General features: G+C 47.8%; 3 protein-coding genes and 1 long non-coding RNA gene across 31 annotated transcripts; 3 read left to right on the forward strand and 1 right to left on the reverse strand.

Moving 5' to 3' along the window:
• Positions 1-517: 517 nt before the first annotated feature.
• ALDH1A3 (aldehyde dehydrogenase 1 family member A3) lies at positions 518-38031 on the forward strand. Its single transcript, XM_054449974.2, has 13 exons — positions 518-813; positions 6144-6248; positions 8164-8304; positions 13451-13580; positions 13881-13942; positions 14891-15019; positions 16864-16977; positions 19028-19130; positions 21508-21692; positions 26584-26748; positions 28179-28336; positions 29461-29535; positions 36136-38031. The coding sequence occupies exons 1-13, from the start codon at positions 715-717 to the stop codon at positions 36206-36208; spliced, it is 1539 nt and encodes a 512-aa protein (XP_054305949.1). The 5' UTR covers positions 518-714; the 3' UTR covers positions 36209-38031.
• A 1632-nt stretch (positions 38032-39663) lies between these two features.
• Positions 39664-195026, forward strand: LRRK1 (leucine rich repeat kinase 1). Of its 6 annotated transcripts, none has more exons than XM_054449969.2 (35): positions 39930-40817; positions 43140-43278; positions 45909-46133; positions 98104-98267; positions 107598-107769; positions 112696-112875; positions 113314-113462; positions 133865-134091; positions 135468-135595; positions 135693-135856; positions 137011-137148; positions 139292-139404; positions 140303-140379; positions 146008-146137; positions 146786-146898; positions 147321-147535; positions 149736-149900; positions 150882-151054; positions 152182-152302; positions 152561-152720; positions 153870-154146; positions 171035-171206; positions 173533-173696; positions 174681-174820; positions 176697-176946; positions 177820-177986; positions 178121-178318; positions 179840-180117; positions 181760-181954; positions 182887-183038; positions 186120-186237; positions 187550-187666; positions 190341-191194; positions 191628-191729; positions 193612-195026. In XM_054449969.2, the coding sequence occupies exons 3-35, from the start codon at positions 46037-46039 to the stop codon at positions 193787-193789; spliced, it is 6048 nt and encodes a 2015-aa protein (XP_054305944.1). In that variant the 5' UTR covers positions 39930-40817; positions 43140-43278; positions 45909-46036; the 3' UTR covers positions 193790-195026. The 6 variants fall into 6 exon arrangements, with proteins under 6 accessions (XP_054305943.1, XP_054305944.1, XP_054305942.1 ...); XM_054449967.2 differs by lacking the exon at positions 39930-40817 and adding an exon at positions 41266-41615; XM_054449968.2 differs by lacking the exon at positions 43140-43278 and having other exon boundaries at positions 39664-40817.
• A 51505-nt stretch (positions 195027-246531) lies between these two features.
• LOC134738247 (uncharacterized) lies at positions 246532-250530 on the forward strand. Its single transcript, XR_010123851.1, has 2 exons — positions 246532-246612; positions 248422-250530. It is a non-coding gene; the product is annotated as an uncharacterized LOC134738247 (long non-coding RNA).
• A 28428-nt stretch (positions 250531-278958) lies between these two features.
• LOC134738343 (fibropellin-1-like) lies at positions 278959-282396 on the reverse strand. Of its 23 annotated transcripts, none has more exons than XM_063653071.1 (11): positions 282233-282396; positions 281978-282163; positions 281630-281908; positions 281375-281560; positions 281119-281212; positions 280889-280957; positions 280492-280795; positions 280030-280401; positions 279848-279939; positions 279116-279754; positions 278959-279042 (listed from the first exon to the last, which is right to left on the reverse strand). In XM_063653071.1, the coding sequence occupies exons 1-6, from the start codon at positions 282394-282396 to the stop codon at positions 280889-280891; spliced, it is 978 nt and encodes a 325-aa protein (XP_063509141.1). In that variant the 3' UTR covers positions 278959-279042; positions 279116-279754; positions 279848-279939; positions 280030-280401; positions 280492-280795. The 23 variants fall into 23 exon arrangements, with proteins under 23 accessions (XP_063509141.1, XP_063509133.1, XP_063509132.1 ...); XM_063653063.1 differs by having other exon boundaries at positions 281027-281212; XM_063653062.1 differs by having other exon boundaries at positions 280492-280679; positions 280773-280957; positions 281027-281212.
• Positions 282397-288358: the final 5962 nt, after the last annotated feature.

A 288358-nucleotide genomic window follows, 5' to 3' on the forward strand; every position in this document is an offset into this window, starting at 1 on the left:
GGGATCGGGCGGCTGCACCCAAGACCAGGGCACGTGCGCAGCGACGCGGGGCAGCCCCGCCAGGAGCCCCGACTGGGGCGCGGCGCAGGGCCCGGCGGAGAGGCGCATCCCGGAGCGCGGCGAGCGCGCTGTGCGGCGGCTGGGAGTGGGCTGCAGGTGCCGCGGGGAGAGCCCGCCCGACTCCGGGGAGGCAGCGGAGCGCCGTGGCCCCTGCGGCTCAGCGCCCTGCGGGGTCGGGTGTCCCTGCGGCTCAGCGCCCTGCGGGGTCGGGTGTCCCTGCGGCTCAGCGCCCTGCGGGGTCGGGTGTCCCAGCGGCTCAGCGCCCTGCGGGGTCGGGTGTCCCAGCCCTGCGACTTCCGGGGCCCGGCGGCACTTCGGGGAGCCGGTCCAAAGGCAGCCTCCCGGGCCAGAGAGCGCGCGGCGCGGTCGCCGGGACGGGCCGCAGCACTCGGGCTCCCGCAGGGGCGGCGGGCGGGGCGGGGCGGGGCGGGGCGGGGTGGGGTGAGGCGGGCCGCCCTCCCCTCTCCTCCCTCCCGCAGCCCGCCCTCCCTTCCTCCGGTCCCGCAGCCAATTAGACGGCCCCTCGGGTGGGAGGCGTGGGGCGCTGCATAAAGCGGCGGGGAGCTGTCACCCCGGGAGCAGGCTGCGCAGGGCCCGGGCCGAGCCGGTGCGCCGCAGACTAGGGCGCCTCGGGCCGGGGAGCGCGGAGGAGCCATGGCCACCGCTAACGGGGCCGTGGAAAACGGGCAGCCGGACGGGAAGCCGCCTGCCCCGCCGCGCCCTATCCGCAACCTGGAGGTCAAGTTCACCAAGGTGAGCTGGGCGCCCCTCCCGCCCGACGGCCGCCAGCCTCTGCGCTGGGCAACCAGCCTCGGGGCGGCGGGGGCGAGGGACCAGCAGGCCGGGGGTCCGCCGGGCGCTCCGGAGACCCGAGCCTCCCTGCCCGGGCTCGGCCCTCTAGAAACGGCACCTTCCGCGGGGCATCTTGGGCGGGATCGCAGGCGGCGGGGCTCGGCGCTGTGAGCCTCGAAGCCGGGAAACCGAGGCCGTCTAGCGCCCGCGCGGTGCCGGGGCTGCACGCATCCCCGCGAGGCCCCGACGTGTCCCTGCACTGCCCGCTTTGATCGCGAGTGGAGGTGCGCGCCGCGTTGACTCGGAGCGCGGTGGTCTCCCTCCCCAAAAACTCCTGGGATGATTTCCAGGGTGGACGAGTCTGGCTTTGAGAGGGTCAGAGGTGCCCGAGAACGCCAAGAGAGAGGGTCCGGGAGCCAGATGGCGGAGCTGCAGTTAGAAGACTGGGGAAACAGGTCCTCCGAGCAAAGCGCATCGGGCACCTTCCGTGCTTAGTTTATGCCCAGCTCACCAGCAGAACTGGGAGGAGGAGGAGGGTGCTCACTTACTGACGAAACCTCCCCGGAGCCCAGAGGTCCCGGTGTTTACAGACAAGGAGCGCGCTCCGGAAGGTCGCAGATCTGGGCCTTTGGGAAGCGGTGGGTGGCAAGGCCGAGCGGCCAGGCCCCGTCGCGCCGCAGAAGCGCACGGTTCTCTGCCTCCTGGCGCGGTGGGCTGGGAGGCTACAGGGTTGGCAGAGCGGTGAGATTACCTGCCTGGGGCAGAAAGGAATAAAAGAAGATGGTGAGGCCTCCGAGGCCTCTGAGCTGGGGCTGAGGAGGGCCAAGAGACCCGGGTCCGGAAGCGCGACCCGATGGAGGACACCCCCAGGCTGCCTGGCGTGCGCTTCTGTCCGTGGGCCGGTGCTGGGACATTTAGAGGCACAGGCCAGGCCGGGAGCCATTGCCTTCACTTTCCCCACCTTTGGCTTCTCTTGATTTTTGCTTTTATCCATAGCCCCCAACTCCAGCTGACACCGCACTTAGAGAATTTCTTCATCCGTTTTACTTTAAGAAGTAGCAATTATCTTTCTCAAAGAGTTTTAATCGAGCGGAGAAAGTTGCAGGGCACTATGTGTGGCCTTCAGATTTGGGTCTTTTGGCACTTAATTCCCAATGTCGGCTGAGCCTCTGATCACATGACATTTAAATTAACTGTTTTCAGAAGGCTCTGTAATCAACAAAGACACGTCGCTGTAAATTAAACGCTGGAAATTATTCTTAATGTAGTTTTCTTTGTAATACCAGCTTCAGAGTGAAAATTCCAACACGAATTCTGGGAAGAGTGAAAATGGTACCCTAATTTTGTAAGACCCTAACCCTAGGTGCTTGGCTGCTGCTACTGGTGGTTAAGTGGGGAGGTTGTTTGTTTTCTTTTGGTTGTACAGGATTTCAAAATACTATATATAGAAACCAGAAAGTAAACGTATTATGGTCCTTTTACTTTTTATGTTTTTGAGTCCTATCAGCAATCTGACCACATACAAGAAGTTTACCTCTTTCTCTATGATTTTTAGGACACTTTTAAAGTGTAGATGTAGCCCTTGTGGAGATCTTAGACAATTCACAGAGCAATGGTTGTCTGTTGTCTTGGTGGGTGCGCAACCTTTGCCAGTTAAAGGGAACCAGTGCAGGAGTGAGGCTGAGGGAAGGTGGTCGATCGGCCTGGAGTGCTGGGATCTTGAGTGGTCTCCCAGGCGATGAAGGCCCCAACTGCCTGACACCGGCTGCTCCCTCCTCACCCGTTGGGGGACAGTGCTACTGCCTGCTCTGTCCTGGCTCCTGGCCCATCTCTGCGGAGACCTCCCCATAGCAGTTGTGGACCCAGGCAGCCTGTGTGGCTGAGGGTGGCCAGCCAGTGCCCTGGCACAGTCCTCAGGGAGCCTGGACTGGAGAGGCGGCCGAGAGTGAGGCCACCAAGAGTGCCTGCCGAGGGAAGGAGAGGGATAAACTGAAGTGCAGGACCGAGGCCCAGAGTGGGCAAGTGGCCCAGCAGGTGGGTGGCCTGGCAGGAGGGCAGACGGTGGAGCATGGGAGCCAGCAGTGGTCTGCTATTTTCCAACATTGACTCGTGGTGCTTCTTGATAATGGGGCACACACCAGAGTTGGTCCATCTGAGCCCCAGCCCTGGCAGTGCCACTTCCCAGGGTGGTCCAACTTTCGGGATGACTTTGTTAAAGCCCTTCGTTTGTCGTCACATGTGACCATTGCATTCTCTAGGGGCATGCTGTGTGATTCTGGAGAGCTGAGAGCCCCTCCAGGGTCCCCACACAGATCTCAGAGGATAGAAGTCACTTCTAATTTAGGGGGCCTCTCTTTCTTTCCTTATAAAATTTCTTCCAGTAGCAGGGATTCTCTTTAAAGTTTTCTGATTTTTAAAACACCAGTTTTTATTATCTCTCTTACGAAAAATAAAATTCCCCCAAATCTCCTTTTCTGAAAACGTATTCTTTTTGAGTTTAGCTGAGTGGCCTGTTGTCAGATGGAAGTTACTGGAAATCGGCAGCAATAGGATTCACTTGTATGACTGCCATCTTCACCTCTGCCTGAGACACCTTACAGCTCAGTCCTGATTCCATGTCATTCTGTTCCTTTTGTAAAATGTGAACCATGTCTACAGCTCAATGTAGCCTAATGCTATACCTCTGTAAGGTTTGTTGCATGTCTACAGCTCAATGTAGCCTAATGCTATACCTCTATAAGGTTTGTTGCATGCTAATCCACAAATCAAAGACAACAGTTCCTTCTAGACCCTTTACCCTGATTTGGAGTTCAAAATAATACAGCCAGCATAATCAGTAGACCGTATTTATATACCCTTTCCTTATATTTGTGCTTTTGTTTTGTTTTAGTGGAGAGAAAAATCAACAGTAGAAACCACTTACAAGATTACTTACTACTGTAGTGTGGTATAAAGTAAAAGATTTTACAAAATTAAAAACATAGTGATGGGAAAATATGGTTAGAGTCAAACAGTCTGATTTTTTTTGAGGTTGCTGGTTACAGATCAATGTCATGAACAAACAGTAATTTTTTTTGGAGGAGCATGCTTGGAGATGAAGTATAGCAGACATCCGATCATTGTAATCTGTTTTCAGTCCCCTTATTTATATTCTCTTCTGCCACCTTCTTATTTTCCCTCCCCCTTGGAATTGATACCAGGAAGGACCTGGAATCAGCAATTTTCACTGACAGTCTCTATTATCCAACCCACGAAATTTCATCTTTCTACAAATGGGCCCCTCTTCCTGGCTGCACTTTCCTCCCCGCACTAACTTAACTCTTCTTCCCCAGTTATTAATTTCTCGCTGTTACCAAGTGATGACTTGCTGGATGGCAAAAGTGAACTCTTGGATTTAGTTTCAGCTGGAAGAATAAACCTGTAATTGTAGCCTGGCCTTTTCCTGGTGCACTTCCCTGGGGGCCTGGCCTCACGTTGGAGACGCTAAGCTTCCAGAAGCCAGACAGGCAAGTCCCACTGGTGACCGATGCTCTCAGTTCTGTATTCCAAACTAGGGGGCAGCTGGTCTCTGCTCACCTGCCCAGCCAGAGTCTGCCTCTTGTGCTTGGTCCCCAACCGACTCAGACCAGGCTTCCTCACCCATGAGCTTCAGAGGTTTTTGTGGGTTTGTTTTTTTTTTTTTAACATTCTATCAACTTTTAAGTTCTGGGGTATATGTGCAGGATGTGCAGGTTTGTTACATAGGTAAACATGTGCCATGGTGGTTTGCTGCACAGATCAACCCATCACCCAGGTATTAATCTGGAGCTGTGGAGTTTATACAGGAAGCTCAATACAGAGAATGTAACCAAGACGCATGCTTAGGAGATGGCTGCCCTCTCTCATCTGTCATCACTGGGGAGTCAAATGTTCCAAATGAATCAATTTCACAATAATTGAAATTAGCCCTTGAGGGATGCAATTCTTCCTTTAAACAATTCAAAAAGAAGCAAAGTAAAGCTATGTATACCAAATGCAGACAGATGTAAAAACGGAACCTGATGAACTAATTCTGTACTCAGAAATTATTGATGGCATTTTACTTGACAGACATGCATGTTAGCCATTTCTGCCACAGGGGTTTTTCTGATGCTGTGATAGGCTGTGATGAGGAAGCCATTCCAAGTTGGTGTAGCAGGAGTTTGTGTGTCTTCTGGCTGGGCAGCTAGGGACCTGCGTGCTGTCAGAATGTGTTTTGTATATTGTCTGTCATGTCTGTTCCTAGTTCTTTTCCAAAAGCCTCTCTTTTAATGTGACATTATTAAGACAATTAGAACTTAGTGTAAACTAACAGTAAATAGTACATATGTTTCAGTGCATGGACTTCGTATGTTCTTCTTTGTCTGCTCATGATGTCTTTTGTTAAACAAATTTTCATTCTCATCTGCATTCCGGATCATTGAGGTTCCCAGAAAAGTGATTTCTGTGGGTTATATGAAGTTATTTGTGACATCTCTTAATGTAACCTGGAAAGTTTCTAACCCAGACATTTAACTTTGTATTTCAACACTGGTTTATTATCAAGCTTCGGAAGTTTTGTGTGTGTGTTTTTTTTTTTTTGACATTTTATCAACTTCTATTTTAAGTTCTAGGGTACATGTGTAGGATGTGCAGGTCTGTTACATAGGTAAACATGTGCCATGGTGGTTTGCTATGAAAATACACATTTTAAGGGGAATGTGCTGGGGAGGGACATGCTGATGTGCATTGGTGAAAACTGAAAACTGAAGGGCGATGGTGAGATCCTCCTCAAAGTGAGCTCCTTGGCAATCAGTCTTGCTGAGTGTTGCCACTGAAAGTAGAAAGGGAGTACTCGGTGCGTCCTTACCCTTCAGGGGCAGGCAGGCTGCTCGGGACTTTTATATATATAAATCTATTGACTCTTCCCCCAAGGTCTATGAGGGTATGAGATTCCATTCATAGCCTCTATTTAACCATTTAAGTTGCCATTCCTCTGTGAATCCATGTTATTGCTGAAAATAATAATAATAATTTAGAAAAAAATCTCTAAGTGACTTTAGTTTTATTTGACCAAAACTTGAATTTCGAATCTGTCCTGGTTGATCTGTTGGTCATGTGGTCCTGGGACTCTGTCCCTCTCCGGGTCTCATCTATAAAATGTTGAAGGGGAGAGGGAAGCAGCAGGGAGGAAGGTGGACAAGATGGATAAGACGTTACCTAAGGTCCTTAGCATGTTGAAATTATATGATTTTGATCTAAACCTAATTCGTTACACTTCCTTTCCTGGTTAGATATTTATCAACAATGAATGGCATGAATCCAAGAGTGGGAAAAAGTTTGCTACATATAACCCTTCAACTCTGGAGAAAATATGTGAAGTGGAAGAAGGAGATAAGGTAAATACTTTTAAAAAAATTGCTCTAAGTAATTCAATTATAGATGACCAAAGGATAAGGAAATGGTTTGGCTTAGCTATAAGGCAGAACTGGCCCATCCTAGGGGCAGGGCCTGGGCTAGCTGTGCGAATTGGCGTGTGGTTCTCAGACACGTGGCACAGAATGGGATCAATTACCGATGATCCTCTGCAGAGAATCATTCTCCTTTGATAGATGTTTCTCCATCTATGAGGATGACCTCAGCTATCCTCATCATATGGCTAAAGGAAAGGTTTTCTTTTTTCTTTTTTTTTTTTAATCAATTATTTGGACCTGGAGGCATTAAAGAATCTTTCCAGAAAGCATTTCCTGCTGGTGTGTTTCACCAAATGCAGCATTCTGACAGGAGACACTTTAGAAAAAAATAGACTTGAAGGAAAAAAATAGCTGCTACCCGGGTGATGCGGGGATAGTTAACAAGGTAACCACCAGATTTCTTTTCTCCTAGAAATTTACATGAGCATGGAAAGCGGTAATCTTTATCACTCTATTTGCAAGTGCAAGGTCTATATCGTAATACAGAAGCTAAGGGACTTCTGAATGTGTCCTTTATACATTGCAAGGCCATCAGATCTATTCTGAATGTCAGTGCAGAGGTAAAGCCCTTCCACTGAGGGCAGGGAGATGTAAATGTTTCCTTAGCTGCTGGAGCACTGGACTGATGTTCTTAGTCAGCAAACTGATGACGTTGGAAGTGGATGGAGTGAAGGGCGTGTGCAGAGTAGGCTTGGATTTTATCTTGCCCATGAGTTTTTGTGACAGACGTGCAAATGCACACTGGCCCAACCTACACAGACCTCCCTCTGTGGGGCACCTCATGACAGTTAGGCTCTGCTAACAAAGAACGTGGCACAGAGAAGCTCATAGAAAAATGTGAGGGCATCGGGGGGAAGCCATGACATGGAATGGGGTTTCCACTAGGAGACGCCCAAGTGCCCCGTACAGGGGCTGGGAGGAGAACGAGACCCTAGCCCTGGGCCTTGATTTCTCCCTTGGTCTGAGTGAGTGTTCTGAGCCAGAGGCCACCCCACCCTCTGCAGCTGGAAAGGTCCTGGCCTCCACCCCAGAGCCTGGGACAAGGAATTCAGTGTCCCACTGCCAAGCTTCTGCTCACCCCCAAGCCAGCTCTGGACACCCAGAGTCTCCCTAGAGTCACTCCTGCCTGGTGTCCCGCATCCACTCCTTGCTGTACCTTCCTAGAAAGAGAGAGGCATGGAGGGGACTTCGAGACGAATGTGGCCCATTTTCCTGAGAAAAAGAGACAGTGACACTACTCTAAATGGCCCTCACTTCTTTCCTTTTAGAAAGAAGGTTCTGTTGTGATTATTCTATCAGTGCATAAAAGATCCAGTTCTGCTCCCATGGGGTGGGTGAGGCTGAAGGGAGAAAAATGGCCTCCATGCTCCTCCCTGTCTGCGAACTGTTCCACGATGCTCAGTTCTGCAATCCAGGAAGGAACGAATTTCCCCATTCTCACTCTTGGACCACCAGTTCCCAGCTGGGATAAAATGCCAGGCAGACACTTCCCACCTGATCTGTGAACAGCAGGCTTGTGTGCGTTCACACTGAGCCAGCCAGTGGAAAGTTTTTCTGTACTTGGGTCCCTGAGAAAAATAGTCTTTAGGAAATATTTTTAAATGCTTTTTATAATCAGAAACAAACATTGATATTTGGCCACTGTAGAAATATTAAGATGTAAAGAAGAAAAAAATCACTTGAACGCTCCCAGCCACTCAAGTCATTGAAAACCTTGCTGCTGCTTGCAGCCTGTCTGCCAGCGGCACAATTCTGCTGTTCTCTGTAACTGACAGCCGTGGTCCCAAACTGCAGTCGCATCAAAAGATGACACCCTCTCTCTGTTGTTTTGGCCACTCAGCCCGATGTGGACAAGGCTGTGGAGGCTGCACAGGCTGCCTTCCAGAGGGGCTCACTGTGGCGCCGGCTGGATGCCCTGAGTCGTGGGCGGCTGCTGCACCAGCTGGCTGACCTGGTGGAGAGGGACCGCGCCACCTTGGCCGTGAGTACATGCACATGGGGGCCGGTGGGGGATGAGCCAGCCGCACTGAGGGTCCTGTCCGCCATGGGGTGTGGGAAAAAAGATCAGGGTCCTGGTTTTGTGTGGTCGTGGGTCTGTTCCATCCTCTGAGATACAGCTCTCTGGTAATACTTGCAGGTGTTAATGCCTCTAGACTGAATCTTTCATTTCAAAGTCAGACTTTTGTCCTCTGCAGCGCAGCTTCTCGACCACGTGGTTGTCTATAGGAGGTTCAGCTACATCAGTGGTCTCGACCACGTGGTTGTCTACAGGAAGTTCAGCTACATCAGTGGTCTCGACCACGTGGTTGTCTACAGGAGGTTCAGCTACATCAGTGGTCTCGACCACGTGGTTGTCTACAGGAGGTTCAGCTACATCAGTGGTCTCGACCACGTGGTTGTCTACAGGAGGTTCAGCTACATCAGTGGTCTCGACCACGTGGTTGTCTACAGGAGGTTCAGCTACATCAGTGGTCTCGACCACGTGGTTGTCTACAGGAGGTTCAGCTACATCAGTGGTCTCGACCACGTGGTTGTCTACAGGAGGTTCAGCTACATCAGTGGTCTCGACCACGTGGTTGTCTATAGGAGGTTCAGCTACATCAGTGGCCTCAGACCTGGGGCACTCGCAGATTGGTGACCATGAGCTGGGCCATATCCTGGTACCACCTGTGTGTTTATGTACTTAACTTTTTTCTTTTTTGTATTAACTCCCTTTTATTTATTTTATTTTATCTATTTTTTTGAGACAGAGTCTCCCTCTGTCACCCAGGCTGGAGTGCAGTGGCACGATCTCGGCTCACTGCAGCCTGTGCCTCCCAGGTTAAAATGATTCTCTTGCCTCAGCCTCCTGAGTAGCTGGGACTACAGGTGCCTGCCACCATGCCCGGCTAATTTTTATATTTGTAATAGAGACAGGGTTTCATCACGTTGGCCAGGTCTTGAACTCCTGGTCTCGAACTCCTGGCCTCAGGTGATCCACCGGCCTTGGCCTCCCAAGGTGCTGGGATTACAGCACCTTGTGAGCCACTGCACCCAGCCTTAACTCCCTTTTAAACTTAAGTTTAATCTCATCCTAAGAAACAATATTCATGAAATCACAGGTTTGATGTGCTAATTTTATTTTTCTAATACTTACTAAAATAAATGCCACCACTTAACACAGAAAAAATTGTTCCCATGTGACCTAAAATCATTTCTGAATCACCCCTGAACTGGCTCGTAGCGAGCGTATGTGGGGTGGTGGTGACGGCAGGAAAGCCTGGTTATAGGAAACCTCAGAGTAGGAAAGACCTGGGTTCAAATCCCCACTCTGCCACTTACTAGCTGTGTGACTTTGGACAAGTTGTGAAACCTCTCTGAGATTTATTTCTTCATGTAAAATGTCACCGATACTGATAACTCAGTGGTGTAAGAATGATCTATTTAAGATTCTAGGCAGAGTCCCTGGCAGGCAGTAAGCACTAAATAGATGATAGCTATTATTAATAACAGCAGTTATCATAATAAGGCCATGTGAACACCCATTTTCTAACCTCAGCTACATGCACTGCTGGCCAGTAATTTCTAGATACCTTAGGTGGGGATATTGATGCAGCGTACCCCATGAGGTTGGGCTGCCAAGGCATTCATCAGTTGTAAATCCATTTTTTAGCAGGATCCTCAGACCCTCCTCTGGTCATGAGGGAGTGATCAGAGGACATCTCAGGGCCACATTGGGCCATGAGGTCCTTTGCATCCTGTCCTTGCCCATCTCAGCCTCTTGTTTTTAAAAGTCGTTCCAAACCTTGAGGCCCGGTTGTAGGGGAGGAAATCTCCTTTTTGGCCTTTGATTTGGAAAAATGGTTTTTCTGATGTCAGGAGCAAGCAGTAGGGTAGCCACTGTTTAAAGGAGGGTGTCAGCCAGGACACGGAAATTGCTGTTGCCCTTGAATGTGTTTCTTAGGGTGGAGGAACTCTCAGGCCATACTCTTGGGTGCATTTCCCTAAGGGTGCATCAACACAGAAACTCGAGCTCCCCTTCCTTCCTTCCCAGTCAGCCCGGCCAGTCCACATGTTCCCCGGGTGAGGGTAGCTCCCTCCCAGGGTAAGCGCTTCTCTCTGAGGAGCTTCTGGTTTCTTCCTGCAACGTAAGCCAGCCTCAACCCTCAAGCTGCCAAACTGGCTTTTTCAAAAACATTTCTGTTTTCACCCGGCATGAGCTCATCAGTCGGCAATGTCCGTGCGGACTAATAGCAGGCTAGAGAGGATGTGCCCTGGGCACCCCCCGCCCTGAACCCTGTCCTTAAGTGTCAGTATCATCTTAGGAGCAGAGGCTGCAAAGCCACCTTCATCTTCAGGCTGCCCCATTGTCCTGGCACGACTGTGTTTTGATAGCAGACAGCTTTGGAGGATCTCAGAATGCAAACCCAGCAAATCACTTCTGCCACTGGCACCTCACAGCCCACAGGAAATAAGATCCAGCTCTTTACCACTACATGAAAGGGACAAGAGAATTACTGGCAAACACGGTTTTTAAAACTTCAACCACATCACAGGAGAGCGCCCCTTGCTCTCCACCTCGATATGGTTTCCGTGCGTGTTCGTGGAGCGTGTACTCTTGCCGGCTCAGTGGTTTGACAGAGCTGGGTGTTTATTTCTGTGCTCAGTGTCTGGAAACAGATGTGGGGGATCCAGCGGCCCCTGGATGGCTTTCCTTTGCTGGGGCACCCAGGCCCCAACTCTGCTCTTTGGGTGCTCATTTTGGGAGCTCCCAAATGGAAGCCCTCCCTATCCACTCTCCTTTTCACCCCAAGTGCCATTTCTGGGTCCTCTCGTTGTAAGCCCTGCCGTGCTGTTTTCCTGGCACTTCCCATCATTCTTTAGTATCTGAGGGTTATGATGTGTTAATTTCTCAGGAGGCACATTTTTCTCTTAAAATGTTAAAGGAAATAAACTAGGAGTGGCTACACAGTAACAAGTTGTTTAAAGGATGACTGTTTCAATCTGTAGCGAGCACTTGTACTCACTCACCTGCGTAATTTTTTTTAATAATTTCCCGTCTAAACCTATCATGACCTGGGTTTTGCTCAGAGAAATTCCATAAAACTAACCTGGAAAATTCATGTTGTCACTCCAGTAAGCAAACTTGCTGAAGTTGATAATAAAAACAAATAGCAATGCTTGTTGAATGTTCGCCATGTACCTGGCTTGTTGTAGTAACGCTTGCTGAATGCTCACCATTACCCACCTTGTTGATCCGTAGGATTTATTATCTCATTTCAGAGATGAGAAACTGAGGCCCAGAGAGGTTAAGTAACCTGTCCTAGGTCACCCAGCCAGTGGTACTAATCCAGGACGGGAGGCAGAATCTTGGCTCCATGTCTCGCACTTACCCTCAGTGCTGGATGTTGAAGTCCTCTCTCTTGTTCCATCCCAGAAAAGAGCGAAGAATAAACTCCCGATTCCACTGACAGATATGCAGATACTGTCTGGAATAGGTCAGTCTTAGAGGACTTTTTGCACTATTTGCAATTGCTAGGCTTCCCCTGGAAAAATGAAAGTTGACGCTTGAGTGAAAATCTATAGGAACCAACACTAGAGTATACTTGATGTGACACTGGCCTGACTCAGTCCCTGAGCGGCAGCTGCTGGGGGCAGAACACACACCCCCAACCTAGACCAGTCCTGTGGTCTTCAGCAACCCAGTGCCCTGTCTGGGTCCCCAGGTGAGGATCACCAAGCCCTTCTCTGGTGCCTAAAGGGAAGATGATGATAATCAGTGTAATCATCAGTGTTCTCATGTGAACACCAATCCAGCACTCACCATGGGCGGGCACTGTGGACACTGACTCCTTTCACTCTAACACTGGCCCTGTGAGGTAGGAACTGTTATTATTCTTATTTTACAGGTGAGGAAACTGAGGCAGGGAGAGATTCAGGGACTTACCCAAGGCCCACTTACTTAACTAGGGTTCAGCAGATGTGGTTGCCTCCTATTTAAAGGGGGCTTGGCTCATTCCTGAAGCAAAAGGGAGCTGGGGTAGCCTGAGCATCTGGAGTGGCTGTCCTGCAGTCTTTCCAGACACACGTGTCCAGGAGCAGCCTCTAAAGGCCAGTCGCTGTGCTGGCCGGAAGTAGATGCCCCTAATTCAGCTGCTGCCTTACTGGGTGGCCTTGGCTAAGTCACTGGGCCGTTAGTGTCCTCCATTCCCGTTGAAGTGGGAATGGAGTCATGGAGCTCAAAGGGTGAGACATCGGGGAGTGTGCTGGGGTTAAAGCCCTGGATCCGAGGAGGGGCCTTCTTCCTTTTTCAATCACCATCTCACTCCACTGACTCTTCCACAAGAATCCAGCCCTGGGCTATGTGTCAGGGCGGCCACTTCCTGCAGAGGCGGATGACTGGCGGTTTCAGCGCTGGGCTCAACTGGGGCCACTTGTCTGAGGGACAAAGGGGTTCTCTTCCACCCAGGCTGGAAATAGAAAAGAATCCCTGCCATTGAGTGGCTGCACACTCGCCCTGGGTAATCACCTCCCTCACCAGCAGGGCAGTCTGCTCCCTTCCCACTCTGCATCCGGCCGGGCTCCGCAGTGCAGGAGGGAAGGACTGCATCTTTGTGCTGGGGGCGCGACCCTTCTCGGCTAGGTCACTTTCCACAGCCACGCTGGCCAGCCTGGCTGAGAAGGAAGAGCCTACGTCTTCCCTTTCTCTTTTGTTCGAGGAGGGCAGCTCCCACTGCAGCCACCCCAAAGCCAGCTAACCTTCAGAGAGCTTCCTGGGAACGCGCAAGCACACACGACTGGCCACACAGCAGAGGCCACTGTGCTACAGATGGAAGATCAGATGCCAGTGTGCATTCCTTCCCAGCATAGCTTTAAACCCGCCTGGCCTCCAAGGGGCCCTTCAAAGAGGGTGCATGTCTGTGTTTTGGCGCACTTCAGGTATTTTGAAATAAAAGCAATCCTCACGCTCAGAGACAGGCCTCGCTTTACATTCGGTGCCATGCTTTCTGAAGAGGTGCATCTGACTGTGAGGTCTACAGAGCAATGTCCTAGGACTGTGTTCTCTCCCCAGCTTCCATCTTTAACAGCCTGACAGTGCAAAAGAAAAGCAAGCCATGTCCGAAACAGACATCATCTTGTTATTGCAGGCCCTGGAGACGATGGATACAGGGAAGCCATTTCTTCATGCTTTTTTCATCGACCTGGAGGGCTGTATTAGAACCCTCAGATACTTTGCAGGGTGGGCAGACAAAATCCAGGGCAAGACCATCCCCACAGGTGAGCAAGGTGGATTATAGCTTCATTTGGGATCCCTTTGGGGCTATATCTTTTCATTAATCCAGAGCCCCTCCTGACTGTTTCCCCAAGGCACCATTCCCAATCCCACTCCCTCTCCAAATGGTACTGCCAATTCTTCTTCTAAGAAATTCGCCTTTAAAGTTGAGGTCAAATCACTTTTCTGTATAACAGACAAGACTTGAATCTTGTTGTTGGTTTCTTTCTTGTCTTTTTACTACTTGAAGTTCCTAACCTGGATTAAGTGAGTGTGTCCTTCCCCACCATGTAATCCTCTTCCAGATGACAACGTCGTGTGCTTCACCAGGCATGAGCCCATTGGTGTCTGTGGGGCCATCACTCCAGTAAGTATGGCAGCTTTTCTCAGTAGATTCTATGTAGATCCCGCCCCACTGGCCTGTGTCCTTTGGAATCAATTTCTGGTGTGTTTTTATCGGATTGCACCAGCATTGAACAAGCATTTTCTCTGTGGCATGGAACTCCATGCTTGGGGGCTCTTGAGATGGATTAGACCCCATTTCTGCTCTCCTAAGACTGGCTTTTGGCATCCACAGAAAGCACTGTGGATTCCAGCCAGACTGGTCAGGAATGGCCACAGCATTTCCAGGAAGGTGGTCTCTTACGTGGGCCTTAAAGATAAGAAAGATTTGTTCAACAAGGAAAAGGATTTTCCAAGGAGTAGGAATGGCCTAGGCAAAAGTGTAGAGGTGGGTGGGCTACTTGGAAGGGAACAGCAGGAAAGCTGGTGGGGCTAGAGCTCAGGCAGGAGCAAAAGTGAGGAAAAGGGTGAGCACACGTGGCAGGTGGTGTGGGCCAGCTTCCAGCAGCTTTGGCTGCTAAGGGGCCGGGACTTTATCCACTGGGCGGTGGGGATGCTTATAGGTGCCCAAGAAATGCAGCAATGCTGCCTGTCTGTTTGGGAGGCCTCTGGCCTTTGCAACAACGGCCAGGCAGGAAGCTGAAGAGCCAGGTGGCAACATGAAGTGGGGATTGGAAAAGTGCCCATGGAGGCAAGGAGGAGGACACGTCTGCAGCAGACGTCTTAGAGGGGGAGGTAGAACACATGCCACAGCATCCTCTTTGCAAAAGCTGCCTATTAGTACCACCCAGAATGCAGTTTCGGAAGCGCTGTGCGGGAATGCAGTTCTGACCATTGCACACTCCTGTATTACCCCATATACCCCAAATCCAGACCATGAAAGGCACGTGTCCTCCACAAAGGCATCGTTGGGCACATGCGACAGGGTTGGAGGGTGGATCTGGGCCCCCAAAGCCCCTGTGCTCTGTCGCAGTGGAACTTCCCCCTGCTGATGCTGGTGTGGAAGCTGGCACCCGCCCTGTGCTGTGGGAACACCATGGTCCTGAAGCCTGCGGAGCAGACACCTCTCACCGCCCTTTATCTCGGCTCTCTGATCAAAGAGGTGAGACATCCAAAAAGAAAATATCACATGTTCTTGGTAACATTCCCACTCCTAGGAACCAGGCCACTGTCACGAGACGGGACAGTGGCAGACTGCTGGCAATCGAGTGGGAAGGGAATGACTCCCAGTGTTTTGCTTGGCGGCTGCACGTTCTTTCTCCGGCTTGTGGCCACTGAGCTGGAGAAACTCCATTCCTCCCAGTGGTCCTAATGAGAATGCTTAACTCTTATTATGGGCTCAAACCTATGGTTGAGGACCCAGTGGTTTGTCTAGAGAATTTGCAGGGGGGGTCAACCAAGAGGAAGCCAAATATTTGGGAGGTTCTCTGGGATTTGCATTCTCAGTTTATGAAATGGTCCGTTTTTCTCTGGAGAGGTGGCCTCGCCAGCTCCAGCTGGGCAGCTGCAGCAGTCCATGTGCCGGGTCCCTGCTAATCAGTGCCCTCTGCTCTGAATGCAATCTCTTCTCCCTCAGGCAGCCAGAACTTAGGGAAACAGAGGCTCAATGGGACACCTCCTTCCAGACATACCTTTAGTCATTCCATCCCCAGGTTGTATGGAGCAAAGATTTAGAGAAAGCAACAGGAAGCAAAGAGGGACAGAAGAAAAGATCCATTCCTTTCTCTTCTTAGTCGGGCTGATATGACTGGCAGGCAGGTCCACAGTTGCTTAGAGGCAAGGTGGGAACAGCTGGTGTTGAGCCAATTTCCCACTTTCCTTTGGTGATGTGGGGCATAATTAAGTCACACTGGTGATACTTAGGAATTTGAAAATCCCAACTGTTAAGAAACAGTGCCTAAAAATCTAAAGACTCAAGCACCATGCCTAAAATCTTGACTTTCTGAAATAATGTGTTCTAAGTAAGACTCAGCACAGGTGGGGAAGAGCATCCTCCACCTCATTTGTTTTGTGTTCTTGCCTGATAAAGAGGCTTAGTATATGAAAAACACGAGGCATGAACATGAACGAGGTGGCAGCCCCTGCCTTCCAGAAGGGCTTGCTCCAGGTGAGACCCAGGTTGAACAAGCAAAGAACTTTAAGGGAGTGATACCCTGTCACCATTTGGAACAATAACGGGTCTGATTAAAAAATGAAAACTGGGCCGGGCACGGTGGCTCACGCCTGTAATCCCAGCACTTTGGGAAGCCGAGGCGGGTGGATCACGAGGTCAGGAGATAGAGACCATCCTGGCTAACACAGTGAAACCCCATCTCTACTTAAAAAAATAAAATAAAATAAAATTAGCCGGGTGTGGTGGCGGCACCTGTAGTCCCAGCTACTCGGGAGGCTGAGGCAGGGGAATGGCGTGAACCTGGGAGGCGGAGCTTGCAGTGAGCCAAGATCGCGCCACGGCACTCTAGCCGGGGCGACAGAGCAAGACTCTGTCTCAAAAACAAAAAAAAAAACAAAAAAAAAACTGAAGCTCTTGGCAGATATTTTGCAGGTGCCTCTGATCCCGGGCAGGGGTTCTGATCAAGCTACCCCTCTCCCCTTAGCACATACACACACTCTCTCACACACACACACTCCCCATGTGGAAAGGTGCTGTGCTACAGGTGGGCCATGGCCACCTTGAAGCATAACGACACATTTGCACTGCATATCACTTTGGGATGGGGTCCCCCCGGAAGGAGAGGTGGGCATCTCCCCTTGCCCAGCCTGCACACTGGGCTGGCAGCAGGGGGTGAGAAGCCCAGGTCAGCTGCATCTGGGTCCCAAGTAAATCCAGCCCGGCCTGGGCTTGCCTGTGGGGATGTGACACAGCCACGGCTCTCTCGGCCCAAGTGTGGATCCATGGTGGATGAAGTCCGTTCTTCTTCAAGTGCTATCTTGATTTCTTCCCAGGCCGGGTTCCCTCCAGGAGTGGTGAACATCGTGCCAGGATTCGGGCCCACAGTGGGAGCAGCAATTTCTTCTCACCCTCAGATCAACAAGATTGCCTTCACCGGGTCCACGGCGGTAACCCTCCTCACGGGGTGCTGGGGAAAGTGAAAGGGGAGCGTTACTTGACACCCGTGAACTTTTCCTTTGACAGGCTTTAATATGATTTGTTTTTCTTCTAAATTTGACCATGTTTTAGTACATAACAACCAGTTAAAAAAGTCACTGGCCTAGTTTCCAAACTAAATATCTAATAGAACTCAGAAGCCTTAGAAGAAAAGATTGAGAGATAAGATAAAGTAAAAATGTAAAATATTCATCTGTCAAACAACACCATAATTAAGACTAAGAGATAAATAACAAGCTCAGAGAAAAATAGTTGTGATGCATGCAGTGCTCCAAGAATTTATATCCGTCATATGTAAAGTGCTCCTACAAATCAATGAAAAAGAAAATCAAACTGAATGGTAGAAAAATGGGCAGTTCAGAGAATAGAAATACTAAATGCCCATTAAGCTTAAACTAGTTTGCTGGTAATCAGGAAAATGCAAACTCAAACAAAATCAGACTTTCCTTTTGCCTGCCAGATTGCTAAAAACTGAAATGATACTACCGAGAATATGGGGAAGCAGGCGCTCACCGACACTTTCCCTGAGATGCACGGTGTTTTGGTAGCACTCATCCAACATTTAAAAGTGAAAAACTTTTTGATTCAGAAGTTCCATTTCAAAGAAAGAAAAAACTACTTAGAGAAATTTTCTCATGAGGCTTCAGGGTCATATTTTCAAGGATGTTATATTCATTCTATGAAGTGTTTTACAGCCATTACAACAAGGAAAGCTGTCCATGATCTATTGTTGAAGCACAAAACAGCAAACTGTAGAAAATTACCCACAATATGATCCCATTCATAGGAGTGTGTGCTTGTAGAAGTAGAAATTATCTGGAAGGATTCCCAAGAAATCATTACTGATGGCCACCTATGGGGTGGGCTCAGGGCAGAGTGGGAGGGAAGCTGAAGGCTTTCTCCCTTTAATTTACATACATCTCTATGTGGAATTACTTTTAATGAGAAAGTATTTCTTCTGTACTTAAAAAAGAAAAAAACACCCGCTGCAATCAGTGTCCCCATCCCCCTCCTTAGTCCAGCCCTGATGGATGCTGTTACTCTCCTTGGGGACAGACATTGCCCTGTGGATGGATTCCAGACCTCATTCAGCCATCACCCATGAGCTCGCTGATGTTTAAAATGCACTCACACCTTAGCATTGGAGAAAACAGTCTCAGACCCGGAAGAGCCCGGGCCAGCCCTTGCTAGCTTCTGGCTCTAGGCCTCCGTGTCTGCGCTGGTCTCCTAGGATCTTCCCAGCTCTGAAGTTCATGGTGCTGGGCTTTACTTGTTGCCCTAGATAAGTGACCAAGTCATGTTGGGCCAGCCCTCCCCTCCAGGGGTGCGGTGGGCAATGGGAGAGACCCCGTGGGGGCGTTGAGCATGACTAGCGAGTGGCTCTTCTGCTCGTAGCGTACCCCTTCACTCCCTGCCTGTCTGCGGCAGCCTCAGTCTTAGAGTGTGTTTCCAGAGAATCGGCTCCTTCTCATCCTGAAGGCTGGCTGCCCTCACTACTTCTCTAACACTTGGAGGTTCCCTCAGATCACACCAAAGAGCCACACAGAACCACCTCCTTACTGGGCTGTTGGAATTTCAGCTGTTTCTAGTGACAGGTAGAAGAGTCACCCTGCAGTCCCTGAAGCCCTTATACCAGACTGGCTGGACCAGCCTGCTGGGTTCAGAAGGACGGGCACCAGGACAGGTGAGCAGGCGGTGGCCCTGTTCCCAGCCAGCTGTGTGGGCTCCCAGAGGCTCTAACTCACACCTGTAAGTGGAGCGGCTCAGACCAAGGATCCCAGGATGTCATGGTCTGGCACGGGAGGAGATGCTGGCAGAGGGGAGGAGATGCTGGCAGAGGCCAGGAGACTGAAGCGACAGCATTGGGGCCTGGAGCGCCTGGGCAGAGAGCCAGGTGGTGGCACTGCCCCCCGGGTTTGATCAGAATGTTCGCTGATGTTTGCACCTGGGCCAAGTTCAGCCACATCCAAGGTAAATTGTGATCTGTGTTCTGTCCCGGAGGTTGGAAAGCTGGTTAAAGAAGCTGCCTCCCGGAGCAATCTGAAGCGGGTGACGCTGGAGCTGGGGGGGAAGAACCCCTGCATCGTGTGTGCGGACGCTGACTGTGAGTCTCTGCCCTCCTGGGCTTTGCTGGGGCTTCAGGGCATGCATCCGTCTCTCCCCACTTCCTGGCCTGAATTCAAAACTAACTGAGAGTAAGATGCGTGCACAGTGGGGACGCTTCCACCATGGGTATCCCGCCCAGTCAGCCAGCCGCAGACAGGCAGGTGGACATCAGAATGCCAGCTTTACTCTAGTAGAAAGCTGCCTTCTACTGCCAAAATGACATGGCTTGAGTGGCACCTGAGAGGCTGCCTGTTTCTGCGCCTCAATGTTAAGTTTACCTGCCTGTTCCTGCAGAGCTGGGGTCACGAGGAGCAGGTCTGGCTTCTCCTCCAGAGTCCCCTGGGAGAAGTGGGGAGGGCAGGTGCCGCCCACTCCCAGTCATTCATTCTTCTCCCCTCCAAGTCACATTTCCTGTCATATGTTTTAAGATCCTTGAAGAGTAGAGATGCTTTTTCCTTGCGTCTCAGACCTGATAAATCAGAGGAGGGCAGTAGCAACTGATCCTTCAAATTACCCTCTTTGCCTGGTTCTAGGCCTGCACCCCTGCCCTGGGAAAGCAACCTGCCCAGAAGTTTGGGGATAGCTTGTGTCTTGACAGAGCCAAATGACACAACGATAAATATATGCTATTGTTGGCTGCCATGTCCACAAGAGGGAAGGAAGGGCTGGCCGGGCATTCATTCACCTGCTGACAGGGTCAGCTATCAAAAGGTGTGACTTCCCAAGTGCCTTGAAACACCTTTGCCTTAAAGAACGGCCTCCCCGACCTGTCCACTGGTGCCAGAAATTCCTGTCATGGAGAACAAAGCTTTTCATTTCACACTCAGATAAGGTTGGAATTACAAATATCCCCAAGAAAAATGACCCTGGCACAATTTCTTACTAAGGTGTAAATGACTGATATCAGTTCCTTTCTGGCAGCTGGCTTTCACAATGGGAGAAAGAACAGGAGGAGGAAACAGGCTCTCAGGAAGCAAAGGGGAGCTGGGTGTGAAGATGGACTTTCCATTTCTTGCCTGGGTTAGCGTTCCCTTGTGGAAGCACCATTAGTGCTATGAATAGCAAGTGGTTTTTGGAGCCACATGGAGCATTTCTGGCACTGTGACTCACATTTGGAGTCCCAAATAGCCAGGACTCCTGTTTTGCATTCCTGTGCCACCATATCTGGATACTCTACCTGCACTGAAGTTCATCTTCCTCCTCTCGGGGAGGAAAACTGCAGCTAAAGCACAGGACTAATTGTGTTTGGGGCTTGGTTTTACTTACAAGGGTCATAAAAACATGCTGTGTAGCCACCTCCTTCTCCTCATCAGGGCAGTGCCAGTCCACAAATTACATCCTGACATAACCAGCATCCCAGGCAAGACATCAAGGGTAACAAGCCACCATTCCCCTGCCCTTCTCCTCACCCCAGCTCCGTCAGGAGCAGGAAATGAGTCTGTTATCTTGGAGGAGAGGCAGTTCCAAGTTGGGACCTGGCCCAGCCAGCTGCAGGGGTCAAGGGTGCAGAGAGGTACCCCCAAACCTTATGGTGCTGTCCTGCTGCCACTGAAACTTGCACAAATGACTCAGCTAGATAGGAGCAGCCTCCTTCTCAAAGCCAAGGGCAAAGTCCCTTGGAGCAGCCCCTGTGGGATTGGAATGGATCACCTTCCAATGCCCAGAGCCACTGCCAGCCTCTATGCAAAGGAAAGCTGCATTTCTTCAGCAAGCAATAGTGCGGGGCTTGGTGGTGATGAAACCAGCCAAGGGTTGAACACTAGAAACCCCTCTGTAGATGTAAATGACATCCCAATACCATTCTTATCCACTAAGCGTGTCCCCCAAGATCTTATTCTCTAAACACCCTCTAGCTCGGTTTGAATAACTGGTTTTAGTTCAATGTCAGCTCTGCAACGTAGAGTCAGCCCTTCTAAGTCACGCACATGATGTTACCTTGCTTAATAAGACCCTCCTTTTACTCAAGGTGAAACATTTTGGCTTCTTTAGAAGTTCTCACCAGTGGGCCTGCATCAATAATTACCAAAGTTTATTCTATAAAACATTAGTCCTCTAGAAAAAGGGGAGGGGAGGGTTACACAGGCCAGTGAAATGGGGAGTGCTATGACTCTCTGGACTTAGTAGCATATTAAAGGTACTGAGAAGTCCTGCAGTCAGGGAATTGATTTAACCCCAAACTTGGTGGACCCCAAAATCCTTTCTCCGTTCCTCTCTGTTTGGGAAAGTCTGCAAACAAAATTAATTTCTGAAATGCAGCCATCCTGGGGCCTGTTTTCTCGTGTGGGCAATTAGAATTACAGCTGTCGCCAGTCCTGCTTTAACGACTTAATCGCTTCCTCTCGCTCTGCCCGTCTCCCTCGCCCCTCCCCGTCCAGTGGACTTGGCAGTGGAGTGTGCCCATCAGGGAGTGTTCTTCAACCAAGGCCAGTGTTGCACGGCGGCCTCCAGGGTGTTCGTGGAGGAGCAGGTCTACTCTGAGTTTGTCAGGCGGAGCGTGGAGTATGCCAAGAAACGGCCCGTGGGAGACCCCTTCGATGTCAAAACAGAACAGGGGCCTCAGGTAGGTAATCCGCCTGGTGTGTCTGAACCCATGGTGATTGTCTAGGGGCTGAAGCAGGCAGTCCCATGGCAACCGCCTACAGGGTCCCTCTCCAAGGAAGGAATGCTGACTTGTCCTGCCCAGGAGGCTTTCTTTTCTTTAGAAACTGATCAACAACACAATCCTCTCAGGTCCCAGGGGCTCATGAAAGGGGGCAGGACACACTGAGGCATGGGAGGAGGGCGCTGTTCCCAGGGCAGAAGGCCATCTGCCTGAACCCTCCACTCTCCAGGATGGCCTGCCTACAGAAAAGGGGCTGCAGGCTGGCTGAAGGCAGCAGAGTGAAGGCAGGGTGTGGCCTGGAGTCTCAGTCGCAGCCCAAGGCCCTCAAGCCCACGTGGGTTACAGGACAAGGTGAACCATCAGAAACCAAACAATCCCAGATGGAGAGAGCCTGAGGCATGAGAATGTATCTCCAGGCAGTAGGAACATGTCTCTGGAGGCTGAGTTTGGGAAGCCAAGGACAGGATGAAAATGATCATAACCACGAGATTTAATATCCTCTTTAAAAGGGCACATCCTGTATCACTTTCTTACTAATTATGAAGTGAAGCAGATGGATAAATATTTAAAAGAGGGCAGCCTGACCATCCCATGCATTATTGAAATGGAGCTCAGCAGCCACTCACTTTGCTTTTAGCCAAAGTCTTGCCCCAGCCATGAAATTTCAAGTCACATGTCCGTGACTTACCCACTCGTGTCTATCCCAGGAGGCTGCCACTTCCCTCACTGTGACAGCACTGCATGTTTACAGGGGAGGCTGCTGTGGATCTGAGCTCAGATTTGGCCGTGGGTTTTATGAAAGGCACAAAAATCCTTCCGTGCCTCAGTTTCCTCATCTGGAGAATGGGAGTAATCAATGAATCTTATGAGAATTTCATGGCACCTAGGAAGTATTCAATTACAGGCAGGTTTTATTTTTAAACAGGAGGAAGTTTTAGATGACAGGTTCTCCAGTCTAGGTGGCAGTGAGTGTCTGTGCATGACATCAGGCTGTCCTGTGGGGATGCCCTGTCTGGGGAAGAAGGGAGGGCCTCGTGGAGGAGGGGTGCGTTTCTGGCCATTAGTGCCCACCCTCCACCGGCCCCAGCCCACACACTTCGATGCCATGTGACGCTGGCAGAAAGCACTTCTTCTTGTGGCTAACATTCCTTCTCCTCAGTCATTGCCTGCCCAGCCTCTGCCCCAAACCCAGCGGTCAGTGACACAAGGTTGTCTAATGGCCTCGGCTGGATTTCAGATCGGAACGCAAACATGACCACAAGTCATTATCAAATCCACTGTGAATTTTAAAGCTAATACAGAATCAGTGGGAAATATGTGAACTGATCCCCATACAGAAGAAAGTTTTTTACCCCATCGTTATTTGTAAGTCTCTTTCCATGGCTCTTTTCTTGGCTTATGCCTGATGTCTCAGTCTTGACTTTTGAGGCCAGATACACCCATTTCTTCCAAGAGAACAGATAGAGGCAGAATGGGTGCTGATTTCATCAGTGCATTTATGCCACCGCTCAAAGTCCTTCTGAAAGCTCACTAAAGCCATCTAACCTCAGTATATTATTTTAGAACGCTGTTGGGGTTTTTTTTTTTCTTCCAAAGTGCTTTTTCATCTACGGTAATAAGATTTTACTCTGAGAGGGCGTACAGCTGTCTAAATAGCCCTGTCTGTCTCATGCCTGTAAAACAGCTAGCTGACCTAGATCCAGGTCCACGGCCGGGCTAACACTCACAGGAATGCTCCAAAATCATTCAGGTTTATCTGGCAACTGAGCAACGAGGCACATAAACATTATGCAGGCCACCTGGCCGGGCAGGATCCGGCAGCGTCCTCCGGGCAGAGAGCCCAGCACAGCCTTGAGCCAGTCCTGTGGGGGCCGTATTTCCCTGTTTCTGGTGTTGTGCCCTGCCGCGTCATCTCACTTCCTGACAGGTCTCTCTTCCTGTACTGTAAGGCACCAGCTGACATTTCATGGAGGATTATTAGATTTAAACAATGTGTTCCTACGGACTCTCCAGGGAGTGTTGAGTTTGGATGTGTAGGGTTTCCACAGGGAACCAGCACTGCCTGCAGGACAAACAGGGTCTTCCAGATGGCATATGCCCAGCAGCCAGGGAGGACCTGCAGTTGGGTGAAGCCCCTGTGTCCCTTTTGGCCCCTCAGGGAGGAGAAGAGCAGCTCAGCAGCATCTGGAACTGTTAACCTGAGACTTGATTCACCCAGAGAGAAGTTGAGAGAACCTTGAGCTCTTTCGGGATCTGTTGCAAAGCTGTTTTTGTTACTTTTTTTGAGTGGAGTACACATACACGGGTCAAACCCCAAAACGCCTAAAAACATCTATAGTGAAAGGATTCCCGCCCCTCCCGCCCCCACCTTTGTACACCTGGTTCTTACCCTTCTCCCCAGGGTATCCCCAGTTCTTAGTTCCTCATGTTTCCCTCTAGAATGTTTTCATGCGCATACAAGCAGATGAATGCAAGTCCTGATTGCCTTTGTTATTTTTACATGGAAGTTACCATGATAGTATACCATCTTGCAATTTGTTTATTGTTCCCTAAAAAAACTGGAAGAGCTCTTTATACCAGTCCATGGGGACCTGCCTGATTCTTTTTCACATGTGTACGGAATTCTGCTGGATGAAGCCACCAGAATTTCAGTAACATCTTCTGATTAGCATGCGGGTATGTGCAGTCACACACAAGGCCTCAGAGTACGTAATTTCACACACACACAAGGAAATCCCTGGGACAGCTTTCCCAAAGTGGGTTGCTAAGTGGGAACACATTTCTAATTTCCTTAAGTGTTGCTGATTACCTTCCACAGAGGCTGAACCAACGTGTATTCCTACCAACATTCTAGAAGCTTGTCTGTTTCTTTGCCCTTTCCAACAGAATATGGATTTTTGCCCATAGGAGAGTTAAAAATGCTATCTTGTTTCATTTTAATATGCATCTACCTCTTATAATAAGCAAGGTAGAACATCTTGTTATGTATTTAAAAACCATTTGTATTTCCTTTATTATCAAATGTGCTTTGCGTATTTTTCTTTCAAGCTGTTAGGCATTTTTCTTATCACTTCTAAGACCTCTTTACATACATAGTAGAGAGATTAGCTTTCTATGAATATAACTTGTTAATATTTTTTCCAAGTTTGTTGTTTTGCTCTTTGTTATGATAATTGTGCCCCTGCCCCTTTTTTTTACGTACTCAAAATTATACATCTTTTCTTTTTTGGCTTCTGCATTTTGAGTCATTAGAAGGCACTCCAAGTTTGCAGGATAAGTCTCCCACATATAAAACTTTTATGATTCCGTTTTTCCTGGTTATATCTTTGATCTATTTGGAGTTTGGCCTGGTATAAGGTGTGAGGTATGGATCTGAGTTAGTATTTTTAAACTGGGTTTGGAGTTTGGCCTGGTATAAAGTGTGAGGTATGGATCTGAGTTAGTATTTTTAAACTGGGTTTGGAGTTTGGCCTGGTATAAGGTGTGAGGTATGGATCTGAGTTAGTATTTTTAAACTGGGTTTGGAGTTTGGCCTGGTATAAAGCGTGAGGTATGGATCTGAGTTAGTATTTTTAAACTGGGTTTGGAGTTTGGCCTGGTATAAGGTGTGAGGTATGGATCTGAGTTAGTATTTTTAAACTGGGTTTGGAGTTTGGCCTGGTATAAAGCGTGAGGTATGGATCTGAGTTAGTATTTTTAAACTGGGTCCATATTTCATGAGATGATTGATCAAGTGGCATGCATGGTTTATGCCCTCTCTCCTGCTCCTCCAGGACAGACCATCATCCAATTGCACCACTGGGTTTGCTTGTTTTTCTGTTTATGATCATTGGAATGAAACCCGTTTTCCCATCTAAAAATCCCAGCTAAAGTAAACCTAGTAAAGCTTTGTCTCTCCCAGCCAAAGAGGAGGAAGACCAGCCACAGATCATGATAAAGGACAAGATTCCCATAGATTTCAGGAAGAAGGACCAGTGGAGGGGGCAGAAAGAGCATTTTCCCCCTTGAGCAGTCTCCCAAAAGGGTGCGCTTTTGACAACTGGTCAGTAGCATGTTCACAAGCTGTGTGTCAGGCTGGTGGCACAGGGCAAACTCCAGCCAAGGAGACGTCTAGACAAGATAGCAAAAGGGAGAGTCTTTCTCATGAGCTGTTCCCACCAATCAAGGAGCAGCCACGCCACCGCACCTGGAGGCTCATTCTGCTTTGTCCCCAGGGGTGTTGAGTAAGGTGGTTAGCTTTTCTTCTTGCTTCTCTGCACCATGACAGGAGAATTCCAGTAACTATTACCCTGATTCATGGTGCCAACTGAGCAGGGCACAGAGTTGCCAGGTGATACATGGCACCCAGGTAAACATGAATTTCAGATAAACAGTGAATGCACTTTTAGCTTAAGTATATCCCAAATATTGTTTTGGGACATACTAAAAAAAATTATGTGTCGTTTTTCTGAAATTCAAATTCAGTGGGCATCCTGTATTTTTATTTGCTAAATCTGGCAACCTGAGTAGAATGTAAAGAGTTGGGAGAAGAAAGAATGTGACCACTTCAGACCTGTGTCACTCATGGACTAACTTTGCTGCATGGAAAAGGGAGATAGAAGTGTAAATAAGTCCCAAACCTCCAGAGGATGAGACTAGTCTATCTCCCCATCTCTCCCCTGCTCCAAAGAGCCCAGCTCTGTGCATCAGAGGAATATTTGCCTGCAAGGCACATAAGTTACATGGATCATGGCTTGACAAGAACGTGCAGAGGGAGGACGGCTGATCATGTTGAAGGCCACCAAAAACATGAGATGGCAGCCACTGCCCAGAAGGAAGCCAGGCTGTACTTCTTGTTCATGTTTTGCAGATTGATCAAAAGCAGTTCGACAAAATCTTAGAGCTGATCGAGAGTGGGAAGAAGGAAGGGGCCAAGCTGGAATGCGGGGGCTCAGCCATGGAAGACAAGGGGCTCTTCATCAAACCCACTGTCTTCTCAGAAGTCACAGACAACATGCGGATTGCCAAAGAAGAGGTACAAGGGGGCTGTGGCAAGATCACGGCCTGTGGGGCCTTTCAAACAGGAGTCCTTCCCTAGGGCCCAGGGATCCCAGAAATCCTTGTGATCTGAGTGTTTTTTTGTTTTTGTTGCTGTTGTTGTTGTTGTTTTTTCTGTGTGGTCTTTCCCCTCTCTTTTGGGGTCCGTAGGGAAGCCGTTTTGTCCTGCCTCTGGCGAACTCCAAGCATGATACAGCAGGTACCTTGTTTGTTCTAGCTGGTTTTCACTCATGGCTCACCCTCTCTGGGAGCAGCAAGCCCTCTCTGATTTTCTAACACACCCGGTCCCTGAGTCAGTCATGCAGCCGCAGGTGGAGAACTGTTGCCACCTGTGGGTTTTGCCAGGAATCAATTCAAGAACTCGTGGATTCAGGGCCCAAAGCCGCCTTCAGTGCCACTAGACTGAGCTTCAAGTGTTCACTCAAGGAACATGTCACAGCTGGAATTTTTATTGACATTTTCCACCACGGACGTCTTGAAAATGAGGGAAATTAAGGAGACTCCCCCCACTCCCATAAGAGTGTAAATCTTTGTCTTTCAACTCCACAGTTACACTAGACGGGAACTGGTTCCCACACAGCATTCGTAAGAGGAGAGCTGGATCCCGGGAGGTTAGACCCTGGACGTGGTATTTTGGGGCACATAAAAGGATGAGTCTCTGCCAAGGGCTTTCTGGGGCAGGTATTTTAGAGGCACCTTCCTTGAGATTGTTATGTGCCGTGATGGCATAAAGCTCAGCTCCTTAAACATCCCTGTGAGGAGAGGTCCTGGGGCACCCAGAAGGTATTTTGGCAGGCCAGGCACCATCCTGCTGGCTTATAATTATGTCTAATATTGAATCAATTACAAGCTCCCTTCAAAATCACCTTTAAACGTTCAAGCCTTAGTTCTTCCATTTCCTTTTCTTTGCTATGTCACAAACTGTGGTGAATATTGTGTCATTCCTTCCCCTGGTAGTTATTATGGAAACGTTCTAGGGTGTCTTCTTTGGTAGATAACACAGCTCTAAGAGGTAGGAGCACAGTCTTACAAAGTGCCTGCAGATATCCTTCAGGATAACTCTCAAAAAAGTTACCTAAAGGTTTTGTGTTCTGTGCATTATGGGTTACTCCAAGGCTCTCTGGCTGGGTTTCTCAGAAACCATGATGACAACAAGACATCTTAAACACAACATATATTTTTTGCTATTATTTTTTATTTTTGTTTCATTTTAATCCTTCCCTTCAGTCTTCAACGGTAATGCAGCTAAAGCAATGTTTGGACGTTCTTTCTTCTCTAATCATCATTTTTCAGGCATGTGTGTGCTCTGGGCATATGAAAAACATGTAAAGAGAAGGAAATGCTTGTTCACAGCATGCATTTCCGTTCAGTCATGCCTCTCATTGCCATTCTTGCAATTAATCATAGATTTTCGGGCCAGTGCAACCAATACTGAAGTTCAAAAGTATCGAAGAAGTGATAAAAAGAGCGAATAGCACTGACTATGGACTCACAGCAGCCGTGTTCACAAAAAATCTTGACAAAGCCCTGAAGTTGGCTTCTGCCTTAGAGTCTGGAACGGTCTGGTGAGTTGACTGTGTGTATTTCAGCTCTCCTGAGGTGCTTCTTGCTAAGTTTGTTATTCTTCTATTAACTGAGAGTTTCTCATTGTCTACATTGTATATTATGTACCAAGCCCTATCTCAGTGCTTCCTTCTATCCTCATGACTGTCTTCTGAGGTAGCTGCCATTATGTCTCCATTTCATAGATGAGAAAATTGAGGCACAGAGAGATGAAGTGACTTGCCCAGGGTCACACAGCTAGCAGATGGCCGAGAGGGCTCCAGTGCCTGTGCCTGTGACCCCTGTGCTGTACTGCCCCTCCAACTTTATTTTCCATTCTGATTCTAAAAGCAGTTCATGCCCATCTGCAAAATATGGATACTAGTCTCTGCCTCATCAATAATTCTGCAGATTATGTTTTGTGATCCCCATTTTAAAGATTAATGAATTGAGGCTCAGAGAGGTTGAGCAATAAGCCCAGAATCATATAACCAGGAAGCAGGAGAACTTTCGGCTCAGTTCCGTCTCATTTCAAAGCTAATTCTTATTCCTCTACACCCTAATTTTTCTTTGTCTTTCTCTCTTTTTCTTTCTTTTTTTTTTTTTGAGATGGAGTCTCGCTCTGTCCCCCAGGCAGGAGTGCAGTGGCGCACTCTCGGCTCACTGCAACCTCCACTTCCCAGGTTCAAGCAATTCTCCTGCCCCAGCCTCCCCAGTAGCTGGGACTACAGGTGCATACCACCATGCCCAGCTAATTTTTGTATTTTTAGTAGAGATGGGGTTTCACCATGTTGGTCAGGCTGGTCTTGAACTCCTGACCTCAGGTGATCCATCCATCTCAGCCTCCCAAAGTGCTGGGATTACAGGCGTAAGTCATCATGCCTGGCCCTCTCTTCTTTTTTCTCCCCTTATCATTTCATTCCTATCCCAATGAAACAAACTCTGTACTTGAGGGTTTCCAAATTTTAGTTGCTGATGGGAAGAATGAGAAGACAAAAGTTGAGAGCACCCTGTGTTTTCATCATGGAAGCTTTGGCAAAAGACTATTTATTAGACAATGCCCTGCACTGGGGGCTCAGTGGCTGCAGTGCCAGGAGCCAGGGGGTCTTCTCCAAATGACTTTGAGCTTTCTTCCATTCTTTTCTAGGATCAACTGCTACAACGCCCTCTATGCACAGGCTCCATTTGGTGGCTTTAAAATGTCAGGAAATGGCAGAGAACTGTAAGTGTTTCCATCACTCTGAGCCTGCCATGGGCTGAACACAAGATCCACTAGGTTTGCAGGCAGTGACACAGGCTCCAATCTGCTGACACCCCACCTCCCCCCCAACCTCTGCTCTGTCTGGGCCAGCTGTGTCCCTCTAGGGCTGGTGGGGACCCATCCCTTGCTCTCTCCAGCCCACCACCCCCACCCTTCCCACTCACATCCTCCGCCTGCCCCCCTCCAGGCCTCAGCTTTTGTGTCTGCCCAGCACCCATCATGCTGGGGACATTCAGTGGATATTTGACAGAAGGTCCCTGGATGGGGACACAGGCAGAACTGAAAAAGTGTACTTTTGCCAGATGTGGGGTGTCATTATTCACACAACTCCCCACTCACAGCAGTGAAGACAGGTAAGGCTGACCCAGGTAAGGCTCCTACCTGCTGGGTCCTTTTTTCTGAGCCTAGCAGGGGCCCCCTCCCAAGAGGCATATGACAACACCTCCTGCTGGGCCTCTGCGGCCCTCTCAGTATATGGAAGCCTACTGCAAATCCCTCCACATGCGTGTGCAAACCCACTGCAAACCCCTCCATGCGTGTGCAAACCCACTGCAAACCCCTCCATGCATATGCAAACCCACTGCAAACCCTCCGCGTGTGCATGTAAACCCACTACAAACCCCTCCATGTGTGTGCAAACCCACTGCAAACCCCTCCACCTGTGTGCAAACCCACTGCAAACCCTCCACGTGTGCATGTAAACCCACTGCAAACCCCTCCACTGTGTGTGCAAACCCACTGCAAACCCCTTTGTGTGTGTGCAAACCCACTGCAAACTCCTCCACTGTGTGTGCAAACCCACTGCAAACCCCTCCGTGTGTGTGTAAACCCACTGTAAGCCCCTCCGTGTGTGTGTAAACCCACTGTAAGCCCCTCCGTGTGTGTGCAAACCCACTGCAAACCCCTCCACATGTGTGTGCAAACTCCTCCGTGTGTGTAAACCCACTGCAGACCCCTCCGTGTGTGTGCAAACCCCTCCGTGTGTGTGTAAACCCACTGTAAGCCCTTCCATGTGTGTGCAAACCCACTGCAAACCCCTCCACATGTGTGTGCAAACCCCTCCATGTGTGTGCAAACCCACTGCAAACCCCTCCGTGTGTGTAAACCCACTGTAAGCCCCTCCGTGTGTGTGCAAACCCACTGCAAACCCCTCCACATGTGTGTGCAAACCCCTCCGTGTGTGTGTAAACCCACTGCAGACCCCTCGTGTGTGTGCAGACCCCTCCACTGTGTGTGCAAACCCGCTGCAAACCCCTCCGTGTGTGTGCAAACCTCTCCGTGTGTGTGTAAACCCACTGTAAGCCCCTCCGTGTGTGTAAACCCACTGTAAGCCCCTCCGTGTGTGTGCAAACCCACTGCAAACCCCTCCACATGTGTGTGCAAACCCCTCCGTGTGTGTGTAAACCCACTGCAGACCCCTCGTGTGTGTGCAGACCCCTCCACTGTGTGTGCAAACCCGCTGCAAACCCCTCCGTGTGTGTGCAAACCTCTCCGTGTGTGTGTAAACCCACTGTAAGCCCTTCCATGTGTGTGCAAACCCACTGCTAACCCCTCCACATGTGTGTGCAAACCCCTCCATGTGTGTGCAAACCCACTGCAAACCCCTCCACGTGTGTGTGTAAACCCACTGTAAGCCCCTCCGTGTGTGTGCAAACCCACTGCAAACCCCTCCACATGTGTGTGCAAACCCCTCCGTGTGTGTGTAAACCCACTGCAAACCCCTCAGTGTGTGCACAAACCCACTGTAAACCCCTCCACTGTGTGTGCAAACCCGCTGCAAACCCCTCCACTGTGTGTGCAAACCCCCACACACTTCCTTTTTTGTCCTGCCTGCTGGGAAAATGAGTTCCCTAGGTTTAGATTAATGGATGGAACTTCTTGCATCTGGCCCAGGCCCAGAGCTGGCTAGAGCATCCCGGGAGTGGAGATGTGTGGTTTCCAGCCGGACACTGTCTTCTCTCCCCAGCTCAGGATTTTATTAGCCTGTGTGGACAAACATTTTGTAGGATCAGTGTTCCCAAGGAACCATCTGTGACAACACCCCAGGTTCCTGGGACATCTCTAGGGACCCAAACTCTTCCTTTTATTTCACCAGTCTGTCCTATTTATATACAAATGTACTTCCTTGTTTGCACTTCTTCCAGCGGGAACAGACTCAAACGCTTCCCCTCACCTTGGGCCTTGGTTGGGGCCTTTTTGTGGCTTTCTTTTGAGATTCTTAAAGATGCTGTGAAGGGACGGGCCTGGCTTCCATTCCCGAACAGATGTTCTTCACCAGTCTATGTGGAATTGGGGTCCTGTCCCCCTCCCACCTCAGTCCTGCTTTGTAGTCCATCCCTGGCTCTCGGCAAATACCCCAAGGCGTCTGCACATGTGAGTGAAGCCTGCCCATTAGCCTTCCCCTTATCTCTATGGCTGGCTTCGCCTTCAGTGGACATCAGTAATTCTCGGCCATGAAACCCCTTTGCAGAAATTGCATTTCCTCCCTCTAGTGGCCTATTTGCATTTGAGTTCTGTGAGCCCCTGCTTCATCACTTCTTAACACCTGCCCCTCCAGGGACAGGCGGCTGGGGCTGGGGTCACCAGGGTCCCCTCTTGGGCCCTCCAACAGCAACAGTACTGGCAACAGCTGGGATTTGCTGAGCACAGATTCTGCAGCAGGCTCTGTTGAGCTCTGTGCCTGTTCCTTCATACCATCCTCACACCCATCCATGAGATGGGTCCAGCTGTTTTCAGATGAGAAAATGGCGCAGGAAGCTGGTAAGTGACAGTCAGAAATGAATGCTGGCAGCTTAGTCCTTGGACCCACCGCAGTGCAGGACCTTGCTCAACAGGGATCACCCTTGTCCGCCACCTGTTCGTGAGGCCACCCAGGGTTTACGTGGTCATTTGTCTCCTTTCATCTCCTGCCTTCAACCAGCTGGGTCATTAGGGCTGGGGAACCCAGACCCCACACAGTCCTCCTCCCAGAGGCCAGACACAGCCTCACCCCACAGCAAGAACTCCAGTCCCCAAAGCAAATGTCCCTGGGCATAGAAGCTGCAGGGCCCCCAATCCGTGGTGTGTACTGCTTTGCACTGGTGATTTGTCCTCATTGCAACCTTCCCTCTTGCCACCCTAACAGTGCTTTCAGCTCCTTAACACCCCATCGCCTGGCACAGAGCAGGGCTTGGTGAGGACTCACTGAACACAGCCCATGTGTCCTCCTGCCAGTTAGCCTCCATCGGGACTTTTTTGGTTGTCTGTTTTTTAGACCCTTGGCCTATATTTTCTCAAGGCTTTTGATAAAATATTTAAAAATAATTCACAAGGAGCCTAGAAACTGCCTGGAAAACCAATTTCTGTCTTCAGTTGTCTCTAATTAATGTCTTCATGTTGCAAGAAGTTCCCCTTTTTTAATGCTGGAGCATCGTGCGGGGAATTCCATGGTTTTCCCCGTCCCCGGCCACCTGGACTGGGCTGGCTTCTGGCCGCCCACCCACGGGCCCCTCTGGGAGCTGTTTCTGTGCGGGTCTCAGGATGGAGCCTGAAATTCCTCTTCCTCCTGGGTGCCTTTCTTCTTAATAAAAATGATACAGTAACCAAAAAATCTATGCAATAGAGATATGGAAAGTCAAGGCTTCCCTCCCTGACCTTCAGTCCCATTTGTTAGAGGTAAACATTTTTCTGTCATTCATTTGCTCATCCATTCATTTGTTCACTTGGCAAATATTTCTTGAGCATCTTTGATTCACCAGGCATGATGCTAGGCTCTGAGCATACTGCAGTGAACAACACAGCCACCAGTCCCTGACATTCTGGTGAGGTTTAATAGGAGGAAGGCTGGGCTCATGGATAGCTTTGAACTCCAAAGTGGATGAGACTGGCTGAGAATCCATTTAGGAGATGTCCCACTGGGTTGAATAAGAGCAGCAAGAATTTGAACCGGGACAGCAACTTCAGAAATGAAAGAATGAGAGGAGCTATTTATTGATTCTTAAAGGAATGCTTTAATCCTACTGCTTGTGTTAGTTATGTGTTAATTCAATCTAATTTCATCACTTTGTTTGCTTTTCTTTTCTTTACTAACTTGAGAAATAATTATTGGCTTTGAATTTTTACAATGCAACATTATATTCTCACTTTTTAAAGTGTATTGTGCATTTTGTTTGCATACAATGGATTTATATGTGTGTGTTCTTTTCTGTTTTCAAATGAAATGGGAGCAAGCTACATTTCGTTATTGAGATTGGGTTTTGGATATCCTTCCATTCTTTTTATTGATGATCTCCTATGAGGAACTTTTGTGTATTTCCAAGGGGTTTTGCTATTACAAACCATGCTGACATACTTCCTTGTGTATACAAGTGGAAGTATACACTTGTGGGAGATTGTTTTCAGAATAAATTACTAAAATTGAGTAATCTGCCACATGAAAAATGGGCTCACCACTGTTTTGGTTACATTTCTTTAATCATGATGGCATTGAGCACCATTTTCACACTTATTGGTAATTCATATTTCTTTTTCTGCAAACTAACTATTCCTGTCCTTTGTTGATTTTTCCATTTGGGTATTTGTGTTTTTCTTGTTGGTTTGCAAGAGCTCTTTGTATATTAAGGAAAATCACACTCTGATTTTCACACAGTGTTGTAAATTTTTTTTTCTAGTTTGTCATTTGAGAGTTTTTGATGGAGTCTCTGCTCTACAAAAATAGAATTTAGCATTCTGTTTATGGCTTTTATATTTTGTGTTTTATTTAGGAAAGATTATAAAATAATTCACTTATTTTCATGGGTTCTGGAACTATTTGTTTTAGGAAATGACCTAAAAATCTCAATGGCACCTACCATTCATTTTTTGCCTAACGCATAGTAGGGGCTCTATATGATTATCTGTAATTGTTATAATTACAAGGAGGTGATGGTATTCCCATTTGATAGTTGATGAAGTTGAAGCTCAGGGAAGACAAAGAACTTACCTAAGCAACATAGTTCTAAGCCAGTGGTTCTCCAACTTGAGTATGCATCAGAATCACCTGGAGGACTTGTTAAAATATAGATGTCTGGGCCCTACCATAGAGTTTCTGATTCAGTAAGTTTATTAGTTTTTTATTGCTCCTATAAGAAGTTACCATAACATCAGTGGCTTAAATAACATAAATCTATTATCTTATAGTTCTGTAGGATAAAAATCTGACACAGGTCTCCCTGAGCTAAAATCAAGGGTTGCATTCCTTTTTGGAGGTTCTCAGGAGAGAATCTGCTTCCTTGCCTTTTCCATCCTCTAGAGGCTGCTCGCATTCCTAGGCTGGTGGCCCCATCCTCCGTCTTCAAAGCCAGCACTGCTGCTCTCTGAACCTGTTTCTATAATCTCATTTTGCTCTGCCTCTCTTCTTCTGCCAGTTTTAGGGACCCTTGTGATTACATTGAGTCTGCCTGGATGATCCAGGATAGTCTCCCTCTTTTAAAGTCAATTGATTAGTAACTTGAATTCCATCTGCAACATTAATTCTTCACTATGTAGCCCAATGTATTCACAGGTTTGGGGGATCCGATTTTGGATACCTTTGGGGAGATCCTTATTCTGCCTATGATAGTAGGGCTGGGGGAGGTCTGAGAATCTATGTTTCTAGCAAGTTCAGAGGTGAGGCTGATGCTGCTGGTCTGGGGACCACACTTTGAGAACCATTGATCTAAGGGAGGAGATGGGATTCTGTCACAGGTCTTTTTAACTACAGAGACTCCAGTGGCCACCTCTCCCTTCATCTCTTCCTAAACAAGCACACATTTTTCTTCACCTGACAGCAGATCAAGCGCTGAGAGGGATTTAAATCTCCCCAAAGCTGCCTCTTGGGTCTTGGAAGGGAAGCTACCCTGAAGACAGCCCATGGTGCCAGGGAAGGATCACCTGAGCCCTGCAAGATTTAAAGAAAGGAACTATACCAAGGATGTGAACCCAAAGGCTGTGGCCTCCCCGTGTCCAGTCTGTGCTAACGTCTGCTTCCCACACGCCCCCTAGGCTGGCCTCGCTGTCTGACAGCTGGTCCCCAGCTGTGCACTCTGAGGCCAACTTCAGGCCCTTGGTGTTCTTCCCTCTGGTCCTCTGGCCACATCCCCAGCCAATAGCTTTGGGCCTCTGCCTCTTCTGTCTCCTCTTCAAGCAGCTCCCAATTGCTATCTAAAAGTTATAAACCCAGTGTAATTTCTGCTCCTCCCTTGTTCACACACACCCCACCATCCACCAGGCCCTCTCTTTTTGCTCTCTATTGCCACCCCAGGGAATTCACCTCTTTACTTTTTTGAAATCCCCTTCATTCTCTAAAGGTAAACCCTTAGTCCTGGCCATTTCAAAAGCATCACACACAAGAAGACCTCGATATTTACATTTAAGTCACATATGCAGCTACTGACACTTACTAGTGGTGTTATAGTCCTGGCTATTATTCCATGAAGTTGTCACATTTTGACCTTTTGCATAAGCCTCCAATGGCCTGATGGAATGATGAAGCATCAGAACAGTTTCTACACAATGGCTAAGGGACGTACCCATTTTGAATTTTCCTCTTTTCTGTGATCACAGAGGTGAATACGCTTTGGCCGAATACACAGAAGTGAAAACTGTCACCATCAAACTTGGCGACAAGAGCCCCTGAAGGAAAGGCAGGGCTCCTTCCTCAAACATCGGACGGTGGAATGTGGCAGATGAAATGTGCTGGAGAAAAAAATGACATTTCTGACCTCCCCAGGACACATTCTTCTGGAGGATTTACATCTACTGGAGTTGAATGATTGCTGTTTTCCTCTCACTCTCCTGTTTATTCACCAAACTGGGGATGCCTATATGTTGTCTGTGAAATCGCAGTCCTGCCTGGGGAGGGAGCTGTTGGCCATTTCTGTTTTTCCCTTTAGACCACATCCTGGAGACAGTGAGATACTCAGGGCGTTGTTAACAGGGAGTGGTATTTGAAGTGTCCAGCAGTTGCTTGAAATGCTTTGCCGAATCTGACTCCAGTAAGAATGTGGGAAAATCCCCCTGTGTGTTCTGCAAGCAGAGCTCTTGCGCCTGTGGTCTCCTCAGGGTGGACCTGCTCGCAGAGCAAGCCACGCCTCTTTCCGAGGTAAAGGTGGGACCATTCCATGGGAAAGGATTCACAGTAAGATTTTTTCTTTTTTTTTTTTTTTTAAAAAAAAGGATTTCACAGTGAGAAACTTTTGGGAAGTGCATACCGTGGAGGGGCGTCAGGGTCTTTGTGGGTTTTGCATATTGACATTGACCGTGAGATTCAGCCTCAAACCAATACTGCCTTTGGAATATGACAGAATCAATAGCCCAGAGAGCTTAGTCAAAAACGATATCATGGTCTACCTTAACCAAGGCACTTTCTTAAGCAGAAAATATTGTTGATATTACCTTTGCTGCTAAAGATCCAATCTTCTAACACCACAACAGCATAGCAAATCCTAGGATAATTAACCTCCTCATTTGACAAATCAGAGCCATAATTCACTTTAACAAATTATGCATTTCTATCATGTTCACTAATGGCTTATGATAAATCTGTGTAGTCTTCCTTTTCTCCGGTTCTGTTACCCAATTTAGATTAGTAAAGCATACACAACTGGAAAGACTGCTGTTATAACACAGCCTTGTTATTTTTAAGTCCTATTTTGATATTCATTTGTGATTAGTTAGTAAATAACACCTGGATTCTATGGAAAGGACCTGGGTCTTCATCCAAGTGGCCTGAGTATTTCACTGGCAGGTTGTGAATTTTTCTTTTCCTCTTTAGGGATCCAAATGATGATGTGCAATTTCATGTTTTAACTTGGGGAACTGAAAGTGTTCCCATATAGCTTCAAAAACAAAAACAAATGTGTTATTCAGATACTTTTATGATTACTAACTAGTACTTTCCTAATTGGGAAAGTAGTGCTTAAGTTTGCAAATTAAGTTGGAGAGGGCAAAAATAAAATGAGGCCGCGTATCAGAACCAGGTATAAAATGGGCCTGTCACCCTTGTCAGAGATAAAAATTACCACGTCTACCTTCCCTTCATCAGCTAACACTTATCACTTATACAACCAATAACTTGTTAAATCAGGATTTGGCTTCATACACTGAATTTTCAGTATTTTATCTCAAGTAGCTATAGACACTAACCTTGATAGTGATACATTAGAGGGTTCCTATTCTTTCACTGTACAATAATGTCTTTAATATGAAATGCTACATTATTTATAATTGGTATAGTTAATGTATCTTTTTATAGTTGTAAGTACACAGAGGTGGTATATTTAACCTTCTGTAATATACTGTATTTAGAAATGGAAATATATATAGTGTTAGGTTTCACTTCTTTTAAGGTTTACCCCTGTGGTGTGGTTTAAAAATCTATAGGCCTGGGAATTCTGATCCTAGCTGCAGATTGTATTCCACAATGCGAGAATGATAAAATAAAATTGGATATTTGAGAAACTTTATGCTTTTTCATTTAAAGACCAAAGTCATTTGAATTCGATGGCAGGCCTTTCTCTTTCTGAGACCTGTACAAAATGGCTGATAATAAAGCAAGATCAATAATGTAAGCATAAAATTACATTTGCTCAGTAAGTCAGGCCCAGTGCTTTGCCTGAGTGTGAAACCCATTTCTGTGGGCTTGGGGGTTGACCAGGCAAGGAGCTGGACCTCAGAGGTTCCATGTCATAGCTGGCTGAGTTTCAGCTGTTATCTAAGCTGCCTGAGTCTCCTTTTATCATAAAGTAGTGATGATGGTCAGTGTGGGAAATGGTGGGGAGGACTGCGTGAGGATTGACGGACAGCATTGTGCCCCTGACAGTGAGCACAAGTGTCTGTTTTTGTCACCTTTTCCTCTAGAGAAATCTAGAGGATCTAGAGAAAGGATCAATTTGGGTTTTACTGACCTCAAATTTCTAAAGCTTCTAACCAAGAAGCCTCAATCACCACGTTGTGAGCTGACGCTGCCATTGGTTCAAGATCATTGCTGATACTGGGGTATGTCCTCCAAGCTCATCCTTCGCATTTGATGTGGAAAGTCCAGATCATTTTGACATGGGTGGCCAAGCACCACCACTTTAACAAAAAACTTAAGGGAGGCTGGGATCAGATCTCTCGTAACATATGCACTTACGTTAAGAGAATTTAGACACGTTATTTAGAGACATCCCATTTCTCAATCCAAATGTGAGCAGAAAACTATAGGAGAAGGATATTTTCCCTCATTTGGTGTCCCGGAACGTGACTCCCTGAAGGGAGCCATTCTGGAGACAATTGGAGGGTGCGGTATGCGTGTGCACACATGCATTTGTGTGCCTGGTGTGCGTGTGGGGGTTGGCACACTCTCTAGAAGTGGACCCTTTGGGATGTCCCAGCTTCTCCTGCTGGTGGAAGAAGCCTTTCTAATGGCTTTGCTCCTTGCTCCTAGGCATGAGCTTGAAGGGGGATAATGAAGGGCATTTAGGAAGTTGCTCAAGGAAGACTGTCCGAGGAAACCGCGTACTGGGCTGAAGGAAGACAACCGGAAAACACTGAAGGAGCTCTCAGCCACTGCGCCTTCAAAAAGGCAGAAAAGTCAGTTCAGGGAGGTGCCTTCCAGCTACCCCACCCGCTTCAGGAGGGGTCATTCCAACCTAGGGTGCTGAGAATCCGGGTGGGATTACCAGCAAAAGCTAGAGAACCGTGGGTCAGCGACCCTTAGGAAGAAGTGGAAAGGAATCTTAACTTACCTGCAATAACCTTCCTATGCGAAGCTGTGGCTAACGCTTGCCTAATGGCTAGAATTAAATGCTGGGAATATAACGAGCTCAACACAGGTTATCCGCGTGTCAGATGTGCCTGCTGTTTTCTACAATGGGGACATTTCCTGGCCTATTCCCAAGCTCATTTAGAAGGGAAGTGGAGGTGCCCCATCTTCATCTGCCGCGTCCCTTCCAGCGTCTGCCCGGGCCCTGGGCCTGCGCTCCCTCGCGGTGGCACCAGGCGGCGGGGCTGCGCGCCCTGGAGGAGCTGCACCGGCGCCGCGGGGCTCTCAGCACTGAGGACACCACGCCCTGCAAATTGTTGGGAACTTGTCGGTGGCAATCACACTGCAGGCTCCTGCAAACTGGTGTGAGGCCCTCAGGGGTGAGAGCAGGATTGCGGAACTGCGCTCACCCTTTTGGAAAGTCGTCCAGTGGCAGAAGTAGCCTCCCAGGAGCAGAGCAAAGCTGCTCGGTGGTCCCCTCGCCAACCAGGGACCCAAGAAGCCGCTCAAGGGAACAAGGCCCCGCGGTGTCCGGGAGGTCCTGTAGGAGCCCTGCAGCTGCCCGGGCTCTGTGAAATGGCAGGGAGGGTGGGGGAGATTTGCGCTAAATCCTGGGAATATGCGAGTCATAACATTCCAGGAGAGGAGCCTAGGGCGCTGGTCCTGCAGGGCGTGGAACCCTCTGCTTTTCCTGAGCAGGCCTTTTCCCTGGGTCGACACGTGGAGCTCAGTGTGAGGCCCGCCTGCAGCGTGGACGCAGATCTTTATGGTCTGCGTTTCTGTATTAGCCTCAGCAGCCTGACGACACCTTTATAAAAGGTTGAAACACGATACATTTTGCCAATATTCCACGTTTTATGTATTCCCCCCAAAGCCGACAGTTAACAAGGATTCCCCGAACAGCAAATTCTTTGCATACATCCATCATGGAATTAGTACAATCCATGTGACGGAGGATATGCAAATTGCACATCGTTAACGCTTTGGAACTACGTATTTCTGCACTGCCCTGGAAAGGCTGTACACAAGCGAATATTCCCCGTCTTTTTCATTTTTACGGCCGGAGTGTACGGGCCACATGCAAGTTCGGGGCTCGTCTGCTGATTTTGCTGCCGTTAGGGCAGAGGGATAGTGAAAGCGGGGCCGAGCGCAGCACGGACCAATCTCATCGCCGCGCTTGCCCCGCGCGGAGGGAGCCGGGCGCCCGAACCCGAAGGAGAGACCTGGTGCTGGAAGGGCCCGCGGACCCGGCGTCTCCCGGGGCACGGAGCGCGATCGCCTGCGGTTTACGGCCGGGGAAACTGAGGCGGCCGCCGAGGGGACGCCCCGCGACCGTTCCTGGGAGAGCTGGCGGCGGCCTTGCTCTGCGAGCTCTTCGCGCCGCCCGCCCGCGCGCCGGCCTCAGGATTGAGGAAGTGAGTCTGGGCCCGGCCCCGGCGCGCCAGTGTCCGCCCGGCCCCGCGCCCCGCAGCGCCCGCACCCGGCCCCGCCGCCGCCTCAGGTAAGTGCTGCGCCCGCCCGCGCGCCCCCCGGGGACCCAGAGCCCGCGCCCGGCGTCCGTGGGGAGCCCCGGCCTCTGCCTGCCCGGGGGCCTCCGCCTGCCCGGGGGCCTCTGCCTGCCCGGGGGCCTGCGCTCCAGGCGGCCGCGTGGTCGCGCGTGGGTGGCCGTTGCGCAGGGGCCGCAGCCCGAGGGGCGCGGAGGGCGTGTGGGGCGACCCCGGTCTCACGTCCCCGCTGCTCCCGCCGCGCCCGGAGCCCAGCCGGCTTGTGGGAGGGGAGCGCGTGGGGCCCGAGCAGGGAACCCCGAAACCCCGTACGCGACAGGGTCGGGAATGCTGGGAGGCAAGAAACACAAGCAGGGAGACACCAGGGAGTCCGTGTGTTTCCTCCGCCTTTGGAGAAAACCCAGCCCTTTAGCGGGGAGCGGGCGGAGTGGGAGCGCGCGGGTGCCCGTGCCGGGGTGTTGGCAAGAGGCCGCCCAGGAGCCTCTCGCTGGTCCGGGGCTTCCTGGTGTTGCGGGGCGGCCCAGCGAGGCTTCGCCCTCCTCGGTGTCTGCGTTATGCTTCTTGCCCAGGTAGTCTCTGGCTGGGACAGACGCAACTGCTCTGTCTACCGTGGTCTCTGCAAGCTACAGGGGACCTTCCTGGCAGGCAGGGACGCAGGAAGGAAGCCTAGGAAGGCCGGGGTCAGCGAGGAGACGTTGCTGGAGAATTTGAGGACCCCTATGGCCATCTCAACCTACCCCTTCGCAGTTTGAGGCCACGAAGTTTTTCTCCCACAAACACTTCCCCCGCAACAGGTAGAGAAACAGGGGCATATGGCTTTTAGCAAACCTCTCGCCATGTACACTAATTTTAGAGTTTGCCACTCACTCACAGGGTATCAAAATGCCCAGACATTAAAGGGATAGCTAGAACGTGCACAATTTTGGAAAATGTTAACATTAAATGCCTTTTATGATTTGATTTTCTTCATCTTTGCCTATGTCCTGAAAGAGAAAATAATATAACAAACTAACCTCACACCTAATTTGTTCCTAAAGGAGGTTTTGCCGTCAGCCAAACCTTTCCCTCTCCCAAATGTCAATGTCTCTGGGAGTGGCCTCGCAGTCAGCTCGGATGCTCAGATCAAAAACGTTCAGTCTGTTGAATCGGATGCTCAGATCAAAAACGTTCAGTCTGTTGAATCTACATCTAAAATGTGTCCTGATCTGTCCCCTTTTTCTTATGCCCACCCCCGGCCCCTTGTCCAGAGTACCAGCCTCTCTTTACTGTAGGAATGCAGTTTCCCCTTCCTCCATTCCCTGTATAGCAGCGTGCGTGTGTGTATGTGTGTGTGTGTGTCTGTGTGTTTAAATGGGTAAATCGGACCATATCAGTCCTCTTTATGGAGTCCTTCAGTAGCTTCTCCTTGCAACTGGCATGCAATCCAGGACACCTCCTTCTCCTCACACCCCCAGCTGATCCAGCCTCTGCTGTCTCGTACCACCAGGCCATTGCCCCCAGCCACACTGGCTGAGCTCGCTGTCCAGCACTGGTCCCCTGCACTGCTGCCTCCTGACTCTCTTCACACGGCCTCAGAAAGTCTTCCCAGGTCACCCTCTGAAAACCCATGCTCTTTCTCACATCCCTCACTCTGCAGCCTCGCTGCAGCCCCCACTCTGTATTCCTTCTTTATCTGTTTAATTTCTCCTTAATTACCTTGTGGTCTTCACTGGAGCTCCTGGGGTCAGAGACTGATCTGTCTTGCTTATTGCTGAGCCCTCATTCCCATAACTGTACAGGGAGACACCCCGTGCATGGTGGTAGAGTGACTGGGTGGGGAATGGACAACCTTAACTTACCTGTGGTTTCAGACTCACGGAGCATTTCTCTCCTCCACCCTTTTTGTGCTCATCTGGGATTGAGAACAACATATTTCTCTGGCCTGCAGCTCCAAGATATTTTGATGCCCACAAACCCATTAAACACATTTTGTAGGCAAGCCAGTGTTAGTAAGGGATGCAAATAGCACTCAAGAGATTTCTAGAATCATGGGCTAACCATTTTGACCAGGATTTTGGTTCAAAAAGGACCTGGATGATATGAATGAGTATGTCTAGCATGCTTTGCTTGCAAGGGTCTTCTAACTCTTCAATATCGACAGTCCTTCCCGAGCCTCCTAAATTAGCCGGGCTTCTCTGCTGTCAGAAACTTTATAGCAATTACTTAGCTGTCTGCTCCCCCACCAGCTTCACAAACTCATGAAGTTCCCTCTTCATAGAAAGAACTCAATAAGACATTTGTAGAATGAATGACAGGTTCTTCTCTTTTCTTTTCTCTAGAGTCTTGCTCTGTCGCCCAGGCTGGAGTGCAGCGGCGCAATCTTGGCTCACTGCAACCTCCACCTCCCCCAGTGCAAGTGATTCTCATGCCTCAGCCTCCCAAGTAGCTGGGATTACAGGCGCCCACCATAATGCCCAGGTAATTTTTGTATTTTTAGTGGAGATGGGTTTTCACCATGTTGGCCAGGCTGATCTCGAACTCCTGACCTCAAGTGATCCATCCGCCTCGGCCTCCCAAAGAGTTGGGATTACAAGCGTGAGCCACCGCACCCGTCTATTTTCTTTTCCATTAAATATTTAGGTTTATTCATTAATGTAGGTATAAATAGTTGGCAAAAGGAAATTGATGAGGTTTTGAAAAATCGTTTAAACCATCATTACTGCTGAAAACCTCTTGATGCCCTCTTTAGGGTGTATAATGAAGACATGTAACTTGTAACCATAATTTGTTGGCACCGATCTGAACCCAAAAGAAGCAGGAGAAAGCAAAGATCCGTTTGAGCGCAAAGATTGAGCAAAATTTAAATTACCTCATCTTAAAACTTCTACCCTTAGAATATATAAGCCAAAATAGTAACTAGAATTTTAAAACTGCTCCAGGGGCAGAGTCTTCCACTGGTAAAGTGATTTTCAAAAGGAAACTGAAAATGAAAAGGGGAACAAAATGTGCTGGGTGAGGGTTAGCCTGAAATAATTTTAAGATTTTTTTTTTAAACTTAAAACATTGTATGGTAAGACACTTCTGTTTTCAGGAAGAATGTCTAGTGTTTGGATTTTTGAAATGCTGTTGGTTATGTGCGGTAGCTGTTTTGGAGAGGTGTCTGAAAGCAGATGGCAACTGTGCTTCTCAGTTTCTGGATGTGAATGTGTGATTGGAGCCTTTATTTTAAAACAGGTTCTGTCTTGCTGGCTCTTCCTCTCTCTGTCACAAGTTGATTTTCCAAATCAGGTTTTTCTATTTATAAGGCTTTAATCATCCCCTAAATTTTGCCCAGATTGATCGTTTTTCCTTTCCTCCTTTGACTTTTCAGGCTTCCCAACTTCAGACACGGGTGTTTCCCACACATGGTTTGTCTCAACCATCCCTCTTTGGCTCTGAAACATGTGCAGCTTGCACAAGGCTGCTGGAGCCTGGCTTTTCTAGCTCCACCTTCCCCTGCCTTGACAAGGCCAGTCCACCTGGGCCAGGTGCCTGATTTCTAGGCTTTTAGGTGAGAAATTCCCACAGCCTTGTCCTGTACCTTACTTCGTGCCCCTACTGCTCACAGCACCTTCTAGAACCTACCCACTGGTGAGGCTGGCATCTGCCCTCCAGCATTAATATTCTGATCTTATTAATTAGCGGGGAGGTGGGAGACCCACTGGCCTCCAAGTCTGCACACTGGTACTAAAGGTAATGACCACCCCAGCCCTGTCGTAGAGAGAGGCTGCAGAAACTTCACTTTAGTTGAATTCACACAGTAACCCCATTAGCGGGCCAGGGCATAAGGGTGGATGTCTATTTTTAACAGGTAAAAAACTGAGACACACATACATTTCAGCTGGGAGTCACACTGCTAACATGTGACAGAGGCAGTCCACACCTTTGACATCCACACCGTGCTTTTGCCTTTACAGATTCTCTTAGGCATTATTTTTATATAACCTTGATTTAAAAAATATATTTTTGGCTGCACGATCACTCCCCATTTCAGAGTTGTCTGTCTGAGAGAACATAGACAAGGGGTGCTAATTACCTTGTACTTCATTACATATAGGATATGCTATAAGAACAAGGATAGGCACACGTGCATTTCTTATGGTAGTACCTCATGTCAGGCCTAAGCTGGGTGTGGGTCTTACCCTCCCTCTGGTCCTTCAATCGCCATACCAGGATGGGCACTTATGCCCATGGGGGAGACTCCAAGCTCAGTGGGGGCTCAGCATAGAAGAGCAGCACCTGGTCTCAGTTTATCATAGTTATTAGTTTCAGAGATTAGTCTAACTCCACCTTGGAACTTTTGGGGCCAGATAATTCTTTGTTGCAAATAGCAGTCCTGTACATTGTAGGATGTTTAGCAGCATCATTGACCTCTACCCATTAGATGCCTGTAGCACTCTCCCCCAACCAAGTTGTGGCAATCAAAAATGTCTCCAGATGTTGCCAAATGTTCCCAGGGAAAGGGGCAGAATTTTTGAGGCTCATTTCTGCTATCCTCCGTCATTTAGCTTTCTGCTAAAGCTCATGCTAACTTGACTTCATAACCAGCAATAATTCCGTGTCTTTGGGACTGTTGCCTGACCACCCCTTTGGGATGACATGCTCACCTCTGGCTTCCAGAAGAACTGGCCCTGGGCAAAAGGAGAGCCTTGTATGGTGACTAACCTTAACTATGTCTGCCCTACCCCCATTGGAGTGTGCCCCGAGGGCAAGAGCCTCCTTGAGCCATCTTGGTGCCACTGAGCCTCACACAGAGTCTGGCTGCCTTGCAAGTGACAGTGGGTGTGTGTTGATTGAACAATGGTTGAAGCTGTTACCAGTATGTGTTTTGCAATTGTCTGGGGTTTGTTTGAGACTCTTCTCAGGTAGACAAGACTTGAGCCCAGCATCAAGATGGGATGGGGGGAGCTCTGCCTTCCCACTGACCACACCTGATGGGTTTGGCTGGATAGGTGGACTACAAAAAGGAATGTTGCAGAGGGAAAACTCAATGAACCCATGCAAATATTTGCAGGGCAGGAGGACAGGAATTATAAAGCCTTTCTGATTTGATTGTTTTTCACCACCAGAACAAGAAAGTTTTCTGCTCAGCCATGGCTATGAGTCCATGCCTTAATGCACCCCACAGCCAGCGGCAGTGGCAGTGGCAGTGACAACAGCGGGACCTGCCTTTGAAGACTGGCTGCTGCAAGGGTTGATGGCTGGCATGTCGCAAAGACCACCCAGCATGTACTGGTGTGTGGGGCCGGAGGAGTCAGCTGTGTGTCCAGAACGCGCCATGGAGATGCTTAACGGTAAGGACAGGGTTGTGCTTATGCCTGCCTGGGTGTGACCTGCCGTGCTCATCCTGCAGGGTGTCTAGGCTATATAAGAACAAGGAGTTCTCAACCAATGGAAATCAAATGTCCATCATTTGGTGCTCTTTCATCATAAAATATATCTTGGGACTCCTAAATTCTAAAAATTGAGGAACCGTGTACAAAATTTATTGTGGACTCACAGATCTTAACAAACAGGACATCACTTCATGCTGGGTTAAAGAACTTTTAAGAATAACGATTTAGTTTTGTTTTTTCATTATAAAAACGATACATGTTTATTAAGGAAAAATTGAAAAAAAAGTTTTAAAAAAAGGAAGAAAAGAATCATCCAGAATCCTGCTATCTCAAACACAAGTACGACGAGCATCTTGGCATGTTCTCTTCTGGTCTCTGCTTGTCTGTGTTTAAGGGACTTTGTTTTAACTTTATTGTACTTATAAGGTGTACGTAATGTTGTATTTTTCTTTTTTCTCTTAACCATCTATCAGTGACATTTACCTAGGGCACCACTTAGCTCCTGTGATCAAGTGAAACATCATTTCATTTATTTTATTTTATTTTTTTACAATTTAATAGTTTGATCAAAAAATGATTCATAAATTGGGCAGCACTCAGAACCAAAAGAAACATCATTATCTGTGGGAGTACTATGTGCAGTTATTGACCTAATCCTTATTCTCCTGTGGGACATTTGGGTTGCTTCTAGTTATTCACTCCTACTGAAAGCATTTCCTTCCCATCTCTTAATACTTGGTTTCAAGGTTATTTCTGTAATGTAGGTTTACAGAAGTTGAATTATTGGTCTTGAACATCTTTAAATTCTTGGCACATATTGCCAGATTTTCTGCTACAGTTTCACCACTTTTAAGACCAATAGGATATCATTGTTAACAAATATTTGTTAATCCCTTAGTATGTACTAGGCACTACATGTACAAAGTTCAGAACTTTACAAAATAATGTCATAAAATCCTCACGACAACCTGGAACATGGTACTTTTATTTCCGTTTTATAGCTGAAGAACATGAGGGTAAGAGAAGCCTGGAAACTTGTTCAAGGTCAACGACTCAGAAATCACAGAATCTGAACCCTGTCTTAATGCTACAACATTCTTAAATGCTAGGCCATACTATGGGAGGTGAAAGGGTCAACATGTTGGGTCTGAGAGGCCCACGTGTGTACCCTTAACCATGTTAACTAACGATCGGCCACTGTACCTGGCTTGGCAGACACTTTGTTCAGTTGTTTGAGTGTTTTTACTCCATCTGAAATGTCCAGCAGCTGACCAGGGTGATGTTTCTGGAAGGTGTCTTTTCACATCCATCACGTTATGAAATGGGAGACGAATTTGCTTCTTGACATTGCCCAGCATTAAATCTTTCCAGAGTGTTCAACTTGTATGTTTGTAAATTTTCTTTTTCTTTGTATTAGACATATGTCTTTTTTCAGTTGTGTGGTAGGAAGGCCTTGCTCTGTTAGTGTGGGATCAAGGTGGCATGCGTGATAAAACGCTGTCCCTGATTTGGGGGTAGCACCTCCACCTTTCCAGGGCACATGAAGCTCCCTTATCCTCCTGCTGCTCCTCTCAGCAGCCCTGAGGGATGAGGGTGGGGACAGGGACCTTGGGTCTGTTTGGGGCCTGTTGGGTAGGTGACTGTGTCGTCTGAAAAAGCCCACAGGAGGCGCTGCTCCCTCCCCTCCTGGTCAACAGTTGGTGATCTAAAGGAGTGCTTCTCAACCACTGCCCACACAGTCACTGGGTAATGGCTCAAACCGGTAGGGCCCTGGCACCACCTGGACCCACTGGAGCAGCATCTTGGGGCAGGGGGGCGGGGAGTGAGCAAGCATGGGTAATTTTTTCTTTTTCGCTTTCTTTCTTTTTTTGAGACAGTGTCTTGCTCTGTCACCCAGGCTGCAGTGCAGTGGCATGACCTCAGCTCACTGCAACTTCCACCTCCCAGGTTCAAGCGATTCTCCTGCCTCAGCCTCCTGAGTAGCTGGTACTACAGGCGTGCGCCACCATGCCCAGCTAATTTTTGTATTTTTAGTAGAGACGAAGTTTCACCATGTTGGCCAGGCTGGTCTAGAATTCCTGACCTCAAGTGATCCACTCACCTCGGCCTCCCAAAGGGGTGGGATTACAGGTGTGAGCCATGGTGCCTGGCCAGCATGGCTAATTTTTAAAAGTTCCCTAGTGATTCTAACGTGTAGCTAAAGTGGAGAATCAGCCCATCTAAATGGTTTGAGTCCCGTAGAGCAGCACTTCTCAAATTATCAGGTGCACACATCCCCTGGGGATCCTGATGAAATGCAGAATCTCATTCAGGAGGCCTGGGGCACAGATAGCCTGTGTTTCTAGGTTCCCAGGGATCCCCCATTGATTCTTACAGGTCTCAGGGACCAGGGCACAATGGGCTTTGGACAAACCCATCCCCACCTCCAAGCTCGTGGCAGGACAGATAATCAGAAAATGTTAAGGTGCTCCAAAAGGCCAAAGTGTGGCACTCCCCAGCCCCCATGATTCTCCCTAAAGGCCTGCATCTGAGCTTGGCACTGCTCCTTAGGAGGCGTCCTCTCCTGACTGTGCTCTGATGGGAAACAGCAGGCGCAGAAAAGTCTTTTCTGCCCCAGCCCTCTTTCTCCAGTGGGATCTCAGGAATCCCTGCCATCCCTGTTCTGTATAACCCAAGGGACACACACAAGGGCCAAGGACCCTGATGTGACCTCAGCAGCCTTCACTGTGTACTGTTCAAGGAGCTTGAAGTAGGGACAGGACAGGGAAGTGACACCCTGGGAACCCCTGAGAATGAGGGAGGTGTTTGTGCAGCGACCTAACACAGAAAACACAGAGTTGAAGAGGAGAGGAAAATAGCCTGACATGCCCCAGAAAGTTCTGTCCCGTTTAGCATTAAGAAAATTATATTACATGTTAACGAATTACAATAATAACAAAATCCTCATAAGGAATCTGGTGAGATGCTACTAATTTATACCCATACTCAGAGTTTTAAGGTCCCACAGGTGGTACCAGCAGAACTGAGCCTGTGAGCCCCAGCCCTGGAGCTCACTAACAGAAGTTATTAATTCCAGGGATTAAAGCCTACAGTGCTGCCTCTGTAAAGCCCAATTTTAATGCATTGCATGTTGGATTTCATTTTCACAGAATATATTAATAAATATGTACACTAAGGCTACAGCCAAGGAGCAGGTAATGCTCAAAGGGTGACGTGTGGTCACGTCTGTGTGCTGGGATTGCACTCACTGTGTTTTGCTCATTGGTGCTGTTTATGTTTCCTACAATATCTACACATTGCTTTTTGTTTTGTTTTGCCTTCTTTTGCGTCCAGAAGAATAATATTACAAGTTATTTTTAAATTATTGTTTATTTAAGTACTGATGATTTGTGATTAGAATCTAAATGGTAAACCTCCTGTGCCTACATCCAAAGTTAGATCTGCCTCCACTGGCCTCTTTGCCTTGAAGTCTTTCTGGAATAAATGCAGAATACTTGACTTACTATGACTGCAGCTGATCGCCCGCAGGACTCACCCTCTGAGCATGTCCCCAGAGCCTAAGCTGGATTCGTCCCATCCCACCTTCTCCCAGACTTCCTGGGATGATAGGGAGTCCTGTTTCCCCTCTCCCACCCCCCAAATCCACCAGCCTCACTCAGGGAAGACTGTTCAGGCCTAATTTCCAGCTCCGGCTGAGAAAAGTTGGCTGCCAGAAGGAAAACTAATGATACTCAAAATTATATAGGGACAGCTTTCTCGTGCTTTAAAAATCCTTGGAAGATAACGTGTTTGAAAACGACAACATTCTTATTATATTTCCAAGTATGCTTTAGAAAAAGACCCACAATTTAAAAACACAGTGTCTACTTTTGGGTGTTGGGGTAACGGTATTTTTAATTTTTTATTTGTGTGTAGGCATGCCTTTTCACACCCGCTACCTGCTGTGACTTGCGTGACCTCAGCTCATGTTTGTTTACAATGGTTAATCCTTTCAAAGCCCCTGGATGTGGGGGGCTTTGCCCAGCTGGTGTGGGGCTGGGGTCTGTGTGTGTCTGCCCTGCCGTGCGGCCCGCTGTGTGTTTGTGCAACACAATTGTGTCCCAGGAAGGTGTGTGACAGTCTCCACCTCATTAGCACCGGCAGCAGTCAGCTCGCCTGCGGTGCAGGAGGAGTGGTTGGAAAGCTTTGATGGGCGTAGTTTGCCAGCTGACAGAGCAGCTGTCAATGAGATGCTGGGCACGGGCTACAGGATGCGCATTACTTTGACAAACATGTCATTAGATGTTCATTCTTCTGAGTATGTCTGACACCAGCCAGAGTGGAAAAACCAGTCCTGCCAGCCAAGGAGAGCTGTCCTGGAAAGTAGAGAAGTCAGGAAACTTCCACATAATTCAGGTGGAGAATACTTGGGGAGACTTCTGGATTGTGGAGGGTGGGTGGAGCTTAAGCAGACGTCACCCAGGCAGTGGCTCACACCCCAGCTCTCTGTGAGTGGCCGTCGCTTTGGTCCTGAAAGCCCTGCCAGAGTCACACACCTCTCAGAGCACTGCCCACCACCGGACCCAGCATGGACCAGAGGAGGAGAAGGAACATTCCAGAAGTTCTTCAAATCCCAGGTTGTTTCATGGCTACTTCCAATGTCTTGTTTTTTTCTCCTTTGGCTTTTTTGAATCTGTATTTGAAATACAACTTCTTAATATAGGAGCTAAGAGGTTTGCTCAAGTAGGGGCTCTTCCTGCCTTCCAGAAATTGAAGTAGGAAATAGATCAAATTAGGAAGAGCCTCTAGGGTGGCAGCCGGCCTTCTTGTCAGGCCACAGCAGGGAAGTCTACAAGGGACAGATCCCCAGTGATGAGCCAGCCCACATCTCTGACCTGTTCCTCCTGTTGGATTCCTGCCTGAACGTGCTGGGCTGTGTTCACACCACGGGAGTCACAGCAAACAGGGCAGGCAGGGCCTTGCAGGGAAGGAGATTCCAGCCTGGCTGCAGGAGCATGCCAGCCCCTCCAGGGAGCACAGCCACGTCTGGTCAGGAATCTTTTAATGAGTGATGAGAAGGACAGGGAGGCTGATTGGTGGCCCAGGTGGCGGGCGAGGTGGCTGTGTGCGTCCATCCATGCAGGTGGCAGTTAGCACAGCTGTGCTTCATGCTTACAAAGCAGAGGCCAGCTACAGATGCTCCAGGCCTTGATGAGCCTTTGAACATTTGTTTTAACCCGAAGCTTAGATCTTCTCCTGATTACTTGTCCGGAATGTGCTTGCTTACTTCTAGCAATGGGGAGCTGACTCCCTAGCAAACAACTCCAGCCTTTCTATGGACAGCTCTGGTAGGAAGTGGATGCTGTGGGGCTCTCTTCGTGCCTGGCTTTATTCATTTAGACAGATCAGAATCCCTTAACCCATTTCTTGGAGTCATTAAAAGCAGATGTGTTGCCCTCCCTGCAGATTCCTTTTTAGGCTGAGTAAGCCATCCCACTGACAGGCCGCCGGCAACTGTACACGTTCCACTTGGATATCACAAGAGTTTTTTGACTTCTCAGTCTGTCTGTGGGCTAATTATTAGGCCATACACACTTGGGTCCACGAGGAGAGCTGCCCCTACCTGCTTCCCCACCCTGCCGTGGACTGGCTCTCAGGAGCACCCCCACTGATCCACCCCATCCTAGGTGGCCCAAGCCTGAAGGTGGTGTCTCACCAGAGCCCCAGTCCTCACCCCCTGCCCGGGGGTGCCCCCACCCCACACTTGCTCCTGACTTGGCCTCCTTTATGTGGGGTGTGCTGGGCAGCCCTATCTGGTGGCCTCTGCGCTTGCTAGGGAGCAGCCCAGGCTCACTTGGCATGCATTCAGCCACCAAGACAGAAGATTTTCTTACCAGCCATATGCCCTGGCCTCCATGAAGAGGTCAGTAGCCTGAGAGCAGGGAGATGTCCGTGTGGGCCTCCCCAGGCCCCTGTGCAGAGCGACACGGATTTTCACCCCTCCTGGTTTGCCTGAGTCAGACTTTGAAGGAGCCATCACTAGGGATTTTTATGAAGTTCTTTAGTTCTCTGGGAATGGAGCCCTCCCACCCCACCACTCCCAATGCCATGTAAGTCTAAACTTGAGTGTGTGAATTGCACGCACATTTTTGGAAAGTTTGATGAATGAAAATAAGGAGCTGCTATTATTCTTTGGAAGTCCTCATTCTGAGTCCTTTCACTATTCAGGCCACCCTTGGGTTCAGTTTGTCCAGATTCCACTTGGCCATCTTGCTACTTATTGGGTGACATTTGTCATGAAAAAGAAAAGAAAAAAAACAAACAGAAACACACATCTCAACCAATAGAATCCTCCCTGAGCTCATCACCCCATGCAGCACAAAGAAGCACACATTAATCAGAACTTCTATTTTCAACTGTAGAGAACTTTTGAGGATGGCAGTTCCTTTTGCTAACGCTGCTGGGGTTGTGTCTGGCGACATCCTCTCATCCGCCATTCAACATCCAGCACCCAGGGGCTGTGGCACGTTGCCAAATGTTGGCTTAAAATCACCTACCTGGTCATTTCAGGAGAACCAAGAACAAAAATAACTTACATGACACTTTGAACTTTTCAGTGACTTAGAGATATTTAAAGGCAGAGAACATTTTAATCGATTATTTTAAATATGGAACCATGTTAACGATGCAAATTGGAGGTTAGAGATTGAATATAAATGGACAAGAATGGCTCTCTGAAGTTCCTGTTAGCAGCTTAGTTTGGACTTGACGCCGCCATGTGAACTCAGAGAGGCAAGTGGGTGGTGACAGGTGGCCCACACCTGCAGGGGTTAGAGATGGAAGGTTCAGGGCCTCGCTGTGCTGGTGGGGCTGGGTGGGGGAGGCCAGGGCAGGGCTCCTCCAGTCATTCTGTCCCCACCCCAGCTTCCAGGCTCAAATGGCCCCAGTGGGCAGTCACTCCAGTCTCTGTGCAAACTTCACCAGCGCCCATGGGTTCAAAAATAAGAAGCAAGCGAAGAGCCTCTGCCTGACAGTGGACTACGAGCATTCTCCTGGTGCCTGACTCCTCCCTGAAGGTTAAGAAAAAGTTATTTATATGGAATTCCACAATTCGCACAGTGGATTGAAATGATAAGAGAAAGCCACAGTTATTCTTGGCACCCTTTCCATCATGCCCATGGGTAATCACTGTTAGCTAAGTGTGTTTTCTTTTTGTTTGTTTGTTTGTTTTGAGACGGAGTTTCATTCTTGTCATTCAGCCTGGAGTGCAATGGCGCAACCTCGGCTCACTGCAACCTCCACCTCCAGAGTTCAAGCAATTCTCCTGCCTCAGCCTCCTGAGTAGCTGGGATTACAGGCACACGCCACCACGCCCAGCAAATTTTTGTGTTTTTAGTAGAGATGGTGTTTCACCATGTTGGCCAGGCTGGTCTGGAACTCCTGACCTCAAGTGATCCACTCGCCTCGGCCTCCCAAAGTGCTGAGATTACAGGCGTGAGCCACAGCCCCCGGCCTGAGTGTGTTTTCTTCCTAACCTCTTCCAAAGCACATGTATGGTTATCTTTGTGTATATTTCTGGTTTTACATGCATATTCAGTTGTACATACTATTGTACAACTTTTTTCTCTTGAGTATGTCTCAGAGTTCCCTCTATATGCACCACATTTGGTGTGAATCCAACCATGTTTCATCAATCTCTTATTAAAGTGTCTTTAGATTCTTTCTACCTTTTGCTTCTAAGAGTTGAATATTACTGCATATGCCCCAGCAGAATGGCAGGATCACAGAACAAACACATTAAAAATTATCAAAGGAATGCATACCCCTGGTTAATGAAGGCTGTCAGACAGAAGGGACTATAATATAGGAAAAGCAACAAGGCCCTGCCCCAGTGTCAACTCCCAAAAGAATTGTTATTTCCTGTTTCTGGTTTTAGTTCTTCAGGTAATTACCATTTCTCAATGTAAAGAAGATGCCTGCACCTCTCTATTGCTGATCTGTTGAAACAGTGCCTGTTGACTTCCTGCCATCATAAATGAATATTTCCTTCCCTTTTGCACCCCATCTATCTGCTGCTCCCTCTGCATTTCATTCTTTTGGGGCTGACTCATCCCTAGGTTGCATTTGTGACTTTAAATGATATGTTCCCTTCATGATGATGAGTGCCCAGAGACTCAGTATTCTGTGGAGCCCTGGAGATGAGCACCACCCCCCTCCCTGCTACCTCCATCCGCCTCCCGCCTCCCACCCAGGACTTTTACTTTGCACCCTTATTTAATTGGAATGCATCAGCGAGAAAATGCCGAAGAAAGGACTCCTGGGAGGCTCCTGCAAGAGACTCCGCGTTCCTGAGGGCATCTTTATTTTGCCCTCTCCTGCAATCTCAATTGGAATCCTCTGCCTTTGGAACCTTCTCCCTTGTCCTCTGATGTGGTGTGAGTCTCACTGCTGTGTGGTGACCTGGTTTCCCTTTCAGAAGCTTTCAGAATCTTCCCTGTGTGCTCGGTCTTCCAAAATTTTCCAACGAAAGACCTGGGTGAGGGTCCTCCTCCGTTCCTGCTGCTTGGCACTGGGTGGGCCAAGCATGTATCCCTTTCATGCGTGGGACATTTCTTGTATTTTCTTTAATAATATTTTTCTCTTCTGCTTTCGCTATAGTTTTGTTTTGTTTGTTTTTCTGGAACTCCTATTAATTAAGATACAGGTTGCTTATCTTTTCGCTCACATTTTCCAACTGTTGTTCTTTTTCTTAATGTTTATAAACTTTTGACCAGGTCCAGTAACTCGTGCTGGTAATCCCAGCACTTTGGGAGGCTGAGGTGGGCAGATCATTTGAGGTCAGGAGTTCCAGACCAGCCTGGCCAACGTGGCAAAACCCCATCTCTACTAAAAATACAAAAATTAGCCAGGCATGGTGGCACACACCTGTAGTCCCAGCTACTCAGGAGGCTGAGACATGAGAATCGCTTGAACCTGGGAAGCAGAGGTTGCAGTGAGCTGAGATCGCACCACTCCACTCCGGCCTGGGCCACAGTGCCAGACTCCATCTCAAAAAAAAAAAAAAAAAAAGATTTGCTTGACTTTATCTTCTAACATGTCTATTGAACATTTCATTTTGGAACTCAGTCTTAATTTCCAAAACTCTTTCCTGTTCTTGGTTGTTTATTTTCATAGCATTGTGCTCCTGTGTTATGTACGCAGTATTTTCTTAAATTTCCCAGAGGATCCTAATGGCCGTTTATTTTGTTTTATTTTGGTGTCAGTCTTATCTTCTCAGGTAATTTTTATTTATTTATTTAAAATGTCAAAATCATGTATTGAAACCAACATTTTACAGTGAATTCCAGACAAATCAATAATTATATGATTCAAAGCATTATTAGGGAAATTTGCAGTCAGCTGACTTTATAGGCAAAGAATGTCTATAAATTACATAGAAAGCAACTTCCTAGGATACTAAGTCAGTGAAAATGCTGGCAGAAAAATATTTTTCACTGGCACTTATTTTTGAAGTTCTTTTTAATGACCTCTGCATTCTCTACATTTCTTCTAAGCCCCGGCTTTGTGTTTGTCTTTATTAATTCAGCATGATTATTTCAACCATTCTTAGGCATCCACTTGTGGAGGACACTGTTCTGGATGCTGGGGACACAGAAGGAGTGTGGCCTCTGCCCTTACAGGGCTTCCAATTGTAGCAGGAAAAGTAGACAGCAAAGAACAAGAGAGCTGAGCAAGGTAGCTCATGCCTGTAATCCCAGCACTCTGGGAGGCCGAGCAAGTGGATCGCTTGAGTTCAGGAGTTTGAGACCAGCCTGGGCAACATGGCGAAACCCCGTCTCTACAAAAAAAAAAAAAAAAGAAAATTAGCTGGTCTTGGAGGCACACACCTGTGGTCCCAGCTACTTGGGGACGCTGAAGTGGGAGGACTGCTTGAGCCTAGGAGGCAGAGACTGCAATGAGCAGAGATCGCACCACTGCATTTCAGCCTGGGTGACACAGCAAGAAACTGTCTCAAAAAAAAAAAAAAAGGAAGGAAGAAGAAAACCAGAGAGTGATGCTTAATGAAGCATTAGAGTAAGATCATGTAAAAAGAGGCACAGTGTGGCCATTTTTATTTGTCATTAGGTGAGGCATTGGTGTTGAATTTCACATCTGCTCGGTTGACCAGAAGGAGGCGACCACAGGAAGGCTGGGAAGAAGAGTATTTATTGAACATACTGAAAATAACAGAGAATGATACGCCCAGCCCTCCCTCTTGTGTCTAGTCTTAGTCCTACACTCCAGGCTGTGTCAGATCCTGCTATGGTCAGGGCCCTGGGAAGCCAGGAAAATGTCCTCATGATGTTTCTATTCCAGCAGGGGAAACACAGTAAATAAACCTGCACTCTACCGTCAGGAGTGAACAGGGCCATGACAGAAATCATCCAGGTTGCAGGGATGGAGAGTGACAGGCATAGGGCACTATTGCTGGTCAGAGATCAGGGAAGGTGTCGGGGGAGGTGGCATTTACACAGGATGAAGTGAATGGAATCAGGAGGTCAGTTCTGTAAAGGAGCTGGGGAAATGGTGCTCCTGGCAAGGCATCAGTGAGTGCAAAGGCTGGGCAGCGGGAATGAGCTCGGTAGGTTTGAGTGACCGCAAGATGGCTGCGCAGTTGGGGCAGAGTGAGGGACGCACCAAATGGGGCTGGAGAGGTAAAGCGGTCACAGCGGGAGTGTAGATTTTGTTCCAAGGCTGATGGACACATCTGAGGAGCTGCACGGTCTTATTTAGGGAATTAGAAGCCTATTTCCAGAGCCCTGGAGACAAGGCACCAGCGGGGCCAGGATTGTGGGGCAGCAGTGGGAAGAAGAGAATGCACTGGGAATAGGCCTCAAAAGAAAGCTATCAGGACTTGTGTGGGTATCTACACACAAGTATGTAACAAACCACCCTATCACTTGCTGGCTTAAAAAAACAACAAATGATCATTTCCCAGGTTTCTGTGGGTCAGGAATCTAGGCAGGGCCCAGCTGGTGGTTCTTCTTGCTTCACTCCCATGTCTGGCCCCTCCATGCTCCTCCACATGACTGCTCTCTCTTCCACACACTTTCTCATCCACCACATGTCTAGCCCAAGCTTCTTTACAGCCTACTGTCAAATTCTTGGAGTTTAGCAGCAGAAGCCTCTAGGCCTCCCAAGGCATAGGCCTAGACCTGGTACAGAATCACTTCTGCCAGCACCTGTGGGTCAAAACAAGTCAAAGGCCAGTCCAGATTTAGGCCAGCACAGGAAATAGACTCCGCCTCCTGGTGAGAGGAGCAGGCTTTGATATGGGTTAGGTGAGTGAGAAGTAAAGAAAGGAGGTATCAAAGATGCACTCATCACTCAGATTTAACCAACGTTAATATTTTGTCATTTTTGCTTCAAAGAAAATATTTTAAGAAGTCAAACCTTACAGATACAGCCAGAACCCCTTTGGATCTCTGCCTGATCACTGCTCTCCTTCAACTCCAGGGGTAGCCATTATTCTGAAGTTAGTCTGAACCCTTTAAGGCTGTATGTGTGTGTGTGTCTGTAAATACATGGTATCATTTCTGCCTTGCCAGGCAGATCCCCTCTGGGCTACCATCTGTTGTGCAGGGGTTGGCATGAACTCCACAATGTCTTCCACTGAGGTTAGGGAATAGGCTTTATTAAGAGAAAGAAAATCACAAAGCCTGAATCTGCAAGATGGCATGGCATGTGGCCTCCAGCCTCTCCTTTAAGAGGAAGCTATGCCAGGGCATCTACTGGATAGGGCTGGATGGGGCTGGGTTCTACTCCAGCCAAGGGTCCAGCCTGGGTCTTCCCTCTCAGAGCCCAGCCTGTCAATAGCATGCTAGCTGTGGGTGCTGGCTGCTTATATGGGGCAACTCGGGGTCTGTGGAATGTGCAGTCCTCTATGATGAGCCACTAGACCCGTGGGAAACTGAGCTTGGGTGCTAACACTTCAGCTGGGAGAAGGAGGCATCTCAGCTGGCTCATTGTCCAGCTGTGGTAGGGATGGGGTAACCAGAGTCCTGTTTTGTCAATCCTGCTCATTTCAGAACAGTTTCCATACTAAAAATGTTGGATTAAATATTTTCATACTATGCCAGTCTTTTTGCAGCTTGCTTCTTCAGCCAACACAAGTTTGATAAAATAAGTATGTACTATATTTTCCAAGAAGCAGGATACATCACTTTGCCTATAAAACCATACAGGCCTGGTGCTTTTTAATGGGTAGATGTCTCACTATTGATTCTGTCTTTTTAAAGGTTATAGGTTTATTTAAATGTTCTATTTCTTCTTGAGTTGTTTTATGCAATACAATTTTTAGATAGTTATCCATTTAATCTAGATTTTCAAATATTTTAGCATGAAGTTTATAATGGTTCAGGATTTTAAAATATATTTTTAAACTATCTTATTCATTTTTAATAGATGAATCATATACTTACACACAATTTAAAAGTACAAAAGGGAATACAATGAAAAGTACCCATTCCCGCCCCCCACCCAAACTTACTTCCAATTGCCATCTCTTCCAAAGAATCAGGGCTAATACTTAGTTCCGCTTTTTTATTGGCTCAGAAACCACAGTTTTTAGGCCTGGACTCAAAATGGCATATTTTTCCCTTTTCATAAGTCTTTAGCTACGTGGAACTTTAAAATATTATGTTTTTATCTTAGATTTCTTCTTTTTAAATGTTTATTTATTTATTTATTATTTTATTTTATTTATTTTATTTTTTTTGAGGTGGAGTCTCGCTCCGTCCCCCAGGCTGGAGTGCAGTGGTGCAATCTCGGCTCACTGCAAGCTCTGCCTCCCGGGTTGATGCCATTCTCCTGCCTCAGCCTCCCGAGTAGCTGGGACTACAAGCGCCCGCCACCACGCCTGGCTAATTTTTTTTGTATTTTTAGTAGAGACGGGGTTTCACCGTGTTAGCCAGGATGGTCTCGATCTCCTGACCTCGTGATCCGCCCGTCTTGGCCTCCCAAAGTGCTGGGATTACAGGCGTGAGCCACTGCCCCCAGCCTATTTATTTATTTATTTACTTACTTACTTAGAGACAGGGTCTCACTCTGTCACCCAACCAGGAGTGCAGTGGCAACCTCTCGGCTCACTATAGCCTTGACAGCCTGGGCTTTAGCAATCCTCCTACCTCATCCCCCTAAGTAGCTGGGACTGCAGGCGTGCACCACCACGCCTGGCTAATTTTTGTACTTTTTTTTTGTAGAGATGGGGTTTCACCGTGTTGCCCAGGTTGGTCTCGAACTCCTCAGCTCAAGCAATCCACTTGCCTTAGTCTCCCAAGGTGCCAGGATTACAGATGTGAGCCACCGCTCCCAGCCACTTTTTAAAATTTTTTATTACAGAAACTTTTGAACACAGTACACAAGTAGAGAGAATATTAAAAATGGACCCCTTTGTACCCATTACCCAAATTCAGTAATTATCACACATGGGCAATCTTTTTTTTAACCCTCTTGTTTTTAGTTGACATGTAATAATTGCGCTTGTCAATGGGATACAGAGTAATATTTGGATACATGTATACAATGTGTAATGATCAAATAAGGATAATTAGCATATCCATCACCTCAAACATTTTTCATTTCTTGGTGTTGGGAACATGCAAAAGCCACTCTTCTAGCTTTTTGAAAACAGACCACAAACTATTGTTAACTGGATTCCCCCTCCAGGGCTCTGGTACACTGGAACTTAACCTCCCATGCAGGTAACCCACCTTCTGCCATCCTCCCTCCTTCCCCGACATGGCCAGTCTGCATCCACGTAAACCCCCTTCTCTCTCTTTCCAGATGATTTAGAACCCAATTCCATACTTATAGCTTAAGAAGTCTAAAAAAGAAAAAACAAAATATATTTAACCTACATTTAAATGTATGTTTAAAAATGTATGTTAACGTATGCCCACAATAGCATGCTATTGACAGGCTAGGCTTCTGAGAGGGGAGACCCAGGCTGGACCCTTGGCTGGAGAGGGCCGGGAGTGGTGGTTCATGCCTGTAATCCTAGGACTTTGGGAGGCTGAGGTGGGTGGATCACCTGAGGTCAGGAGTTTGGGACCAAACTGACTAACATGGAGAAACCCCATCTCTACTAAAAATACAAAAAATTAGCCAGGCATGGTGGCAGGCACCTGTAATCCCAGCTACTCGGGAGACTGAGACAGGAGAATCGCTTGAACCCAGGAGACAGAGGTTACAGTGAGCCCAGATCGTGCCATTGCACTCCAGCCTGGGCAACAAGAGTGAAACTCCATCTCAAAATAAATAAAAAAAGTCAAAATATCAAATATCTAGTCAGTGTTCAAATGTCCTGGATTGTCTCTGTTTTTATCACTGGTTTGTTTGAGTCAGGTTTGTTGAGTCAGTGCCGTTGCATGCTGGGACATGGGACAGTACAGTTCCTAAGTCTCTTAATTTCTATCTTTCTCCTTCAATTTCTTTTTGATTGCAGTTTCTTTTGTTGATAAAGCCATATTGTTTGTCCTTTGCAATTTTCCACAGTCTGGATTTTGGCAATTGCATTTCTGTGTGTGGCCTGACGTGTTCCCACCTTCCCTATGTTTTTGTGGATCCAGAGGCCTGATTAGATTTAGTAAGATGTTTTGGCAAAAATGCCCAATAGATGTTGTGTACTTCCTCTTGCCTCACCCAGTCACAGAATGTCTAATTGTCTCTCTCTGATGTTTAGAGTTTTTTAATGATTTTCAGTGGTGTCAGCGCAATCACTCATTATAAACGTCCTAATGGTTTTTCGACGTTTCACACAATGGTTTTATCAGTCATTGATGGTTGCTTAGATCAATTATTTAATTTGAGGTTGCAAAGTGGTGTTATTTTAAGTCGATCTTACCTTCTTCATTTATTAGCTGAAAGTGATCTCTAAAGAAGAAATTTCTTCCATTAACTCTGTGGTACCTTGAGTTACGTTTGTAAAGCAAAGTAGGGGCAAATGGTTGGGTTTTTTTCTCTTAGTTTTCTTATTCATTGTCCTGAAAACAAGTCAATTCCCTAGCACCTTTTGAAGGCGGCTAATGAAGGTGGGTTTTTTTTCCTTGGTATCATTATGAACTCATGAATTTTATTTATTTGATTCTTGATGCTAACGCTGTTCCTCTTTTGCCAGTAGGCCCTCTGAGTAGGTTCCTCTATCTTTTGGCATGACCCCAGAAGTCTTTGATAACTTCCTTGCTTTCTGATGTGACAAGACGTCCAGGGCCAGTTTGTCCATATCCTGCCCCGGATGCACAGTGCCCTGTTTCTCCAAGAATCCCTGTGTCCTTTGCTGATGATGCCATGATTTTAAGTTCTCTAATGTAGTTTTATCTCTTTGTTCCAGATATTGCTCGTGTGTTCTCACATGTCCTGCTCTCTCTCTCTCTCATTTTGTTGTTGATCAGTCTTTCCATAAGATTGTTTATTTCACTAGTCCTTTATTCTTTTTTCTAAATTTACTCCTCCTTTTTTTCAGCTTCTTGACTAGTATCCTGTAACTTCTGAGGGCTCATATTTTTGCAACTTGAAAATTATTCTTATTTATTTACATATATGCTTCTGAAATTCTCATTAGACACATTTTGAAAAACTTCAAAAAATATCTTCAATGTCTCTCACTCTTTTATCTCTACTCCCGGCCTCCTTGTCTTTTGGTGCTGCATCCTCCTCTTGGTCTTCCAGATTCCTGATTTGTCCTTCAACAGTGTCTCTGCTCTGCAGCCCACCCACTGTGCTTCACAGTGCAACTCTTCTCATTTTAATTTCCAAGAGTTTTAGTTGATTCTTGTTTGTGGATGCTGCATCCTCCTGTTTCTCTCCAAGACATCAGTAATATTTATTCTGAGTTCATTCTTGCTCTGCTAACATTAATTCTGTGTAGAGAAGGGCCCTGGAGGTGCTGGAAAGCTGGAGCCTGAGATTCTGCTTAGGGAAGCTCCCATGCTAACTCAGTCTTTTCCTCCAAGATAAGGATGAACAGTTGACAAGCTGTGTTGTGAACCAGGGGAGCCCAAAGCTCTCTTATCTCAGTGACTGTGTGATTTGTGTAGGTTTCCCCCGAGCAGTAATGTAAGGATGCAGCAAGATGTGCAGGCCCTCTGACCTGGCTAGACCCTGCCTTGCACAGACATTGTCACTATCAGCTGCTTACTTCCTCCTGGGAACTCTGAGGCCCAAGGGGGACAGTGGTGAAATATGACACAACTTCTCCCCTAGGTGATCAGACTGCTTCCAATGAGACTGTGCCCTTGGCTACATAAATAGGGAACATAAATATTTTCTCTATGTGTGTGTTTGTGTGTGTGTCTGTGTGTCTCTTTGTATGTGTGTCTGTGTGTCTGCGTATCTATGTGTGTGTCTGTGTGTCTTTGTGCATGTGTGTTTCTGTGTATGTCTGTGTGTCTGTGTGTGTCTGTCTGTGTGTGTCTGTGTCTCTGTGTGTGTCCATGTGTGTCTGTGTGTGTATGTGTCTGTGTGTGTGTCTTTGTGTGTCTGTGTGTGTGTGTGCCTGTATCTGTGTGTATCTGTGTCTCTGTGTGTATCTGTGTCTGTGTGTGTGTCTGTGTGTGTCTATGTCTCTGTGTGTGTGTGTGTGTGTGTGTAAGGTGGGATGTCTCTTCCTGCTGATCTGTGGCCTGCCAGTGTGCTGGCTTGGTTAGTGGAGTTTGGTGCTTCTATTTATGGTACTGCTCTTCCTCAGATGTTTGCAGGTGCCTGGGTGGATGCTGACTCTTCTGTTTGGGATTCCCCGTAGCTGTCTGTGAACACAGCATTTGTCACAACAGCCTGCGAAGAGGAGGGCCAGGGCACTGTAGCAGGCTGCCTTGGGGACATCCAGAGCATGTCTTCTGGGTAGTGGGCTCCATGTGCCTCCTGGGAGTTGCCCACCACACTTTCTCTTTAGCCCACATTGAATGTAGACCCATCAGTCCCAGGTCGCCTGGCACAAGCTGGAGAGGGGCCAGATCCACAGGGGTCTGCCTGCTATGGCTCCCCACTCCTCCCAGTCGCCCTGCTGGTGACCCGGGGACCCTCTTGCTTCCCATGTCCCCCAGCAGCCTCGGAGCACTCGCAAGCCTTCTCCGCCTCATGCACAATGGATTCCGGTCTTCTCAGATCACTTCTTTTCCCATGCTAATAAGGCTTGTTGATATTTGTAATAATTTCTAAGGATTTGGAGCAGGAGGTGGTGGCTGCAGCCGGGCTCAGCCTGCTGTCTTGATCTCATCTTCCAGTGTCTCCTGGGCATCTCCAAGGTGTGCACTTGCAGGAAATACTGAGTGAGAATGTCAAGAACCTGGGCTCTACAGTCGGAAGGAGCTGGGTTCAAATCCTGATGCTTCCCCAGCTAGTTCTGTCTGTAACAGGGGCATGGTTAGAATCTGTTTGCGGAATGCTTAGCACCATACTAAGTGCACATGCTAGGTAGACCCTCAAAAAAAATGGCCTGTTCTTTTTCTCTTTTTCTGTTGGGCAAATTATGTAGCCTCAGCTGGACTCTATTTCTATTAGTGAAAATGATAATAATATTACAATGATTAAAAAGTAGGGTCCTTACAAAATGGTGAGTCTGATTTTATTTGGCCCTAAGCTAGAGAAGGCATGGCTTAAAGTTATGGAAGACATGAATTTAAAATGTGGCCAGTCTTCATTTTCAAATGTGTGTACACCGAAATGTGACGACCCTCAAATCTAATCATCAAAATTAAAGCTGTTTAACATTTTAAATAAAAATGGTTTAATTAAAGTCCAAATCTTTCCTTGCCTTATCTTCAGAATGCTTTTTCTTTTCTTTTTTTTCCAAATTACAAAACCTGTATGTCTTACTGAAGAAAACTGGTAAAGTGTGAAGTTCGAAAATTCACGGAGTAAACAAGGCTGACGATGTGGTGCCCAGAGTCCCCCTCTGGTTCTGTTGGTAGCAGTCTTGGGTCCTCATGGGGCCTCTCTGCTCACAGTGGGTGGGTGGGGGTGTGGGGGTGTGCCCTCACCCAGAGACGGCCTCCATGTCCATGCTGAACAACCCCCAGGGTTCTCCACCCGCCAGTGCTTACTGATCAACTCGTAGTGCTGGCCATCCCTTTTCAACGAGTTTGGAAGGTGCTTTTTTCCCAGTTTTCACAGAGTAACTCAGAAGTGACTTAATAAAATATGCACAAACTGTCTTGGTATGTTCCAAATTGGGATCTTATATAAAGACTCTTGGGCCTAAGGCAACAGTCTATGTAAAGTGAATTATTTCACTTTCTTAAAATAGGGACAAGATGGCCTGCCTTTCCTTCAAGTGTAATTTTAATCTTTCTGTTTTACTCCAACGGGGTGTAAAAGCTTGCTGAGTCATTGTTTTCTGCCTTTTTAATACAAATTAATTTAGTGATTTAGAGTGGAAATTCTGCCCCTCCCTTGGTCAAGTCACTGACTCTCTGGGGACTTCTTTATCTGTAAGCAGAGCGAATACTAGCATCTGATGGGGTTAAATGAATTAACCTAAGTGTTTCCTTTGAATATTTACTCACTGCCTTTACAAAATAATGTTTCTATTCTCTCTTTCTCCCCCAAATTTCTACAAAACAACAAATTTCTATCTTTGTTGTTATTGCCATATGATTTCTAAAAATTTAAATAAACAAGCAGTAGCTTTAGGAAGTTACAAAGATAAACTATCAGAAACTTACTGAATTGGATCTTAGATAACGTCCCTTTTTACTTGGTTCTTTTTTTTTTTTAAAGCTAAAAATAAGTTTAGTTCCTCCTCAGTTCTTGGCATTTTTGTGATCATTTGTTTGCAAGTGATCATATCTTTTTTTTTTTTCTGTCACCCAGGCAGGAGTGCGATGGTGTGATCTTGGCTCACTGCAACATCTGCCTCCTGGATTCAAGCAATTCTCCTGCCTCAGCCTCCCAAGCAGCTGGGATTACAGGCGCCCACCAGTATGCCCAGCTAATTTTTGTATTTTTGGTAGAGACAGGGTTTCACCATGTTAGTCACGCTGGTCTCGAACTCCTGACCTCAGGTGACCTGCCTACCTCGGCCTCCCAAAGTGCTGGGATTACAGGTGTGAGCCACCGCACCTGGTCGTGATCATATCTTTTAAATGTTCAGCCTCCAGCCATTCATAATGAATGCCTTGAACACAGGTCAGAGAAAAATCATGAAGGGGGGCTGTTAGTGAGGTTTGGGTGGGCATGGGGCCTCACAGTGGGGCCCAGACATTCTTGGAGTGTTTACAGTTGCTGAGGAATCATGGAGCTTCTTGCTTTAATATCAGGATATTGCTCATGAAAAAAAGGAGGAGACCTATTGTTGTTCAGCCAGAGTTTGTACTAAATGGAAGAAATTTGCACCGTACACAAGCGGGCTTCTCCATCCAGGAAAAGAGCTGTGAATGCAACAACCACAGGGCAGCATTGATCTAACTCAGCTACGCACCAAAAACCCAGCTGCAGAGCAGTGCAGCTCCCAGGGAATGTTCACTCTCGCTGCAGACTGATGATCGTCTCAGAGTTTGTATCTTAGGTCGAAGGGGTGGGGTAGGCATGCTTTCACTTCTGTTCAGCATTATCTTTTACAAGGATGGGTTTGTGGCATTTGCTTTAACCTTTCGGAGGCTACACTGTAATCACTCACTGGGTTCACCTCAAATCCTCACATGATATACACCAGCCTACAATTCTACTAGCTACAGAGGACTCCTGATCTTGGCTTTTTTGCTTCTATTTTGTGTGCTTGCTTTTGTGTTTGGAAGGCAGATGGCAGTCCCAGTATTGAGACAAATCAGCTGGAGTCAATTTCTGTTGTTTGAACTTGAGGGTATATATCTCAGCCTGGAAGACATGCAGAGGAAAAGGAAGAAAACATGACCTCATATTTTTTCCCTTGCCAATATGTTAAAACTTTAGTTGTTTGAAAATATCATACGGTCATATGGTTCAAAAATTGTAAGTATCAATCTACAATTCTGAGATTCTTACATCCTTCCAGAATTTTTTTTATATGTAAAGAAGCAAAACAAAGATAGAGTCTGATTTTTCCTTTCTTTTACACAAAATGTAGCTGATCGCAGATGCTGTTCTGTACCTTGCCTGTTTCTTTCACACATTAAGGGTGTCATTGGCCTTCTTTAGTCAACTGCATAGTGTTCTGTGACATGGATGCAACTCAGTTATATAGGCAGTCTCCTCTTGATGGGCATTTGGGCGATTCCTAATACGTGCTATAACAAATAATGCCAGATGTCTATTCCCATGTATAGAAGCGTGTCTATACAATACATTCCCAAAGTGATGGGTCAAGGGGCATATGCTTCTAAAAATCTGACAGATGTTGCTAAGTAGCCCTTCAGGAGAGTTTTTCCTGTTTATGCCTCAATCCCTGAAAACATGTGTGCTTGTCTGTTTCCCAGTGGCTGACAAGTATTTATTACCAAATGTTTGCTTTTTCCTAATGTGATATGTGAAAAATGGTGTCCCAGCCTAGATTGAATATGCACTTCTCTTATGATGAGTGTGGCCAAGTGTGTTTTAGCATATGTAAGAAGTAGCTATATTTACTTTTTAAAAAACTATCTCTTCATAGTCTCTCTCTCTTTTTTTTTTTTTTTTGACAGAGTCTTGCTCTGTCACTCAGGCTGGAGTGCAATGGCACCATCTCAGCTCACTGCAACCTCCGCCTCCTGGGTTCAAACGATTATCCTACCTCAGCCTCCCGAGTAGCTGGGATTACAGACACCCACCACCACACCGGCTAATTTTTGTATTTTTAGAAGAGAAGGGGTTTCACCATGTTGGCCAGGCTGGTCTCGAACTCCTGATTTCAGGTGATCCACCTGCCTCGGCCTCCCAAAGTGCTGGGATTACAGGTGTGAGCCACCACGCCCAGACTCCAGTTTTCAAATCAAACAAAACACAGGATTAAGCAGTTTAATTTAGTTAATAGAAAAAAAATAGAAACAATTGATAAACATAGAAAATACACTGTGCCCATTCCTATGGAAAGAAATGCAAATGAAAACCAATTATGAGATATATTATTCTGTTTTACAGATTGGAAAAATCAGAAAGTTTGATATTATTTAATGTAGTAAGACTGTCGTTTTGTTCTACTTTATATATATATTTTAATCTCGATATTTTAACTCAATATTGAAAGAGTTGATAATTGAGGCTATCTTGAAAAGAACTTATTGAACAGAAATTGACAATATTTATAAAAATTAGGACTGAGTATATCTTCTGCTCCTTCCACTGCTGGAGATTTTATAGTTGCTACGTGGGCAGAAATGCATATGCATTTCCCAGGATGTTTATGTCAGCATTGCAGAGACTAAGGAAAAACTGGAAATGCCCTAAGTGTTCATCCGTGAAGACAGGAAGCTATCATGAAGAAGAATGTGCTAGATCTCCATGTACCTATGCAGAAGAACCTTCAAGCAGGAAAAGCAAGATGCAGAACATGATTATCATATAATCCATTTGTTAAAAAAGAAGAGGGAGAGAAATGAATATTTACGTGAGATCCAGGGAAACGTGAGCTGCTCCATGACCTTTGTCTGCACAGTGATGTATGCAAAGGAAACTCCAGCCTGGAATCTTAAAATCAACAAGCAGCTGAAGTCTTTAAGACAGTTGCTTGACAAGGCATCCACGGGGAATTCCATTGAAAGCACACAGACACACTGCTGAACTCCTTTGCCCAGCTCTTCCCAAAAAGCTCACAAAATACAGTCTCTGTCATCAGTCTTAAACCTCATTCTCTCAAGAAAGCCCCCAGGTGCTACCCCCAAAGCCAGCTTGTCTTGTTATGTATGTATGTTTCTGTTTCTGAGTCTGTCTTCCTCCACATCTGCCCTTTCCGTTGCAGACACCTCGGCCCCTCGGCACCCCTTCCCTGCTTGCCCGGCACCAGGAAGGTGCACTTGGACTTGCCTTAGGGTAAAGGAGGAGGCAGAGGCGGGGAGATGGGACACCTCCTCATGGGTTTCGTCCCCGCCGTTTGAATGTGACTTACGAATGCATGGAGGTCATGAAAGGGATGTAATTTTGCTAAATATTGGTAAATCCCCCTCCCTATGGGTTGTACCATTTTGCATTCTCTCCAGCAATTAAAGAGCATATCTGTTTCATCATATTAACCCTTTGCCTATACATTGCAAATTTTTTTTTCCAAGTCGCCATTTGTCTTTTTACCTTGTTTCTGTGTTTTCAGAAGTGGAGTTGGAGTTTTTATCCTTATATGTTTAAATTTTATGTTTGGCCATAAAACAAGCCTCCATAAATGTAAAAGAATGGAAATCATACAAAATATATTCGGTGACCACAATAGAAAGAAGTTAGAAATCAATAACAGAAAGAAATTTGGGAAATTCATAAATACGTAGAAATTAAACAACACACTATTAAAAAAACCAATGTGTTAAAGAAGAAATCACAAAAGAAATTAGAATATACTTTGAGATGAATTAAAACAAAAACACGTCATGCTAAAACTTAAGGGATACAGCTAAAGCAGTGCTTAGAGTAAAATTTATAGCAGCAGCTACCTATATATAAAAAAGAAGAAAGATCTCAAATCAATAACCTAAACTTCCACCTTAAGAAACTAGAAAAAAATAGACTAAACCAAAAGCGAGTAGAAGGAAGGAAATAACAAAAGTTAGAGCAGAAATAAATAAAATGTAGAATATAAAAGCAGTAGGGAAAATCAGTGAAATCAAAAGTTAGTTCTTTGAAAAAACCAATGATTTTTGTTGACAAACCTTTAGATAGAATGACCTTAAAAATAAGAAAGAGAAGGCTCAAATTACCAAGATCAGGAATGAAAGAGGAACATCGCTGGCAACCTTATAGAAATAAAAAAAGATTATAGGAGAATACTGTGAGCAATTTGCACCAACAAATTCAATAACCTAGATGAAATAAAGTCCTAGAAAGACACAAACTATCTAAACTGACTCAAGAAGAAATAGAAAATCTGATCACACTTAAAACAAGTAGAGAGACTGAATTAGCAATAAATAAATAAATAATTCCCCACAAAGAAAAGCCAGGCCCAGATAGTTTCACTGGTGAATTCTACCAAACATTTAAAGAAGAGTTAACATCAACTTTACAAACTCTTCCAAACAATAAAATATGGAAGAATGCTTCCCAATTCAGTCTATGAAACCAGTATTACCCTGAAGCCAAAACCAGAAAAAGATCTCACAGGAAAACTACAGACCACTATCTCTTTCAAATATAGACGCAAAATCTCAACAAGACACTAGCAAACCAAATTTAGTAACACATAAAAAGGATTATACACCATGACCAAGTGGAATTTATGTTAGGATTCCAAGCTTGGTTTAACATCAATCAATATAATAATCCATATTAATGGAATAAAGGAGAAAAAACATATGATCATCTCAACAGACACAGAAACACATTTGACAAAATTCACTACCCTTTGATGAGAAACACTCAGTAAACTAGTAATAGAAGGAAACTTCCTCAATCTGATAAACTGCATCTGTTAACAACAACAAAAAAAAACCATAACTAACATCATACTTAATAGTGAAAGACTGACTACTTTCTCCCTAACATCAGGAACAAAACAAGGATGTCCACTCTCACTACTTCTATTCAACATTACACTGGAGGTTCTAGCCAGGGCAAAGGCAAGAAAAAGAAATGAAATCCAGATTGGAGAGGTAAAACTATATTTTCAGGTGACATCATACTGTACGTAGAATATTCTAAGCAACACACAAAAGACAATTAGAACTAATAGTTCAGCAAATTTGCAGGATGCAAGATCAAAATGTAAAAATCAATTGTGGTTGTATGAATTATCACTGAACAATCTGAAAATTTAATTAAGAAAACAATTACAATAGCATCAAAAAGAATAAAAAATTTGGGAATAAATGTAACAAAAGAAACTTAAGATTTATACACCAAAAACTGCAAAACATTGTGGAAAGAAGTTAAAGAGAACCTAAATAAATGAAAAAATATTCTGTATTCATGGATTGGAAGACTTAATAATGGTAAGATGGCAATACTCCCCAAATTGACTTATGCATTCAATGCAGTCTCTTTCAAAATCCTAGCTGAAATTCTTACAAAAATGGCAAGATGATTCTAATATTCAAATAAAATGCAAGAGAATGGCTAAACCTATAAAACCCTTAAAAGAAAACAGGATTAAATCTTTATGACCTTGGATTAGGCAATAGTTTCTCAGATACAACACCAAAAACACAAGCGACAAAAGGAAAAATGGGTAGTAAGTTGGACTTCATCAGTTAAAAATTTTTGTTCTTCAATAGACATAATCAAGAAAGTGAAAAGAACCTGTGAAATGGGAGAAAATATTTCCAAATTATTTATCTTTAAAGGATTTGTATCTAATTATATAAAGAACTCTCACAATTCAGCAACAAAAAAACAACCCAATTTAAAAAAGAGCAGGCCAGGCGCGGTGGCTCACACCTGTAATCCCAGCACTTTGGGAGGCCGAGGCGGGCGGATCACGAGGTCAGGAGATCGAGACCATCCTGGCTAACACGGTGAAACCCCGTCTCTACTAAAAATACAAAAAAATTAGCCGGGCGTGGTGGTGGCGCCTGTAGTCCCAGCTACTCGGAGGCTGAGGAAGGAGAATGGCGTGAACCCGGGAGGCGGAGCTTGCAGTGAGTCGAGATCGCACCACTGCACTCCAGCCTGGGCGACAGAGCCAGACTCCGTCTCAAAAAAAAATTAATAAATAAATAAAAATAAAAAAAAAGCAAAGGGTCTAAACAGACTAAATAGACATTTATCCAAAGAAGATGTGAAAATGGCCAATCCGCACAGGCAAAGATGCTCAACATCATTAATCATTATGGAAATGTGAAGCAAAACCACAATGAGACACCACTTCACACCCAACAGAAAGGATAGCAGAAAGACAGACGGAAAATGGCAAGTGGTAGTCAGGATATGGAGAAATTGCAGCCCTCATTCATTGAAGGTGGGACTGGAACATGCTGCAGGCAGTTTGGAAAATAGTTTGGCAGTTTGTCAGCATTTTGAGCGTGCAATTACCATATGACCCAGCAATTCCACTCCTAAGTGTGTACACAAGAGAACTGAGGGCAGATATTCACAGAAAAACTTGCACATAAATGATCACAGCAGCATTATTCCTAATAACCAAAAAGTGGAAAAACCCAAGCTCCCATCAGCTGATGAATAAATAAACAAATGTGGTCTATTCATGCAGTGGAATATTACGCAGCAATAGCAAGGAAATAATAGCATTACTAGCAAGTATGAATTAATACTTAATAATTAAATAATAAGGCCAGGCATAGTGGCTCACACCTGTAATCCCAGCACTTTGGGAGGCCAAGGCAGGTGGATCATCTGAGGTCAGGAGTTTGAGACCAGCCTGGCCAACATGGTGAAATCCCGTTTCTACTAAAAATACAAATATTAGCCAGGCATGGTGGCATGCGTCTGTAATCCCAGCTACTTGGGAGGCTGAGGCAGGAGAATGGCTTGAACCCGGGAGGCAGAGGTTGCAGTGAGCTGAGATCTCACCATTGCACTCCCACTTGAGCAACAAGAGCGAAACTCCATCTCAAAATAATAATAATAATAATTAAATAATAGTATTATTAAGAGTAAGTACTAATATATGCTACAACATGAATAAGTCTTGAAAACATGCTGAGTGAAAGAACTAAGTCACAAAAACCATATTGTATTATTCCACGTATATGACATGTTCAGAAGAGGCAAACTGTAGAGATGGAAAGTAGATTAGTGGTTGGCAGGGACCCAGAGGAAGAAGTGGGAACTGACTGGTAAAGCATATATTTGCAGGATGGTACAAATGTTTTAAAATTAGAAAGCGGTGATAGTTACACAACTCTGTGAATATATTCAAACCCACTGAATTGTACACTTTTAAATGGTGAATTTTATGATATGTGAATTATCTCTCAATAAAGCTGTTATTCTTTAAATGTGACTGATGTATCCATCTTTTATTACTTCTGGGTTGTGAGCCACAACTAGTTAAAGGTGTTATACACTCCCAGGCTAAAAAGGAATTTGCCGTGTTTTCTTCTAATGCCTACATCATTTATTTTTTTACATTATATCTCTAATTCGTTTGGAATTATCTTGGTGTTTGACGGGAGTAATGGATCTGATCATATATTTTTCCATGTGGCTATCCAGTTGGACAGACACCATTGATTAGCACACTCTTCTTTGTGGGGCCCTTCTCACAGGACCCGACTCCTGCCCTGGCCCACTCGTTCCTCTAACGGAGACAGCATTCAATTCCAGCGTACCTTTCCCTGGAAATGGTATCAAATTGCTTGTCAGGCTTTCAGTTACATCCACGTTTTATCACAGTAATCATTCCCATCAGTGATTTTTACGGTGATTAACCAGACAATTAACTCGACTGCTTCCAGGTTTTAAGTCTGCATCATTAAGCTTACATCTTACTTGGGAATATTACTGGGCATTCCTTATGCTTTTAAGCAAGATCTTTTAACAAAATCTATTGACCAAAATTAACTCCAAGGCCACTCATTTGAATGTTAGCTAATCTCATTAAGCAGCATTTTTATTTACTTACTTTACAGCTTTATTGAGGTATAATTGACAAATGAAAATTATATATTTAATGTATATAGTGTGATTATTTGATATACTTAAATGTTGCAAAATGATTAGCGTAATCAAGTTAATGAACACATCTACCACTTCACATAATTACCTTTGTGTGCCCATGTGTATTAACAACACTTAAGATCTACTCTTTTAGTAAATTTCAAGTATACAGTTCAGTATTATTAACTATATAGTCAACAGGCTGTCCATTAGATCCCCAGAACTTACTCATCTTGTAACTAAAAGTTTGTACCCTTCGACCAACACCTCCCTATTTCTCCCATTCCCCAGCTCTTGGCAACCACCATTCAGTCTCGGCTTCTTTAATTTGGACTTTTTAAGATTCCACATATAAGTGAGATCATAGAGTATTTGTCTTCTGTGTCTGGCCTATTTCACTTAGCATAGTGTTCTCCAGGTTCACCCATGTTGCAAATGACAGGATTTACTTCCTTTTAAAGGATGTATAGTATTCCATTGTGTGTGTGTATGTGTGTGTCTATATACACATATATATGTATATGTATCTAAGCCATATTTTCTCTCTCCGTCTGTCAAAGGACATAGGTTGTTTCCATATCTTAGCTATTGTGAATAATGCTACATACAGTTAATATGGGGTTACAGATATCTCTTCAAGATACTGATTTCCTTTCCTTTGGGTAAATACCCAGTAATGGGATTTCTGGATCATATGGTAATTCTATTTTTAATTTTTTGAGGAGCCTTCATAATTTTTCCCATAATGGCTGCTACCTTACATTCCCAGCAACACTGTATGAGCATTCCCTTCTCCTTGTCAACATGTGTTATCCTTGTCTTTTTTATAATAATCACCCTAACAGGTGTGAGGTAATAACACATGGGTTTTTTTGTGTTATAAAAATGGGGTTTGTTGTGTTATAACAAAATAACACGTTTGTTTTGTTGTTGTTTTTGTTTGAGACACAGTCTCGCTCTGTCCCCCAGGCTGGAGGGCAGTGGCACAATCTTGGCTCACTGCAACCTCTGCTTCCTAGGTTCAAGCAATTCTTCTGCCTCAGCCTCGCCAATACCTGGGTCTACAGGCACACACCACCACGCCCGGCTAATTTTTGTATTTTTAGTAGAAATGAGGTTTCACCATATTGGCCAGGCTGGTCTTGAACTCCTGACCTCGTGATCTGCCCGCCTCGGCCTCCCAAAGTGCTGGGATTACAGGTGTGAGTCACCATGCCCGGCCTAACTCATGTTTTTAATTTCCATTTCCCTGATGATTAGACATGCCGACAACCTTTTCCTATAACTTTGGTCATTTGTATGTCTTCTTTGGAAAATTTTTATTCAGGTCCTTTGCCAATTTTAAAACTCAAGTTATTTAGCTTTTTTGCTATTAAGTCATATGGGTTCTTTACATGTTTTGAATATTAACCCCTTATCAGATATATGGTTTGCAATATTTTCTCTCATTCCATAGGTTGCCTTTTCATTTTGTTGATTGTTTCCTTTGCTGTGGTTTTTAGTTTGATGTAATCCCATTTGTTTATTTGTGCTTTGGTTGCCTGTACTTTCGGTGTCATATAGGAAAAATCATTGCCAAGACTAATGTCAAGGAGATTTTTTCCTATGTTTTCTCGTAGGAGCTTTACTGTTTCTTATGTTTTAAGTCTTTAATTTATTTCTAGTTAATTTCTGTGCATGGCGTAAGATATGGGTCCAATTTCATTGTCTTGCATGTAGATGTCCAGTTTTTTTCAACACTATTTATTGAAAAGGCCATTCTTTCTCCACTGTGTATCTTAGGCACCTTTCTCAAAGATTAGTTATCTGTATATGCATACATTGATTTCTGGACTCTCCATTCTCTTTCATTGGCCTGTGTGTCTATTTTAACACATAGACCAATGCATAAAATTAGAACCATACTGTTTTGATTATAATTTGTAATATAGTTTTAAATCAGGAAGTGTGATGCTTCTAGCTATGTTCTTTCTCAAGATTGCTTTGGCTAATTGGGGGTCATCTGTGGTTCCATACAAATTTTAGGATTTTTTTTTTCTATTTTTGTGAAAAATGCCATTGGAATTTTGACAGGAATTGCATTGAGTCTGTGGATCACTTTGAGTAGTATAGACATTTTAACAGTATTAATGCTTCCAATCCATGGAGACAGGATATCTTTCCATTTATTTGTGTCTTTTTCAATTTCTTTCATCAATGTCTTATAGTTTGTAGTGTATAGATCTTTCTGCTCCTTGGTTAAACTTACTCCTAAGTATTTTCTGTAGCTACTGTAAAAAGGATTGTTTTCTTAATTTCTTTTTCTAAAAGCTTATTGTTGGTGTATAGAACTGCAATTGATTTTTTGTATGTTGATTTTGTGTCCTGCAACTTTACTGAATTTATTTATTAGTTCTAGTAGTTTTCTGGTGGAGTCTTTAGGTTTTCTGCATATAAGATCATGTCATCTGCAAACAGAGACCAATTGACTTCTTCTTTTCTTATTTGGATGACTTTTATTTGTTTTTCTTACCTAATTTCTCTGGCTAGGACTTCCAGTAGAAGTGGCAAGAGAGGGCATACTTGTATTGTTCCTGATCTTGGAGAAAATGCTTTCAGCTTTTCACCATTAAGTATGATCATAGCTGTAGGCTTGTTTTATATGGCCTTTATAATATTAAAGTACATTCCTGCTATACCCAACTTGTTGAGAATTTTTATTTTGAAAGGATGTTGAATTTTGTCTAATGTTTTTTCTGTATTTATTGAGTTCATTATATGATTTTTATCCTTTATTCTGTTAATGTGGTGTATCATGTCTGTTGATTTGCATATGCTGAACCATCCTTGCTTCCCAGGGATAAACTGAACTTCATAATGGTGTATGATTCTTTTAATGTGCTGTTGAAATCAGTTTGCCTGTATCCTCTTGAGGATTTTTGCAAACTTATTGGTCCGTAATTTTCTTTTTTTATGGTGTTTTTATCTGGCTGTGGTAGGAGGTATTGCTAGTCTTGTAAAACAAGTTTGAAAGTCTTTATTGTCTTCAATATTTGGAAGAGTTTAGGAAGGACTGACATTCATTCTTCTTTAAACGTTTGGTAGAATTCACCTGTGAAACCATCTGTCTAGTTCTGGGCTTTTTATCATTAGGAGGTTTTTGATTACTTCTTCAGTCTCCTTACTCATTATTGGCCTGTTCAGATTTTCTATTTCTGTATTTGTACTTATTTTTGATAGGTAGTATGTTTCTAAGAATTTATCCATTTCTTCTAGGTTATCTAATTTGTTAGTGTATAATTGTTATAGTAGTCTCATAATACTCTGTAGTTCTATTATATCAATTGTAATGCCCCCTCTTTCATTTATAATTTTATTTATTTGAGTTCTCTTTCTTTTTTTCTTAGTCTAGCTAACGATTTGTCAATTTTTTTTTCAAAAAAAAAACTCTTACTTTCACTTTTTTTTCTTTTTTTTTCTTTCTTTCTTTCTTTCTTTTTTTTTTTTTTTTTTTTGAGGCAGAATCTCACTCTGTCACCCCCAGGCTGGAGGGCTGGAATGCAGTGGCACGATCTCGGCTCACTGCAACCTCCACCTCCCGGGTTCAAGCGACTCTCTGCCTCAGCCTCCTGAGTAGCTGGGATTATAGGCGCCCACCACCACGCCTGGCTAATTTTTATATTTTCAGTAGAGACGTGGTTTCACCATCTTGACCAGGCTGGTCTTGAACTCCTGACCTCGTGATCCGCCCGCCTCGGCCTCCTAAAGTGTTGGGATTGCAGGCATGAGCCACCATGACCAGCCTGATCTTTTCTATTATCTATTTAGTCTCTATTTCGTTTATTTCTGTTCTAATACTTATTTTCTTTCTTCTAACTTTGGGCTTAGTTTGCTCTTTTTCTAGTTTCTTAAAGTGTAAAGTTGGTTTGTCTAATTAAGATATTTCTTTTTGCTTAATGTAGGCATTTCTGGCTGTCAACTTTCATCTTAGAACTGCTTTTGCTGTATCCCATAAGTTTTGGTATGTTGTGTTTCCTTTTCCACTTGTCTCAAGATACTTTCTGATTTCCTTTTTGATTTCTTCTATGACCCATTGGTTGTTCAGGAGTATGTGGTTTAATTTCCACATATGTGTGGATTTTTCAATTTTCTTCTTGTTATTGATTTCTAGTTTTACACCATTATGATCAGAAAAGAAACTTGATAATATTTCCATCATCTTAAATATGTTAAGACTTGTTTTATGGCCCAACATATGACATTTCTTGGGGAATATTCCACGTGTGCTTGAGAAAAAATTATATTCTCTTGCTGTTGAAGGCATTGCTCTGCATATGTCTGTTAGGTCTATTTGTTCTATAGTGTTATTCAAATTCACTGTTTTCTTATTAATTTTCTGTCTGGATGATCTATCTATTATTGAAAGTGGGGTATTGAAGTCCCCTACTATTATTATATTGCTATATATTTCTCCCTTCAGTTCTGTTAATATTTGCTTTACATATTTATGTGCTCTAATGTTAGGTACATACATATTTAAAATTAGTACACTCTTTTAATGAATTGACCCCTTTATCATCATATAGTGACCTTCTTTGTCACTTCTGACAGATTTTGACTGAAAGTCTATTTAGTCTGGTACAAGTATAGCCATTCTTTAGCTCTTTTGGTTACCATTTGCATGAAATATCTTTTTTTATTCCTTCACTTTCCATCTATGTGTATCTTTAAAGCAAAAGTGAATCTCTTATAGGTAGCATATTGTTGGTTCTTGGATTTTTTTAATCTATTCAGCTACTGTGTGTCTTTTGATTGGAAAATTCAATCCATTTATATTTAAAGTAGTTATTGATAAGTAAGGACATACTTTTGCCAATTTGTTAATTCTTTTCTGATTGTTCTGTAGTTGGTTGTTGTTGTTGTTGTTGTTGTTGTTGTTGTTGAGACGGAGTCTCACTCTGTCACCCAGGCTGGAGTGCAGTGGCGTGATCTCTGCTCACTGCAACCTCCGCCTCTCGGGTTCAAGTGATTCTCCTGCCTCAGCCTCCCGAGTAGCTGGGATTACAGGCGTGCATCACCACACCCAACTAATTTTTGTGTGACAGGGTTTCACCATATTGGCCAGGCTGGTCTCAAACTCCTGACCTCAAGTGATCCGCCCGCCTTAGCCTCCCAAAGTTCTGGGATTACAGGCATGAACCCCCACACCCAGCCTGTTCTGTAGTTCTTTGTTCTTTTCTTTCTCTCTTTGTATCTTCCTTTTTAATTTGTTGTTTTTCTGTAGTGTGTTAAGCAGCATTTTTAAATAAGGGAACTATCAGAGTAAACAATTGGGGCCCTTCATTTTGGCACGAACATGTATACTGAATATTTATTGAGCTTCAGCTGTATGCTGGGCAGCATGCAGGAATATGGCTGTTTCCACTGGCATATACTGTCCTGTCTGGAGTTGATGTTCAGGTGTTTTGGGTACGTCTGTACCTCTGCTCCCCAGCAAGCCCAGCAAGGGTGCTAAAGCAAGGCTTTTGTCTTCCACTTCTTGGCCTCACTAACATTTGACCCATAGCTAAGTAAATAAGATTCCAGTACCCACTAACTTATTCATTTGAATAGGCATGATTCATCCCAGATGGCTAAGGAATAAGATAGAAACCCCAGACTTCACAGTTTTCAGAGAGGGGCCAAATTTCTAACTTAATTTCAAATAACAATAATAGTAGCTAGCATTTATCTGGAGCTTCTCGGGGTCAGGCAGTGTTCTAAGCACTTCTCGTGCTTTCATCCACTGGACCCTCACAATAACCACTCTGAAGTAGGTGCCACCACCCGAAGTGGAGAGGACGGAAATGTGCGGGGCCTGGAGGTGGGCCCAGGAAGCAGGGCGGGGTCAGCATGGTGGTCACACTTCTCCGTTTCTCTCCCGGGCTCTTTGTGCTCTGGGACTTCCTTCCCTGCCAACGTTTTACAGTCATGTATTTCTGGGCAGTGTGTATGACTAAGGTCTCAGATAATTTTATGACTTGGAAAGCCCCCAAATATTATCTTGAAAGAGTTTACATTTTGACCTGATATGAACCCTACAACTGTTGTGCTGAAGTGACCAGACTTTAGGGCAGGGTTGGAGGGGGATGTGGGGCTGAGTGGCCAAAAGAAAATCATTCTTGGAAAGGAAAATCTAGAAGTGCCTGAAGGCATCATTCTCCTCCTCTTTTACTGGGAGAATTCTGTACGCCTGTGGCCATGCCGTAACTGTAGACGGGCAGAATTATAGACGACCCCCTTACTAATATGCAGAGAGCTCTGGACGGTCAACAAATTGAAGTGGAGAGGCTTTCAGTGACACAGTCTAGATAGGCACCCATGGCAGTGAGTAAGCAGAACCCAGCCTGCAGGCAGCACTGGGCAGAGCAGGAGGCTGGCAGACCTACTCTGCGGGGGACAGTCCAGGACCCAGGTCAGACCACGTGCAGGCAGAGAAAGGAGAGGCAGCCCGGTGGGAAATTCTGCAAGTCCTTTCTGGGGTGTACCCCTGCGCTGGCTGGAAGGAGGAGAATTTTCAGAAGCATGGAAGGCGTAAGGACTCCTTCCAGATAAGGCAGACACAGGAACAAAAGCTAAGGGAACCTTGGTCCATAGAGGAAATGAAAGTGCCGTCTGTCAGCCTCACAGGCACCTGGAGTAGAGAGGAAGGGGCCAGGCCTCCTGGAAATCACCGCCATTTGTGTGCTTGCCGCTTCTATTTGTGTGTGTATTTTTTATTTATATGCATTGTACAATATCTTTTATATGTGTCATTTTCTTTTACAAGAAGATGATAATATTCAGACATCTTAAATACTTGCCAAACACTATGCTATGTCAAATAGCACAGCTAGGGCTTGAAACCAAGTCTTCCAACTTACAGAGTACAGTTCTTTCTGTAACTGCGGGTTTTAACACAGTTCTCAGTAGGTGACATGATTGGAAAATTCTCGGTGCCTCATCCTAAATGTTCCTTTCAGATTGAGACATTTTCTTCCTTTCCTTGCACCCATTTTTGTAAGGAGGAAGTTAAATTCAGTTAGAAAATGTACTTTGTTAACCTGAAAAGCATTTTTTAAATATAACAATGTTCTTGTTATAGTAGTAATAGAGAAATAACTGGAAAATAGAGAAAAGAGTTTCGAGAAGTTCACCTTGAATTCCACCGCGTAAGAAAAACCAGTGTTATCATTTTGGGGGCTTCCTTCTTGTCAGTTTTCCTGTTTGTGTACTTCCAGTGTCTGTGCATGTTATAATTGTCAAAATCACCATTCTTTGCTATACTAAACAGTGCTGCAATCAGCATCTATATGCATATTGCTTTTTTTTTTTTTTTTTTGCATAGTGCTTTTTAAATGTGTAGAACTATTCTTTTGGAATCAGTTTCCCAGAAGCAACATGGCAATGTCAAAGGGTGTCCTGATCCTCCAGTATTTATAATCACAATCATCTTCCCCAAAATCGGAGTAGGACTGACTGTGTGTGTGTGTGTGTGTGTGTGTGTGTGTGTATCTTCGAATTGTACCATTTTCTATAGTATTACTCAGTATTAAATAAATGAACTGTCCTATTTATGTGATTTTTAATTTTCCAAAAAGATAGTTCTTTTTTTACCAGGTCAGTTTTTGTCTGTTGGCTCTCCCAAGTCCCTCAAGCATCCCCTTTTGGGTAAAGGGCATGGTTTCTGTTGTGGATGTTTGAAAGTAAACTCTGGAAATACTATAGCAGCGCACTTGAGCTCTTCCTGTGTGTCTCAGCAAGCTGTGTCCCCAGGGTCTAGCTCAGCACATACGAGGTACTAAATATTTGTAGAACGAATGAGCCATAAATAAATGAATTTTTGGAGGAGGAACAAAATCTAGGAAAGAATTCATCTTCATAGCTTTGTATTTCTGTGTTTCTCTTCTTCTGCAGCAGAAAATTAATGGAGGGATTGGTTTCCATTTCCTCTCTGTTTTTTCCATCTAATGAGACAGGGTCATCTCATGTTTTAGTTCCCACGTTTCTGCCATGCATGTTAGGTGCTGAATAAGAGTCTCATGTTCGGCTGTTGTCTTAATTCGTTTTCTGTTGCTATAACTGGATGCCAGAAACTGGGTAATTTGTAAAGAAAATGAATTTGTTTCTTACAGTTCTGCAGGCTGGGAAGTCTATGGGTGAGGGGCTGCATCTGGTCAGGGCTTCTTGCTGGTGGGGACTCGCTGCAGAGTCCTGAGGTGGCGCCAGGCGTCACATGGCAAGGGGCCTGAGTGTGCTGGCTCAGGTCTCTCTTCCTATTCTTATAAAGCCGCCAGTCTTATTACAGGGTCCCCACCCTGATGACCTTATCTAATCTTGATTATGTCCCAAAGGCCCCAACTCCTAATACCATTACAATGGGGATTAAGTTTCAACATGAATTTTGGAGGGGACATTAAAACCATAGCAGTTGGTGGCTGGGCGCGGTGGCTCACGCCTGTAATCCCAGCACTTTGGGAGGCTGAGGCGGACAGATCATGAGGTCAAGAGATTGAGACCATACTGGCCAACATGGTGAAACCCCGTCTCTACTAAAAATACAAAAATTAGCTGGGCATGGTGGTGCATGCCTGTAATCCCAGCTACTCGGGAGGCTGAGGCAGGAGAGTCGCTTGAATCTGGGAAGCGGAGGTTGCAGTGAACCGAGATTGCGCCACTGCACTCCAGCCTAGTAACAGAGCAACACTCTGTCAAAAAAAAACAAAAAACAAAAAACAAAAAACCATAGCAGTTGGGAACACACAGCCTAGGAAGCAGAGGATGAGCTTTGATGGCAGGTGCTGGGGGTCCAAATCTCAGCTCTGCTGTTAGGAGCTGGGTGGGGGAAGTTTCTCTAACCACTCAGGGCACTGGTCGCCTTGTGGTGAGTGATGATGAGAAGTCCAGCCTTGTATGGGTGTTGGGAGGAAGTCAAATGCATGCAGGACACTTTCTACAGCATCTGGCAGGACTCAATAAATGGCACCAATGACCAATACATGAAATATTATTATAAACCATTTTATCTTTCAAAATCTGGGACACCTGTGCCAACTGTTGTTCCATGAGACTTTCTGGCCCTCCATTCTTTTTTCTAGAGCAACTGAGTCAAGATTTGGTAGATTGAGAGCAAACAGTTGCTTCAGTATAGATAATACCACTGAAGAACGGGTTCACTAAGCCAGGGTGAAACATAGTTAACATTTTGCTGGACATACTTCATCTTTTAATATTTTTTTTCTTAATTTCAACAGCAATACAAGTTAGTGCAAAAAAAAATTGAAAAACACAGAAAAATAGAAATATTTTTAAAACTCCAGGGTGGGCAAGGTGGCTCATGTCTGTAATCCCAGCAGTTTGGGAGGCCAAGGCGGGTGGATCACTTGAGGTCAGGAGTTCGAGACCAGCCTGGTCAACATGGTGAAACCCTGTCTCTATTAAAAATACAAAAATCAGCTGGGCGTGGTGGTGGACACCTGTAATCCCAGTTACTCGGGAGGCTGAAGCACAAGAATTTCTTGAACCTGGGAGGCAGAGGTTGTAGTGAGCTGAGATCACACCACTTCACTCCAGCCTGGGCGACAGAGTGAGACCTTGTCTTAAATAAATAAATAAATAAAAGTTTAAAACTCAAGTCATTTCATCTGCTGAAGGGGACGGCCACTGTAATTTTTGTGTGTCCTTCAGATTTTCTTTCTAAACAGAGACAGGGAGAGGGAAGAGAAAAGAACGTCAGGTTCAGGTTTTACAAACAAAAATAATAGACTCTATGTATTATCTATACTCATAGACTCATTAGGAACCTTTTTTCAAAGCTTTTTAATCACAAGTAATCGGAGAACCTAGAATCAATTATTTCATTTTGCATATATACATATATATATATATATTTTTTTTTTTTTGAGATGGAGTTTCTCTCTTATTGCCCAGGCTGGGGTGCAATGGCGCAATCTCGGCTCACCACAACCTCTACCTCCCAGGTTCAAGCAATTCTCCTGCCTCAGCCTCCCAAGTAACTGCGATTACAGGCATGCACCACCATGCCTGGCTAATTTTGTATTTTTAGTAGAGACGGGGTTTCGCCATGTTAGCCAGGCTGATCTTGAACTCCTGACCTCAGGTGATCTGCTGGCCTCAGCCTCCCAAAGTGCTGGGATTACAGGCATGAGCCATCACGCCCGGCCCATTTTGCGTACTTTTAAATGGTGTCCATCTGTGTTCTGTGTTTTTCCTGTGATGTGTCACGGCCTCTGTCCGATGTTCTACTTTTAGCTTGATATCTGATAAGCATTTTTCACACTTCTCCTTAGTCTTCATTGTCATAGGTTCTAATGGCTGCATCCAAGCCCCTTATTCTGAAACACCAGCAGGTATTAACTTAGAAAGCCGAGTAGCAGCGACTCTGTGGGCCCCAGGGCCAGGAATCACTGCTTCCACTCCCTCTGCTCATTGCCAGCACTCTTGTTTTGTGAACCTGTGTTACTGTCTTGGCCTTGTTCCTCTGTGAAATGGCAGCAGAGTCACCTCCTTCCTAGTGCTGCTCTGAATGTTCAGTTAAGTGATGTGAGTGCAGTCCCCAGGCCTGTGCTGGCCCTTGGGCACCACCCTGCTCTACACCACTCCCTAATTCTTGGCCCGGGCCGCTTGTCTGGAGAATTGCTCTTACCTCGGCTATGGCAGGGACCCCTGCAGAAGTCCTGGCTCAGGAGTAGTCTTTTAGTGTGCGCCATGTCATTTCTGCAGGGAAATGCCTAGAAGAGAAAACCGTAGGAGAACAGGCCCACCTCCGGCTTTTGTTATGTAGTACTGTCTTCTTGCTTTCTGAAATGACCATCCGGTTGGCAAGGCCTCGCACGATGGCAAATGGACCAGAGGATGCACCCATTTCCCCACACTCATGCCAGCAGGGAATGTTATTAGCCTTTCAGTGTTTTACTGTGTCAGGTGGATGTAACATAGCATCTTGTGATTAATTATATTTTTATTACTAAAGCAAATAGTACTTTTCCATGCAATTTTCCCCCAGGAGACCAACCTGTCTAGATGTATAACCATCCATCTCCCGCTTATTAACAAAAATTCCTAGTGATTTGGTGAAGATATCCACAAAATAGTAATCTATGCCGTGAAGAATTTCTGCAATGAGAAATGCTGGCCTCTGAGCCAGAGCTGTTAGTTAGAGTCTGCAGAGCCCGGCCCTGGCTTTTGCTTTCCTGTCTGATGCAGGTGGAGAGCCTGGGTGATGGGTGCAATGGCCCTGAGCACCCGCCATCTGGAGAGGAATTATCACTGCAGATCACCCCGGGGCTGGGTGACCCTCCCTCCTCTGCACACCCCCAACCTCCATATCTTTCCCAAAGACGTCAAGGATTGGATTTCACCGTAATGTGACCCAGAGATGTAAACGGCTGCTGATGCTAAAACACTGGAGTGATATCTGGCAAAGAAAGAAGCATCCTTCCAGCGGAAGGCTGGCAAAGCTAGGGCAACAGAGGGCAAGCCCCCAAAGTGCCAGGAGGGTGTCACCTCCCGGGAAGGCCAGCCCCCTTTCTCTGGTGCTTTGGCCACATGGGACTCAGTGGCACAGGCAGGTCGTTAAACAACTATGACCAGGTCAGTAGCATCCTAAAGTTTACTTTCGTTTGTTCTGCAATGAGCTGTGGGCTGGTAGATCATTTTCACTTTTTGCTGCTCTATTGACGGAGGCAAATGCAATAAAAAAAAAGTCACGGATGTGCAAATAAAACGGCAGTGTCTTTTCTAAGATTTACAGAGGATGTCACACACTTCGAATTGACCAAAAACGTTTGCCTTTTATTCTAAGTGTTTTCCTTGGTGGGGAGAAGAGAAATACACACACACACACACACACACACACACACACACGAGGCCAACATTTAGAACTTACATAATTAAAGCCATTTTTTTTCATTTCATTTTCTCTATTTTCCTAGATTTGTAGGGAAAAAAAAACAGTAGAAAGACAATTTTATTCCAATTATTGGGACAGGAGAGATGACGTAACAATTATTGCTCTGGAACAAAAGGTAAGACTGTCTCCTTGGAACATAAGGACAGAGAGAACCAGGGATGGACAGACGGGGGCGGTCTCTTTCGAGGTGTGCCTGCAGAACAGTGAGCTGCCTGCCATCAGGGACACGGTTTTCACAGCCAGCATTACTCTGTCGTATTCATGGAATTCTGTTTTATTACTCTTTCAGAATACTGAAAAAGAAAAATAATTTCTGTTAGTTTTTCTGTAATTAGAATAATTTGTTTTTTCTGAAACATGAATTATGGAAATGATGTTTAAAGACTGAGTTATTGGCAGCTAAAATCATTTCTTCTTAAAATGGCTGACTGTGAAACACACAGTATCACTGAAGGTATTTCTTTAAAAATAGTATGTTAAATTGAAAGCAATTATCAAGAACTAAATGGTGTTCAGGTCCTATGGGTTTTTAAATATTTTATGTTTTTTCTAACCAAATGCTTCTTTATATAGGAACTTTAACTTACTATCCATGGCCAGCACATTGAAACACCAGCATACAGTGAAGACTAACACTTATCCGCAACCAGAAATACGTTCACTTACAAGCTCAGAGCTTATTGTAAATGTTTCTTGTCATCTTGAATGGCTCCACATGTGCCGACTCCATAACCCTAGCTATTCACTGCATTTATAATTTCATTTTCCCTAACCAGTTCCTACTTCTAACCACTGCCTTTAAAAATCAAACTAGCAACACCAACCAAACCTGAACAAAAAATTTCCCTGGTGCTATTCATTTATCCTTCTCCTCCTTTACTTCGTTAAATACTTCATTGGAATGTATTAGCTTTACATTAAAAGCAAGTGAGATGCCTGAAAATTTGGAAATTTTCATCACCATATATGAAAATAATGACATAAATTATAATTTAGAGAACAAAAAGGATTTTCTAAAATTTGAAACTGCATTATAGGAATGTTCTACTATTATTTTCCTACTAGCTCTAACTACTTATTTGGGATATTAATGTGTTATTGAAATAGAATGTTTGCCCCATTTTATTTTTTTAATATGAATTTGAAATCTTTATGAGGAAAATATTTAGAACTGAGATATTTTACTGTATAAAAGAATATAATTGTGGACAATAGTTGATGAATAAGCACAAGTAACTGAATAATATCAAATAGTATAAATGCATTTCCTACATTTTAAGTTTAAATCAAAAGTTGCCAATTCTGAAATACAAAACAATAGTATTTTGGAGAAAAAAATGACTAAATAAATATTATCTCTAGGAAAAGGTGCAGAAGTTCTAAATTTTGGTGAAGCCTAATTTAACAATTGTTCCTTTCCTGGTTATTGTTTCCTGTGGCGGTGAGGAGGGGCTTTTGCCTTTATATTTATTTCTGAACTATTTAATTTTTTTTCAGTGAGAATGTGTTGTTTTATTACTTTTGTAGTTTTTGTAAAGTTTTGAACGAAGCAGTCATATGTTCCCATTACACAGGTCTTGGGAAATAAAGAAGAAAAATCTTTTCTAGTTCTGTCATGAAGTCCTCCATGGCCCGTGCATAATACTCATTATGGTCAAAGCATTTTGGTCTTTTTTCTTTCAATTTAAATAAATGTTAACCTTTCTCTGTATAATTTCAGGAAATTAAATGAGATTGGCAGATTAAATTAAATGCATACGCATTAACTGGTGCCTTTTCCTAATGTCCTTCCAACAACTTGATTGGACCAGACCCTCAGCCCACAGGGTCGGTGAGAGTGGATATGGTGTCACCCTTGCAACTTAAGAAAGTCAGAGTCGAAACAGATAAACACCACAACATTTTTATAATGTAAAGAGAACTGAGCAGGTTCTAGATTCTTATTACATCATCTACTCCACACACAAGGCATGATCGAAAAATCAAGTTAAATCACCCTTGTAATCTCATGGGCACCTTATGGCCTACATATGCCCTAAGTTCCACCTTCACAATGTCCCTTAACTTGGGCTTAAAGGTTTTAGCTGTTTGTATGTATGTTCCTAACATGGACAGAAGAGGCTACTTCATACCTGCTTGTGCATTCACACAAACACATGCCTGCACATGTCTTTTACTGGATAAGCGGGTATTTGTTTAATTCTGAGAGACAAGCAATGACATAATTAAGTGCCCCCATCTGAGGGATGACTGCAGTTGATTCTATTCCTTCTGGGCCCTGCTAATAGCCTTTCTCCCTCTGGCCTGCTCTCACATGTCTCAGGGGCTCTGCCTGTAAATGATTAATGGTGACTGTTAATGTGTGTTGGGAAGTGAAGCTTTCTTATTCACACATATAACCGCTTATACACCAAGCCTTTTCCCGATTCCTCTTTTCAAAAGCACACAGCCAAGACACAATAATCTCCACTCAGACACAGCAACTCTGTGTTGGCATCTCAGGAATGATACAGATTGTGTGTGATGGTCATCCATTTACTTGGATTTTCAGAACGATTGCCTTTGAAATGGAGCAGGTCATGGCTTAGCGTGAGTTGTAAAGACCCTGGATTGGTATTAGGGGCTTTGCTCTGTAAACAGCTTGCCTTTGCCTTTCTACAGAGCAGGATTTTTCATGGCTTAGCGTGAGTTGTAAAGACCCTGAATTGGTATTAGGGGCTTTGCTCTGTAAACAGCTTGCCTTTGCCTTTCTACAGAGCAGGATTTTTCAGCTTTGGTGGCAAGAGCTCATACCTTGTGTCATATGGCAAGCCATGCATTTAGAGTATAGACATTAGGACTCACATTTTCTCCCAACATTTTGTTATGAAAAATTTCAAACATACACTAAAGTTGAAAGAATTGAACCATCTATATTCATATACCTACCGCTCAGATCACACCATTAACACTTTCCAAAATTTCTCTCTTGCCTTTCTCTCCAACCATCCACTCATTTTTAATGCATTTCAAAGCATATTGCAAACATCTGTACACTTCACTCTTAAATACTGTAGCGTACATAGTATGGACTAAGGTTCAATATTGTTTGTAGTTTTTTTAGGTAAAATATATATAAAGTAAGATACACATATCTTAAATGGACTGCTTGATAAGTTTTGACAAATACAGCAACTGTGTAATGAGAACTCCAGTGAGATATAGAACCACCAAACTGATGTCCTTATGCCCCATCCACAGTAAAACTCACTGACTACCCTATGCCCACGATCCACTCTTCTGATTTTTTTCACTGTATCTTAGAACAGCATATAAATGGAATCATTTTTCTACAAGGTTTCTTTCACTCAGCATTATTTTTTTTGAGATTGCTATCAGTCTTTCCATAGATCAATCGGTCCTTCCTTTTTATTGTTGAGTAGTTACTGTACCACAGTTTGTTTATTCGTTCTCCTGTGGATGGACACTTGGGCTATTTACAGTTTAGAAATATCATGAATAAGGCTGCTATGAACATTCTTGGATACATTTTTGGACATATTTCTCTTGGTTAGATAAGAATGGAATTTATGGGTCATAGGGTAGATATACATGTAGTTTTATAAGAAACCACCAGACCTGTTTCCAAAGTGATTGGACAATTTTGCACTCTAGCCAGTAAGGCATGAACATTCTGGTTGTTCCGTTTCCTCACTAAGTAGTGTTGGTCTTACAATTTTAGCCATTCTGGTGAGAGCATAGTGGTATCTCGTTGTGGTTTTAATTTGCATTTCCCTGATGACTAATGACATTGAGCTTTTTGAATTTTTTTTGCTGTTTAAATCTTTGCCCTCTCTTTCTTCCTTTTCTTTCTTCCTTTTCTCTCTTCCTTTTCTCTTTTTCTTTTTTTCTTCCTTCCTTTCTTTCTTTTCTTTCTTTCTTTCTTTCTTTCTTTCTTTCTTTCCTTCCTTCCTTCCTTCCTCCCTTCCCTTCCCTTCCCTTTTCCTTTCTTTCTTTCCTTCCTTCCCTTCCCCTTTCCTTCACCTTCCCCTTCTCTTCCCTTCCCTTCCCTTTTCCTTTCTTTCTTTCCTTCCTTCCCTTCCCCTTTCCCTTCCCTTCCCTTCCCCTTTCCCTTCCCTTCCCTTCCCCTTTCCCTTCCCTTCCCTTCCCCTTTCCCTTCCCTTCCCTTCCCCTTCCCTTCCCTTCCCTTCCTCTTTCCCTTCCCTTCCCCTTTCCCTTCCCTTCCCTTCCCTCCCCTCCCCTCCCCTCCCCTCCCCTTCCCCTTTCCCTTCCCTTCCCTTCCCTTCCCTTCCCTCCCCTCCCCTCCCCTTCCCCTTTCCCTTCCCTTCCCTTCCCTTCCCTTCCCTCCCCTCCCCTCCCCTTCCCCTTTCCCTTCCCTTCCCTTCCCCTTTCCCTTCCCTTCCCTTCCCTTCCCTCCCCTCCCCTCCCCTTCCCCTTTCCCTTCCCTTCCCTTCCCTCCCCTCCCCTCCCCTTCCCCTTTCCCTTCCGTTCCCTTCCCTTCCCTCCCCTCCCCTCCCCTTCCCCTTTCCCTTCCCTTCCCTTCCCTTCCCTTCCCTCCCCTCCCCTCCCCTTCCCCTTTCCCTTCCCTTCCCTTCCCTTCCCTTCCCTCCCCTCCCCTCCCCTTCCCCTTTCCCTTCCCTTCCCTTCCCCTTTCCCTTCCCTTCCCTTCCCCTTTCCCTTCCCTTCCCTTCCCCTTTCCCTTCCCTTCCCTTCTCCTTTCCCTTCACTTCCCTTCCCTTCCCTTCCCTCCCCTCCCCTCCCCTCCCCTCCCCTCCCCTCCCTTCCTTTCCTTTCCTTTCCTTTCCTTTCCCTTCCTTCTGTTTTGTTTTTTTGAGACTAAGTCTTGTTCTGTCACCCAGGCCAGTGGAGTGCAGTGGTGCAGTCACAGCTCATTGAAGCCTTGACCTCCTGGGCTCAAGCCATCCTCCCACATCTCAGCTTCCTGAGTAGCTGGGACTACAGGTGTGCACCGCCATGCCCGGCTAATTTTTAAAATGTTTTGTAGAGACAGGGTCTACATGTTTTCCAGGCTGGTCTCAAACTCCTAGGCTCAATGGATCCACCCACCTTGGCCTTCCAAATTGCTGGGATTACAGGTGTGAGCCACCAGGTCCAGCCTGCTCATTTTCAATTGGATTGTTTGTCTTTTTATTATGGAGTTATATGAGTTTTTATATTCTAGATACCATTCATTTTCAATATCTGAAAATGTTATTGTAGTCTATAATTTGCCTATTTAACTTTAAATGGTGTCTTTTGAGGAGCAGAAGTTTTAAATTTTGATGAAGCCTGATTTAGCAATTTTTCCTTTCCTGGTTATTGTTTTCTGTGTCCCATGTAAGAAAGTAAGTAAAGATTTACTCTCAAGTCATGAAGATAGTCTCCCCTATGTTTTCCTAGAAGCGTCATAGTTTTAGCCTTTATGTTTAGGTCCATGATTCATCTCAGTTATTTTTTCTTTTTTTTCAACTTTTTTTTCAAGTTCAGGGGTACATGAGCAGGATGTGCTTGTTTGTTACATAGGTAAACATGTGCCATGGGGATTTACTGCACAGATCATCCCATCACCCAGGTATTAAGCCCAGCATCCATTAGCTATTCTTCCTTATGCTCTTTCCCCACCCTCCCTCACCACAGGTGCCCAGTGTGTGTTGTTCCCCTCTTGTTTCCATGTATTCTCATCGATCAGCTCCCACTTATAAGCGAGAACATGTGGTATTTGGTTTTCTGTTCCTGTGTTAGCTTGCTGAGGATAATGGCTTCCAACTCCATCCATGTCCCTGCAAAGAGATAATCTTATTCATTTTTATGGCTGCATAGTATTCTATGGTGTATATATGTATCATATTTTCTTTTCTTTTTTCTTTTTTTTTTTTGAGACAGAGTTTTGCTCTTGTTGACTAGGCTGAAGTGCAGTGGCGCTACCTTGGCTCACTGCAACCTCTGCCTCCCAGGTTCAAGCGATTCTCCTGCCTCAGCCTTCATAATAGCTGAGATTACAGGTGCCCACCACCACGCTGGGCTAATTTTTTGTATTTTTAGTAGAGACGGGGTTTCACCATGTTGGCCTGGCTGGTCTCGAACTCCTGGCCTCAGGTGATCCACCTGCCTCGGCCTCCCAAAGTGCTGGGATTATAGGCATGAGCCACCGCATGAGCCACCACACCCAGCCACACATTTTCTTTATCCGGTCCATCATTGATGGGCATTTGGGTTGATTCCATGACTTTGCTATTGTAAATAGTGCTGTAATGAACATGTGTGTGCCATCTCAAGATGATATTTGTATATGGTGAGAAGTAGGGGTCAGGGCTGCTTTTTATTAAATGAGAGTGTCCAGTTGTTCCAGCACTTTTTACTGAAAAGACTTTGCTTTTCCCATTGTACTGCTTTGGCTCCCTTGTCAAAAATCAATTGGATGTACAAGCACAGGTCTATTTTTCAACCCTCTGTTCTGTCCCTTGGAGCCATTTGTCTATACCAGTACCATACTGTCTTGATTACTATAGCTTTGTGGTTTGTTTGTTGGAAGGATAATGGCTTCCAACTCCATCCTTTCCAAGTCTTGAAATCAGGTAGTGTACATTCTCCAACTCTCTTCTTTTTCAAGGTTGCTTTGGATATTCTAGGTCTTTCAAATTTCCATATAAATTTAAGAATCAGATTGTCAATTTCTATCCCCCAAAAATGACCCTATTGGAATCATAGTTGGGATTAAATTGAATCTATAGATAAAATCAAAGAGAATTAACATCTTTTTTTTAATTATTATTATTATACTTTAAGTTTTAGGGTACATGTGCACAATGTGCAGGTTAGTTACATATGTATACATGTGCCATGCTGGTGTGCTGCACCCATTAACTTGTCATTTAGCATTAGGTATATCTCCTAATGCTATCCCTACCCCCTCCCCCATCCCACAACAGTCCCCAGAGTGTGATGTTCCCCTTCCTCTGTCCATGTGTTCTCATTGTTCAGTTCCCACCTATGAGTGAGAACATGTGGTGTTTGGTTTTTTGTCCTTGCAATAGTTTACTGAGAATGATGATTTCCAATTTCATCCATGTCCCTACAAAGGATATGAACTCATCCTTTTTTATGGCTGCATAGTATTCCATGGTGTATATGTGCCACATTTTCTTAATCCAGTCTATCATTGATGGACATTTGGGTTGGTTCCAAGTCTTTGCTATTGTGAATAGTGCCACAATAAACATACGTGTGCATGTGTCTTTATAGCATGTGATTTATAGTCCTTTGGGTATCTACCCAGTAATGGGATTACTGGGTCAAATGGTATTTCTAGTTCTAGATCCCTGAGGAATCGCCACACTGACTTCCACAATGGTTGAACTAGTTTACAGTCCCACCAACAGTGTAAAAGTGTTCCTGTTTCTCCACATCCTCTCCAGCACCTGTTGCTTCCTGACTTTTTAATGATTGCCATTCTAACTGGTGTGAGATGGTATCTCATTGTGGTTTTGATTTGCATTTCTCTGATGGCCAGTGATGGTGAGCATTTTTTCATGTGATTTTTGGCTGCATAAATGTCTTCTTTTGAGAAGTGTCTGTTCATGTCCTTCGCCCACTTTTTGATGGGGTTATTTGTTTTTTTCTTGTAAATTTGTTTGAGTTCATTGTAGATTCTGGATATTAGCCCTTTGTCAGATGAACAGGTTGTGAAAATTTTCTCCCATTTTGTAGGTTGCCTGTTTACTCTGATGGTAGTTTCTTTTGCTGTGCAGAAGCTCTTTAGTTTAATTAGATCCCATTTGTCAATTTTGGCTTTTGTTGCCATTGCTTTTGGTGTTTTAGACATGAAGTCCTTGCCCATGCCTATGTCCTGAATGGTAATGCCTAGGTTTTCTTCTAGGGTTTTTATGGTTTTAGGTCTAACGTTTAAGTCTTTAATCCATCTTGAATTAATTTTTGTATAAGGTGTAAGGAAGGGATCCAGTTTCAGTTTTCTACATATGGCTAGCCAGTTTTCCCAGCACCATTTATTAAATAGGGAATCCTTTCCCCATTGCTTGTTTTTCTCAGGTTTGTCAAAGGTCAGATAGTTGTAGATATGTGGTGTTATTTCTGAGGGCTCTGTTCTGTTCCATTGATCTACATCTCTGTTTTGGTACCAGTAGCATGCTGTTTTGGTTACTGTAGCCTTGTAGTATAGTTTGAAGTCAGGTAGCGTGATGCCTCCAGCTTTGTTCTTTTGGCTTAGGATTGACTTGGCGATGCGGGCTCTTTTTTGGTTCCATGTGAACTTTAAAGTAGTTTTTTCCAATTCTGTGAAGAAAGTCATTGGTAGCTTGATGGGGATGGCATTGAATCTATAAATTACCTTGGGCAGTATGGCCATTTTCACGATATTGATTCTTCCTACCCATGAGCATGGAATGTTCTTCCATTTGTTTGTATCCTCTTTTATTTCATTGAGAAGTGGTTTGTAGTTCTCCTTGAAGAGGTCCGTCACATCCCTTGTAAGTTGGATTCCTAGGTATTGTATTCTCTTTGAAGCAATTGTGAATGGGAGTTCACTCATGATTTGGCTCTCTGTTTGTCTGTTATTGGTGTATAAGAATGCTTGTGATTTTTGTACATTGATTTTGTATCCTGAGACTTTGCTGAAGTTGCTTATCAGCTTAAGGAGATTTTGGGCTGAGACAATGGGGTTTTCTAGATATACAGTCATGTCATCTGCAAACAGGGACAATTTGACTTCCTCTTTTCCTAATTGAATACCCTTTATTTCCTTCTTCTGCCTGATTGCCCTGGCCAGAAGTTCCAACACTATGTTGAATAGGAGTGGTGAGAAAGGGCATCCCTGTCTTGTGCCCGTTTTCAAAGGGAATGCTTCCAGTTTTTGCCCATTCAGTATGATATCGGCTGTGGGTTTGTCATAGATAGCTCTTATTATTTTGAGATGTGTCCCATCAATACCTAATTTATTGAGAGTTTTTAGCATGAAGCGTTGTTGAATTTTGTCAACGGCCTTTTCTGCATCTATTGAGATAATCATGTGGTATTTGTCTTTGCTTCTGTTTATATGCTGGATTACATTTATTGATTTGCATATATTGAACCAGCCTTGCATCCCAGGGATGAAGCCCACTTGATCATGGTGGATAAGCTTTTTGATGTGCTGCTGGATTTGGTTTGCCAGTATTTTATTGAGGATTTTTGCATCAATGTTCATCAAGGATATTGGTCTAAAATTCTCTTTTTTTGTTGTGTCTCTGCCCGGCTTTGGTATCCCAGGAATTGAACTCAGCTCTGCGCTGAGCAGACCTAATAGACATCTACAGAACTCTCCAACCCAAATCAACAGAGTATACGTTTTTTTCAGCACCACACCACACCTATTCCAAAATTGACCACATACTTGGAAGTAAAGCACTCCTCAGCAAATGTAAAAGAACAGAAATTATAACAAACTGTCTCTCAGACCACAGTGCAATCAAACTAGAACTCAGGATTAAGAAGCTCACTCAAAACCACTCAACTACATGGAAACTGAACAACCTGCTCCTGAATGACTACTGGGTACATAACGAAATGAAGGCAGAAATAAAGATGTTCTTTGAAACCAACGAGAACAAAGACACAACATACCAGAATCTCTGGGACACATTCAAAGCAGTGTGTAGAGGGAAATTTATAGCACTAAATGCCCACAAGAGAAAGCAGGAAAGATCCAAAACTGACACCCTAACATCACAATTAAAAGAACTAGAAAAGCAAGAGCAAACACATTCAAAAGCTAGCAGAAGGCAAGAAATAACTAAAATCAGAGCAGAACTGAAGGAAATAGAGACACAAAAAACCCTTCAAAAAGTTAATGAATCCAGGAGCTGGTTTTTTGAAAGGATCAACAAAATTGATAGACCGCTAGCAAGACTAATAAAGAAAAAAAGAGAGAAGAATCAAACAGACACAATACAAAATGATAAAGGGGATATCACCACCAATCCCACAGAAATACAAACTACCATCAGAGAATACTACAAACACCTCTATGCAAATAAACTAGAAAATCTAGAAGAAATGGATAAATTCCTGGACACATACACCCTCCCAAGACTAAACCAGGAAGAAGTTGAATCTCTGAATAGACCAATAACAGGCTCTGAAATTGTGGCAATAATCAATAGCTTACCAACCAAAAAGAGTCCAGGACCAGATGGATTCACAGCCAAATTCTACCAGAGGTACAAGGAGGAACTGGTACCATTCCTTCTGAAACTATTCCAATCAATAGAAAAAGAGGGAATCCTCCCTAACTCATTTTATGAGGCCAGCATCATCCTGAGAATTAACATCTTAACAGTACTGATTCTTTTAATCCTTGAAGATGGATGTCTTCCCACTTATTTAGGTCTTGTTCACTTTGTCTCAGCAATGTTTTATGTTTTCAGTGTACAGATCTTGCCCATCTTTTGTTACATTTTTTTCTAAGAATGTAATTTTATACTATCATAAAATATTTTTTCAATTTTTCAAATGTTAACTGCTATTATGTGATTCATTTTTGTGAGGTGTATGTTTGTGAGCCAACTGTGCTATGCATTTACATTTAAAAAGAAAAACAAGGCCAGGCACAGTGGCTCACGCCTGTAATCCCAGCACTTTGCGAGGCTGAGGTGGGTGGATCACTTGAGGTCGAGAGTTTGAGATCAGCCTGGCCAACATGGTGAAACCCCATCTCTACTAAAAATACAAAACTTAGCTGGACTTGGTGGCATGCACCTGTAATCCCAGCTACTCAGGAGGTTGAGGCATGAGAATCACTTGAACCCGGGAGGTGGAGATTGCAGCGAGCCGAGATCGTGCCACTGCACACCAGCCTTGGAAGCAGAGTGAAACTGTCTCTCAAAAAAAAAGAAAAAGAAAAAAGAAGAAGAAAATCAATCCAAAGCCTATTTTATTCATCCCTTCAGAGAGGCAGCACAAAGATGGGTTGGGTTTAGCTTGAGAGCTGGGAGACCAAACTTCTGTCCCAGTTTGCCTCTACTGGCTTTGTGAACTTGGCAAAGAATGATAGTGTTGAAGTCAAAATAAAAACGTAGAGGTGAATTTTTATTTTTTATTTGTGGGGTGTACAAATTTGTGGGGTGTATGTGACATTTTGTTATGTGTATATAGTATGTGGTGATCCAGTCAGGGCATTTAGGGTGTCCATCACCTGAATACAGTACATTTTTGTTAACTATAGTCACCCTACTCTGCTATCAAACATTGAATTTATTCCTTCTTACTGTATGCTTGTACCCTTTAACCCACTTCTGTTTGTCTTCCCTGCTCCCACACTCACCCTTCTCAGTCTCTGTTAGCTGTTTTTCCCATTTTTCCAGTCTTTGCCTCCATGTGATCAAATTTTTAGCTCCCACAAATAAGTGAGAACATGCAATATTTGTCTTTTTGTGCCTGCTTATTTCACTCAGGATAATGACCTCCAGTTCCATCCCTGCTGTTGCAAATGACAAAATAATTTTTTTTTTTTTTTTTTAGACAGAGTTTTGCTCTGTCACCCAGGCTAGAGTGCAGTGGTATGATCTCAGCTCACTGCAACCTCAGGCTCCTGGGTTCAGGTGATCCTTGTGCCTCAGCCACCTGAGTAGCTGGGATTACAGGCGTGTGCCACCAAACCCGGCTAATTTTTCTGTCTTTAGTAGAGACGGGGTTTCACCATGTTGGCCAGGCTGGTCTCGAACTCCTGACCTCAAGTAATCTGCCTGCCTCGGACTCCCAAAGTGCTGGGATTACAGGCATGAGCCACCACACCCAGCCTCAAAAGGATTTTAAAATCTAATGTTTTCTTGGGATATAAGAATTGTAATTTGGGATATATATATGTATATATATATAGAGAGAGAGAGAGAGAGAGAGAGTGTGTGTGTGTTTCGGTATGTTTGAAGTATAAAGAGAAGATTGGCAGTTTTGTAATAAAAAGGAGAAATGTTATGTGTGTTTTTCAAGAAAACTTATTAGTATTAGCAAGGTTTTGGAGAGTTGGCAAGTTATGATGGGTGAGTGACAGTTGTGGGGTAAAGCTAGTTTTAAAGTCGTTTTAGTAGTTATTAGATAAAACTGGTTTTAGTTGTAGTAGGTATTTTTAGCAGTCGGACTTGTAGAGATTCATGTTTTTGGAGTAATGTTTTATGCCCCGAGTGCTTTTTCTTCTTGGCTTCTCAGCTCCCTTTTAGTTGGGTATAAAAACAATAACCCAATTTGCTTGGTCACCTTTCACAACAGTATTCTTTCCCTATTTCTGCTATCATTCCACACAATCAGAATTTAACTGCTCATCCATTGCAGTCTTTTCTGTAATATCTATGGAGAGAACGCTTTTTACTGTTGTTCCCTAACCTCTTTGGAAATCTGGTAGAAGCTTTGAATTTTGTCGTCGAAAAAATGCACACACACACCCCCAGCTTTGTGTACAATTTCAGGATGTTCAGGGAACTTCTGAAGCCTGTTAGCCTTTCGGGGTCCACAGGCCCTCACTGTGAACCCCTTCTAGAGTGGCAGCTCAGGGAGGGCGAGAGGTCGCCTTCCTTTCCCTGGGCTCCTTCTGCAGCCGCCAGTGCTCGGCCTGGGCCGCTCCGTAAGTGACCGCCGCTTTTGTGGAATGGCCCGGGTGCCGGATCGCGGCCTCCCGCAAGGCTGGCCTGTCCTCCCGCGTGGCACCAGGTGCTCAGATGACCCGGAGCGGCCCAGGGCTCTGGTGAACCAGCGCGACCGAGGCCCCGCGTTTCGGGGGGTTGTCCCCGATCGTTGCGCAGCGCGTTTGTGCAAGGGCAGGTCTGGAGCGAGGGCTGCTGATTTGAATCCCACGCCCTTCGTGGAGTTTTCTAGGCAGGGAGGGAAAGCGTCTAGATCTCCACACCCCCAGGAGTTGGCCTGTCTTTCTTCCATCACTAGATACGTCCCCTGTGGGCACAGCCGCGGGACAGCTTGGCTGAGACCTCCAGCCCCCTCTCGCCGAAGCCCCTGCTCCTCCGCTGCCGTCGGTGAGGTCAGCCCGGCCCCCCCCGCAGGCAGCTGTCCCCGGTGCCCTGGACGGGCTCCAGGTGGCGGCGTCGCTGCAGAATCCTCGCCGCCCGGTGCCTTCGCAGACAGCCCCCTTCGCACCAGCCCCGGGAGGGCTCTGAGGCAGGGTCGCGCGTGGCGGGGCGGCGAGTGCAGGGAGCATTGCGGGGTCACCCCCTTCTCTTGCTGAAGCCCCCACGATCGCGCAATGGCCCGCGCATCCTCCCGCTGTGTTCTGCGATGATTCTCAAGAGCACGCCGGCAGCTGACGGTGACGCTGTGTGTGTGCTTCCTCCCACGCAGGTGCCGGGGACATGGGCAGCAAACCGTCCACGCCGGGCGGTGACCCCACAGCGCAGCCCCACGGCACGGAAGGCATTCGCGCCGCGTACAGGCGGGGAGACCGCGGCGGCGCCCGGGACCTGCTCAAGGAGGCCTGCGACCGGTGCGCGTCCCAGCGGGAAAAGGTAGGGGAGTGCCTGCCCCTGCGGCCACCAGTGCAGTCCCGGGCTGGACGAAGGTGGCCGCTCGGATGACTTTCTCGTTATTGTCATAAGTGTAATGAGCATTTTTATTGCGTTCTGGAAATGCCTCATTCTGCATATAAACTTGTGGGCGCCTTTCCTTTCCAACTGACTTCTCAGTCTGATATCACCTAAGCAGGCCCCTGCCACCTTTTCATGGGAGGCCTTCGAGGGACAGGGGTGGGGTCACGTCTATGTAAAGAACAAAATGCCACCCAGAGGCTTAACCTACTGTATTCTTTTACGCTTTTCGTCATTATAAAAAGTAGCACATGCTGGAAAAATAAAATTTAGAAAATACATAAAAGTAGGAAAAATGGGACAAAAAAGTTACCAAATGCCTGATACACCCTAAAACCCACTTAACAGTTTTGCTGTATTTTCTTCCAGCCTGCCGATCTGAGCATACATTGTTGTTGTTGTTGTTGTTGTTTCTAATATAGATGCAGACAGATTGCATATATGGTTATGCAGCTGCTGCTTGTACTTTTATAATATTATTTTAAGAATTTTCCAGGTGATTAAAAATTCCTTATAGGCGTCTCGTTCAATGGCTACATGACACTCCATCTAGAGGGACTGTGTCTGCCTGGCTATTCATCTTGGTTGGATATTTGGATTGCTTCTCATTTCTTACTAATATAAATGATGCTCTATCGAATGTTTTGCCTAATTCTTTTCTTATTGTCTGCAGGGATTGAGAATGTAGATATGGACTTTTAAAGTTTTGGAATACATGCCAAGCTGTTTTCCAAAAATCTTCTACAGATTAACCCTCCCAGCAAAAATTGGAGTGGGCCATTACCACATGTTTTGTCCTTGTCGGGGATTCTTACTGGCTATTATCATGAAAATACCTTAAGGATGTTTTATTTGCATTAGTTTGATTAGGACAGGTTTAACACGTCTCCATTTAATTGATAGTTAGAATTCATTCAATTCCTAAAACTCCAACCTCTTCTCAGAAGTGTAAGAGATTGGGAGAGGGACAGTACAGCATGCTTGGGAATTGTTAAGCAGAAGGAAGGCATTTGAGATCCCTCTGATTAGGAATTCATGGTGGATATGGCAAAGGATCATTCTTCTGCACAGAGAGAGCTGCGCCGTGCACACAAGCAGGTCAGAGCTGTGGGCTCCTCAGGTGGACCCCAGTGGCCTCAAGCAGGGAGGAGCTGTGCAGCAAACACAGCCTGGCATCCCTGCCAAGTGGCCAAGCAGCCAGAGATAGTGGCTCATTCCAGAGCTTGCAGATTCAGGGATGTGGCAGCAGCAGAAGATGCTGACGGGGAAGGATGATCATGGAGGGACCTGAGAGCCAAGGGGGATGTGACTTCATCCTGAGGGTGGAAAAGCTGTTAAAGGGAGTGGCATCATAATTTGGGAAAGGGCACTCTGGCCAATATTTGAATAAAGGAAAACAGAGTCCAGGGTGTGGGTCTCTTCTCTGTGGCATCATGGACAGTGGCAACTCAAAATCGAGAAGGTTCCTAGAAAGCTGCCTCTCCCCTGAATACAGGGCTGATGAAATCCCAGCTGATTGGACTTTGAGAAGACAGTTAGGAAAAGGATGGATACATCTGTGTTTTCATAAAAATGTAAAATTATAGGTCCAAAGAATACCATAAATAAGAGTCAAGGACTGATGCAAAAGGAGAAGGTATATGGCTAATATCCTTCATTGACAAGGAGCTTTTACAAGTCGATATAAAATAATGTCATAATTTTCAAAAGGATAACAGGACATGGAAACAGCAAAATAAATAGAAAGCAAAGTAGAAGGAAGTAGAAATGACCATCAAATCAAAAATTGGTTGTTTGAAGAGATTAATAAAATAGAAAATCTCTGGTGAGAGTAAAGGGTAAAAAAGAAGAAATAGATAAATCAGGAATATAAAAGAGAACTTCATGACAGTTTATACAAGCATTAAAAACATAATAAGAGAAGGTATTATGAACAAGTTTATGTTAAAACACTCAAAAATTTAGATGAAATGAACAAATAAAAAGAAAAATTTAACTTTAAAAAGAAACAGAAAGCATGAATAGTCTTTCAACCATGAAGGAAATAAATCAATCATGTAAAACCTTCTGACAAAACAAATTCTAGGTCTACATGGTTTTACTGGTGTGTTTTACTAAATAATATAATCACTTGTCCGGAAAAGAGAAAAAGAGCGTGCACTCACCTGTTCCTTTGATGAAGCTAACACAACCTCAATACCAAGAGTAGGTGAGAACAGTACCTGGAATGAAAATGACTAAGGATATGAATAGGCAAATAGACACACACACACCTGAAAGATATTCAGATAGATGGTACACATATGTAAAGTTATTCAACTTTGTTAATGCTTATAGAAAGGCAAATAAAAGAAAAATGAAACAGCATTTTTAAGCTAATCAGATTGACACCTTAAAGTTTGATAAAAATCAGAAGGAAGGCTATGGGAACTTACACACCTTTATTCAATGCTACTAGGAATGTACCAGGAATGTGTGTAGCCTCTTCGGAAGGCCATCTGAAATTGCTTGTCAAATTTTCCAATTTCATCATCTTTGACCCAGCAAAACTACTGCTAGGAACTTACCCCTACAGATTTACTTGAAAAAAAATTACCAAGTTGTATGTGTAAGGATGTTCATTCAAGTTGTGTTTAAGATAGCACAACCTTGAAAACTACCTAACTGTTCCATCCACAGGAGAAGGTTGCTACAGAAATCTCAGTCTTTCCAGGTCCTTGAATACCACACAGCACTCCAAAAGGACAAAATAATCTCTAGCAGCTGTTTGGGAAAGAACTCCAGTGTAACTTAATGTAATAAGTGCAGAACTTCTGCTTCTGGGAAGATGGAGGGAATATGGAGGTTGTTTACTTTGCCCTCTTCTTCTCACTAAGTGCACTGAAGCTCTAGATGTTACATGTAAAACAAACGTAGGATTCTGAAAGTTGGAGAAAAGAAGGCAGACTAGCTGGTGGCCTCAGTACTCAAGGAAATCACAGTAGTACGTTTTTGGGTTTTATTTTTATCTCATACATCCCAAACCAGATACTGAGGAAGTTGGCAATCCAGAAACACAAACTGGCAGAGAGAAAAAAAAAAATTCCAAGGAAAGCCTGCTCTCTCTAACCAAAGCACCAAGAAAGGCATAGCAAAGCCAGGCAGGAAACTTACAGGCAGTCACCAACCCCCTTCGGCCAAACACTGCAGAAATATACTTGCAGCCCCACCCCACCCCTCACCATAAAGGCCAGGTTGGAGAGCTTAGATTTCCACCCTTGACAGGCTGTAACAGGCACCCCAATCATCCCCACCCCAGGGTGTCAGAGAAGGCTGGGAGGAGCTGGGGTGCTAATCCCCACCAGGTGGTGACAACATCCCCCCGTCACCATCAGTGGACAGCATGTTGGGAGCCTGGACTTCTGTCCCCACCCAGCCTGGCAGTAATGAGACATGTGTTCCGCATCTAACTAGGGTAGAATTGAAGCAGGCCTAGAGGAGAACCTGAAGTCCCAACCCTGCCCAGCAATAACAAGGAGCCCCTGCTTACTGGGTGTCAAATGATTCTAAGTACAGCCCCCAGATTTCCACCCCACCAGGCAGCAATGAAGGGGCATCCCAGTTTACCCACCAGAGTGGCATCAGAGGAGACCTGCCAAAACACAAGATTGAAGTAAGATCCAGAGTCTTAAAACATAATGCCCCAAATATCCAGGCCACAATAAAAAATTACTCATAATTACCAAGAACCAGAAAGATCGCAAACTCACTGAGACAAGACAACCAAGAGATGCCAACACCGACTCCAATGTTAGAATTATCTAACAAGGATTTTAAGGCAGTCGTCATAAAAATGCTTCTGTGAGCAATTATAAATACACTTGAAACAAATGGAATAATAGAAAGTTTCAGCAAAGAAATAAAAGACATGAGGAGAGCCAAATGAAAATTTTAGAACTTAAAAGTACAATACCTGAAATTTAAAAATAAAAAACACATCAATGAATGGGCTCAACTGTAGAATTGAGAAGAGAGGACGGGGAAAGAATCAGGGAGAAGACAGAACAGTAGAAATTACCCACTCTGGAACAAAAGCCAAAACAAAAGAAAATAGACTGAAAAAAAGAACAAAGCCTCATGGACATGTGAGGATTTTAACAGAAGATCTAACAGTCGTGTCATCAGAATCCCAGGAGACTAGACAGAAGGCAAGACTGAAAGAGAACTCAAACAATGGCTGAAAGCTTCTCAAACTGGCAGAAGACATAAATGTTCAGATTCAAGAAGTTGAAAACAAACAGGATATGCCCAGAGAAATCCATTCCAAGTGCATCATAGTCAAGCTTATTAAAACTAAAGACAAAACAAAATAAAACATTGAAAGTAGTCAAAGGGAAACATTGCCTTTAGGGGAAAAATAATCCAAAAGACAAAAATCACCAACATCAGAAGGGAAACACAGAACATCACTACAGATCCTGCAGATATCAAAAAGATAATAAGGGGACATTATGAACAGCTCTAAACACATACATTGGACAACTTAGATGAAATGGACAAATCCTTGAAAAATAGAAATTACCACAACTTAATAGGAAATACATAATTTGAATAGCCTTTTAACTATTAAGAAAATTCAATTCATAATTTTAAACTTCCCCAAAAAATAAATGTACAGGTTCAGATGGCTTCACTGGATAATTCTACCTAACATTTAAAGAATTAATACCAATGCTACATAGTCTCTTCTAGAAAATAGAAAAGGGAACATTTTTTAACACTTTTATGAAGGCTGTATTACCCTGACACCAAAACCAAAGACAGTGTTAAAAAAAGAAAAGTACGGACCAATGCCATTATGAATGTGAATGCAAAAATTCTTCACAAAATATTAGCAAGTACAATTCTGCTATATGTAAAAGGAATTATAAGCCATGACCAAGTGGAGTTTATTCCAGAGATGCAAAGTTGGTTCAGTTTCAATCATCAATCAATGTAATCCTCCTTATTAGTAAACTAAAAAAGAAAAGTTACCTTATCATATCAATTGATACAGAAAAAAAATTGACAAAATGTTTTTCAAAAACCCTTAGAAAATTAAGAATAGGAGGGAACTTTCTCAATTGGGTAAAGAATATTGACAAAAACCTACAGCTAACATCATTCTTGATGTTGAAGACTGTTTTCCCCTAAGATCAGGAACAAGGCAAGAATGTCCACTCTCAATATAATACTGCAAGTTCTATTCAAGAGCAACTATAATATTATTGTATTTAAAAAATACTATTCAATGTATTTAATGTATTACTGGAAATTCTAGCCAATGCAAGAAGGCAAGGAAATGAAATAAAAGGCACACAGATATGAAAGAAATAAATTAAACTGTCTCTGTTTGTAGATCACATGACAATCTATACAGAAAATCCATAAAATAAATGATTTATGAAAGAAAAATTGGTAAACTGGACCTCACCAAGATTAAAAACTTTTCTCTGAGAAATACCTAAGACAGTGATTCTAAAAAAACAAAGTACAGACTGAGAGAAGTATTTACGAATCACTTATCTGACAAAGGACTCATAGCTAGAATATATAAAGAACTCTCAAAACTCAACATGAAAAAGCAAACAATCCAAATAGAAAAGGCATGAGATATGTGAAGAGACATTTCACTGCGGAAGATACACAGATGGCAAATAAGCACATGAAAAGATGTTCAACATCATTAGCCATTAGGGAAATGAACATTAGAGCAATGATAAGATGTCATTACACAGCTTTATGAACAGCAAAAATAAAAAATAGTGACAGTACCAAATTCAGATTGGGATGCAAAGAAGGGGTATCTCTAATGTGTTGCCACCGAGAATGCAACATGGTACAATCACGTTGGAAAATAGTTCGTCAGTTTCTTTAAAAAAACTAAAAATACACTTATGAACCAGCAATTGAACTCCTGAACATTTAGTCTAGAGAGAGGAAAACTTACATGCACATGAAAACTTGCTCATGATGTGTCATACCAACTTTATTTGTAATGGCCCAAAACTGGATACAACCAAAGACTCTCAGTAAGTGGATACTTAAACATACATGGAGTACTACTAAGCTATACAAAGGAGCTCTCCTGAAATGCACAACAACTCAGATGGATCTCAGGACATTATGCTGAGTAAAAACAAAAGCGAATCTCAAAAGATCATATTCCCTATGATTCCATTTATGTAACATTCTCAAAATGACAAAATTATAGAGGTGGAAGAGATTGGTGTTTGTCAGGGGTTAGAGATGGTGAAGAGGAAGAGGATGAGTGAGACTACCATGGGTGCGTGGCATGAGGGAGACCTTTTGATGGAACAGGTGATGGAACAGGTTGGTATCTTGATTGTGGTAGTGGCTACTCTACTCTACCACAGTGGCTAGTCTACATGTGTGACAAAATGCAGAACTATATACATACATTGTCCTAACGTCAAGTATCTTGCTACAATTATGTAAGATATTGCCATGGGGGAAACTGGATGAGGGATACTAGGGTCTTCTCAGTACTATCTTTGTAACTTCCTGTGAATCTCTGATTATTTCAAAGCAAAAAGTTAAAAAAAAAAATAAGTGAAGTATAATTCCACTTTTACAGCACTTAAAAACTGGCAATAGTTAATCTATGATGTTAGAAGTCAGTATAGTGGCTCCACACCATAGGGCAGTGACTAGAAGGAACAAAGGGGGCTTCTGGGCACAGGTGATGTCCTGGTCTTTGGACTGAGGCTGGTTACATGGGTGTATTCAAATGCCTTGCATGAAACTGAACACAAAATATTTGCACTTTTCTGCAGGTGTCCAGGTGTGTTATATTGTTGATTAAAAGGTCATAATGAATTAAGTGAAAAAAGCATTTGGTTGTATATGAGATTACCTGTGAGTACTATAAATAAATATGTTCTGGAAGGCATCCTTTGCAGAGGGCGATTGGGAGGTAAAGGCATAGAGAGAGGCCTACTTCTTGTTTTATACTTTTCTATGCTGTTTGAATTTTTTTAAATACTCACTATGGAGCCTCCAGCCAGAAAGCCAGCTTTGACCTTTTCCACTGTCTGGGTCCCTCTTCACCTTGGGCTGGCTCCTATGACATCACTTACCACCTCCAGAGGATGGGGCTTTTAAGTTTCTAGCCAACCGAGTCTAGACAGCTGTTAGTTGTGTGAAGTGAAGCATTTAATCAATCACTGTGGCTTTTATCCATAATGCAAATGCTTTCCTGGAATGACAGGGCTACTGGGCCTCACCCTGGGCAGAGTGGCAGGTGGGTGGGCTTTTCTTTTCTGATCATATTGAATATATGAGTCTACCATCCTTCACCTAATCCCAGCCCCTTAGACTGTTCCTCTCCTCACCTGTCAGACATACCTCCCACTGCCAGCCCATTCACTCCACTTACAGAACCTGAGCCTTCCTCCAAGTCCCATGTTTCCAGGAAGTCTTGGATGCAACAGAGACTCTTGGGCTTTAGAGCTAGACACACCCCAGTTCAAACTCTGAGTAGGTGTGCTGATGATAAACTCCCTAACCATGGGCAAGCTTTTATTTCCTCTTCCATAACATGGAAATACAGGCACGTTCCTGGCATGACTGTTAGGAGGACTGAATGTGGTCATGTGAATAAAGTACCCAGTCCAGCATCTGGCACGTGGTGAGAGCTTTGATAAATGTTCATTCCCTTTCCTGGGGGCTCCATTTACCCATTCCCGCCCAACTCACCTAAAATGATCTCCAAATACACTTGTGTTATAAACTATTCAGCAAGTCAGACGTGCTTGTTGGGGGCTGTTTATGCATATTCCCACCTCAAACTTAATTGTAAATCTGTGGAGGCCAGAAATGGCCCCTGGCATCCTGAGTGCCCAGTCCCACCTCTCACACACAGTAGATCTTCAGTAGGTATTGGTGGGGGGCACTGGCCATCCCATTCCAATAGGGGATCCCCATCTACCTGCTTGAACACACTGATGCTCAAGCCCATAGGAGGCAGCCAGGTTCCAAAGGACTTGACATTTCAGAAACACAATCAAACACTTGACATGCCAATCTAGCAGCTATCTGAGCACCCTTTTCTCAGACCCAGAGAGCTCATGATAAGTCAAGGCCACTTTTACACAGGTCAGTGATAGCCACTTACTAGCTATGTGGTCTTGGGCAAGCTCTGAAACCTCTCCGAACCTCCACATCCTTGTTCATATATTAACACATGGCCCTCCTCATAGGACCTTTACATACCAGAAGGACTGGAATGAGCAGGAACTCAGGCTTGGGTCCAGTTTCCACCATATCCTTTCCTTCCTCTGGGGCACCAAGTCAAGAGTCCCTCTGCAAGCTGCTGGAGGATCTTTGTCCCAGGATTCAGATCTGTGAAGTCCCCTGGTCTGTCACATTCCATTTATGAATAAATTGCAGGATGGTTCCTCAGAGAGCCTGGTTCCCTTCCCTCTTCCCAGGGCTGACTTAACATGTACCAAGTGGTTACTGAGCTCTGGCTCTATGCCAGAAGGGGCTATGCACACCATCCCCTTCCTCATGAAGCAGGTAGTCGAGAGCAGCAAATGCGTGCCACATGTATAATATCATATTTTCTAGTAGCCACATTAAAGCAGTAAACAAGCACACACCTATAATCACAGGTATTCCGGTTGGAGGATCCCTTGAGCTCAGAAGTTTGAGACCAGCCCTGTGTTTAGCAAGATCTGGTCTCTACAAAAAAAATAAACAAAATTAGCTGGTGTGGTGGCATGTGCCTGCAGTCCCAGCTACTCAGGAAGCTGAGGCAGGGGGATCACTTTAGCCTGGGAGGTCAAGGCTGCAGTGAGCTGAGATTGCACTACTGCACTCCAGCCTGGGTAACAGAGAGAGACCCTGTCAAAAAAAAATAAATAAAATAAAGGAGCAAACAGAAACAAACAAATAAAATGTTAATATTATTTTCTTTAACATGAATATATTAAAATCATTGTCTCAACATGTAATCAACATAAATTATTGATAAGCGAGCTTACCCTTTCTGTACTAGGTCTTTGAATTCACATGTGATTTTATACTCTCCACCTCTCACTTCTGAGGAGCCACATTTCAAGTGCTGCCCAGTCACACTTGGCAGGTGCTGCCGTTCTGGACAACACAACTCCAGTCCTGCTCCGGGACCTGGTGAAGCATTTAACGTCAGTTCTCTTGGCAGTTCCTAATAGAACCAGTCTTACTGGAGCCCTGTTCTGTTTTGACCAGGGCCAGCTTCTGAGCATCCCAGCGGCCTATGGGGATCTGGAGATGGTCCGCTACCTACTCAGCAAGAGACTGGTGGAGCTGCCCACCGAGCCCACAGATGACAACCCAGCTGTGGTAGCAGCGTATTTTGGACACACGGCAGTTGTGCAGGAATTGCTTGAGTCTTTACCAGGTAAATCACAGGGCATGAGCTCTTAACCGTGTCTCAGGGCACCCTCTTCTTAGGCTTCACCCCAAAATGTTTACTTCTTCATGCTTTCACCAATAATGAGATCAAGAAATCCAGGGTAGGCCACTGACACCCAAACAAAGTGAAGCTTGCCTGCCAGCCACATCCCACCTCTCACTCCCATGAACTCATAAAGGAAAGTCTCAAACACCATATTTCATAAAGAATGTAATTAATATTGCTTTTTAAAAAATAGTTAATAGACCTTGATCTTTTTAGAGAAGTTTTAGATGTATGGAAAAAATTGATTGGAATGTACAGAGTTCCAGAATTAATGATTTGGAGGTATGTTAACAGAAAACAGGTGATCCCTGAATCACTTACACAAGAATATTTAGGTAAGAGAGAAATAGTAATCATGCTAGTAACTTCTATTGAGAAGGGGATGCATCAGTCTTAGGAGGCAGGTACTATATTTCAGGACCATGGTTTTAAGATGAGGAAAACAAAGCTCGGAGAGGTGAGCTCCACCGTGCACCCTCCACACCGTTTTTGCTATAACTGTTTTGTGTTAGTGTGGTACATTTGCAACAATTGATCAACTACTATTGATACCTTCTTACTAACTAAAGTCCATTGCTTACGTTGCAATTCATTCTTGCTGTTGTATATCCCATCGGTTTTGACAAATGGATAATGACACGTGTCCATCATTACAGCATTACATAGAACAGTTTCACTACCCTAAAAATCCTCTGTGCTGCACCCCTCCCCTGGCCCCATCCCTCCCTCCCTCCCCAGGCCCCTGGCAACTACTGATCTTTTTTACTATCTTTGCCTTTTCCAGAACATCGCTCTAGTTGGAATCCCACAGTATGTAGCCATTTCAAACTCACTTCTTTCCCATAGCGATATGCATTTAAGGTTTCTCCATGCCTTTTTGTGACTTGATAGCTCATTTCTTTTAATGGCTGAATAATATTCCATTGTACTGGTGTACCACACTATGTTGCTTTTGTAGGAACTATTTTTTTCTCTGGTGAACTCAAGATGTCCTGGTCTCCTGTAATTTCCCGTGGTGGTCTTGACTCTGAAACACCGCACCAGTCTAGGCAGGCATCGCTACAGCTATAGGTTGAGGCACACCCTAGCTGTGGTCTTTGGGATTTGGGATTTTGCTTGGGAGCCAGGGCCCACCTCTTGGGTGGGAGAACATGCAGTCACCCAGGGCCCTGCACCTAGAAGGGCTCACGTTACGTTTAATACTCTGTACTCACTATCTTAAAATGTTTCATGATTTTTAAACAAGAGGCCCCATCCTTTCCATTTTGCATTGGGCCTCACCCCTTATATAGCGGTCCTGTTTGAGGGTTTCCTGCTGTGTGCTTTGATAGATCTGTGCTCAGAGTTGGTTCCAAGCTAGTGTTCCCCTCATGTGTCTGAAGGCAGAATGAGGTTATGGGCAGAAATCAGGGCAATTTTAGGGCCCATGAGAAGCATACTAAGACAAGACATAGGAGGGCAGAGAGGAGCTTGGGTGCTCCTGAGGAGCCAAAGGCTGACCTGCCTCTTCTCAGGGAGCCCCAAGATTAGCTCTGTTCTAACCCTGAAGAGTCTATGCCAGCTGACTCAGTCACCTAATGTTAGCTAATATTTATTGAATACTGTCAAGTGCTGAGCACTTTGTAGAACTTGAGAGACACAGATAATTTTTTTTAAAGATTTTCCCAGCCCTTTAGTACCTCCTGGCCATGCAGGGGAAATTGAGGCAGAAAGGAGTAACGCTGTGCAATGTAATTATGCTGAGGTTGAAGTATTTTTATGCAGAGGTCTGGGAGCACACATCAGGGGGCAGGTTGGATGCAGGATGGGGTCTCCGAAGGGATGCTGACATCTGACCTGGGCTTTGCAAAGTGAATAGGAGTTTACTTGGCAGACAAGTGAAGGAAGGACTTGGGTTGCCTGCTTTTGCAGAGCAGGAAGTGTGGCTGAACCTCATCATGGTTTTCAACTGCTCCCAGGAGCATCGTGTCTTCAGCTCAACTCTGAGCAAAGCTGCTGAGGACTAAAGGATTTCAGACCATTGTGGTGGGCTTTGCAGAAAGTGCAGAGATGGGCAAAACAGTGTGTACCCATCCCTGCACTTCCTGCAAAGGAGTTCCCAAGCTGGAAGGGAAGTCAGCCATGGTCAGGAGTAAGTTAAGACAAGAAGACAAACAAGAGTCAGGCTGGACATGGTGGCTCATGCCTGTAATCCCAACGCTTTGGGAGGCCAAAGCAAGAGGATCACTTCAGCCCAGGAGTTCATGACCAGCCTGGGTAACATAGTGAGACCCTATATCTACAAAAAAAATTGTTTAAATTAACCAGTCATGGTGGCACATGCCTATATTCCCAGGTACTTGGGAGGCTGAAGTGGGAGAATGGCTTAATCCCAGGAGTCCAAGGCTGCAGTCAGCTATGATCACATTACTGCACTCCAGGCTGAGATAGAAGGAGACCCTGTCTCAAACAAAACAGAAAAACAAGAAGCAGCTAGAGAACAAAGGAGGGTTTGAGAAGAAGAGGGATGAGAGGTTGATGGGATGCATTCTTTGAAGCACGTTGTTATGTGATTCCTGGTCTCTGAAGCTGAGCAGGGAGGAAGAGGGGCTCCTCTGAGTGTCGTTGGCCTTAGGCTGTAGAGAGTACCTGTAGGGGTTTTGTGTGGTTAAGAGAGCACCCTTTGATTTTAGACAAAGCAAGGTTTAAGTCTTGACCTTGTTATTTACCAACGATGGGACCTTCAAGAAGTTTCCCCGCCAGGTGTGTCCCGCAGACCCTGGCTGACGGATGAAATGAGTACTCAGACACAGGTGTACAGTGTAAGAGCAGCTGAGTGACTGCCTGGCTCTATTGGCCAGAGAGCAGCCCGGAGAAGCTAGAGCTGCTTGCTTTTATTCAGTGCAGGCACAATGCCGAAAACCTGGAGCCAACACAACCTGTAGGTAATTAACATTTATTGTTCCCCTTTCAGGGAACGTCAAGCCAGCAGATGATCAAAGGTCAGTTCCTGGTCAACATAAGTAAACAAGCCTGTTTAAGATACATTCCCCTACACTCCTTGCCCTCTGCCTTCAGCTGTTCTCCCCCAGGGCTCTGCAGAAGCTTCCGAACTTTCAGAAGGTTTGTGTCCTTTCCCTGTAGTTTTTCCTACCACTCTGACTAATCTCCTACATTTCCAAACCTCTCTGAGCTTTGGTTTCCTCATCTTAAAATCATGGTCCTGAAATATAATGCCTGCCTCCAAAGACTTGACACATCCCCATCTCAACAGCAGTTACTAGCATGGTTACTGTGTTTCTCTTACCTAGATATTCTTGTGTCAGTGAATTAGGGGTCACTTATTTTCTGTTAACATAACTACAAATCATTAATTCTGGTTAACAGTAGAGGGAGAAGAAGGGATATTTACTTGGCACTGGCTCCAGCCTCAGCCCTATGCTACATGCTTTATTTGGTGAATACAGGGCTGTCCTGACCCCGGTTTCCTGATCAAGGTCCTGCGGCGAAGGAGAGGGTCACTCTCTCCTCACTTGGGAGCACTTTGATCCCTAGGACTATGTGCCTCTGGAAATGAGACAGTGTTATGATGCATTTGGGAAGTGTCCATGCAGAAGATGAGGTCATTTTTCCATGGCAACTAGACCCAAAAGATATTGCACTATTTTGAACTTGAAGATATTGTAACATTTCAGCCCACACTGTCCCCGTCAATTCAATGTGCTAAGTGTGATTTCATCCTGGAATTAAGTAGGTGGTTCTATTGGGGAGAAATTGTCAGTTTTAGGCCTGACAGATCTATTTCTTTCACCAAAGCTTTTATTATTATTATTCATGAAAGTAATATATGTATATTATAGATAATTTTAAAATGTGGGAAAGTGTTAGTACTCTAATAAATACAATACAATGACACAACATAATGAGTTAGGATTTATTGATCCAGGCACTTGACATACATTTTGTGATGAGTCCTCACATTAAACTTGGAAGAATGAGTAGTAGTATTCCGATTTTACCAACAGGCAAACTGAAACAGAGATTAAGAAATGTGTCCAAAATTACATACTGAATTTTTAACTCTAAAATGCCTGTCTCCAAAGTTCATACTCTTGCATGTAATGTTACCCTAGGGGAAGGGCGACGGCGTGGGAGAGCCCAGAGATAATGCCACAACACTGGGGTAGTTCTTTCTAGTCTTATTTCCATACACCCATTTTTTATTTGGCTAAGATCACACTGGATACGCCATTTTTAATCCTACATTTCATCACTTGGCATTATCTGACAAGCAGGTGGGTGAATGATGTGGGGAAATGTCATATGCAATTCAGAGAGACTATTCCAGAAAACACTATCGACTCAACAGAAGCAACTTTCAGCTGGAAACAGGACAGCTGGATTTTGTTTTATTTTTTTAACTTTAGGTTCAGGGGTACATGTGCAGGCTTGTTACATGGGTAAATTGCATGTTGCTGGGGTTTGGTATGCAGATTATTTTGTCACCTGGGTAATAAGCATAGTACTCAACAGGTAATTTTTTAACCTTCACCCTTTTTCCTCCCTCCACCATCAAGTAGTCCCCAGTGTCTGTTGTTCCCTTCTTTGCGTCCATGTGCATTCAATGTTTGGCTCCCCCTTATAAGTGATAATATGCAGTATTTGGTTTTCTGTTCCTGCGTTAGTTCACTTAGGATAATGACCTCCAGCTCCATCCATGTTGCTGCAAAATACATGATCTCATTCTTTCTTATGGCTGTATAGTATTCTATGTACCACATTTTATTTAACCAGTCCATTGCTACTAGTGGTCTAAGGGAAGAGCAGAGTGGGAGCAAGCAGCACCCTTCAGTGGCACTTTCCCTTTGTCCTGCCATCTCCTGCCAGGTCCCTGCAGTCCCCAGCGGCTTCTGAACTGGATGCTGGCCTTGGCTTGCCAGCAAGGGCACCTGGGGGTTGTGAAGCTCCTGGTCCTGACGCACGGGGCTGACCCGGAGAGCTACGCTGTCAGGAAGAATGAGTTCCCTGTCATCGTGCGCTTGCCCCTGTATGCGGCCATCAAGTCAGGTGGGTTTCCCCACTACCCCGAGTCATCCCTGATCCCGCAAACCATCTCAGCCTCCAGATGTGGGACTGTGTCTTCATTCTCACTCTTGACTCCCAAATTACCTCTGTGAGGAGACTTTTGCAACTCCTGTTCTATGTTTCTTTTTCAAAATATCTGCACCCTTCCTCATTTCCTCCTTACTTGCCCCACAAGGGGATTTCAGTGACAGAGACTGACTGTGGCTAATGGGACTGTTGTACGAGGCACTCCAAAGGGCGAAGCCCCACAAAAATTCTCCCACTAACAGGAACCTGATGCATCAAGGGAAGTACATAGAGAAGCCCAACCAGCACAAGCACCTTTTCAGTTTCCATTCCACGTATCAGAGTCTGCCCTTCCAACAACTGAGACACTCTCTGCATTTGCATGCCCTTAGCTTTTTGGTTTTGTTCCTTTAGGGAATGAAGACATTGCAATATTCCTGCTTCGGCATGGGGCCTATTTCTGTTCCTACATCTTACTGGATAGTCCTGACCCCAGCAAACATCTGCTGAGAAAGTACTTCATTGAAGCCAGTCCCTTGCCCAGCAGTTATCCGGGAAAAACAGTGAGTAGTCACTGCCTGTGGAGTGTGTTTTAGTTCCTTTTGTGCTGCTGTAACAGAATCCTGCAGACTGGGTAATTTATCATAAACAGAAATCTATTTGGCTTACAGGTCTGGAGATTGAGAAGTCCAGAGCATAGTGCTGGTGTCTGGTGAGGGCCTTCATGCAGTGACATGAAGGCGGAAGGCAAGAGACCAACAGACTGAGAGAGGGAAGAACTCACTTTTATAACAACCCACCCTCAAAATAACAAACCCACTCCCACAATAACAACATTAATCCATTTATGAGGGTGGGGCCTTCCTGGCCTAATCACCTCTTAATGGTCCCACCCCTTAATATCATCACAACAGCAATTACATTTCATCATGAGTTTTTGAAGGGGACATTCAAGCTATAGCAGGGTGGGAGCTGAAATCTGGGCTTCATCCCCCTCCCAAAGTTTTTTTTTTTTCTTTTCCTTTTTTCAAAAATTGGTTAAATATATCGTATTTAACATATTTCTTTTTTAAATTTTTATGTGTTAAATTTTAAAATTACTGAAGTTATGTATGATTGTTATAACAAGTGATCACAATTGAGAGTGGTAATAAAAATTATGAATCTTCTGCCCTTGAAGTAAATAGTTTAACAACCTGGTAGGGATCTTTTCACATCCTTCCATATGCAATGCTATAAAAACATTTACAAACCTATACAGGGTTTAATTTTAATTTCCCATTTTAATAACAAAAATATTATTGCATTATTTACATTATCTTCAACTTGGCTTTTTAAATTTAGTATTCTAGCAGGGACTTCCTGTAGATCAGTTAGTGTGGCTACAACTCATTCTTTTAGGTACGTTCTTTAAATGCATAGAGCCAATGTAGCTTAGTTGACATAGCTCTCCTGCTATTGGTGGACATTTGAAATAGTTCTTTTTTTTTCCTCTTGCAATACAGCCTGATTTGCTATGGTACATTTGCTTATGTAGAGCACGGTCCTAAAAGTGGGCTGCTTGGAAACACTGCCCCCAAACTCTCTGGTGATTCACATTTTCACCAACAATAGATGGGATTCTCTGTCTCCACTCCTCAGCCAGCATTAGACATCCTGGATCCTACTAATTTTCATCAGTGTGAGGCAAAAATGATGTCTCCTTGTTTTAATTTCCATGTTATATTAGTAATAATACTGAATAATTTTCATCAGTGTGAGGCAAAAATAATATCTCCTTATTTTAATTTCCATGTTATATTAGTAATAATACTGGATAATTTTCATCAGTGTGATAGGCAAAAATAATGTCTCCTTATTTTAATTTCCATGTTATATTAGTAACAATACCGAATATCTTTTCATATGTTCATGAACTATCTGCATTCCCTTTATGTGAACTGCCTGTTAATGTTTGTTGATTATTTTTTCTAAAGGATTATTTGTCTTTTTTTCTCACTTTGGAGGGTTTTTTTTTTCCTTGAACATTAGAGATTTTTAAGACTTTATCATAAATGTTGCCAATATTTTTCCCAATCCATTATTTTTCTTTTTTTGTTATCTTTTGTGATAGCAAAGATAAAATAATACATAATTCAATATGTTCATCTTTTCCTTTCTGGTATGTGGTTATACAAGAAGGCCACTTTCCCTCTAATTTTATTTCAGTATTCTCCTGGAGTTCCTTGTAATGTTTTCATTCATTTAGTTTTTACATTTTAAGCTTTAACCTTTCTGGTATTTATTTGTGTGTATTGTATGAGGGAAGTGGCAGAGGGTGGAGGTGGCTAGCTTTTATCTCTTCCAGATAGCCAGTTACTCTAGCATAGTTTTTAAAATAAAGTTTTCTTTTTCATCTGAATTGAAATGTCACCATTGGCATTTTCCCCAGTATCTATATCTGTATACGTTTTGGAATTCTCAGTACTGGTTCACTGGCCTATTAATCTGTTTCTGGCAAATGTCATATTGTTTCGATTATAGGCACTGCATTTAAGTCTTACAATCTGTTAATGCAAGTTTTCTGTTCATTTGTTTTTTTCAAAGGTATCTTGACTGGACTATTATCGGACATTTGTTCTTCTATTTTGCTCATTTCCCACAGTGACTCTATTTGTGCAGCTTTTATGTTCTTTAATGAGACTTTTTTCTTTTCTTCCTAAAAGTCCTGGACCTGTCTTGTCTATTTGTGACTTTTTTTATTGTTTTTGCTACCATTTTAATGAACTATCTATATATTTATATAACTCTTTTCCATTTCTATTCCAACCTGATGTTACTCATATGGAGAAAAGTTATTTTGTTTATTTCTGTTTTATCTGGTTCCTTTCCTGTCTTCTCTTATTCACTCTAATGTAGTTTTTACTAGAATTCCTTGATACTTTTGGATATGTGATCACATATTCTGCAAATTCAAAACAAGTTTATCTCTTCTTTTCTAATATTTATACAACTTATTATTCCATGTCTTATTGTGTATCTTTAGAAATCTCAAAAGTTGAATAATCATGATACTAGCAGTTATATCTATCTTGTTCCTGATTTTAAATGTCTTGGTGTCACCAATTTATAAGCATTTGCTCTAGACAGTTAGCAAATAGGTTCTTGTTATATTTAGGTAGTTTCCATGTATTCATTTTTGCTTTGAGTTTTTATTAGGAAACATTACTGAACTTTTTCAAATCCCTTTTTGCAGCAATTAGTGTATTCATATAGCTTTTCTACTTTATCGATTTAATAAATGATTTTGATAGATGTTGACTCAGCCTTGAACTCCTATTATAAATGCTAATTGTCTTTAACTGCTGGATTTGATCTATTGATATTTTATTTACAGTTTCTGCATCTGTGTTTATAGGTGAATTGATCTATAATTTTCTATTTTTAATGTTTCTATGTGGTTTTATATAAGATGATGCCAGCTTTACTAAGTAACATGGGGAACTTTTCATCTTATTATTATCTGGAGAAGTCTCATAGGAATTATTTATTGTTAATGGTTAATTAGATAAAGCAGATCTTTATTTTCTGATTCCTTTTGAAGTCATTTGTCAATTCACATTGTCTGCTTTCCCTTATATGCAAGTCAGGGAATTATATTTTGGTAGAAAATTATCCATTTCCTTTAGGTTTTTGAATTTGCCATCATAATGTTGCATTGACATTTTTCTCATTCTTTTCTTCTATATCTATACTTATATTACTCTTTTCATTTATGCTGTTGAACAGTTTTACTTTTTCTCTTTCCAACTTAATCAAATCAGCCAGAGATGTTAAAATACAAGGAACTGTCAAGGAACTTGATAGATTTTTTTCAAATTACTTGTTTTGTCTTGGTTTGTTTGTTATTTCATTAATTTTCACTTCTGTCTGTATTAAAACCCTCTTCATGTGGTTGTTTTTGTTTTTTGTTTTGTTTCTTTTTTTTTTTTTTTTTTTTTTTGAGATTGAGTTTCATTCTTGTCACTCAGCCTGGAGTGCAATGGTGTGGTCTCAGCTCACTGAAACCTCCGCCTCCCGGGTCCAAGCGATTCCCCTGCCTCAGCCTCCCGAGTAGCAGGGATTACAGGTGTGAACCACCATGCCCAGCTAATTTTTATATTTTTAGTAGAGATGGGATTTCACCATGTTGGTCAGGCTAGTCTTGACCTCAGGTGATCCACCCGCCTCAGCCTCCCAAAGTGGTGGGATTACAGGCATAAGCCACCATGCCCGGCCCATATGTTCTTTTTTGAGTGTTTTGTTGATGGTATTGAGGTTAAAGCAAGGCCTTGGCGTGAGACTTCCTGGTTCTCATCTGGACTCTAGGCTTCACTGCTGCAGGGCCTTCCTCTGTGTCTTCATTTAATGGGAAAAGCAATAAAATACCTGTCTCAGAGGGATGCTTGACAAATAAATGCAGTAATATTTGTAACATCCTAATAACAATGCCTGGCACGTGGCAAATGCCTAATAGATGTTACCTGTTTCTTGAGTTGAATATTTATTTCTTCCTGTTTTTTCTCTAATTTTAGCTTGTTGATTACAGTATTTGAGCCCTTTATGTGCTGCCTGTTTGTGCTAGCTTTCTTTATCAGAGTCTGAAATATAGATTTAGAGATATACAGATGTATAGAGATGTACAAGTGTACATACATCCATCAATACAAGTACATATATTTATTTCCCACTTCTGCTGATTTTTAAAATCTCATTCTTCTTATGTCTTTACAAGATTTTGCTTGACATACCTGGTTTCTGGCTTTATGACTCATCAATACCTATTTTGGTTATATCAAATGGCCTCCTTAATCCTGTTGATGTCTCTGTCCTTGAAATTGAGTTTGTTTTCTCTTCACGTGACCACTTTGCCCTGTTTTTCTTTGTGTCAACCTTGGATACGTTTTCCCAGATATTTATTTTCAGGTTTTTATTTGTCTCTTTGCCATAGGTATATTTCTTGTAAACAGCATTTGGTTTTTAATCTCATCTGAGTGCGTTTCTTTTGAAAGAGGAATCCACCCACTTCATATTTGTGTAGAACCTGTCCTATTAGTATATATTTTTCCATCTCTTTAATTTATATTTATTACTATTTCCTTTTTACCCTTCCCTTATTCCTGCTGGTTTCCTAGTTTCTAAAGAATACTGATATTCTACTTTCTGTATATTTCTACCTATCTGTTCCTTGGATGGTTTTCTCAGTTATAAAACAGGGATAACAATAATCTTCACCATGGAGGGCAGCTGTGCACTTAGCGCAGGCCCTGGCACATAATAAGTGCTCAATAAATATTAGTTATATTGGTATTAGCCTCACATCACCAAAGGAAATAATGATCATCTAACCCTTACATCTATGTAGTGCTTGTTACTTTTCCAAGCACTTTCTTAACTAATTTGGTCCTTGTAACACCTCAGTAAGAACTGCAGGGAACAGATGAGATTATTGAGGTATAAAGACATTATGTTATTTGTCCAAGGATGACAAATACTAAACAGTATTGATGCTTAGACTCCCGAACACAGTTCCTGAACTGTACCGCCTAGGTTTCACGTAGACTAATGATTCTCTGCACATCATAATCCCTGGGAACTTTAAAATCCTGACACTCAGACCACATCCTACACTGATTAAATCTGTATCTGTGGAGTGAGACTTGGCATGAGGAGTTTTAGAAATTCTCCAGGTGATTCCAATGTGCACCCGAGGTCAAGAGCCAGTGGCTCCGATTTTCTTGGTGTAAGGGTAAAAGCAGAAACAGCTGTTATCTTCTACCTGTGATCTTTTCTGTGAGGCAACTCTTCTTACACATGCCAAGGTTGGCATAGAGCATGGAGGAAGTGATTACTGCATTTTGTGAATGAAAAGACAAGGAAAAGGCAATGGTGCTTTTCCTCTAACTGGCTCTGTTGCATGGAATCAGAAGAGGAAGTGAAATTTCAGCGCAACCTGAGTCTCAAGGGCTCCTTGAGCTTCCCCAAAGCAGATGGTATTTTTAGCATTCAAGCGAATTTCCGAGGCAAGTACCTTGGAGTGGGTGTGCCCGGCTGCCCCGTCATCTCTAACCTGCAACAGCACATTCCTTCTGTACTGCTGGCAGAAGAGAGCAGAGAGGGGTCCAGGCAGAGGGTTCCAGCAGTCAGGAAGGATGACTCAGGAGCCAGAGGTAAGTGCTCCTACCTTCCCAGGTATCCAGTGGGATTAAACTGACAGTTTGGGTTGGTTCAGAATATTACACAAGGATAGGCATTAAAAGGGTGCTTCACTGACATGATACGTGGTCTGAAAAGTCCTTTGGCGCTGCTGGCACTCATGGCTGTTGCCTTGTTGAAGTAACGGTCCCTTCAGGGCACGTGTGACGGAGGTTGTTGCTCCAGCCCTGGTACAACAAGCGGTCACGGGCCACGCGATGGTGTCTTAGGGAGATCATGCATGTGCCATCGTGTTTTTTGTGTGGTTGAGCTCTGCCTAACACACCAGCTGGTCAGTATTTTTTAATGTAATTGCCACGTGTGTGGAAGCCACAGCCGATCCAGGTACAGCAGCCCCTCTGCCTGTTTCTGGGCCAAGCATAGCCCGAATCCACCTCTGCCCGCAAATGGAGAAGGTACAGAGAAACCCACATTTGTTTTCCATTGGCAGTGGCTGGCTGCTTGGGTTTTGTTGGTGTTTGGTTGAAGAAAGTTCCAGAGGCCACACTGTATGGTCCGGACTGCTGGGACACACTCTCTAAGGAACAAAAGTGAAGTAAAGTCAGACCTGGCCATGCTGTTTGCCTGGCTGGGCAGTGCTCCTCTTAAAGCTGCTAAAGTTTTGCCTGAACATCTAATGAGATGGCCCGCGTTCGTGGTGAACATCGCGTCAATGTTTAGCTGTGTTGCCATGAGAAATAGCTTAATGCTTTGATGTTGTCACACCCAGAAAGGAACAAGAAAACTCAGAAATGCCAGGAAAAGCCTAATCAGATCCCAGAATAACCACGATGTTCGTTCCTGTTCAGCAGTTAGAGGGCCAGGCTGAGGGCTTCCCTGGGGCTGTTTCAAGTGTGGGAATTAGACCAGACCTGAAATTAACTTTCAAACAACCCAGTGGGGAAATTATTAATTTCCTTTTAAAAGTCTCTAATGATTTCAAATCTGGCAGCTAACCTAAAGAGAGAGGGACATTTATTATTACTTTTTGGATCAGTTCCGGCATATATAGCTTACAAGTTCCTGGTGCCCCACCCTTCATGTCTGTGTGTCAGTGCCCTGAGCGCAAGCAGCCCAGCTGCACATCCTCAGAGTTAAGGCAGGCGTTTTACTGGGGCACGCAAGCTGCTGCTGGAGGCAGCTGAGCCAGCACTGCGTGCTCATGAGAGTGCCTGATGGCCGGGGGCTGGTGGCCTTTCCTGATGGACACCCGAGGCCTCTGGGGAACATCCCTGTCTTAGGTAGGACCTCACATTTGGTGCAGAGGGTGTTATTCCAGAGTTTCGTGCATTGCAGAGCACTTCCGCACACGTCACCACCGCCCTGGTGCTACATACCCTCTTCTCAGCGGGCGGTGCTGCTGTAGGAGCTGACGTGGGCACTGGCATTCCCAGAATTCAGCCTGGCCCAGCAAGACCCCCATGGTAAGAGCCAGGGCTGGGGCATGGACCCTGACTCCTCTTGGCCTGGCCTGTTCCACAGTCACTTGTGTGAACAGAAGAGGAGGCCCTTTCCCTACCCTCTGAGAGTCATGAAAGTAAACCCTGGACTGTTCCCAGCATCCTTCCACCAGTTCCACTTTTCTTGTGTCCTAGTGAGCAGTTCAGTCCGTTGTCCCACACATGCCCATCTTGTCCAGGTTCCAAATACTGAAGCTTCCCCTGTCCTCTTCCTCTGCCCATAAGCTTTCCCTGTGGAATAGGAGACAAATGTGATGCCATCCATGTGCATGTTAGCGCTTCGTAGAACTCAAAAATGGGTAGCCAGGGTCACGTGGCAGAGTAAGTGAAGGGGAACAGCGCATGGCTTCTCAGTCCAGTGTTCATGTTGTCCTGCTGGATTTTAAGACATCCTACAAAGCAGTGAGCATGTCAGTCACTTGTATTTAGTTAACACCAGAGAAAAATGATTAAGCTAGACAGGCAGAAACAGAAAAACTGTTATTTGAACTTCAGTGACAAACTAGAAGACGTAATGAGAAAAGAATAAGAAAGAGAATACGAGTAAGAAACATTATCCAAGGCTGTGAGAACTGTTGGATATCAGCATAGAGATTTAGGTTCATTACGATGCAAATGGATTCTAGACAAGTTAGCGTTAAGCTTTGAAAACTCATCAGAATATGCATATCTATAGATATAGGTTATTAATATAATCTATATCTATAGATCTTATATCTATAGAGACATATATAATTTAAAAGCATGTTTATCCCAGTTATAAGAGGGAGATGATTGCCTTTCAATTTCTAAACATATATGAAGATATATGATCAGAAATAACATGAACATTAAAGCAAAATTATTTATACTAAAACATAATTTTAAAAAGAAAAGACATGGAAAATATTTCGGAAAAAATAACTGACAAACACTTAAATCCAAAGTAGATCATTGATGCAACTCCATGTCAGCTGATGATTGAATTTAATTTAGCCAAAGTTTATAGATCACCTGCCAGATGCTTGGGACTCAGCAGTGATGGCCAGACCCTTGCCCTGGCTGTCACATTGCTCACAGATTCTACTAAGTAAAAATTTGAGAGAAATGAACAGTTAATTTACATATAAGAAAACACTGGCAGTAAATCATGGCATGGAAACATACACAACATCACTGGCAATTACAGAAATTCAAATTAAAACAGCTTGCAAGTACTGTCACACACCTATTAAACTAGCAAAAATAAATATACACACTGAGTAAGACATTTGGCAGAGCACAGAGCAACGGACACACCAGTGTCTTGCTGCTGGCACTGTGAATTGGTTCCATATGTGTGGAAAGTAATTGGCATCACGTGGCAAAAGCTATAAACCTCTTTTCTCCCAGTGAACTGTTCTGAATTCAATATTTCCTTTCTGAAGAATAGCTCTAGGACATAATTCAAATGAAATCAATAGTGATTGCCACAAACATGGTCACAGCACTGCTGTTTATGATAAGAAGACATGGGGGAAAGAAACCAACATGTCTGCTGGGTGCGGTGGCTCACGCCTATAATCCCAGCACATTGGGAGGCCAAGGTGGTGGATCACCTGAGGTTAGCAGTTCGAGACCAGCCTGGCCAACATGGTGAAACCCCTGTCTCTACCAAAAATACAAACATTAGCTGGGTGTGGTGGTGCATGCCTATAATCCCAGCTACTGTGGGGCTGAGACAGGAGAATCGCTTGAAACTGGGAGGCAAGGTTGCAGTGAGCTGAGATAGTGACATTGCACTTCAGCCTGAATGACAGAAGAAGACTCTTTCTCAAAAAAAAAAAAAAAAAAAAAAAGAAAGGAAGCCAAAATATCTGGTGGCAGGGAAAGACTATACCATCCATGCTGTACCAGCAAGCAGACCACACCTAGCCAGGAAAAAGCGAGCCTGCCTCCTCAGCACTCAGCACTCAGCACACTGCTCCTCTTTGACCCAGGGCACCCTGCAGATCCCCACACAATATCCTCAGGAAGGCCTTCCTTAACCCTCAGGCCTGGTCATTTGCCTCCACCCCAACCTTCTATGTCTCAGAGCTTCCTGTCAGTTTTATTCAAAGCACTAAACAAAGTTTGGGTTATTTGTTTGGGTGACATTCTTCTTTAATCAATTTCTCCACATGACTGGAAGCTTCCTCAAAGCAGAAACCTTGGCCAATTTTGCTCACCCTGTGTTTGCCCCTCGGTGTAGGACTTGGAACATGATGGATAGGTGGGTAGGTCGAAAATGGATGGGTGGGTGGGTGTGTGGATGGCTGGATAGATGGATAGTTGCTTGGTTAGATAGATGGGTCAGTGGATGGTTGCATGGATGGATAGGAGGATGGTAGATGGATGAATGGATAGATAGATGAGTGGGTGGATGGTTACATGGTTGCATGGATGGATGGATGAATGGATGGATATATAGATGGGTGGGTAGATGGGTGGGTGGATGATTGCATGGTTGCATGGATGAACAGGTGGGTGGGTGGATAGATGGATGGATGAATGAATGGGTGGATGGTTGAAATTTTTGTATGCAATAACCTCCCTTCTGTTTACATAGGGCCTCATAGCTTTAAAAAAGTACTTTGCCAAACATCGTATTTTAATCTCTTATACAGCCTGTGAGGTGGAAGTTGTGTCTTTATTTACAAGTTGAGAAAACTGAGGGTTCTCTCGAAGGCAAGTTAAGTAGCTTAGTTAACTGCAGACACCATATTTTTATTTCTTGCATTTTTTTCCCTCTCTCAAATAGCTATTGGCAAAATTCCTAAGTTGGAACTAGTGACAGGAGATTTCTTGTAAGTTTCCTATTTTTAAAAGAAATGACTGAAATACTACAGAAAAAAGTACAATGTTGCTTTTTGTTTTAAAAACCTCTCTACCTGTTTTTTAAGAATTTTAGCAAAGAAAAAAAGTGATGAATTTTACTAAACACATCTTTTGGCATTCACTTGCTTAAAAGAGAAGCTGAGTTTCCCTTTCTCTGATAGGGTGTGCTGCACTTCTCCCTAAATTACTGCCATGCCGTTGTCTTTGTGTAGACCCTACCTGGCCAGAGAACTTAACATCTCTGAGTTTAGTTGTAGCTGATTAAATATTTTGTTGCAGTTTTGTATCCATGTACGTACATGTAATTGGGCTGGAATTTTAATGGCCCTTGCAAAGTAACTGGTCTTGACTCATAAAATGAAATGAGTCCTGTATTAAGGAACTACTTACATAACATAGGGACTATTTGTTATTTGAAATATTTCACTGGGAAAAAAATATATTGAATTAGGAGACTTTGGGAGCTGATTATTTTCCTTGTTTGTTTCATACAATGTTTGTTTTTTCTCTGATCGTGTCACTGATAGTTTTTATTTTGGTAAGTAAATCTTACATTTCTACTTCCAGATTGTTTGCCTAGAGTCTGGACTTGTAGCCACAGATTGTTACAACCATTGTTTAATACAGATTGTTACATGTTGATGGTTTAATATATGATCAGAAGTGTATCTTGCAAGTTATTTTGTGCTTAGGTTTCTCATTTATCTGGTTTCTACGGTAATATTTCCTTTCTTTGTTTAAACATATTGGCAGCCAACCACTAATTCTGATATTTACAATATTTTTAACAGACATGCTATTGTCAAAACTGACTTCATTGTTTTATCTCATTCAGTCTTTTATTTAAGCAGGTAAACCCCTCTAAGATTAGAAGGAAAGTGTCCCCCATTTTCTTGTCTCTCCTTTGCCTCCTCCCTGTGGTAGTTATTCTCAGGTCCTTTCTGAAATTCTCCATTTACAGCGTAGAGTCCTCACAGGCTTTCCCCAAATTTAATAGGTGATTTTTCTGTCATTGTCACTACCTTTTAAAATTACAATTCTAATCTACTTATCTCAACGGGAATGCTTTTGGCTTTCTAAGAGCCTGTTCCTTGCCTTTCCTTTTGTTTTCTGTGTGATCGTGACCATAATCTGTGTCACTGGAATGTTCCCAGCTCTCAGGTCCCGACCTCCCGGCTCTTCCCTTGATTCGTTACCATCTGAATTCTTAGAACTGCTGTAACAAAGCACCCAAAACTGGGTGGCTTAACACAACAGAAATGTATTCTCTCACAGTCCTGGAGGCCAGCAGTCCACGGCCAAGGTGTTGGAAGGGTCGGCTTCTCCTGGAAGCCCTGAGGGAGGGTCTTTCCCTGCCCCTTCCAGCTGCTGGGGACTGCTGGCGGTCCCCAACACTCCTCAGCTTATGGCCACATCTCCCCAGTCAGCTGCTAACTTCTCCCTGTGTCTTCACATTGTCTTCCCATTGTCTGCCTCTGTGTTCACGTTTCTCCTTTTTCATAAGAACACCAGTCATATTGGATGATAGCCCCCACGATAACCTCATTTTGGCTAGATGACCTCTGTTTTTAATTAAAGTCACATTCTGCAGTGCAGGGCGTTAGGACTTCAGTATATCTTTTGGGAGGGACACACTGCAACCCATCACACCATCTTTGCTGCCTTCACTTCATTGCCCTTGGCCTGGATCCACCTGCCATGGGCCACCTTAGATGCCAGGTAGATGGCCAGTCAAGGTACAGTGTCCTTCTCATCCTCCCGTTTTAAATGCCTCCTTTCTCCTTAAGAGCTTGTCTCTACCAGAGTGCAGGGACTTGAGAAGCAAGTTCTTAGAAAACCCACAATCAGTATTTCTCCTGGGAGCAGAGATGAGGCACAGTTTGTTTGGTTCTGTTGTGGCCTTTACATGCACAAGGATGCTGGGACAGAGCTGCTGTCTGTGGTGTTTCCAATTCTCTGTCACTGAATCCCTGTCACTCAGGGCCCCTTCTGATGGTCTGAGTTCCCAGAGTTCTCTGGGAACCTGTAGCCTTGAAATTTACCTTCAGCTTGTGGACATCAGTGCACAGACGCTCTCTGCAACCATCGTCTCTTCTCTACTGTAATCATTGGCGTCATGCAGATAACCTGGGATGAGCCTTCAGATGCCATTTCTGGGCCTGCTGCTCTGAGCATCTTTGTTGTCAGGGCTTCTTTTGGCATGTTCTCCAGGCCTTTGAGTGAGTCTCTTCATTTTAGATTAGGCTCATTGATTTTGCAGCTCCTTTGGCTGTTCATTTGTTCTTATTGTTACTTCTGCGTGTCAGAATGTGGCTCTTGTCTTACTGACTGGTTCAACAAGGAGAAGGCACCGTCCCAGGAATCTTTGCTTAACTGCAGAAAGAAAGACTTGGGGTTTGTATGGGCCAAGAATTGACAAGTTCAAGAACTTTCTGTGTATTTCCCCCCATTGTAACATGTGTGTCTTCATTGAATAGATACCTATTAACTGCTTTTACTGTGGCATGCCCTTTTGTCACTGAGCCATAGTCTGTGCTCTGAAGGGATCTACAGTTTCTAGGGGGGAAGATTCTTACTCATGGGCCATAAGCAAAATACTGACCAACTGACAGGAACAAGGAGCTGCAGACACAGAAAGAGCTACGAATTCTGCTTTGTGGTGTCAGTGAGACCTAGCAAGGAGCTACCATTACAACATCACTCCAGCAAGGCTGCTCTTGACCCCACAGAATCGTACAGGGGCACAACTGTGTGCATATGCAAGGAGCTACCATTACAACATCACTCCGGCAAGGCTGCTCTTGACCCCACAGAATCGTACAGGGGCACAACTGTGTGCATATGTCACAGGGGCCAGGAATCCTTTTCTGAGTCTGCACTGGGCTGGGGTGCCAGCCACATCTGCTGAGGTTCAAACCAGGCTAAAAGCTTTGTAGATGCCAGCTCTTCACTGAACAATTTTTTTCTTCAACTAATAGGTTTGCACTGATATAAAAACATAAGAGATGTCATTGTGGGGCAGTGCTTCATTCACTGTGACAATTTTATGGCTAACATCTCCAAGAAGCATCATGTAAAGCTGTCTAGTACCTCCTGAACGGCAGCCTCCAACACCAGATGGGGAGATCTTTCTTACATATCAGTCTCTAATGAACCAGTTGCCTTTAAATACACCGAATCCTTCTGGAAAGCAATCCAAGTCACCACCACTGCTGTGGAAAACAAGTTTCTGAATCATTGCACTGAGCCTCCTCGAGAAAGTGGTACTTCCTTTTACTCGGGCTGAAATTTAAAGGGCTCATGCTTGAAAAACCAACATGAACACATTCTCCATCTGTTTGTGATAGGGTGGGTGGAGCTTAACCACCGCTGTGTTGAACTGAGGGCTTCTCCTTAACCAGCTGTCTTTGATTTTGTAGTTTAGCCTTCACGGATAGGATTATATAATTGCTGGCTTCGCGCCCTCGGAATCTTGTTTATTGTGATCTGCCTGGACTAAACACAAATAAATAATGAGGGTTAATGACGGCTTCGGGGCCGGAAGAGCTAGGTTTTAATGTCAAGTGCATGAACATCTTTTTATTTATTTATTTTTTATTTTGAGATGGAATCTTGCTCTGTCACCCAGGTTGGAGTGCAGTGGTGCAATCTCAGCTCACTGCAACTTCCATCTCCCCGGTTCAAGTGATTCTTCTGCCTCAGCCTCCCAAGTAGCTGGGACTACAGGTGTGCACCACCACACCTGGTTAATTTTTTCATATTTTTAGTAGAGACAGGGTTTCACCGTGTTGTCCAGGCTGATCTTGAACTTCTGACCTCAAGTGATCCACCTGCCTCGGTCTCCCAAAGTTCTGGGATTACAGGCATGAGCCACTGCGCCCAGCCCTGGACAACTTTTTTAACTGTGCCTTTTTTCTCGTTTCTCTCTGCCATCTTGTGGACACCTGGGCACCCTGTAATGTCTGTGCTTGAAAAAGAAAATAACTTTTGTAAATCAGTTTTCAGACTAGCCCCAGACCAGGTAGAAATTGTACAGGTTTTTCAACCTCCATCCAGCCCAGAAACCATTTCCAAGCATGTCTATTTTCCGAGTGTCAACATTTTTGCAGACTTCTGCTTTTTACCACTTCCCTCCCAGCTTGAGTTTATCAGATGTCAGTCCTGCAGGAGCACAGTGGGTATGTGCCTACAGAGAGCTCTGGGAACTGGTGACATCTGCTTTCTCCTCTTTCTCATGTTGAGGGAAATCAGTGGTACACACAGCCACTTATTTCTTACTGATGATTTTCTTCTGATAAAGCAATGCCCCCAGAGGAAGCACAGGAGGTTTCCCTACAAGCGTTCTTTCTCGGCCAGGTGGTCAGCATCACATGCTGTTTGAGTCCATGAAGGTCAGGAAACCCTTGAGTTAGGGCAGCCAGATGGGCACACATACACACCCATGCACACCCCACACACACACAGGCACGCCTCTTCCCTCTGAACCATAAGCTACTTGAGTGTCGGTTCTGTCTGCAGCCTCTGCATCTTCGTATCCACCCCAGCGCCTGGCAGAATGGTTTACACATAGCAATACTCAAGAAAGTGTTGCTGAATGTACGGACACAAGTTCAAGACAGCATCCGTGTTACAGCATAGTAACATGTGCACTTGTTCAGGGAGAATGGGCATCCCTGACCCGGGGCTTGCAGGAGGAATGGGATTTGGATGAGAGGGAGGGGACTGTGAATTCCAGGAGAGAGTAAATGGAGTAGGGTGCAGAGGTGAGAAGGGTTGTGTTTCTCCTTCATCATGCTCACAGCACACAGCGTGAACAGAGCCCAGCCTCATCTGCAGAATCTCGGCCACTTTACTGACCTCACACTACCACCGCTGCTTTTTACCACTTCCCTCCTGACTTGAGTTTATTGGATATCAGCCCTGCAGAAACGCGTGGGTGTAAGCCTAGAAAGAGCTCTGGGAACAGTAACATCTGCTTTCTCCAAGAGGAGAAAGGAGGTCCAATCTAAGGGGTGTATGCAAAGACCCTCTGTATTAGTCTGTTTTTACACTGCTGATAAAAACATACTTGAGACTAGGTAATTTATAAAGAAAAAGAGGTTTAATGGACTCACAGTTCCACGTGGCTGGGGAGGCCTCACAATCATGGCAGAAGGTGAAAGGCACGTCTTACATGGCAGCAGGCAAGAGAGAGAATGAGAGACAAGCGAAAGGGGCTTCCCCTTATAAAACCATCGGATCTCGTGAGACTTGTTCACTATCATGAGAACAGTATGGGGGAAACCGCCCCATGATTTAATTATCTTCCACCAGGTGCCTCCCACAACATGTAGGAATTATGGGAGCTGCCCATAATTCTCTATCTCATTCAAGATGAGATTTGGGTGGGGACACAGCCAAACCATATCACCCTCTTAGCTCCAGGCCCAGCCCACCTTGTACTTCTCATGTTGTCCTCCCATCTTGGCCCCTTTGGTCACCATGATAACCCACATTCCAATAGGGAGGCGGGGGAGGTCTGCAGCCCCAGAGCACCCCAGCAGCCCCTTGAGCACATGGGCCGGTCAGTTACCAACAGCACAGCTACACCCTTGTGGCCCCCAAAGCCTTCCTACAAATGTCAATGTTGGGCCTGTTTCGTGAGCCCTGCAGTCTGTTTATGAACAAGCAGTTTGTGCACTTTGATTGGCAGCTTTTCCTTGGCCTCGAATTCCCCTGCCCTGGGAGTGTGCCCCTTCCCCTACTTTCTTTTACCTGGAATAAATCAACCCCACAGATCACTGCCAGTCGGAAGGCAAAGGGCATCGCTGTAGATCAGAGGCTGCTCTGGGTTGGCAGGGAGAAGCTATGAAAGAGGCAGGAAGACATAAAGTTGGAAAAGTGGGTTGGAGCCAACTGGGGGGCTGTGAGGCTGCAAAGGAAGGACTTTGGATGTTCTGCTAAAGGCTGAGTGGGCTAGGGAAAGCTGAAAGGTCTGTGCAGACTTGGATATTTCAGGATGATTGATCTGGTAAGAAGTGCACAGAGTGGGTAGCTTGCAGGTCTTGGTGGCTTGAATCTCTTCAGCTCACAAACACTGGTTTAGTGTCTGCTGCATAGTGGGTATGAGGTTGAGCTGCAGAGGCAGCCAGGCAGGGCTCTGCACTGTGGGGTGTGCAGTCCGGGTTCTGGTTGGCCATGCTGTCTGCCACAGCAAAAGAAACGTGGGCTGAGTCAGTGCCACACAGGTCAGTGGGAAGGTTAATACAAAGGGTCTCAAGTTGGACAGAGCCCAAAAAAGTGCTCACCTCCACTGCGACTTGCCCAGAGTCCACGTGGAGTTAGTTAAGCAGCCTGAGGCTGAGCCCCTGCTCCTTCTGCAGTTCAGGGCTCCAGCCCCAGCTCAGGGGATGTGGAGGAGGTGTTGAGAAGGGAGGCTGCCATTGTAAGGACAGCCACACCTAAGCCCTTCCCCAAGGGATTTGTACCATAATTAGGTCATGTTACAGTAATAATTTGATTATTTGCTGTTGTTTTGTTTATTTTATGATGGTCCCCAGAGTTTTATTTAAAGATTTTCAATAGAGACTTAAGATTTGTTGTCAAAGCCAAAACCATAACCAGCCTCCTCTGCATCTTGCATTTTGCTGCCATATTTCAGTTTGGGTACAAACCATTCAATACTGAAAGACCATACTGGCCATGCAGAGTGAGTGGAGAGGGTTGGATTGCAATCTGGACACCTTGATTCCGTGTTCAGCTGTCTGGCCCTTGCCCCTGAGACCTGGGTGTGTCTCTGTGAATCCAGGAAAGAGAGGCAGACAGGCCCTGTGGAGCCTTTTTTGACTTTGGCATTGCAAGTCCACATGTGACCCTCCTGTCAGCCTGTTGCTGGGCTGACTGTCATGCTTATCCAAAGACTCCTATCCAAAGGCCACTGTACTTTGCAATACGACCACCAGAAAAAATACTGGGACGAGAACTGACCTAGGCATCATCTAATCCAAGCCACTTATTTAACAGATTAAAACCAATGATAATGGAAGGAAGAGTGATACAATCGTGAATTGTGGATTATGGAAAGATTAGGGGAAAAAACCCCACTTTGCTGCATTGAATTGGAGGCATCAGAATGCACCCATGTTAAATACAGAGCTGTGTCCCATCAGTGGGCTGAGAAGCAGTGATACCCCAGCAGTGATGAGCACACCTCACACCCAGATCTTGGTTTCTAAATACCAATTTTTGCTAAAGGGAATCAAGGCCTAGGCTTAGAAAGTACAAGAGGAGACTGGAAGATCTTGTTTTGCCAGGAAGTAAGGAGGTAGCCCAAAATTGATAGCGATATGTCACAGAAACAAAGGGGGCTCTCTCCCACCCAAATGGGGCTCCCCCTGGACAAACTGGGGATGACTTGGGTGTCAAAAAAAATGATACTTGGGAAAAAAACGAATCCATGAGTCCATAGTGATACTTAAAGAGGTGAGGAGGCAATGCTTTTCTGCACAGAAGAATGCCAGATAACACATGTAGAAAGAAAGGTAGCTTTAGCAAAACTTTCTCTTTGCAGCCACCATTGTACTAATTGATTCAGGCCAGGATCAGCAACGGAGGCTAAACCCACGGGGCCAAAGGATGTAGAAACACAGAATTGTCACATAGTCTCAGAATATCACCCCACAGATTGTGTACTAATCACAAAGGGTATAATGTTAACCTTTACGAAGGAGGGACTGATAGACACCACCTTAACCATGAGACCAAACAGGGCACCACCTATAGCAGGAACATCTGATATCAGGTGCCCCGGGTGGGATTTAGTGGGAACCACTCAATTAGACTCTAAGGTTGTTGCCCAAAATAGCTAACTTTAATTTAAACTTTAGGAAAAACTTGAGTAAATTCAGATTATGGGATATTCTATAAGGCAAGCAGTGAAACACACCAGCATCTGCCCCCTGATGAAGAGGCTAAAAGTTCCAGGACTTAATGCAACGACAATGTAAAAAAAAAAAAAAAAAAAAAGGCATTGAAAGGTGTGAAGACTCTTCTAGATGAAAGAAAAGTAAAGGAACATACAGTGTAATGCAGTGTGGGACTGCAATGTCATGCAGTTGTGATGGGATCCCGGATCAGGACACAAAATATTTATAAACCACATTTCTGGGATAATTGAGAATATTTGAACATGGGCTGTGAACTTAATAATATCATATTGATGTTACACTTATTGAAAATGATAATTATACGGCTGTCGTGTATAAAAATATTATTGTTCTTCAGGGATACATGCTGAAGTATTTACGGGTGAAGCATCACGATGTGTAATTTACTGGCAAATGATTCATCAAAACATAAAAAGCGTGTGTATTTGTGTGGAGAAAGAGGAGCAAAAGCCTATGTGACAGCGTTTTAACAATCACTGAGTCGAGGTGGAGAGTGCATAGGTATCCACTGTGTCCTAGTGCAATTTTTCTGAAGTTTAAAAACATTTTCAAAATTAAAAAATGTAGGGAGTAAAACAGTAACAATGAAACAGGCCCAGGGCAATTGAGTGACTTGTCTAAAAAAATCAGCTCAGAATCTACTCTCCTGACCTAAGATCCAGTGCTGCCCTTCCCTTTTCATCCATGTGAACAGAGAGACACAGACAGACAGACAGACAGAGAGCGACAGAGTCCCTCATTCCTCTGGTTCCAAGACCGGAGCTTTGAGAGGGTGGAGACCCGGTCTTTCCAAACTCCTGGAGGTGGCGAAGGAGGAGCTAAAGACAGGCACTCATCGCCGTCTAGTGGCCGAATAAGGATGCCTGTCACCTGCCGCCAATTTTTGAGAGGAATTTATCCCACGTTATTGGGACCTTTCTCACAGCCTCTGCTTGTTACATTTTCCCATTTGCGAAGCACTAATTTTTGTTTATATTTCTGCTCCTCTAATTTTCCAATACGGATTTCCAGTTGCTTCGAAGAAACAAACCCAAAAGCAGATTTCCTCTCCCCAGAAACCTGATTGAGCCCAATATTCTTCGATAATCAAGAAAAAAGAGAAAAGTCCTGCTCCGATATATTTCGCCAGGTCCCTTTGACCACCCCAAGCCAGCAAACCGCTGGCCCTTCTGACTCCCTCTTGTGGAAATAAAGGAAGACCAATGAGAAATGAGAGGAGCAAAGACATTTTGTTTAGCAGGACTTCAACAGCAAGGGCGTCAGCCACCATCACTTGTGTGTGGCAGAGACCCACAGGCTGGCAGAGGAGTGGGAGCTTTCTAGTGGGACAAAGGGAAGGCCTCGGGTGTCTCCTGCCTGGAGGCTGTTGGCGTGGGGAAGCTGGGGGGCTCGCTGCAGGCTGGGCATCCTATGGGATTGGTAGGGGTGCAAAGTTGGCTCTCTCGGGTTGGTCCTAAATGGAAAGTGAGGACAAAAATTAGAGAATCTGTCAGTTATTAACCAAGTCCTGGCCATTTTAGACTGACTTTTACGGAAATGACGGTTTAGCTTCCTGGGTTGTTACTAGAGATAAGAAGTGGCTCATGCCTGTAATTGCAGCACTTTGGGAGGCCAAGGTGGGTGGATTGCCTGAGGTCAGGAGTTTGAGACCAGCCTGAGCCAGACCAATATGGTGAAACACTGTCTCTACTAAAACTACAAAAATTAGCCGTGAGTGGTGGTGCGCGCCTGTAGTCCCAGCTACTGAGGAGGCTGAGGCAGGAGAATCGCTTGAACCCGGGAAGTGGAGGTTGCAATGAGCCGAGATCGCACCACTGCACTCCAGCCTGAGCAACAGAACAAGACTCCATTTCAAAAAAAAAAAAAAAAAAGAAGAAGAAGCTGGGCTCTTGCAAGAGACTGGCTTCCTGGGCTATTTACTATAGATAAAGAGGTTGGTTTCCTAGGCAGGTCACTGTGGGTTGTGGGTCAGAGTTCTATTTTTTATACATTGTGTGGCCATCGTTTGTGTGTATGTCAGGCTTACTCTGAAAGCAGCCTGTCCACCAAGCACCCTGGTGCGATGCAGGCAGCCTCCTCTAATCACAGGAAAGTCGGCCTTGAAGGGAGGTCAGAGACTTGGGTTTGGGAGTTCAGCTTTCTTCTCCAGTCTGGGGGAGGCGCCTGTGTGCTTCAGTGGTCTCCTCTGAACGTGGACAATTTCTGCTGCGCCTCTTCCCTCCCTGTGAGCCTCCTCTTAAGGGGTGGCACTGAGCCCACGCCCGCCGGCGCTCTCTGGAGGTTGGAGGGTGACTTGCAGGAGCTGTGCACAGATTGCCTGTGAGATGCAGGTGCAGACGGGAACAGGTAGCTCTTCCGCACCCACCACCGTGGCAGGTGCTGGGGGCCGAGAAGGACATGTGCAGGCCTCTCGGGACCCCGGCTGGAGCAGGCACACAGACACGCACTTGCATTAACGCTTGCTTTATTCCAAGCCCATGTGGGCCCTGGACTCACCCTCCACATGTGCTTTTCCCTTCTCTCCACCCCCAGGCTCTCCGTGTGAAATGGTCCCATCTCAGACTGCCCTGGGTAGACCTAGACTGGCTCATAGACATCTCCTGCCAGATCACGGAGCTCGACCTTTCTGCCAACTGCCTGGCAACCCTCCCCTCGGTTATCCCCTGGGGCCTCATCAACCTCCGGAAGCTGAACCTCTCCAACAACCACCTGGGGGAGCTGCCTGGCGTGCAGTCATCGGACGAAATCATCTGTTCCAGGTGGCTCCTCAGGGTGTGAACGGAGCCGTGTGCGACCCCGCTGTCACCGTTGTGCTCCTGCACATGCTCCCGGGTTGTATTTTGTGGTCTGGGAGGAAACATGTTGTGGCTAAAATAGAAGGAGTTTTGCCTGCCCTTAGGCAAGCCTCCTTTTCAGGTTAAAACAGAGAGGTTTAGCGAGATCATTTGTCTGGCCCAAGTTTACACAGCTCACCCGTGGACGTGCAAATGCTTGCCTGAGATGCTTGTCTTGGTCCTGCCCAGGAATCAGATGAGGGCAGCCAAACCTTCCCACGCTGGTGGATGCAATGGGGCTCTGAGGCACCAGCTTTTACTCTGCCTTCCAGGGAAAGTGGGAAGGGCCTCAGAGAAAGGGTTAACTCTGCAGGACTCTGGCAGCAAGTGGACAGTGTGGGCAGTCCAGGCTTGCTTCTTCTGGAGGCCTTGCGGGGAGACCTGAGCCTTACCCCTGAGCTTGCATGGAAAGAGGAAGGACCTTAGTTGATTTATTTTTTATTTTTATTTGTATTTTTTTTGAGACAGAGTCTCACTCTGTTGCCCGGCTGGAGTGCAGTGGCGTAATCTTGGCTCACTGCAACCTCCAACTCCCTGGTTCAAGCAATTCTCCTGTCTCAGCCTCCCAAGTAACTGGGATTACAGGCACATGCCACCACACCCAGCTAATTTTTGTATTTTTAGTAGAGACGGGATTTCACCATGTTGGCCAGGATGGTCTTGACCTCCTGACCTCATGATCCGCCTGCCTCGGCCTCCCAAAGTGCTGAGATTACAGGCATGAGCCACCGCACCTAGCCTGATTTCTTTAGGACACACAACTGCAAGTCCTCATTCCATAAAGGGGTTGAATTGATTTTTAAAACGAAAAACGAAGGCTCGAAGTGAAGAGTCAAGAGTGTTGGAAAGAGCTTGGGGTAGGCATTAACCCATGGGACTCCCACGTGAGAATGGCAAAGAAGCCTGCACACCAGAACTTAAAGAGCAAGTGCCGTCAAGCGAGGCCCTTCACCTGGGCCAGATGGACAGGTCCAGAAGGTTAAAAGCCCTGCTCTGTGGTCTCAGCAGCTTTCAGGGAACCTACTCATTTTGCTATTACATGCATGCGAAGGATTAGAATCCCTGTTGGTCAGTGGGGCCAGGGCCCACCAATGAGAGATTTGTCTTTATCTACACAGGACACAGTAAGAGTTCTTCAAAAGAATTAAAAATCATATGCACTACATTTTCAATGCACACTCTTTAACTTTGCATGGGGAGAAAAAGAAAAAAAAATACACCTCTTGGTTTATAGAAAAATATGTAAATTTGGTGTTTTCCCTCTTTATTCTGATGCCTGCCTTCCTTCTTCTCCATCCCAGGCTACTTGAAATTGACATTTCCAGCAACAAGTTGTCCCACCTCCCTCCTGGATTCTTGCACCTCTCAAAACTTCAAAAACTGACAGCTTCAAAAAATTGTTTAGAAAAATTGTTCGAAGAAGAAAATGGTACGTTTTCTCATCAATGACCTGAGTGAATTAGTCATTTTCTTCTTGGTAGGGATATTTTTACCAATTCATACTTTGTGTCTTTTTTTTTTTTTAGCCACTAACTGGATAGGTTTACGGAAGCTACAGGAACTTGATATATCTGACAATAAATTGACAGAACTCCCTGCCCTGTTCCTTCACTCTTTCAAGTCCCTCAATTCTCTGAATGTCTCCAGAAACAACCTGAAGGTGTTTCCAGATCCCTGGGCCTGCCCTTTGGTGAGTATGACACGAAAAGTCAGGAAAGCCACAGTCAACTCTGCATCTCAGCTAGCCTCAGAGAGTCCTCAGGTGCATTACATCAGTTCATCCCTTCGGCAGCCAAGCTGGGTAGAAGGACCCGGTTCCCACATTGTAGCATTGTCACTCAGTATACAGCGAGGCTAAGTGTCCCAGGCAGATGACTCACCTGAAAGCCAGCCTGCCTGGCTCTGGGTTCAAGAGCCACCCAGCAACACCCACAGAACTTTACCCAGGGACAGCTTGCACCCTGGCACAGGACGAGTCATGCCTGAAAAAAGGAGGGTTCAGTTCTTTTAGGACAACAATCACATAAGAGTAAGAAATCAGGCCGGGCGCGGTGGCTCATGCCTGTAATCCCAGCACTTTGGGAGGCCAAGGTGGGTGGATCACAAGGTCAGGAGATTGAGACCATCCTGGCCAACATGGTGAAACCCCGTCTCTACTAAAATAAAATTTAAAAAAATTAGCTGGGCATGGTGGCGCGTGGCTGTAGTCCCAGCTACGCAGGAGGCTGAGGCAGGGGAATTGCTTTTACTGGGGAGGCGGAGGTTGCAGTGAGCCGTGATTGCACCATTGCACTCCAGTCTGGTGACAGAGCAAGACTCTGTCTCAAAAAAAAAAAAAAAAAAAAATCAATCTGCACTCATAGCACTGCTGATTAAATGCTGTTTTTGCGTCTGGGGAATTTTGCTTGTTAAAACAGATGGAATAGCGTGAAGAATGTGTGTGTGTGTGTGTGTTATGGCTGTTGGTTTTAAACCAGGAAACTCTTCATCACTGGCATTAACATTCCTAGTTTGGCCATTTGTATAGGGGAAGCCAGCTTCTCACTCCAGTGTGGTCCTGAATTGTTCCATTATTTCCATGGACAATGGGCCGGATGTTCTGGAATGAAGAAAAAAGACCATGAGCTCCCCCAGGAAACCCCATTCCTGTCCCTTCCTTGGAGTAGGGGCGGGAGGACAAGGACAGTGAGGGTGTGCAGCCTTCCAGCAACACTCAGTCATCTTCATTACAGGACATTATTGTAATGGTCCATTTTTAACGTCAAATTTGGAAACAGTCTCACAGGCACCACTGCATTTAAAGAGCTAACTAATATACATTTTTTTTTCTCGTCAATCTCTTAGAAATGTTGTAAAGCTTCCAGAAATGCCCTGGAATGTCTGCCAGACAAAATGGCTGTCTTTTGGAAAAATCACCTGAAGGATGTGGATTTCTCAGAAAACGCACTCAAAGAAGTTCCCCTGGGACTTTTCCAGCTTGATGTAAGCCTAATAGCCCTTTCTTTCTCATTTTTGGCTTTTGAGAGAAAATTGCTCCATGTGGCAGTGAAATGTATGTGCTTTCCCTGAGCTTCTGAGACAAATATAAGGGGAAAACGTGAAGAAAAGTTCAGCTATCAAAAATATGCACGGCCGTGAACAGCAATGAGGGCGGAACGTGGACAGCAGAAGCAGCTGTGTTAGGTGCTGGTGGGCTTAGGGTTCCGTCCCTCGGGACTTTAAGCCCACGGCCTGCCCATATATGAGGCTGAGTGGACACTGAGAGCTCCAGGAAGGGCCTTTCCACGGAGCCCTGTGTGCCTATCCCAGAATACGGGTGCCTTCTCGCTTTAGGTTGTTTTAGGTGGTTGGCGGGTCCTCAGGCAGACAGGCCGTGGATCACACTCATTGCTTGGAGCTCAGGGCCAACCCCAGAAGGGGCCTCATCAGTGCCTGCTAAAGGCATCAGGGCAGCCTCACCCGGGACCCTGTGGTGGACCCCCAGGCAGAGTGCCCAGGCCACCCTGCACAGGCTTCAGCCCCCGGTCCTGCCAGGCCACTGCCAGGACCCCCACGGGCACTCCTCCAAGGCCTGGTGCAGCCTCTTGTGTGCGGCAACCACCACAAGGCAGCGAAGGCCCCTTCAGCATGTGTATCCTCAGAGAGGATGGGCTGTCATGTCCTAGGCTCCTGACAAGCACAGGGCAAAGCCAGGGACCTGGGGACAGGACTCACGCTTCTCAGAAGAAAGGAGCCACGAGGGGGTGCCCCCGGGGGGTCCCATATCATACTCCTCGCAGGGTACTCCCGGCCTTCAGGCCTTGTCCACAGCCCTTGGGCCCCTGTTCTGAGTCTGTCTTCTGGTATTTCACACCAACAACTAGCAGGCTTGGATTTTTGGCTTCCCCCAAAGCCCAGAAGCAGCAAATCAGGAGAGGCAGAGCCTTGTCCAGAGCTTCACTGTGGGCCTGAGGAATGTGTCTGCTTGAGGTCTCCTTCTCCACACTGGGAAGGGGTGGGTGGGTATGTAGGGGCTTGGGGGGCCCTGCGGCCTGGCACATGGCAGGGTCTCCATAGAATTTCAGCAGGTGGGGGCTGGCTGCAGTGGTTCTGATGGTGGGCGGTGGCGTGAGCCCCTTCAACAAGGAAGGAGACAGAAGCACCAGGAGGAGAGAATTTAATGTGGGGCCACCCTGGTTGTGGGCGGGATGGTTGGTGGCTATGGTGATGTCCTCAAGCAGGGAGATAGCATGTCTAACATACTCCTGTAAAGTAAAACGTGGGCCAGGTATGATGGCTCCGACCTGGGCACAGTGACTCAGAGCTGTACTCCCAGCACTTTGCAAAGCCAAAATGGGGGGATTGCTTGAGGTCAGGAGTTTGAGGCTGTGGCAGCTATGATCACACCACTGCACTCCAGCCTAAGAAACAGAGCGAGACCCTATCTCTAAAAAAGTAAATAAATAAGAAGAAATAATAACAAAAAAAGAATAAAACATGTTACAGGTGCAAGGTAGCCCCTCATCCCCGTTCGTGGCTGGGTTCCCTGCAGGGTCTGTTTGCAGTAGGGCTACCCACGAGGGGCACCCCAGACATGCTGATAATCCTGAGGGGCCCAGCTTGGGACTGTGTCGGCTAGCAGAGGGCACGCGGCTAGGGCAGTTACCCTTGGTGGCACTGCCACCCCTGTCTCCAGACCTGGGCTGGCCCAGGAGGCCACCCACTGGGAGGCGGCACACACCAGCACTGTGCTGCACTCCCCATGCCACCCCCACCAGCCGTGACCCATTGTCCTCCAAACCATCAGAGTGTGGCACTTTCCCCGGAGAGACCCACCGGTAATCAGTACTCTTAAGAATCCTTAACACTGACAGCTGCTTGGGCTCCTTTCACTCTAGAATAATTGCCTCTCACTGCCTTTGAGGGAGGAGCTCCTGTAGATAGATGGCCCCGTCGCTCCGTTTGATATCATTTCGTGAGTTTGAAGAGGCTGCTGGGCCCCACACAGCTGAGATCTGCGTGAAGGAAAATTGGTTGGAATCGTTTGACTGTGTGTGGTTGGGAACTAACTGGCTCTTCAGTCTCTCTTCCCTTCTTGTATCTGATACCATCTTAGCTTCTCTCTCCCTCCCTCTCTCTCTCTCAGGCCCTCATGTTCTTGAGGTTACAGGGGAACCAGCTGGCGGTACTTCCACCTCAAGAGAAGTGGACCTGCAGGCAGCTCAAAACCCTGGATCTCTCCAGAAACCAGCTTGGCAAGTAAGCAGGGGCCTCTCCTCCCTGGCCAGTTCCAAAGTGTGTATGGGGCCGCGGTTGAACAGGTCCTCGGAATGGTGGCATGCGAGTCTGCGAGGGCTGCTGAGCCGCCGGCTGGGGGCTTCACAACAGAAATCACTGACTCACAGCCCTGGGGGCTGAAGGCCGAGGTGAAGGCATGGGCAGGCCTGATTGGTTTCTCCTGAGGCCCCTCTCCTTAGGTTGCAGATGCCGTCTTCTCCCTGTGTCCTGGTGCGGTCAGGCCTCTGTTCGTGTCTGTGACCTAATCCCCTCTTCTTATAAGGACACCAGTCGGATTGGATTAGAGTCCATCTTAATGACCTCATTTTAACTTAGTTACCTCCTTAACAGCCCTGTTTCCAAATACAGTCACATTCTGAGGAACTGGAGGTTAGGGCTTCGACACAGGAATTTGGGGGGAAACAGCCCATAATGGTGTCCTTTCATTTCTAACTTTTAGTCTGCTGGAGAATCTTGTCTCTCACTTCAGCCCAAACTGTAATTCTGTTCAAAAGTCTCTGCTGATCACTAACTGACATGGACGCGGAATTGAATAAAAGCACCCAGCCCCAAAGCCTTCCAACAGGTGGAAAGCCGGGATGAGCTCAGCCAGCCTCTGGAGACCAGCCGCCCCCGTTCATTTGCAGAAGGCCACTTCTGCAGTATCACGGTGGAACTTGCACCCCAAAAAGGACCTCTGCGGGGAGGGGTGGGGGCAGTGAAAAAGGCAGCCACCACTGCAGCGTGCGCCCCTGCCAGGCCCTGAAGAGTTGCACATGAATCTCTCCCTATCTCGGTGGCTTGGCATTATAACATCACAGCCAAAAGTAATGTTTTTGTCGTGCTGTCCTCAAATGTTGTCTCTTTTTCCTCCCCCCAGAAATGAAGATGGACTGAAAACAAAGCGTATTGCCTTTTTCACCACCAGAGGTCGCCAGCGCTCCGGGACTGAGGCAGGTGTGTGTGGGTTGGGAGACGGTGTTCCCAGATGAGACAGCCGAGGTAGCCTGGTTCCTGCTCCACCAAAGTGGGGATCGCCCTTATCTTGGGCCTTCCCCTTCAATGCCCTGTTGCAGTGCCACAGATGTCCATGTTCAATTGAAAACCCTGCACACGAGCTGCGCCCATTCCCTCTGTCCCTCGTGTGACACGCAAGTATCCTCAAGCCCCACTCTCCTGCATGGAGGCCAGTGATGCCAGCAGCTAACGTGCAGCTGATCTGCACACCAGGCAGTGCCCTAGGCAGGTTACTTATGTGTGAGTCTCTCGTCCTCACAATGTGAGGTATGGGCCACATTTCCCCATTTTGCTCGTGGGGAGACTGAGGCTCCCAGGGTGTCTGAGCTCAGCTGCCATACCAAAATACCATCGACCGAGTGCTTCGACAGCAGACACTTATGTTCTCACAGTTCTGGAAGCTGGATATCTGAGAGGAGGGTGCCAGCACTGTCAGGGGCTCGCGAGGGCCTTCTCCCTGGCATCCTTCTCTCTATGTCCTGAGATAGTGGAGAGAGCGAGGACTCTGGTCTCTCTTCCTCTTCTTTTTTTTTTTTCTTGGAGACCGAGTCTCACTCTGTTGCCCAGGCTGGAGTGCGGTGGCACGATCTCGGCTCCCTGCAACCTCCGCCTCCCAGGTTCAAGCTATTCTCCTGCTTCAGCCTCCCGAGTAGCTGGGATTACAGGCATGTGCCACCATGCCTGGCTAATTTTTGTATTTTTGGAGATGAGCCACCGTGCCTGGCCCCTCTTCTTATAAGAACGTTAATCTCATCATAAGGGCCCCACCCTCATGACCTCATCCAAACCTAATTACAGCTCAAATATCCCATCTCCAAATAGTAATTTTGTATTTTAATACAATACAGGATGCCAGGAAGAAGGCCCTCGCTAGCCCTTGATAGCGCTGGCACCCTCCTCTCAGATATCCAGGGTTTCACCATGTTGGCCAGGCTGGTCTTGTACTCCTGACCTCAAGTGATCCACCTGCCTCGACCTCCCAAAGTGCTGGGATTACAGGTGTGAGCGACCATACCCCCCCCTCTTCTTATAAGAACGTTAATCTCATCGTAAGGGCCTCACCCTCATGACCTCATCTAAACCTAATTACAGCTCAAATATCCCATCTCCAAATAGTGTCACACCGGGTATTAGAGCTTCGACATATGAATTTGGTGGGGGTCGGGGGACACAGTTCAATCCATGGCATAGGGACTGACTGATTTGTCCCAGGTTGTGTGGCTGCTTCTCAGTAGCAGAGCCAGGTTTCATCCCAGGACTGTGGGACTTCAGCCCTGGACCAGCAGCTCAGTGCTGTTAAGTCTCTACTGCCACACAATGGCATCTTACAAAGCCCACATGGATCACGGCCACCTTTGGCCCCACAGGCTGAGGTGAGGCCAAGGTTGCACAGCGGCTTGTGGTCTTCCCCAAAACTCAACAGAAACAGAACTTTTCCTAGTTTTTGTGCTGGTCACACAACAAGGCCAGTTCAGCACAGAGTACGTCTAGGTAAACAAGCTCTTTTTGTTCCATTATCTTCTGTGAGACACAGGGGAAGGTATGGAGCTGTCCCTTTCATTAAACAACCAGCTCTGCTTCTTAACCTCAAAACTACGACTTCCAAAGCCAGCTCTGCTCACAGAAATATCCCTCAGGATGCTGGCCCAGAAAACCAGAACCCACATCCAAGTCGTTTTAAACATAATACAACTTTCTTCTTCAGTTTGATAGATGGTTGTTGGCAAGTACACATAGTATGAGGTAGGGATGAGTGACGCCACAGAGGCCAGGACACATTTGCAGGAGGTGAACTAGGGAGTCTGCCACTGCTGTGCTCTTGGATGAACTGGTGTGCTTGTGTGTTCAGTATGATACACATAGAGATCTGTCCCATAAGAGCGTGTGTATTTATATGTGACTGAAAAAGGAATATCAGTGGAACAGATAAAAGAGTTCAAAAATAGATCTCAGTAAACATAGAAATGTATCAGGAGTCCCCAGCGCCCCCCAGGAAGCGAACCGGTATTGGTCCGTGGCCTGTTAGGAACCAGGCTACACAGCAGGAGGTGAGCAGTGGGCCAGTAAGCATTAGCATCACCTCCTGTCAGATCAGCGGCAGCACTGGATTCTCATAGGAGCGCGAACCCTATTGTGAACTGTGTATGTGAGGGATCTAGGTTGTGCCCTCCTTATGAGAATCGAATGCCTGATGATCTGAGGTGGAACAGTTTCATCCCTAAACCGTCCCCCTCACCAATGCTGCAGTCCATGGAAAAACTGTCTTCCACAAAACCGGTCCCTGGTGCCAAAAAGGTTGGAGGCTGTTATTATATAATATATGACAAAGGCAGAATTTCAACTTAGTGTAAAAGGATGCTTGCGTTCTTTAATAAATGGTGTTGGTATTCCTGCCTGGAAGGGGGACAAAACACGATACTAGATTACAACAATCAGGTTTAAGTATAAAAAAAGAAAACAATAACATTTAAGGAATACAGGTATAATTTCGCTATGAGGGAGATCTTTAAAATCTAGTTGGAAAATCCAGGAATAATTTTTTAAAAAGACTGAAATCATTGGCTTCATAAACATTCAAAAATTGTGTTCAGTGGGAAGCATCACAAACCAAGTCATAATGCAAACAGACTAAGAAGAAATATTTGAAACACAAATTGTTGCAACACAAATTGGCTTAAGTCCCTGATATACAAAGAATGCTTACAAATTGATTTTTAAAAAAAAGACAACACAATAGGCAAAAAAGATGAGCAAGAGATATAAACAATTTGCAGAAAAGGAAGTCCAGAGGGCCAGGAAACAAAAGGTCCTTAACCACACGAATAGGGAAATGCAATTATGAATTTCATAACTGATCCTTTTATAAATGAAGGGCCTTAGGACTTCAGAAATTGAGTCCAGACATAGGGATTTCACTTGGAAGGAAGGGGAAACAAACACCATCTTCTCCTTCATGCCAGACGGAATGATGGGTATGAGAACAGGAGCTAGTGTAGACCTCGGTCACGCAAGCCACTTGCTGTGTGGATTAGAAACGTGTCTCCAATTTAGAAATGCCGAATCCTTCCTGGGACCACGGAGGAGTATGCAAGGAAGTGGGCTCAGCACTCAATGAGACGCCAGCGGGGAAAGTCACGGCACGCGTGGAAAAGCATAGGAGCATGTGCAGTACCAATGTTCTAGAAAATGACAGCTGGCAGCCCGCAGAAGTATGTCTGGGGAGCCACGTGAGGGGGCCGCGCCCCTGGGAGGTTCTCTGGCAGAGGTGAATCTTGGCTTTGGCAGATGACAAAGGCCTCTTGATTCTTTAAACTTCATCTGGAAAGTTGAGGCCCACACCTGAGTGAAAAGAAGGAGGCTCTTTGCAAACCCTTTTCCTCAGTAGGGTTATTCTCCCAGGGCCTTGGACCCTTGGGTAAGGAATTATCTACAAAAGACAGCTTGTTTGCAGAAGGATAGTAAAATTCCAAGTAGATTTATGTACATTCAAATAGTCATATTTGTGCAGTGGCCTCATCCAAAAATAATTTGGATGGCCGCTTTTACGGTAAAAATCAGACCAGCAGAGTCATAAATAACTTATGAATGAATAATTACATTTCTTAAATACCTCGAACTGTGTTCTCCCCAGCTCAGTGCCCATCGTTCTCAACACTGGGCCAGGAGGTCTGTTACAGGTGTTGCCTCTGTTTGCAATCATAGCTCATTATTCCAGCCATCTCTTACTTAAAGAGGCTTCATAAACACCGTAGCGAAACTTTAGAAGTTTGGAAAGCACAGAGGCTAGGTGTTTAGAATGTGTTCCCTGGGGAGAAAGTAAGCCTCTCTCATTATGATGTTCTTTCATGAAAATGTGAATTAGGGTAGGCTAATATTGATCATCTTTTTTCATTGAAGGGAAAAAAAGGAAGCTTTTTGAACATTTCCTTACCTAGCAAGGACTCATACAAAGCCTTCTTTAGAAGGCTGGTGCACCTTTATTTCCGCAGGAGCCCCTGCAGTGAGTCCCATTCACAGTGCAGCTAGCTGGGCAGATTTTCCAGGCGTTGCTTTTGGTATTCCATTATCAGCTCTCCCTGAATGTTCTTGGAGGCCAGGTTACCCGTTACCATTGTTATTGTGACTACATGTGTGGAGGAAAGCCAGAGCCGAGGCGCGGTAGCTATGATCAAGGGCAACCGAGCCTGGTTTCAGCCCAACAAAAGAACTCCGGCTTCTCTAGTTTCCATGTCTGGCAGGAAACCCTGTGAGAGGGCTTTGAGGCAGTTGTTTTATCTTGAATTCTCCGAGCTCCCAGGCGTGCTGTCCTGCCCCCTCTCCAGGCCTTAGTAGGGAGGATAAAGGCACTTCAGAGATTTCTGCTGAAATCCAAACCTCTGATTCCCATCCGTGTGCGTTTCCAAGCTCTTTCTCAACTCAAATGCTCTGGTGCCCGTGGAAGCAGCAAATTTGACATGATTTTCATGGTAACCTCATAGTGAGCCTAATTAATAAAGCCACTTAAATACAAACAGTTGGCTGGTTTTTCAAAGAATGTCATCGTAAGAAGCATAAAAACAGCCAACTGTGGTATATTTTCATTAACTAGCTTTTTTTTCATGGAAAAAGCAATGCATATATATTTTAAAACACCGTTTTTGAACAGTAGCAAAGGGTATGGGATAAATATTCAGTCCTCTAGTAATTCCTTTCCCCAGAGACAACTATGGAATTCAGTGCATCTCTGGTAACCACTGTGTTCCTGTCTAACAACTGTAACCTCTATGCATACACATGTGCAGGTGTGGTGTGTGTGCATATAACATATACACGGTGTGTGTGCGTGTGCATGCATGTGTGCACACATTTTCTGGTACACTAATAAGCCTTCTAGATATCTGGTTCTGAACTTTTTTTTTTTTTTTTTTTTGAGATGGAGTCTTGCTCCATCTCCCAGGCTGGAGTGCAGTGGCGCAATCTCGACTCACTGCAACCTCCACCTCCCAGGTTCAAGCAATTCTCCTGCCTCAGCCTCCCGAGTAGCTGGGATTACAGGTGCCCACCATCACGCCTGGCTAATTTTTGTATCTTTAGTAGAGACGGGGTTTTACCATCTTGGCCAGCCTGGTCTTGAACTCCTGACCTCATGATCCCCCTGCCTCAGCCTCCCAAAGTGCTGGGATTACAGGTGTGAGCCACCAGCCTGGCGCACCTTGCCTTTTCAATTGATGGGTAGCTCTTGAGTATCACTTCATACCCCCGTATATGTGGACCTGCCCCGTACTTTGTAATAGCTGCAATTATTCTATTACTCATTGAACCAACCCCCTGTGGCTGGACACATAGGTTGTTGTAGATTGTCCTCTATCTCTGCCACTGAGTGTCCTCGTTCTCACGTCTTTGCCACACATGCATGCAATGCTGTCTGTAGAATGAGAATTGCTAGGTCGATGAGGTGAGCATTTTGTTCTGACAGGTTTGCCAAAATGCCCTCTGGAGGTTGCATCAGTTTATACGCCCACCTGGTCACCACACTGACGGTCCAGAATTATTTTTAAATGCAGAGTCTGCTTTGCCATGTCTTTGCAGCATGTGTGCTGGAATTTCCGGCTTTCCTAAGTGAGTCTTTGGAAGTCCTTTGCCTGAACGACAACCACCTCGACACAGTCCCTCCCTCAGTTTGCGTACTGAAGAGCTTATCAGAGCTCTACTTGGGAAAGTAAGTACCCATCTGGAGGGGCCGTGCTGGCTCTGCTGGCCCAGAGAGACAGAACGCCCATCCCTAAACCAACCGGGACACAAAGCCAGGCAGAAAGAAGCCATCTACTTTCCAAGAAGCAGTAGTGGGATTTTCGGAACAGGGCTTGATCAAGGAGGTGGGAAGAGAGGAAGACGGAGTAGCGATGCAATGATACACACTTTCGCTACATCATTCGGGCTGTGATGAGGAGAACCACTCGATCATTCATCCTTTCATTACTGAGCTCCCATTGCATGCCAGCTACTGCCAGGGGTTCTAGGCAGTGTGCAAAGCTTGATGAGGATGTAAAATGTTATATTAATATTAAAGGGACATCGCCTTCTCAAGAAGAGGTAGTGATCATCTTTATGGTGATGTAATTATTAGCAGAGATAGGAAAGGTGGGGAAGGGGACTCAATTCTAAGCCATGGGGATTTGCAGAAGACAGAGCTGCCGTTTCTATCACTCATCCTCCAGGAGAAAGGCTTTGGAATTAGTGTTGAAATCAGGGCTCAAAGTGTGGGGTCTGGGGTGCAGGCTGCAGAGGCTGACAGGAGCCACGCGTGTGTGTGTGTGTGTGTGTGTGTGTGTGTGTATTCTCTCGTGGTGGGCACATCTGTCTTCAGCAACCCTGGCCTCCGGGAGCTCCCTCCTGAGCTGGGGCAGCTGGGAAACCTCTGGCAGCTGGACACTGAAGACCTGACCATCAGCAATGTGCCTGCAGAAATCCGAAAAGAAGGTAGGGCTTCTGCAGCCCTGTCCCCTGCCATCACCTCCTTGGAAAGACAACTCCAGTCTGCTTGTTAAGTTCTGGGGGTGGAGATAGTTGGTGACCCATGGAGCCCAGCTCCAGGTTCCAGGTTTGGCAAGATGCTATAAAATTGTCCCTAAAGCAATCATTACTGAGGGTCACTATACTGAGAATGACCAGGTGATACAACTGTGACCTCCTGGGCAGCAAGGACTTCCTCCATAGGTTCTTGCCTCTTAGAGTTCACTTTTGGGGTGGTTAGTGTCATGCCTTCCCTCCACCTGATCCAGTAGTCTTCCTTAACTGTCCCCACTAAAACACAAGGAGTTCCTTCACAACAGGGTTTTGTGTCCTAAGAGATGTGAGCATGTTCCCACGCAGCTACCCTTCCCCTTAATGATTTTGCACAGGCCCCAAAGCAATGCTGTCTTACCTGCGTGCTCAGCTGCGGAAAGCGGAGAAGTGCAAGCTGATGAAGATGATCATCGTGGGTCCCCCGCGCCAGGGCAAGTCCACCCTCCTGGAGATCTTACAGACGGGGAGGGCCCCCCAGGTGGTGCACGGAGAGGCTACCATCAGGACCACCAAGTGGGAGCTCCAGAGGCCGGCTGGCTCGAGAGCCAAGGTCAAGGATGGTCAGCGTGCAGAGTCCCTGTGGGTGGGAGGGACATCCCTTGGAATCCTTCTCCCTTCTCCCCAGAGAGCCCAGGATTTTCTCAGCCTGGTGTCCAAAGCTCAGGCCCTTTGCAGGAGCCACTGTGTACTGTTCCATACCAGCTTCTGCCAAGAGCAGCGAATCATTTCTTAATGTGACTTTGTAGTTTTTTCTTTTTCTTTTTTTTTTTTTTTTTCTTGAGACAGGGTTTCACTGTGTCACTCAGGCTGGATGCATCCTCAACCTCCCCAGCTTAAATGATCCTCCCACCCTTTATATTTCTGTTATAGTTACTTGAGGCTCTGGGACAGTGGTTCTTAACCCTGGCTGTCCGTGAGATTCCCTTGAGGGGCTTTTAAAGATAGCAGTTCCCAGGCCTCACCTCACTGCTCTCTGACCCCAGGGATTCAAGTTCAAGTGGTCTGGGATTAGGTACCCCCAGGGCTGAGAGCTAAACACTGTTGCAGGCGGTGAAACACACCAGCATCTGCCCCCTGATGAGGAGGCTAAAAGCACTCCAGGACTTGATGCCCTGCCCTCCCTGACACCTGCTTTCACCCCAGGTTCTGAAAAGTCCTGTTTCTAAGCCCTACTTAAAATGAATCCATCACTGCTTGAACCCGGGAGATGGAGGTTGCAGTGAGTCGAGATCATGCCACTGCACTCCAGCCTGGCGACAAAGCAAGACTCCGTTCAAAAAAAAAAAAAAAAAAAAATTGAATCCATCCATAAACTTCTTAATCATCCTGCTTTCCATTCAGTGCCAGGCAAATGGAAATGAACATTTTCCTGTTCATGTAACAGAGAAAAGAGCCATGGCCTGTTGGTGGGAACTGCATCCCTGGAATAGAGCAGGGGCAGTTAGCCCTTTCTCTGAGCTCGGGGAACGAACACACATAGATTAGGCCATCCTCATCAACTGTATTTGGATTTCTGCCACCCTGTGGTTCCTCGGGATCCAAGGGGCAAGGAGGCTGCTTCACTGTGGAAGACTGAGGTGGCTTGAGATCCAGACGGTCCATGATTTTCCCCCAAAGCTCCCACGCACAGTGCCAGCCAAACACTGCAGCTTCTCCCATACACAGCCACTTCTAAACCTGCTTTGAAAAAGTAGGCATTTAAACTGTGCATCTAACACGGCCTTGGGAGCTGGTCCTCTAGAGGGTGAAGCGCTGCCTGTTGGGGCCAGAACAGTCAAACACGGCAATCAACGCCAGGCCAATCCTAGAACATTCCAGGAGCAAATCTAGCTGACTCGAGTCGAAGGTTCTCTCCAGGAACCAGAATCCTCTGCATTCTCTCCTGCTTTGCCTTTTTCTCAACAGTTATGCAGTCTCATTTCTTCTCTTAGCTTCCTCTAGCTGAGGCCTGAGGGGTGAATTCGTGCTTCTATTTTTCCTGACTTTCACCCCCCACTTTTCTGCGATGATTAAACCCCCTGCCCTTTAGTGGAAGGACGATCCTGTGAAGGCTGAGCCCACCGCTCTCTGCGTGGCCGGCCTTAGCCAGTTGAGAACAGCTGTTTTCATCTTTACACAAAACCAGGTCAGCACACTGTGTCTTCGAGGCTGATGCTGCCTCACAGAGATGACTCCTTTCTGTAGAAAACTGCAGCCTTAGCTTCCAGGGCCAGACTCTTACCTCATGCAGTGATAGAGAAACCACCGTTTACACAGCCGTTCCCGGCAGTCCGACAGCTCATCTTTTGTTTGATTCCCACAGGGTGGGAGGGAGTTTCCCAGCATCCTTGGTGGGCGCCACCCTCTGAGCCCCACAAGTTCAGCGGCCCATCTCCTCCTCTTGCCCTGGCACGCAGGGAGGCTGAACCCCAGTGCAAGCCATGACATCAGAGCACAGCTTCCTCCCACAGGGCATCCCCTACCCTCTGCAGCCCAGACGGAGCCAGGCCCTCTGAACTCTGTCCAGGGCCTGGCCTCCACTCTGCTAGGAGTAGACAGAAGTCCCAGGAGCCCACCCCCATGCCACCAGGCCCCTGTCCCTCGCCTGGATAACTGCTTCCTAAGAAACAATAGAGTGTCCAGAACTTTTCCACGGTTGTTTTTGTCAGACCCCCAAGTCCAGCCTCCAGAGTTATCAGTTGTCTCCGTTTGATTGACTGAAGCCTTTGTCTCTAAAATGCCTCCCTGTCGCTGCCTTGTTGCTCAAGTAGGTTGAGTCCGTGGAGTTCAACGTCTGGGACATCGGGGGACCGGCCAGCATGGCCACTGTCAACCAGTGCTTCTTCACGGACAAGGCCCTGTACGTGGTGGTCTGGAACCTGGCGCTGGGGGAGGAGGCCGTGGCCAACCTCCAGTTCTGGCTGCTCAACATCGAGGTGAGGACACCAGATGCCAGCCCTGCCATTTCAGTTCCCAGAGCTTCGCAGGTCCGACCGCTTCCCTCAAGCATACCCTGTACTGAGAAAAAAAGGGGCTTATGTTCCACAGAGGGCCCCAGAACCGTGGTCCTGCTTGCTTTTCACAGTGAGGCACTTGAAACCTTCCTCTGCTGAGGGTTGGTGATATAATTTCCCTGCTTCCCTTAAATTTAGGAACCCCCATCCTTGGATCCAAAAGGAGAGCAGGGTTCCCTTCCTGTTATAAAGATGTCCTTGTCTCCCTGCCTCTGATGGCCGCTGTCATGTCTGAAGGGTCAGAAATCCCTCCCCACAAGTCCAACTCAGCACCCTCTGTGGAGGAGGTCACAGAACACCATAGACACCCCTCAATGCAACAGTCCCTTGGGTTCACAGAGAATGAGGAGCACAGGTGCTGCCTGGGCTGACATCCTGTAGCAGTCTGTTTTGCATTACTATAAAGGAATGACTGAGACTGGGTAATTTATGAAGAAAAGAGGTTCATTTGGCTCACAGTTCCGCAGACTACACAAGCATGGCTTCAGCATCTGCTTGGCTTTTGGTTAGGCCTCAGGAAGCTTTTAGGCGTGGCAGAAGGGAAATGTCACATAGAGAGGGAGCAGGAGAGACAGCCGGAGGAGCCAGGCTCCTTTCCACAATCAGCTCCTGTGAATTGACATAGGGTGAACGCACTCATTACTGCAGGAGGGCACCAAGCCATTCACGAGGGATCTGTCCCCGTGACCCAACCTCCCATCAGGCCTCACCTCCAACACCGGGGATAACATTTCAACATAAGATTTGGAGGAGACAAACATCCAAACCATCTCAAGGCTGCAGATTGGTGGCTGAGCAAGGGCCGTGGCATCCAGGGTCAGCACACCTGCACAGCTGGGAGCTCTGTCCTGTCCCCTGTTCAGTGACAGAGACAATACTCAGCCGTGGGGTTCTCTGTTGCAGGCCAAGGCCCCAAATGCCGTGGTGCTGGTGGTCGGGACACACCTGGATTTAATTGAAGCCAAGTTCCGTGTGGAAAGGATTGCAACGCTGCGTGCCTACGTGCTGGCACTCTGCCGCTCCCCGTCCGGCTCCAGGGCCATGGGCTTCCCAGACATCACCTTCAAACACTTATAGTGAGTGCCCAGCCTCTGGCAGCTCCTGCCTTCTTGTGGGTGCCAGTCGCTGATCTTTCCTGGGATCGGCTTGCAGAGAGCTCCTGAGGCTGGGTGGGGTTAGACCCCCTCCCTGGCCAAGGGTGACCGTCCACAGAGCTGACCCAGCCTTGGGGAGGGTGAAGACCTACCAGACGGCTGGCTAGGTGAGGCCTGGAGGTGCCCCCTCTTTGCTTCCTTTCTGTCCCATCCCCACCCCAAGGGCCAGTGCTGAAAATGCATGGTGTCTACTGAACCAGGAGACTGAACGTGGGCACCACCCATCCAATTGCTGCCCATCTCATTTGTTGATCACTGATCAAAGACAGACCCTGGAGGGGGGGGGTGCCTAGCCCTTGCATTGGGTCTGAGTGGTCCTGATAGCAGCCTTTGAGTCACAGAGGGCCAAGAGTTGGGAGGGGCTTTCAGTTAGGCATCACGACGTGTCCATGCAGATAAGTCCAATTGCCCTGGGCTGACCGCCTGTCACTGGACTTTCACAACAGCCCTGCAGGTTGTGGGGATTGTTTGCCACTTTGTAGATGAAGAAGCTGAGGTTCAGCAAGTTAAGTGTGCCCTAATGAGAGTAAAATATACTGCACATTGCATGAGCTGCACTGACGGCTCTCAGATTCCCTCGCCCGGGGTGGAGCGCCATGGGTATTGGTGTATAGGTCAGCCTGGGACACATTGGCCTGGCTCGGAATACAGGATGAGGCTGTCAGGAATTCCTGCTTTGCCCTTGAGAAAGTCCCATGGGGTCTGTGATAAGAGGAGCCCTGGCTCTGGGTCAGAACCCGAGTCCTGCCTGCATGAGCCTGTGCCTGCCCAGCCTGTGCCCTTGGGGGTCTCGATGTACCTCTGCACCTCACTTTCCTCCTCTGTGAAGTGCCATGTTTAGTCTGGGAAGATAGACTAAAGTGACACAGTGTGGGGCACCCAGCACAGTGATCTGCACAAAGCAAGGCCTCAATAAACTTCTTGTGTTGTCTTTCACGAGTTCTCCAGACTTGCCAGCGTTCAGGACAAACCTCTTGGGGAAACAGAGAAGCAGCAGCGCCTCCTTGGAGTGGGGCATGATGAGTAAAGACGGGTCTTTTCGCACACAGTGAGATTTCCTGCAAGAGCCTGGAAGGTCAGGAAGGGCTGCGGCAGCTGATCTTCCATGTCACGTGCAGCATGAAGGACGTGGGCAGCACCATCGGCTGCCAGCGGCTGGCAGGGAGGCTGGTGGGTACCTTGCTCGTCCAGTTTAAACCAGTGTGCCTGCTTCCCATTGCTGGGGATCCTCACTTCCCCCTGTCTCCTGTGGAGCCCACGTCTGTGTGGCAAAAGGCTCAGCGGTTCCTGGTGAGGGAGGGTCAGGATGGAACTTAGTGGGTGGAAACGTCCCACCCCCTCAGGCCACAGGGGCAGGGCAGGATCTGCCCAAGCTGGCAGGTGTGCCTTGGGACCTGAGAGACCCTGCCTCGCCCAACTGTCCCCCAGATCCCCAGGAGCTACCTGAGCCTGCAGGAGGCCGTGCTGGCAGAGCAGCAGCGCCGCAGCCTGGACGACAACGTGCAGTACCTGACGGACAGGCAGCTGGAGCAGCTGGTGGAGCAGACGCCCGACAACGACATCAAGGACTACGAGGACCTGCAGTCAGGTGGGTGGGGCTGAGTGGGCGGCAGGGTGCCCGTGAGAAATGGAACTGTCCGTACTTGCTAACCAGCTTGGCCCTCAGCAATGAATGAGAGACCGACACCCAGCCTGCGTTTCTGCCTTCCATCCCCCTCCCCTTCCTTCTTCCCTCTCACCCTTCTTTCCTTGGAGGGAGAGAACACAAACAGGTACTCTACACCAGCATTGTGTTGGCCACGAGGACAGACGTACAAGCTGATGGACTGGCCCCTGCCCTCCGGGGCTGACGTTCAGTCAGGGAGACAGAGGTCAAACAGTTACAATCGATTCTCATTAGCCGCAGGACTTATGTTCTGTGAAGTCAGCATGACCACTGAAACAGCAAACACTGAACCCGTGCTCCTAGGAGAGATGCCGGGTTCGGCTCCTGCGAGCCTCTGGTCACAACATGCTCATCAGCCCATCAGTACAGAACCTTGTTTATGTGTGTTGCTGCTTAAAGATGCCATGCTTAATACATACTGTTTTGTTGGCATTGAACTCATGGTTGACAGCACTATTGCTCATTCCTGAACAAAGCTTATCTAACACACAGGTTTCCTCCGTAAGGAACATCGCAGCCTTCTCACGCTTAGGGAACTACACAGCGCTTCAGCGATTCACTAGGGACCATTTTAAACAGTGAAAGCATCAACAAAAAGCATAAAAACTCAAAAAACATGGCACTGACATAGACCACTAAGCAGGCACCTGTTTTCAGCATGAGAGCTGACAGTGTCGCCCTGTTCAGCCTCCGCTGGCCACGTGCACATTGGTCAATGCAAATTTCTCACCGTTCAGCACGTCTGCAAATAACCGCAGGAGTGTTGATTTGGGGGTTGCAGATAAATTTTAGCAAGAAGGTGAATTTGCAAAGGCAAAATCCACAAATAATGAGGATCAACTGTAGATACCCAGGCGGCCATCAGCCTAGGACTTTGGCAAGAGTTACCAGGGGCCACCAGGGCACCTGTGATCAGGCTGCCAGCCTGCCGGAAGGGTCCAGCACGTGGGACATGTTGGTTTCTTCCTAGAAATAATTTGTGACCTGGGTCCTCTTGGAAAGAGGGCCACCCCAGAGTCCCTTTTGCTCCTTTGTCTAACTGCTGCTTCCTCCTCTCCTTGCCTGGGGCAGCCATCAGCTTCCTCATAGAAACCGGCACCCTGCTCCATTTCCCGGACACCAGCCACGGCCTGAGGAACCTCTACTTCCTCGACCCTATTTGGCTGTCCGAATGTCTGCAGAGGATCTTTAATATTAAGGGCTCTCGGTCAGTCGCCAAGAATGGGGTGATCAGAGCAGAAGACCTCAGGATGTTGCTGGTGGGGACTGGCTTCACACAGCAGACGGAAGAGCAGTACTTCCAGTTCCTGGCCAAGTTTGAGATCGCCCTGCCCGTCGCCAATGACAGGTGAGGACACAACTAACCCCGCTGTGCAGGTTGCTCCCCGAAAGAGGGAGTTGGGGTCTGGAGCCACTGGTGGCCTGAACAAGATTTCCAGGGATTAGTGCTGTCACTGCTGCCCCCTAGGGACAGGCCAGCACCTGATGACCTGCCTGCCGGGCCTGGCTCAGCGGGACAGTGAGCACGGCTGGCTGCTCCCTCCTGTGCCACGGGCTTCTCTGTTCAGGGAGCTAAAAGAAATCCACTTATTGAAAAAGTGTAGGAAAACATGAAATGATGTCATTAAAAATAATTCGTGGGAATTTCACTTTACAGGGGCTTGATTGCTTGGTTATTTGGTAAATGAGAGTGAGTGGCCAGGTGAGGTGGCTCACACCTTTAATCCCAACTCTTTGGGAGGCTGAGGTGGCCAGATCAATTGAGGTCAGGAGTTCAAGTCCAGCCTGACCAACATGGTGAAACCCTGTTTCTACTAAAAATACAAAAATTAGCTGGGCATGGTGGTCCATGCCTGTAATCCCAGCTACTTGGGAGACTGAAGCAGGAGAATTGCTTGAACCCAGGAGGCAGAGGTTGCAGTGAACAGAGATCACACCTCTGTACTCCAGCCTTGGCAACAGAGCGAGACTCCTTCTCAAAAAAAAAAAAAAAAAAAAAGGAGTGAGTGACTAGGATGTGCATACTAATTACACAGCCCAGTTCAAAATGCAGTCCAACATGATTTAATCATGAGAACAACATGATCAGCTACTCCAGGGTAGATGGTCCGAGGGTCAAATAGAGGCATTCCATATAGTAGCTAATCATTGCCTCTTTCTGTGGACTTCTCCTGGATCTGTAACATACCCAGGTCTCCCCAGTCCTAAAATGCAAACAAAACAAATAAGCCTCTCCTCCTTTTCCTCCTTTCCTTGCTCCCCAGCACCTGCTGCTCCTCATCACTTTGTGCTGGTCACCAGGCAGCCCTCTAGGTGCCCCCAGGTACCCCTCCTGTCCTCTGCTGACCCTGCCCCAAGTACTGACCCTCCCCTCTGGAGGGCCTTCTCCATGAGGGGACCCTGCCACCCTCCCTTCCAGCCTCCAGTGTCCTCAGCAGGCCCCTCCCCTGCACTTTGCCCAGGCCATCAATTCAGCTGCCTTGGTCCTCCATGCCCCAAAGGAAGAATCCTCAGATTTTCAGCAGGGCCCAGCCTCCAGAGGCTCAGGCCTGGGCTTCCAAATTGCTCCCACCTGGAAGTCTGGCATGGCGACTGACACAGCGTGTCTGAGATACCTGCCTTCTCTCCTCTGCTGTGTGGTCCCACCGATCACCTTCCCCCACCCCCATCCACGGAACTGTGCTCAGGGAGTGGGACTCTAGGCTTCAAATTCCTCCCTGTACCCCTGACACCCACTTCTCACCCCACCTGCCATGACATGGCCCTGCCATCTCCCAGTGAAACAATTCTGTTGACAGGCCCTTTCCTCCTTGTGACACCCATACCTGCTTCTGTTTTTGTTTGTTTATTTACAAAGATTTTTTCCATAAGTTATTGGGGTACAGTTGGTATTTGGTTACATAAGTTCTCTAGTGGTGATTTATGACATTTTCGGTGCACCATCACCCAAACAGTATACACTGCACCCTATTTGTGTTTTTTATCCCTTGCTCACCTCCCACTCTTTCCCCCAAGTCCCCAAAGTCCATTGTATCATTCTTATGCCTTTGCATCCTCACAGCTTAGCTCTCACATATCAGTGAGAACATACCATGTTCGGTTTCCCATTCCTGAGTTACTTCACTTAGAATAATAGTCTCAAGTCTCATCCAGGTCACTGCAAATGCTGTTAATTCATTCCTTTTTATGGCTGAGTAGTGTTCCATCATAGGTAAAGTTTACTTACAGTGAAATGCCCAGATCGCTAGTGTTCAAAACAATGACTTTTGACAAATGCATACAACTGTGCAAGCGGCACCTGCCTCAAGATACAGAATGTTCCTGTCATACTGGAAGTTCTGCCAGACTTCCTTCCAGTCGTTTCCCATCCATATCAGCACCAGCACACTGATTTCCAGCACCAGAGCCTAGTGTTTCCTGTTCTTGAACTTCTCAACTGCACAGAGTCACGCCATATGGTCTCTAATTGGCTTCTCCCACTAAACATCATGCCTTTGAGATCCATTCATGCGGTTGTGTGTATCAGGAGTTTGTTCTTTCTGTTGCTGAGTAGTATTCCATTGTATGGCTTTACCGAAATTTGTTTATCCACTCAGCTGTTGATAGGCATTTGGATGGTTTCCAGCTTTGGGCTATTATGAATAACGCTGCTGTAAATAGTCTTAAGTCTTTTTGGAGACACATGTTTTCATTTCTCTTGGATCAAAACCAGGAGTGGAATTGCTGGGTAATAGAGTGTAAGTTTAATTTTATAAGAAATCACCAGGCTGTCCCCCAAGAGACTGTATGCTCCTCCAAGAGACTGTACACTCCATTTCCTCCCCAGTATATTTTATTTTTTGAGACGGAGTCTCGCTCTGTCGCCCAGGCTAGAGTGCAGTGGCACGATCTCGGCTCATTGCAAACTCTGCCTCCTGGGTTCTCGCCATTCTCCTGCCTCAGCCTCCAAAGTAGCTGGGACTACAGGCGCCCACCACCGCGCCCGGCTGATTTTTTGTATTTTTAGTAGAGACGGGGTTTCACCATGTTAGCCAGGATGGTCTCGATCTCCTGACCTTGTGATCCGCCCGCCTTGGCCTCCCAAAGTGCTGGGATTACAGGCGTGAGCCACCGCGCCCGGCCTCCTCCCCAATATTTGTTGTCTGTAGGTCTTTCTGATTTTAGCTCTTCCCGTGGATGTGAGCTTGTGCTTGACTGTGGTTTACTTTACATTTTCTTCATGACTGATGAGGTCGAGCACCTTTCGTGAGCTTACTGGCCATCGGTATATCTTCTTTTGTGAAGTGTCCATTCAAGTTTTATGACCATTTTATGATTAGAATGTTTTCCTTTTTGGTACTGATATGTACTTCTTTATATCTTCTGGATACAAGTTCTTTTTTTTTTATTATTATACTTTAAGTTCTACGGTACATATGCACAACGTGCAGGTTTGTTACATATGTATACATGTGCCATGTTGTTGTGCTGCACCCACTAACTCATCATTTAACATTAGGTATATCTCCTAATGCTATCCCTCCCCCCTCCCCCAACCTGATACAAGTTCTTTCTCAGATATATGATTTGCAAATATTTTCTCCCAGTCTGTGACTTCCTTTTTTTATATTAATGAAGTCTAACTTTTAAATTTTGTGATTATTGCTTTTTGTGTCATCTTTAAGAAATATTTGCTTATACCACGATCTTGACAATCTTTCTTCATTTTTCTTCTAGAAGGTCTGTAGTTTAGCTTTTACTTCCAGGTCTATAATCTATGTCAAATTAATTTTTGTATATGGGGTGAAGGTAGGGGTCGCGGTCCATTTTTTTCCTGTATATTATCCCATTGTTCCGGAACCATTTGTTGAAAAGACTTTCCTTTCCCCATTGAATTATCTTGGTTTCTTTATCAAAAATCAGTTGCGTGGGTTTATTTCAGGACTCTATTTTGTTCCACTAATATATATGCCTATCCTTATGCCAGTGCGAAACTCCACTGATTATTGTAGCTTTAGAGTAAGACTTGAAATCAGGTTGCGTGAACCTTTTGTATTAGTTTCCTGTGATTGCTGTAAGATACCATGAATGTGGCATCTCAAAACAACACATTTTTACCCTTACAGTTCTGGAGGCCAGAAGTCCAAAATAAGTTTCCCTGGTCCAAAGTCAAGGGGTCAGCAGGATCATGCTACCTCTGGAGGCTCTAGAAGAAAATCCACTGTCTTATCTTTCCTAGTCTCTAGAGCTGCATTTCTTAGCTCACATTTCTTTTACTGATACGTAATATTTTACGTATTTATGGGGTACATGTGAGTAGTTTTTACATGCATAGAATGTGGAATGATCAAGTCAGGGTATTTGGGGTATCCATCACCTTGAGTATTTATCCTTTCTATGTGTTGGTATCATTTCAAGTCCTGGCTTCTAACTACTTTGAAATGTACAATATATTCTTGCTAACTATAGTCACCCTAGTCTGCTATTGACCATTAGAACTTATTTCTTTTAACTGTATGTCTGTACCCATTCACCAACCTCTCTTCATCTCTCCCTCCCACTTTCATACCCTTCCTAGCTTCTAGTATCTGTCATTCTATTTTCTATCTTCATAAGATCAAGTTTAGGGAGCATGCAGTATTTGTTTCTCTTTGCCTGGTTTATTTCATTTAACGTAATGACTTCCAGTTTCATCCATGTTGCTGCAAATGACATGATTTAATTCTCTTTTTTGGCCAAGTAGTATTCTATTGTGTATATGGACCTTTCTTTATCCACTTGTCCATTGATGGACACTTAGGTTGGTCCCTTTTCTTTGCTATAGTGAATAGTGCTGCAATAGATAAGGGAATCCAGGTATCCCTTCAATACCTGGTTTCTTTTCCTTTGTATAAATACCAACTAGTGGGATTGCTGGATTGTATGGTAGTTCTATTTTTAGTTTTCTGAGAAATCGCCACACTATTTTCCACAGTGGCTGTACTAATTTATATTACAGCCAACAGTGTATAAGAGTTTTTTCTCTGCGTCCTCACCAGCATCTGTTATTTTTTGGTTTTCTGATAGTAGCTGTTCAACTGGGGTTATATGATATCTCACTGTGGTTTTGATTTGCATTTCCCTGATGATTCATGGTGTTGAGCATTTTTCATATACCTGTTGGCCATTCATATGTCTTCTTTTGAAAACGTCTATTCATGTCCTTTGCCTTCTTTTAATGAGATTATTTGAGTTTTATTGAGTTGTTTGAATTTCTTGTAAATTGTGGATATTAGTTCCTTGTTGGATGAATACTTTGCAAATATTTTCTCTCATTCAACAGGTCTCTTCACTCTGCTAATTGTTTCCTATGCAGTGAAGAAGCCATTTAGTTTAATATAGTACCATTTGTCTATTTTTGTTTTAGTTGTTTTGTGTTTTCGAGGTCTTAGCCATAAAACCTTTGCCTAGATCAATGTCCTGAAGTGCTTTCCCTGTTTTCTTCTAGTAGTTTACAGTTTGGGGTCTTAAATTTAAGGCTTTAATCCATTTTGAGTTGATTTTTGTATGTGGTGAGAGATAGGGGTCTAGTTCCATTCTTCTCCATATGGATATCCAATTTTCCCAGCACCATTTATTGAAGAGGGTATATTTCCTCCTCTGTATGTTCTTGGCACCTTTGTTGAGAATCAGTTGACTGTAAATATGTGGATTTATTTCTGGGTTCTCTATTTTGTTCCATTAGTCTACATGTCTATTTTTATACTGATACCATGCTGTTTTGGTTACTATAGCTTTGTAGTATATTTTGAAGTCAGATAGTGTGATTCCTCCAGCTTTGTTCTTTTTGCTCAGGATTGCTTTAGCTATTCAATCTCTTTTGGTTCCATATGAATTTTAGAATCCATTATTGATCTGTTCAGGTTTACTTTGTATTCCTGATTCACTTTGGGTAAGGTTTTATGTTTCTGGGACTGTGTCTGTTTTTTTCCTAGGGTTTCCAGTTTGTTAACATATAGTTCTTCATAATAGTCTCTGATGATCTTTTGTATTTCCGTAGTATCAGTTGTAATGCCTCCTTTTTCATTACCAATTTTGTTTATTTGGGTCTTTTCTCTTCTTGGTTACTCTAGCTAGTGATTTATCAATTTTGTTTATCTTTTTGAAGAATCAACTTTTCATTTCATTGATCCTTTGTATTGTTTTTTAAGTCTGTATTCCATTTTATTTCTGCTCTGACCCTTATTTATTATGTGGTTTCTTTCCTTCTGCTGATTTTGGGTTTGGTTTGTAAATGTCTGTAAGGTCCTTTTGGTCTCAAGTCATTTAAATCCAATTTTTTTTGATGAGTTTCTGTCTAGATGGTCTGTCTAATGCTGAGAGTGGTGTGTTTAAGTGCCATACTATTATAGTATTGGAATCTATCTCTCTCTTTAGATCTAGTAATATTTGCTTTATGAATCTGGGTGCTCCAGTGTTGGGTGCATATATATTGATATTGTTATATTCTCTTGTTGGATTGATCCCTTTATCATTATATAATGACCTTCTTTGTCTTTTTACTGTTTTTGACTTAAAGTCTGTTTTGTCTGATTATAAGTATAGCGATGTCTGCTTGCTTTTGGCTACCATTTACATGGAATTTCTTTTTGCAATGCCTTACTTTCAGTCTATGTCTTTACAGGTAAAGTGAGTTTCTTACTGGTAGCATATAATTGAATCGTGTTTTTTTAATCCATTCAGCCAGTGTACACCTTTTAAGTGGAGAATTTAATCCACTTACATTCAAGGTAATTATTAATACGTGAGGTTTTGTTCCTGTCCTATTGTTAATTATTTCCTGGTTGTTTTTATATATACTTTGTTCCTTTATTTCTCTCTTATTGCTTATCACTGTGGTTTGGTGGTTTTCTGTGGTGGTACCACTTGAGTCCTTTCTCTTCCTCATTTGAGTGTTTCTTTACCAGTGATTTTTATACTTTTGTATGTTTTCATGATGTTAAATATCATTTTTCTTTTTGCTTCCAGGTTGAGGATCCCTTGAGCAGTTCTTATAGGGCCAGTCTATTAGCGATGTAAGGTTTCTGCTGAGAAATCTGCTGTTAGTCTAACGGGGTCTCTTAGGTGACTAGATTCTTTTCTATGCTGTTTTTAGAATTCTCTCTTTGACTTTAGACAGTTTGACTATAATGTGCCATGGAGAAGACCTTTTTGCATTATCTCTGTTTGGGGATCTCAGAGCCTCCTGTATCTGGATGTCTAAATACCTTGCTAGACTTAGGAAGTTTTCATCTCTTATTTTGTTAAATAGGTTTTCCTAACCCTTTCATTCTCTCTTCACCTTCTGGGACTCCAGTAATTTAAATACTTGGTTGCTTTATGGTGTCCCATATACCACTCATTGAGAAAATATTTACTCATTATTTTCTTCATTTTTCTTTATTTTTGTCTAACTCTGTTTTTTTCATAAGACCTGTCTTCAAGTTCTGAGATTATGATTCTGCTTGATCTAGCCTATTATTGAAGCTTTTGAATGTATTTTATATTTCACTCAATGAATTCTTCAGTCCCAGAATTTCCATTTGGTTTTTTTAATGATATTAATATCTATCTCTTTGGTAAATTTATCATTTGTATCCTGAATTGTTTTTCTGATTTCTTTGTATTGTTTTTCAGAGTTTTCTTCTATCTCACTGAGCTCCTTTAGTATCAGAATTTTTAATTATTTTTCCAGGATTTTATAAATTTGTTCTTGATTAGGATGTATGGCTGGAGAATTATTTTTTTCCTTTGGAAGTATCATATGTCCTTGCTTTTTCATGTTTCCTGTGTCCTTAATTGATATCTGTGCATCTGGTGTAACAGTCACTTCTTCCAGTATTTGAATTTGCCTTCATAGGGGAGAACTTTCTCCTGAAGATGCATCTGTGGTGTTGGTTCAGTAGGGCACTTTGTCTTTCATTCTACGTAGATGCAGTAGTGTAATCTGTATGATTTCTTTGGCTATAAACAATGTCAGTGGCATCTGTGATCTCCTCAGTAATTTAGGGTGCAGTTGTTAGTGGAGCTTGTGGGGAAGTTTTGCTGGGAACAGGGATGCCAGGTGGGCCAGTCTTTGGGCCCCAGTGGTGGCAGCAGGCATGCCTGTCCTTGGACCCCAGGGTGGTATATACTGGCACCAGTGTTAGAGGGTCCAGACAGGCCTATTCTTGGGCTTCCAGGAGGCTTAATTGGATGTTGGTAGTGGCATCAGTGGGCCAGGTAGGTGGGTGGGTTCTCGTGTCCCTAGGCAGCTGGCATGGTGTGGGTAATGGCAGTGGAAGTGGCAGGAAAACCCTTTAGGTCCTGAGCAGTGCACGCTGGTATTGGCAGTGGCTGCAATGGGCTGGTTGGGCTTGTGCATAGGGCCACGGGTGACATGTGCAAGTAGGTACCAGCTGTAGTGGTAACAGCAGAGTCGGTAGGCCCAACCTTAGGCCCTCAGGAGAACTGTTCAGGTACCACTGATGGTGGACTGAGCTGGGCAGTCCCTCAGCCCTAGTCCACATGCTCTGGCACAGGGGCCAGGGGACACGAAGCCAGGCCAGGTGGGCTTGTATTCAGGCCCCTCAATGGTGTGTACAGGTACCAGCCATGGTAGGCAGGAGTAGAGTGATCCCCAGGCCAGCAATGGAATGCTCAGGCTGGGGACATCAGTGGCCACACTGCTGCCCTGCCACTGGGGAGGGTGGGCCACCTTCAGTGGCAACAGATTAGGCTGGTGGGTGGGGAATACATGCCACTCACACCTTAGCCCTTAAGGTGGTAGCCTATGCCTCACTCACACCTCAGCCCCAGGGGTAGCAGCCCACATTTCTCTTGCACCTCAGCCCCAGCACCACTGGGCTCCAGGACAGTACACAGTCTGTTGGGGACAGGGCTGTAAAATGGCTCCTTGCAGATTTCTTAAAGAACTAAAAGTAGGTTACCATTTGATCCAGCAATCTCACTACTGGCTATCTACCCAGAGGAAAAGAAGTCATTATACAAAAAAGATACTTGCACACACATGTTTATAATAGCACAATTCATAATTGCAAAAATATGGAACCATCCCAAATGTGCATCAATCAACAACTGGATTAAAAAAATTGTGGTATATATATATATACCATAGAATACTACTCAGCCATATAAACGAATAAAATAATGGCATTTGCAGCAACCTGGATGAATTGGAGACCATTATTCTAAGTGAAGTAACTCAGGAATGGAAAACTAAACATCGTATGTTCTAAATTATAATTGAGAGTTAAGCTATGAGGATGCAAAGGCATAAGAGTAATACAATGGATTTTGGGGACTTGGGAGAAAGGGTGGGAGGGGATGAGAGATAAAAAACTACACATTATGTACAGTGTACACTGCTCCAGTGATGGGAGTGCCAAAATCTCAGAAATCACCGCTGAAGAACTTTATCGTGTAACCAAACACCACCTGCTCCCCAAAGCCCTATTGAAATTAAAAATTAAAATATAAATCAATTGCCTCCTTAGTGTGGCTGCTCAGGTCTCAGAGAGTGTGAGACCTAGAGTGAACACCCTTGGAGCAGTGCCATTGCACAATCTCCCATCAGTTAGTTTCAGGGCCCACAAAGGGTGAGGGGCTCTCCTGTGCCTTGGATTTCAGGAGTCCAGAGTGGGAATGTGGACCACTGGGGATCTCTCACTTACCTTTTCCCCACGCTGGGGAATCTCTCTCAGCCCTCAGCCTAGCAGGCTGCCTTGCTTCCTTCTCCTTCCTTGCCTTAGGTATTTCCTGTCACTTTTCTGTCGAATTCCAGTGTTCCCTCTTGGATGATCTATTCAACGTGTGATTGTCTACTCACTATTTTGCCTCTTCTCAGTGTCGGAGGCAAGTCTGAAATGCCTTAGTCAGCCATCTTGAAGCCGTCCCTCCCAGCAGCATGGCGCCCTGCTCGGGCGGCCATCTTGCCTCCTTCTGTGCAAATCTCTCTCTTCCCCTATCTTTTAAGGACGCTGTGGCTGCACTTAAGGTCCACCCAGAAAATGTGGGATCTTTCCCCCATTTCAAAGTCCATAACTTAATCACATCTACAAAGTCTCTATTTCCATGTAAGGTAACAATTACAGTTCTAGGGTTTAGGACCTGGATATTTTAGGGCTCATTATTCAGCATATGACACCCTCCAATATTGTTCTTCTGTTTCAAGATTATTTTGGATTATTCTAGATCCTTTGCATTTTCATCTAAATTTTAGAATCAGCTTGGCTGATTCTTAAAAAACTGTTGTGATTTTTATGGAGATTACATTGAATCTATAGATCAAAGAGAGCTGACATCTTAGAAATATTGAATCTTCCAATATGAACATGGTATATCTCTTCATTTATTTTGGTTTTTAAAAAGTTTCTCTCAACAGTGGCTTGTTTTCAGTATTCAGATTTTCTGCATCTTGTGTTAAATTTGTGTCTACATAATTTGTGTTCTCCAATATGGGTAAATGACATATCTTCTAATTTGATTTCCATTTTTTGTTGCTGGTATACAGAAATATAATTTATTTTTAAATATTTACCTTATATCCAAAGCCTTGCTAAATTCACCTGTTAGCTCCAGTAGATTTTTCAGGATTTTCTAAGTACGCTTCTTTTTTGAAAAAAAGACAGTTTTATTTTTTTCATTCTAATCTTCACATATTGTTTTGCTCTTTTTGCCTGATTGCATTGGCTCAGATCTCTAGCGAAGGCTTAAATAGAAGGGATGAGAGAAGACGTCATTCTGTGTGATCTCAGGGGGAAAGCATTCAGTCTTTCACCATCAAGTGTGATGTTTTCTGCAGAGCTTTGTTATCCATGGAAACTTTATCAGATTGAGGAAGTTCCCTTTTATTCCCAGTTTGCTGAAAGCTTTTATCATAAATGGGTACTGAATTTTGTCCCCCAAAAATTCTTGTTCTGCCTCTGTTAATTTTTTTCTTCAGTTATTTTTCTGTTAAATGAATATGTTGATTGATTTTCAAATGTTAAACCAACCTTGTATTCCCAAGATTCATACCAAGTGTTCATGATTTATTATCTTTTTTATCTAATGCCAGATTTCAATGGCTTCTATTTTGTATAAGAATTTTTTAATCTATGTTCATGAGGGATATTGGTTGGTACTTTTATGAAAAGTCTTTATGGGTTATCAGACATATGCTGTCTTCATAAAATGAATTGAAAAGATTTTTTCCTTCTCTATTTTCTCCAAGATTTTGTATAAGATTGGTGTTAGACCTTCCTTAACTGTTTGATAGAATTTATAGCCTGGAGTTTACTTCACAAGAGGATTTTTAATTACAAATTCAATCTATTTATTAGCTATAGGGTTATTAAAATTTTCTATTCTTGAGTCAGTTTTGGTAAGTTACTTTTTTTCAATAAATTTTTTCATTTCATCTATGGTGCAGAATCTTTAAATATAAAGATATTTAAAATATCTCTGGAATCTGTAGTGATATCCTCTCTCTCCTGATATTAATAATATGTCTTTTCTCTCATTCTTTCTTGAATCAGTCTTGTTAAGTGTTTATCAAATTTTTGGAATCGTTTTAAAAAACGAATCGTTGCCATTGCTGATTTCTTCTATTATTTTTCTCTTTTATTTCACCTATTACTGCTCTTTATTATTGTCTTCCTTCAGCTAACTTTGGGTTTAATTTGTGCTTCTTGTTCTTACTTCTTAAGGTAGAAGCTTAGGTCATTTGTTTTAAGCCTCTCCTATTTTCTATGTAAGCATTTAAAGCCATAACTTTCTAAGCACTGCTTTATATGACAAATACAACCAATTTTGCTATGTTGTGTTTTTATCATTTAGTTTGAAAGATTTTCTAATATATCTTATATTATTTTGGTCAGAGAATATATTCTAAGATTTCTGTATTTTGAAATTCATTGAGACTTACTTTATGGGCCAATGTGTGATCTTCCCTGGTGAAAGTCTGAAGTGCACACAAAAAACGTGTTTTCTGTGGTGTGGCTATAGTATTTTATAAACTTTAATTAGCTCAAAGTGGTAAACAACATGTTCAAATCTTCCATATTCTCACTGATTTGTCCTACTCATTCCATCAGTTACTGAGGGAGAGAGATGGTAAAATATCTAATGATAAGTCTGCCTCTCTCTCCAGTTCTGACAGGCTTTGTTTTATACATTTTGAAGCCATTATTGGTTACGTACACACATTTGTGTCATGCCTGTGTAATGAAGTGACCCTTTTTTCATTATACAGTGTTTCTCTTTATCACTGGTAATACTCCTTTTCTTGAAGTCTATTTTGTCTGATGTTAAAATAGCCACACCAGCTCTTTTAGTTCTACCTGGGTTTTTTTCGCTATTCTTCTAGTAGCAGGTTATGGTCTCTATTAAAAATGAATCTCTTGCTGACAGCACATTATTCAATCTGATAATCTCTGCCTTTTAATAGGAATATTTGATTCATTTACATTTATCATAATTAATTATATGGTTGGGCTTAAGCCTACTATTTCTCTATTTATTTTGTATTTATACCGTCTGTTTTTGTTATTTTGTTTATTCTTTCCTGCCTTCTTTTGAGTTAAATTTTATTTTAGTATTTTCATGCTCTCTACTGGGTTTTCGGCCATTCTGCTTGGTATTGTGTTTTAGTGGTTACTCTTGGGATTAGAATATGCATCCTTACCTTATCACAATCTACTTGTCATTAATATTATACCACTTTGAATTAAATGCAAAAACCTTAGCATGATACAGTGACATTACTCCTCCCGGCACCCTCTGTACTCTTGTTGTCATCCACATTTCTTCTATGCAGTAATCCCCCTCATCCACAGGTGGTAGATTTCCAGACCTCAGTGGATGCCTAAAACTGCAATAGTATTGAGCCCTACATATACTATGCTTTTTCCTTTATATACATATCTATGATGAAGTTTAATTGTAACCCAGTGATTAACAACACACAGTAGAAATTAACAACAATAACTAACAACAAAACAGTATATTTATGACATACTGTAATAGAAGTTATGTAAATGTGGTCTCTCTCTCTTTCTAAATATCTTAATATTTTTGGACCAGTAATTGAAACCATGAAAAAAAACCTGCAGATAAGGGAGGACTACAATGTATGTAATGAACCCCATAATGTAGTGTTATTACTCTTGCTTTGAATAATTAAACAATCAGTAGTCTTAAGGAAAAAATGTTGACCATTTCTGGTGGTTTTCACTTCTTTCCATCTGGTATAATCTCTCTTTAGCCTGAAGAATTACGTGTAGCATTTCTTAAAGTCTAAGTCTGATGGAAACAAATTCTCTTTTTTAGACAAGACTTTTGTTTATATGAAACTGTCTTTATTAACACTCTAATTTTTTGATGGATAATTTTCTTGGATGTAGAATTCTGGGTCATTTTTCTGTCAGTCTTTTAAAGATGTCACTCCATCGTCTTCTGGGCAGACAGGGGTCCTCCTCAGTCTTCATCACCCCTGACCCCTCGCCGAGGACCTCTGACGCCATGTCACCTCCTCTCATGTGATCAAGGATGCCCAACCACCTGCCCTGCTGCAGTCCAGGGGCCTCTGAGAAGCCTACTGCCCCTCCGAGAGCTCTGCCACCATCCTCCTGTGGCTTTTACTGCCCTTACACTCCCCCACTTGTTACCTCTTACCCACCTGCCCAGACCCTCAGTTACGCTGTCGGCCCTTGAGCGTTGGGCAGCACACTTCTCTGCCTCCCCACAGCATTTGGCCCATGGAAGGCAGGGGAGAGGCAGTGAGGCCCCCTAGCCTTACAAGCAGGGTGCTCTTGTCGGGGAATTTTTGCAGACTCTTTAAGAGCTCTTACTTAACTTTTCTTCCTTCAAATTCTCACTGTCGAGGCTTGGCTTTCATCAAAACCAAGTGTAGCGTTGGCTCATTCTTTCCTCCTACTCTCCTCTGTGCTACCCATTACCAGGATATATCTTCTGAAGTAGCTGAACTGAACGCCTCCCCTCAGGGTGGGACCCCTACGAGGGCCAGGCTGGGGGAGCACAGGAAGGGTGAGACCTCCCATGATGCTCTTCCCTAAACCAGCTTGGTCCTCAGGCCTCTGAGTACTAGTTTCCATATCAGCTGCTTCCTGGGTTTGATGCTGATGTTGGCAATGAAGCTGTATCCAGGATCCAAGTCCACAGGATCCAAATCCACAGAACGTTGCCATGCAGCACCCAGAGAACACGTCGCCACTCTGCGTCCTCAGCTCCAGATCTCTACAGGGGTGTCACCTGGAGACTCCTGGGGAGCAGGCCTGGATCCTGCACAGTGAGGCCAGAGACCCGGCCACCTGGGAACCAGCCACTGGCCCCGCCTTTGCCTGAGGCCCCACCCACCTCCCACTAGGTATGAGAGGGGCCTCAAGTCTTTCTTGCTGCTCCAGCTCTCTGGGTTCCTTAAAAAATAAAACCCCAAAGAGGAATTCAAAATTCCACAGCCCCTCATAGCATGGCCCAGCAGTGTCCTTAACTTTGGTCCATGAGAACGTTCAGAGTAAGGCAGCCTGTGTGTTTACAACATTGCCAGATCTGACAACTTTCAGATTGTTTTATCGCAGGTTAGAGGAGTGAGGAGATACGAGTACTCAGTAAAAGAAAGTCAGTTATCTATATGAAGTCAGTTTTTATATGTATAAAATGTACATGTATTTATAATGTGTGTGTGTGTGTTTGGCTGAACAAGACCATCAGCGTGATCACTGCCAGGTCCTCACCAAGGCTTATGGCACAGCAGGTTAGAATATGAAGTTGGGACACACAAGTATGAATCCCAACTACCTTCTTCTTTCTCATCTGCATAATGGGTATAATATAAATACTATGATAGTTGTTGTGAGGATTAAATTAGATAATACATGTAAAATATTCAGACCAGCAGAAAGAAACAGTAGCAGGCACATCCCAGGGCCTCCTGTATAGGAACAGCCACTGATAAATACATGTAAAATACTCAGAACAGTCTCTCTTAAGCTCCCAAGATATCCAGTATTGACAGTCCAGTTATTGTTACTGTTTCTTCGTGGTAGGTACTCATAGCCATGGTGTCAGGTTCTATACACATCCAGGAATAGTGGGACACGTTTCATCTCAGCGCAGGCATAATGGTTCCCTTGTGCCCCAGGCAAGTCCCCGCTCCTGGCATCATCAGCTTTCTCGGGCTGCTGGGATCCCTGGATCCGTGCAAACAGACACATTTGCTGCTCCTCTCAGAACATGGTTTCCCACCTGCAGTGAACCCCTCCAGCCCCTCAGAAAACCTCCATGAACCTCCTGGAAGTACCATACAGTTTTAAGCCTTTGTGCTTCTTTCAGGAGGAAGGTCCTTGCCTCTCAGCAGACTCTGAGAAGGGCTGCGGCCCCTGTCTGAGGCTGTCTCAGTGGGGTGGCATAAGCCAGCACCTCGGTGCAGACACTGTGCCCTGCCAGGATTTCACTGCTTGACGTTCATCAAACACATGAATAATTTACCTCTTAGGACCTGTCCTGCCGACTCACTGGTCGATTCCCTGGGACAGCCTTTCCCAGCTTGTAATTGCTCTGAAACCCGGAGTCAGCAGCCTCCACTACTTCGAGACCACTGCTTACCTTGAGAACTGGCTTCTGTGGCCACTCAGGATCTCTTTATTTGCCATGTCACCTTCTAAACCTCTGTCCTCAAAAACATCATGGAGCACCTCTTCTGTGTGCCACCACACATCATGCTGGGGCGCCTCTAAGCGCACTCCAACAAGGAGAAGAGCGAGAGAGCCCCGCCCCGCCACTGTAAGAGGGCCCCGTGAAAGACTCAGGATGCATGAGATGAAGTAGAAAAAGCAGAAAGGATTAAGAAAATGTGGCACACATACACCATGGAATACTATGCAGCCATAAAAAAGGATGAGTTCATGTCCTTTGCAGGGACATGAATGAAATTGGAAATCATCATTCTCAGTAAACTATCACAAGGACAAAAAACCAAACACCACATGTTCTCACTCATAGATGGGAATTGAACAATGAGAACACATGGACACAGGAAGGGGAACATCACACTCTGGGGCCTGTTGTGGGGTGGGAGGAGGGGAGAGGGATAGCATTAGGCAATATACCTAATGCTAAATGGCGAGTTAATGGGTGCAGCGCACCAGCATGGCACATGTATACATATGTAACTAACCTGCACATTGTGCACATGTACCCTAAAACTTAAAGTATAATAATAATAAAAAAGAAAAAGCAGAAAGAAACAGCAGCCCCTGTCTACCTTCACCAGCCCTGCCAAGAGGGGATCCTTTCTCTTCCCATTGTATACCCATGTGTCAGAGCGTGTAAGTCAGAGCCGAGACTTGCGCCTGTATGCTTGGGCCATGGGCTGTCATTGAATTTTCTTATAGTTTAGGGAGTCTTTTCCAGAAAGTTCTAAGGACACTTATTAGACTGAAATAGATTTATTTTAAGATTAGGAGAGCTGAAGGTAAAACCTTTATTGGGAAGGAGTCCAGCATCTGCACACCCAGGGGCCGTCCTGTGCCTGTCCGGTGCCTGCCCCCGCAGCCCCACAGCATGCAGCCGTTGCTGGTTTTCAGGCACCCTTTTGGAGGGACCTCCCAGGTTTCAGCTGTTTTAAGATGACAAAAGATGTGAAGGCCTTGCTGACACAATGATGCAGCATTTTTATGATGAGTGTTCTCATAAAACATCCCTCTTTCGCACAAAACAGGCTTATTCTAACTTTTAAGGCAATTGCGTCGTGTCAAGGGGCCAAGAATAATAAATAGCTTTAAAGGCCAAAAATGTTACTCTGACCCTAATATCTGCATTGTCCTTGAAACCTTGCAGCTGTATTTGTTTTTCCTTCATCAACCAAAGTTAATGTTAAGTGATTCCCCAACTGCAACCCCATTTACAGAGAACTGAGTCCCATTTGCTGTGTCTGACATTTTTAGGACCATGATGTTTTCATGTCTTCCCTTAGCCTTATTCTAGTCTCTGTCTTAGAAACCATGATAGGCTCATATTAATGGGACCAGTCTTCATTTTCCTTTGGAGTATTTATTCTCAGCATATAAACCACCCTTCTCTTACTAATAACGGAATTCCAAAGGCCCTGGGAGGAAGGAACCCAGCAGCCTGAGGTGTTCCAGCACGGCCTGTCCCCAGACCAGGCCATCTGCTGGGGTCAGGGCCCTGCAGTGGAGCTTGGGCCCCACTGTTCACCAGTCCCTCTTGGTGTGTTTCAGCTACCTCCTGCCCCATCTCCTTCCATCTAAACCTGGCCTGGACACCCACGGCATGCGGCATCCCACAGCCAACACCATTCAGAGGGTATTTAAGATGAGCTTCGTTCCCGTTGGCTTCTGGCAAAGGTTTATAGCACGGATGCTGATCAGCCTGGCGGAGATGGACCTGCAGGTATCACGGCTGCGGTTTCCGCATAGGCAGGTGCCCAAGAGCCACCTACAGTTGTACCCTTGGGGGAGGGGAATGCCCTTTGCTGGGGGGCCCTGCCTGGAGACCCTTCTCCTAGAGCCATGCCACCATTCTAGTGCCGGGGGCAGGTGTGGCATGGGCTGCTGGCCAACCCATTTAAGCCATCCTGTGAGTTCCAAAGCAGCGCCCTCCTTTGACAGAACACGCCCTTTATAAACAGTGGTTCTCAATGTTAGCCCACCTCAAAACCACCTGGATTTTGTTAGAACACAGTTTGGTGGGCCCCACCCCAGAGGTTCTGGTTCAGTAGGTGTGGACTGAGGCCAAGAATTCACATTTCTATCCATTCCCCGAGGTGATGCCGCTGGCCCGGCAACCACACTTGGAGAACTGTGACGTTAGAAGCACGGTTTTGCCAACCTGGCTGCATGCTAGACTCACCTGAAGGAAATTCTAAAAGACACAGACCACACTCCAGACCAATCGAATCAGGATCTTTGAGTGTGGCATTGTTTGAAAAAGTGATTCCTCTTTGGTATTTTTAAGGCTCCCAGGCGAGTCCCCTGTGCAGTCCAGTTTGAGAACCACTTGTGCAGAACTTTACATGGCTCTGGTAACACGGGAGACCCCGCCCAAGGAGTTAGCTTCTGTGGGTTTACCTGGGGTTACGGGAAGGAGTCCCAGCTGTCAGGCAACATTAACTTCATGCAAGGCAGGAACATGGAAGCAATATTTGCTACAGTGGTGTTTTTCAAAGTGGGGTTCCTATACCAGCAAAATCAGCCTCACCTGGGAACGTGTGAGGAACACACGTTCTCAGGCCCCAACTCAAACCCGCTGCATGAGAAACTCCAGAGGGAACCCCGCACTGGTTTTCACAACCCCTCCAGGGGATTCTGACACACTTTTGGTTTTGCGAACCTCTGGCATAATCCCTGACTGTCAAATCCTTGACATGAAACTCCATATGAGTTTATTGTTGCTACATCCTAATTAGAAAGCCCTTATTGAATTATAACTTCTTAGCTCTATAAAAATGTTCTTTGATCCTCCCATTCTTACTGAAAAATCAAGGCAAAAGCCTTAAAATCCATTGTGACAGGAGCAGCCTGTGTTAGCGGGGAGGGAGATTGGTTTATGGCGCCAGAAGCGTGCGCTGATTGAAAGAGTGGGCACAGGCGCTGGTGCTCCTACGTTCCCATTCCTCTACCCTCCCTTTGAACTCTGTGTCCCGCTGTGTTCTCAGGGGAGGGTCATGGAGCACTAGCATCGTGGGAGGCTGAGCTTACAAGTGGGGCCCAGCTGGGCCTGGAGGCCAGGGCGCCCTTCCGGGCAGCAGCTCCCCTCACTCGAAGTTAGGAAAGAAGTCCTATTGAACTTCAGATGGGTGACAGGAGGGGGAAAAGAGTGCAGTCTCATCACTCATCAAAGGCATGTAAATTCAAGCAGCAGTGAGATGCCACTTTTCATCCATCACATTAGCAAAAAGCTGAGCCGTAATCCCCAGCCCCGGGCACGAAGTGGCCCTGCGCACACTGGCAGTCGGTGCACAGGACAGTCTCGTCGTTCAAAAAGCGACTCCTCGGGATGCATCCAGAGCCTTAAAACATTCAGACCCTTCGACCGATAATCCGACTGGTAAACATCTAAACTAAGGACATATTTTCAATCAGAGAAAGCTCTGGGCCTTTCTCATGTAACTCAAGGTGGTTTTGAGGGAGCAAAAGATTGGCACCAACTTACACTTCCAGAGGAGAGCGGTTCAGGAAACTACTATGCTCAACAGAATATTAAACTTTAGAGAAATGAATTTTATGTGTGTTTTTAATGGCATAGGAAAACTGAGGTTTTTTAAAGTATACGAAATTAGAAATCCAATATGGCTTCAGCTGTTTTTTTACAAATATATGGAGATAGAAAAAAAAATCCTGGAATAATATATACCAAAATCTGAATGATCTGTCTGCTTGGTGTCAAACTGGCGTTTTGTTTTCCCTCTTACATTTTTCTGTATTTGCTACATTTTCTAATATGAATTTTTGTTTGTAAAGTCAGAAAGGGAAAATATTTTTAAAGGAAAGCCTATTTTTCAATTCTTTGGAAAAACTGTGTTTCCGGAGTACCCTGGAGACCCTGTCAGATAATGTAACGTTCAATTTGGCAGCAGGGATGAGCAGTGTGGGAGGAGAGGGTGGGAAAAACGGGGGACATTTATCAAGATGGGGCCCAGCCCGGCCTCTGCAGAGCTCTGCCCAGGGCCAGCGAGGAGCCCAGAATACTTAAGCAGGGTCTTTTCTCTGTCTTTCAGCTTTTTGAAAACAAGAAGAATACTAAAAGCAGGAACAGGAAAGTCACCATTTACAGTTTTACAGGAAACCAGAGAAATCGCTGTAGCACATTCAGAGTGAAAAGAAATCAGACCATCTATTGGCAGGAAGGGCTCCTGGTCACTTTTGATGGGGGCTACCTCAGGTAGGAACACCTGGAAGCCCACCTGCCAGGTCAGCAGGTGCCACAGCAGCCACCCCAGGGCCACATCAGCAGGATGCCTCATCCTCTTGGTGTCCAGAATTTTGCTCGTGAGAGCGGCTCGTCATGGCAGCTTACTAGAAATGTGAGGCCCTCCCATGAGTGTCCCAGAGGCTTGGGTCTCCTCACCCCTGCTGAGCCCCCCTTGCAGGACGGGAAAGGCAAAGGCAGATGTGGCGGCCACAGCTCAGGACTTGAGGGACGTTGCAGTCATTGAGCTCAGGAGAGCCTCAGGCACCTCCCATGGTTATTCAGGTCACCATGGTGACCTTGCAGCCATCCTGCCCATCCCCTTGTTCTGTGAAAAGCCAGGCTGGGGACAGGGGACACTGAGACTCCTCAGCCCCCATCTCCACTGCCCATAACCAGACACGGAACTCAGCTCTCAGTGCCATTTATTCTTGGTTTTTTGAGAGCGGTAGACCTAAAGTCAGCTCAACAGGTTTAACAAATGATGAACACCCAAGATTATTTTAATGTTACAATGAACTTTGCAAAATATTCTTTAGCTCTGTGAGAGGAGAAGAAGGGAAAAGGGGAGGTAACTTTACAGAGGGCTTGATTGGGACCTGCCTCTTCCACATAGATGTTCTCACTTAAAACCCATGGTTGCTGTTGGACAGATGAGAACACTGAGGTTCAGGGAGGTCCGGGAACTTCCTTAGGGCCTCACCTGAGGGTCAGCTCCCAGGCTGAGCATCCCTGACTGCAATCTTCCTTGTGTCTCCTTCACCAGGCCAGGTCCGGGGCAAGAACAAGGCAAGGCCACACACACGTACATACAGGGAGGAGGGCACATCGGTCCTGCAGGGCACAGAGTCTCTCCAGCTCCTCGGGGGTTGGGTCCTGTCCCTGGGGGTAGGGATATCATCCCAGGGTCCCCCAGAGCCAGATCGCAATGGGCTCCTTTTGGTCTCTGGGTTGCAGTGTGGAATCTTCTGATGTGAACTGGAAAAAGAAGAAAAGCGGAGGAATTAAAATCGTTTGCCAATCAGAAATGAGGGACTTCTCAGCCATGGCTTTCATCACAGACCACGTCAATTCCTTGATTGATCAGTGGTTTCCCGGTAAGAGGAAATGCTAGAAGCAAGCCCTCATTCATGCTAATATTTCTTTATGAATCAGGGTGGGGCTGCTGCTTTTGGGGAGGACAGAAATCCCACTGGGATTCAGCTCAAGAAAACTAGGGGGTCTTAACAGCACTTTGGTGGGAGTCCTGGCCCCCGAGAAGTCCGGCTCTGTCACTGGGGGGAGTACCATGGGGAGGATTGGGCTCGGACCCCACTGGGAATGTGCAGGGAAGCGGCCTGCCAGCTGCCCACAGGCGTGGCAAGAAAGATGACACTGGTACCACGAGTGGTCCACGGAGATGCTCAGTGTGAGCTCACACGTGTCTTGTTTTCACAGTGAGGACTGTGTGGCGGAAATTGCGGGGGAGCCGGCAGATGGAAATGTATCCCCTGCGCAGGGGCAGGGATGGAGGGGAGCCGTGGCCACCAAGGGGCCTTGCTCTCCTTCCCTGCCGCCCCACCCATCCCAGCGGTGATCAAACCACTAACACAGCCCTTCTCAGACCCTTTCAATCTGTTTCTTCATTGATAGTTCACCCCCAAAAAGTACTCTTTGAGTGAAGTTGCTGAGGCCTCCTGTTTGTTTTGCTCCTGGGGTGGAGATGACTCCCAGAGCAGCCTGCCGGGGCGGGGGCCATCTGGGGCTTAATGGGGCAAGCAGCTGTGGGAGAGGCTGCCCCGAGAGCCTCAGCCCCTGAACGCTGGAGGCCAAGCAAGTGACTGGAGAGCGGGTTTGGAATTCCAGTGCTGCCCCTGCAAGCCTCGGTGGGTCCCCCAGCCTCCTGGGCCGGCCTCACCTGCATGCAATGCCTGCATCCCAGAGAGCATCAGGGAAGGTGGCTAAGAAGCAGTGGCAGAATGCACTCAGGATACACATTCCAGATCCCAGGGTCTGGTCTCTGTCAGGGTTGGGGTTCTTCACGCTGTTGGCAGGAAGGGTGACCTACAAGGAAAAAAGGCTTAGAAAGGAACCCTCGGAGAAGGCAGTTGGGTGTGTGTGTCATGGTGATTTGGGAGGCACTTGGCCGTCTAAGGGGGCCCTTAGGCCCATGTGAACCCTTCTGGGCACTTTGCAGCTCCCCACCAGCCAGTGTTCCCCCGACAGCAGGTGCTGGGCAGTTTGACAGGTGGGTCCCTTAGACAGTCACCTGAGATGGAAAGGGCTCTGGTGAGCACCTGAGACAGGTCGCCTGGAGCCAGCATCCCCAGCCAGGGGCCCCTCCCAACGGGATGCCTTACACATGGACCTGCAGATATCAGATGTGCCTGGAAAGTTCTAGGCATCCACCACCTACCTTGCATGAAGCAGGCAGTTGGCCTGCCCTGAGGGCACCTCCACAGGGCACCTTGGAGGGTGTTTCTCTGCACCTCCTCTCAGAGGCATGGGGGGATCCCGTGTCCGGTGACTGAGTTTCATCTATGATAATTTGCACTCATTCCTGCCCCCGCATCACCCTTCATGGACATCGTAAACCTGATGTTTCTAATTGCAAGAAGGGTGCCTTCCACACTGCTGTGATTGTTGGAGGATAGCTCAGAGCTAGTCTGCGATGACCTGTTAGGGCCCAGTCATGCAGGAGGGATCCCCACCCTTGTCTCAGGCCCCCCAGCCAGCCTGCTCAGTGTCCCGACCACTGGACAGTTCTCAGAAGCATCCTGAACCCTCCTTGGACACATCTTTCTGGACAAACAATTGCACTCTCCAAAAAGGCACCTGAATGTGGCAATGGGTTTCAGCCTGTCTCTTGGGTACAGGCCAGGACAGGCAGCTCCCCTGCTGTGAAGGCCTCAGGGCCTGGGGTGCAGAGTGCTGCTCGGGGGCCCTCCTGCACCACCTTCTTGTGAAGCTGTCTCCTGCTGTGTCCTTATTTAGCTCTGACGGCCACAGAGAGCGACGGGACCCCACTCATGGAGCAGTACGTGCCCTGCCCGGTCTGCGAGACAGCCTGGGCCCAGCACACGGACCCCAGTGAGAAATCAGAGGATGTGCAGTACTTCGACATGGAAGACTGTGTCCTGACGGCCATCGAGCGGGACTTCATCTCCTGCCCCCGACACCCGGACCTCCCCGTGCCGCTGCAGGAGCTGGTCCCTGAACTGTTCATGACCGACTTCCCAGCCAGGTATGCCCCGAAGGCCCCTCCCAGAACACAGTGCAGGTCACAAGGGGCGTTCCTCGCTGTGCAGCTGCCGAGTGATCTCCAGGAAGACCCCTCCAGGGCAGGCAGGTGCCCCAGCCATGGCTTCCCACCAATCTCAGTAGCTTTTAGGTTCCCATCCTTGGCTGCCTGAAGGGAACCAGGCTGCTGGGCTTTCCATTTTGGAGGCCTTGATAAGCCCAGCTGGGAAGAGCACTTTGCAAGTGTAGCCATCCTGCCTCCCCATACGGCTCCCCCTTCCCCTCGTAGCCAGAGCTGCTCTCTCCTGAGCTGCCTCTCCTTTCCACTCCTACCTCCCCACCAGCCCCAGGGCCGGCAGGTAAGTGCAGCCGGTGCTCCTCAGGCATTCAGGAAGGGGAGAACTCCCACCCAGAGCCTCGTTTACCTTCTTTGTCAAATACTGAGTCCTGCCTGTATCTCTAGGGCTGAGCCTTGGACCCCTCAAATCTGTTCTTAGAGTTTATTGTACCTATGCTAACCCGAGATGATAACTAGGGAGAGAATCAGGGAGGAAATAGGAAACGTCACCTTTCAGAAGAAAACTTCCAAAGGGATCCTTTCTCTACGGCCACCATTTCCGTGGGGTTCACCCTGTGCCAGCCATCACCACCTCTGAGGCCGTTCCTGTCCTGAGCCCACTTTACAGAGGAGACCGAGGCTTAGCAAACCTGCATAACCCACCCAGGTGTGCCCACCTGCAAGTGGCAGGGCCGGGGTGGCCCAGACCTCACAGAGGGCTTTGAACCGTGACTCTCGGCCGTGGGGACAAATGACCCAGCCCAGGACCCACCCGCGTCAGGGCGGGGCGATGTGGCTGATGCCGGGCCTGTGTGGCAGGCTCTTTCTGGAGAACAGCAAGCTGGAGCACAGCGAGGACGAGGGCAGCATCCTGGGACAGGGTGGCAGTGGCACCGTCATCTACCGGGCCCGGTACCAGGGCCAGCCTGTGGCCGTCAAGCGCTTCCACATCAAAAAATTCAAGAACTTTGCTAACGTACCGGCAGGTAAGCGGGTCCCAGGTTGGTGCTGTTTTTCTCAGACATAGGCTGCCCGGGTCTAAGCTCTGTGCTGCCTTAGAGAGGCCTGAGGCTGCAGGCACCCCGTGTCCTGCTGGCTGACACTGCGCTGTCCCTGGCAGACACCATGCTGAGGCACCTGCGGGCCACGGATGCCATGAAGAACTTCTCCGAGTTCCGGCAGGAGGCCAGCATGCTGCACGCGCTGCAGCACCCCTGCATCGTGGCGCTCATCGGCATCAGCATCCACCCGCTCTGCTTCGCCCTGGAGCTCGCGCCGCTCAGCAGCCTCAACACGGTGCTGTCCGAGAACGCCAGAGGTACCGCGGCCCCCTGAGACCATCAGAGCCCCGGGCGCCTCCTGCCTGGCACGGGGGTAGAGCCTCAGGTGGCCTTGGCAAGCCCAGGGCACGCCCAACCCGTAGCTCGTGTGACCATCCCCTGGGTGTGAGGCCAGGGACCCCGCCAGGTCCAGTCACTAGGCAGAGCCTTGGCGAGGACGGGGGAGCGCACGCTGTGGAGTCGGCTAAGACCAGGCTCCGCCGCGGTCCAGGAAGCCGCTGAGTTTATTTGCCTGTAAAGGGAGGATGGTGACAGGCCTCGCTGGGAGGGCACCGAGCACGTGAGCTGCATTGAATCCCTTTCGTAACTGCACGTGCACACCGCTGCTGAGACTCTGAGACCGTAGGGTCAGTGGGACCATATTTTAAAATAAAATGTTGAAGTAATTTACCTTGAGAAAAGAGCAGCTAAACTCCAGAGTTGCCAGAGGGTGAAAGGTAGCTGTCTTTTGACTAAGGAAGAAGAAATGCTATGAAAATCAATCACTTCTGCCTCAATGGAAGATAATTTTTTAAACAAAATTCTTTATTTTTTTTAAATACAGGATCTCGCTTTGTTGTCCAGGCTGGAGGACAGTGGTGCAATCTCAGCTCACTGCAGCTTTGACCTCCTGAACTCAAGCAATCCTCCCACCACAACTTCCCGAGTAGCTGCAAGCACACGCCACCACACCCAGCTAATTTGTTGTTGTTGTTGTTGTTGTTGTTTGTAGAGATGGCCTTTTGCCCTGTTGCCCAGGTCGTTCTTAAACTGTGAGCTCAATCGTTCCCCCCACTTTAGCCTCCCAAAGTGCTGGAATTACTGGCATGAGCCACCACGCCCAGCCAAACAAAATTCTTCTACTTGTCTCTCACCCCTTTACGTAGGACAGCCTGGACCTGAGATGAACTCTAGAGATTTGGAACCCTTGCTCATTCAGCAAAACTGCCAGCAATTCTAGGAATAAGATATCATGAATGAAGCTATAGTGATGAGCATTTCTATCCTAAATACTATTTCACTTAACCAGGCCATTGTCTGTCCCTTATGGCAGTCTGGTGAATAGTGAGAATGTGTCAATAGAATATAAAGTATCTAGGGGCCAGGCGCAGTGGCTCACATGTGTAATCCCAACACTTTGGGAGGCCCAGGCGGGCAGGTCACTTAAAGCCAGGAATTCAAACCAGCCTGGCCAACATGGTGAAACCCCATGTCTACTAAAAACACGAAAATTAGCCAGGCATGGTGGCGCGTGCCTGTAGTCCTAGCTACTCAACTTGAGAGGCTGAGGCAGGAGAATTGCTTGAACCCTGGAGGCAGAGGTTGCAGTGAGCCAAGATCGTGCCACTGCACTCCAGCCTGGGTGATAGAGGGAGACTCCATCTCAATAAAAGAAAAAAGAAAAAAAATATATAAAGTATCTAGGGAGATAGGAAGACAAGAAGACAGTTGCTATCATGATAATTTGATTCTAACAAAACTGAAATTTTGATACATTGAAAATTGTTTTTCTTTGCAAGATTCTTCCTTTATACCCCTGGGACACATGCTCACCCAAAAAATAGCCTACCAGATTGCCTCGGGCCTGGCCTACCTGCACAAGAAAAACGTCATCTTCTGCGACCTGAAGTCGGACAACATTCTGGTGTGGTCCCTTGACGTCAAGGAGCACGTCAACATCAAGCTGTCTGACTACGGGATTTCGAGGCAGTCATTCCATGAGGGTGCTCTAGGTGTGGAGGGCACTCCTGGCTACCAGGCCCCAGAGATCAGGCCTCGCATTGTATATGATGAGAAGGTACCTGCCTGGATCCCCTGGCCCAGCCCCACAGTGCAGGAGCCTATCCCTGAGGCTAGCGGGGCAGTCCTGGAGGGACCCGAAGCTTCGGGGCTCAGCATCCCCAAAAGCACATTTTTCTCACTCCCTTGCTCAATGAGGGAGGTTCTGGCTTGAACCAGAAGGGCGCAGGGGCCTATGTCTGTCTGCTTGTAGCAAGGTTGACTTCTCCTTAGCCTCAGCATTCTCAAACCTTGATTTAGTAACATTGTAGAGGCTGTAAACAGCAGATGAAGAGTCCAAGAGAGAAACAGATCTGTATTTGGGCTCCAACTCTCATTTAGATGTGCACAGTGAGGACACAGGACCAGCCTTGCAGGGCGCTCAGGAGGAGCAGACAGAATAAGGATGGTAAAGATCCCTGGCCTTAAGTCCTGTCCACAGGGTGCTGGCCAAGTTGAATGCCAAACCAGGAGAAGAGTGAAAGAACAAGCTGGCATCCCGGGCAACTGCACTGCCAGCCTCAGTTGAGACAATGACTAAATGTTGATCTTCTGATAACATTTATCCCTGATGGCTACTTGGTAGATGCATGCACACAGACAACTTGAAGGACAACTTGAAGTCATCTTACCATGCATGTATTCCACCTAGTGCCAGCCTTGTTAACTGATCACCCAGCATTAAAATTCCCTTGTCTATAATTTCTTATTATCTGGTGATTTTTCAGATGGTCATTGACTAATTCCTGTAGAAATGACCTGCACATGTATGGATTAGCTCAGCACCTGTGGTTGTTGCCCATAGAAAAGGCAAATCAGAGCAACAAAAATAAGAGCTTCATAATAGTAGGTGACTTCAACAAGGAGGTCACCTTGAAACTCAGATTATCATGGAAACATTCACATTTAAAATTCTCAAGTCTATCTCAGCCATTCTCCTGCTAAAATGTTATTTCTTGACCCTTATAGGGGTCTGTATAAATTTTTCCTTGCTGGGCCTTTTTGATTATGAAAATTAGAGGAGACAACATGTTGTGATCCAGGAGACACTCCTTTTTTTATGAATTGCAATACACAGCACTTAGTACTAAGCACATTAAGCTGAGGGTGTGTGTTTTCCTGTCTTGTCTTGGTACTCAAGGATAAGTACCATGACCTCCTTGGAGTCCTTAATCAGTGACTGACAGCAAGTTCTCAGTGTGTTTTATTGGATGGAAGGTTGGATCGATGGATGGATGGATGGATGGGACAATGGGCAAATGGACAATATGGTGGGAAGTCAGATGGCTACGTGGATGGAAAAGAGGAAGGATAGGAAGACAGATGGATAAATGTGCAGGACAGGTGGTCGAATGGACAGATGAGAAGAATGGGTAAATGTACAGGAAGACAAGCAAATGGATAGATGGATGGATGGATGGAAAGAAGGAAGAATGAGAAAATGGATAGATAAATGGATAGAAGAGAAAGTGGTCAGATAGGTGGATGGTTGGGTAGTTGGGAGGATGGATGGATAAATGGACAGAGGGACGTGGTCAGGTGGTTTGTTGAATGTTTGTTTCCTTGTCTAATTGTGTCTCCCTGGTCACTCCACCTGAGGGCCACCTTGTGAAGGCCACTGGGCCCAGGCAGGGACCTGACTTGGCTTGTTCTGTGCCCAGGTAGATATGTTCTCCTATGGAATGGTGCTCTACGAGTTGCTGTCAGGACAGCGCCCTGCACTGGGCCACCATCAGCTCCAGATTGCCAAGAAGCTGTCCAAGGGCATCCGCCCGGTTCTGGGGCAGCCGGAGGAAGTGCAGTTCCAGCGACTGCAGGCACTCATGATGGAGTGCTGGGACACTAAGCCAGAGAAGGTACTTGGGGGCACAGAGCCCAGGGCCCTGGGACCTCCTGCCATGTGAGGAAGCTGTGGGTCCCCAGGGGGTGTGTGCGTGTGGCTGCCCACCCATCACCATTGGCAACCCTTCTCTGCTCATTTCTTCTAGAGGGTGATGTTTGCTGCCCCTAACATACCTACTTTCATTGTCTTTGTGTGTGCGTGTCACTCTTAGGAAACAAACTTCCTTTTCCTCCCTGACTTCTGTGTTACTTCACCGTGCAAACAAAGTATATAAACCCCTTTATAACAATACAGTCCCTGTGCAAGAACAGAGAGAATGTGGGTATCTCTTTGTAAAGTGACGGGGAAAAGGTTTGGTTGAGAATCAGGGATCATATTACAGTGTTCAGGCTAGTTTTTTGTTGGTGGTGTTTTTGGAAGAGGCTAGTGGTTTCAAAGTTAAAACTCATTTATTAAATCAGACAGAGCTAGTTTAATGTATTGGGAGTAAACAGGGTATTCTTTAGAAGAACGCATGTCCTTATCTGGGCACGGTGACATGGACTTATAGTCCCAGCCACTGGGGAGGCTGAGGCAGGAGGATCACTTGAGCCCAGGAGTTCAAGGCTGTGGTGCGCTATGATCACACCTGTGAGTAGGTTCTGCACTCCAGCTCAGGCAATATAGTGACATGAAGAGTGTATGTCCTTGGGCCTGGGTTGGAATACCCAGGGTTCAGCTAACCTGACCAGAGGAGCTTAAATTGCCATAGCCAAGGGTGACCCAGATACCTGGATGGGTTTGCTCCTGACGTCTGAAGCTGTTTCAGCCTCTTGTTTGGATCTAGTCTGAATGAACAGGATCCCTCATTCCTCCCTGGTTGGAGCTGGCTGATCTCATGGGCAGAACTGGCACTGATCTGGTTGTAAGTGACCTTGCTCTCCTCTGCTGGCTCTTCCCCCTCAGCGACCGCTGGCCCTGTCGGTGGTGAGCCAGATGAAGGACCCGACCTTTGCCACCTTCATGTATGAACTGCGCTGTGGGAAGCAGACAGCCTTCTTCTCGTCCCAGGGCCAGGAGTACACCGTGGTGTTTTGGGATGGAAAAGAGGAGTCCAGGTAAGCTCTTGTGGCCTGCCCTGCCCTCTTTGTATTTGGGGTGGGAGGCCACCGTGGAATTTGGGAACAGAGTCGATGTTGACCACAATGAGAATTATTTAGCAGACAGTAGGGTCCAGAACCTGGTTAGACTGCACTCAAGAAAGAGCAGGGCGAGCAGAAGAAAGTCCACACAAAGAGACGTGCATGTATGGTTTTGTGGTTAAGAGATGCCAAAAATGGGTAGTATCTGCCAGGGTGTCTGGGGACATGAGGGCACTGTGGCATGTGCCTACAGTCCTAGCCACTCAAGAGGCTGAGGCAAGAGAATCACCTGAGCCCAGGAGTTCAAGTTTAGCCTGAACAACATAGCAAGACCCCATCTTTTAAAAAATTAGAAAATTTAAAACATTTTTAAAAAGGAAATGAGGCCTGTCAGCCTGGTTATGTGACTTTCTCCAGCATGTTCTGCTGCCCCAGATTGCAGAAGGGGCAACAGGGTGGGTCTAAACAGAGTTGGGGTTTTGCCAAGCAGGAGAGAGGGGCAGTGGCGTTGGGGTGTTTTCAAGGGAGTGATACAGAGATGGACCAAGGAACCTAAGTGAGGCCATAAATTCAGGGCGCACAATGGAAAGTACTAAAGGATCCTAGGTATTGCTAGAGTTAAAAAAAACAACAACAACTCAAGAGTTATGGTATTAGGTGGGGTGAGCCGAAAAACTAGGAGGTGGTGGTCAGACAAGACATGCTTGCCATGGGGAGGGTGTGAGGTGCACAGTCGGCAGTAAGACAGGGTCAGGGTCAGGGTCAGGGTCAGCATCTGGAGTGTGACCTTTGGAGAGGGTGCCTGGGGTAGAATGTGGGGAAATATCACTCAGGAATGAGCTTGAGACATAATAAGATAAATGGAACAGACTTAGCAGTTTCTCTTAGGTCAGTCTTCGTGAGTTTGCATCAGGTTTTATGCCACTAGGACTGAGTGTTGTGACACAGAGGTGCTTAAGAAATGATGCTGTAAGGAAGTTTTTCTGACCAGGCCTTGTGGCTCATGCCTGTAACCCCAGCACTTTAGGGGGCTGAGGCAGGTGGATCATTTGAGTTCAGGAGTTTGAGACCAGTCTAGGAAACATGGTGAAACCTCATCTCTACAAAAATAAATAAATAACAAAAATTAGCTGGGAATGGTGGCGAGCACCAGTAGTCCCAGCTACTCAGGAGGCTGAGGCAGGAGGATTACTTGAACCCAGGAGTTTCCCACTGCAGTGGGTGGTGATTGTGCCACTGCACTCCAGCCTGGGTGACAGAGTGAGACCCTGCCTCAGAAAAAAAGAGAAGTTATTCTAAAACACAGCAATGGAGCACGCCTTCCTGATGGGATGTACTCTAAGGACAAAACAAAAAGCAAACATATTAATTAAACAGGTTTCAGTAACTATATTGTTGGTAGCACTGTTACGATGGTTATTCTAAGATGCTGCTTGTGGTTGTGGAGTAAGTTAATGAGTAATTATGTTGCTGTTGCTGGAAACCGTGATTTTTCAGCATGGGCTAAAGGGGAAAGAGATGTAAAGTAGGGTAAGTAAAAGCCTGCAGTTCTGAATTGATTGGATAGACTTGTGATATAGTTGAAAAATAAACACAAATATCTCAGCTCTGCTCACTGAAAAGGCCTAAAAACAAGGACCAACCAAATGCCAATATGCACCCCTAGGACCCAGACTGTGGTCTCTAAGTACCAAAGTGAACCAGGGCTCATCTGAATCATGGCAGAGTCCAGGTTTGGGGCAGGGAGTGCACCTGGAACATCTGCCACCCCAGAAGCAAGGACATTGTCAGACTTCTGAGGGTGAATTGGAGGACCTGGAGCCAGACTGGTCCTGGGAGGCTGGGCCGGGCCCTGCTCTGCCGGCCTAGAGACACACACGTGGCACGTGTCTGAGACAGTTCTGCTCAGGGCTCAGAAGACTCATCCCAGAGGGAAGACAGAGGCCTCTTCCTGTGACCTCTGAAGGTTCTTTAAAACTCACTGCAGCCTGAAGAGAGACTCACAGGAAGGGAGGAGGGGGCCGGCTGGGAGCACACGGGCAGCCAAGCAGGGGAGCCAGGATGGAGCCGGACTTGAGATCTGTCTGAGAATTAAGGAAGGAAAGGAGGCAGGAGAGGCAGACGAGCAGGTAAACAGGATACACTTAGCACACAATTCCAGCTGCAGGGAACAGGGGCAATTATTCTTTAGGACTCTCTATATTTTTAACTGTTTCCAAAGTAAAAGCTATTAGAATATCTCAGTTTTGTTTTTCTGATGCATAAAAAATGATGGGAAAAGGAGACAAATACACCTGAAGGAAGTTTTTGTTTGCTGTATTTTCTACCATTTCCATCATCTGCAAATACGTTATCAGTCAACAGTGGTGAAGCTTTTTAAAATTTGGTGATAGGAGAAACTTTATATTGAGAACTGCTATCCGCGAGCTTAACATATTCTCTTGAGTCTGAGGGACAGAGCTGCGTGATGTGGGGTATATAACTTCCCAGCCCCATCGGCTTCAGCCTCCTCTGCCATGCAGTGGGTGCCCAGGATGCCCGCCCCGGGCCGAGGGGAGGCAGCGATGCCGGGGACAGCCGGCCGGGTGAGCCAAGGCTCTCACAAATGACAAGCCATTAGTTCTCAGAGCACTCGTGCTGGGAGCACATTTTGAGTGCCCCTCGCCCCAACCCAATCTCCTCTGGAATTCTCCCAACTTGTCTTTAGCTCTGGCTTTGTCTACTCTTCAGTGAGGAGCTCCCCACATAACACAGGTGGGCAGGATATGGCCAGCGGGAGGGCCCCTCCTTCCTACTGGGGGCAACTGTCTCAACCCTAAGGGGTCACAGAAAGAAAAGAGGACAGCCTTTCTTCCCTGGCAAATGCCCTTCCTGTGGGCGACGGTCAAGCGTTACCCTTTGGGCAGAACCCAGCTCTGCCCCTCAGAACACAGCAGGATGCAACCCTGGGTGGGAGCAGGGGAGGTAGACGAGGCTCGCAGTTGGCAGGCCAGGCTCGGGGGAAGGAGGCAGCCCCTAGCCCCCGGCCACTGACTGCACAGTTTCTGCCACTTACAGGAACTACACGGTGGTGAACACAGAGAAGGGCCTCATGGAGGTGCAGAGGATGTGCTGCCCTGGGATGAAGGTGAGCTGCCAGCTCCAGGTCCAGAGATCCCTGTGGACAGCCACCGAGGTAAGCACTGCCCACTGGGGGCAGCCCCTGGGCGGGGGCCACATTCATAAAAATACAGGACGCCGGCTCAAGTGAACTTTCAGATAACCCCCAGCGCATCCCCGTGCAGTCCCCAAGTAATGCCAGGAACCCCGTGAAGTAGCAGCCTGTCACCAGGGGCAGCTCAACCCTGCCTGCTGCTGGCTGGCGGCCGGGATTTGGGATGGTGAGGACCAGATGTAGACCCTCAGCAGGAGAAGAGACCCAGGAGGCTATGGATGTGCCTGGGTTTCCCATAACACGGCTAGTCACTCAGCTCTGAAGGCCTCTTGCCTTCACGTCAGGGAAATCAGGGAAGTCACTAGAAGGCCCAAGGAGGGGTCTTCTGAGAAGTCCCGAGAGAACTGGCCAAACACAAATGTTCTGAGGCAGGTTGGGCACAGTGGCTCACACCTGTAATCCCAACACTTTGGGAGGCCAAGACAGGAGGATCATGAGGTCAAGAGATTGAGACCATCCTGGCCAACATGGTAAAACCCTGTCTCTACTAAAAAATACAAAAATTAGCTGGGCATGGTGGTGCACGAGTATTCCCAGCTACTCAGGAGGCTGAGGCAGGAGAATCGCTTGAACCCAGGAGGTGGAGGTTGCAATGAGCCAAGATCGCACCATTGCACTCCAGCCTTGTGACAGAGCAAGACTCCGTCTCAAAAAAAAAAAAAAAGTTCTGAGGCTGAGGGTGCGGGGATAGATTGGTGCAACGTTTCCCCAGGGTAGTTTGGAAGTGTGTTCACATATGTATCAGAAATCTCAAAAGCATGGTTACCACTTAAGCCTCAGAAATCTCAGTGTTAAGAAACATCTGACAACAGATTAGCCGAAGTAGGTGCAGCCCAGTCCCAGGCACCCAAGAGATGGTCCCACAACATTTCCTCCTAGAATGAGTGACAGCAAGGGCTCTGCCTAAAGTGTGCTGTCGCATGGGAAGAACAGTGAGAAGACAGCATTGCAGCGTGAGTCCACTTTGCCAGGTGCACACACAAATACCACAGAGGCCTTCTGAGAGACTGTGCCTCCCAAATCCCAGTGCTGGTTTTCTCTGGGGAATAGACTACGGGCTATTTTCTGTTTCCTCTTTAGACTATTCTGTCTTTTTCAACGTTTCTACAAAGAACAGAAATCCATAAACAACCCACCAGAACGTGTCAATCCATGTAACTTTCCAAGACCCACAGGGGATCCCCAAGGCCGAGTGCATCCTCATGGGAATGGCTTGGGAAATGCCAGACACTTTCCAGCCTGGGTCTCACAGTGGACCTGTCTGCCTCTGCAGGACCAGAAAATCTACATCTACACCCTCAAGGGCATGTGTCCCTTAAATACACCCCAACGGGCCTTGGATACTCCAGCTGTCGTCACCTGCTTCTTGGCCGTGCCTGTTATTAAAAAGGTGAGGTCAGGGCAAAGGCGAGTATGCAGGTCTCTGATGCGTTTCCACACCTGGGAGGTGTCTCCTAGCTATGTCAGGGTGGGGCCTGCAGAGCCACACCTAGGACCACCTGGCCTAGGACTCGGACTTAGAGACGGTGGGAGGAAAGATATCAGACCTGGTCCATCATTAGTGCCTTCCGGTTTGCAAACACCTAAGTCCCCAGCCAGACTGCGGGCCCAGTGAAAACCCCCTTTCACATGCAAATGCCCTGACTCAGGTGGAAGGACTGTTGGTGCAAATGGCACGGTGAGCAGTCATGCGTGTGCCCTTCCCCTTCAGAGGGCAGTGGCATCCAGAGCCTCTTCCCCACCTGCCCAGGCCAGAGCCACCCCACAGCCACTTGATCACCAGGTCCTGGAGGTCCTGATCTCCTTCCCTCCATCTCTGCCTCCCCACAAGTACTCACCGTCTACACCAGACGCAGTTTCTGTCTGTCCAGCATGGCCCTGCAGACTCATCTCTTTAACCTCCTAGCCCTGGCCTTTCTAAATGAGACCCCAAGGGGCACTCTCCCCAGTAAAGGCCCCAGCCAGCTGTGCTGCACCACACCTTGGGATTAGCCCCAGCCTCTGTGAGGCTGTCCTCCAGCCCCTGCTGGCCCTGGTACCGTCCCCACAAAGCACCCCACTCTGTGCTGGGCCCTTGACATCCCAGCCTCCTCCAGGAACAGCCCCTCCACGCACCTCTTCCCAGACCGCCTCCGATTAAGTTCTCAAGACCAAGGGCCTCGTCCCCTCCTTTGAGAAGCTGCCCCTCAGTGGGAGGCAGCTCCCTGGCTTTTCCGGGCTCCTCCGCCCACAGGATTCAGGCACGGCTCAGGCAGTTCTGGTTTCATCCACCCTGAGGGGCCTGTCTGTGCAATAGGTACCCTCGGTAAATGCACAAGAAGCCTTTACTGGTGTTGCTTTGTTAAAATGTGGTGACTGTCATCATCCAATTCCAGTTTGCCCATCTACAAAATAGGTATAAGAAGAGATAGACAGAAGGCCTAGCATACCCAAAGGTCTAGGCCGGTGCACTTGGTAAATGAGCATTATTATTTCTTCTGGATGGTCACAAAATACGTGAACTCTTCTCTTCACCCTTCTTCAGTTTCATTTCTTAAAAAAAACAGGTCTGAAATGAACCTTAGAGTCATTTATGACCACGGCCCCCACAGTGAGGCTAGGCAGCTTGGGACCAGGCCCGCACCAGAGCGCAGGAGAACACGACACAAAGTGTTATTGAGGCCACCGCTGGCCAGAGCCCCCAGCCAGGGCACCACCTCCTGCACGACCAGAGGGAATAAAGCCTGCTCTGTGCAGGGCCTCCTGTGCAGGGTGTCTGCCCCCTCCGAGGCCGCCAGGGCAAAGCCTGCATTCTTGCACGCGCACGCACGTTCACACCCAGCCGAGACGTGGCACTCACCGCCCTGGCCGGGGCCTGAGCCAGGACTGCAGATAGAGACCTGGAGCCTGTTTGCCTTGGCTGCCTTCTTTCCCTAAAGTCCTGGGGATGGATTTCGATATGCTTTCTTAGAGCATGTTGTCCTGGACGGTGAGCTACGGGTCTCCACTCCATTGCCCTGCACAGCCAGCCTCCTGAGCTCCCCCAGCTCCCCACAAGGCGGCTTTCTGCCCTGCCCCCTCACTGGCATGAGGCCCAGCTCCCTGCTCTGCCCTGACTCCGGCTTTGTTCTGCAGACCTCTTCCCACCCCCACCACAGCCGACGCGGTGTCTAGGCTGCGAAGCTGCACTCTGTTCCCGGCTCTGCCCTGGGAGGTGCCCCGGGGCGGTCTGAGGTGGGCCCAGCATTCCGCATGGTCCCTGCAACTTTGGCCTCTGCCTGGTGACCTCTGGCGGGTGTAGAAGAGCTCATGCTTCATTGAGGTGGTGGGGGGCACCCTGAGGACCCTGTCAACGTCAGCTGGACCACAGGCATCTCGATAGATGTAAGCTGGGATGACGGCTCAGCAGGCTGAGACAGGCCTCCACAAGAGGGTTGAGTAGGAAGCGATTTCTTCCAGAATTAGTTCAGCAAACACACGTCCTCCACTTGGAGCAGGAGCCAAGTGGAGTCACAGGGCCACCAAGATGAAGGAGACTGAGCCCTTCCCTGTGCCAGGCCAGTGCCACGGGGATGCTGGTGGGCTGGGAGCCCATCCTTATGGAACACTCTGCCTGGTGGAGGGGGTGGCAGGCAGGGGGCGGTGCACAGACGCTTGCCATGCCCACACTGCTGTCATGTTAAGCAGCACCAAGAAAAGGGCAATCACCAGGTCCTGCCTCTGTAGGAGGCCTTGGTGGCCTCAAGGAGAAGGCAGCTTCCTGCTGCTCGCCCCGCAAGAAGCTAGCAGAAACAGAGGCAGCCCATGTGGTCCAGGTGACATGCGGCCTCACTTGGTGCCACAGGCCCTGCCTCTGGGTGGCACATTCCTTTCTTTGCTTCAGGGATGGTAGATATGGCTCTGCAGAGTCAGAGCTGCACTTCCTTAGGAGCAGCCCCGGTCTTTCTAAGAGATTTGCTGCCCTGAGGCGCATTGGGGGAAAGTGACTGCCCGCCTGGTGTGGGTGCAGTCCAGTGCCTACTCTGTCTCTCTCTCGGAATGTGTGAAATGGAAGGACGTGACACATCCCTGTCTCCTTCCTTCAGAATTCCTACCTGGTCTTAGCAGGCCTCGCCGATGGGCTTGTGGCTGTGTTTCCTGTGGTGCGGGGCGCCCCAAAGGACAGCTGCTCCTACCTGTGCTCACACACAGCCAACAGGTCCAAGTTCAACATCGCGGACGAAGACGCACGGCAGAACCCCTACCCCGTGAAAGCCATGGAGGTGGTGAACAGCGGCTCTGAGGTCTGGTACAGCAATGGGCCGGGCCTCCTTGTCATCGACTGTGCCTCCCTGGAGATCTGCAGGCGGCTGGAGCCCTACGTGGCCCCCTCCGTGGTTACGTCAGTCGTGTGCAGCTCTGAGGGCAGAGGGGAGGAGGTCGTTTGGTGCCTGGACGACAAGGCCAACTCCTTGGTGATGTACCACTCCACCACCTACCAGCTGTGTGCCCGGTACTTCTGCGGGGACCCCAGCCCCCTCAGGGACATGTTTCCTGTGCGGGCCTTGGACACGGAACCCCCAGAAGCCAGCCACACGGCCAACCCAAAGGTGCCTGAGGGGGACTCCATCGCGGATGTGAGCATCATGTACAGTGAGGAGCTGGGCACGCAGATCCTGATCCACCAGGAATCACTCACTGACTACTGCTCCATGTCCTCCTACTCCTCATCCCCACCCTGCCAGGCTGCCAGGTCCCCCTCAAGCCTCCCCAGCTCCCCAGCAAGTTCTTCCAGTGTGCCTTTCTCCACTGACTGTGAGGACTCAGACATGCTACACGAGCCCTGTGCTGCCTCCGACAGGTCTGAGCATGACCTGACCCCCATGGACGGGGAGACCTTCAGCCACCACCTGCAGGCCGTGAAGATCCTCGCCGTCAGAGACCTCATTTGGGTCCCCAGGTACGTTTCCCAAGGTGAGGGCACCATCCAGGGCATGCCCACTGCTCCTGCTCTGGGGACAGAGCAAGGAGAGCCCCCTGGCTTCCTTACAGGTCATGTGGGGAGGCAGGTGCTGTTCTTCCAAGAGGGTTGGTTTCCTCCATTGGGAATGGAAGTGATCACTTTAGCAAATCTAAGAGTGGCCGCACAAAAGCTTATTGCCTGCCAGAGAGCTTAAGGTGCCACACAAGGAAAGCCACAGTCCACTGTGACTCAGTTTCCACTGGGAAAATTCTCCTCTGCTTTGAGGTCTGTCCCTTCCCCATAACTTAATCCCTTAGCAGAAACTGCATGTCTGTTGCCTCCCTCCCGCACCTTTCTACACACCGGCTTCATTCCCCCGAGAGCACGGCTACCGACAAATCGCTTCCCCTTCTGGGTTTTGGTTGCTTAGGCGCGGTGGAGATGTTATCGTCATTGGCCTGGAGAAGGATTCTGGCGCCCAGCGGGGCCGAGTCATTGCCGTCTTAAAAGCCCGAGAGCTGACTCCACATGGGTAAGACTGAGTGGCAGCTCCTTTAGGACCCAGGCAGCAGCATGAGCACAGAAGGCCCTGCAGCCAGGTCCTGCACAGTGGCTTTGCTGCCCTTCCCTTCTCCCAAATAGCATAGCCACTAATGTGGCTGTAAGGCAAAGTGGAAACTAGATGGGGCCCCACAGACAACTCCTAGGGGCTCCGCACTGGCCACGGCTGCCTGTTTCTGGAGTACCCAGTGCACCTGTAGATCAAGTACCCTACCTAACGAATGTCTCCGGGGCCAGAGTTCAGCTGCAGTCGACATGCAGATGCATCCAGGTCATTATTTCACTGTTCTTCCTGCCAAGCAGGAAACCCTACCCGAGGTGTCCTCCTGCCCACACAGCACCCTATGGGGACAGATGACACAGGCACACCTTGTCATCTCCAAGCCTGGGGTCTCAGCTCCTGCCCTTCCTGGGCTGAGACATGGCTCAGTACCTGTCTGTGGGTGGGTACCCCCAGGATTATGCCAGTCTCCTCTGCGAAGGTATGCTGGGCAGGGTGGCCTCTCCGGGACATGGTCTACATGGCTGCAGTGATGTGAGGCTGGTGCCAGCTGCAGCTCCCCACAGTGTTTACACCCCTCACTTTGACTACCGAGCCCCACACTGTAAATCTCCCTTACGAAAAGTCCTCAGTTCAAATGTGTGTGTGTGTGTACTTTGGAGCTCTTCCATTTCACACTAGGCCTGTTTCCCTGCAGCATGAGTTATCCCCCATCCCTGGGCAAGTGGGTTTTTATTTCATCTGGAGCATAACAGGGTGGAGAAACCCCAGTCAGCTTGTTTCTCCCAAAGCAGGACAATGACCAAGGAGGCATCCATGGCAGTCGCACTCCCTTGCCTGCCAGCTTTGAACTTTTGCAGTGAGTCCTGGGCCAGTGACCCTTGCTCTGTAAGTGGTTCTGGAAGCAAGATCTGGATTTGCTCCTGAGCTCTGGCAGAGCCTGTGGATAGAAGCCTTGAACTGATGGAGTTCCCAGCTTGCAGGTCGGGCTTCTGGAGGAAATGGGTGTGCAGCACCCAGGTTAGGACCTTGGCATACCTGCCATTAATGTCCTAACGTTTAGCTGTTTTCTCCTATTCATCCCCTAAAGCCAGATTTTACCTCTTTCTCGCTATAGGGAGGCTCCTCCCCTAAGGGGAGGCCCTGGCAAGGCCACGCAGAGTCAGAGGTCCCTGGACATCCCAGTTTGCAGGAGCACCTCAGTGCCATGCAGGCCGCCCACACAGGACACAGAGGGAGGAAAGGCAATTAGTATGTGCTCGGGGTGGGGCACCACCAGGGCAGGGAGGCCGCACTGCGGCCCAAAAGGAAACTCGTAGCGCACCCACCGATCCTGCAAAACTGTCCACAGTTTCAAAAAACGTATATAGTGATGACTTTGGGGCAGTAGGTTTTCCATTTAATATATGATCCTATATTTCCTAAGCATGTAGAAACAGAATGAGAGAAGACTCATACTGAGCTTAGCGGCAAGGGAGTTGAGTTAAACTCAGTCATGAGCCATTCACAAGCGAAATTTGGGTCCGCGGTGTTTTCTGGACGCTTTGGGAGCTGAGTCAAGGATGCATGATCTGATTGCCTCTGTGGCGTTCCAGGGAGTCCGACTCTTACAAAGCCCATGGACGTGAACTCATGCCCACAGCCCGTCTTTGGACTTTATGAAGCCGAAGCCCACAGGCTGGGCCACTGGGGAGAAGTGGTGCATCCGAGCACACCCCAGAGAGGGCTGGCAAGCAGACATACTGCCCTGCCCTTAGCCAGCTCCGCCTTCCTCAGAAGGCACAGGGGGAGCGTCCCAACCCCATCCAAGTGGGGACCCCTGTGAGTGTCCTCAGACCGCTTCTCTCTGCAGGGTGCTGGTGGATGCTGCTGTGGTGGCAAAGGACACTGTTGTGTGCACCTTTGAAAACGAAAACACAGAGTGGTGCCTGGCTGTCTGGAGGGGCTGGGGCGCCAGGGAGTTTGACATTTTCTACCAGTCCTACGAGGAGCTGGGCCGGCTGGAGGCTTGCGCACGCAAGAGAAGGTAATTCCTGTGGAATGACTGTCACATCAGAGCTGGCTGGCCCCGGGCTGCAGCCTGACCCCTCTGCCATCGGCCTCTAGTTCTCCAAGGACCTAGAAGACAGAGGGAGTGCTGCCCCTGAACTCCTTGCTGCTAAGACGTGCTGAGAAGTTACCCGCCTGGCGGTGGCTCCAGGGTTCTCTGGAGCAGAGTTCTCTGAATACCCCATCCCCCAACTGCTGATTTTACAGCCCCAGGGAAGACAGTGGTATCAGGCTGGGAGGGGCCTCCTCTGGCCTTCTCCATCAGTTTGCAGGAGCAGGGGTGGAGGAGCCTGTTCTGAGCTGGGTCAAACAAAGCAGAGCCGGGCCTTCCTGCCATCCCCAGGTCTCAGATGGAATTACACTAGAGGCCCTCCGCTGGGAAACAGTTGAGGTAGGGCGGGAGGGGGGCTGTGACCCCTGCCCTTTCCCCGCTGGAGACCTCAGGCTCTCAGCACATTCCACAGGCTCCTGAGTCCCCGAGGCCTGGGCCAGCTTGGGCAAGCCAAGATCAGATGTCTCTGTGTTCGGGAAGGTCTCTGTGTGGGAAAGCCCTCGGAGGACCCTGGGTGAGGATCGTTGCCCCATTCAGAGAATGAATGAGTTCCTTTAAGTGCCACAGCCAGAAAGCCCAGAGGCACATAGTGCCAGTGCATCAGCTTCGCCTTTACATTCTTCTCCACCGACAAAAGGAAGGGGAAACTCAATCAGCAGGACTTCAGAAAGGGCCTTGTGTTTATAGCTTTGTCAAGTAAATTTGGACGCAGCTGGAGCACAAGCCCTGTTTGTTTGCACATAATAATCTTGTTTATCACTTAAAAAAAATTCAGTAATATCTCAGCGGTCAGGCTTCTGGTTGTGAAATCACATTGTATGGGATTTATACCAAATTATGTATTTGCTAAACATTCACTGCACACGTGTACAGCAGAGTACGAAAAGGAACGCTGTCCGCAGGGGATGTATGGATACTTATGCACATACATGCATTACACACATGCACACATATACGCACACACATGTGCAAACATGGCCACTTTTTTGTCAAGAGTTACCCTTTGGGCCTCCTTAAATCAGAATGGAGTTTGAAAGAGAGATCATACTCCAGCTGAAGTGTGTTGACCCTTTTCTAAAATTAAAAAGATCAAATTTAGTATTTGCTGGATATGCAGGGAGATGAGACTCCTTTAATATCTCAGAATAAACAGATTCTTTCAAGAATGAAGCTGTGGCCTCTGTCTTTCGAGCGCTTATGACCACAGCACAGGCTCAGTCCCTCCCAGACCCACTCGCTGTCTGGGGATAAGGGGCAGCCCCTCCTTGCCCACTGTGTCAACATGCAGGTGGCCCCTGAGCAGCTTCCATGGGTGGAGACGCTGCTCTGTCAGTCACAGGCTTGGAAAAAGTGAGACCCCCTTTTTTTTTTAACCAGCTTGGGCACCAAGTCCCAGGGGGCTGAGGATCTGTGCTTCCTGTCTACCTCCCTGCCATTCTCTCACCCTCATCCCACAGCAGGGTCTCAGGAGTCCCACTCTCTCTCTCCTCTCATTCCAGTGCACCACAACTGCTCAGTTAACCCCCAGATGCAAGCCAGATTCCGTCTGCCCCAGGCCCCAAGCCTTTGCTTTGGCATCACCCGAGGCCAGGCTGCTTTGCAGGCACCAAATTCACCCTCTCCTACTCTTGGAAAAGCCCAGCCCCAGGCCTCACAGAGCCGGGGAGGGGATCTCGTCACATCACAGTTCGAAATCATATAGGCCTAAAGTCCCAGCTACCCAGGAGCTACCCAGGAGGGTCCCTTGAGCCTGGGAGTTGGAGGTTACAGTGAGCTACGATCACACCAGCTTTCTAGCCTGGGTGACAGAGCAAGACCCGACTCTTAAAAAAAAAAAAAAAAAAAAAAATCATACAGGAAATGACTAATGAACTTGACTCCATGAAATTGAAACTTACGTGGAAAATTAGTCCAAAGCCTAAAAGACTAGCAACTGAGAAAAAAAACATTGCAACACAAATGAGAGACAAAGACCTCACTTATCTTCATTACAGAGAGTTCGTAATGTCAATAAGAAACAGAAAACCCAAAAGGCAAACAGGTTAAGGGCACGGGCAGCAACTGAATTACAAAGAAACAGACAGACCCTTAAACATCAATGCTTGACCTCACCCAACAGCAAGGAAACAGTCTCAACAACAGTAAAATGTTGCTGGGATGGGCCCAGCATTCACCATGGTCCCTGCAACTTTGGCCTCTGCCCAGTGACCTCTGGCGGGTGTAGAAGAGCTCATGCTTCAGTGAGGGGGTGGGGGGCACCCTGAGGACCCTGTCAACGTCAGCTGGACCACAGGCATCTCAGATAGATGTCACTTACCACCCTCATGTTGGCAGAGGGTGGTAACCAGCCAGCATCTCCTTCTTGAACACCTACTGTCAGGCACTGTCACCGGAGACACAGTCAAGAATCTGTTTTTGTTTTGTTTTGTTTTGTTTTGTTTTTGTTTTTTGAGATGGAGTCTCGCTCTGTCACCCAGGCTGGAGTGCAGTGGCGCGATCTCGGCTCACTGCAACCTCCGCCTCCCAGGTTTAAGCAGTTCTCCCGCCGCAGCCTCCCAGGTAGCTGGGATTACAGGCATGCACCACAATGCCTGGCTAATTTTTGTATTTTTAGTAGAGATGGGGTTTCACCATGTTGCCCAGGCTGGTCTTGAACTCCTGACCTCAGGTGATCCGCCCGCCTCATCCTCCCAAAGTGCTGGGATTGCAGGTGTGAGCTACCTGGGCTGGCCGAATCTCTGCTTTTAGGAGCTCACTCCTCACAGGTAGAGTTGACAATAAGCACACAAACAGGTGAGATAGCAGAGCAGCTGGACCACCCAGGTGGGCAATTCGTGGCTTGGCCTAGGACTGTTACATTAACTGAGGCTGGGGAGGCCTGCAGCCTGCACCAGGAGGTACAATATGAGACTGAGGAATGGGAAGAAGGTGTTCCGTGGAGCTCTGAGGGCACTAGGTGCAAGGGCCTTGCACATGCAAAGACCCTGTTGTGGGATCAAGTCACTGTGTGGGAGGGACAGGAAAGCCTGGCGTGGCTGCAGCCTTGACGGAGGGGACCGGGCACACAGAATTGCAAGTGTGGGTCTCCGGGGAAGCTCCTGACAGTTTTAAGCAGGATTATTAGATGATTTGGTCATCTTTACAAATCACTTTGCTGAATGGAGGGTGGATTAACGAGGGGGTAGTTGGAGGCTACCCCTTGGAGGGCATTCTGGCCTTATCTACCAAAATTTCAAATGCACATACCCTCTGACCCAGCAGTTCCACTTAAGTATTCAGTCCTGAAATCTTTGTAAAAGTGCCCAAAGATACAGAACAAGGATATTCACTATAGCATCTCTTAGAATATGGCCCCAAACAGGAAGCAACCCGAATCTCTATCATGAGGGAGGTCATAAAATTCCTGCACATGCAACAGTGCGATCTTCTGCAGCCTGTCAAAGAGGCAGGCAGCACTAACTGTGCTGGACTGGAATGTTCTCCAAGATATAATAAATGCATTTGTTTGAAAACAGCTTGCAGCGCAGTGTGTGTCAGGCCTCTGAGCCCAAGCCAAGCCATTGCATGCCCTGTGACTTGCACATATAAGCTCAGATGGCCTGAAGTAACTGAAGAATCACAAAAGAAGTGAATATGCCCTGCCCCGCCTTAACTGATGACATTCCACCACAAAAGAAGTGAAAAAGGCCAGTCCTTGCCTTAAGTGATGACATTACCTTGTGAAAGTCCTTTTCCTGGCTCATCCTGGCTCAAAAAGCTCCCCCACTGAGCACCTTGCAACCCCCACTCCTGCCCGCCAGAGAACAAACCCCCTTTGACTGTAATTTTCCTTTACCTGCCCAAATCTTATAAAACGGCCCCACCCCATCTCCCTTTGCTGACTCTCTTTTCAGACCCAGCCCGCCTGCACCCAGGTGAAATAAACAGCCTTGTTGCTCACACAAAGCCTGTTTGGTGGTCTCTTCACACGGACGCGCATGAAATCTGGTGCCGTGACTCAGATCAGGGGACCTCCCTTGGGAGATCAATCCCCTGTCCTCCTGCTCTTTGCTCTGTGAGAAAGATCCACCTACGACCTCAGGTCCTCAGACCAACCAGCCCAAGAAACATCTCACCAATTTCAAATCCAGTAAGCGGCCTCTTTTTACTCTCTTCTCCAACCTCCCTCACTATCCCTCAACCTCTTTCTCCTTTCAATCTTGGCACCACACTTCAATCTCTCCCTTCTCTTAATTTTGATTCCTTTCATTTTCTGGTAGAGACAAAGGAGACACGTTTTATCTGTGGACCCAAAACTCCGGCACTGGTCATGGACTAGGGAAGGCAGCCTTCCCTTAGTGTTTAATCATTGCAGGGACGCCTCTCTGATTATTCACCCAGGTTTCAGAGGTGTCAGACCATGCAGGGATGCCTGCCTTGGTCCTTCACCCTTAGCAGCAAGTCCTGCTTTCTGGGGAAGGGGCAAGTACCCCAACTCCAACCCCTTCTCTCCGTGTCTCTACCCCTTCTCTGCCTTTCTGGGGGGCAAGAAACCCCCAACCCCTTCTCCTTCACCCTGAGCAGCAAGTCCCCCTTTTCTAGAGGGCACCACCTCATATCTCTGTGCCCCAATCCCTTATTTCCGTGCCCCAACCTCTTATATCTCTGTGCCCTGATCCCTTATTTCTGCGCCCCAACCTCGTATCTCTGCACCCTGACCCCTTTCCCACTTTTCTGCAGGGTAAGAACCCCCGAACTGCTTCCCTCCATGTCTCTACTCTCCCTTTTCTTTAAACTTGCCTCCTTCACTATAGGCAACCTTCCACCCTCCATTCCTCCTTCTTCTCCCTTAGCCTGTGTTCTCAAAAACTTAAAACCTCTTCAAGTCACACCTGACCTAAAACCTAAATGCCTTATTTTCTTCTGCAATGCTGCCTGACCTCAATACAAACTCAACAGTAGCTCCAAATAGCTGGAAAACAGCACTTGCAATTTTTCCATCCTGCAAGATCTAAATAATTGTCGTAAAATGGGCAAACAGTCTGAGGTGCCTGACGTCCAGGCATTCTTTTACACATCAGTCCCTCCCTAGTCTCTGTGCCCAGTGCAACTCATCCCAAATCTTCCTTCTTTCCCTCCCACCTGTCCCCTCAGTCCCAACCCCAAAAGTCGCTGAGTCTTTCTAATCTTCCTTTTCTACAGACCCATCTGACCTCTCCCCTCCTCTCCAGGCCAAGCTAAGTCCCAATTCTTCCTCAGCCTCTGCTCCTCCACCCTATAATCCTTTTATCACCTCCCCTCCTCATACCCAGTCCGGCTTACAGTTTCGTTCCATGACTAGCCCTCCCCCACCTGCCCAGCAATTTACTCTTAAAAAGGTGGCTGGAGCTAAAGGCATAGTCAAGGTTAATGCTCCTTTTTCTTTATCCCAAATCAGATAGCGTTTAGGCTTTTTCATCAAATATAAAAATCCAGCCCAGTTCATGGCTCATTTGGCAGCAACCCTGAGATGCTTTACAGCCCTAGACCCTAAAAGGTCAAAAGGCCGTCTTATTCTCAATATACATTTTATTACCCAATCTGCTCCCGACATTAAATAAAACTCCAAAAATTAAATTCCCACCCTCAAATCCCACAACAGGACTTAATTAACCTCGCCTTCAAGGTGTACAATAATAGAGTAGAGGCAGCCAAGTAACAATGTATTTCTGAGTTGCAATTGCTTGCCTCCACTGTGAGACAAACCCCAGCCACATCTCCAGCACACAAGAACTTCCAAACACCTGAACCGCAGTGGCCAGGCATTCCTCCAGAACTGCCTCCCCCAGGGGCTTGCTACAAGTGCCAGAAATCTGGCCACCAGGCCAAGGAATGCCCGCAGCCCAGGATTCCTCCTAAGCCGTGTCCCATCTGTGAGGGACCCCACTGAAAATCAGACTGTTCAACTCACCTGGCAGCCACTCCCAGAGCCCCTGGAGCTCTGGCCCAAGGCTGACTCCTTCCCAGATCTTCTCAGCTTAGCGGCTGAAGACTGACACTGTCCGATCACCTCAGAAACCCCCTAGACCATCACAGATGCTGAGCTTCAAGTAACTCTCACAGTGGAAGGTAAGTCCGTCCCCTTCTTAATCAATACAGAGGATACCCACTCCACATTACCTTCTTTTCAAAGGCCTGTTTCCCTTGCCTCCATAACTGTTGTGGGTATTGAGGGCCAGGCTTCTAAACCTCTTAAAACTCCCCAACACTGGTGCCAACTTAGACAATACTATTTTAAGCACTCCTTTTTAGTTATCCCCACCTGCCCAGTTCCCTTATTAGGCTGAGACACTTTAACTAAATTATCTGCTTCCCTGACTATTCCTGGATTACAGCTACACCTCATTGCTGCCTTCTTCCCAATCCAAAGCCTCCTTTGCATCCTCCTCTTGTATCCCCCCACCTTAACCCACAAGTATAAGATACCTCTACTCCCTCCTTGGTGACTGATCATGCACCCCTTACCATCTCATTAAAACCTAATCACCCTTACGCCGCTCAATGCCAATATCCCATCCCACAGCATGCTTTGAAAAGATTAAAGCCTGTTATCACTCGCCTGCTACAGCATGGCCTTTTAAAGCCTATAAACTCTCCTTACAATTCCCCCATTTCACTTGTCCTAAAACCAGACAAGCCTTACAAGTTAGTTCAGGATCTATGCCTTATCAACCAAATTGTTTTGCCTATCCAACCCATGGTGTCAAACCCATATACTCTCCTATCCTCAATACCTCCCTCTACAACCCATTATTCTGTTCTGGATCTCAAACATGCTTTCTTTACTATTCCTTTGCACACTTCATCCCAGCCTCTCTTCGCTTTCACTTGGACTGACCCTGACACCCATCAGGCTCAGCAAATTACCTGGGCTGTACTGCCACAAAGCTTCACAGACAGCCCCCATTACTTCAGTCAAGTCCAAATTTCTTCCTTATCTGTTACCTATCTCAGCATAATTCTCATAAAAACACACGTGCTCTCCCTGCCAATCATGTCTGACTAATCTCCCAAACCCCAACCCCTTCTACAAAACAATAACTCCTTTCCTTCCTAGGCATGGTTAGTGCGGTCAGAATTCTTACACAAGAGCCAGGACCGCACCCTGTAGCCTTTCTGTGCAAACAACTTGACCTTACTGTTTTAGGCTGGCCATCACGTCTCTGTGCAGTGGCTGCTGCCGCCCTAATACTTTCAGAGGCCCTTAAAATCACAAACTATGCTCAACTCACTGTCTACAGTTCTCATAACTTCCAAAATCTATTATCTTCCTCACACCTGACACATATACTTTCTGCTCCCCGGCTCCTTCAGCTGTACGCACTCTTTGTTGAGTCTCCCACAATTACCATTGTTCCTGGCCTGGACTTCAATCTGGCCTCCCATGTTATTCCTGATACCACACCTGACCCCCATGACCGCATCTCTCTGATCCACCTGACGTTCACCCCATTTCCTTCTTCCCTGTTTCTCACCCTGATCACACTTGGTTTATTGATGGCAGTTCCACCAGGCCTAATGGCCACACACCAGCAAAGGCAGGCTATGCTATAGTACAAGCCACTAGCCCACCTCTTAGAACCTCTCATTTCCTTTCCATCGTGGAAATCTATCCTCAAGGAAATAGCTTCTCAGTGTTCCATCTGCTATTCTACTACTCCTCAGGGATTATTCAGGCCCCCTCCCTTCCCTACACATCAAGCTCAGGGATTTGCCCCCGCCCAGGACTGGCAAATTGACTTTACTCACATGCCCCGAGTCAGATAACTAAAATACCTCTTAGTCTAGGTAGACACTTTCACTGGATAGGTAGAGGCCTTTCCCACAGGGTCTGAGAAGGCCACCACGGTTATTTCTTCCCTTCTGTCAGACATAATTCCTGGGTTTGGCCTTCCCACCTCTATACAGTCCAATAGCAGACTGGCCTTTATTAGTCAAATCAGCCAAGCATTTTTTCAGGTTCTTAGTATTCAGTGAAACCTTTATATCCCTTACAGTCCTCACTCTTCAGGAAGGTAGAACAGACTAATGGTCTTTTAAAAACACACCTCACCAAGCTCAGCCACCAACTTAAAAAGGACTGGACAATACTTTTACCACTTTCCCTTCTCAGAATTCAGGCCTGTCCTCAGAATGCCACAAGGTACAGCCCATTTGAGCTCCTGTATAGACGCTCCTTTTTATTAGGCCCCAGTCTCATTCCAGACACCAGACCAACTTGGAATGTGCCCCAAAAAACTTGTCATCCCTACTGTCTTCTGTCTAGTCATACTCCTATTCACCATTCTCAACTACTCATACATGCCCTGCTCTTGTTTACACTGCCAGTTTACACTGTTTCTCCAAGCCATCACGCTGATATCTCCTGGTGCTATCCCCAAACTGCCACTCTTAACAAAGTAAATAAATAATCTTTGCTGGCAAGGCTATGCTGAACCTCCTTAGGCACTCTCTAATTAGACGTCCTAGGTCCTCCCAATTCTTAGTCCTTTAATACCTGTTTTTCTCCTTCACGTATTCCGTTTAGTTTTTCAATTCATACAAAACCGTATCCAGGCCATCACCAATAATTCTACACGACAAATGTTTCTTCTAACAACCCCTTACTACAAAATCTTCCTTCAGCTTAATCTCTCCCACTCTAGGTTCCCATGCTGCCCCTAATCCCGCTTGAAGCAGCCCTGAGAAACATCGCCCATTCTCTCTCTCCATACCACCCCCCAAAAATTGTCACCGCCCCAACACTTCAACACTATTTTGTTTTATTTTTCTTATTAATATAAGAAGGCAGGAATGTCAGGCCTCTGAGCCCAAGCCAAGCCATCACATCCCCTGTGACTTGCACATATAAGCCCAGATGGCCTGAAGTAACTGAAGAATCACAAAAGTGAATATGCCCTGCCCCACCTTAACTGATGACATTCCACCACAAAAGAAGTGAAAAAGGCCAGTCCTTGCCTTAAGTGATGACATTCCACCACAAAAGAAGTGAAAAAGGCCAGTCCTTGCCTTAAGTGATGACATTACCTCGTGAAAGTCCTTTTCCTGGTTCATCCTGGCTCAAAAAGCTCCCCCACTGAGCACCTTGCAACCCCCACTCCTGCCCGCCAGAGAACAAACCCCCTTTGACTGTAATTTTCCTTTACCTGCCCAAATCCTATAAAACGGCCCCACCCATCTCCCTTTGCTGACTCTCTTTTCGGACTCAGCCCACCTGCACCCAGGTGAAATAAACAGCTTTATTGTTCACACAAAGCCTGTTTGGTGGTCTCTTCACACGGACGCGCATGAAAGTGTGTATTGAGTTACCATGTGCATAAAAAACATTGTAGAAATCTGCGCATATGCACAGGGAAAATATCCCAAAGGACACCCAAGAACGTGGTGGACACGGGTTGCCTCTGGGGAGGAGAACTGAGGGCTGGCATAGAGGAGTGAACCCTTTATTTTTATTGTACACCTTCCTTCCTCTCTGCACCCCGAATTGTGTGCATGCTCTATTATGGAGGCAATTAGGCTGGGAGGGACCTCTTCCCTGAGCCCAACAGGTGGCTCTTGTCCTTGGTCTCTAGAGGTAATGGGGAGTCCCCCTTTGTCCCCTCTCTGTGGGTGTCTGATTCCATGGAGGGCAGGCCCTAGGGCAGGGCTGGGTCCCCTAACAGTCCGGTCCATCTAACTTCATGGTCCTGGCTGAACCAGAACCTCCTTGGCTGTCTTTGGGATGCAGGCACAGAGCCCCAGGTGAGGTGGATGGCTACAGCAGCGGGACAGGTATGAGGGGCTGGACACAGGGGGCCAAGGCCAATTGGCTCTGACCCTGGTCCACCTTTGCCCTGGAATGGGGAAGGTGTGCAGCCCAGGTGCAGGGTCAAGGCCCACCCTTCCCCAGGAGATGGCACCCAGGCCTCCTCCAGCCACCACACTGCACCTGGGAAAGCGGTGGTCTGAAGACTGGTCACTGGCTGAGCTGTCACCACCTTCCAGGGCCACTGATTGCTCAAACCTGCAGGGTCTTTGCAAGGAGCCTGCCTGGGTCGGGGAGCCTAGAGTCCGTCTCCTTCACAGTGCCTCCAGGGCTGGAGCACGGACTCCTCTGGCAGAAAGCACTGGGCAAGCCCCAGAGGAGACATGGTAACACAGAAACTCCCCAATGCTCAGGAAAACCTGAAACACGCCGAGAGGCAAGCAGCAGGCTGCTGCCCTGGAAGGAGCCACATTTTCCAGCATGTCGGGCCTGGGGCCTCAAAGTCTCTGTGGGGAGAGGGGGTGAGGGAAAGGGTGGGGGTGGGGAACAGAGAATGGAGTTGGGGTATAGGGGTCAGTTAGTTACAACAGCACTTTAACAATCACTGTGGCAGAAACTGCTAGTTGCAGCCCCTCCTGCTCAGTATCAGACCTCAGTTTTGTTGGTGCATCCTTTCCCAGCCACCTTTGCAGGTGGGGTGGCCCTGGGACTGAGCTCCAGCCAGGGGTGACTTGGATGTCATCAAGTAGGGCTTCAGGGAACTCCATCAAAGGGCGCTGAGTCACTGGAGGCCCCTTTGACCCTGCCCCTGCCTCCTCTTTCCTTGCGGGAGGGAGGGCCCCAGGAGGACCTGGGGCAGTGATGGGGGACAGTTCGCCAGCTCTGGCTGCCAACCTTCAGGCTTCATGTGACCTTATGGAAAAGGAACCCACTTCCTTGTTTAAGCCAGCATTTTTCAGCTGTCTATGACTAGCAGCCAAATGCAGTTCCTAATATTCAGATACATTTTCCATTAGCCCGACCAGAGCACTAAGAGTCAGCAAGTGAGCTGGCTCTAACCAGCTTCTGTTTAAGTCCAGGCAGGGGGACCTAAGAACCAGGGATTGGAACGCTGTGTGCCAGGCGTGCCCCCTGCTCACCTGTGCGTCGTGAGAGCTGGGTGTGGTGTAGCCCACGGTTCTTCCCAAGGCAACAAACAGTCATTTTGCACCACACCACGGTCACAGAGAAGGTCCAGGGTTTCATCCAAGTCACCCAAAGGCCAAAACTTAAGGTGTGGTGGCTTTGATGTCCTGCAAGTTTAAATTCCACCCTGGACAGGCTACCCCAGCTCTGCAGCCCTGGTTTCTCCTCTGTCATCAACAATTCCTGATGGGATCAGCACAGGGACTAGGAGAGCCCCCACCAGGGCCAGGACTCCCACCTTTTCCCCTGGCCATGAGACCCCTCTTTCCTGCCTGGGAAGAGCACCCTGGGGGAAGCACACAATCTTCCCTGAGAACCCCTTAGAGGAAACACAAGCGGTCCTGTTGCCATGAACTATCCCAGGGTTCACAATAAATCTCCTGTTTTTTCTGAAATAATCAGGAAGACTTTTACGCACACCTTTACTTGAGAATTGAGTTAAGGTGTAGCACATAGAAGAATAAATGGATGCTGATTGATGAGTGTAATAAGATGATAGGGATGTTTAGGAGTCCCAGTTTGGAACATACGGGTTTTTTGTTTTTTGTTTTTTGTTTTTGTTTTTTGAGATGGAGTCTGGCTCCCGTCGTGCAGGCTGGAGTGCAGTGGCACGACCTTGGCTCACTGCAACCTCCACCTCCCGGGTTCAAGCGATTCTCCTTCCTCAGCCTCCTGAGTAGCTGGGATTACAGGTGTGCGCCACCACGCCTGGCTAATTTTTGTATTTTTAGTAGAGATGGGGTTTCGCCATGTTGGCAGGCTGTCTCGAACTCCTGACCTCAGGTGACCCACCCGCCTCGACCTCCCAAAGTGCTAGGATTAGAGGCGTGAGCCACTGCGCCCGGCCTGGAACATGTTTTTTTTAAATGAAGTAGTAATAATGATTGACACACAAATAAAATAAAATTAATTTCCACTTTGCCATCAGTGGTCTCTGCCACCCCCAGCGCTGTCACAGGCTCTCTGCTCTTCTGGGTCCGAGAGGAGAGGCACTAGTTAGTGCTGGTAAATGCGTGCCGAGTGCAAGGGCACTGTCACCTCTCTCGCCATCCACAGGCAAGAACCCTGCACTTCCTGCGTGAGACGACCCTGCCAGGCCACTCCTTCCCTCCGCCCTGCACCCTGCAGCTTTTGCTGGTTGTTGCTCAGTCAATCTGGGAGAGACGACCTGGAGTGCCCAGGCAGCTCACCACGGACATGTATCAAGAACAAGAAGCAAAGCCTGTGGTTGGGGCCACTGGGAGCTGGGGGTTTGGTGACCTGAGCTCACCCAGCCCATTCTGATTGATCTGTGGCCCTGACACCCTGCCAGCACTCACGCCCAGACCACCCAGCATGCTCACACACAGCCTCGCACCCCTGGCACCAGCTCCATGGAGCTGTCCCCTGCTCTGTAAGAAGAACCAGCCCAGCTCTGCCTCCCCAGCCTGGGAACTTCTCAAGGGAAGGTAGAGAGAGGCGAGGTCTTAACAGGCAAAGGAGTCCCATCCAAAAAGAAGGTGGGGGTGGCCAGGGGACAGCAGCCTAACGTGTGAAATTGGAAACATCCACGTGAACTCATGACCTTTAATTGTAGAAAGAAATCAAAATATGGGAGCAGTGGTTGCCTCTGGGGAGGGAATCAGATGGCTAGGCAGGACCCTTCTTAACATGACTCTTACTTATTTTTAAAGCGAATAGAAATTAATACACATCATCAAAAATATTTTCTAGCTCTGTCATGAAGAGTGATCCAGGGAGTAGCACTTTCTTGCATTCAAAAACACATACACACACACCACACACATATATATACATAGACATACACACCACACACCTACACACACATACACTCATATACACACACAGGCACATATGCACATGACACACACATGCATGCACACATATATACATATACCATGCACAGAGATACATACACACACACATGCATCCTCACGCACACACATACATGTATAGAGGCGCACACCACACACCCACACATGCATACACTCATATACACATACAGGCACATATGCACATGACATACACATGCATGCACACATATATACATATACCATGCACAGAGATACACACACACATGCATCCTCACGCACACACATACATGTATAGAGATGCACACCACACACCCACACATGCATACACTCATATACACATACAGGCACATATGCACATGACACACACATGCATGCACACATATATACATATACCATGCACAGAGATATACACCCACACACACATACACTCATATACACATACAGGCACATTTACACATGACACACATTCGTGAGCACATATGCACACACCAGACACATGTACACATACATGCATATACAAATACACATACACATGACACATGAATGCTCATACACACACCACACAAACATATACAGATATACACACACTCATATACACATATATGCACACTTACACATGACTCACTTATGCACGCATACACACATATGCATATATGCAGATACATATGTATACACACGACACACATGTGCGTGCACACACATATACCATACACACACATACACAACACACACACATGCATATACACACAGACATGCACACACATTATTTACAATGGGCCTGGGACAGGCTGCATACCCAGGGGTTTCAGGGCAGTGCTCACTCTGGCCAAGTGGCAGTGACTTGTTAACCGGTTCATTGAAATAATGCCAGTTGTCAAAAGTTGCAATGATACCAATACAGTTACTAGAAAGCATATAAATTGTAGTGGTAATGGAAAAGGTTAGAGCTCATCATGCATGTTTGTATGTATATCCTTATCTTGGAAGAAGTGTAGGAGCTGTCGCTCTGGTGGCCGCACTGATGACCCGCTAGAAAGAGGTCCGGCAGGGAGGGGCCCGCAGATGCGGGACAGCCATCTGTCCTGAGATAGCCCTGAGACAGTGAGCCGCCTGCACACACTCACCCCTCTCGCCTGAGAAAGACCCTCAAACCAGCCAGTCTAGCACATGCTAACAAGATATGCTTCCCTGGTCCTAGTGAAGTAGGCCACGGAGGCCTATCTTGTTAGCATGTATATGTCCCACCGGCATATCATAAAAGCGGGACAAGCGAAGGTTACAGAGTACTTCGCTTCAGGAGGTGGACATCAGGCTGCCAAAAAACACAAAGCTTCACGAAAAGCTTGAGCTTCCAACGTCCTACAGAAAGGACACAGCCTAATGCCTGAGCTCAGGTTCCAGTCACCTCAGGAGGAACGGTTGGGAGCACCACCCCAAAGGAACCATTGACACCCTGGCCCCTGTGTCCTCAGCCCTTAACTGGTCCCACCCTGAAGCCTTGTCTCTTTTCCTGGGGTTGCCACAACCCTAGGAAGGCTTAGAACCCCTGGGAAGAGCTATGAGTGCCGGTAAGAAGACGGGGAGTAGGGTGAGGAGGGGAGGTGGGGATCAGGCTTCAGCATTGGGGTCAGTTCCAGAGAGAGCAGAGTGCTTCGTTGTGTAACCAATACAGCATTTTAGGCATGTTTTGAGTGTTTGGGTGTTCGAAGCACTAGAGATAGTCTAACATTTTAACTTTAATTAAATATTTACAAGTGGGATCCAATAAAAATGTTAAATCAGTGTTTCACTGGAGGAATTGCCAAAACTCAGGAGTTGTGTGTGAGACATAGAAGCGGTGTGTTACTGTTTGGAAAGGGTTGATGGTTTCATGTTTAACAGATTGATGAGCCTGATAAATAGGGTATCAACAGTGCACAGGCAGTAATGCGTGAGCCCAGCAGTGCCCTCACAGCCTGGCACCCAGCCTGGCTCCCAGGAAATGCTCACGTGGGTTGAAGGCAGAAGGAGATGGCCATGGAGACGCATCAGGTTTGCTGGCCAAAAGTGCTGGGATGACTCCATCTCTCTGACATAAGGACAGAAAGATCTGGAAGAGAGTGGCATCCTTTTCCCAAGGGCACATTCACCCCACTCCAGGCTAGATACCCCTACCTCCCCTGCACCCCACACTGTTCAACTCACCCAGAAGCCCAGAGATCCCAGGAGAGGTGTGAGCAATGGAAGAAAGACCAGCACAGGCGCCTTGCCAGGCACACCCATGTCACTCAGCAGTGGGGCAGGGACATCCTTCAGGGAGTGGAACATATTAGCTCTACTCTGGGAGGCTGGGAACAAACAGCCCTACAGCATCCCACAAGTCTCAAGCTCTAGGGTTCCCCGTGGTTCCACGGAGCATAAAGGCCAGCCAGAGCATGGCCTGCAGTGAGGGTGAACGGAGGCTCTGGGAGGAGGACAGTGAAAGGCAAGGAAAGGCACCTGCAATCCACTAAGTGAAACAGGGAGGCCTGAAGGTCATGTTCTTAAAAAATTATAGAGTATTGTATAAATGTATAAATGACAAGGCTGGAAGGACATAGACCAAAATATTAGTGGTGGTTATTCCTTGCTGCTGGAATGGCCACTTTTATTCCTTTTCTTTTGGATTGTTTGTATGTAGAATTTCTTTTGCAATAAGAAAAAAAATCAAAGTTACAAATTTTTTTTTGAGACAGGGTCTCACTCCATTTCCCAGGCTAGAGTGCAGTGGTGTGATCTCGGCTCATTGCAGCCTTGACTTCTGGGCTGAGGTGATTCTCCCACCGCAGCCTCCTGAGTAGCTGGGACTACAGGTGCACACCACCACGCCTGGCTAAATTTCTTTTATTTTTGTAAAGATAGGGTTTCACTATGTTGCCCAGGCTGGTCTCAAACTTCTGAGCTCAAGGGGTCTTTCCACCTCATCTTCCCGAAGTGCTGGGATTACAGGTGTGAGCCACTGTGCCCAACTAAAATATTCATTCTTAATTACTATAAAATTACTATGGAACCAAAGAGTGCACATCCTTGTTGTGACCGGTCCCCTTTGAGACTCCCAGCATCCTGGCAGCAACACCAAAAAGGCACCATTGTCAGTTACCCAATTCCCAGAATCCAGAAACAACCCATTTATTCAAGTGGTAGGCAACTGCCTTGCTCCTCCAAGCCCGGACAGGAATCTCACTTTCCCCAGGAGGGTGGGACACACAGAGGGCCTTCTGCAGTGCTGTCTCTTCTAACTGCCTTAGACGAGGGGGATGAGGGGGCTGTTCCCATCTAATCACTGCCCAGGTGAGTGCTGGCCCTTGAAGGCCTAAAGCACGGGTTCCTGGTCTCAGAAGAACCCCAAGGTACTGGCACACCTAGTATACCCAGCTTCCAAAACCCCCTCCTGGAGCCGAGTTTCTGAATGAGAGGGAGGCTGGATGTTGGGAGCACCCACCCTCTAATGAGCACGGCTGGCATCCTCTCCGGGGGTGGCAAGGGGCAGCGGCTTCTCTCAGCACTGGGGGCTGGCCCGGAAGCTGGGCCTCCAGTGACCTCACTGTTTCTATGGAGAGGTGAGTTTTGGATCACTGCCATCCGGAAGCCCCCCCTCCTTCTGCCATTTACAAAGGACTAAGGGACAGGGCCCCAGATTCTCACCCATCCCTCCTTCCACACAGGGGTCTGTCTCCTTCCCAACCGAGCACTTTCTGGAGGCACTGGGTAAATTCTGGTGGCCAAATGCATTCTGCTGGATCTGCTGCCTGGACTTATGGCTATCATCAAAATCCCCCTTGACATGTATCCCCACATGCTCCTCAGCTCCTGACTTCTGAGTCCAGACATGTTACCCAGAGGCGGATCAGACCTGGGATTCACCAGCCCCCCACAGGCCTCTCCCCAGAGCCCCGGCCTGGCCAGTGGGACCAGAGCAGTCTCAGGCTGTGCTGAGGACCCTGTCCCCAGACAAGGCTGGGCCAGCTCCACCAGCATTCCATCACTGTCCTCTTGCCATGTGCCTGATAATGTACACTTTTTTTTTTTTTTGAGACAGGAGACAGAGTTTCACTTTTGTTGTCCAGGCTGGAGTGCAATGGCACGATCTCAGCTCACCTCAACCTCTGCCTCCCGGGTTCAAGCGATTCTCCTGCCTCAGCCTCCTGAGTAGCTGGGATTACAAGCATGTGCCACCACGCCCGGCTAATTTTGTATTTTTAGTAGAGACAGGGTTTCTCCGTGTTGGTCACGCTGGTCTTGAACTCCCGACCTCAGGTGATCCGCCCGCCTCGGCCTCCCAAAGTGCAGGGATTACAGGCGTGAGCCACCACGCCTGGCTGATAATGGACACTCTTTAGCAGGATCAATGCACAGCAGGCCGCTGTGGCCAAGACCTGAGGTCCCACGCCCATTCAGCTCCATCTGGGGTGTGTCATATCCTTCACTGCAACCCCCACCTCAGCCACTACTGTACAGCTCTCAGATCCTCGGCTTCCTCATCTGTAAACCAAGGAACGAAACGAAGGACCTGCGTCCGGGACTTAGCACAGTGGGATGCTCAGCAAGACTCTCAGGCGCCAGTCACCTCTTCCCTAGCTCCCCCTGCAGCTACGTCACCTCCCACAGCCCTCGAGCGCCTGTGCAGCAGCGGCCCCACTGTTCAACCACATGGTCGACAACACCGAGGCCCGGAGAGTGAGGATCTGCCGCCGCTCAGCCGGGAGCCAGCTCAGAAGCCTCTTTCTGCCGACTCGGATGGCAACTGCGGTTTTGGATCCTGCATTCATTCCTCCCAGGCTCTGGCTTGGCCCCCTCATTAGTGTCATCTAGGAGCTGCCCAGTCCTGGTCTCACTCATGTGAGTGTGGCGGGCTGGGCATGTGCAGAATCTCCAGGAGGCACTTTTCTGCACACTCTGGAGAGCCTGCCTGGCCCCTGTCCTCCAAGCACACACCAGTCCCTACGCAGACCCTAAAAGGCTCACGCCGGTCCCTACGCAGACCCTAAAAGGCTCACGCCGGTCCCTACGCAGACCCTAAAAGGTTCACGCCGGTCCCTACGCAGACCCTAAAAGGTTCACGCCGGTCCCTACGCAGATCCTAAAAGGCTCTGCGAGGTGGTTGTGGCTTCCACCACATGAGCACCAGGAGCTGACCTCCTTCCTTCCTCCAAAGCGGCCTGTAGGATGTGCTGTGTGCCAGGCGACATCTCTCCCACCGCAACTCAATCCTCCATCTCCAAGTCCAGCCAAGGCAGCCCCATCAACCCTGCCCTCAAGCAGCACAACTTCTACCCAGGTCTGGAGACAGAGGAGGAGGGGAGGAAGAGGGTGGGGGCTGGGGGGAGCTTCAGCTGACAGTGAGATGGAAGGAACTAGAAAACATCTCTACCTCTGAAATAACGGCATCAGGTCACCGAAGCCTCAAATCAAGTGTAGCTGGAGAACTGGAAGTGAATGAACTCTTTATCTGGACTTTCTTTATCAAAAAGGTTTAAATTGGATCTAAGACACACTAGGTGTTTTTGCCCTCGGTGCAAGGTTTCTGCTCCACAATGGAGCCGTGGAGCAGACAATGGCTGGAGCCCAGCCTGCCCATCAGTGGGGCCTGCTGGGCAGGGGCCCAGGGCCTGCACAAGGCTGAGGCGATCTCAGGAATCAGGGCTGGACCCCTTCCAGCTACTAGTCTGCCCACCCCAGAGGCCCCGTCCTTTGAGTTTCCCGTTACTGGTTTCCCTTTCATTCACTCTTACATTCAGAGGTCGGACCTAAGAGAACAGAGACACACTGGGTAGTGCAATATGAAGCAGGGCAGCTGGGGTCAGGGCCAGAAAATGGGGCTCACACTCCCTCCAGCACCTCCTGGCTGGGTGACGCACAGCTACCTCCTCTCTCCTGGGCTGCGGCTCCTCCACACCCTGCCTCCTTGGTCGATGAAGAACCCATGGCTGTGTGCCACAAACTACCAGGTTCCATCACAATGGAGGCCATGGGGGCCTCAAGACCAAAGACCCCAAGACCCCTGAGTACAAGGAGGGGCAGTCAGGAATTGGGCCTCTGCTGGGCCCTGGAAACCCCAAAAGCCAAAGGCCCAGGGCTTTGCCCCAAACCTTTCCCTCAAGGCCACACTGAGGACTAAAGGAATTGCCAGAGCTCAGCCTCAAGGGGCTGTTCCTCAATGTGGTGATGAGGGTGGGATTTGGAAATACAGGCCCAGGTTCAAATCCTGCCTCTGCCAATTGCCAGCTGCCAGACCCAGGGCAAGTTTCTATGCCTCTTAGATCCTTGTTTCCTCAATGACAGAGATGGAAAATAATCAGGGATACAGCCCGGAACAGGAAGTTGTAAGGGTGTATGCATAGACAGATCCCCACTGCGGAGAGCACGCATCAGGGAAGATGCTGCAGCCCCCACCCTGGCTCCTGAAGTACAGTTCAGGTGCATAAGGCCTCCAGGTCTTTCCCATCAATGTTCTTGGGGTCTATCCATGGCCCCCCACCAACCCCACTCTCCTGACCTTGGCATGCTCAGGGCCAGTGTTACGTCTTTCGTGCTGTCTACTTCTGTTCAAGTCAGGGAGTGGACCCTGAACCTCAGGCTTGGCCTTGAAAATTCTCTTCAGCTGCACACAGCTGTCCCCAGCACAGGGACAGGGACAGGAACCAGCAGCGAGGGGCCTGGCATTCCCCAAGTGACAAGGCCCTACAGAGGAACTCCCATCGCTCAAGGCAGGGCACTTGCCCCTCTCAGTTCACAGGGAGGGATTGCATCAAAGTCAGGGGCTAGGCTGGGAGGACTTACTTGCTAAACGGAGACAGGCAGGTGGACACTGGATGGGGGAACGAACTTGAGGGTCTGGGTGCAGAGGCTTCCTTGTCGCTTCAGAAAATGTGACACTCCTCACTGCAGCCCCTCTCCCAAACACCAATCCTCCCCAGTCATCACTAACTCCCAGGCAGTGACGGGGAAGGGGGGCCAGGGGGACCCTTGGGCAAAGCTGGGGGCTGGGCCCTGTTTCTCCTACAGTAGAGAAAGAACTCGGTCAACCATGGTGGCTAGAAGCTGGGGGCTTGGGAAAAAAAGGTCTGCTGTTTGCCAAAGTGTAACAGCTCCTCTCCCTCACTGAAGCCCGGGAGAGCTGAGAGCCGTGCCAGCCTCTCCAGCCTATTCCCGAGGGCACCTGCCCCCATGCGACCCGCGGGCAGCAGCAGTTCCCCCTCCCGCCGCCAGGGGGCGCCCCGCGGGCAGGAGCAGTTCCCCCTCCCGCCGCCAGGGGGCGCCCCGCTCCGAGCAGCCGGACCGCGGGCAGCAGCAGTTCCCCCGCCCGCCGCCAGGGGGCGCCCCGCTCCGAGCAGCCGGACCCGTCCTCCCGCCGAGAAATGGCGGCCCCGGGGCCCGCTGAGGAGAGTCTGGGCTTGATGAGTTTACTTCACCAAGTATCCCCAGGATGACGCCGTGCGGGGAAAAAGGAACCCTTGTGGCGGGTGTGGACGAATGTCAATCCGGACGCCCCAGGCGGGCAGGCAGCGGCCCAAACCAGCGGGGCGCCGGCTGCGGGGCGCACTTTCTTCTCCCAGCGCTCTAGGCGGCATCTTGTATTTCTTGTGCAATAGAAAAATTTTAAAAATGTAACTTGGCATTTCTGCATGTACTACAGGCTCATGAATACTCTGTTCTCTGTGTGCACGCACATGTATGTGTGTGTGTACGTGTGTGTGTTCATGTGTGTGTATGTGTGTATGTGGGTGTATATGTGTGTGTGTGTTCGTGTATGTGTGTGTGTTCGTGTGTATGTATGTGTATGTGTTCGTGTGTATGTATATGTGTTCGCGTGTGTGTATGTGTGTTCGTGTGTGTATGTGTGTGTTCGTGTATGTGTGTTCGTGTGTGTTCGTGTGTGTATGTGTGTGTTCGTGTGTGTATGTGTGTATGTGGGTGTATATGTGTGTGTGTTCGTGTATGTGTGTGTGTGTTCGTGTGTATGTATGTGTATGTGTTCGCGTGTGTGTATGTGTGTTCGTGTGTGTATGTGTGTGTTCGTGTATGTGTGTGTGTTCGTGTGTGTGTTCGTGTATGTGTGTGTTCGTGTGTATGTATATGTGTTCGTGTGTGTATGTGTATGTGTGTGTTCGTGTGTGTATGTGTGTTCGTGTGTGTATGTGTTCGTGTGTGTTCGTGTATGTGTGTGTGTTCGTGTATGTGTGTGTATGTGTTCGTGTGTGTGTGTTCGTGTATGCGTGTTCGTGTGTGTGTGTTCGTGTATGTGTGTGTGTTCGTGTGTATGTGTGTTCGTGTATGTGTGTTCGTGTGTGTCTATGTGTGTGTGTTCGTGTATGTGTGTATGTATGTGTGTGTTCGTGTGTGTATGTGTTCGTGTGTGTGTGTTCGTGTGTATGTGTTCGTGTGTGTGTGTGTTCGTGTATGTGTGTATGTATGTGTGTGTTCGTGTATGTGTTCGTGTGTGTGTTCGTGTGTGTGTATGTGTTCGTGTGTGTATGTGTGTGTTCGTGTGTATGTGTGTGTGTTCGTGTGTATGTGTTCGTGTGTGTGTGTTTGTGTGTGTGCACGCACACATGCTCTAATGTCTCCGGCGTCTGGACCCACAGCCAGGTGCAGGCCTGGTGGCAGAGTAGGGCTCTGTGTCCACACTAGGGAATTTGGGGGGGTCTGCGGGTCAGGGGTACATTGGGAATAGGGGAAAGAGTAGAAAAGTGTCTGGAAATCCAGAGAACATTTTTCCTGAGAGAGTCTCTTGACAAAAGCAGCTTCTACAACTACAACAGTCCCACAGCTCTCACAGCTGGGACCTACTAACCCTTGCACTGTTCTCAGCAAAACTCCTCAGAACTCAGCCACCAAAGGCAACTCTGCAGTTCACATTTGTGTCAGCCACACAGAAACTGTATTCCACCAAGAACAGCCTGCCCCTAATACAAATAGGGCAGGGGATGGCAAAAGGTTCTGTCCCAAGGCCCCTAAACTGCAGCCACAGAGGGGAAACCATCCACAGAGGAAGCTCTGGGCTCCCGGGAGGGCGCTCAGGACCCCCCACTGCTTGGTTCCAGGGTGAGGCTCTGCCTGGCTCCCCTCATTCCAGAACCACAACTCATAAGCCAAGAAACACAAAACCAAAAGCCGCATGAACAGTCACAGATAGTGAGGGAGGCAGGCCAGGCCCCAGGACAGCCTGGGGCACTCCATCAAACTGAGCAGCCCTGTGGACTCCAGTTAACCCTGAGCTTGCCCCTTTCCCCAGCCATGGTGAAAAAGACAGAAATGGAGGGGCCTCCCCCATGCCTTGGTGGCCCAGCTAACTATTGGGCCTGTGGAGGACCTGTCCAGCAGCTGTTAGGAAGAGAAGAAGGTACTGGAAGGGCCTGATTAAGGCTGTCTGTGCAGCTGGATCGTGGCCAGGAGAGTGGCGTGTCCGATTACGTTCTCCAAAGACGGCCACAACAGTACCTCCCATCCTGTCACCCCTCCCATCAAGAAGTGGAGTCTGTGTCCCTTCCCCTTATATTTGGGGGTAGCTCGTGACTTGCTTGTTACAAATAGAATATGGTGGAAATGATGCAGCGTAACTGCCAAAGCTCAGTGGGAAAGGCAATGAAGCAGACACCTCTGGAGCCCTGAGCCTGTAGTCAAGAAGTCTGACTGTGATGAGGCCGCCATGCTCTGAGGAAGCCCAAGCCACACGCAGAGGCTGTTGCGGCCAACAGCCGGGGCTGAGGTCCCACCAACAGTCAGCATCACGTGGGGGAAACGTGGGAGACGACATCTTCAGATGGTTCCAGCTGTTGGGTCCCTCTCAGCTGTGGAGTCTTTGCAGTGGAGGCCTCAGACTTTACAGGATGGAAGCAAGTCAGCCCTCCTGTGCTCTGTCCAACTTCCAGACCGGCAGACCCACGAGTATGGGAAGATGGCTGTGGTATGCTAAGTTTTGGGGTGCTTTGTTAGAAAACAGCAGTAACTGGAACAGATGGCCCAGGGAGATATTCAGAAAACTGTGCCAACCAACCTTCTGCTCTTTTCACTTTCACGGATGCTGCCGGGACCCGGGAGGCCACAGGTCTTTTGAAGAGCTGTCCCCTCTTTAGGAGGTAATGACTCAGGTTCAGGGGATGAGGGAGCTGCCTCTGACAGGGCAGCCCCCTCTGCCTGGGGTGCAGGGAACCAAAGTTTGCAGCTTGTGCCAGGCAGACCTGGCCTCTTCTCAGGCCTGAGGAAGGTGCTGCTGGCCAAGACTGACTGTCCATGCTGGCTGAGCTCTGGGGTGGATTGGCCAGTCCTGCTGGTGTTTCCAGGCCTGATGGATGAACAGGGCCTCCAGAGTCATGGGTGACTACAGCACCGGCTCCTTGTCAGGCCCAAACGAAAACCACTGTTGCTGTGGCCTAGCGACCGTAGAGAGGAGACACACCTTGCCTTTGCCACTTGTTTCTGGCCTGGGCTCTGCACTCCTCTCCATCGGCTACTCTGACTCATCGGGAGTGGACAAAGGGACAGAAGTTTCTAGGAAAAGGGAAAGAGACTGCAGGCAGGTCCTGTGGCTGTGGAAGTGGGTCTGGGGAGCCTCGACAAGGCCCCCCGCTCCAGAGGCCCACATGGCCAGCAGCAGCCAGGCCATAGGCAGTCAGCAGCTGCCATCATTGCCTATCAGACTGTTTCCAAGGAAGAGGCCCCAGGAAGCCGCAACACAGACGCCTTTATTTTCCCTGCTGAGATGCCAGCCAGGGACTAAAGGGCAGGAGAGAGGCCCCCGAGGTATGGGTTTGCCTCCCAGAATGTGCAGCCGGAAATGACCTTGACCTTCTCCCATCCCCGCTGTGCACATGGGAAACGAAGGCCCAGGGAAGCGGCCGATCCAAAATGTGTCGTTGCCAGGGCAACCCGGCCACAGCGCTTGCAAGCCTGGGAAAAAGTTGTTGTTCATCACGGGGGTGGATGTTTGTCTTGTTTTGATTTTTCAAAAGCCTGAACCAACTCAGCTTTTTAACATGCTGCCCCAGGACACGGTGCTACTTGCAGACAGCCTGAGGAGCAGATGCAGGCACAGCTGATGGTGTTCAGACACCCTCGCCGATTGCAAAACATCCCTGCTCGGCTCCTGCCTCACTTCTCGGCAGACAGCCCTGTCCTGTCTGTACCCGAGACCCAGGGGTCAGGCCGGTCCCTATCCATTTCCCTCAATCAGCAACTTTGGTGTAGGAATGAAGTTAAAAGATCCGAGTTCACTGTCCGCAATTTGATGCAGTTGCCCTATTTTCTCTTCCCTGAAAAGTTAGGAAACTTTGACATTAAGGAAGTCATTCGTCATGATTTCTCATTGTCACACAAGTTTAACCACTGTCACATCAGACCAAAAGGCAGCGCTGATCCAGCTGTGTGTGGCATGACTCCAGACTTCTTGGTGAGGAATGGAGATCCTTATGGCAGAATTCAAGCTTCCCTTGTTGCAAGAGAAAGCAAATTCCCCGTCCAGAGAGGCCTTCTCAGCATTGGCCCCAGCTGGCGGCTCTGTCCATTTAACTCCTAAGCATCTCACTTAGGCATCGGGTGAGATGAGCAGGGACCACAGCCATCTCCTAACTCCCCAGTCTCCATTGTGGGGTACAGGCCTAGGTGGCTACCAGGTCCTAATTCAGCTTCACAGGGCTGCGGTGCCCTCCTCAAGCCCCGCTGCTTCACTCAGCCTGACTAGCACGGCCTCCAATCCCCCGTGCTTGCCCCTTCTGTCAGGCACCTCCAATCTGAAGGACAGTGGGGCAGCTCACCAGTGTGCACCTGCAGGAGGACTCAGTAAGAGGAGGGAGACAGGGCAGCCAGGCACTGCTGTGCTGTGCCCACCCTGCCTACTGGACAGGCCGAGGGCGGGCCATGGGGACCCATGCTCAGGTTTTAAGAAGAGAGAGAGCATTCAGAGTGGACTGAGCCATCCCCACCAGCTGTTCTACATCGGCGCCCGAGAGGCAGTGGCTCTTGTGTGTGGAGAAGCACACATGAGATCTGGAGCACTCCCAACTGTAGATCACGGCAGTCGCAGAGAGCCTTAGGAGGCAGGGGGTCTACAGAGCTGGCAGAGGACGCTCGGGGTCCATGGCTGTCGCTGTGCCTGGGCCCCGCTTCCAGGCTGTGTCCGACAAGGCCAGGAGGGCAGCCTCCACCTCAAGCCCACACTGTGCACGCTGGCCCCAGGGGGTTTCTCTGGGACACCAGCTGACTACATGAGGATGAGATGGCACGCAATGCAAGATGGAATAGTGGGGAATAATACAAATTAAATAAGCCATGAGGTGAGATCACATCAAGAAGATTGGTGAGCGTAAGCTTTGGCTCCATGGCCCTGCCCCTAAGTTCTTAAAAAATGCAGAAAAGGTGTTTAAGAAAATAAGTTAATTCCTGGCAGTGCTGGGGAAAGGTGGTTGTGGCAGATTGCATTTTCCAAGATGGCTACAACAAGACCGTCCATCTATCCCACACAGCTTTTCTACCAAGGGGCCCAGACGCTCCTCCTGTCCAGAGTTGGGGTCTCTCCTTCCTCTCCTGGAATCCTGGTGGGCCAGTGACTACACAAAAGTGATGCCACGTGACTAGCTGGGTCAGAAAGGCCGATTCCATTTCTGCCTGGCCCTCTGGGCAAGCTTATTATTGACACTCAGACTCCACGCTATGAGACAGCCCAAGCCACTGGAGGTGACACAGGCAGGTGTTCCATCTGATGCCCAGATAGTCACCGCCCTACCAGTCTGGCTGCAGGCCCATAAGAGGAGGGCCTTGGAACAGGACCTGCCCAGCCAAACCCATCAACTCTCAGGAGCAGTGAGAAATGAGAATAAAATAGTTGTTTTAAGCCATTACCTTTAGGAGTGATTCCTTACTCAGCAACAGATAACCAGAACAGGATACTTTCAGTGGGCCAGAGGTTATGAAGCAGCTGGGATTAGTGAGAATAAGGAAACCATAGCTCCAAATTCTGGAAATGGCGGCTGCTTCCAGTTCAGTGGGAGCAGGTACAAGGGAGAGAACAGGGCTGCAAGTGACTGTTAGGTCTAAGGGCCTGCATCCAGAAGACCACCCACTGGCCCAGCCTACCTGGCGGCGCATTCTTGCCTCTCACCTGCAATTGCTGAGGGTAAATAGATACATCACTTACAGATGCGTCAACAGGAAACCCCCCTTCTAAGATGAGCACTTAACGAAGACACTACAACACCTGAGGAAAACCCACGGCGAGAGAGAGTCACCAAACTCAACAGCTAAACCACCTAAAGAAAGTGAGTTCTTATTACAAAGAAATGGAGATTTTAAAAGAAGTATATTGGTCGGGCATGGTGGCTCACACCTGTAATCCCGGCACTTTGGGAGGCCGAGGTGGGTAGATCACTTGAGGCTAGGAATTTGAGACCAGCCTGGCCAACATGGTGAAACCCTGTCTCTACTAAAAATACAAAATTTAGCCAGGCATAGTGGGGACACCTGTAATCCTAGCTACTCGGAAGGCTGAGGCATGAGAATCACTTGAACCTGGGAGGTGGAGGTTGCAGTGAGCTGAGATTGCACCACTGCACTCCAGCCTAGGCAACAGAGTGAGACCCTATCTCAAAAAAAAAAAAAAGTCTATTAATGTATTTAGAGAAATAAAGATCAGGCCACTATTAAAAAAAAAAAAAAGAACCAACTGAAGACCTTAACATATGATTGTTAAACATATGATTGATTGTTAAACATATGATTGATTGTTAAACATATGATTGTTAAAAGGAAAACTCAAGAAAGCCAAGGAGAAAAGTGGAGCCCCCTGAAGAACAAGTTTCCAGAGTTTGAAGCCAAAGTCCTGTTCAGAACATAGCACTCAAGGAAAACAGCATGAAAACTGTGAAGGAAATGTGAAGATGCATGGAGGATAAATGCAGAAGTTGCAAAACCATCTAATAGAAATTCCAAAAAGAGTGGGTTAGAATTAGAAAACACTAAGAGAACAGTAGACAAGAAATGTATTGAAACCTATTCCCCAAAAGCTTAAAAAGAGATAGAAAGCTTGGATAGCTCAATAGCCAAAGAATTTGGATAGACAATAAAAGACTAAACAAGAAGACTGAACATTTTTTTAAATGCCTGGGCCCAGCGTTTTTACAGACTTTTATTTATTTATTTATTTATTTATTTTTTGAGATGGAGTCTTGCTCTGTCACCCAGGCTGGAGTACAGTGGAACGATCTTGGCTCACTGCAACCTCCACCTCCCAGGTTCAAGCAATTCTCTGCCCCAGCCTCCTGAGTAGCTGGGATTACAGGCGCCTGCCGCCAAGCCTGGCTAATTTTTTTGTATTTTTAGTAGAGACGGGGTTTCACCATCTTGATCAGCCTGGTCTTGAACTCCTGGCCTCATGATCCACCCACCTTGGCCTCCCAAAGTGCTGAGATTACAGGCATGAGCCACCGCACCCAGGACACTTTTAACTTAACCTTCAAAAATAGCTAATTATCATGTTAGATAAACTACTTTGGAGCATACAACAATCTAGAAAGTGAATTAACATATTTTGCAGGATAATATAAAGTTAATTCCAAAATGAAAAGAAAGCACACTAATGATCATCTATGCAAACATTTTAATATATTAGCAAATCAAATCAAGTAGTGTAGCAAAGTAATAACCCATCATGACCAAGTGGCATTTAATCCCAGGTAAGCAAGACGTGCTTGACAGTAAGACTCACTACGTTGGCTTAGTAGAGTGGGAAAAACTAGATGAGCCGAACCTCTCAATAGATAGAGGCGGAGGAGGAGAGGAGAACATTTTAGCTGTTGTTTCCTTCACTTGATTAGGGCATTTTCTACAGACTCACAGCAAAGATCCTATCTACTGATGAAGCCTATGAAACCTAGTTATTAAAGGCACCACTTTTTGCCCACCTGATTGTGAACATTTTGAAAGACTGATAATATCAAATGTTAGTGAGGGTGTACAGAAATTTCACCTCTCATGCACTGCCAAAAGAAGGTTAGGTAAATAGGAAAGTCGCCTTATTGAGCAATTTGATAAAAGAAAAAAAAAGAATGAAATTCTGTCATGGATGAGCCTGGAGGACAATATGCAAAGTGAAATAAGCCAGGCACAGAAAGACAAATACCACACGGTCTCACCCACATGTGGAAGCTAAAACAGTGGGTCTCATGGAAGAAGAAAACAGAAAAGTGGTTACCAGAGGCTGGGAAGGGTAGGAGGAGAGGGGGGATGGGGAGAAGCTGGTTAATGGATACAAAATTATAGCTGGCTAAGAGGAATAAGTTCTAGTGTTCTAGAGCAGCCGTCCCCAGCCTTTTTTGGCACCAGGGACTGGTTTTGTGGAAGACCATTTTTCCACATCCCCCAGAGTTGGAGGTATAGTTTTGGGATGATTCAAGCGCATTACAATTATTGTGCACTTTATTTCTATTATTATGACATAGCAATATATGATGAAATAATTATACAACTCATCATATTGTCGAATCAGTGGGAGCCCTGAGCTTGTTTTCCTGCAAGTAGACAGTCCCTTCTGGGGGTGATGGGAGACAGTGACAGATAGTCAGGCATTAGATTCTCATAAGGAGCGTGCACCCTAGATCCCTCGCCTGTGCGGTTCACAATAGGGTTTGTGCTCTTATGAGAATCTAACACCGCTGCTGATCTGACAGGAAGTGGAGCTCAGGTGGCCATATGAGTCATGGGGAGCAGCTGTAAATACGGATGAAGCTTCGCTCGCTCCACTGCCTCTCACCTTCTGCTGTGCAACCTGGTTCCTAACAGGCCACAGACCAGGACCAGTCTGTGGCCGGGGGGTTGGGGACCCCATTCTATAGTACTGTAGGATGACTACAGGTAACAATTTCTTTCATTATATATTTTCAAATGGCTTGAAGAGAGGAATTTAAATGTTTCCAACACAAGGAAATGACAAGTGTTTGAGGTGATAGATATACTAATTACCCAAATTTATCACCACACATCGTATAAATGTATCAGAATATCACACCATACCCTACAAATACATACAATTATTATGTGTCAATTAAAAATAATAATTAAAAAAAAGGCCAGGCATGGTGGCTCACACCTGTAATCCCAGCACTTTGAGAGGCCAAGGCAGGAGGATCACTTGAGGCCAGGAGTTTGAGACCAGCCTGGCTAACATGGCAAAATCCCATCTCTACTGAGAATACAAAAATTAGCCGGGCGTGGTGGAGCCTGCCTGTAGTCCCAGCTACTCGGGAGGCTGAGCCAGGAGAATCGCTTGAACCCAGGAGGCAGAGGTTGCAGTGAGCCAAGATCAAGCCATTGCACTCCAACCTGGGTGACAGAGCAAGACTCCATCTCAAAAAAATAATAATTAAAACAAACAAACAAAAAAGAATAAATAAGTTAGAATAGGACAAATAGTATTTTTACATGGGATGTAAAACTTTTAAACAGTTAAGAGGCATAAAACTACAATGAGATACCACTTCACATGCTGTAGGATGACTATTATTAAAAAAAGTAAAACATAAAGGGAAATAGGTGCTGGCAAGGACGTGGAGACCCTTGAGACCCTTGTCGCTACTGGCAGAATGTAAAATGATTCGGCCACCGAGAAAAACAGTATGGTGATTCTTCAGAAAGTTAAACATAAAATTACCACCTGATCTCTCAATTCCACTTCTGGGTGTATACCCTAAACAACTGAAAGCAGGGACTCATACAGGTATTTGTAGACTCATGTGCATAGCAGCATTGTTTGCAATAATTAAAAGATGGAGGTCAGGCTCACGCCTGTAATCCCAGCACTTTGGGAAGCCGAGGCGGGCGGTTCACGAGGTCAGGAGTTTGAGACCAGCCTGGCCAACATAGTGAAACCCCATCTCTATTAAAAATACAAAAACTAGCCAGGCATGGTGGCACATGCCTATAGTCCCAGCTACTCGGGAAGCTGAGGCAGGAGAATTGCTTGAATCCAGGAGGCAGAGGTTGCAGTGAGCCTAGATCGTGCCATTGCACTCCAGCCTGGGCGACAGAGTGAGACTCCATCTCACAAAATAAATAAATAAATAAAAATAAGATGGAAACAACCCAAACGTCCATTCCACAGACGAATGGATACACAAATTGTGTTCTATCCACATGATGGAGTATTATTCAGCCTTCTAAAAGAAATACATTTTGACATGCTGAAACATGGATGAACCTTGACAACACTGTGCTAAATGAAATAAGCCGATCGGAAGAGGACGAAAACCGTGATCCTACTTATGTGAGGCACCTAGAGCAGAGTCAAATTCATAGTCAGAAAGTGGATGGTGGTAGCCAGTGGCTGTGGGCAGGGAGAATGGGGAGGTATTATTTAATGGATACAGAGTTTCTGCTTGAGATGATGAAGAAAGTTCTGGAAATGAATGGTTGTGCAGCATTATGAATGTACTCATTGGGAATTACTGCCATGGAACTGTATACTTAAAAATGGTTAAAACAGTAGAATGTGTGTTATGTATATTTTATCATAGTAAAAGAAGAATTTAAAGTTATAAAGCATTCTTACTTCTGTAAATAAATTTTCTGGGAAACCAAGAGAAAGTCAAAACAAGACAGTGTGGTTTTGCAACGCAGCATCCCCAGGGCCGCCAGGCTGAGGGGCCGCAGGCAGGCCCGGGTTTCCGTGGCTGCCACCCAGGCCGGCTGAGATTGAGGCGGAAGCTAGCTGAGGTGGAGGGGTCTTCAGGCCCTCCACGGAATGCCCTGGCCCTGAGTCCTTCATCCCAGGAGCCTCTCCACTGTGGGAGCACTGGGCCTTCCACCAGCACCTCCTGCAGAGGCTGGGCCTCCATCAACTCCCTGCAAAACCGCAGATCTACCCCGTAACCGCCATGGCCTGCCAGCCACGTAGAGCCCAGCCATGAATGGGCCTTGCTAAATGATGTCTGTTGGCAGCCCAGTGGAATGCAAGAGCACGGGCTGAGGCATCAGACCCAGATCCCAATCCTGCCCCCCTCTTCTTCTGTGCTGACTGACCCTGGCAAGTCCTCGGTTTCCTCAACGTTCTCACCTGTGAAACGGGAAAGATAGTATCTCACAGGACTACTGTGAAGGTTCATTAGGAAAATGTGTATAAATCACCTGGCCCAGAGGAGGTTTTTTCAATAAGATACTAGTTATTTGCTCTTCTTGGTTCATAAGTCACACAAATTTAATTTCAGAAGTGAAACCCGGCTGGGCGCGGTGGCTCACGCCTGTAATCCCAGCACTTTGGGAGGCCAGGGCGGGTGGATCAAGAGGTCAGGAGATGAGACCATCCTGGCTAACACGGTAAAACCCCGTCTCTACTAAAAATACAAAAAATTAGCCAGGCATGCTGGCACCTGCCTGTGGTCCCAGCTACTTGGGAGGCTGAGGCAGGAGAATGGCGTGAACCCAGGAGGCGGAGGTTGCAGTGAGCCGAGATCGCACCACTGCACTCCAGCCTGGGCGACAGAGCGAGACTCCGTCTCAAAAAAAAAAGAAAGAAAGAAAGAAAAAGAAACCCAGGCGTCCCTCCCTCCCAGTAGCGTCCATCCATGCTGCATCTTATGGAGAACCTTCCATGTGGGAGTCAGAGCCGAGCCCCGGGAACAGAAGCAGCCGTCTCTGAAGTTGCCGGGAGCTGAGGGTTTTGCAATAGAATAAAGAGAACAAGTCAGTGTGGGGCCAGCCCGGGGCCCCCAGCATAGTCGATACCTGTGTGGCAGCCATGGCGCTGGTGACCATTGAATGCCAGAGGCGAGAGAGTCGCAGCTTCGGTGCCGGGAATCTAGCAGCTGCTCAACACACATTGGTTGCCTGTGGCCCATTTTGTCAATGAGAAAATTGAAGCTCAGAAGCTAAGAGGCTTCACCTGGGACCAAACAGTGAGCGCAGGCTCCAACTCCAGGCCTCTCTCCAAATTCCTCTGGAAGAGAATCCACATGAGAACAGGAATCCTACACTCAGGGCTGGGGGCAAAGGGTCTCTCTCGGGACTCAGGGAAAGGCTTCAAGCCTGATCTGGCTGAACTTCATGCTGGTCCCTGGCTGGGAGAAGCCCCTTTCTAGTGGATGGTATCAGAATCTGCAGGCTGCCCCGTGGCTGGGCCTTGGCACAGCTTCCTCTGCCAGCAGAGGGGGAGTTGGAAGCCTGCTTAGCCACTGTCGAGGGGTTGGGAGGTCCTGTTCCCTCGGCCTAAATGGTCACTCTTGTCAGGAGGACAGTCAGGGCTCACTGGCCTCACACCAAGGATGACAAAGGCTCCAGGGCAATGGTGACCCCCACAGCCTCACCTCACCAGGGAAGCTGTCAGGCACAGGCTCCATGGCTCGTTGCTTGGCCAGATCCCACGAACAAAGCTCGCTCCGAACAAAGATCCCTCCACCATGACGGCTGGGGCCCTCGGTGCCAGGGGAAGTGAGACGGATGCAAACCTCTGGCCCTCAGGCCCCGCCGGAGATGAGTGTTAATTACCCGAAGGCAGGCCGGGCGAAGCTCATTCATGCCCAGCAGGTTTCAAGACCTGGGGGAAGCAGGATCCCGCTGAGGGATACAGGTGGAAAGGGAGGAAGGGAAGAGTCCTGGGGTCCCCCTCCTGCCCCTAGACTACCCCAGACTGACCAGCTCGGGACAGAACAGCTGCGCGCCAGAAGCGCTGAGAGCCTGGTGCGGACACAGGCTGTGGGAGTTTCCTCGGAAGCAGCCCCACAAGCGATTCCACATTCCAGGCTGGGACCCCGCAGCCTCCCAACCCCCTCACCCGCAGCGGGGAAATAAAGCTTCAGGGGTTGTTGGGGATGAGGAGCGGATTTTAGTGAAGCGCTCTAGCTGCCCCACATTGAAGGAGAGCAGACAGCGCTTCCCTCCCCATCTCCAATCGCATCAACAGGGCTCTGTGAGGACCCCCACAAATCTCACTATTGCTCCCCTGCGGCACTGGACACACCACGGATCCACCCCTCCTGAGGATGCCCGATGGTCTGGCACACTGCTGGTGAGAGGTGAAGCCAACTGGACTTCCTGGGTCCAGTGGAGACTTGGAGAACTTTTCTGTCCTACAGGAGGATTGTAAAACGCACCAATCAGTGCTCTGTAAAACGCACCAATCAGCATTCTGTAGCCAGCAAGAGGATTGTAAAATGCACCAATCCGCGCTCTGTAAAACACACCAATTAGCAGGATCCTAAAAGTAGCCAATCTCAGGGAGGATAGAAAAAAGGGCATTCTGATAGGATAAAAATGGAACATGGGAAGGGACAAATAAGGGAATAAAAGCTGGCCACCCCCAGCCAGCACTGGGATGGCAGAGTGAAGGCGAGGCTAGGCGCATCACCAAAGTCAAACCAAAAGTTGAGTGCTGTGGGCCACACAGCCTGAACAGCTGGAGGGGCGCCCGAGGACCCAGCTAGAGGGAGGCTCAAGGCACCAGCCCTTAAGGAAATGAATTCACCAGGTCAAGGACAGTCAGCATGACTGTCCCCAGGGAGTGTGGAGTGGGGCACCTCCTGGAGAGCTCAGTGCCCAGAAACGAGGATCATTTGGAAGCAGCCTGTTGGGTCTCAGGGAACCCATGCCAGATCACCATGAGGGCAGTGGTCAGGTCGCATCCCCCCAGTTGCGTCCCCTCCTCTCCCATACTGCCCCTTCACTAGGGGTCAGACCTGAGCAAGAGAAGGATGAGAGAAAAGAGAAGATGGCAACATCACCCCTTCCCCAACCCTGGGCTCCTTGTGAACATCACCGGTGGCTGAACAGGTGCGGGCTGAACAGGAGGATGCCCCCACCCCCAGCAGCCATGGGGTGCCTCCGCAGAGAATGGTGACTTTGAGGAGGGTTCAAAGAAGTAGGCTTTGCTCTAGATTGGGTGCTCTCAGGGAGAGGGGACAGGCCTCTGATGGGACACTTCTATACATCTTATCTACAGGGAGGGCGGTCCACAGCAGGGAAGGAAGCAGCGTCACTCAGTTTAACCCAGAGAGGACATCTGCTGTTGGCTTGCACTGTGACCTGGCTTTTGTCTGTGCTTAGACATGACTGCAGGGTGGCCTTGTTGCCTTCCCAATGGTTGCAGGGGACCTTGCTGGTGCTCTGTGAGGACAGCAGGGCAGGGCTGGGAGTGCCAGGACAGCTCCTAACAACACAAGGCCCAGCTCTAGGGGCCTGGCCAGCTCCTAGACACCAGGGGCTGCTTTGCTCCTTCTCAGTGATGCCCACGAGCCTCAGTGTGGCCTGCAAGGCCCTGTCTGGTCTAATGTCTTAGCGCTCAAAACTCATAGGTTGGTCGGGAGCAGTGGCTCACGCCTGTAATCCCAGCACTTTGGGAGACCAAGACAGGCGGGTCACCTGAAGTCAGGAGTTCAATACCAGCCTGGCCAACATGGCGAAACCCCATCTCTACTAAAAATACAAAAATTAGCCAGGCATGGTGGAACATGACTGTAACCCCAGCTACTCAGGAGGCTGAGGCAGGAGAATTGCTCGAACCCAGGAGGTGGAGGTTGCAGTGAACCAAGATCACGCCACTGCACTCCAGCCTGGGCAACAGAGTGAGACTCTGTCTCAAAAAAAAAAAAAAAAAAGAAGACCTGTAGGCCAGCTGTGCCACAGCCACACTGGACAACGTTCCTCCCACCGCTGCCAGGCGCCCCTTCCAAAATTCCCACCCACACTCCCCCCGCTCCACCCTCCAGAACCCAACTGTCTCTCCTCTCAATGTCCCCAGAATAAGTTCTCCCAGCAGCATGCCTGTCCTACCTCTGGCGTAATTGTACATTTGTTCCTGTGGTCCCCTTGCCACATCAGCCCCTCGTAGACTATAAGCAACACCAGAGCCGAGGCTTTTTCTCTTTTGGCTCACCATTGTATTCCCAGCACCATTTCAGTGCCTAGCACTTGATAATTGTTGAATAATAAGCCCAGAGAGGCAAAAAGGCCACAAGAGTCACTGGGAGTGCTGCCCGAAGCAAGGTGTTGGGAAGCGGGTGTGGGTTGGGGAAGAGATGCTGTGATCGGCTGGTGATGTCTGCCCTGGGTGTGGAGTGGGAGGAGGTGACACAGGCACCACTGCTGGAGCCATGACCTTCAAACCACAGAGCCCAGAACAATCTCCCAAGTGGGACACAGAGGACTCCAGAGTGACAGTCCCCATGCCCACAAATTGCATTTGCACATTTGGAAGATCCTCTGATAAATTTAAAGCATGCATTGTCATTACTCTCCAAAGTGGTTAGAAATGGGAGAAGACATCCAGGCTGATAAGGCCTTCTCCTCCAGGACAGGAGATTTTTGCTTGGAAAGGGCTACTATCTACTTTGAGCACTAATTAGAATATGGACTTTTTGCCAACATTAGAGAATTTCTCAGCTCCCTTCAAAGCCCCACGCCCTAACAGGAACTGAGTAGGCATCCGCATCAGTTCCAAAGGAAACGCAACTTCTTTCCGATGCATTTTGGAGCCACCAACCGATTCATAGTCAGATGAGCAAGTGGCAACATGGCAGCTGCCCCATCCCACAGATGGCCCAGGGCTGCAGCCAGGTTTTAGGTAACAAATGTTGATTGCACTTGTCATAATGCTAGGAAAGAATGTGCAGCTATCCCAATCTTTCTTAAGCACTTTTTTTTCCTGTCATAATCCGGAAACCAGTCAGCCTTGGGTCACCCGTCTACACTCCAGCTTTACTTACAGCATTGGTGCCTAAAGAGTATCCTCGTGTGCAAGCACAGGACTCACTCCCTCGTCACCCAGAACCAAGTGACACTCCCCGCAATGGCATGGCAAGTGCCTCCTTAATAGCCATTCTTGGGATGAGACTAGCAGCGGTCCAGATTCAAAAAGAAATCCTCCACTAAGTGTTGGCCCAAACCACACAAACCCTTCATGAGTCGGATGTCACCAAGGTTGGCACTCACTGGTGTGGCCCTTCCACAAGGTGAGCTGACTGTCCTGCCTTCCACAGGCCACACCCTGGCAGGGGTTTACCTGAAGCCAGATGGCTTATACCAAAATATCCCCACTCTTTTTTACAGAGATGGGGTCTCACTCTGCTGCCTAGGCTGGAGTACAAAGGCGCAAATCATAGCTCAATGCAGCCTCATACTCCTGGGTTCAAGCTATCTTCCCTCCTCAGCCTCCCAAGTAGCTGGAACTACAGGCACACACCTCCATGCCCAGCTAATTTTTTTTCCTTTTGTGGACACAGGGTCGAGCTATGTTTCCTAGGCTAGTCTTGAACTCCTAGCCTCAAGCAATCCTACAGCCTTGGCCTCCTAAGTGGCTGGGACTACAGTCATGAGCCACATTGCCCGGCTCAAAATGTCCTACTCTTGACAAACTAATCCTGACGCTTATACTGTTTATCATCTGATGTCACCCTGATGAGAGATGACAAGGAATGGTGATGATCTGGGTTTTCACCAGGAAGCCCCAGGCTGGTATTTCACAGGCAAATGTCCCACCGCTCTTGGAAGACTTGGGAAACCTGATTCATGTGATCAAACTCACAGCAGACTTCAGTGTTGAAACAGAATTGCCAAATTGTTAATTTACTTCGAGGGGTGCCTTTTCAAGGAGCTAGATGAATGGATTCCCCCAGAAGGATTTCTGGCTGGAATTTCCAGAAAGCTGAGTCATTGGAATGGCACCTGATGGGCCTCAGAGGGGACCTCAGGGGTTGAGGAGTTTTGGGGGCTGCAGACTCCAGACAAGGGGGGACGCCACGAAGGTTAGGGCCTAATCTAGCCTCATCCCCCTGGACCTGATGGATAAATCCAGACAGCCACTAACTGCCTGGACTTCCTCTTTCCACGCCGGTGGGTTTTTAAGTTTACAGTTAATAGTGACCCCCTCCCTTTTATGACACATATTGCTAGTCTATAAAATAGACCAAAGCAGTAGTTTACGGGTGTAAATGGATCTCATGTATTCAACTGTATAACCGTGATGGGACAGGGTTAAAACTATTAACAAGAGGGGTTGTACAGCTGCCATATGCTCCCCCGCTCTCAGTCAAAGGACAAAAGCCAAAGAGGTCAATTTTCTTTTTCTGTCTTCAAAGGGAAAGAAAATAATGAGGGTGGGGGCAGGGTATATTCCATAGAGAATGCCACCTACCAGGTTCTCCTCGGATTTCAGCGTTAAAAAATAGGAACACTTGGAGATTTTAGTAAAAATATCTGGAGGCCAAATAACTTAGCTGTTTTGGAAAGGTATAAATAACATTGGAATTACTATCTGGGCTGTGTTTCTTTAAGTATGATATGTATTCAAGTCCAAATCATGGCAGGGATGACGTTAAACATTGAAGTTTATGGTGGGTGGATTTACATCAGCCTTGTTTCCAGTTTATTTTTGCATTTTTTTCTAGTTATAGAACATTGAGGAAATTTTGATTCGCAAAGACAATTAGCCGTCAATGGTAACAATTGTTAACAGTTTTGTCACAGGGATGAAAACAGCTTTATTCTAAGGTTTGCACTAAATCGAGTTAACTAGCAGCAAAGTCAATGATTTACGTTCCAATTTATAAGTAGTTGGTGACACTGAACGTGTGTGAGTAGGAGTGAGAGTGACACTAAGGGAGAGAAAGAATGAGGCCGGGCGCGGTGGCTCACGCCTGGAATCCCAGCACTTTGGGAGGCCGAGGCAGGCGGATCACGAGGTCAGGAGATCGAGACCATCCTGGCTAACACGGTGAAACCCTGTCTCTACTGAAAATACAAAAAATTAGCCAGGCGTGGTGCTACTCGGGAGGCTGAGGCAGGAGAATGGCGTGAACCCGGGAGGCGGAGTTTGTAGTGAGCCGAGACTCCAGCCTGGGTGACAGAGCGAGACTCCATCTCAAAAAAAAAAAAAAAAAAAGAGGAGAGAGAAAGAGAGAAAGGAGCATGCGCATGTGTGCCTGCCTTCGTGTGGCTCAGGACATCTTGCAAATAGTTAGAAGTATATGATAAATGAAAAATGAAAATGAACAAAACATTTGGGGACTCTCCCACAAAACCTCCGGATTCTGCAACCCACCTCTGCAGGCTGCTGCCTGTCTCTGCACCAAACCTCCTCCTCCTCCTGACTCATCATCCTCTTCCCTTCCTGCCTCACCGGCTGACCTCAACCCCACAGGCAATCCGAGTTCAGTTCCATTGAATCACCCACACTTCGTTCAAATATTTTAATGATTTAACTTTCAGGGGCTGTATTAGTTTCTGGGGGCTGCCACAATAAATCACCACAAACTTGGTGACTTAAAACAATGATGGAGCCAGAAGTTCCAGCTTGAGGGGTCCCAGGGCCATGCCCCCGTCCAGAAGCGCTGGGGGAGAGTTGGCCCTTGCCGCTTCAGCAGCTGGTGGCTCCAGGTGTCCCGTGTGGCTGCATTGCCCCAATCTCTGCCTCTGATTGCGTGGCCTTCTCCTCTGTGTGTCTGTGTCTCCTCTTCTCTTATGGAGACACTCGTCATTGGGTTTAAGGCCCACCCAGGTAACCCAGAATGGTCTCTTCTCAAGATCTTTCGCTTGATTACATCTACAAGACCCTTTTTCCAGCCGAGATCACATGCTCAGGTTTCCAGAAATTCGGATGTGGACATACCTTTATGAAAGCCACCACCCAACACTTGGCAGAGGCCAAACTTTCTCCCCATCATGACTATACATATGAGAAGCAATTCACACCTTTCCTGGAAGACAGTGAGGGTGTGATCAAAGGCAGCTGATACCATTCCCCCCACATACCCCTACCCCCGGTCCCCTAGGGCCAGGGACTTTATCTTCTGTTACAGACTGAATTGTTTTCCTCCAAAATTCACATGTTGAAATCTTAACCTCCAGAACCCCAGAATGTAACTATATCTGGTTGATACAGGCTTCAAAGAGGTAATTAAGATAAAACAAGGTCACATAGGTGGGCCTTAATCCAATATGACTGCTATCCTTATAAGAAGAAGAGATTAGGATACAGACACTCACAGAGGGAGGACCACCTGAGGACCCAGAGGAAGACAGTCATCTCCCAGCCAATAAGAGGGGCCTGAGAAACAACCACTCCTGCCAGCACCTGGATCTCTGGGTGAACCCCTTGATTTCTTCTGGCCTTCAGGATTGTGGGAAAATGAATTTCTCTGCTGTTTGAGCCACAGCCAATGTGTGGTATTTTGTTCCAGGTGTCTGCTATGGACTAAATGTTTGTGTCTTTCCCAAATTCATTCCCCAGTGGCATGGGCTTAGGAGGTGGGGCCTTTGGGAGGTGATAAGGTCACGAGGGTGGAGCCCCTCATGGTGGGATTAGTGCCTTTATCAGAAGAGGAGCTTGCTTCATCTCTCTCTTTGCTGTGTGAGGACAGAGAGAAAGCAGCCATCTGTGAACCTGAAGTGGGCCCCCACCAGATGCCAGATCTGCTGGTGCTTTGATCTCAGACTCCCCAGCCTCTGCTATGAGAAATAAGGGGTTTTTGTTTAAGTCCCCCAGTCTACTGCAGTTTGTTAGAGCCAGCTGCGCTGATAGGCTTGTGATGCAGGCCTCCACAATCAGTTCATCCTTTTCCCCTTCCACGGAGGGGTCTGTACGCCTGTAGCTGCTGGAAGGGGAGGCCTTCCCAAGAGTGCAACCCACGCAGGGGCCTGCCGATAGCCTTCAGGGCCCAACTCCGACAGTGCTGGTGCTGCCCCAGGGCTTTTCAGCGATGTGAGGCAACAAATCGCCCTTTCTTCTTAAGCTGGTGTGGGCTGGGCTTCTTATCATTGATGGTAAATGATTTCTGCCACTTACCACCAATGAGACTCTCAAGAGACCAGGAGCTCTTCGGTCTGAGGATTCATCAGAAGCTCCACAACAAGCCTCCAGTGCTAGGAGTGGAGCCCCTAGCAGGTCCAGCTCAGCAACAGAAGTCAGCCTGCCCCCGGGGGTCTCCCCACAGCCGCTGTGTGTCAGTTGCTTCATCCCCCTGTGAGGTGACACCCTTTCTGGCTCCCACCTCCTGATCCCCATGGGGCTACTGATGGACCTTGGTCCCTGAGTGTCCACATACCTGTCTACCCCCGCTCTGCATCCACACTGGCTGCCCATAGCTGCTCTGGACACCCACGTTACTCCTGCCTATTAAAGAAATAATTACAAAGATCACAACAAAGAAAAGCATAACATGGAAATGGTTGCGTGGGGATGCTGGTATTGTGACTGCTTTTCTCTTTCTTCTGGTATTTACTGCACACACATTATGACAACAATGACGGCCAGGCGCGGTGGCTCCTACCTGTAATCCCAGCACTTTGGGAGGCTGAGGCGGGTGGATCACCTGAGGTCAGGAGTTCAAGACCAGCCTGGCCAACATGGTGAAACCCTGTCTCTACTAAAAATACAAAATTAGCCAGGCATGGTGGTGCGCACCTGTAATCTCAGCTACTCAGGAGGCTGAGGCAGGAGAATGGCTGGAACCTGGGAGGTGGATGTTGCAGTGAGCTGAGATGGCGCCACTGCACTCCAGCCTGGGTGAGAGAGTGAAACTCTGTCTCAAAACACGCGCACACACACACACACACACACACACACACACACACACACACACACACACTCTATAACAACAATGACAGAAATAGTTTTTTTGTTTGCTTGTTTTTGAGACAGAGTCTCACTCTGTTGCCCAGGCTGGAATGCAGTGGCACGACCTCAGCTCACTGCAACCTCCTTTTCCCGGGTCCAAGCAATTCTTCTGCCTCAGCCTCCCAAGTAGCTGAGATTACAGGTGCACACCATCACGCCCAGTTAACTTTTGTATTTTTAGTACAGATGGGGTTTCACCGTGTTGGCCAGGCTGGTCTTGAACTCCTGACCTCAGGTGATCCACCCACCTTAGCCTCCCAAAGTGCTGGGATTCCAGGTGTGAGCCACTGTGCCCAGCAAACAGAAATGTTAAAGTCACTTATTGTCTTCGTGATGCATGGTGACATTGTTTATGCAATTTTTAAAAATTGCTGAGGTGGGAGGATCACCTGAGCCTGGGGAGGTGGAGGCAGAGGTGAACCATGACCACACTCCTGCACATCAGCCTGAGTGACACAGCAAGACCTTGTCTCAAAAAAAAAAAAAAATGCTGCTGTACTTTCAGCCCAGGGAAGTCAGGAGTCAAGGCATGAGTGGCTGTAGTCCACAAAAATAGTACTGATGGTAATGTGTTTAGATGTGTGTCCCCTCCAAATTCCATGTTGAAATGTGCTCCCCGGTGTTGGATTCCCAGTGTTGGAGGCTGGTGAGAGGTGTTGGGATCACGGGGATGGATCCCTCATGAATGGCTGAGCACCATCCCTTGGTGATGAGTGAGTTCTAACTCACTCATTTGATTCATTCATCTGATGAGGGGTTGTTTAAAACAGCCTGGCATCTCCCTTGCTGCTCTCTCCCCATGTGACACACCTGCTCCCCCTTTGCTTTCCACCATCCCTGTAAGCTTCCAGAGGCCTCACCAGAAGCCGAGCAGATGCTGGTGCCCTGCTTATACAGTCTACGGAGCCATGAGCCAAAATAACCTTCTGTTCTTTGTGAATTATCCAGTCTGAGGTATCCTTTTATAGCAATGCAAAATGGACTAACACAGATGGTAACAACAAGGGAACTGACTGCTTTGCTAACTAGCACAAAGAGCCCACCCACATGTGGACAATCTCAGGGAAGACCCATCAGGCCGCACCAAGGCTTAGAGACCACTTTTAGCTTCATTTATTTACTTATTTACGCCCAGGACTTTCGAAAATTCCTTTCCCAAAAATAAGCCATTGCGTTGCTAAATCTCTTGAAAAGCGAGGCCCTCAAATGCAAGGCCTTTATCTCTACCACCACGGAATTATCCCCTCTGTATATGGCCTCGTGCACAATTCATGAAGCAGCCTTTCACCACAGCCTGGAGGGCCCCCAACTTTGAGGAGCCACCTCCTTTTTGGCCAGGTGAGAGGTCCCAGGAATGAAGGCCCAAGACCCATCGCTGTGTGGTCCAGGCTGGCCAGGTGCTGTGGTCCCAGGGATGCGTGTTTGGTGGCTGGTTTATCTTCCGTCCTGGCTGAGATCATTGAAGGATAGTCAGGGAGGCAGGAACAGCTTGGAAATATCTGGACTGTGAGGGAGGTGCCAGGGCTCAGTAGCAGCTGCTCGAGGCCCCCACAGCTCCCGTGGGACCAGCTGACCCCACAGGATGCTGGGAGAGATGACCCATTCACAAAAGCTTGCCAATCGTGGCCTTTTGCAATCTTCCAGACATCAAACGCCTGCTGATGGTGGCCTTTTCCAACCTTCCAGACATTTTTGGGTCCCAGCCTCAGAGGGACTGAGCCGCTTCTGCTATCCTTTACCTGAAGCCTAGGATTTCAGCTCCCTAATGTGCATTCAGGCTCTGCTCAGCGTGGCCTGCCTCTCCTGGTGCTTCTCCCCCGGACCCCATCTGCCTCTGACTCCTCCCTCTTTGGCAGCCTCTTTGCCCCTGCTTAGAGGGCACCCTGCTCCTCCTTCCCTTGGGGACCTGCTCACTCCTCGCCAGGCCCAGGCCCAACGTGCCTCCATCATGAACCCCCAACGCCTGCCTCAGCTGCCCTCCTTGGGATCCCCCCTTCCTTCTCCCAGCTCACAGCCTTGACCATTACCGAGGATCACAGACACCCCAACTTTCCCAGGACCATCCTGGTCTCAAAAGCTCCCTCCTGGTATCCGTGCGTGTCATCAAACTGTCCTAGGTATTATGTGACTTTGCTGGCCACAAGCAGAACTACCAACAGGAATGAGCAGAGGCTTGAGCAGGTGTCGGTTCCTTGGGGAAAAGCTTGTTCTGTGGCCTGTTGGGTGACACCACAGAGACTCTGACTTGTTGGTGGGGACCTGGACACGGGGCTTTGAGAAGCTCATGGGGGCTCCAACACACAGGTTTGGGGACCCTCAGGGGTTGAGGGTTGCAGGTGATCCTCCAGCCCAGCCAGCCCTGCATGTGCAGGGGGCCCTGAGGAGGAGCAGAGGAGCTAGGGTGGGCATGGCCTCAGCAAGGGGCACCCACCTGCCTGAGGCCCCCTCAGGAGAGCCGGGTTACCCATCGCTGGCAAGCAGCTCCCTGCATGTGTGAGTCCCTGGGTTGCCGTCTCCAAACAGACGTCTGTGCGGCTCAGTCACCAGACATACTGGGGCCACCCACTGCCACAGCTGCAGAGGCGCGACTTAAAGAGCAAAGTGTAAAGTATTCGGGTTGGGTGGTTCTGACTGTACCAAGGGATGTGTGCATCACACCTGCTTACCCCACCCCAGGGGGTACAAGCCTGGGGCAGTTTTAGGGTCTAGGGTGGGCCACCGCATCCTAGATCCCCAGGGCCCAGCCCAGGCTGAGCTGGACACTAGCCTGGGGCCTGCCAGCCCCTCCCCATCCTGGACAGGGCTTGTGCACTCAGCAGGGCTTTCTTCCCAGGGGTTTTCTGCTCAGCCCCCTGCGCTGAGGGTTTCCTACAACTAGCTTAGTCACTGGGGTCTCGGTTTATCAGCCTCAAGTCACACATGACATCAGCACCCAGAGGTGTGAGCCCGTCCCCATCCATTCATTTCCTCCACATACATGCTTTCCAGGGGCCAGGCACTGTGCTAGACCCAGGGACACCACGACAGATGCCACAGATGAGGTCCCCCATGCCGTGGACGTCCATTCAGGTGGGTAAGACTGACATAAATAAGCACACAGATAAATGAGCCAGGCTGTGCCAGGTCGTGACAGGCAGGGGCAAGAGCACGAGGCTCACAGGGACACCTGGAGCAAGGCGTCCAACATCACGCTGGGTGGTCGGGAAGCTGGAGGAGGTGGCATGAGCCCAGTGGGTTTCCTGGAAAAGTAAACACACTCAGGGACTTCACTCTGAGCAGGCACCCCAGATCCAGGGAGAATATTCAGTGAGCCCAAGACTCAGGCAGGCCAGGCTCACCGCCTTCAAAATGCACCCAGCCAGGGCCTCTGCTTCCTCCACTCCTCGCTCTCCTGGGCAAGTTGGGGCTGGAAAGCGGGGCAGGAAGCTCAGGCCCTGCCTGGCCTCAAGGCTGATGACGTCCTTTGGAACTGTGATTTTCAACCCAGCTGCCAGAGAAGTCCACGGGGAACACCAAGAACCCCTGACATCCAGGCCACTCTCCAGCCAGTAGATGAGAATCTCAGGGGCTGGGGTCCAGACATGAACCTTTTTAAAGCTCCCTAGGGCGTGCTCCTGGGCCGCCGAGGGGGAGCTTCAAGGGAGGCACCCTGGGAAGGCCGCAGAGCTCCACAGGGTAGAGTGGGTCAGGGCTTTAGGGTCAAGCAGGTCTGCATTTCAATCCACACTCACAACTTACTCAGGCTCTCTGACCCTCAGTTTCTCATCTGCAAAATGGGTTGATACCCACACATGGTGTTAGGATTGAACAAGGTAACACAGGTAAGTGCAGGGTATAGCGCCTGCCCCCTAGGATGTGGTGTTAAATGTAAGTGCCCCTCTCCCATCCAATATCAAGTGGCAAAGAGCAGAGTGGAGTCAGCAGACCCAGGAATGACCCCAATCCTAACCTCTACTGGCTTTGTGAACCTCAGTTTCCCTGTCTGTAAGGTGGGGAGAATCTCTATTGGTGCTGGAGGATCTTGGCAGCATGATGCCCTCCCAGGGTGGACCTGCCAGAGCCAGCGGCCTCCCACATTGCACCGCATTGGGGGACGGACAGCCCAGGGCTGCAGAGACGACCTGCAACCCCGCCGTGGCCTTTTCATTATCACAGAAATAGCTGCTTTCATGTAAAATGATGTGAGCAAAGAGGACCCTGAACTGTGGCTTCAGCAGATCGCTTCTTGCCTGCACAGATCTTCTCCAGGGGCCCTGATGTCTCAACTCCCTGGGCTGATGTTTATCAGTGAATCCAACGGCCAGCAGCAAGGGCGACAGAGAGGCCACTGAGGGAGGCAATCCTGGGCCCCCAGGATTCACCTCCAGCCTGATAGTCCTCTGCCCTAGGGGGGACCTCGGTGTCCACCTTCACCTAGGCCTGGCCTCTGCTCTGCCATTCCCCAAGATCAATGCTCTGGAATGATTTTGGAGGCAGGCAGGGAGCCCCTCCCATGCTCTCCTGCCTCTGGCTTCCATGAAGTTCACACAGGAGCCACCTCACATTCCCTCTCTTCCTTTCTTCTCTCCCTCTTCCCCGAGCACCTCACCAGGGAGGGCCACATCTCTCCGAGGCTAGAGGGAGGGTGAAGACTTTATCGTTTTTGGAAGCCCCTCCTCCTCCCACCATCAGTTCCCTGCCCTGCCCCGACATCATCATCCTGGAGCTGCAGAAACGCATCACTGGTCTCCCAAATGAAGTTCCTGCTCCCAGCAAAGGAGGGTCAGGTGTCCCCCACTCTCCCTCCAGGGGCCCACCCCTCTTGGTGGATGGTGAAGAGCTCCTATAGCAGGCACAGGCTGCTGGGACATACCACTTCCCCCAGCCTGTCCCCAACTTCCCAGGCTTCCTTGGGAATGGAGCCGGAATGAAAGCTGGGAGGTCGTGGGCCCTGAGTCTGGTGGCCAGGCCTGCAGGGGTTCCATCAGGGTGAGAGAAGAGGCCAGTCCTCCCAGCGTGGACCTGCCAGAGCCTCTGGCCTCCCACATCATGTTGCATCTGGGGACAGACAATTCAGAGCTGCAGAGGTGACCCGCAATCCCACGGATGGTCTTTTCGCTATTGCAGAAATAGCTGCTTTCGTTAAAATGATGGCTCCCAGGGCAGCCAAGGCCAGGGCTGCTGCCTCAAGGACCCTCAACCAGGCCTAGGTCCCAGGACAGCTTTGTGGCTAAGGAAGCCAGTGCATGCTCACCAAGGACCCCTATGGGCCCGCTGTGTCTAGGGCACATGATGTCGGCAACCCAGATCCCTGGATTCTCCCCACTTGGGGCTACCACGGCGAGAGCAGCCAAAGACAGCTGAGGGTGGAGGCTCTGTCTGCTCCATATTTCCTACAGGATGCTGGGAGTGAGCCTTCAAGCTTATCCAGGCCAGGCTATTGCAATTTTTTTTTTTCCTTTTAGAGATGGGGTCTCAGGCTGGAGTGCTATGGCAGGATCACAACTCACCGCATCCTCAAACTCCTGGGCTCAAGCCATCCTCTTGCCTCAGCCTCCCAAGTAGGAGGGGCTAGAAGCACACACCACCATGCCCAGATAATTTTTAAAAAATTTTTTAGAGATGGAGTTTCACTATGTTGCCTAGGGTGGTCTTGAGCTCCTGGCTTCAAGCCATCCCCCTGCCTCAGCCTCCCAAAGTGCTGGGATTACAGGCATGAGCCATGGCTCCCAGCTAGGATTTTACTAATTTTTGTTTATAAAAACCTTTCTCTTAAAAAAAAATCTGACCTGGACATTCAATCAGTCAAGCCTTCAGAAGGGCAGAAGTGGGGATGGGTGCCCCTGAGTCTTGCCCACTCTTTTCTGAGAGCCTTGGCAGCGCCCCATGGCTCCAAAGGACTGAATGAAATCCTCTGGTTTAGTCCAGTGTGGGGATGCCCATTCTACAGGTTAGGAAACTGAGGCTGTGGAGACAGGGTGTGCCTACGCAGACGTGAGTGGCTCCTGCTGCCCCTGTCCCTGGCACTCCTGCCCTATCTTTCACTGGAAATCATTCACATGGCTTCTGCAGCCTGCAGACCACACTCTGGCCGGCTCCCACCAGAACCCTGATGCGTACCATATTTCTGTTCTGACAGCCAGCCGTTGTAAAACTGAACCTCCTCCTTGTAATCGCCAATAAGTTTCCCCTTGGAGGAGCTGACTTTGAACTTGCAGAGAACAAAGACCCCTTTGTGGCTTGCTTTTGGGAAGAGAGATGGAGGGAACTGCGTAAATAATATGAGAAGCAGCAACCCCAATTTTATTTTGTTACCTTCTCTTGTGAATATGAAATAAAAACCACTTTATTTTGAAAGCCGCAGGGGAGCCAAGTTTCTCCAGCCTGGACGTGGAGGCCCGGGGCCCAGGGCCGGGCCAGCAGGACAGTCACTGTGGTTTCGGGGGCAGCCAGGCCAGCTGTGAGCACATCAGGCTGTACTGGCCCCGCCTGGCCCAGGCGAGGCATCATAAAACATGGCATGAGCCGATTTCTTTCCAGCTGCAGGAACTCCAATTTGTGCAGGACGAGGGTCATTTCTTTACCATTTGGGGCTGGAAAGAAAATGGCTTTCTCCCCTCCTTCCCCCACCACTGTTCTCAGCCATGCGTGTCTTCCTGAGTTTCCCTCCAGCCTCTTCCTGCCAACTCTCCACGCAGCAGGGCCAGCCTGGGGCCCCTGCAGGACTGGGGTGGGGGCTGCAGCTGTCTTCCCACCGCTCCACCCTCCCCCAGCACAGGGAAGTCTGGCCCAGCTCACTGCCTGCGGTTTCTTCATATACTCCATGTCCTGACAGCCTCGTGGCCTGTGCCCACGCTTTCTCCTCTCTTTGGCAAGCCCCATTCTTCCCTTGAGTTAAGGTGTCGCCTCCTCTGGGAAGCCCTCCCTTAGTCTCTTCCCACCCACCCTTCCAATAGTCAGCACAGGGCAGCGTGGCTTTGTCTCAGTGACCCTTCAGTGGACTGAGGTCCTAACTGAGGACATAATTCATCCCTGAGCCCCCAGCACACATCACAGGGCCTGACTCAAGAGCGGCCTGTGGGTAGATAGGTGAGCAAGCCCACATTCTTCTTACTCCATGCTTCCTGGTGCTTACAGTGGGCAAGGCTCTGTGAACCACAAGCCATCTTCTGTAGGAAAAAAAGGAGAGGGGGCTTGTAGGTTAATATAACTGAGGCATCTGAGTAGGTGGCATGGCTCTATCCAGGGCCTCTCTATCTCATCTTATCACAGGTAGGCCTCCCCTCATGAAAGGAGCTCAAAAGATGCATCCTACTAGCTCAGCAACCCTGTAACCCTGTAAAGGGACAGTCCCTCTGTTCCCATAGCTTGGCAAGGTAAATGCTCTGTCTCCACCCAGGCCAGGAGGTCTGGAGGCAGAATCTCTTCTGGGAAAGCAAATTCTCTGGCAATTTTTGTGAAGCAGACACCCGAAGAGGGAGGTTCAGGGGACATAAGAGACTTCCCTTCCACTCATTGTGCTATCCAGGATGGCTCTGGGCCTGAAAATTCAAATATAATATTATATATCTCCTTAATTAAGAATTTATATATCACCTACTTCCAAAAGAGATCCAGGCCACAATATAACTTTGGCTTTGCTTGTAATTCTTCCAAAGAGCTTTCATGGAGCCCTAGCTTCCATGCAGAGAGAAGTGGAGTGATGGACCAGAGGCCATTGGCAAGCGTGGCTTTCTGATTGGGACACCACCTAAACCAAGATTTGCCTTCTGAAGTTGAAGACTTGCTTTCTTTCCCACTCTCCCAGAGGAAACTAAGAAAAAAATGAAATGTAAGCACTGCTGCCAAAAGCTGCCTTTGCCCCACAACCACCATCTCGCCCCAGCTCATACCTCATGGGGTCAGATAGCTTCAGGCTTCCAGCGAGAGAAATCCTGGTGCCCCAGGCACCTGGGGAGAAGCTTACAGTTACTGTGGCTATTGTCGCTGTTGGTTTTAACTTTCTAATAAAACTGTATCTGTGGCCAGGCACAGTGGCTCACGCCAGTAATCCCAGCACTTTGGGAGGCCAAGGCAGGCAGATCACTTGAGCTCAGGAGTTGGAGACCAGCTTGGCCAACATGGTGAAACCCTGTCTCTATTAAAAGTACAAAAATTAGCTGAGTGTGTTGGCAGGCGCCTGTGATCCCAGCTATTAAGGAGGCTGAGGCAGAAGAATCACTTGAACCTGGGAGGTGGAGGTTGCAGCGAGCCGAGATTGCACCACTGCACTCCAGCCTGGGTGACAGAGGAAGACTTCATCAGAAGAACAAAACTGTATCTGCATATACATATATATATATATCTGAATGTGTCCCCCAAGATTCATGTCTTGAAATTTAATAGCCAATGTGGTAGTATTAAGAGGCGGGGCCTTTGGGAGGTGACTGCGTCATGAGGCAGAGCCCTCACGGATGGGATTAGGGCCCTTAGGAAAGGGCTTGAGGGAGATATATATACATATATGCACATATGTACATACATAGAGATACGTATGTGGAAGCCAGCTGGAACCCAACGCAGAAGGCCCATATTACCTCATGGAATCCACACATAGGACCCATTACACAGTGGGTGTAATGGGTCCAGAGAGGGTGTCCTAGTCTATTCAGTCTGCCATAACTAAATACCTAAGCCTGGGTTATTTATAAAGAACAGATTATTATCTCACAGTTCTGGAGGCTGGAGAGCTCAAGGTCAAGGCAGCAGCAGGTTCTGTGTCTGGTGAGGGCCCAGTCTCTGCTTCTAAGATGGCGCCTGTTGCTGTGCCCTCCAGAGGGATGAATGCTGCATCCTTCCTCACGTGGTGGAAGAGACCGAAGGGGAGGAACCCACTCCCTCAAGTCCTTTTCTAAGGGCCCTAATCCCATCCGTGAGGGCTCTGCCTCACGACGCAGTCACCTCCTAAAGGCCCCGCCTCTTAATACTACCACATTAGCCATTAAATTTCAAGACATGAATCTTGGGGGACACATTCAGATATAGTACAGGGCAACTGACAACCCCAAGGGCAATCCACAGGTAGGTGGAGAGGCGCCAAACAGGCCTGAAAGACAAAGGGCCTCACACTTCTTGGACACCCCATTCAATCCGCAAGACACGGAGAGAAGGCTACATGGGGCCATGGAGAACAGGGACAGAGGCGCTGCCTTTCCCAGATGCAGGCGTTCAGCTCTGTCAGTCAGTCCCAGGAGGCGGAGTTAGTATGCCCACCTGTCAGTCATTCTCAGGCTGGTGGGGAGCCCCCTTCCTTATCTGGTTGTCCTTCCTTGGAGCCTGGCTGCCCCACTGCCGTGACCTTAATTCTCAGGGACCCAGGGAGCAGTCAGGGGCAGTGAGGGCCCACAGGACCTTCAAGGCCGGGAGCAGCCAGTGGCACCATTGGCTCAGGCTCCAGGGGATCCAGGCCAGGTAGCAGCCTGCAGGGGGACCTGTGGGACAGGGTTCGAGGGCTGCCCTTCCAAGGCAAATCTCTTCCCTGGGACAAAGGACAGGGAGGTCATTCCACTTTCATTCACTCATATGTAGCTGGAGGTTGGAGGCCATCAGATTTTCCTGCCACCTTCTCTCTGGGCAAAAGATTTACTTGTGTGTGCCTCCTGGCCTATCCCCTGCTCTGAGCCCACAGCTCCCCACCTCATGCCGGGCCCTGCTGTCCCCTGCTCCAGTCCTGCCCCAACTCTTCCCTAAGATGCCACATGTTTGGGACTCTGCTCAGCAACCAGCATGCAGGCACAGCACAAACAAGACACAGACCCCAACTTTACTCCACAGTGCTCCATCCTGTGACTGGCATCTGAATGGGGGAGCACGCTGCTGTCCTATCCAAGCCAAGGGCCAGCGGTACATGTGTTGTGCAAACAAGCAGTTGTCACAGTTCAAGTAAAGACAATGGAGAGAGACCCACATCCCCAGTGGGCTGAGCCCAAGGGAGCTGGTGCTAAAGTAGACACCATTAGACAATTAGACACCTCATTAAGCTAATGTTGTTCATTTGTGGGGTTTTTTGTTTGTTTGTTTTTTGTTTTTTGGGGTTTTTTTGGGTTTTTTTTGTTTGTTTTTTTGAGACAGAGTCCCGCTCTGTGACCTGGGCTGGAGTGCAGTGGCGCAATCTTGGCTCACTGCAGCCTCTGCCTCCCAGATTCAAGCAGTTCTCCTGTCTCAGCCTCCTGAGTTGCTGGAACTACAGGTGCATGCCACCACAACTGGCTAATTTTTTTGTATTTTTAGTAGTGACAGGGTTTCACCGTATTGGTCAGGCTGGTCTCAAACTCCTGAACTCGGGTGATCCACCCGCCTCAGCCTCCCAAAGTGCTGGGATTACAGGCCTGAGCCACTGCGACCAGCCTCATTTGTGTTTTGTTTTGTTTTTTGTTTGATTGTTCATTTGTTTTGAGACAGAGTCTCACTATGTCACCCAGGCTGGAGTGCAGTGGCACAATCTTGGCTCACTGCAACCTCCGCCTCCCTGGTTCAAGTGATCCTCCTGCCTCAACCTCCCAAGTAGCTGGGATTACAGGCACATGCCACAACGCCCGGCTAATTTTTGTATTTTTAGTAGAGATGGGGTTTCGCCATGTTGGCCAGGCCTGGTCTTGAACTCCTGACCTCAGGCAATCTGCCCACCTCGACCTCCCAAAATGCTGGGATTATAGGTGTGAGCCACGGTGCCTGGCCTAATTCTGTTCATTTGAATGCCATTCCTCTTTTCCTGCTGTTTTTATTTAACTTGCAAATGGCTCTTGGTGGTATGATTCTATCACAGCTGTAAGTGTAAGAGGGTTATGCCTGCTTGCAGGTGTTTATGTACTTAAGTAGCAGTATAATAAAAATCATTTAAACCAACACTAGGGGACAAAGAGGATCTTTCCCCGAAAATGAGGGTGGAAAGGTTGTCCTCCATTATTTGAGTTTGAGAATCACTGTGATAAAACAATCAACTTTGATGTGTCTATAGCCATTATAATGAGGAGCTGGCCTGGAAGAGGATTGAAAACATGGGCTGCTCGGTGTAAGCCCACACTCCTCTATGAGCTCTGACCTGAGGAAAGGGACTTGGCCTCTCTGAGCCAGGTTTCACATCTGAAAACTGGGGTCAGGGCCTCTGTCCCGGCCAGCTGTCACTCATGTGTCCGCGGTAGAAGCCTGATAGGTGGTGGGTGTTCCCTATCCTCAGGGGTTACTCGGTCCAGGCAGGCCTGCTTCACCCAGGCTCCTCTGACAGGCACAGCCTTGACTCATGAAAAGCCCTTCTCCAGACAGATGCCAGGCCCCATATCAGGCAGGACAGAAGAAAGTTTGGTTGGGGGCCTGGGGAAGTGGCCCCCAAGACCCTCCAGGGCCAGTCTCCCGTTCGGCTGTGGGGCAAGAATTCCAGCACCCAACAGTCTCAAATCCAAGCCAAAGCATGGCCTCAGATCTACCACGTCCTCAACACTACCACGGGGGACTTGCTCACCCCTCACTCCAGGGCCAGCTCAGGTGGGGGCAAGCAGAGGGTGGCCAGCAGGTGTAGCCTGAGCGCCGAGGCCAGCAGGAGGTGCAGACGGAGTTTGAAAGTGTCAGAGCCCATCTGGCTGATGGAGTCACATGTGCATCTCAGAGCACCCCGGGCCTCCGGACCTGAGCAGGGGTCAGCAGGTGCCCATGCCAGACCCAGGTCTTCTGTCCCGGCCGCCGTGCCTGGCAGCTGCTGATGAGCCCAGCGTGAGGCCGGTGAGCTGGGCCAGGCAGGGAGACTGGGAAAGGAGGGCTTCGGGCATCTCCGTGACGAGCTGTGGTTGCAGGCTGGCCTGACTCCCAGCATGGCCCCCCAAATCATGGGCCTCCCCGCTCACCCTGGACACTGGGACACCGGGCCCAGAGTCCACCCAGCAGGGGCCAGGAGGATTTACTGACAAGGCGAAGATCTGATTTATTTTTACTTTTCAGGGTTGCCCCCACCAAAATGAAGGCTGCTATTAAACCAGCAGCCACTAAAAATAAATATTTAAACGCCACATTTGTGCAGCTGAGCCAGGCTGGGCGCGCCTTACAGGCATGCCATTTCCCTCGGGTGGTGGGGACAATGACACCCTCGCATGTCCGGGAGCCGCAGCCCTGAAGGGGCCCGGCCTCAGCCCAGTGAGAGAACAAATCCTGCTGTCCAAGAACATCTTTATTCCCCAGTGTCTGGGGAAAGCGGCAACTGACTAGGGAAGGGGACAGAAGGAGACCGAGAAAGGAGAAGCATCTCCAGGGAGTCCTCCCCTCACGAGGGCGCCAGCAGCCCCGAGACGCCCCACGGCCCTGCCCGCGGCCTGGCTGCCTCACTCCAGCTGTGCGGGTCCTGCGGAGACACAAGACAACACCGCCCTGGACGCAGCGAGGTCAGGAACCACACGCAGCAGGGACTCCGTGGGCTGGGAAGGCTGGGCCCTCCAGCTGGGAGAGGGTTGCCTGGAGAGAAGGAAGTCCCCAGGCTGCCAGCGATCTGCTGCTCCTTCCCAAGCCCAAGACTCCCCAAAGCAGCTTTTCTCATCCAGGGGCTGGGGTGTAGGGCCCAAGACTCCCCAAAGCAGCTTTTCTTATCCAGAGGCTGGGGTGTAGGGCCCAAGACTCCCCAAAGCAGCTTTTCTCATCCAGAGACTGGGGTGTAGGGCCCAAGGCTTCCCAAAGCAGCTTTTCTCATCCAGAGACTGGGGTGTAGGGCCCAAGACTCCCCAAAGCAGCTTTTCTCATCCAGAGGCTGGGGTGTAGGGCCCAAGACTCCCCAAAGCAGCTTTTCTCATCCAGAGGCTGGGGTGTAGGGCCCAAGACGGTTTGCTTTAGTGTCGGGGATGAAAGAGAGGGAGAAAGGGCTGGGAGAGAGACAGAGAAACAGAAACAAAGAAACAGACAGAAGACACAGAGACACAAAGAGAGGAAAGAGACAGAGATAGAAAGAGAGCAGAGAGAGACAGACACACAGAGAGAGAGAGAGAGGCCCGGGGAAGAGAGACACAGAGAGAGAGAAAAGAAATAAATGGCTGGGGGTGGAGTGGGGCGCTTAGCGGCAGAGGAAGAGGAAAGAGGGAGAAAGAGATCTTGCTCACAGTGCACAGGGCTTCTCAGGCAGTGAGAGTGGCGGGCAGCCCCTGCCCGGACCCCTGGACCCCTGAGCCTCCCCCTGCAGAGCAGCCTCCCTTAACTTGTAGGAATGGAGCCCCCAGTCACCAAGGACCCTGGTGGACCAGATGTGGTCTGGTTGAGGACATCCTGGGTGATCAGAGTCACCCAGACCTTCCAGGTGGGACTGAAAGAAGCTGCTGCTCGACAGGTACCTGTAACTTGGGGTACACTTGGAAATAAGGTTTTCAATATTTTGTGGATAGCACAAGTGTTCTCCCCCTGTATTTTCATTAAAGCACTATCAGTTAGTTAAATGTGCACCTCAATGCTTGTCATCCTGTTTTGTCTGTCTCCGGCTTTCTTTTTTCATATACTGAAAAGCTCAAAAACCAAAAGTGGCCAGGCCCCCCTCCACCTGCGGCTCACTGGGTGGGCTGATGTGGCTCCCTAGTGCCCTGCCTAAGTGCTCTCTGACCTAAACAGATCCCAGGTCCTAGAGCAGCCTCTGGGGAAGCCCTGCACCTCACAGTGTTGACACCTTTGAACTCTGTTGCCACTTAAAAGTCACTGGAACCTGGGACCCTGAACACCAGGGGGCCAGGGGAGTCAGCCGGCGGCAGCCCATGGCAAGGCCACCAAGCTGGGGCTGGGCAGCTGGGAAGGAGGGGCTCTGAGGCAGGTGCTAAGCCCACCTGGGAGGGCTGGCAGAGGTTCCTGAGGTAGCACCAGCTTTGGGCAGCAAAAGCCGGTAGAACTGACACACTCAGGGGGACACGTATCACCAAGGCCCATCCTGCCCCTGACCTAGCTGGGCAGGCATCTCCTTTTCTGTCCTCTCCCACCCTCTGAAAACATCTTCAGAGAATCAGAATGAAGAGAAATAGTTCCCCTCACTATTCCATAATACAGCCCTTTTACATATTTTATCCCATCTGATGTTCCCAACAGCCCCACCCTCACTCCCATTGCGTGGGTCTCTGTGCTGCTCCTCAAACACCCCAAGTCCTTTTCTGCCCCAGGACCTTTGCACGTGCTCTTCTTCTTGATATTAATACTCTTCCCTATGTCTCATTCCCTTCTTCATTCAGGCCTCTATTAAATGTCCTCTTCTCCGAAGATGCTTACTTTACAACCACGTGTGACTATCTGGAAAATTCTCCCGTTCTTAGGAAATACTCTGGCATGTCCAGAGATTGCAGAGAATTAAAACGTCAGAGATTCTTTGCAGATTCTTTCCAGCTTCTCCCATCAAGAGGCACAGGCTAGTTCCCCATCCCTCTAATCTGGCCAAGCCTTGCAACTTGCTGTGCTGAGAGTGGCACAAGAGACACCATGTGACTCCAAGTAAGGCCTCAGGGGCCTTCCAGCTTCTGCTCTTGTCCCTCTGGAACTCAGGTCCCTGTGAGAAGCCTGAGCCAGCCTCCTGGAGGGGCACATGGAGGAGAACCAAGGCCCCCAGGCCAACTGCCCCAGCTAAGTGCTGGGGACGTGAGGAGGACACTTGGGACCAGTCACAAAGTTTAGAGTGACTTTTTAGGAAGGAAAGTCGAACTGTAACAAGAGGGAAGAACAAAGGCCTGCCACTTAAATTTTTGAAAATAAGAAGTTGAGGGAAAACAGAAATAAAACTTCAAGTAGCTACATCTATGGTCAATTGATTTGCAAGAAGGGTGTGAAGATAAGTTGATGGGGAAAGAATCATCTTTTCAAAAAATGGTGCTGGAACAAAAGGATGAATTTGGACTACTATCTCACACGACATTAAAAAATTTACTCAAAATGGATCAAAGACTTAAATGTAAGAGCTAAAACTTAAAAACATCTCAGAAGCAAACAGACGTCAATCTCCTTGACCTTGGATTAGGCAATGGTTCCTTTGGATTAGATACCGTCAGCAACAAAAGAAAGCGAACCATTAAGAAAGTGAAAGAACAATACAAATAATGAGACAAAATACTTGGAAATAATGTATCTGATGAAGACTTCCTTCTAGGATGTATAAAGAATTCTTAAAACTCAGTAATAAAAAGACAAAATAACCCAATTCAAAAATGACCGAAGGAATTGAATAGACATTTCTCCAAAGAAGACATACAAAAATGGCCAATAATCACATCAAAAGTGATTGGAAAGACAAATCAAAACCACAGAGGCCGGGCGCAGCGGTTCAGGCCTGTAATCCCAGCACTTTGGGAGGCCGAGGCGGGCAGATCACTTGAGGTCAGGAGTTCGAGACCAGCCTGGCCAACATGGCGAGAGCCCGTCTCTACTAAAAATACAAAAAAATTAGTTGCATGTGGTGGCAGGTGCCTGTAGTCCAAGCTACTCAGGAGGTTGAGGCAGGAGAATCGCTTGAACCTGGGAGTGGGGGGATTGCAGTGAGCCAAGATTGCACCACTGCACACCAGCCTGGGTGACAGAGCAGAACACTGTCTCTGAAAAAAAAAAAAAAAGGAACCGCAGTGAGACACCATTTCACACCTGCTAGAATGACTATAATTTTTAAAGGGCAGCTAAGTGTTAGTGAGGATGTGGAGAAATTGCTGGGACTGGATATACACTCACAAAAGGATGAATCCCTTGGTGGTTGTTCAGAACGTTCAACATAGTTTCCACATGGCCAGGAATTCCACTCCTAGGTCTACGCCCACGAAAAATGAAAACATCCATTCACACAAAATCTTCTGCGTGAATTTTCATGGGAGCACGAGTCACAATGGCCAAAAGGTGAAAATAACCCAAATGCCTAGCAGCTGATGAATGGAGAAGAAAATCTGGTAGAGCCATACAAGGGAATATGATTCAGGAAGGAAAGCAAAAGGAAGGGAATTCTGACATGCTACAATATGGAAGAACCTTGAAAACATTATGCTAAGGGAAAGAAACCAAATGCAGAAGTCACCTATTCTGTGATTTCACTTCTATTAAATTCTGAGAACAGGCAAATCCATGAAGACATAGATCAGTGGCTGCCCGGGGCTGAGGGAGGTGAAGAGTGACTGCTCCTGGTATGCAGCTTATTTTTCAGGTGACGAAGATATTCTAGGATTAGATAGCAGTGAAAGCTGCACAACCTGTGAGTACGGTTAAAGGAAAAAGAAAAAACAAACACTGAATTGTATACTTTAAAACAGCGAATTTTATGGTGTATCGATTATATTTCAGTAAATGAGCCAAAACATCTGCAAAAGATAAAACTTGGGCAACTACTATATTTTCTCTAATATTTAATTTTCTTGATTTGTTCCTTAGTTTTAAATTAATAATTTAAAAAGAACACGTTTCCAATTTTAAATATATCACTCCAATGTAGTAAAATATTTCATATATGCACTAAAATGTCCCCTCATCTTGCAGTTTGTGCTCTTGTACTGTTTTTTGGGGTTGTTGGTTTGTTTGTTTTTGAGACTGAGTCTCTCACTGTCACCCAGGCTGGAGTGCAGTGGCGCGATCTCGGCTCACTGCAACCTCTGCCTCCTGGGTTCAAGGGATTCTCCTGCCTCAGACTCCCAAGTAGCTGGGATTACAGGTGGCTGCCACCACACCCGGCTAATTTTTTGTATTTTTAGTAGAGACAGGGTTTCACTACGTTGGTCTGGCTGGTCTTGAACTCCCGACCTCGTGATCCGCCCACTTCGGCCTTCCAAAGTGCTGGGATTACAGCCAGGCATGAGCCACCGCTCCTGGCCTCTTATACTCTTTTAAATGTTAAACACAAACAAGACTTCGATGGTCACATAGAATGACAGAATTGAAGTAACTTAAGTTCCGATCTTCCTCTTTCCAATCACTGTGCTACTGTTGCTTTGTCAAATCTGCTATTTAAATGTAGGAATTCACAGCACCTGGGGCACTGGAGACGTGAATGACGTCCAAAGTGGTTTCAGATCACCCACAACTCACTTTTGAAAAGCACATTTCTGGACCAACTTGATACCTGGGAGTTCTGAAATTAACTTTCGCGTAGAATACAAAGCTTATTAAAGGATAATAAATAAAATCATGTTGATTTGTTATATATATATATATAAACCCTCAGAATTGTTTAGAATTTAGATCAACAAAATATTTTCCCTGGCAGGAGTATTTAATCATCCCTGGTGATTAAAAAAACAAACAATAACAACAAAAAACCAGTCGTCTGACTTAGTAGATTTTATTATTGTCACTTCAGTGATAGTGCGTCGCCTTGTTGCCTGAACCCAGGCCCACAGCTCCCACCACCCCACCCTCACTTTCTATTTCCCTAGCGCTTTGAAGATTCCATTTTACCCACCGCAGGAGAACATTATGAGGCTAGGTAGTATAATCCCCATTTGACAGATGAGAAAGCAGGGGGCCCGGAGAGGTGAGAGGCTTATCCAAGGGCCAGCAGGAGGGGACAGAGCCTAGAGGCTGGTTCTGCAGGGCTCAGCTCCCACTTCTCAGGGCACAGTCCTGACTAGCCCCTTATTAGTGACCGTGGGTGGGTCTACTCCCCACAGTTCTGGCTGTCAGACTTACCCAAGCTGTGCCTCATCCTCGCAGTACCTGCTCTCAGTTTGGAAAGAACCTGGAAATTCATTCACACCCAGGTTCTGAGAGCTGCTAACAGGCTCCTTTCCCAAGAGGTAATTGCCTTTATCAAAGAGGGTGCTCTTTAATTAGCTGAAAGAATGCCTCTGCAAGTCAGGCCTCCTCCCTAGGCTGCTGGGATCACCGGTACACATCTGTTCTCCCCCACCTCACCTCAGGAGTAGTTTGCTCCCCAGGGAGGAGCCCTGCCTGAGAGTAAATCCAAAGAGACGTCCCACAGTTAATTCACCCTCAAAAGCATTTGGAGTTGCAAATTAAATGATATAGTCTCATGACTTGTGTCTGATTCTGTGGATCTAAGAAAATCCAGTTTCTCCCTAACTAACACCAGCATCCTACAGCCTAGCCTCTGCCTGGTGAACACGGACAGCCTTGCCAGGGCTTGGGAGAAGGAGTGCTAAGAGGACAGGGCCTCACAAACTCTAGAAGGAGCTCTAAGAAGATAGGGCCTCACAAACCCTAGAAGTGGGTCTCACCCTTCTCAGCTCACTCAGATGCTTTGTCTCCAGAGTTCTCAGATTTACAAAGCTTAATGAGTGCCAATTTACTCATTATTGTCCTCCCAGGCCTCACAACGCACTAAAATTCTTCTGCACAGACAGATTAGGAGACAAGCCTAAGGAAAATGTACATCTGCTTTAAAAAAAAAAAAAAATGCAGTTTCAGGTTCCACTTTACATCAGCCAGGGTTTAGTTACAGGAAACAGAAACCACTCTAACAATTTTAAGCAAAAAGGGGTTTAGACAGGAAATTAGGGGCTTACCATTTTATTGAGAGGCATGGGCCGGGCCTATTGGCGTGGTGCCCAGAAAAAGGCCTGGGGACCAGCCGGCTGGGCTCTGCTAGCCTGGCTCCACTCAGCCAGGTGGGGTCGGGAGGCTGCCAGTGCTGTACCATACCTGCCTCTTGACCCCGCAAAGGGACTGAATGGACCCTGGAACGCTGTCACAGGAAAAACAACCACTACCACTTTGCTCGCCAGCAGAAACGGCCAAAAGCAGCAGGAGGAGAGTCTTGGCCTCTGAATCATAGTGGTGTGCGAAGAATTGGCAGGACTGTGGATGTGCTGGAGCCGGCTCAGCCTAGTGACAGCCAACCGTGCACAGCAATTCCAATTCCGGGTCCAGGGACACCACGGGATAGCAAGATTGAAATTGACCACAGTGGATATATTTACACCATGGAAATCAGCAAGCACTAACAGCCAGGTTGCTTTTTTTTTTTTGAGAGCTGGTTGTCAAACATTTACCACCAGGCATAACCCATTTCACATTTAGAACTCTAGCGGCAAGGGAAGCGGGAAAGGCAGTGGTTCACCTTCCAGCCTTCGAAGGAACAGAGAGGAGAGCACACAGAATGCTAGCTGCCAAGCTGTCCTCCGTGACACACACTCCTAGGAATGTATCCTGCAGTAAATTTGCACATGTGTGAGGTGATGAATGGCTGCTGATGCTGCACTTTGCTGGTAACTGTGTGGAAGCAACATTTCTTAACACAATTGCTTTGAGCGTATGTGAAGTTTATTAACCCTGGAGCTGGGGAATTGGCAAGGGACAGAAGAGTGGATTGGTTAAAAGATGGCTTGGAAATTGTTGATTTGTATCTACGGGGGGAAGGAATGCTTGCATAAGCAGCTAATTAAGAAGAGGCAGCTAATAAGGTCAAGTTTACAGTTTCATTTAACATGATCGTTAAAACGTCATTTCCCTATCGGCTGGAACAAGTGAGGTTTGAGGCACAGTAATCTTGGGGGCGATTTCTGGAGAGGCCAACCATTCATCAGAAATAATAAGAAACACATCCAAGGTGCACTTCATCTGTTGCTCTTAATTAGACAAAGTTACACGGTTTTGTGCTCCAGCTGAGCTGGACGAGAGCCCATCAGCTCCAAGGCAGCAAGCATGTCAAGCAGAGGTCACAGCAAAGCACCAGGCAAGCAGGGTCTGTACTGGCCTCTGGGCTGCTCAAGCTTCTGGTTCTAAGGGGCTGAATGTGCAGGTCGCCTAGCCCTCCGTATTGTTTTTATTTGACAATAGCCAAATATGGCAACAAGTTGCTATGCACTGAATTGTGTCCTCTCTAAATCCATATGTTGAAGCCTGAATCCTGCAGTGTGACAGTATTTGGAGATAGGGCCATTAGGAGGCAATCAGGGTTAGATGAGGTCAGAAGGAGGTGGCCCTGATTCTCTAGGGCTGGTATCCTCTTAAAAACAGGGAGAGATGCTGGGTGCGGTGGCTTGCACCTATAATCCCAGCACTTTGGGAGGCCGAGGTGGGCAGATCACAAAGTCAACAGATCGAGACCATCCTGGCCAACATGGTGAAACCCCGTCTCTACTAACAAAAATTAGCTGGGTGTGGTGGCGCACACCTGTAGTCCCAGCTACTTGGGAGGCTGAGGCAGGAGAATCGCTTGAACCTGGGAGGCGGAGGTTGCAGTGAGCCAAGATCGCACCACTGCACTCCAGCCTGGTGATAGAGCCAGACTCTGTCTCAAAAAAAAAAAAAAAAAAAAATAGGGAGAGACACCAGAGTGTTCCCTCTCTGCCTTTGAGGATACAGCAAGAAGGCAGCCACCTATGAGCCAGGAAGAGAGCTCTCACCAGGAAACAGCTCTGATAGCATCTTGATCTTGGACTTCCAACCTCCAGAACTGTGAGAAAATTAATGTCTGTTGTTTAAGCACCCTAGTTGGTAGTATTTGTTACAGCAGCCGGAGCTGACTAGCATACAAGCTAAATGTCCATTCATAAGGAACTGGTTGGAGTAAAGAGACAAGTCACAGAATGGAAGAAAATTTTGTAAATAATATATCTGATATGGGATTAATATCCAGGATATATGGAGAACTCCTAAAACTCAACAACAACAACAAACAAAACCCAATTTGAAAATGGGCAAAGGACTTGAATAGATGTTTCCCCAAAGAAGATGGCCAACAAACACAGGAAAAGATGCTCAACTCACTAATCATTAGGGAAATGCAAATCAAAACTATGAGATACCACTGCTTACCCATTATGATGGCTACTATTTAAAAAAAAAAAACAGACAATAGCAAGTGTTGGCAAGGATGTGAAGAAATTGGAATTCTTGTGATGTTGGGAATGTAAGATGTTGCCGCTGTGTGGAAAATAGTACAGCAGTTCCTCAGAAAGTTAAAAATTGAATTACAGTATGAACTAACAGTTTCACTTCTGGGTCCGTAGCCAAAAAAATTGAAAGCAGCATCTCAAAGAGAAATTTGTACACCAATGTTCATAGAAACATTATTCACAACAGCTAAAATGCGGAAGCAAGCTCAGCACGCATGGATGGATGAATGGATAAACAACATGGTAAATACAGACAATGAATATTACTCAGCCTTCAAAAGGAACAAAAGTCTGAGACATATTGCAGGAGGCGTGAACCTTGAAGACATAATGCTAAGTGAAATAAGAAAGGACTGTGTGATTCCACTTGGATGAGATAATGGTGGTTGCCAGGGGCTGGGCAAGGGAAGAGCAGTATGGGGAGTTAGTATTTAATGCATAGAGTTTTGGTTTTATAAGATGAGAGTTCTGTGGATGAAGAGTGGTGGTGGTTGCACAACAGTGGGAATGTACTTAATATCACTGAACTGCACACCTAAAAATGGCTGATATGTGATATGGTTTGGACTCGTGTCCCCGCCCAAATCTCACGTCAAATTGTAATCCCCGGTGTTCGAGGAGGGTCCTACTGGAAGGTGACTGGATCACGGGGGTGGATTCCCCCCTTGCTGTTCTTGTGACAGTGAGTGAGTTCTCCCAAGACCTGGTTGTTTAAAAGTGTGTGACACCTCCCCCTTCACTCTCTTCCTCCTGCTCCAGCCATGTAAGACGTGCCTCCTTCCTGTTTACCTTCTGCCATGATTGTAAGTTTCCTGAGGTCTTCCAAGCCATGCTTCCTGTGCAGCCTGCAGAACCAGGAGCCAATTAAACCTCTTTTCTTTATAAGTTACCCAGTCTCAGGTACTTCTTTATAGCAATGCGAAAATGGACTAATATGATATGGTAAATTTTATGCTGTGTGTATTTTACCACAGTAAAATTTTTTTAATAGAGAGCTGGTTAAATATAGTGCATCTATCCAGGGCCTCATTGAATACCATGTGAAAGGTACTGCCTAGAGTTGTGCAAACAGCAGTATTGACTCCGACGATGAAATACCATGCCACCATTAACACAAAAGAGGTAGCTCTATATGCATAAGGAATGAGCTCTATAACATGTTAAGTCAAAAGAAAGGAAAGGAACAAATCATTAGGTATAGTATGCTGCCATTCAGGTTAAAAGTGGTAAAAGGAGTCTATAAATGTATTTGCCTGACTCAGCAAAAATATCTCTAGAAAGATACTCAAGAAAATGGCCCCACTGGTTGTCTCCAGGGAAGAGTCACTAGATGCAGGAGCAGGAAAGGATATTTTTACCAGATGCTTGTTGGTTCATTTTAAATTTTGTACTAATATACAACTATTGCCAACTCAAAAATATTTAATTTTTAAAAAATGGTTGCAGGAATGAAAATACACCAGCCACTGAAGCGTGTATGTGGGCCTGGAGACCACGGGTCGGAGCGGACGCCTGGAGACCACGGGTCGGAGCGGATGCCTTAGGTATCTGCTTCGCTGCAGGGACTAACACTGGACTTCAGGGCTCACAGGGGGCTGCAGTCCTGGGTCTTACCTTGAGTGAGTCACTGACCCCTCTGGCTTCCCCTCTGCCCTCAGGATCCTCATCTGTGGCCACCCTGTGACAGGAATAGACATAGCCTATGCATCTACAAATCTAGGCGTGAGGTGGGCCTCTCCTCCTAGGCAAGGCAGGGGCTCAGGTGCTCACTGCAGCATAGCGCAGATCTGCTTCCAAAGCTAACACATCTGCCAGTCTCCACTAAGGCACCCCAGGAAAAGCTACCTCCATCCTCACATGGAGAGCCGTCTGGTCAGGGACGCCAAGTGGTCCTTGGGCTCTGGAGGCCTGGCTGGAGTCCTGCCCATTCCTCACCATCGGTGGCCATGTCAGATCCTGGCCCAAGGGACAAGCCTGGTGCACTCTGAGTGGCACTGTGGGGACTGGAGAGGGTGTGGCCTATAGGGCCAGTGGCACAGGACCTCGCAGAGGCTCAGAGATGCTGACCTGTGCTCTTTCCTGAGGCCTAGCTCCAGCCCAGAGAGGCTACCGGAACTGCTTCTTAGCATCCGATGACTGAAATGTTCCTACCCGAAGGCTGGTTCAAAGAAACAGCTGACTCAGCAGTTAGATGTGGGCAAGGTCTCCACGGAGCATGTGTGCGTGCTTGGCTGTCCCTGCTCGGCCCAGGGGCGAGGCCTGCTCTGCTGCAGCCGTCTCTGGCCCCCTCTTCCCTTCCTCCCATGCTTCCCCACCAGGAGCCTTCCCTTCCCCTACAGGCCTCCACTCCACACTTGAGGGGAGCACCTTTGCTCATGCCCTCTGTAGCTGTCTGCAGAGTGGAGCAGGCGAGTGTGCTGGGAGCAGGAGGAAAGGGACTGCCACGTGCTCATTGTTGCCTGTTCGAGGAGATGCGTCCACTCTGGCCTTTCCCCTGCACTGGGCATGTCACTGTCACCTAACCACTGCCCCTCTTGTGGAGGGACTTGTGAGGTCCACTGTCCCGGGGAGCAGGGTCTGAGAGGCAGAGCTGGGCACCCCACCTCTCTCATCCAAGCACCTTCTCCTCAAACTCCCCTTGAGGCGGGGTGAGGGGATGAGGTCACAGCTTCCAGGTTCCGGCTGACTGGACCACCCCCTCCACAGCAAGAAGCGAGGGGGCCGTGGTTCCTCACTTGCACCATGGCAGGCCTGCCAGCTCCTCTCCCACCTCGCCTAGCCCCCACCCTCATGAGGGGAACAATAAGGACACGGAGACTCAGAGACGTGAGTCCAAGTGACATGAGGACCACAGACCCCCCACACCTGGAGCTGACATAGGGAGTGACCATTCACATTCCAGAATTCCAGAAACTCCAAACGTGGTCATTGTCACCTGGGAAAAGGCTCTGGCCAGCCCCACAGGCCCCTTCAGGGCCAGGCCAGCCATGGGGGGCTGCGTGAGGAAGCGGCTGGTCAGCCTCTGCCCATGCCTCCCTGGTTGGCCAGCAGCAACTCTTCTATACATGAAGGAGTCTCCATCTGCTCTTGAAAAAGTCTCCCTGTTACCCACCTTTCCCCTCCTGACCTCTGACCCTCCTGCACCCCAGTCCCATGCTCCTTTGCCAGGCCCCGGATGCTTGAGAGGACCCCAGGGTCTGAGGACCTGGGTCTGGCCGGGGCACAGCTGCCAGGTGCCTCGGACACCTCCTATCTGTCAGGGCCACTCTCAGCCGTCTGTTCGTAATTCCCTGACCCTCAGCTCCATAGAAGCCCTGAGGTGGGAGGGGCGGCTCCACTGCTGAGCAGCTGCAGCCCCCCAGGCGGCCTGGGCTGGAAACACGGGGGGCTGCAGCTCAGCCGTGGCCTTGCCCCAGGAAGTTCCTGCCAGATGGCCCAGAGCCGGCCAGGAGCCAGGAATGGCCTGCAGGGCTGGGGCTGAAAGCCCTTCTGCAGTCTTGATGCTCCTGGAACCTGGCCTTGAAAGGTCCCAGCAGGATCCCTCCTCAGAGATGGTACTGCCTAAGGCCCCTTTCAGCAAATCCAGAAGACAAAGCCATTTCCTGGAGAGCCAGGCAGGTGGAGCTAGGCCCCGTGTCGCAGCCTTTAAACCAGGCTTCTCCGTGGGGTAGAGAACTAGGGAGGTGGAGCTAGGCCCCGTGTCGCAGCCTTTAAACCAGGCTTCTCCGTGGGGTAGAGAACCAGGGAGGTGGAGCTAGGCCCCATGTCGCAGCCTTTAAACCAGGCTTCTCCGTGGGGTAGAGAACCAGGGAGGTGGAGCTAGGCCCCATGTCGCAGCCTTTAAACCAGGCTTCTCCGTGGGGCAATCATTTCCTTCCCAGCTCTCACCTGCAGCCTCCTGCTGTCCAGGATATTTGTGCCAAAGATGGCTACCGGATGGCATGGCCCAAGGTGTGATCAAGGGGTGAGGTGCATCCCTTGGGGCTGAATTATTTTTTAACCAAATTTATTGCTATAATTTGTATGCAGTTAAATTCACCCTTTCTGGGTATGCAATGTGATGAATTTTGACAAATGTACACTTTCATGTAAGCACCACCATCAAGCTAAAGAATATTCCCACCACCTCAAAAGGTTTCCCCGTGTCCCTTTTGGTCAATATCCATCCCTTACCCCAAGACCTGGCAACTACTGATCTCTTGTCCATCCCTATAGTTTTGCTTTTTTCAGATTGTCATATAATTGAAATCATATATGTAGGCTTTTGGGTCTGGCTTCTGTGACTTGAGTTTAATCTATGTTGCTGAATAAATCAGGCATTCATTTCCTGTATTGCTCAGTAATATTCCATGGCATGGATGTTCCACAGTCTGCTTATCGATTCACTAGTTGATGGACAGTTGGGTTGTTTTTATTTTTCAACTGTTATGAATAGCACTGCTATCAACAGTCGTGTATAAGGTTTTATGCAGACATATGTTTTCATTTCTCTTGGATAAATACCTAGGAGATGGATTGCTGGTTATAGGGTAGGTATAGTTCAACTTTGTGAAAAGAAACAGCCAGACTGTTTTCTAAGTGCTCGTACCATTTTACATCCCACCGCGATGTATGGTAGTTCCTCTCCAGCACTTAGTGTCGTCGGTCTTTTTAATTTTAGCTTTTATTTATTTTATTATTATTTTTTTTAGTTGGAGTTTCACACTTTCACTAAAAAAGTGTTCATTCCAACACTTTTTTAGTTGCAGTGGGCAATTCACTCCAGCCATTGCCCAGGCCGGAGTGTAATGGCATGATCTTGGCTCACCGCAACCTCCATCTCCCGGGTTCAAGCAGTTCTACTGCCTCTGCCTCCAAAGTAGCTGGGATTACAGGCATGTGCCAACATGCCAGGCTAAATTTTGTATTTTTGGTAGAGATGGGGTTTCACCATGTTGGTCAGGCTGGTCTCGAACTCCTGACCTCATGTGATCCACCTGCCACAGCCTCCCAAAGTGCTGGGATTACAGGCATGAACCACCATACCCGGCCAATTTCAGCTATTTCAATAGATGCATGGTGGCACCTTATCATGGATTTGATTTGCATTTCCCTAGTGATTAATAATGGTAAGCACCTTTCCACATGCCTGTTATGTGTCTGTACATCTGCTTTGGTGAAGTGTCTATTCATTTCTTTCCATCCCTTTCTTTAACAGGCCTGTAATTGCTTTGAAACATGTGTCTTGAACATAGCTCTGACCACTGACTGAGGAAGATCCTGTTCATTCAGCAGTGGCTCTCAGCTCTTAGATGTGACTGTTTACAAGTCATGCCCTCTCCTGACCCCTAGACTCACTTCAGAGGCTGCACTAAAGTGAAAGCCACAGACCAGACAAGGGGAAGCCCTACCTTGGGCGGCAGGCTGGACAAGCCACGGTGCCTCCCTGCACTTCCGGTGGGTAACTCCCATGGGCGCCCAGAGAGAAAAGATGTGTGAGTCCGGAGAGGTCCCTGAGAGGGTAAAATAATAGTTCAGCCACATGTCTCTCAATGATAGGGATATGTTCTGAGAAAGGAGGCGTTGTTAGGCAATTTTGTCATTGTGTGAACATCCTAGTGTGTTCTTACACAACCCTAGGTGGTATAGCCTACCATATGGGACAGCCTGCTGTTCCTAGGCTACAAACCTGTACAGCATGTTCCTGTACTGTGTACCGTAGGTGACTATAACACGATGCTAAGTAGGTGTGTATCTAAACATATCTAAACATAGGAATGGCACAGTAAAAATATGGTATTTTAATCTTATGGGACACAATTGTATATGCAGTCCGTGATTGACCAAAACATCATTATGCGGTGCACGGTTGTACCCAGTTAAGATAAACCAGAAAATATACGTAAAGCACTCAGTCAGTGCCAAGCAAACAGTAAGCACTCATTAAACATTGGCTACTGTCATTATTACAATCTCATCATTCCCAAGGTGATAAAAATCGTCTTCAGTTGGGAACGTGATGTCCACACCCAGAAACAGCCCCTGCAGTGGAGACCCAGGCACGGCTTCAAGAGGGTCTACAGGGTGTCACTAGCCCCCAAGGTCCCTCCATCCCTGTGAAGATGAGCTCAGCTCCTACCTGCTGCCCAGGCAGAACTCTGCAGGTTTCTGTTGGCATCACCAGATGTCCCCTGCCCTCTCTTTTCTAGCAGCCCCCGGCAGTCTTGCATCTCACATGCACACAGGCACACCCCTTCATGCCTTTTGTTCCCCCATCAAGGACACCTCATCCCCCCACCCTCCGCTTCCAGGAAGAGGTCTCCGCCACTCCCATTCCTCTGAACCTCTACAACCAATATCTCCTGATCAGTGACTGTGGGTGAGGATTGTATGAGCAGAGACCAATTCCCACGTATTTGAGGAGTGGGGAGCTGGCACCAGGCGGTGCACTCAGGAAGGCACCGAGAGAGAGAGGAGCTGGGACAATGGAAAGGGCTCACAGAACTGCTAAGCAAGGACTCACGTTTCACTCTAAGCCAATGGGAGGCACTGAAGGTTGTGGACATGAGAAAATATGATCAGGAAGCCAAGCAGAGGTACGGCCAGGAGAAGGGCAGCCAGAGCCTGGGTGGGGTGTGGAAAGAACGAGGGTTCAGGAGAAGTCGCTCCTTGCTGTGCAACCGTGGACAATTCCCCAAGGCTCTCCAAGCCTTGATTTTCTCCTCTGTGAAATGGGCTAACAATAACAAGCCAGCCTGCCTCTGAGAGGAGGTGGGGGCAGGTAGCCCAGAGGAGTGGGCATCCTCCACAAACCCGGAACATGACACCACAGGTTGTGCCTTTGCACGGGTGGGTGTGGCAGGCAACACGGTGGACTGAGGTAGACCACATGGATGTGATGGGGACTGAGCAGGGAGGGACTTCTAACATCCAGGCACATGCAGCACCTTCTTCATATGCCTGTGTTCCAGGGGCCACTTCCCCTTCCACACACACACACAGCCAACTAACAGATCTGCCTTCTAAGTCCACAAGTAACTACGAGGACAGACCAAGCCATGCCCACACCCCGCACTCTGCTCCTGCCCCACCACCCTAACAGTGTGGGCAGGGCCCTTCCTGTTCCGCCATGTTTAGCACACATACACTCGACACCTGCGTGTGTGTGGGGGGGGTTGTCTGTGTTGTGTGCACTTGTGTGTGTGTTGCACGCATGTGTTGCGTGTGTCTTGTAAGCAGGTGCACGTATGTGCATGTGTGAATGGTTTCGTAGCATAGTGTTGTTCTGACTTGCTTTAACACCAGGACTTGGGGATCTTGGCTTCAGGACATCCTCTGTGGGTAGTGCAGAATTGCAGAGCCACCAGCCGCTGCACAGTGTCTGGGTTATCTCAGACCTCACTTAGCCAAAGAAAGGCAAGGAATAATAGTGACATTTCTGAAGTGTGGTTATTTCATAAACTGCAGAGTTGGCAGGGCAGTTGATCTGTGCATGCCAGATTTTCCAGGTGAGGATTCTGAGAGATCCAGAGGCTGTTCCCCCAAGCCACAATGCAGAGGACAGAGTTAGACTCCCGGGGCCATGCTCAGAGGAAGGCGGCTCTCAGGGATCTGCTCCCAAAGATGTGGCCTGCTCCTGTCTCTCAGGCTTATGGGTGATCAGACTCTCTACCTTGCATTCCTGAGGACATCCAGAAGGAGCCCAAAAGACTGGGACTGGAACCCTCGCCCCTTCCAAAAAAGGACATTGAACCACTGCCTGTCAGGGAGGCTCCGGCCCAGTGGGAGCAGGGGTGAGGGAGGGGCGCAGCCCAGGAGCCCCAGATCTTTTCCCTAAAGGGCTTTTCCACTTTGCAATCAGCAGGTTATCTCGGGGTGGTGCTTCAGTGCCCAGTGGACACCCCAGTCCTCCGTGACCTTCCACTGCATGAGAGTAGCCCCAGAGACTGGCCTGGCCTGAACCAGCTATTCACTGAGGGTGTCAATCAGCGATTTTCTACTTTTCTCCTTCCTTCTCCATTAGCGGACGTTCTTCCGTAAAGAAGATTCCCTGGGAGGAACAGGTGCTCCTCCTGCAAAGCTCCCCTCCAGTGGGGACCGACGGGCTTTCCTCTCGCCTTCTCTTTCTTTGCTTTGTCTTTTCCTGTTTTATCACAATGGGCCCATGGACTGAACACACTATGCTTTATGCTCGCTTATAGGCACCATGCTTTTTGAAGTTCCAGTTGTCCCGGAAATCTCTGGGCACTTCTTTCTTTCTGGCATAGGATGTCCAGGCCTACCTCAAACCGTTCCTGCCCAGACCTGGAACCAGCCAGTCTTCCAGAGAGCCCTGGTCCCTTGGGGTGGGACGGGGATCCAGAACCTAAGATCTGGCTATTGTGTTCATGGCTACGTGGTGACCTGCTTCACCTTACAGAAGAAAGATCTGACTCCCCAGAGAGGGGCTGGAGGTCCCCCTAGTCCCACAGGCAGCCAGGGCACAGTGGGGCTGAACTGCAAGACTCTGCCCTGGCTCTTTGGGTGGGGAGAGTTTTCTAGGTTGTTCTCTACTAGCTCACCGCTCTCCGGAGGGAGGCCTACCCAGGGTCCTTTGCATATACTTGATCTGACCCCTGTGGTCAGGGCCTGAAACATGGATGATGAGTAATTTCAAGAGTACTGAAAAGGCCAGACACAGAAATAGAGCTGCCCACCCACTGGCTGATGCCTCAGATTCCACCACTCATTCCTAAATATGGAGATTCAAATCCCAATCTAAATTCAAATCCCTGAGGATTTCACTGTCCGTGTTCAGGTGTTTCTAAGAGCAAATGCCACTGATAGAGCAGACATGACCCTGAGGCCCCTGGCCCTGAGGTTGGAGGGAGGGGCCACCTTTTATTGGGGAAGAGCCTGGGGACCTAAGCAGGCTTTGAAGACTTCACACACATGTGTCACAGTCTGCCAGCTCCAGCCCCCTGCTCACCCACTGTTCTAGGAAAAAAAATACATCACCCCCTGCAAGCTCCAGACCCCCGGGGGGCTCGTGGGGCTGGCTGCAGAACACCCAGCTTCTGCTGGGGCACAGTGGACCTTTATGGCTGAAACCCATCAAACCTCATGTGAGTCAGCAAGGAAACACGTGTGCTCTCTTTTTCCTTAGAACCCCTGTGGTCTCCAGGGCCTAACAAGGTACAAATGGAAATGTTATTCTTGCTGGAGTTGAGAGGCATGGAGTGGAAATACGAAACCAGCCAAGAGCAGCAGTAGGCAGTGTATGTGTGTGTGTGTGTGTGTGTGTGCGCGCGCGTGTGTGTGTGTGGCGGGGGGTTAGGGGTGGGCTTGACTCCGGCTGGCATCTGTTTTGAGGGGTGGGCCCCAAAAGCCTTTAAAGGGGCTACACCCTTTCAGACAAGCTCACCCTGCCCGACTCCTCCACTCTGTGCTTCCCCACCTGCCCCCCATGGGATCCAAATACCTTTCAGACCAAGAAGCGTCTACCCCATTAACAGAAAGACCCCATTTCGGAATTCAGGGTTTGTTGTCAGCTCACAGGAGCTATTTCTCTGTGTCCGAATAATATAATACTTTAACATATTGACAAAATGCTTTGTTTCTGGTTTGGGGGATTTTTTGGTACTTTATGCTGCCCCATCACTTAGGCCATTCAGGTAGGGGTTATTTCAGACTCGCCGTTCCCAGGGTGGGGCCGCACAGTCGGGAACAGGGCACGCGCTCGTACGTTTTCGACTCCCACTAACGGCTACAGAGACGCTGGGAAGTGAAACTACATTAAGAGCCGAGGCCTAAAATTGCAAGAGCCGGGCTTTACAACAGACCAACATTTCTGGGTTTTTGGTTTTATGTTTTGGTTTTGGGTTCCAAAAGGCTCCAAAAAGGATAAAGTTTAGACCATAAACAACAGGATAGGAGGACCTGTACGCCAAGCCAGTGTCCCACCTGGAGAGAGAGAGTCTGTCCCAGCCGGAGGAGAGGCTGGAAAGGAAGCAGGGGAGGCGGCTGCTGTCTGAGAAGCTGGGCCATGCCCCTCAGCGCCTGCCAGGACCACGTGCTAGCGAAGAAAGCCCAGGACCCTGCGGAGCACAGGAGAGGACGGAAGAGAGCCACGCCTGGTAAACCTCGGCTCGCCAGGGCTCCCCTCCAGGGCGATGAGCTGGTTGGGCTTGAACGTGAAGCTGAGGCTCCCACCAGCTTTCTTGCCCATAGCCCAGGCTGTCTCCTGGTCCTCGTGGCTGAAGGTGCACTCTGGTCCTCACCTCTGCTCCAAGCAGCAGGATGGAGGAAAGGGAAGATAGGCAGAGGCCATGCCCAGAGGGGTCTTCTGGATATTTCTCAGTCACTGCCTCCCAGCATTTCTGCTTTCATCCTTGTCTCAGGAAAGAGGTGACCCGGCCACACCCAGAGGCAAGGGAGGCTGAGACCTGTGGTCTTCATTCCAAGAGGCCCAGCTCAGAGTCAGGAGGTCTGCGAGACAGTGAACGGACATGGAGCAGGGGACCAGTAACCTCTCTGCAGTGTGTCCAGCCACCAGATGCTCCTGCCCCTGCTGACAGCACAGGGTGCCTGAGCCCCCAACAGCTGTGTCTCCAACACCCCTGCTGAAAGACGACCCTCCATAGCTCTATTTTGGGTTCTCAGGTTTAGGAGTCAGGGGGCTCCCTTTTCCAGGAACCCCGCTTGGATGAGGCGATTTTACAAACAAGAGTTAGCCCAGCCCACCAGAGCTGTGCTGCCCAAAATGGTAGCCACTACTTATCTGCCACTATCGAAATGTAAATTCAAACTAATTAAAATGAAGTATATTTTGGAAGTCAGCTCCTCTGCCACATGAGCCGCACTTCAAGTGTTCCATGGCCATCCAGGGCTAATGGTTCCCATATTGCATGGCACAGACCCAGAACCTTCCACCATCACAGAAAGTTGTATCGGCAGTGCTACCCCAAAGGCATGAGGAACCAGAGGCCTAGGGCTCCATGTGGGGAGCTGCAGGAGTGGCCCCAGCCAGTGTGCCTGCTTCTTTCTTACCACAGTCCCTGCTGCTGCTGGTGACTGGCACCACCCCATGGCCCCATCACTGCTGAGGGGCAGAATGGACACTCAGCCTGATCCCAAAGCCCAGCCACATTATATGCCCCCAGTGTGGGAGGAGAGACCAACACACATGGCCAAAGATAAGGAGAAAGACGGGGAGCTGACAGTGAGAAGGACTGGAGTGCTGTGCCTCTGTGATAGCTGACTGGGCAACTGGAGGCAAATCCCCTCTGCCCTCAACCTCCTCATCCATCCGCCCACCCACCCACCCATCTATCCATCTATCCATGTACACGTACATTAATTTACCCATCCACTCATCCATTTATCTACCTGCCATCTACCCTTTCACCCACCCATCTGCCTATCCACCTATCTACCCATCCATCCAACCATCTATCCACTCACACACCCATCCACCCATCCACATCCATATACTCATACACCCAATCACCCATCCACCTACCCATCTACCCACCCACTCACACACCTATCCATCCACCCAGCCATCTATCTACTCACACACCCATCCGCCCAGCCATCTATCTACTCACACACCCATCCACCCATCTACCCATCTATCCACTTATCTACCTACCCACCCAACCACCTATCCACCCCATCATTCACCAATCCACTCACCTATCCACCCACATACCCATACACCCAAGTACTCATCTATCCACCCATCTACCCATCCACCCACCTATCCATCCATCGACTCAACCATCTATCCACTCACACACCCATCCACACATCTACCAATCAATACACCCTTATGTCATCCACCCATGCAGCTACCCACCCATCTATCCATGTACTCATGCATCCATTTACCCACCCACCCATCTGTCCATCCAACCATCCACCCCTCCACTCACCTATCCACCCCTCTACCCATCTATTCACTCATTCAGCTGTCTACCCAACCACCTATTCACCCTCCCATCCACCCAACCACCTATTCACTCAACCATCCACCCATCCACCCAATCATCCACCCATCTACCCACTTATCCATCCAACTATCCAACCACCTATCCACTCATCCATCCACCCATTCACTCATTCATCCATCTGCTCCATACTCCTGCCTTCCAGGCATTGTGTCATTGTGGGTACAAAAATGAATGAGCCATAGTCTCCCACCTCAATATGAAAATAATTAGCAGAATAATAATAATAATAGCAACAAGAACAATAATTGGTATAGTGGTGCAATACTTCTATCAGAAGTGGAGTGAGTGTCCCTTGCAGACACAGTGAGTGGTAAATGCTGGCAAGTGCTGAGGAGCCCTCCCAGATCCCTCTCCCTCTAAGAGTCTATACTTTCCTGGGTGGGCTGAGTCTGTCAATCCAAATGCTGGGCCTGGCCCAGACCCCCTGAGGGAGGCTTGTGGGAGGCCAAGCTACACCCCCCACACCTGCTCTGGCCAGATCACTCAGCCAAGGTGGGACCCAGGCCAGGCCCCCACCTGCCTACTCCATGGCCCTGCATTCCCAGGCTGCCAAGTCTCCACCCCTGCAACAAGAAAAAAACCCAGGAACCCCCAAGATGTAACCTCACCTGCAGGGGAACCTGGCAAAGGCCGCCTTCACAGCCCCAGCTCTGGAGGAGGTGGAAAGGGTGCAGGCAGGGGCAGGGGCTGGGCTGCAGGCTTTCTCAGTCTTGAGCTGCACAGACCCATGTGAGGATTGAAGATGAGGTCAATAAAGACCTAGCTGGGGGCTGGCATGTAGCTGGTGCCTAAGATAAGCTACTCATAGTTAAACGATGTGTGAAGGGTTCCCATTCCTCTCTCACAGGCTCTGAATCTATAAACTAGAGACGTGAGGTGCACAGGATCATTCCTATAACTTGACAAGCCTGAACAAAACCATCTTGCACACGGGTTCCAGCTTGTACTCAAAAGGAAAGGACAACACATCCTAAATCAAGCCACCTTTGACCTGCTTGGGAGATCTGCTCCCCACACACTTCACCTGAGGCTTTGGAGAATTATCACCCATGTCAACAGGCCGGGCGGCCAGGAAGCCTGAGGCCTCTGGGCAGCAAGTGTGTGGATGGCCGCAGAGCATCAGTTCATGGCTGGCGGGGATCAGGGCCTGGACCCACCCTGGGGGTGAGCTAGTTGGCTGCACGGCACTTCTGGTTATTAATAGGTTTAAGATCAGATCGATTCATTTTAAACGCAGCTTGAGAGCTGAATGGGCCATGGGGTTTGCAAAACGATCTCTGCCCCACAAAAACATACCCTACAGGCAACATTTCCTCAGGAGTTCAGGCCAGAAGAGTCAAAAATTTTTGAAGTACCAGATGCTGAGCTAAATTTGAGAGATAGTCAAATCATTTGAACATTTCTCTTTTTTTTTCTTTTTTTTTTTTTTGAGACGGAGTCTCGTTCTGTTGCCCAGGCTGGAGTGCAGTGGCATGATCTTGGCTCACTGCAACCTCTGCCTCGCGGGTTCAAGCAATTCTTGTGCCTCAGCTTCCCAAGTAGCTGGGACTACAGGTGCACACTGCCACACCCGGCTAATTTTTTGTATCTTAGTAGAGACGGGGTTTCACCGTGTTGCCCAGGCTGGTCGAGAACTCCTAGGCTCAGGCAATCTGTCCGCCTCAGCCTCCCAAAGTGCTGGGATTACAGGCATGAGCCACCACACCTGGCTTCAAATACTTCTTTATAGAGTATCTACTTTTCCGACTGCTGGTCAGTGACTAACACAGGGATGGTCCCTGTCCTCATGGGCCTGGTATTGAAGGTGGGGAGCAGATAAGGAAACAGACAAATAACATGATTGCAAATTAAACAAGTGTAAGACTATACTTTCAGGGATCATTTCTATAATTCATTACAAATCAAACAAGTGTTCAAGTGCTATGAGGAAAATGAAGAAAGGACAGAAATGATAATAACAGGGCACTCAGAGCCTCTTTGATAGCATGACATTGAAACAGATTGGGAGGATGGAGAATGAGCCAGTCACAGGAAGAGTACGAGGAAAAGCATCATACACAGGGAGTCGTGCGTGCAGATGGCCTGAGGCAGGGGAGCAGTAGCCACACTCCATCCCCTGAAAAATTAAGGCAGCTGGAGCACAGTGAGTGAGCCGGGAGCAGCTGGCAAGGGCCATGTAAGCTGTAGCAGAGGGTGTGGATTTTATTCTCAGTTAAATGGGAAGCTGTGGGAAGATGTGAAGCAGAGAAGCCATGTGCTTCAATTTCTACTTTAGGAATACCGCTCTTCTGATGCCGTTTGGAGAAAGAACTAGAAGGAACAAAAGTGGAAGCAGCGAGACCATTAGGAGGCCTCTGGAGCAATCCAGGTGAAAACTGATGGCTACTTGGATGACAGTGCTGATAGCAGAAACAGGAAGATATGGGGAGAATTGGGGTACATCAGAAGATAGAACCCAATGTTGCTTGCTGCTGGATTGTATAATACATGGGGTGAGAAGGAAAGAAGGAGAATCAAGAATTACTCATATACTGTTGGCCCGAAAATAGTTGTAGCTGTTGTGAAAATGGGGTACACTTGTTGAGAGTGGTTAGGCAGATTAAAAAGGGAAATCAGGAGTTCTGCATTGAACATATGAAGTTTGAGATGGCTGTGGAAAAACCAAACACAAATGTCAGGTGAGCTAAGAGACTTAGGAACTCAGAGCTCTGACCTGGAGCTAGAAATGAGGCCATCAATTTATAGAGGAAATCACCAAGGTGGAGCAAGATCCCGCAGACCTAAGAGAGGGAGGAGGAACAGGAGCAGCAAGTTGAGAAGACAGAAAGAGTGGCCAGAGGGGTAGGAGGGAAAAGGGCAAATGGGGTAGACTGCAGCAAGGAGAGGTGAGGAGGTGGAAATGGCATGCTCAATGGATCCTCCCACCTCGGCCTCCCAATACAGATGCAGACTACTGTGACTGGCTAATTTTTCGTATTTCTTGTAGCCACAGGGTTTCACCATGTTGCCCAGGCTGGTCTCAAACTCCTGGGCTCAAGTGATCTGCCCACCTCAGCCTCCCAAAGTGCTAGGATTATAGGCATGAGCCACCACGCCTGGTCCTCCTCCTGCTTTCTGGCTGCCTCATATCTCGAGAACACACTGGCTCTGTTTCGGGGCATTTCCCATCTTGAGAGTCCCGTGTCCCAGAGGCAGAACAGAGAAAACTTCCCTCCCAGCCTCCTTTGCAGCCAGGGCACAGGCCTGTGACCTCACTCCACCAATCAGATTCAACCTCAGAAATGAGACTCCAGAGGGTGGCAGGGGTCACAAGTTGACCTCCAACCACCAAACAGAGGCCGCTATCGGAACTGACCGCAAAAATAAATACGTAAAATTAGAAGACTGGAAGCCAACCAAGTTTTTGAGTAAATGTATTCTCCAAAAGAATGCAAGGTTGGTAACAGCCAATACTTGAAGCCACCCCGAGGACCCCAGACTCACACCAACAGGAAGCCGTGTGGCCCCCAGAAATGGCGTGTCCCCTCCAGACCCATCCCATGGAGAATAATGAATAAGGAGAATAGGGCAAAGCTGAGTCTGCAGAAGGCAACGGCTCTGGCACATCTTCCTGAGAGCAGAGCAGGGTGCTAGATGGTACCCAAGAAGCCAGGTGTCCTCACTCAGCAGGACTTCCTGTTCCAGTGACTGCTGTGTGCATCCCATTCTGTGTTTCTGGATGGAAGCTGTACTGCACTTTTCCTGTTTCTAACCAACCACTGATCCTGAGTATGTCAGGGCAGATAACTTGTCTTTGAGTTTCAAGATCACAGGACCACAGGGAGCCCCGCCTGCACCTTACAAAGAAGCCTGACCTGGAAGTAACAAGATGGGGTTCTGGCTATTTGCCTTGGGAGACACTGATGTTTTCTGTGTCTGAGGGAAGGACTGCATGAGTGTTGGGTAGCAAAGGGACAGACTGTGTGGAGTCACTGCGAGCTGCCTACCCAGGACCCATCCCCGCTTTCTTCCTAACAGAGCCCTGATTTGGGAGGGAATAAAAATGTGTCCCTCTAAAATACTCATCTTCTCAGTTAGAGGTGACCATACCCAGGTCTGGCCAAGGAAATGGAGGTGAAAAGCTCAAAGATAATGTTTTCTAGATAAAAAGTCAAAGCTTTATTGGAAGAAAGACCACCTTTGTCCTGTCTCTTCTTCCTTCCTCTTCTTCCTGCCTGGAAAGGAGATGTGATGCCGGTAGTGGAGCAGCCGTCCTGTGACTATGTGGCGTGACGAGATGTCATTCACCAGTAGAAGGGAGCTGGAGGAGTGAGGGAGCTTAGGAAACAGAGGAGAGTCATGCAATGACGCAGCTTAGGAGAGCAAGCTCACCTGGGAAGTCAGACCTGGCCCTGCCACAGAGGCACCAAGGCAGGGCACGCTGAGGGAGAGGCACACAGCCCTAGGGGAACGTAGAAGGAAGGAGGACAAGGAGGGGAAGGAGATTTGTCTTTCCAAAGAAGGTAGTAGCCCAGAGAAACAGACAGCCTTGAAGGCGCTTTCTTTTCTTTTTTTTTTTTTTTTTTTGGAGACAGTCTTGCTCTCTCGCCCAGGCTGGAGTGCAGTGGCATGATCTCGGCTCACTGCAACCTCTGCCTCCCGGGGTTCCAGTAATTCTCCTGCCTCAGCCTCCCAAGTAACCGGGATTACAGGCACCAGCCACCACGCCCGGCTAATTTTTGTATTTTTAGTAGAGACAGAGTTTCACCATGTTAGCCAGGATGGTCTCGAACTCCTGACCTCAGGCAATCCGCCCGCCTCGGCCTCCCAAAGTGCTGGGATTACAGGCGTGAGCCACTGTGCCCGGCTGAAGGTTCTTTCTAATACAACCCATCATCTATTAAACTGAAATCTAAATCAGCATTACATTGTTGTAACGTTAACCAATATTTCACTATTGCTTTGGCCAGGCAGGCTGACTTTCCCATTGAACATGGAAGGCATGAAGATGGTGAAGTTCCCAGACAACCCATTTTGGAATTCAGAGGTGAATCCAGAGGGGAAGCTGATTACTGACTCAGGACACGTGCCCTGGGCTTGCAGGCTGGATAGTCCCTGGGGCCATCTGAGAGCGGAACATCAGGCGGTGGTGATTGCAAGTGTGAGCGGAATCACAGGGCTCTGCGGTGCAGAGGAAGGGGTAAGGACAGCATTATTTTTCTCCCTAGTTTCACATCTTTTGAGAGGCCATACACAGAGCATCAGCCTTTTGCAGCACAGTTTTCTGTTGTTTCATCCATTTGCATCTTCCAAAAGGCTCCTGTAGCAGGATGAATAGAATCATCACTTTTTCCAAATGCTATCCCTGCACCCAGGACAATTACGGGACTTTCTGAGGTTATCTGGGAAGGAGGAGGACTGGGGATGGGAACTCACACTTCCTACCTGTCTACCACGGCTGGAGAGGCCACAGTGCCACAAGTGTTTGTGAATGTGACTGATCTCCTTTCATTCTCACACCTCCCGTAGGGTTTATTCTCCTGTTTCACAGATGAAGTAATGAGCTGGGCGCGATGCTCACACCTGTAGTCCCAGTGTTTTGGGAGGCTGAAGTGGGAGGATCACTTGAGGTCAGGAGTTCAAGACAAGCCTGAACAACACAGTGAGATTCTATCTCTACAAAAAGTTTAAAAACCTAGCCGGGCGTGGTATGCAACTGTAGTCCTAGCTGCTTGGGGGGCTGAGGTGGGAGGATCGCTTGAGCCCAGGAGGTCAAGGCGGCAGTGAGCTATGATCGCAACCACTGCACTCCAGCCTGGGCGACAGTGTGAGATCCTGTCTCTAAAAGTAAAAAATAATCGACCAAAGTCACCTGTCTGGGGATCAGCAGTGCTAGGATGCCGTCCTAGGTCTGCTGGCTTTGGAGCCCTGCTCTGCCCCCAGCCCCAGCCTGTGGGTTTCTTTCGGTGGGCGTGTGTGTATGTATTTTCACAACATGAAAAGCCTGTACAGTGCGGTGATTAAATTCCGGCTCTAGAGTCAGACTGCCTCCCTCTGAGCCCCGGTTCCACTGCTCACTGGCTGTGTGACCTGGAGCAGATTTCTTGACCTCTCTGTGCTTCAGTTTCCTCATCTCTAAAATGGGAGTAATGAAAGTTGCATCCACCACAGAGCTGGGATGGGAAAAGTCCTATATGAGCTATTTTTATTTTTTGTTGTTGTCGTGGATGCTGGAGTGGGTAGAGGAGCCTGTGAGCCTGCACAGCTGGGAGGGGCAGTCCCAGGAAAGCGTCCTGAACCCTGATGACCTTAGAAGCCCCCAGACCCCACTTCAGTGGAGGCAGGCGTGGAGGGCAGCGGTGTCGGGCTCTGACACCCTAGACACTGTCCTCCCAGGAAGTGGTTTTGGTTTTATCCCACTTTTGGTCTGAGTGAGCAGACAGGCCCTTTATCTGAGGGAAAGTGAAACTGTCCATCCTCCTCAGGTCCTGAGCAGGCCCCTGCTGAGGCCCTGACCTCCCTCTGAGGTGGTCGGAAGAATGGGCTTGGATTCCGGCCAAGCACCCAGAGAAAGGTCAGCCGCCCCTGCTGGATGCAAGTGGGTCAGGGGCCCTGCTAGTGTGGGGACAATGGATCCCTCAGCCCTGGCCCGTGGGGCTCTGTCTGCCCATGGAAAGGCCCAGACCCCAGTGGGAAAGGTTCTGGGCTGGCGGCCTGGGGGGTGCCCCTGCACTGTCTGCCTGTCCTTGGGGCTTTATTGCCACTGGACTGGGCGTTTCTGTTGTTTCCCTGAGGGCACCTTTCTACCTACACCTCCAGCCCTCAGGGCCTGACCACCCTAGCTGGGCTTCCAGCCTGAACTGAGAGGCCCACCTTCCCAGGGCACCCTCTGGGCCTGACCAAGCCAGTCTTGCCTGCAACCCCTGAGAGGCCAAAGCAAGGCCCTGGGTACATGAGGCTTCCCGACTCTGGTTAGAGAACAACGGTTGCTTCATTTCCCCCCACCTAAAGTGTGAGCTCTGAGATGGCAGAGGCAGGATCTGAGACAGTCAGAGCCCCCATAGCTCCCTGCCAGGTCCCCAGACCCAAGCCCACAGCAACAAGCACAGAAACCGGTGGTATAGAAACAGTCTCCAGACAACCTTATCAGTCAGATAGCATAAAGCCTTCCTGTCTGCTCCAGCCTGGCCCCGTAAAAACAGAGCTGCTGATTAGAGCCTTCCAGACACCAAGGCTGGAGCCCTTCAAGGGCTAGAGAGACATTCTGGTGAGCTTTTCCTGCTCCACTCTATCTTTAAAAATTACGAGGGGTCAGGCACTGTGGCTCACGCCTGTAGTTTCAGCACTTGGGGAGGCCAAAGCAAGAGGACTGCTTGAAGCCAGGAGTTGAAGACCAGCCTGGGCAATATAGCAAGACGCCATCTCTAATAGATATATGTATTTGGGGTTTTCCAAATTAGCACCTGTCCTTGAAAAGAAATTTGGCGCTGTCTTTTTAAAACCATAAAAATATTCATCATTTACCCAGAAATTTCATTTATGAGAATGTAGCTTAAGGAAATAATGGAAAGGAAGGAATAAAGTACTAGTTAAAGCTACCCACTGCTGGGTCCGTCTAGAACATCTAACCCGACCCTGGAAATGATCCCATGTCCAACATCAAAAGGATGGCTAGATTAGCGCATGGCTGGGCACCCGCATGGCTGTATTAGTGCATGGACGGCTGCTAAGGACGGCTATATTAGTGCATGGACGGCTGCACACCCGCATGGCTGTGTTAGTGCATGGACGGCTGCTGAGGATGGCTATATTAGTACATGGATGGCTGCTGAGGATGGCTATATTAGTACATGGACGGCTGCTAAGGATGGCTATATTAGTGCACGGCTGTGCACCCGCATGGCTGTATTAGTGCATGGATGGCTGCTGAGGATGGCTATATTAGTGCACGGCTGTGCACCCGCATGGCTGTATTAGTACATGGACGGCTGCTGAGGATGGCTATATTAGTACATGGACGGCTGCTGAGGATGGCTATATTAGTACATGGACGGCTGCTGAGGATGGCTATATTAGTACATGGACGGCTGCTGAGGATGGCTATATTAGTGCACGGCTGTGCACCCGCATGGCTGTATTAGTACATGGACGGCTGCTGAGGATGGCTATATTAGTGCATGGCTGTGTTATGCACTCGACGGTGTCCTGGATGGCTGTTAAGAATATAAGTGACCAAGGTACACAAGCGGCCTGTGCCCAGTGGGCGCACAACGCGCCTGCATGTGACCAGGCATGAGGGCACATGTTGGGATGCTGGGATTGCAGCTCACACTCCCTCCTGGCCCCCTTTCTTGCTTTCATTCTTTTCTTTCTCTCTTCTTTCCTTTAACTGAGGCCGCAAGGACTTCTGCCTGTCCTCAAGAGGCTGGGAAGACAGCCTCCGAGTGGCACCTTCTGGCACGTGGAGAGAGGAGGAAATGCATGAAACCACTTCCCAGCTTTCTTCCTCATTTGCAAACCCTTGCTCTTCCTCTCAGCTCCTGTGAACCCCAAAACAACAACAAAATAGCATCGTCATTATCATCATCGTCACCATCGTCATTGTCGTCAAACCCAGAGCCAAGCTAAACTTCCTCCCCAGTGAGTCCACGTTTTGCTGCAGGCCCTGCCCTGAGGCCCCAGCTCCTGAGAGACCTGTCACTGGAAAGCGTCTCGGAAGCCATCTCCACCACTCGCTGGGGCTCTCCTTCCCTTCCTCAGGGGAGCAGAGCAGCTAACTGTCCAAAGGCCAAGCCACCTGCTGGGTTGCCCACGGAATACAGGCCAGTCCAACCGGGGACAAGCACGTTAGACAGAAAAATAAAATTCCAGACCCAAAGAGGAAGCTGACGGCAGTGCATCGGGGCACACCCACCCAGGATGGGCAGCAAAGTAGGCATGGGGGGCTCCAGGGCAAGTCAGAGCTGAGTGTTCCTGGCAGGTATGGGCAGGGACAGGCATCTCCCAGGGAAGAGACTGGGTGCCAGTCCTTGACCCAGATCTCGCTACCCAAACATCCAAGTCACTGCCTGCTCTGGGTGAGGGGGTGCTCGGGACCACAACTGAGGGAGGATCCTCGAGCACAAAACCAGAAAGCACCAACCCTAAGGACAAGATCGACCAGCCTGACCACATTACATTTATGAACTTCTGTTATCAAAAGACACAGGAAAGGCCGGGCGTTACGGCTCATGCCTGTAATCCCAGCACTTTGGGAGACCAAAGCAAAGGGATCACCTCAGGCCAGGAGTTCAAGATCATCCCGGCCAACATGGCGAAACCCCATCTCTACTAAAAAATAAAAAATAATAATAATAAATAAAAAATAAAAGTAAAAAAAGACGTCATAAAGAGGGAAAAGACAAGTCACAAGCTGACAATATTTCAACAATTGTGAGCAACACGGAATTTGTATTCAAACTACAGAAAGAGCCCCTCCAACCTAATAAGGAAAAGATAAACAATATAATAGGAAAACGAGCAAAAGACTCAGAGGGGCATTTACAAATGAGGAAACTCAAATTGCAAAGACATGAAAAGCTGCTTAGCCTGAAATGCAAAAGAAAGTCAAGAGGGAATGGGAAGCAACAGGAAATACATACTTGTCCTGAGAGGAAGCACATCTGCTGTCGGGCGTAACCATAGTGAAAATGCTGCACACGGGCACGAAAGGACAGAGAGTGTCTGTACAGCACGGTTCAAAACACAAAACACTGGCCATGGTCCAAAGAACCCTCAAAAGTAAACTCAACTATTTTTTAAACTGTACAGTCATTCAATGGAATCTAACATTCATTCAATGGATACATGTCAAAAAATGTAATTTTGAGCAACAGTGAGGAGAATACAGAATTTAAAAAGAATACCTGCAGCCAGAACAACCACCCAAAAGAGGCTGGCAGTCTCAGCAATCTGGGAGGCTGAGGCGTGAGGATCACTTGAGCCCAGGAATTTGAGACCAGCCTGGCCAACATACTGAGACTCCATCTCTACAGAAAAAAAAAAAAAAAAAAAGAAAAAGAAAACTTAGAGGGTGTAGTGGCACATGGCCGTAGTCCTAGCTACTCCAGAGGCTGAGACAGGACGATCACTTGAGCCCAGGAGTTCGAGGTTGCAGTGAGCCAAGATTGTGCCCCTGCACTCCAGCCTGGGTGACAGAGAATGATCCCAAATCAAAAAATAGAGAAAGAAAAGAAAAATAAACAAAAAGAATACCTTGAATCTGATCTTATTTATATAAAGTACAGAAATAAGAAAAACTCTATAATGCATTAATTTGAGATGCATATGTTCACAGATGGTAAAGGCGTAAGTGTTCATTTCATGACTATTACACTACTACTATTATTTATTTATGTATTTAATTTTTTTGAGATGGAGGCTCACTCTGCTGCCCAGGTGGAGTGCAATGGCGTGATCTCAGCTCACTGCAACCTCTGCTTCCCAGATTCAAGCAATTCTCTGGCCTCAGCCCCCCGAGTAGCTGGGACTACAGGCACGCAGCACCACACCCAGCTAATTTTTGTATTTTCAGTAGAGATGGCGTTTCACCATGTTGGCCAGGCTGGTCTTGAACTCCTGACCTCAGGTGATTCGCCCACCTCAGCCTCCCAAAGTGCTGGGATTACAGGCGTGCGCCGCCGCACCTGGGCTACACTACTGCCATTTAACGTGGACTGAAAAAAATACCGCACCATTGTTTGTGATCGAAAAGACTGAAATGACTTGTGTCCATCTGTAGGAACTGGCTCAATAAACAAAGATGCATTAAGGTTCATTGTGCAAAAGTTAAACAAAAACAACCACTCAGTAGAGGCTCTCTGCATAAACAGATTCCCAGGTATATTGACAAGTGTGAGAAATAAAACCAAGCATAGAACAGGCCAGGTGGCATGCTTTCCTCTTCTATAGGCAATGAGGAAAATAAGAACACTGTCTTGCTTGTCTTTGCCTGTTTTTGCTCACAAACCCAGGGTGACCGTTTGTTCTGCCTTTCTGGCACAACTTGATCACACCTTTCACTCTTAACAAGGTCCTGGTTTGAAGGATAAATTACATGGGCCACCCTAATCAAAACCCATTTCACCTCCATCCCTAGCACACACCTAGCCTGCATTTTCCCATCTGTCCTGCAGGAGGTCTGGCCATGAGCGCCAGCTCTAGGCAATGGCGCCTCAGTGGAAGTTACACCATGGCTCTCGGACCTGGACCGGAGAGCTCTGCCCTGTGAGATCCTTCCTCCTCCAGCTATCTGGGTGCCAAGGCCCAGGGCAGCCTTGGAAGCCCTGAGCTGAAGCTGGCAGAGCCCCTGGCAGCCGGGTCCCGGAATGACTGTAGGAGCCCGGCCTCCCTTCCTGCCTCTGCTGACCTGCACTGTCTAGGATTGTTGGGGTGGGTAGAAATCAACTTCAATTGTTTTTGAGCCATCAGGCATTTGGGGGGTCTATTCGTTACAGCGGTCACCCTAACTAATACAACTAATTTTATTTTATTTGTTTATTTTATATTCTTTCTAAAACACAAAATAAAGGTACAAACTTTTCAATATACTAATTTGTAGGATTTATGTATTAATTTGTAGGGTATATTTTACAGGAGCTGGCCAGGACCAGGCTCAAGGCCACAGTGGGAGCACCGTCCAGGCTCCTCAGGGACCAGGATAGCTGCCTTTCATCAGGCTTAGGGTCCCTGGGTTTTCCCTCTGCACCCAGGAGACCATGGGGCTGGAACGCTCTGCAGAGGGGCATTGGAAGACTAAGAGGGAGGTGCCCACGTCTCACGAGAAGAAACTGAGTGTTGCTAGCCAACAGACAGAGAAGCTGCAGGGAGCTGTGGTCTCATATATACACGTATGTGCACATACACACACATGCCCCTGGTGCACATGTGGACCTGATGCATCCGCATGTGAGCTTTCACCTACACACGCACCTGTGTGCCCATACACAAACCCCTGCACCCACACACACCTGTATACCCCCACATGCACACACCTATACACCCCCACACACCGTGCACACATACACCTGCACCCACACATATACCCCTGCACCCACACACACCTGTATACCCCTGCACCCACACACCTGTATACCCCCACACACCGTGCACACATACACCTGCACCCACACACACCTGTATACCCCACATGCACACACCTATACACCCCCACACACCGTGCACACATACACCTGCACCCACACACACCTGTATACCCCCACATGCACACACCTATACACCCCCACACACCGTGCACACATACACCTGCACCCACACATATACCCCTGCACCCACACACCTGTATACCCCCACATGCACACACCTATACACCCCCACACACCGTGCACACATACACCTGCACCCACACATATACCCCTGCACCCACACACCTGTATACCCCCACATGCACACACCTATACACCCCCACACACCGTGCACACATACACCTGCACCCACACATATACCCCTGCACCCACACACCTGTATACCCCACATGCACACACCTATACACCCCCACACACCGTGCACACATACACCTGCGCACCCACACATATACCCCTGCACCCACACACCTGTATACCCCCACATGCACACACCTATACACCCCCACACACCGTGCACACATACACCTGCACCCACACATATACCCCTGCACCCACACACACCTGTATACCCCCACATGCACACACCTATACACCCCCACACACCGTGCACACATACACCTGCACCCACACATATACCCCTGCACCCACACACACCTGTATACCCCCACATGCACACACCTATACACCCCCACACACCGTGCACACATACACCTGCGCACCCACACATATACCCCTGCACCCACACACCTGTATACCCCACATGCACACACCTATACACCCCCACACACCGTGCACACATACACCTGCGCACCCACACATATACCCCTGCACCCACACACCTGTATACCCCACATGCACACACCTATACACCCCCACACACCGTGCACACATACACCTGCACACCCACACATATACCCCTGCACCCACACACCTGTATACCCCACATGCACACACCTATACACCCCCACACACCGTGCACACATACACCTGCACCCACACATATACCCCTGCACCCACACACACCTGTATACCCCCACATGCACACACCTATACACCCCCACACACCGTGCACACATACACCTGCACCCACACATATACCCCTGCACCCACACACACCTGTATACCCCCACATGCACACACCTATACACCCCCACACACCGTGCACACATACACCTGCGCACCCACACATATACCCCTGCACCCACACACCTGTATACCCCACATGCACACACCTATACACCCCCACACACCGTGCACACATACACCTGCGCACCCACACATATACCCCTGCACCCACACACCTGTATACCCCACATGCACACACCTATACACCCCCACACACCGTGCACACATACACCTGCACACCCACACATATACCCCTGCACCCACACACCTGTATACCCCACATGCACACACCTATACACCCCCACACACCGTGCACACATACACCTGCACCCACACATATACCCCTGCACCCACACACACCTGTATACCCCACATGCACACACCTATACACCCCCACACACCGTGCACACATACACCTGCGCACCCACACATATACCCCTGCACCCACACACACCTGTATACCCCCACATGCACACACCTATACACCCCCACACACCGTGCACACATACACCTGCACCCACACATATACCCCTGCACCCACACACACCTGTATACCCCACATGCACACACCTATACACCCCCACACACCGTGCACACATACACCTGCACCCACACATATACCCCTGCACCCACACACACCTGTATACCCCCACATGCACACACCTATACACCCCCACACACCGTGCACACATACACCTGCGCACCCACACATATACCCCTGCACCCACACACCTGTATACCCCCACATGCACACACCTATACACCCCCACACACCGTGCACACATACACCTGCACCCACACACCTGTATACCCCACATGCACACACCTATACACCCCCACACACCGTGCACACATACACCTGCACCCACACATATACCCCTGCACCCACACACACCTGTATACCCCACATGCACACACCTATACACCCCCACACACCGTGCACACATACACCTGCGCACCCACACATATACCCCTGCACCCACACACCTGTATACCCCCACATGCACACACCTATACACCCCCACACACCGTGCACACATACACCTGTGCACCCACACATATACCCCTGCACCCACACACCTGTATACCCCCACATGCACACACCTATACACCCCCACACACCGTGCACACATACACCTGCACCCACACACCTGTATACCCCACATGCACACACCTATACACCCCCACACACCGTGCACACATACACCTGCACCCACACATATACCCCTGCACCCACACACACCTGTATACCCCACATGCACACACCTATACACCCCCACACACCGTGCACACATACACCTGCGCACCCACACATATACCCCTGCACCCACACACCTGTATACCCCCACATGCACACACCTATACACCCCCACACACCGTGCACACATACACCTGCACCCACACACCTGTATACCCCACATGCACACACCTATACACCCCCACACACCGTGCACACATACACCTGCACCCACACATATACCCCTGCACCCACACACACCTGTATACCCCACATGCACACACCTATACACCCCCACACACCGTGCACACATACACCTGCGCACCCACACATATACCCCTGCACCCACACACCTGTATACCCCCACATGCACACACCTATACACCCCCACACACCGTGCACACATACACCTGCGCACCCACACATATACCCCTGCACCCACACACCTGTATACCCCCACATGCACACACCTATACACCCCCACACACCGTGCACACATACACCTGCACCCACACACCTGTATACCCCACATGCACACACCTATACACCCCCACACACCGTGCACACATACACCTGCACCCACACATATACCCCTGCACCCACACACACCTGTATACCCCACATGCACACACCTATACACCCCCACACACCGTGCACACATACACCTGCGCACCCACACATATACCCCTGCACCCACACACCTGTATACCCCCACATGCACACACCTATACACCCCCACACACCGTGCACACATACACCTGCACCCACACACCTGTATACCCCACATGCACACACCTATACACCCCCACACACCGTGCACACATACACCTGCACCCACACATATACCCCTGCACCCACACACACCTGTATACCCCACATGCACACACCTATACACCCCCACACACCGTGCACACATACACCTGCACCCACACATATACCCCTGCACCCACACACACCTGTATACCCCACATGCACACACCTATACACCCCCACACACCGTGCACACATACACCTGCACCCACACATATACCCCTGCACCCACACACACCTGTATACCCCACATGCACACACCTATACACCCCCACACACCGTGCACACATACACCTGCACCCACACATATACCCCTGCACCCACACACACCTGTATACCCCACATGCACACACCTATACACCCCCACACACCGTGCACACATACACCTGCGCACCCACACATATACCCCTGCACCCACACACACCTGTATACCCCCACATGCACACACCTATACACCCCCACACACCGTGCACACATACACCTGCACCCACACATATACCCCTGCACCCACACACCTGTATACCCCCACATGCACACACCTATACACCCCCACACACCGTGCACACATACACCTGCGCACCCACACATATACCCCTGCACCCACACACACCTGTATACCCCACATGCACACACCTATACACCCCCACACACCGTGCACACATACACCTGCACCCACACATATACCCCTGCACCCACACACACCTGTATACCCCCACATGCACACACCTATACACCCCCACACACCGTGCACACATACACCTGCGCACCCACACATATACCCCTGCACCCACACACACCTGTATACCCCCACATGCACACACCTATACACCCCCACACACCGTGCACACATACACCTGCACCCACACATATACCCCTGCACCCACACACACCTGTATACCCCACATGCACACACCTATACACCCCCACACACCGTGCACACATACACCTGCACCCACACATATACCCCTGCACCCACACACACCTGTATACCCCCACATGCACACACCTATACACCCCCACACACCGTGCACACATACACCTGCACCCACACATATACCCCTGCACCCACACACCTGTATACCCCACATGCACACACCTATACACCCCCACACACCGTGCACACATACACCTGCACCCACACATATACCCCTGCACCCACACACCTGTATACCCCCACATGCACACACCTATACACCCCCACACACCGTGCACACATACACCTGCGCACCCACACATATACCCCTGCACCCACACACACCTGTATACCCCACATGCACACACCTATACACCCCCACACACCGTGCACACATACACCTGCGCACCCACACATATACCCCTGCACCCACACACACCTGTATACCCCCACATGCACACACCTATACACCCCCACACACCGTGCACACATACACCTGCGCACCCACACATATACCCCTGCACCCACACACACCTGTATACCTCACATGCACACACCTATACACCCCCACACACCGTGCACACATACACCTGCACCCACACATATACCCCTGCACCCACACACCTGTATACCCCCACATGCACACACCTATACACCCCCACACACCGTGCACACATACACCTGCGCACCCACACATATACCCCTGCACCCACACACACCTGTATACCCCCACATGCACACACCTATACACCCCCACACACCGTGCACACATACACCTGCACACCCACACATATACCCCTGCACCCACACACCTGTATACCCCCACATGCACACACCTATACACCCCCACACACCGTGCACACATACACCTGCGCACCCACACATATACCCCTGCACCCACACACACCCTTGAAGTCACACATTCTTTTGCACCCACACATGCCTCTGCACACACACATCTGTGCACCCCCACACACCCCTGCACCCACATGCACTCCCGTTCCCACATGCACACCTGTGCACCCACACACACACACCTGTGCAACTACACACAGTCCTCTACACACACATACCTGTGCTACCACACACGTGTCCATGCACCCACACACACACCTGTGTGCCCAAACACAACCATGCACACACACACCCCTGCACCCACACATTCCCGTGAACTCACACACACACAGCTGTGCATTCACCCATACCTGTGCACCTACACACACACTTGCACACATACACGTGCCTCTGCACCCACACGTGCACCCACACATACCCCCTGCCCCACGACCACAGAGGTGACTTGGGCCATCCCTAGAGCCCCAGGTGGGAAGCACTGATTGGATCAGCCTGACAAGTCCAGGTTTGGCAGTTGTTTCCCCCCTAATTTGAGCTGCTTGCAAATAGGAGCTAGTTATCTCCTCTGGGGTTGGTGAGGAGTGCAGATGAGGGGTGTGCAGAAGGAGCCCAACCCATCTTCATAGGCCTTTCTGGGAGCTGCAAGGACCCAGGTGCCGGGTTTCCTTGGCAGCAGACCCATCAGGGTTGGGCTGGGTGGGAGAGAACCTGCCAGGTCTTCCTCCGGCAGGAAGTGCCCTTCCCCTTGGCCCCCCAGCATCTCCGCCCACCTAGAGGAGACCTGGGCCTTGGGAGGAAGAAGGATGAACTCTGACAACTAACCGCCCCACTCCCACCCTTCTCATTTTCTTTAAAACTCTCAACAGGCCCTCCTCCCCGACTCCCCCACTAGGAAAGTAATAGGTGTTTTTTGAAGGGAATTGGGAAACGTTAAGGTTCAGGGAAGAGCATGAAGATATCCACATCCCATCCCCAGAAGCAACCAGGGCACTTCCCAGGGAGGCCAAGCACTGAGGGGCCATCGCAATGCCAGGGTTCTTTTTTTTTTTTTTTTTTTTTTTAAAGAGTCTTGCTTTGTCGCCCAGGCTGGAGTGCAGTGGTGCGATCTCGTCTCACTGCAGCCTCCGCCTCCTGGGTTCAAAGGATTCTCCTGCCCCAGTCTCCTGAGTAGCTGGGATTACAGGCTCGCACCACCATGCCTTGCTAATTTTTGTATTTTTAGTAGAAAGGGGGTTTCACCATGTTGGCCAGCCTGGTCTCAAACTCCTGACCTCAAGTGATCCTCTGGCCTCGGCCCGCCAAAGTGCTGGGATTACAGGTGTGAGCCATTGCGCCCGGCCTATTGCTGAGGCTCTTTTGGGGGTTTGTGTTTTGTTTTCGTTCCTGTGATGAGAGATATAGAGCACAGAATGTATCGCCGTAACTACTTCTTTAGCTGTGCGGAGCCGTGGCCTTGAGGTCCATGCATGGTGTTGTGCTGCCGTCGCCACCGTCATTGCAGACAGAGCCCTTTCATCTTACCCAGCTGAAACTCCGTGCCCATCAAACACCAAAGCCCCACGCCTCTCCCCCAGCCCCGCGCAGCCTCCACTCTGCTTCTGTCTCTGGGACTGTGACTACTCCAATGGAGTCACACACTATTTGTCCTTCATGCCTGGCTTTTCTCACTCAGCGCGACGTCCTCCAGGTCCGTTCATGTGGTAGCGCGTGTCAGAATCTCCTTCCTGTGTAAGGCTGAATATTATTCCATTATATGTATCACTGCATTTTGCTTGTTCTTCCATCAAAGCTGGGTTTTTTGGCTGGGCGCGGTGGCTCACGCCTGTAACCCCAGCACTTTGGGAGGCCGAGGTGGGTGGATCGCCTGAGGTCAGGAGTTCAAGACCAGGCCTGGCCAACATGGCGAAACCCTGTCTCGACTAAAAATACAAAAATGTGTCTGGCGTGGTGGCACATGCCCATAATCCCAGCTACTTGGGAAGCTGAGGCAGGAGAATCTTTTGAACCCAGGAGGCGGAGGTTGCAGTGAGCCCAGATCATGCCACTGCACTCTAGCCTGGGCAACAGAGTGAGACCTTGTCTAAAACAACAACAACAACAACAACAAAAAAGCTGGGTTCTTTAAATGTGTTTCTGGGGACTTTCCTCCCCTCTGACACGTCCCAGTGCCCTGACCATTGTTTTCCTCACAATAAGGTCTTGAAGAAGGTGCCAGACAAAGAAATAGAATAATGTGAATATGTGTTTGCAGGGCCAGGTGAGGCAAAGGGGAGAAGGGAGAGGTGAAACTCAGCAGAGGGGAAGAGGTGGGAGCTGGAGTCAGTCATCAGGGGGAGCAGCATGGAGGTGGGTGGGGGACCTGGCACGGCCATGGGTGGATTCTCCAGTGACCTGGGCCTACAGATTACCCACTGCCTGACAGTCTTGGACACCTGGAGGGGGCTGGGGTAAAGGCAAGACCTTGCCCCTAATTGAGGGTACCAGAACCAACAAACCAGGGAATTTCTTGGGAGTATCCCTAAGAAGAAAGGACATGTGGCCACTATTAGACACTCACATATCTATGGTCAAAACCTGTGGCCAACAGCAGGTGGGTTCACTGGAAAAGACAGTTAAAGTGGGAATCATAAAATAAAACCTCTCTGATAATGTAAAGCTTTTAACTGGAAACACACTCAGTGCCTACACTTGGAGGTAGGTTTGAGGCCCAGGAATATTGGAAAGGAGCCACTCCATGGGATTCCACATCAGCATTTTTGCATAAATCATTTCCATAATGTCTATTCACGATTTCCAGCTTGGTTCTCTTTAAGGTGGAGCCAGAACTTAAAGACTCGTGTGACGAGAGCAACCTCAGGGTCCCCTGGGACTGGGCTTCCCCGGACTTGCACAGCTGTCTTGCCCCCATCTAATTTGACAATGATTTTTGTAAAATGACTCACCTTGAGAAAGGTTTCCAAGGCATTGACTTATATCTCTTAGAAACAACAATTCATTCTTATTACCCTCATATCTCATTGGTTTACACTAAATTTAATTAGATGACATCACTATTATAGCAAGTGCAACTGGCAAGAGCAAGCTTAGGAGTAAACCCACAGACTGTCGGGGGTGGCTCGGTGTGCTCTGCAGGTGAGCTGGTGAAGAAGTGTTTGTCACGGCCTGTGCACAGCTGCATAGGTTACCAAACGAGGATTGCTCTCAATAACAACTTTTGATAAATTTAAATCTTACCATTGTTTTTTTGTTTTTGTTTTTTTTCCTTTTTGAGACGGAGTCTTGCTCTGTCCCCCAGGCTGGAGTGCAGTGGTGCGATCTCAGCTCACTGCAACCTCCACCTCTCGGGTTCAAGCGATTCTCCTGCCTCAGCCTCCCAAGTAGCCGGAATTACAGGCGCCCGCCACCACGCCTGGCTAAGTTTTTGTATTTTTAGTAGAGACAGGGTTTCACCATGTTAGCCAGGATGGTCTCGATCTCCTGACCTCGTGATCCATCCGCCTCAGCTTCCCAAAGTGCTTGGATTACAGGCGTGAGCCACGGCGCCCGGCCTGGTTTTTGTTTTGTTTTTGTTTGTTTGTTTGTTTGTTTTTTAAAGCAAACCACATAAAAGGATATACACCAAAAAGTCAGTCTCTCCCATCCATGGCCCAGTTCCTTTCCCAAAGGCACTCAACCTCAGCCAGGGTTCCATGTAGACCGTGTAGAGAGTCATAGATGTCAACACCACCTTAGCATAGTGTTGTAAGTATTTTCCCTGAAGCCATTCCTTGCTTGGAGCAGAAGGGAGCATTTTATCTTCTGCTCCTCCACAGGGTTCCCCCAGCATCCCGAGATCACCTCCAGTGCTGTGCTGGCATCTGATACAGTTCTGGGTTTCCCATGAGACCAGGAGTCCTGGGGGCAGCAGCTGGGTCTTATCCATCTTTGTTCTCCAGCTCCAAGCACAAGGAAGGTGCTCAGGAGGGGCGGCACTGGAGGGAGCCAGGCATGTGGGTAACCGGGGTGAGATGAGGGGTGCTAGCCCCCCAAGTCCCCAGATGCATGGGGACTCCTCAGCATCAGCACCAAGTATGGCCCAGTGCCTGGTGCAGCAGGGGCTCAGGCACGGGGACGCCCCAGCGCCAAGTGTGGCCCAGTACCTGGCACAGCGAGGGCTCAGGCTGAGGCCCCCAGGCCTTATGACCCTACTCTTCACCAGCCAAGGGAGAGAGGAAGGCCCTGAGGTGACCCAAACTGGAAAATGCAGCATTGATCTAGCCCCGAGTGCGAGGCTCTCTCCCCAACAATCCCATTCATTTTTCCCAACTATAAAGTATAG

Source organism: Pongo pygmaeus, chromosome 16 (genome assembly GCF_028885625.2).
Source record: "Pongo pygmaeus isolate AG05252 chromosome 16, NHGRI_mPonPyg2-v2.0_pri, whole genome shotgun sequence".
Taxonomy (NCBI): domain Eukaryota; kingdom Metazoa; phylum Chordata; class Mammalia; order Primates; family Hominidae; genus Pongo; species Pongo pygmaeus.

Excerpts from the sequence above, each read along its gene's own strand:
- ALDH1A3 (XM_054449974.2), top strand. The coding sequence starts at position 715 with ATGGCCACCGCTAACGGGGCCGTGGAAAACGGGCAGCCGGACGGGAAG. Across the intron at positions 6,249-8,163 it reads AAGTGGAAGAAGGAGATAAG|CCCGATGTGGACAAGGCTGT; the intron begins GTAAATACTTTT and ends TTGGCCACTCAG. Across the intron at positions 8,305-13,450 it reads GGGACCGCGCCACCTTGGCC|GCCCTGGAGACGATGGATAC; the intron begins GTGAGTACATGC and ends TTGTTATTGCAG.
- LRRK1 (XM_054449968.2), top strand. The coding sequence starts at position 46,037 with ATGGCTGGCATGTCGCAAAGACCACCCAGCATGTACTGGTGTGTGGGG. Across the intron at positions 140,380-146,007 it reads GCGCTCCGGGACTGAGGCAG|CATGTGTGCTGGAATTTCCG; the intron begins GTGTGTGTGGGT and ends ATGTCTTTGCAG. Across the intron at positions 191,195-191,627 it reads GACCTCATTTGGGTCCCCAG|GCGCGGTGGAGATGTTATCG; the intron begins GTACGTTTCCCA and ends TTGGTTGCTTAG.
- LOC134738343 (XM_063653047.1), bottom strand. The coding sequence starts at position 280,937 with ATGTGTGGGTGCGCAGGTGTATGTGTGCACGGTGTGTGGGGGTGTATA. Across the intron at positions 280,402-280,491 it reads TGCATGTGGGGTATACAGGT|GTGTGTGGGTGCAGGGGTAT; the intron begins GTGTGGGTGCAG and ends TGGGGTATACAG. Across the intron at positions 279,940-280,029 it reads TGCATGTGGGGTATACAGGT|GTGTGTGGGTGCAGGGGTAT; the intron begins GTGTGGGTGCAG and ends TGGGGTATACAG.